Genomic DNA, 288,358 nt, shown 5'->3' with positions numbered 1-288,358 from the left:
CCTGTTTTTCATTTATAATATTGAATTAAGCTCATCTCATCCTCAAGGCAGGAAAAGCATCATCTGAATCCATCTGCATGAAGCTGAATAAATGATAACTTATGCAAGAATGCAGAAATTCCTTTTCAACTACAAGTAAGCAAAATGGGTCACTGGCAATTAAATTATTGATTAACTTGGCCTACCACCCATTCCACAATGTGAACTGATATTTATTCATTTAGACAGCACATCTCAGCACCCTTTTGAATATAGGAGCCCTGACTGAACTGGTAGTAGTCTCCCACTTAATTTGTGAATATTGTTTTCAAAGCTTGATACTTACTGGGCCAGAAAGAAAAAGGACAAAAAGGTGGATTGTAATGCTGCAAATAGGAGGACTCTGTGGCCATCTAAAATATAAAATCTTTTTGATTTGCAAATTCTCTGACTTGGTGGCTCTTGTAGCATATACTCAATATGTCATTTGTTTTCTCAGCAAGCAAATGAGAACTGAACTGTGTGCTGGCCAGGACCAGATGAGACCTCCTTGATCGCTTACTCTATGTAAGAGGCATACAGGGCATGAGCTCCTTTCATGATGATAAATGAAGATTTGGAATATATAAGAAATACAGCATTAGAGTCATTAACTTTGGGAAACACCTTATCTGCTACCCTAATAAAGCCCATTTGGCTCTGCATTCAGAAAGGCTTTATGACAACTGAAGCAATGAGGCACGTATAAAAGAAGATGCAAAGAGTGGGTACCAGGTTACTACACACATATGCGCACACACACCACATGTACATGCACAAAGATGTGTGACAGTTTTTCATCTTTCACTATATTAACAGCCCATAGTTATTTCCTTCAGCTAACAAATAGCATTTGTATTATGCTGATATCCCTAATCAATGGTTGACAGATGTGCCTTCAACCAGTAAGTTTGGAAAAATAAGTAAATACATATATAAATACTTCCAAATTAATATAAATTTTGCCCCCAATTAATGTATAATAAATGACATTCTTAAAACAACAGTGGAGAAGTAGAATATCATGATCGCTACATCACTGTGCAATTATTTTTTCAACAAAGGGTTACAACTTTCAAGTAAAAAATCATTGTCATACAAGATGACACAATTGTATCCAAAAATAAAAATGAAAATAATAATTAAGGCAAATCCATCTTTATGCAATTAAATATGTATTTCCTTAAATAGTTGCATTTGTGCAGAAAACATTATTTCCATTCATGCACAAAAATATCCTCAAATAAGCAAAAAGGAACAGGAAAGCAAACAGCAAATATAAAACAATCTGTGCTAATAATTTGCTTCTGCTCCACTGTGTTTGCAACTTCACTAATCCTTTTTTTCCTCACTAGTTTCTGTATTGTTAATTGCCAGTACAGCCACTCATTTTCATTACAGATATCTAAACTATGAAACGAGGAATATAATAGTTAATCAAATACTATACAAATAGAAGCACTTGTATCATGGCCTTAAGGGCACTGGCTGATTTTAGATTGCAGGTTTATCTTGCACATCATATTATATAGTGTAAAATTTGAATATAAATAAAGAGGTAAGGTAGACTTAGGTAAGTAATACCAAAGCACCTTCAGCAGCATCTCAAGTGTCTTATTTTTGCAAATCAGCTGCATATAAAGCCACTATTTTTTTATTTATACACCCTAATCTTACCTAGATGTCTTGATGACTTACCCAGTTCTAGATGCTTGTTCCAAATCCTTTTTTGGGACTATATCAAAGTGAGAAGCCAAATACAACTTCTGACAAGTATAACTCGGCGAGACTGTTTTCAGAGAGAGACCCTTAGATGGGTTCATTATTTCATCCAAAGCAAAATTTGCAGCTGCCGGGAGCTGACTGAAGACCTTCCAAATTTTTCCTTTTTGTTGTGGATCTTTAGATATCATTGTTTTTGTAGATATCTGCCCAACATGTCTTGACAGCTACTTGATCTCATATTATCTGATAAGAAAATGAAGAATAATTTACTGTTATTAATAATAAACTCTCTTAAGTGCTACTTTGCAAACACAGAAGCAAAGCATACTCGCATGAAATGAGCAACGTATGAGTATGCCCCGACAAGTTTACCATCTAATACTGGGAGCCTCAGAAAGAGAACAGCATGAGCTCTTCTTACGCCCCAAAACAGAGAATACAAGCAAGACAAGAAAGCAGGCAACTGCTGTGGGAAAGAAGAGTGGGTATTAAAAATACTGGGAGGAAGGCTGTACTTTTTTTGTAGTTTTGCCTTCATTCCTAGGATGAAGTCTATTCCTTATGACTTCACTCCAGCTGCTTTTGGGGAAGGAAAGGTAAGAGGGTGCTGGGCTTTACAGCACAGGCTGTGCTCAGCCATAGGCACCTCTCCTCAGGGCTTTCTCAAACCATACATGCAACCTGGCTGCCTGGCTGCTCAAGGCTCTCGCTGCCTCTTGACACCGTGCTTCCCAGCACCCGCAGGGCTGGGAGCATCCTTGGAGGTGCGCACTGGTCATGGAATACAGATATAATAATATTAGGGTTGAAATAAAGTTTAAAAAAAACTAGCCATGAAAAAGTCAAAAGAAAGCTGAGTCCACCAGTCTTCCTACAGTTGTACAGAGGCTTGTGGGCATGTCTACATACTTTGGTACCAAAGGTTGCACATCTACCGTACCCATCTCCCAACCCTGGCAGACCATGAAGCTGTCTGTATTAACAGAGCCCTGAGTTCAAGGTAATAATTTTTTTCTGGGAAGCAATATTAAGTAGCTCGTACTACACTAGCATCTTTGCTTGGATGTTAGTCCTGAGCTGGCCCTTGTCTTGCAAACACAGAGACACAAGTGCCCATGCTTATCCATATAGAGACAGCATAAAGGTCTGCATTTTTCTGTTTCCTTATATATGTAGATACACTCCTTCTCAGTCTCTCAGAACTATTTTTCCAATGAATTTAACATAGCTAGCTCTAAGATAAAGCCTAAGCCTTTTTCTTTTTCATTAAAAAAACTCTCTCATGATGAATATGGATATTAACCTGCAAACCATTATTTCTTTCTCTAGTCTTTATGGATGAAATTCAGGTCTGGCACAGATGGCTGTATATATGATCCCATACTAGATGAAAAGATTGCAGGAAAAGGGGCTGCAGGATTTTGTGTTCAAAGCAGCTCACAGACTTACCAGAAAGGTCTCAGCTCCACTGCTTAGCTTGCTCCACAGCACTACAGCCTCAAGCAGTGACCTTTGGGGTCCGTGTTTCTGTGAATCCCCACAGCTACGCAGCTTGCCTGGCAGAGCGAAGCAGCAGATGTGAAGGTCTAAGTCTGCAAATGCTAAACCGCAGGCTGCTCTCCCCTAAACTCTCTGTGCTGTACCTCTAATATTGCTGTAGGAATATTTGCGATCTATGTGCTCCCTGACACGTTGTTCCTTGGACTTCAGTAACACTGCTCACGGGAGCAGAAGCTTACATGGCAAAAAAACCCCAGTTATCGGGGCTTTTATAATAGCACATTTCAATCTCTTAATGGATTAAGCTGACTAAATGGAAGTAAAAGGCGTGTTTGCTGCAATGCCACTTCAGCTATGAGGTTCCTGCAGTTCAGCACAAAGGAGGTGTACCAAATTCCCCGTTAATACACAAGTCCCAAGCTGGCTCCCAAGCTAAGACCGATGGAATGAAGTAACTTGTGATTGTGGAGCACATTTCCAAATGGAGCCATAAGTGCCTAATTCTTTGCCTTATGATTACATCTAAACATTTTTTACAGATCTCAAACCCTTTGAACTTTAAAACTTTACAATAGCATAATTGATTTTAATCTTTTCTAAGCACTTATCTGGTATATGAAACTAGATAGTCTATATTGTGATTCAGCCCTTAGGCTTTAAAAATTGTAAATACAGTTCCTTTGAAAAATGAAATCTAAAATCAAATACGGTATCTCTAATAACAGTATTAGGCTTCTCAGTTTATGGTTTTATTACTGCGATTAATATACAGCCCCTGTGCTTGAGGTAAAAGGGGCCCACAATTGTGAGAAGAACATTTGTCCAACATAACACGAAGCAATATTAATAATTGACTTAACTGAAAAATCATATTGGTGAGGGCACTAACTCAGCTATGCAGGACTGTTTATAATACACTTCATTAGGATCTTCAGCACTCTTATCATGACTATGTCATTTTAATACCCATCAATGTCAAACTCCACAGAAGAGCAAAATACTTGGAGCACTGCTGTGGAATGATGCCACACAAACCTTTAGGTGCTGGGGCACAAATCAAATTCATAACCCAAAATTAGATATTGAAGCTTCCACACTACCTGGCAGAGTATGAAGCATCTACAGTTGGGATCTTTACATGGCAGTGCATCGACTGCGTAGCCAAATAGAGGAACCAGCAGGAAAGGTGGAGAGAAGGGCAGGTCCTCGTGCCTTCCCTGGGATGCTGAGGGCACAGCACCCCATTGCAGGATCTGCTCACAGCCAGCTCTGACACAGACCCAGCCAGCACAGCCTTAAATCTCTCCTTGATATGCCATCTCAAAACCACTGTGAAACCTCCAAAAAATCCACCAAACAAAGCCTTCTGCACAATAACAGGACACCAGAGCCCTCTTCCAAGAAGTATGAGAGCTTTTCAATTCCTTTTTCCTGTCTGGTATTATTTAAGTATTTCCCTCAGCCCATGGCCCTGTCTCACAATTTTGGAGTAAAGCGTACACCTCTGCTAAAGAGCATACCCAAGTCTCCCACAGAGTAATGACTTTAGCAAAAAAACCCAACAGGTGATGATACACAGCTTTTGCAAAATAAAGCTGTTATGTATTTATGTGTTTATGCTTTATGTAAATGCTGCTATTATGTCGATTTTGTACAGCTTTCTATCATGTAATAAAATTACTGATGCACTCCTTAGGAGGTGTGAGACCCATCTTCCAAGCCTCTGCCAGTCTGGGGGCATTTGAACACACTTATCTCACAGGAAAACCCTCACCCCAAGAATACACAGCTGGTGAATGAGGTGTTCCCATGATCAGTACCAAAAATCTATATGGATGCCCTTCTATTAAAAAAAAATAGTTATTTGAATTTCATGAGAATGTTGGATTAGATTATCCCATCTTTTTAGCAAAAGGATTAAAAGCTGGAACCGGCATACTGGGCCAGACTTGCTGCTTCACCTACCATCAGCGAAGCAGAGCAGGAGACTTTGGGAAACTAGTTACAGCACTGATTCTCTGCCTAAATTTAGCCTGCTTAGGGAAGCCTAGAGACTGACTTGCCTTGGCTGGAGAACACCCATCACTCGTGAGATCCACTACAATGGCAGGGCTGGCTAGGACGAGGGCATAAGTGGGGTGGCTGGAAAGCAAGAGGCTTAGCCCTTTCCCCACTCTTTATTTGGTGGAGGGATGTTAAGGAGCTTTCACCAAATACTGCTGCTCCACTCATCCAGAAATTTTGAAGGCAGGAAGGCAGTAGGAGCACTCAGGTGAATCCCTTCAGGGCTCACTTGGCCCATGCTGGCACAAGTAGGTGTAATTTCGATCTCATGGGTCAGCAGAGGTGAAGTGGGGAAGGGATGTCTCTTCTGCTTTTAGGGCAGGGAAAAAACATAAATTATAAACTGAATGTAATGTCTACAAAAAGCTAGCTCAGCTGTCTTCACATGATTTCCATGTTGCAGGCCTTAAAACTGTGCCTTAAGACTGATCCAAAATGGAGACAATGCATGCCTCATAAGTAGCAATGGGAGCCAAACCTAGAAAATATGCTGAACCATCTTTTTGTTTGTTTGTTTATTTTCTCCACATCTTTCTTTTTTTCTATATTACTTATTTTATGGTTGCACCACCAGGTGCCGGTCAAGAGTGGGATGAAAGGATACAATAATAAAGCTGCAGTTTATGCATTTGAAGACTTACATGCCACTCTAACATGAGAGAGGTTGTAGTTCTGACTACAAAGCATCTCACAGCCTTTGGGACACAGAAAATAAACAGTACCAAGCACAAAGGCTATGAAGACTAATTTTAGCCCTTAGCCTCTTATTTCACTGTTTTGAACTGGAACAGACACTGCAGCAAAAATTCCTGAGATCTGAATTCAATCTCCATCTTGGATACATGGTTATTTCTCTATGTTATATGACACTCTCCAACCTGTCATGTATTGCTATCACTCAAAACCATTTATAACTTGTTAACAAGGTGGTGAAAGGGAGCTGAATATTTTCCCAGAATGGTAGTTACATGTTTTAATAAAGATTAATATCTTGATCATTTTAAGGACACATTAAACAGTGGGGCAAAATAGCCACATTTAACACCTGGAAACAAGTTCATTTGCTAGAAGGTGGTGCAAAACTCATGCATAAATTATTTTAACCAAAATTAGGCTGACAATTGACAGCACCAAGAAATATGCCACAGGTTTCTTGATCATTTTATAGCTATTATTATTATAATAGAAAGAACATTGTAGGACAAACTCAGTGAAGAAAACCCAGGCCAGGGAAAAATAAACTACTGTGGTCTTGACACAGATTTCTCCTAGGGAACGTGCGTTGCTTAGTTTCTGAAGGGAAATCCAATTACGATTTTTATAACCCTCACAGTTTTCTTTTTGCAGAAAGTGGGTCATCTGCAGCAGACTGTCATGCATAAAGCACTCAGTTTCCGTGTTTTCATGACAAAGCCTGTTCTCCAGGCTTCACACACCATTTCCACATGCTCCCCTCTTCCCTCTTGGTACACAAGGAGCTTTCTGCAGGGAGCAGAAGAAACCAGCTCCAGCCATAGGGACAACACCACTGGGGTGGCTCCTCCATGCACCAGAGCAGTCCCACATCTGGACCACAGTGGGACAAAGACTTGAAGTTTGGATTTCCCAGATTCCTTCACACTTTTTGTTTATGTTTTTGTGCATAATTTAATGTTTTACCTTTTTAGATCAAGGTCTCCTACTATTTCATCTTCCTTTTGGGAAACTGGTCCCAATTATGCTATTCAGTGATCGGATTTATGTCAGTGACTGAAGAAGGTAGATTTGGTATGTCTTAGTGAACTACTGCAGACACAAGTCCTGTCACCATGTATAAAAACTTGCAACAAAGGGAAAGATGGAATTAATAAAGAAACTGTGAAGTGTAATGAGAAAAATATAAGGTGTAATGAAAAATATAATGAATGTTAACTTCGCCTCTGGAGTCCAGGTAGGAAAAAATAATACTCCTTAAGAGCTTAACAATGCATCTATAAAAGACTCGATCCTGAAGCCCCATATTAGAAGAAACTTGGCATCTGTGTCAACATTTGCAGAATCAAAGTTCACACTGAAATGAGGTTTCCCTCTTTCAGCTTTTCAGTTTTCTTTTTTCCTTTCAGCCCTCCTTTCCCCTGTATCCACCACCATGCAGTCTCTTTTTTCCTTGTTTGCTGCCAGAGTGTAGAAAACGCCTTTCAGGATTTTTTTCCCAGCCCCAACTGATGAAAAACCATCAAACTGAGTGAGATGTAAATAAAAATGTCGTCTGGTTTCACATGTTTTAAAGTGCCTGACTTTTTTGTGTTTATAATTTTAAAACTACTTAATTTAAAAACCTCAGACTTTAAAGTATATCTTCATTATGCCCTGAAAACTAGCACAAAGGCAAAGGATAAAGAAAACAGGTTTTAAAATGAACATTTATTACACTTTTTTTTTCTCTGACAAGCAGCTGCAATAGTGAAATAGTTAATCAGCTGTATGATACTTAACCCTCTGGATGTCAACTTTAATCTACATTTTTAAAAGGAATCAACATTTTTTTGTGCACTTGCCCTACTTGCCTCCCAGGTTATGCTTTTGGGATAAGCACATTCTCCTCTCCTCAGCTGGCCACCAAGTGAAAGCTCTGTGGTCTCATTTTGCACGTGTTTTTCTGCTAGTTATGCTGCTGTCCCAGAAGAATAACTGAGAGAAGTTATGACCACTGAGTCACTGGCATCCTGTGTCCAAAAATGCAATCTTTGGGAGAAAATAAATTATTGAGATATTACCTGCAGGCACAACTGGGCACTATAAAAAAACAGGGTTTCGTAGGTTGTGTCTATAACGTTCACTGAAGTACAATCTTCAGATGACAAGTGTGTGTTTGTAAGTGTATAAAACTAGGCTGTACAATGGTCACATTTGGTACAGAGGAGACATGGGTGTAGAAAATGGGTGTCATCAGCCACTTTTCCGTCCCTTTATCCCAGGCATCTTGGTGGCCAAATTAGCCCTTTGTATCACATGTGAGCAAGTCTAACTCTACAGAGTCAGAGCAAAACCACAAGGACAGGTGCCACTCGGGCTGTCCCACGTCGATGGGACCCCTGCCCCAAGGGTGGCACACTTCTTCATGCTATGGAGGTCCCCAGGTACGGACAACCAGCCACAACCTTCCCTGGCTCCCATCTCTCTGCAGCTGCAGGAGCCACAGACTCAGAGTTTGAATCCCTGCTGCTGCATGGGAGTCTCGTGGCCAAAAAAAAAAGCTCCGCATCTTCAGTTAACAGGCAGGCTGGTCATCTCCTGTGGCTACATTTCCTGCCGCAGTGGGGTGCAACCTACCGGTCTGCCTACTGTGCAGAGATGTAATTTGCTCTCCTTTGCAAAGCAGAAGTGCCTTTGATCCAGAGCCTGGATTAAAATCCAACTTTGAAGATTTGCTAAGCGGTGCCACATTTAAAACTGTCCTATAAATTAATTTAAAGACCCAACAATTATGTTAGAAAGAGAATGTTGTTGCTGTGACCTCCTTTCACAGAAGCTTGGCTTGTAGGAGGATCCCTTTGCAACATCCATATATAGGATATCCTCATCCACATTTTACCTTGGGACACCTCAGGTATGGCCCAGGATACAGAGTGAAAATTATTTCCCCAAGTGAATCCCCCCACCCCAGAAGAAGTGGGGTCAGACGGACAACACGGAGCCACAGCCAGGCTACAACCAGGTCTTCCCGCACGCAAGCCTGGTACCAGCAAGATGGGCTAATCCCACCCCTCCATGAGTGTCAAATATAGCCCAGGGTCCTAAGCAGCTCTTTTACAGAACAGTGCAATTAACAAATTGTATAGAAAACGAGCCTTTGCACTACTTTGGAGTATAGTTTTGGGGTATTTTTGCAGTCCCTTTGGTTACAGACACTTTAAAAACAGATTAGGCTGCCTTATTGCTATGCCAGCTCTGTATATCCTTGTGACTGGTAACTGTTACATTAATGGCAATCACTGGGAAGCAACCTGCCAAATTAGAATAAGACCATTACAATTTACACCTAATAAATGTAGATGGATGCAAGAAAATGTATTAAAATATATTCCTAGGAAAATGCATCATTAAAAATAAAAGGATGGCCTATAAGATAATTCAAGGGTTGCATAACCTTGCAATCTAAGCAAGTACATATGCACTAAAAAGTCTTACATATGCTGATCAGCTAAGGAACCATTCAGGAATTGTATCAGCTTTTTAAAACATGTTACTGTTACCTTTTAGTCCTCTGTAAATACCACTTGCAGTAGTTTATAGACATCAGTGCCTTGTGCTGGGCAAAAGATCATTGCTGCTCAAATATTTAACATTTAGTCCTCTGTTCCAGCACTAGGGCAAATAATTTTCACTTTACTCAGACAGAGGAAGTGTGATTTTGGAGATTAATATGCTGATTTTTTCCCCATTGCCACATATCATAAATAATCTCTGACCATGCTATCTTTGTGTGTCTTGTATGTACATTTATCCTCTTCCCTCCAATCATTCCTCATAAGCATGTCAAAAATGATGTCTTTATTCCAGAAGACAAATGTTTTTACTGCTTTCCATTTTCATGCTATTTAGTTGACTATTTTACTTCCCTGATTCCTTTTACATCTTTAACTGTTTGTCTTGCAAGACTCCCAGCCACCTGCCCAGCCCCTGCTCCCTCTCTGAGCCTACCTTTTGTTTGAAATAGTTTGTGATATATTATTTGTTTCTGATTATAGATAATTCTTCTCATTCTACATAGACAAAGTGTTTTTTGTTAGATTAATATTTAACCAGGCCAGAAACTACTGAGATCATCTAACCTAACTCTCTGAATAATAATAGCCACAGGACTGCCTTGAATTAACTCCCCTTTCAACTGGAGGAGACCTCTAGAAACACATATGAACTTGATTTAAATGACTCCAGTGATGGTAAATCTACCACAACCCATGATAAACTGTTCCAGAGTTTAATTAACATCTCTATTAAAAATGTGTGCTTTATTTGTAGTTTACATTTATCTGCTTCATCTTGCACCAACTGGATGTTATTAAAGCCTAGTTTGTTTGGGAGTTCAAAAAGCCTTTTCATAGAGAGTTTCTGGTTTTGATACAGGTACTTACATGTTCATTGACTCTCTCACCCTGAGGCAAGTTTTCGAGGACTCTGGTCATTCCTACAGCCCTTCACCTTCTTGACATGCAGACATGAGACCCTAGCACTTTTTTTTCCTCTGAGTTCCACAACCATCTGGAGCCACAGTCAATATTTCAGTCTCAACTTTTAGTCGATATTCCCCTATTCACACGTCCAAAGATGGAATTGCCTTTTTCACCAAATAGGCATTTTCAGATGATAATCCTCTTGAAAACTTCCTGCACGGGGGACTGAGGCAGGGAGACACACATCACAACCGACAGCTATCAGGACACCATTGATGAATTTAACTGTTACTACTAGTAGCATCAAGCTGTTATTACTAATAGCAGATAATGGTACATTCAAGTATTGGGACACACTTTCGCAATCACTCCTTGCTGCAGACATTGGGAGGCCAGTCCTGGTGGTTTGCTCAGAAGCAGAGGGTCGTGCTGAGGCTCCGGGGGCTTCAGGTGGGTGCTCAGCAAGTCCCTCTTGGTCTCGTGCTTCGTCAGGCTGCATGCAGCAACCACCGCCTTCCTCAATACGATCCGAGTTGTACAACCTTTGTAGGCGTCAGCATGCGCTGATAGCCTCGCATGGGCTCTTGGTGGCCTGAGTTTATCTCTTCTTGTGGACTTGCCAGGACCAGGAGTCTCCAGAGCTTGTCAGCTCCTGACAGACTTTCACACGCTACTTCTCAGCATGTCATTTTTCTTTCTTGAGCCTGCTGTTTTCAGGTCACTATTTCTGCGTCCACACGCAGAGGCCGCACAGAGCCCATACACACAAACTCACCCGGGAGAGGTGTTCATGGCATCCCGTCATGATGCTCAAGCCTTCCTTAGAGTCTCTCCTTCCCAGGCCCCTTGCCTGTAACTATGGCCTGAATACTCCTTTCAGCATATGGACATTTCAGTGTGCCAAAACATTTCTTTATAGTAAATTTCCCAAATTATTCAGATGATCCTGCATTCACAATCTGTCCTTATCACATTTTACTTCTTCCCCAGACATCTCAATATCAGAACAAAGTTTCATATAAGAGCACTGAGAATAATTTTTACACCATCTTTCACACAGACCATCCTGATGCTAAATATTCAAATGTCTAACAACAGCATAGAAAAATAAAGCATTGTTTCAGTAGTTAAAGATAATTTTTTATTTTAAATGTTCTTCCTTCCCCAAAAGAAGTTGAATTGAGCTTTACATATTTCTGAGTCTATTACAGGTGTTTAATCTCCTTTTATTTTCATCTATTAAGATAATCATGCGTGTAAAAAAAATCACATTTGTCTACAACTCCTTGGAACTTCTAAAAACTTTGACATTTGAAATATATCAAAACTGCCTTTAAATAGTGTGTCATGGGTTTTTGAACTAAAAAAATCACTGGTTCATAACATACTCTGGAGAATATTTTAGATTATATTCTTCTATTTCTGTACATCAAAGTAATTTTAAATTTAGAAACAAGAACATAAATATCCCCAGCAGTAACTTTCTGCTACATCCATTAATTTTAAACACTTTAGACAGGAACAAGTTAAGGCAAACTAATCACTTAGATCCTCAAACAAAGTCTACCGAAACTGGCAAAAGGACTACCTCTGAATTCAATCAGTTTGAATCAGTACCTTAAACCTAGGACTGGATTAATTCATTCATAGGTTTAAAGAATTTAAAATGACTGAACAAAATAATTCACTCTTGTACAAACTAGCTGTTCTACCTGATGATCAAAATTTGTTAGTTTAAAAAAAAACACAAACAAACCGAAAACAGAACAGCTGAGCTTGGCAAATAGAGGTCAAAAAGTTTACTTGGCAGCTGTCATTTAAAAAATAGTATTTCTTTCATGAGAATTTTTAAATTGGGAAGACCAAATCAGAACTGCTCCTCTGAAAATGAAGAAGTAAATAAACAAATAGTGGCCCATGATCTCATTGAACTCTTTAGAACAGAAGTAGAACAGAAGCATTCAAATTTGACATAAGAGGTTATTAAAAGGGGCTAAATAGTTAAATATGTACTGTATGCTTATGACTAGGTTGTCGGTAGGCAGAGTAGCGATATTTGAAAAATTTACTCCACAGCAAGTATTTTTCCTGGTGATACCCTTCAGACATGGGCTTCCCTTTTCCCTGTTTCTGATTTATAGTGAATTGGTTTTGCATTATCTAGGACTTATTTTCAAGTACCAGTACTTTCAAAGGTGTGAAAGGTGTCTGAGGTAGGTATCATTGTCATTAAAATAATTAAAAAAACCCACATGAACCATACAATATACATTTGCAGAAAACAAATGCCAAAAAAAAAAAGGGAGAAAAAATGAAAAAGATAATTTTCAACAGGCAAGATCTCACTGTTCTGCACAAAGACCTATGCTGTTGAGGGTGTTGCAGGCACACAGCTCATTAGACTGGTTTAGACTCTCAGGACATACTCATTTCACCTAACCAAAACTATCTGGTCATCCCTGCACCCCACATGCAGGCAGTGGACAAAGATCAGTACCACTGGGGGCTGAGTCATCCCACCTGTCTTGGGCATCCTATTGAAGACAGGATGAAACCCTCCTTGAAAGCCCTTATTTGTCTCCTCAGGCTACTAAGAAAGTGCAAATATCTCTTTTAGCACTGATATTTAAAGAATAAAATAAAATACCCCTAGATAAAACAATGGTACATGTAGTATTTGAGGGATGGATTATATTTTACTTATCTACCTAAAAAAAAAGGTATAGGTCAAGGAGAAAAGAATGAACCTAGAGACAGCATTAAAAATTCTAAATCAAGTGTGTTATAAAAATTGAAACTATTATTTTTTTTAAAAAAAGAAGCAAGTAGAGTGAACATAAGGGAGTTTATAAAAGAGAACATGGTGTGAGAAAGAGGAGATGGATACTATTCTTACAGAGTGCAGGTTCCCCATCTCACAGAGCAGAATCAATTCTACTAGTAAATCACTATTGGCCACCTCAATCCACTAAGCTTTTTTTATAACTTCTCCCATATGTGCACATGTTTAAAATCAAACAATTCACTTCACTGAAGTGGAAAAGAAATTATTAATATATCTGGAGACTATGTGATGCCAATATAATACAAGTTCTACATTCTGAGGTGCTCTGTTGAATTGACCAGTGTTTCTCCTCATACCTAACTGACCCTGCATGAGTATGTCACCTTTACCAAGAGTTATTCACGTGTGTTTGTAGGGCATAAGTTTCTTATACAGAGCTATAGCAGTTTGCGTTTGAAAGCATGTGTAGTTTCATCCAGTAAGATAATCTTCCTACTGAGGCCTCAAGAAGTGCAACTCATAATATGTTGCTTCTGTTGGAGCCTTCACGTGCTCTGCAGAAAGCTGAGCATTATTTTGGGGGAAGGACCCCAAATTTTACAGTGCATGAGTGTAAATTGCCAGAAATCTACAACTTCATGGAGCCTTAAAATCCAAGTTATTGTTTTAATATGAAGATGAACTACACATTCAATAATGCTGCTTCTGTGCTATCTGATAGTGAATTGTTTTTATTTCATCTTTCAATCTACAATTCATCTTTACTATGCTGTGGACTTGCTTTTTTAAGTTTAAACAAGCCTGGTAGTGGGCAGATCCCATCTCTCAACATTATTATTTCTGGCTTTCTCTGTGACCTCAGGAAGACAACTCTATTTCATACAACCATACAAATAAAACCACATATTTTCTCAAACTTCAGGGCCAGAAACATTTTAAAACTAGGGCTGGGAGCTTCTCTGGAAATTTACCAAATTATTCTGGAATAATTATTTTAATAAATTCCAGTAGCTTCACAAGTGTGGACACACCCTCGGAATGGAGACAACAATTCTGCAGCAAGGGGTGAATTCCACAACAAATCCTCTCCATAAATTACCACCCCAGCAAGGATATAGCCATTCCTCTACATCTACACATCTGGTCTTGTTTTCAGTATCTGCCAACAGATTTTGAATGGATGTTTCTGATATGAGGGGCTTTTGTCCTCCTTTGTTGTTGTTATGATAATAATTCTGACCTATTCCTTTGTAAAACCACCTGAGAATCCTCACCTAAAAAGGTTCACCAATTCGAAGCATTATTATCATAATTACTCTTGTATTTAATTGGGAAGTCCTATTTGCTGTTTGCATGCCAGTAAGAACAATTTGGCTCTCTGCTATTTTTATATCAATAGGGACATGTGCTCTTGTTCTATGATAATTATTTTACTTTTCAGCACTTCTATTACTTTGGAAATCATTTAGCTGTCTTCTGTTAACTGGTTGCATCCCACACCTAGTGTGTTCACCTATCATAACATTAATTTCCGCTCTCATTCTTGCTGTTTTTCTAAGCCTCTTCAGCAGATTAATTAAAAAAAAAAAAACAGACACAACTTTTTTCTTTCTGAAATTGACATACATAAACATATATAAACAGAACGATGTGACAAGTATGCAGTGAAATAAATGATAGTAATATTCTGTCAGATGGTATTTCTGTCTGCAAGCGTGGACATGTCTGTATGTGCACATGTGCCTTTGCCAGTGTATACACCGGCAATTTTGACATTTTACCATTCCGGAGTCACAAATGCTAGTTTCGAGGAAGCTGTGCAGGTGCAGAATGTCTCAAGAATGTTTTCCTTTGAACAGACTTGATATTTCAGTCGACCACTGGACCAAATGAAAATCATTTACACAACGGATGACTTAGAGCAGTGAAACAAGTGAAACATGGTGTTATTAAAATATGACCAAAAGCAAAAGTGTTGGTAGTGCATTTAAAGAAGACACGATGAGATAGCTTTTTATTCCTTTATGTAAAAGTATTTTAAGGACTTGCCATCAGGGTGGCTATCCTTTTCCTGCGAGCATTTAAAATCTTCACAGGACCAAAGGCTGTATGACACAAACTACAGACCCTGAGATCTGTAGAGCAGCGGAAGCTCCAGGGATAGTTCAGAGGAGGAAGCTGATAACAGCACAATGGGAATTCACCTCTCCTGCCATAATTTGGGGGAGCGCAGAGCACAGAGCTTGGTGTTACGTTTCCTGCTGATGTTGGGTGTCCCCACCTCCAGCTTGTTCACCTCCTCCTGCAGCCAGAGGCTATGTTATCCAGCTGTCCCATGCCCAGACAGCACTGCTGACAGCCGTGTGCTATACTCTTGGCATGAAAACCACATCTGAGTTGCTTGCAAGTTGCAGCTGAAAAGCTACAGGCTTTCTCACCCCAGGCTACGAGATATATGGAAGTGTTTAAACAAATCTGGTTTCAAAGGACAGATGTCATTTTTTGGTCTTGATCTTTTTGGCTTTAGTGCAACTCCAGAGAGCTGAGTAGCCATAAAGTGCAAGCAGTATAATGTATTTCATATATCTTAATCCAGTTTCACCACTTAAAGCAGTAAAATTAAAAAGCGATCAACCAAAAAATAGTTCTTAATCACTACTCTTTGGTAGGGTGGGAAAGGGCAAGATAAATGAAACCACTATGAATACCAAACTAGCCAAGATCTCATTAAATGAGTATGATCTCCTGCAATGCTTAAACTATTGGCCCAATTCAATGCCTTCAAGGAACTCCTCGTATGTGGCCCTCGTCACTCCACACCCAAAGCATTCGCTGCCTCCTCTGGAAGAGAGACATTTGAGGGCATCTCTGCCATGAACCCCTCTCTCAGGCACCCCCAGGAGAACGTGTCACAGGCAGCAGAAGGCAGGGCTGGCGCAGCAAGAGTCAGGACTAAGGGAGCATGCTGGGCATCCTCCACAGGCCAAGAAGCATCCCCCAAAAAGATGCAGTAGAGCTGCAGGTAATTCTCCTTTGCACAGAGACAGGATGCCCTTATGGGTCAGCAGATAGTGGTATACCAGCACTGCAGACTGCCACGTAAAATAAAGATAACCCGTCTTGCTTGCAGGTAACTTCTCTGGAGCCCGATAGCAACACAGGATGACAGCACAGTGCTCTGTCCAGGCTAATTTGTCGTGCTCCCTGCACCAGGCTGCACATTCAGACTGTTTCTAGTACTTGAGCCAGCTGGCACGTTTCTGCACTTACTGCAGGGTCGGCACTCAGTTGGACCCTGGAATAAACACAAATGGTAGGGACTGAAGTGATTCCCAATGAACCAGGGAAGATATGGGACATCTGCCCAGCTTGAGAGGAGTCTCTGAGCTAACAGAAGGGCAAACAAAGTATTATTCACCTTCACAGACCTTTTTAGGAGATTTTCACATGCATTTCCTAACCAAGAATCTCTCATACAAGTTTTACCACGGGAAGGAGAAACCTAGGACATTTTGATAGCCTGGAAAAACCTGCTTAAGACTTCTAAGTTTAGGGCATCTGCATGTGCATATAAAATATTCTTAAAAGGTAGGTGTATGCATGGAACAACTACATCAGATTACATGCACTTCCACCTTCTACAAAATTATCTATGCATGCAAAAGAGGGAGGCTACATGTAAAAGAGAGAGAACTACAATTGTCTGCATCAAGATAGACATAAGTTTCAGGAAATGATTTTGGCACGAGACTTGGAATAGTAAATTAAAATATAAAGATAAAACATGGAACCATGACACATCTTCAGCTTAGATAAGGCTGCATAGCATAAGATACTGTAGAAAACTGTATTTATGCCATGACAGGTGGCTACAGATTCCTGCCAGACAAATGACAGCTAACAGACAGCAGCACTTAGAGAACATAAATCACACAAACCAATTGTAATATTCAGAAATTCTAACTAGTAAGAGCTCAAGTTACACTATGGGTGGGCAGAACAAAATAGACTTTGAAATCCATCAGGAAGTACAAGACTTAAAATATGGGAACAGGCCTGATTGTTCATACTAATTGAAGAGCCCTCTAATTCTGTTCACGGTATCTTCTATCTTGCCCTCCTACTGAGAGGAGCAGTTACTGGGAAACAAGTGAAAACATGCTTCAGTACACTGCACACATAAAACTTTGAACTTAAAATTTACATTGGGAAATCTACAGTTTAACGCAGGTAAATAAAAAGTTTCTTTCTAGTACAGTGAATAGTTCTATTTACTTCAACCAGCATATGTGGCAAGAAAAAAATATTAAAAATTCCCTGTGTTTTCTACCTTTTGTAACTTAAACACTTTGAAATGTCTTAAGTCATTAAATTTAAAACACTTATGATACGTATTTTATTTTTCAACATCTGTGTTGCTTGTTCAGTGTTAACATTTTGTCACCTGAGTAATAAACATAAGCATCTTCATTTTGTTTGGTTTTCAGTCTATGTCCTTCACTGGCTTTCATTTATGAAGAGAAGCATTTAATCCAAGTAAGAATTTCTACTTTTATTACATTTTGTGAGGGAAAAAAAGAAAGACAAAATTAAACTGAGGGATCAAAGTTAAGTCAGAATTTACAGCATACTGTATCTTTTGTTTGAGCAAATGAATTTTTACAAAAGAAGCCCGAGACATAATCCCTGCATTTAATGAAAACATCTAGAGATTCTACATTAGACAGAAGTCACAGTTCTATCTATGAATTACAAAACTGTTAGGATATCAAGCACAAGTCAGCTTGTGGTTTTCAGGAATTTTTGGGGGGATTTTTAAGTGCTGGTGTTTTTTTCACCATGAGCTGTTACAGGGTTTCATGTTTACTTTTGAAGCATCTGACACCAGCTAATGCCATGCAGGAGGCAGTGGGCTGTGCCACCGCTGTAGGACCTTGTATACATCAGGGCATACGAAGACCAATTCAATGAGAAAGGAAGTGTCAGACTACTAAAAATTTTGTGTGAGGAGTTGTTCTAGTTATCACCTGTTTACACTCAGTGAATAGTTAGAAGTCGGAGAAAGGGACTCTGAAGAAAACTCAGTAGTCCTATCACTGTGAGTACAATGGGAGAGTTCACAGTATAATTTGCTGGGAAATGTGGAAAAAAGAAGTCCTCCAGCAAAATCAAACAAGTCCAGACTTTGTAGAACTTGTATTTATTTTTGCAAGTAGATTGAGTTTTCAAATGTCAGAAACTTTTTTTTTTTCAAGTTCAAAAAGAACAGTAAGGCAACTTTAAGAAGTAGTTTTCAAAATTAATTATCCTTTAGATAAGTCACGATGTCTCCACCTTCTATGCTATTTGTAAAAACAATAAAATCATCATCATTTGAGGAGACTCCTTTGTTCCCTTTCTCCCTATTGTACTGAAAATGATTCCCAGATATCAAAAAAGGAATATACTTCATATTATACACATACAAAGCTTATAGATTGCTATATCTACTAGCTGGATTTGATGGTTGCCCACTTTTTTCAGGTAAAGAATTTATTAAGTAGATCTGGGTATTTCATTGATACAAAAAATGGGCAAGGTCTCGGTTCCCTGACATGACATCATTCAAGCAACAGGAAGTATAGTTGCAAGTCCTGCACCAGTTAGCCCTTAGCCTGAAAGCTTTTTACCACATCTTTGTCTGCAGTGTTGTACTGCAGTATTCTTTATTCTCTTCTGGCTTTCTGCTACTTATTAAGAGTTGCTTAGGTCTTTCTATTTTATCGGTCATCAAAACATACACGCTCCCATATATCCCCAGTGTTCTTCATACTGAGGAACATCTGTAAGATGCTTCCTATTCTTTCAGATAGCTGACCCAAACAAGTTTATTTTTCTCTTATGCTTATCTTGAAAGAAGGATGTCATTACACTAGGGGCTGAGAGATGAGAGAAGTTGCTGTGTCTCAGCTAAGTTGTGGTAGCTGTTTATGCCCATTGTAAATGCAAACTTCAACAATACAAAATAAGTCAAAGTATGTCATAATGCTATAATCTAGTAGCATGCACAGGGAAAATTATTCTGTTTCAACTGTTAATATAAGAAGTCAAGATGTCCAAGCCAGTGGCTTCAAATAGTCTTAACCCATTACAGTTACTATAGATGTCACTGTTAAATAAAACTGCAGCAGCAGCAGCAATTGGACACATTAAATGTGCTTAACAGTTACAAAGGGATTTGTAATTACTTGTAGGACACACCACAAGCATTAAATACAAATACTGGCACTTTACACAGGAGCCCTTGTGGCAATTAAAGCTGGTCCTACCCTTGACATGGCATAAAGAGGAAATGGGTCTCTGCAATGCCTGCAGCAGTCTCCTTGCTAGCGGTGGAAATGGCTCAGCTGGAAATACATGGAAAGCTTTTGTGGGCTCTGTCCTCTAAATTTCTCAGGGCATTTCTGTCCATTACAGCAATTCACTGAGATACACATAAGGTTCTTCGCAGCTGCCAGAAAGAGAAGAGGTGGGCCTGTGCTTAAGTCCTCTGCCAGATAACATTGAATAATACCATTGTCTAAGGCCAACACAGACATCAAAAAGTGTTTTCGTGGCTATGCTACACACAGAATGAAGACTATTTACTTCCCCCCCCCCCCTTTTTAAAGCTTCAATTCACTACTTTTTGCAGTGTTAGGTACGCTTCCACTGCAGCAAGGTGCAATTATAGCCTACACAAACAGAGCCTAGATAGCTTTAATTTCTCCAGTTTGAGGAGCAACATCAGTAAAGGTGTGGCAGCACTGACTTCAGCAAAATCTAAAAAAACAAGTATTCATATATCTTCACACAGCCTGGTGTAAAGCCAGTGCTGCTAAAACCTCACTGATTCAGCTACCTGAGCTTGCTGTTAGCTAGATGAAACTTTATCTCAGGATGCCCACACATACTGCAATCACACCTCCCAATGGCAACATGTGCATAATCTCACTTGTTATGTTATTAAAGACCCTTTTATTTTGTAAAGGGACCATCCATGGGCTGTTATTACCTACAAGTGCAGTTTTCCTGTACTGAGGATGGCAGAACTATGGCATAGCCTCACAGGAATTCCCAAAAGCATTTCTAGCTGATTCTGCTGAGGCAAACCCACATCAAGTGAGAGGCTCTGACCTTTTCAGATAAGGTGTTATTTGAGTTCCTTTGCCCTCTCCAGTCTCTCTAGAGTCAGCATGCAATTGTACTTTTCTTGTTGCTTGTATTCAGGGAACTTAAAGAATGTAGGTAATTATAACTAATTGCCGCACTTCCCCTACCTGAAAGCATTCCAAAGGACCAGCCATATCTCTGCCAAAAATGTTTAAAAAGCAAGGCAGAGAGTATTACAAATATGAGTTTAAATGCGATCCCAGCTGTAAACTTTATTGCCTTCTAAAATAGCTAACATCTGTAGATAAAACAATGCTGTAACAGATTTTTTACAGATTTGCAATGTCTCATAAAGCAATATTTTTACAAAATAAATAATCGAGTCTTTCAAACTCAACAAAAGTTGTCCAGTCTTCAGTAAATCCCACAAGTTCAGCAAATTACATACTTAACCCACACAGAGGGAACAGACGATTTTCATTCATTCTTTACAGCTGTGTAAAAGACCTCCTTTTCTCTCATTCTTGTGTTGTCTCCCACATATGTCAGCATACTTCAAATGTAAAAAGAACTCCATCAAGATGGATTAACTCCTGCACGAGATTGTTACTAATACATACACATATGAAGCAGGAAGGAGATGAAATAGCAGGAAACTTCAAAATGCCAGGTCAGGTTTATCTTCCTCTAACTAGTTAGGGAAGGAAAGTCATCCCCATGCACAGTGTTTTATGGGCTGGAATTTAAAAACTCCTGAGGTACATACAAGCTAGCTACATTGCTGAGCATTCATGGTTTCAAACAACAGGAATGTCCAAGGTACATTTTTCACTTATATGGTAGGGGGATATTTTGATTTCTCAATACAGTGATAATTAGTTGTGAATGAGTAGTACTATAGAGGCCCTCATTCTCATTATTCCTTCCCTTCTGTAAAGACACAATTAGAAAAGATACAGGAAAACTTCATTATACTTCAACATCAGACATAAAACAATCTCTTCAAGAGATATTCAAGCTTGAAAAAACTCCAATTTATTAACAATCCTCCTCACATATATATATTTGTCTATAGTAGATATTGACTTCACTCATAGGAATGCAAAGGTGTCATTCAGCAGTGCTCCTTTCTGCTTAAGAATGCTGACAAAGCACCTCCTGTGTATATTGCTATGGTGGCTTAACAAAATTAGGAGTGTCAACTATCTGTTCCACCTCTTTGAAAGAAGAGTCCTTTGAAGGGGACCTACAACAGTCTTGGCCACTTTTATGCCAAGTCCGGCATCTTCATAAGCCATGTGTGTGTGAAGCTTAAATCAAGAGGTAGATTTGGCCAGAACCCCCCCGATGCCCCTTTTCTGCTGTATCCATTGGGAGGACACAAGCAGTTAAGTAGGAGTGGTGACCTCCTGAAGGTGGGCCTCAAAATCTGCATTACCTCATCTCCATGCTTTTCAGTGCTCCCTCTCTTCTCTTGCATGCAGTGGATCTACAACTGCTACCATCTTCTTGTGTTTGGTTTACATAGCAAATTTGCCAGGGGCATATTATCTTTGTTCTCCATTCCAGGAGAGAGAGAGAAAAAAAAAATCTGCTATCTTTGCTACCCTCCTTTCTACAGCTCCCTGGTCATGGAATATTTAAACTTCTTCCCACAAGGTATCAAACAACATTATCATTATCTTTAATTACAAACTAACCTGATGTATTTTTATAATTAAAGGGAAGTAAATAACATTTAGAGTTTAATTCTGAGCTTCTGCGGAAGGCAGTGGTTAAGTTAAATCACTTATTGGAAGTACAAAATACTACTCACAAAAGATGAAGATGAAATAGCCATAATGACACATGTGAATCATATCCACAATACCTTGTCTTTCAAAATAAGTATCTGCATCGTTGCAGCAAGAAGAGAAAGAGCCTAGCTGTAAAGAGTAGTTGGGGTAATGATATCATGCCATAAAAGGACAGCTTTGAACAGAATGATATTTCTTGTGAAATAGGGATGAAAATTGCTGTTTGCAGATCCTTAATTAAAAGGTAGCTATCAAAGCCTTTTAAACCAGAGAGATTACTGGTTCCCCAAATGTTAAGCTTATGCTCTCCTTCTTCTATATAGTCTTATTCCAACACGCATTTCTATTTTCAAAGCATATACGCTGAGGAAGAGGCACGTCAAAGCTGTGAATATCAAAACAGCAAGACATGTGCAGTGTTAACGTGATTTTCAAAGCATTAACGTCTCACTAAATAGTACAATTATTTATATTGATTCAGTCCAATTCAAAGTGGTGTAACACGCTGCTCCAGATGTGTTAGGCAGAAAGAACCAAGCAGCACATAATATGCTGAATATTGCCTTTTTACCAGATGAAAGGCAGCACCTGCTCCTTGACTTGGTGGGGACCACTGCCCCCTGGACAGCCCAAACTGAAGACAGCCAACGCGCACTGACCCAACAACTCAGGGGAAACACCAGTCCATCTGGGCAGGACCCCAGGGAGCCTGCGCAGGTTGTGGTTTGGGGTGGAAGGATGAAGACCTTCCTGCTGAGCATGACATGCAGGCAAGCAAAGGAGCCAGCACCCCCACAAAACCTTGGTGTGGTCTTGGCCAGGCAACAGTGAGCTTTGACTGGGGCTGGACTAGCAGGGCTGAAGGAACAGCAGATGTGCAGAGCTATCTATGTGGCATGTTAGTGCAGCCCAGAACTGCTGAAAATTAAGTCCCTTTTCCATAGCTGCCTAAAAGACAAGCTTGTAACACAGTGTGAAAAAGTTGCAGTAAATCACAGTACCAATAACATACACTGCTATTTACAGCACTAAGGAGCCTGAGGGATTCTTAAAACATCAGAATCTTTCATTTTATTGTGCAAAAGATAGGGTCTTTATTAAAGCACTTACTCTTTGTAATTCTCTCTTTGAATAACTGTAACACTGTGCAAGGTCTTACAGGCACTTTTCAAGGTTGTTCTGCTGCAAATCTTGCATGAAGATACAGCACTAATACGTAAAACTCTGCATTTTCGTAAATACTGCAATATACCTCTTAACTGCAGGTTATCATCATCTTCATGCACATTTCAACACGTGTTCATTTGTGTTCACCTGCCATTCTGCCCACTGGCTTTCTCTGTGCTAGAGGAAATCTCCAGCAATTTAACATCTTCCACGGGCATTCATTCTTAAAATAATATGATGGCTATCATCAGGAAAAGATAGCTTTCATGAAACTAAACTCTCTACATAATGGCTTTTGGCCTGCATCTGCACACTCCCATCAACATAAAGAGTCTAGGAAATAAGAGGTTTTTTGAAATCATATAACAATGCCTCAAATTATTAGTATTTGATACATCCATCCCATCTCCCCCTCTATTTCTTCACAGAAAGCACCTTCTGCTCCTCCAGATAGTAGTGGTGTCCTGAGGGTTCTTGAAGCCACACCTGTCCTCAGGTAATGTCTTAAACCCACTGCTGGCTAAAGCCCTTTTCCAACAGCAGGAATAGCATGAACAGTATTGGACACATCACCATTCAGATGGGTTTACAGAACAAAACCTTTTTGTTTTCAGTCAGTCAAAATTCTAACACCATCAAGCAACTAGTCTTTGAGTAATTAGATCTTCCGCCAGGTACAGCATACAGCTTTGTGAGGCAGGGCACTAGAAAAAAGGTTGGGCTCTCTGAATTAACAATGAACAGTTGTCCTGTATGCTTATCTGGAGGTAGTTAGATCCCCCCTTTTCCCTCAGATATATAAGTCTCAGAGATATCAGATGTCCTGTCATTGCATCCTTACCAGTGTTTGTTCATTCTTTTCTGTGGCTGATAAAGGGGTATAAAATGAAAGAATAACCACTCTTTCTTTTTGAATTATGTATGTATATTTACCAAGTAGAGCTAGAAAGGGAAACAAAGAGCACATACATAAAATTGATCGTTCTAGCTGTTCTCTTGTCCCAGTCGGGTGCTTGTTCATCAGCAGTGCTCGTGCAGGTTGGATAAATCACAGGAATAATTGCCTCACAAATGCCCAGCAACACAGATTTTCCTTCTCCAACCAGAATATCTCCAGGTAGTGCTTCACAGCCCTGTTCAGCATGACAGAACTGACTGCAGCTTGTTTGTAGTCTGACAACTCGGTATCAGCAAACCTGCTTCCGATTACTGTTTAGCACAGGAGATTACATAGCTATTAAAATCAGCACCTGGTGTCGATATAATGCCAAGTTCATACACAATCTGCATGTTCTCCCATCAGCCACTCACTGTATCCTCCAGAGGGGAAGCCAAAGCTCTTGCCATCGTTTCTGGCCCTTCTGCCTTCTGCTGAAAGAGACGCTGCAAGAAAGTGCTGCTCTTGGGCAATGGCTGTAACTCAGGTCATGGAGTGAAGTAAGACGGGGCATAGCCTTACGTGCTTTATTTAACTTAAGATGTTGGCATGTTGCAAACACTTTCCAGCATGTGAAAGGGAAGGTCAAACAGGTTCTTCCATAAGACTTTGTGAAGAAATTTGAATTGTGGCACCAATTTGTTTGGCACTTCAGACCAAAAGATACGGCTGTAGGAAGCTTAGTGCCTAACCGGGGTTGCAGTTTACCAGAACGTGAGTACGGCTTAGCTGTGCAGAGCAGGTACTTGTAGCTGGTTTGACTGATGTAGTTTTGCTTACCTGAACAAACACTATATTGGGGACGGACATACAGAAGCTAATGAAATAACAGGCTTTCTTCACTTTAAGTAAATAAATATGACAAAGATCAGTAGGAAATGAAAACAAACCATTCTCAGAGATCCCTTCATACACATTTTTCCTGTAGTAGTGATCAGTGATACTTTTTGAATTTTTCAGTGACACTGGTACCCGATAAGTACTATGAAGTCATAAGTGTTTCAGTCTTACTAAAACTTTTGCACAAAAGGTCAGTGCCATTTCAGAGCAGTCACTTTGGTCTCAGGGAGGAACCAGGACCTCTTCTTCAAAATAACTTCCAACAGTGGATGCTGCAAAGGAGGCTGGTTCTCAGAGCACTGAGATCTCCTCTACATTCACCTCCTTTCACTCTCCTGTTCCACAGCACCTCATTTTGTAATCCTCTCCCCTTCTCAGATGTACAGATTCCCTACTGAATACTTCAGTCTGCTCTGAGAAGCAGCAGGCATTTCAAAGGACAGAGAAAAGGACATGAGAACACAGAAAGGTTCTAGCCTCTGCTCCTTCTTCTGCTGGAGAAGGGAGGCTGTGCAAATAACATCTGGGTTGCAGGAGAAAGGCAGGGGCAGTGTAGGGCCAGATGCTGCGGGGTCAGGAGGAACTGAACACAAGATCTGTATTGTGATTGCTGCAAACGGTTACACTGCCATAGCAGTGGCACCTAAAATTTCTGAAAACACTTGCTACTGAATTATTACAGTGATCTCAGTATATAACCCATCATTACCCTATAGATCCATTCCCATTCTGCAGCCTCTTGTAGACTGCATGTCCACACAGTTCCTGCTCACAAAATCTCCAGCCTCCCAAATAACTGATTTTCCCCTTGCAGCAGGCTGCCAGGCTGCTATCTTTGACCTACTGACACTTCCCACACAGGACTCTGATCCCTCTGAATCTGATCACTTTGATACCTCCATTTTTTTTACACCTACCTATGTCTGTTGCTTCCAGATTATTTTCTTTCAGATCAGCATTGCTGCACGAACATGCAATTGGGCAGGAGTCCCAACAGGGCATAAGGCTTAGTCCAAGCATTTGCTGTGATCTTGTGGAACATACCAAGGACCCAGTGTCTCATAGATCATGGAGCCCTTCAATTGCTAGGTATTAATACTAAGTGCCAAATGAGACAGTAGTTTCAAAACAGTATTTTCTAGGGTGCAAACGCAAAGATTATTGAAAACTTAAAATAAAATCCCAAATGTTGGTATGGAACAAATATTCCCTGTTTATTTTATTACAAGAACTTCTGGGTATCAAGTGAAACAAGTCACCAGGTCCAGAATAAACAAAAGGAGGAATTGCTTCATACAGCATGATGTTAAGTGGTAGAACAATAGGGGCATTATCATGTTTCTGATGGTTTTGGCCATTCTATAAAGTTCAGTTCATTCCTTGATAAAAGTATGTGTTTAACACCAAAGTACATAGAATAGGTCAGAAACTGGAATATATCACACAAATAATGGAGCCACATTTCTATAGCTCAACATTTTGAGAGAAAGCAAGCATATCACACAAAAATAAATCAAGAAATAAAATACTTTGTCATGCAAGGTCATGTTTCACAGAATAAACAGGCTTCTAAGAAGTGATTTTTCTGTGGAATTTCAGTAAGGAATTAATATGCATTAGATGATAGTCACCAGTCTTGACTATGATTTTTTTTGTTACCTTTCCTAAGATAAACTGCTGTCACAGTATTTTCCTGATTAAAAAAATCTGTTACACCTTCATAACCCTTTTCAACCAAATCTTAAAGCTGTCCTCTCATCACTTACATTATTACTTTGAAAATATTAGAACCCATGACTGCTTTTCCTGAGTCATCCTCAATTAGTCTCTTGATTTTAGGTTGTTTTAAACTATTTTTTCATAGCTCTTTCTTTTTTAGAAGAGCATTAAAGAGTTTGAAGGTAAGGGAAAGTGCAACAATGCATCTAGGGAAAATATATAAAAGCTTTACAAATCATGAGCTAGGAAATGTGTGTCAAACTAGATACAGAACTCCAGACTAAAAACAGATGAATGTCAGAAGAAGAACATCTGCTTTAAAAAAGCTGGCAGCAAATATCAGCTGAGCCTGATCCTTTTTATAACTTATGCTCATTTGTTTATTTTTTTCCTCATTCTTTTGGCATTTTTATGGCTGTAGCTAATATGGAAGATTTCTTATAGACAGTAGGATAAAGCTGCTATCACATCATACAGGGAAAGTATAGTTTATCATCCATAAACAGGAAAAAAAAAGAAAAGAAAAATAATCAAATCTGTCAACTCTTTCAAAGTGGAATATGTGAAAAAATGATGCATTGCAACTGGGACTGCAGACAATTGCTTAGGGATTAGATCTAGTTACTATTTCTTCTGAGACATTGATTCTCTTCAGATGTCTTCTTAATGATAGCGCTATTTATCAAAGCTGCGTATTTAAGAGTGGTGACAATCTGTATATCTTCTTGTCTTTAATTTCTTTGAATAAACCTATTTTTCTCTCTAGGAGGCGAAACTCATCCAAAAATTACACTAATGCTGCTCTACAAGTCAGTTTCTGTATCATTGTCTGAGGAAAACCTCTTCATGCCTGAATCTCCAAAAAAAACATGGGGACTAGGCACCAGTTCAGAAATATGAATATACTTAAGTCCTATTGACTGTCTCCTGCTTAAAGATACAGACGTACAAGCGCTTTGCTATAGGGATGGAATTAAAGAAGCCTCAACTCTCTACCCCTTTTGCACTTTTCAAGATGATTATCAACTTCTGAGTGACTAAGTTCAGGGTCTTAGTATCTTAAATGCAGAAGGAATAAGTACCTGCAGTTTGCAGTCATTCCATAACGAACTGAAATTGCTCAGCACAGAGACTTGGATTTGTGTTTGCAGTATGTGTACTTTGGAGTATAGGATTTGATATAGGCAGTATGGGATTTTACATTAAAGTGAGCTCCCAGATGCCAAAGTAATGACAAATCAAGGAAAGCAGAACTGTATTGGTAGCAGGTCTGTACTGATATAACTCACAGGAAGCTACAAGTATTAGCTGAGGATCTTGACTACTACATTTTTACAAGTTTATGCCTTAACTAAATAGGCCACTGAATCAAAGCTCTGGCATAAAATAGTATTTTAGAAAACAATTTAAAATGAAGCACTGATAAAAAAAAAGTAAGTTAACTTGTTCTTAGTTTGTTCTTGATTACGTGTGAGGAAAAAAAAGATGGGGAAAGAGGGCCAATTCTCCAATCCTGGTTAAAATTGACAGAAAAAAGGGAAGGGAAAGGGAGAAGTAGTATAAGATCTATGAGCTACACTGAAGATGTTTTATTTAAATGGGGAAAATTCCAAACTACAAAGTGAAAATAAAGAGCAAAACTGAGCAAAAGTTTGGAGATAGAAATGTGGTCATGTGATTGCACTCTCTCTATGATCAGACATAAGTATTTATAAACATCATTTTGTCTAAAATAAGAACATTCTTCTTAGTTGAAACTAACTTCATGATCTTTTAGAAATTGTTTTGCTGGAGTTGCCTTAAGGGAATACTTCTAAACATGTGTTTTGATAACAACTAGGCAGGTGGCCAGCTATGATCTCTACTCCTGATCAGTTAATTGCACATATCAGATTTGTTTCTCCATTCCCTTTCTTCCCACTTAGCCTGCTTTCTTTGCCTCTTCTATAGAACAGTTAGATTTGGATTTGGAGCACTGGGGGTTTTTATGCTGTTTTTTTCAACATTTAGCAAAACGTGGCATAACCAGGTTGAGACCTTAGCATGCTTTAAGAGTAAAGGTTGGATAATAAAGTGTTCTGAAGAGAAGGGTGTGCTACTATGTACGTAATTTTTTTAAAGTAGGCTGAAAATATAGTGCCTCAAAAGCATCCATTGGCTTCTGAAATACAAATTACAAAATCATGGGTCTATTTAATCTCCTGTTCTAGCTACATGAACAATATTACGGATCAAGCTCCCACAGCCTTGGGGGAAGTCAGTTCATTGACACAACTCCACCAGCACCTCTGGAAAGAATGCTAAGTTATTAAAGTTTGCGTGCTGGTGCGGAGCTTCACCCACTCTAATAGGTAGAAAATCACAGTGGACCATTTCAGTACAAGTGAAAAACTCAATGTAGAAGAGGGAAGAAAATTTATGTTTTCATTTAATGAAACAATAAGGAACAAAGACACAGCTCTTAAGCTGTTGATTCACTTCTCAGGTGTGTGTGAGGACAGCTAAGGGCTGTGAAACTTCAGTGCACAGTAAAGTGAGAAGCACAGTATTGCCCTAGGGATGCTTATTATTCTTATTATTCTTCAAGAACACTTTAAATACAGAAACTTTTGAAGTTTCAGAACCAGATTATTTTGGTTTGGAATGCATACAGAATTGGTTTGCATTATCCCAAGTACAGTATTACAAATAATTACCTTTACATTATTTTTAAAGAGATAGGAAAACATACTGAGGGGGACTGGATGGCCATATGGCATAAACTGCCATTGTTCCTTTGATTTAAGTTTAGCTATAACTTACACAACTGAGGATCTAACCAGTGAGAAAAAGTAACTTGCCTCCAGTCATACCCATGTGATAGAACCAGGAATAAAACCACAACTTCTGACTCCCAAACACAGGTGAATTAACTAATACTTCCTACAGGGTGCATGTACATTATTCTTGAGGACAACCTCAAAGCCAAATTCCCAACATTCTACATTACCTAGATGCGGGAATGCCCTTGAGGCTTCCCTTAGAGTGGCTCACCTGGTGATCCAAGAACCAAAAATCTCCATTTTGCTTAGATCTTAGGGTACTCATAAGGGAACCAGTCAAAGCTGGGTCCTATGAAGAGCCACGGGGAAAAAAAAAACCACAGGCAAACAGCAATAAAAATTCAGGACCAAAGACAGGCAAACCAAAGCTGCTTTCTCCTCCTACGTCATGAGGTCAAAGACCTGCCATTACAGAACATATAAATGGTAGACAGGGCTTTTTACCTGAAAGTCAAAAACTGCTGGGGCTACTTTCAAAGCTAGTGTTAACTAGAACAAGTTGCTCTGCAATGACTGTGCAGAGTGTTGCAGATTATGGTAAGTCTGATGACATACTCTGTGATAACAGTGAGCCAGTCTTTCAGGAAATGAAAAAGGGTCTTGATTTTTCTGCCTAAAGGTGCTGCAGTTGAAGTTCTTATGAACCTTAGGACTATCAAGGAGATTGCAAGCACTGTAGCAGGGAGTGGGAGTAGGTATCAGCAATACCTGGACTTAAAACACCCATATGATAAAGCAGAAATGGGGTGTAAGCTTTTAGTGGGATGGCAACATAGATCATGCAGTGGGGTGGATTTGGGTATTCTAAAGCATCTCACCTGACCACAGGACTGACTAGCCTCATGGAACAGTATCCCCCTAACACTTTAGGAGGGTGATGATCAGCACTTCTGACTACAGCTGGGGCCTAGATTGACAACTACTGCTTCAGAGCCAGTGCTGACCTGCCACAAAAAGCTCTGAAAAAGTCTTCCACCTCTATAAATCAGCAGCCTATCGCTGATCACCAGGGGACAGCTGCCCCAGTAGATCTGCATGATAAAAGCTTGCAACTGCACTGATGCTGCTGGTGTGACATTTGTAATAGGATATCCAGTATCTGGATACTCTTCAGCTGTGGTTAGCACAAACAATGGTTGCATGGCCAGTGAGTGGGCTATACTGCTGGCACTGCCTTTTCTGTGATGATTCCTGACCTCTTCCCTGAACATCTGTTGGAGCTCCTAAGGACTGAAGGAAAGGTGAAAGAAGATGTACAGTGAAGTGGTGCAGATAGCATGTATAAAAAGCAACACAGTAAATCATTTGATGTATGTGATAGAAGTATGTTAGGCACAGCATGAATACTGGAAGATCCTTGTTAAGCATGGGGCAGGGTTTTGTATAACCACTGTCAATTTTTTGATAGGTTTGATTGTTTCTTCCACAAAGCATTTTTCTTAAGATGTAGTTATATTTAAGAAACATCTCCAGAAAGTTCTCATTTCTATCAGCTGACTATCTTTTATGGCTTTGTCCCAATGTAGCAGCCCTGGGCTGTGTTCTGTTTCCCTAAAAATTCCTAACATGGGATCTAACCTGCCTAATTTAAGAGCCTTGTCTAATTATTGCCTAACCTTTTGGAGAAAAATGAAGCAACCTCCTTAAGAGCTTGAGGTCCTCACATAGTAAAGAGAATGGTAAATCCACTCAATGTTTCTGAAGGAAGATTCTGTCTAAGTTTAGAAAAGTTTAAGCAATGAATCAGGAAGACAGCATCTCCCTCTGCAGGACTTCTGAGACACCTCTCTCTCTGGTTTCATACAGGAATCACAAGGACTTCTTTGAGAAGAGCTTTTTAGATACCTAAACAGTGAGTACAAGCCAGATACCCAATTTCAGTAATTTCAGGTCAGATTCTACTCCAGTAATTTCAGTGATTAGAATCAAACGTCTAGTGAGTAGTCCAATGGATTTTAATCAGACCATTTGTGCTTGAATGCTTTGCTGGGTTGTTGACTACAAGAGGAAGCATGAGCTGATGATTAGAAGGTATAAGTGAAGTGTCATGTTACATAGGTTCTGTTTCTGGCTCTGGTACTAGTCTGTTCTGTGCCTTACACAAATCACAATATATACGTATTATCTTCATTTTATGTAAGGAGAAAAAATTATTATCAACCTTTGGAAAAAATATTGAATGGTATAGACAACTGTTGTTATTATTAGACACATCTGATCAAAACTTGAGGAAGCCATAGAATAGGAAATAACAGATTGTTCAGGCTGCCAGGCTCCACAGTGGAAAATAGTGTCATAAATGCAAAATGCAATGCTTAAGCTTTAGAAGGTTAAATTGGTAATAATTAACCTTACTTCTCTTTTTCATATGTACAAAAGAAAGATCAAAGACCTCTAATAGACCGTCAGGACATGCTTTTGCTTACAATCCAGAGAACTAAAAGGTGCTTTCTGTGAACAATATTGTTGTAAAGAAAAGCACCTTTGAAATGAACAGTAAAGGGCTAATTCAGTTCTGTACAGCTCACCCGTAAATTTTATTTTAACATAAGCGTTTCCAGTTTTACCATGAAAGCAACAAATGGACTGTTATCAAAAAATCTTCCAGTGAGTAGGGGGAAGTTGTATGTCAGAAGAGCGCAAATTAATGTTAAAATAGAAGTAAGCAGCCTGGATAATTTTCTTTTGTTTGCAATAGATGGAAGTGGAAATTAGAGAAAGAGAGAAATTTATGGTTTGTTTACATACTTTTCCAGCAGTGTATTCCTGAAAGTCGGATTCATTACCTGAGTGATACTCCTTTGTACCTGCAACACCTCTCCTCCATCTCAATAACGAGAACATCCCCCAAAGGCCTGCCTGGATAGATGATCCAAAACAATATTTAAACTATGTCCAACTAGCAACAAAATTACACTCTCTAGCACCCCTTATAAGGATCTCAAAGCTTTCTGGAAATGTTAATTACCACCCCTACGAAGCACTGGCCTGGTGCTGTCCACAGTACATCATCCCACCAGCAGAAGGCTCCCTAATCTACCGACCGCAGGAGGAGCAGCTCGCTCTCTCCTGAGCACCCCGAGGCCGAGGGGCCCAGGAGGGCGGGGGGAGCGCTGAGGGCAGCGGGCAGCAGCAGCCCGGCTCTGGCTCTGCGGGGGGGGACAGGCAGCTCCGCGGCTTCGAAAGGCCTGCAGGAGTGGGAGAAGGACGCCCTGCGGCTGGCGGGGGGGGCAGCGGGCAGCGGGAGGAGGCTGCAGCCCGCAAACGGGGTGCAGAGGCAGGAACCTCAGCAAGACGCTTAGGCTAGGGCTCTCCCACTCGACTGTCCAGTACCCATTATCTGCTGATTGTTTGCTTTGGGTTTTAATGCTCACGGCAGCCGTGACTAGGATATTTCCTCGTCTTACTTATGCCTTTTAAATGAATTCTCGGTTACTCAGCGAGCAAATATTTGCAGGAGTCTACCAGTTGATGGGCTTGTATCACTTTCATCTGCACATGTGGTATACCCAAAGTATGGCATATGCGTTTATGAGAACTTCAGTGGCATCTTCAATATGGCTGATCATCCTAAAAGCCATCCTGCTTGATATCTGTATGTTTTATTAACAGCTGAAGTGCAAAGGGCTGAATTAATCTCTGTGCCAAAAGCTAACCTTGCCTCAGATCACAGAAAGTGGAATTCAGTTGTACGTTTCTTCTGCATTTCCTCTGCACCGAAACAGGGCAAGTCACCGCAGCCTTGAGAATTCCCCTGCTTTCCAGGGCTGCACAGGACCCTCCAGCAATGCTTGGGTCTATGAACTGCAGCAGTACGGAGAATGTCTGTCAACATACTTTTACCCCCCCAAAAGCCTCTCTCTGCTGACAGTGCCAACGGTAACCACTTCAAATCTACCCGAGCTAAAAAATGCCTTTGCACTAAAACCTTCTGTGAGTTACTTATGGCAGCTTTACAGCTCATTTACGTAAAGGAATCATGAGCCACAGATGAATCAGGCTCAAATAAAATGATTTGCAAAAGGCCACACAGTAAGTAGCAGGGAGGACGTGAAGCAGGGACTAAGAGCACGCTCTATTGTGCTTGGGTTTGCCAGCGCAAAAACCAATTCCAGTGCACAAAATACACCATTTCCTCCTCTCCAAACCCGAATAAAGAGACAAGCAAAAGTAGTCTTCTGTCATGTATTACAGCTGCCTAGCAAACTGACCTGCATATCCGACTTCCAAAACTTTATGGAAAATTGTAACTTCCTATTGCAGACAAAATTATAAAGCATCTTTTTAACAAAACCTTACAGCTACCCTATTCTCCCTTCTTGGGAGGAAACTTTCGTGTAATGAAAACTTTGAAGTGAGCCTTGGGATTGTTACAATGGACTAACCTGATTAGAAATCATGCAAACTCTTGTTGCTCTTTAGCTGTATTCCCCCACAGGCTGTATTATAGCTCTCTAACCAGTCCCACAGCATTGAATGATGTCATGGGATCTGCAGCTCAGCGAGATGAAAGGGATAAAGCGGAACCCGCTGGCACTGGGGAAAGCTTCCAACACACAATCCACAACACAGCTTGGGAACTCAAAAGCTACAGATCCAGCCACTCAACTCAAGCATTTCAGAATCGTGTGCATTCTCCCAGCACAAGAAAGGAAAAGGGGGGGGGGGGGGGGGGGGAGCCAGTGATCGATTTTTAACAAAAGAACTAGAGTACTGAAAGGCAGAATTTAAGAGTGCAACTACCTGCTGGAAAAGGAGCTCTTTTTCCTCTCCAAAGCACTGCCTTTGATGTATGGCAACTGATCACTGATCAGATTACAGGCATTTGGTCTCAGTGCTCGTCTGCCTTTGATCTGCATGGTTAATTTTATTTTCCCGGATTTGGAGTTTCGTCTGGGCTTGTGCTGACATACTTCTTTTTTTTTTTTTTTTTTTTTTTTAAGGCGGTAAAAGCATTTAATACAGAAGCTCTGGCAGTGTGAAATTAAGCTGCATAAAGCCTGGGCACTGGAAAACTTCATCAGATAACAGGTACTGGATTTTGTATTTTTTTGCAGTTTTGTGTTGCAAGATTTTAAGGAATTATAAAGTTCACATAAACAGTAATACTACACACATCATTGTGTGTTCAATGTTTGAAAGATTATATATAATTTATGCAGCATTTTATTTGCAACTCTTAGGCAGAATTATATTGAGAATAGACTATCTAGAATATATGGACAATTGAAAAGTGAAGCAAAATCAAAAGTTTTTCAGTATTTTGGGGGTATATAAGATTTTGGTGTGCACTGCTTGTTCCTACTGTCTATAGTTATAGTTTGTAAAGTTATATTTGAATACAAGTATTAAATGACTTAGGGGAGTATTTATTTTCTAAGAAAAGACCAACCATATTTCCTACACACTATGTATTCTTTATTTCCTCTCAGTGCATTATTAAACTGTGACTTCTTCAAGCAACACTCTTAATCCTAATAGTTCCATACTTGAGATGAAAAAAGTCTCCTCTTCCACAAGTTATTAGAACTAAATTTATAAACTTAACAACCTCATATACAAAAGGGAACTGGTGCTATTTAAAGACTGAAGAGATGATAGTTCAACTATACCATATGAAAAGAAATCTTGATTATCAAAGTAACATTTTAACCTGATGGTAGAAGTTTCCTTTAAGGCATTTTAATGAAGATATTAAAGAAATCTTACCTAAAGCAAACACCTGGTTTTGCTGAACTTCATGGAAGTTATACTTCTATTTCAGTGAAGCAATTTCCATTCACAGTATTTTGTATTGTGTTCCTCAAATTCATATTTATGAACATATACTGTGTTTAAGAAAATTTAAGACACCTACTCCAGACATTCATTATAAAGGAACAATCATGAGAAGATTTAGGATTATTCACTATACATTTGCAGTTTTGAAGGGCCAGATTTTTGGATGAGTTTGGGCCAAATCCATGAGTGTTCTGTGCCTGCAGCTGGAGCCAGTCTGTTAAAATAAGACTCAAGCTTCTTCTGTAGGTATTTAAATATAATTTAGATTTTCAGAAGAACTTAGAACCCATAATTGGGGCCAGACTTGCAAAGAAGTTCAACATTCCAGACACTGAGCTCTTTGAAAATCTAGTCTTAATGGTGGATAGTGAGTTCTTCTGAAATAGTGACTTTAGATGTAAATTCCTAAATATAAATTTAAGTGTATATAAATCTTAAGTACATCTGTTTATTAACAAACTGCAACTAAAAGTCACCATAACTGATAGCTGTTAAACATTGTTTGAAAAGTATTCTTTAAGAGGTTTATCAGTCCATAGGACCTTCAAGATGTTCATATTTCAGTATGCACCATAGTAACATGCAAACCCAAATTTTAACAGTCTGCTTCCATCTGAATAAGATTAAGTTATTAACACTTCCAGATAAACATAGTCAGCTTTCATTAGTCAGTCTGCAAACTTTGTGTCTTCTAATTAAAAGTATATTTGTATATATAAATTTTAAATTTACTGAATATCAAGAGATAATATGCCAGACACAGATTAACTAGGCCTGACTTGGTATCATTTAGTTGTCTATACCACCAATTAATTCATATTCTGACTTAACAAGTCAATTACATTGTAACGAAAGTAATTAGCACTGCATGAATAATATGTGTGTAGCTGTCAAGGAAGAATAATTTTTAAGGCATAGCCAAAGCAAAATTTAGGATTTTTCCTTAAATGAAAATGATGTACTATAACATGTTTCTGTAACCTTGAAAAGATGGTTTTATTTATTAATTCTATATTTCACTGATAAGCTTCTCTACCTTTACAATCTTCTCTTGCTTGTTGCTAGTCTTCTAACATGTACACTTATTTTCTGAGGAAAAGTGTTTGCTGTAAAGTAGAAAGAGAAGCAAATTTAAAAAAATAATGTAAGGATTCTTTTTCCTTAGAAGTCAAAATAGCTATGTGAGTCTAATACAATTAAACTATCTCTGTAAGGATCTGACCCATCACACAAATGGGTAAAGTTGTGCACAGAAGTAACACTGGTTAATCAGACAGATTACACTGATGAGTAGGACTTACATATATAAATATTTGCAATATTTAGGCCCTAGAAATGCATTTCAGAAACAAAGATTTTTTTCATTTTGTAAAAAGTCCCTAGGATTTTAGGTAATCTTCCCACATATTTAAACACAGATGGGCGTTAACCCATTTAAACTGAAAAATATCTTTGCTTGTCTGTATGTAAGCGAGACTGAAATGAAAGCACAGTTGGACATATTTAAGTATGGGGGGGGAGAGGATTTTCAGCATTTTTTGTTATTTTAAATAGCAGTTCTCTGACAGTTTAGTCTTTCATTGATCTGACTTTTAAAGATTAAACAATAATAATTCTTGGCACTTGCAACTTTGCTTTTACAAAGTGCTGTATAAACATTAATTAATCCTCAGGCTTAAGTCTTCAGGAAGAAAAAGTTCACAATGCTTTTTCAAGCAAATCTGACTAGGAAACTCACAAGTATATAATTTACTTATTAAAATAGCTTGAGCAATTTCTGATTATAAATAGAGCCATTTCCAAACAGTGTGTCTTAGATAACATCATAAACATATTTTAAGGTTTGTAATAGTTAAGACTATCAAAAGACATTGCACAGTTATACTGACATCAGTTTCCAACAGCTGTCATAACAAGAGTAGATCTATCTCACAGTCGACTGGGAGAACTGTGTTAGCATTTGAGATATGGAGATAACAACTTCCTATTGCTGTACAATTTCTGCTTCCACATCAGATATGTCACGCAACTTAGTCTTATCAAAGGGGTCAGCTGAAACTACTTTCCAAATATTTCTTTTCTGCTTTCTCTACTCTAACAGTTCACTCTTCCATTTCCTTAAAAGAAGCATCATGATTTAAAACAAAAGTAACCCTGCAATTTGCAACATCTTTCAGTGATGAATAGAATTAACTCATCCATTTTACATTTAGAGGAAGTATTTTATGTGCTACAACATGGACTTAAACATTGAAGTTTCAGTGTTACAGACTACATGTTGCTCTTACTTCATTGGCATAGTAACCGCCTGTCTGACGAGAAAGTCTTAATGTTTCTTTGTATGGTAGCCCTCAGGGTTTAGTGAACACTCTAAGAACTCTGGGATGTTTTAATACACTTTTCTAACTATACTACTTTAAAACGAGTATCTGAAACACACATGATGACTCTACTAAGAAAAACTCATGGAATACATTTCACTGGTGTCTACAGAAAACAGATAACATACGAAACAGTTGTCTGTAAATAGCGAGAGGATGTAGCATGCTTAGTGCTGTGCAGCAGCTGCCATTCACAACAGATGCACCGCCGTTGCACCGTAGCATGCCATTCCTCACTGAAATTCCAGCCTCTTGCAGAGTTCCTTCTGGCAAGGGTCCTGAAGCAAAACTCTTCTTTGAAGGGGCTTTTTAAGATAATTATATGAAACCCCCTGTAAATTCTGAGTTAGTTAATTTTTTTAAGTTGAAAACAACTAATTTTGCAGTGGCCATTTATCTCTTTGCAGACATCTTGCTGTATTTCAATAAGCGCTACTTGTTTTTATAAAAGTCCGCGTGCTTGGCGAACTCCAAAATTTTATCTCTGTGAGAAGCTCCCAAAAATTCTGTTTATTTGAAAATGCTTTACTGCCAAGTATATCCATTGGTTCACTCTCTTCACAACTTAAGTCAATTCCCGGTGTATCCATACAATTGTGCAGACTGTAGTGGTATCATCAACCTTTTTATTGGAAGTAAAACTAATGACCTGAAATCCCTGCAGTAGCAGTTTTTTCACCAAGGTCTCCAAGATTGGTTTTACCAATGTTGAGGCATCACTAACTTCAGGAAAGCTCCTAATTTATGTCACAGCAAGTAGCAGCAAAGTACACCCATTCTAGAGACCGTGAATACTTTATTCTCTGTGAAGGGCTGGATTTCTGAACTCCCATTTGGTATTGACACTATGCTTATAGGTGGGTAGGTAACTTGTTACCTCCAGAATGGAAAAATATTTCAGGTTCAGAGGCAGCAGGAAAATAAACCTATGGAAGTACTTTGGAAAGGAGAAAATTTTGCAGCGCATTGTCAGAGGGCCCCCATCAAGCTCTGTGGGTGGGACAGGCAGAAAGGACTTCGGTGAGTTACAAGGCCTCCTTCTGCACTCACCTTCCCGATGGCGGCAAAGGGTTTTGCCCAATCCCTTTAACGACGCAGCGCTAGGCAGCCGCGAGCACTCCTACGCCAGGGCTCCGACGGAGGGAGATTGGCAACGCCAAGGCTAATGCCCCCCGAAGCCCAGGCTGCCTCTGGAGACAGCCTGGCAGGATAAACGGGACCCGAATGCGGAGCCCCAAGCGGGAGGCGGGCAGCCCCCCCTCACAGAAGGCGAGGCGGGAGCAGGGCCCCTCCCTCCCCCTCAGGCGGCGGGCGATAACGGCCGCTCCCCGCCGCGGGGCCCGCGCGACGCTGCCGCGAGCCGCCTCGGCCGCGCGGCCCCTCCCTGCCGCCGCTGCCGCTGCCGCTGCTGCTGCCTCCGCGGGCGCGCGCCTCCCCGGCACGTGGGGCGGGAGGGTTGCTGATTGGCTGCCTCCGGTCACCTGAGCTCGGCCCCCTCCCCTCCGGCGAAGGAGGGAGGGAGGGAGGGGCGCGGCGCGGCGCGGCGTTGCCGGGGTGACGGGGCGAGCCGGAGCGAGAGGAGGTGAAAGAGGGAGCGGGCGCCGGGCGAGTGCTCGTCGGTGGCGGGCGAGTGGCCGGCCGGCTGGCTGGCTGGCTCCCCGGCTCCCCGCCGGGGCGGCCAGCGAGGCCGCGGCGTGGCAGGTGGGTGCGTGGGAGACGCGGGCGGGTCCGGTCCCCGTCCCCTCAGCCCGGGAGCGTGCCCTGGCCCTCGCCCTCCCTCAGAGCGGTGCCCCCCTCGCCCCCTTCGGCGGGCTGGAGGGAGGCTCTGAGGCGAAGGTGCGCGGAGCGGGGCGGCGTGGGGGAAGCAGGGGAGCCCGCCGCTCCCCAGGGCTCCGCGCAAGTTTCCACCCGCCACCCCCCGGGGCACTGGCCTGGCTGGCGGCTGACCCCCGAGTGCCGGACGCCCGCAGCCCCGGTGCACGCCTGGCACCGGCCCGCTCTGCCTTCCCGTTGCGCGTAGGGCCCTGCTGGGTGCGGAGAAGGGCGGGGGGGGGGGGGGGGAGATGATGGGAACGACCCTCCGCGGAAAGCGGAGGCTGCGGGGCAGGAGGGGGGAAGAAGTGGAGGGAAGGGCTCCGCTGGATCCTTTCCTCCCCGAGATGGCTCCCGCTCTGCCGCTTTCCAAGCGGCCCCTCCGACCCGAGGCGTCCCGCAGTGGGTATGAAGGGCACCGTGCAGTAAAGGAGAGTCGCAGCTGATGTTGCTGGGTTTCGCAGATCTCGACAGCCCTAAAGTACTCCTCCACGCTCCGGAGTGCGGCGAACAAAAAGCCCTTGAAAGCCGGGCTTTCTTGTTCACAAGCTCTTCTCCTGTCTACTGCATAAATAAGTTGCTGTTGGCTTCAAACAGTTTTGGAGCTGGAGTCGAGGGAACAGGAGCTAGTAACTTTTTCTCTGGGCTGGTAAGAGGTTGGAAAGCCACAATTATGGTTCTGTTGAAAAGCCTTTGATTGTTAGACTTCCTTTCCTGATGTCTGTCTCCATTACTCTGGCTTTGGGCTGAAAGCTTTACCTGATACTCATAAAAAATCTTGATACTTAATACCCATTTACCACCTTTATACTTACAACTACTTTAAATGAATGCTTTTTATCAAATTAACAAAGGGGTCCAGCAGTGTTTAGTATGAGCAAAAGTGGCAAATGGATTCAATCTGTAGGTAGGTTTGTTAACTACTGCATAATCTCTTTCAAGCACACCTTCACCATCACATGTAAAACAAGTTAGGTATACTAGCTGGAAGCTTTTTACCATATAAGCAAAGGGTGGTGGTTTTTGGTTGGTTTTTTTTTTTTTTTTTTAGAAAGAGAAGTAAACTTCTTTATTAGTTCAGTAATAAGAGGTTTAAATTGTCAGTTAAGGAGGCAGCAAGTTACTTTTTCTCAGTTTTCACAACTTGCAGTTGCAATCCTAATAAAAGAGAATGCTGAGAATGAAAGTAACTCAGGTCTGTGCTTTTGAAGACATTGTATACTATCCAAAACCGCTAAAGGGTGGCTGGACAAATGTAACACATTGGCATTGCATCATTGCAATAGTTACTGTATTAACCAGCCAAATGCTTTATAATTTATGATTCTTAAAAAATCACTTTGAAAAATAACTATTGGTATACTTTGGTATAAATGAAATATACATAGAATATTGTCATTCTCATTTTATTGTATTACTTATTCACATATCTAAGTACAAATATGTACAAATGCAGCTCTACGCTGAGGTTTCATCTAGCGAACTAGTGTCTCCTAGAAGTTGAGATGAGTGAGATGTATTAAACAGAAGGAGAATTTTTTTTTACCACAGTTTTGAAGTTGAAGCACAGATTTGCTCATTGTTTGTCTCATCGGTTCAATGGGATTAGGAGTTCTTGTGTGAATCACAGGTTCTGATCCTCTAAAAAGCTTTAAGTGTAGGAAAAATGTCATCACATTGTACCTTTGTTCTGATATTTTACTATAATTTATAACTAATGAGAGTCTGGATATGTTGAAGAACATGGATGATAAACTATTTTACATAATTCTACCAGCATGGATTTGGAACGTTGTTTGTAAGTAGCAAAACCAGGGATGAATTATCTAGTTCCTTCTCAAGTTTTGCTGATTATACCCTTTCTGAGACACTAGGATATAATGCATTCTGTAAATGATGTATATGATAGTGAATACACTGTAGAGATGCTTCTTTGGGGTGTTAAATTATTATCACCATTATTCCTGTAAAGTCAGCTACTTAAGCTAACATAACTCAAAGCATATGGTACTCAGAAGGAGCACAAATATTTCCTGGCTATATTTAAACCTCCTTTCTCTCCTCCCTCAGCCCCTAAAATAGATATAAATGTTCTCTATCACCAGCCATGTTCCAACTTTAATCTGCTGCTTAATTTTTTACAATTTCATGTATGGCAGCTTCTGAAAGATATGGTTTTATTCAACATGATATTTAATGTGATGAATGCTACCTAGCTGACAGTAATTTTTTTGCCTTTTTTTTTTCCACACATGGTCCTTCTCAGAGCAGTTGGAGCAAATGTGGTCAGACAAGACCTCATTTACTTCATAAATGGGAAGAGTACAAGGGTTGTGGGCAGGGTGTAAAGGGAAGGTGTTCTAGAAGTATGAGACAGAATAACAATGTGTAGCTCTGTAGTGGAAGTTCTTGTGCCTAACTTGTTCCCTTTGTCTTCATCATTGCAGCAGCCTAAGTACTTTCCCTTCTTTTGTTCCTTGCCCATGGGGCACTGACTCTGCTAAAGCCATCTGCCACTCCTTGTCATTTTATTGCATGCAGTTGACAGCTGCAGGTGGGAAACTGGGTGGTTAGAAGGGAGCTGAGATCCTATTCATTGGATACCAGAGACCTCTGTTGGCAAGATAAGGTGATTATATTTTCATCCTTCTTTCTTATCCAGAACTTCTGAGAGTACTCTTTGCCTGTGTTACAGAGAGCATGAAAAGTGGTCGTCAACTACAGATGTCAAATCAAGTATGGTAAACTTACAAGATCTAGGAAAGTTAAGTGAATTCAAAGTTGGGACCCTTCACTCCTAAAGTTTCCCTTAGAAAACTTCCTGTTCCCTTAGGTGGATGATGTTGACTTCAAAGTTTTGATGCTTACATCTATGAAGAAACCTGCTAGTAGGCCATAATTTAATCATGCTGCCTCAAGTCTTGAGGTGATGTGTGTTTCATGGTGAAACTTTATTTTTTTGGAGAGAAGGAAGAAATATTTTTCTGACAGATTGACTTTGAAATAGAATGATGACTGCTGCTCAGGCAAACAAGTAAATGTAGGAGTAAATTTTGGAGGGTAGTGGATTCTAGGACCCTGGAAGTTTGGAAGTTCTTACTTCCACAATACATTTATTACATGTTCCTAATTTATTGTTTGATATTGCCCTCTTTATACGTATGCATAATAGGCCCCACACAACCTTAAAACTATGCAACCACATTTCTTAATGGAAGTTCTGTATCTTGAGTTCTGTACCTTACCAGCGATGATTGCTTTTGCCTGAGTATTTTGGGCAAGCGTATGACTGTTGCCCTAAAAAGATGCATTTGGAATGATTTACTGACCTCAAAAAACTTGTGTCCACATTCTTCTTTCATTTAATAAAACTGAGGATAACTGAACTCAGCATTGTAAGTATCAGTATTTGAACAAGAACAAATAATCTTTAAATGTGTTGAATTTCTATTTGGTCACACATATTTTAGTGGCAAAAAACTTCTAGTTACATCTTACTTGAATGCATATGAAGTGAATGGCTTGTGTCCAACAGACATTGGTGTAATGCCACTTGATATCAAGAGAGAACGAATTTGCCCAATGGCAACCTGTTATTAAGTGCTGCAGTGTCTGCTTTTTAAGCAGGGCTTTTTGACCAAACTGGAGACAGAAACAGGAAACAAGCAGCTGGCACAGTTAGTCTCCTTCAGGACTTGCTTTCAATACAATGAGTTATTAATGTTCCTTAACTATTTGCATTATTTTTATCAAAATGTTGTCATGAAAAGAAAGTGGGGTTTTTTTCTTTGTACTTTTAACAATGTCTTTTTTTTATGTACACCAGTTAATTTCTTTCTCGTGTATTATAGCCAGTATATAGTCTTTGGGGTTTTTTTAGTAGGAAGTGGGACAATAAGCACAATGATTGCATGATAGAATACCACAGGCATTCATACATGTCTACTGAAAGGATTTGAATGTGTTTTGGTGCTACTAAACCTACTGAAGTGCACTGAACTTCAAGGCCCATAGACCTGCAAGCTTATTTTGGAAGATTTGATGATTATAAATGACAGATTATCTAGAAGATATCTTGTATTATATCATAGACCTGCAAGCTTATTTTGGAAGATTTGATGATTATAAATGACAGATTATCTAGAAGATATCTTGTACTATATCATAGACCTAAAGCTACGAGATTGCATTGTACACATATTGATCAGTCAACAAAGAGCTCAGCAAAATGTGTAGATGAGTTGGAAAAGTCCATGATAGTTTGATGCAAGTTCTAAAACACTTGATTTTGGAAATTTACTTTGTGTTTTGGAACTTCTGATGTTTGAAGGTGTTGGATTTGGCAAGAGTGTTAAAAAGGCAGTAGATGTTTTTTTAAATAGAAAATATTTCACAGGTGCAATAAAATTTCCACACCTAAGTCAACAAAATGTGGTTTAGTACACCATGCTTCTCCATGTGCTTTCTATGTTCTATAAGTCTTTGAGGTACATGCTATAACAAATATGGCAACTCCAAAACTGAAATACGAGCTGTCACCGTGACCAGCAACACTTTTAATACTGCTTGTTATTCTGTAATACCTTCTGTTAAGAACTGGCATTTGTTTTTTAATCCAGTTGTGACTCCAGAATATTACAAACATAAAAATACATCATTAGCTTTGTTTAAATATTGGTTTTAATAAGTTGTTTATATGCTAACTTTTTTACAATATTAAATCTTCAGGTTATTGCATATTGGAAAAAATGTATAGGATGAATATGGCTTCATTACATAAAGCTAATATAGTTTTATTGCAATAAAATGGCAAGTACTGAATCTGCTGGCCAATTAATCAGGCTGTTCTTAATTTTCTTTATTTTTCCATACTTCAGGTGACCTGCTCAAAAAAATTACGAACTCTGTTGAGATTATGCTACAGTTCCGTATTTTAGGTCATTAGGCTTAATACAGTTCACTAATATTGTTTGTATTGATAATTCTACATGAAACTTGACATAAAAATATACAGTTATTATGATATTAAATTTCTTTTTTGATGTCACATACCTGTTTTTAGAGGCAAAAATAAATCTTTACAATAAAACATACTTTCAACCTTATAAAGAATCCTGTTTTTAAAATGTTGGTAGTATTATGTAGATAGTCATAATTACATTAGAACTGTGCTATGTTTTATTTCTTTAACAATAATATTATTAAGGAATATAATGACTATAAATTCATACAACTTGGAATAATCACTTGACATTCAGTTCTGAGTAATTCAGTTACCTTTACAGCTTTATTTCACTTGCACACTTATGTAAAGTTTTGCCTCCTATAGGAATTAAGAAAGCATATGAAGTATTTAATTTTTTTCCACTGAATACCATTTTATGAAATCAAGAAGTCAGGGGGGATTTTTCTCCCAAATCTCTTTTGTTTCAGTATGTTTTTTTGAATTTATATTTAATCATTTTGTATTATTTAGCTTTTAGACCTCTAGCTTTATTGTCTTGTCTTCTCTGAATCAAGTGAAGTCAGGTTTGTTTTGCAGGACTGCTTTTCTGTAATATTGTGTAGAGATGTTTATTCTTGGGGTTTTTCTAATCTTCTCATAACATTACCACTCTTGAATTTCTGTAGCATGCCAAACTGTATAAAAATTGAACAGCAGCAAGCTTAAGTCTTTCGTGATACTTTTTTCAAGGTTACTGAGGTGCAAAGTCTCACAATTTGTCTTTTCTCTAATCCCTTTTTACTTAGCAGATCTTCAGTTAGTATTGGGCCAGAAGATATAATATAATGATGTGTGTTTTTATCCATCTTGTTTCTTTCCACACATAGATGAGAAACATTTCTTGAAAATTCTGAGTTCCCTTAACAGCATTTTTACTGTCTCTGTCCACTGTTTGGTTTTTGCTATTACTAGAAATTGTCTTGTTCTTGCATACTTCTGTTCTTATATACCTAATTCTTTTTGCAGCATTAGCGCTGTCAGCTTCTTATGCCAGCCTTGTTCACTTAAACTTTGAAAATTTGTTGACTCTCCTTTTTCATTTTTCCATTTGTTCTACAGTACTTTTTACATCAAATTGTTGTATTTGGGTCATCCAGAATTCTTTCTGAGATTGTCCATTTCATATTTCTCTGCTTATTTTTTTTTCCTTAGACTTAAAAAAGCAACCTATGTCGAATACTATATCTGTGTGTGTATTACTTGATGGTATGTTGTCTTTTTTACCCATGTTGACATGCATATAATCTGATAATTGTCATTGGTCCATAGACCATTACCATCGCTAAGTGAGAAATAACCATAAAAATGTAATCTTGGCTTTCCTGTAGAGCACTGCCTGACAACACCTCTTTGCCTGTTTCATTCTTCCTAACAGACTTTAGCTCTTTTTATACTTCAAAATACAATTTATCTTAAAAGATATCAATAGTGCCACTGAAGTATACTTTCTTTTGGGGTAGAATTTGTTAATTAGGGTATTCATGCAGTAAAATGTGAAATTATGTGTTAGTTATAGTTTATGCTCATTCTGGTTATATATTTTTAAGTGTATTATGCTTGTTGTTATAGTTCCATATTGTAAAGCATTTTGCAACTGTTCTTAATCTTTTTTCTAGACTACTTTCCTTACATTTTGTGTTCCATCCTTTCATTTCTCAGTCTCTTCTACTCTTCAATGAGAAAAATTACTTATTTTGCATTCTAAAAACTGTGTAATTAAACGTCAGTCCTTAAGCTCTGAAGTAGGGCAGAAATGTTTTAAAACATTATTTTTCACATCTAGCTGAAAGCAGTGACATTATATTACTGTCATATAAGGTATGCAAATTAGGATCAAATTCAAATAGCATATTATATAAGATGGATCTATTTATTCTTGTTATTGTTGCTATATAGTTTGGATTTCTGAGCAAAAAGTTACACTTGCATTTCCAGGTAACTGACAAAACCGAAAAGTAAGAAATCGGAAATTAAAACAAAGATTCAAGTAAACAAAAGGAAAGTAAGCAGAGAAAAAATGTTCTGTTGGCCAAGCACAGTATTCTTAATGATTGTGGAGGTGCAGTTCTTTGGTTTAATAATCCCAAAAAGCTAATCCCAAATTAGAACTTCCTTTCTCTGATTGTTTCAAATAGTCGTCTTCCCCCCCCCCTTTTTTTTTTTGCATAATGTTTGTTGAAACTTCTTAAAAAATAACTTTCTTCTTTCTTTCTTCTTTTCTGAGACTATGATAAAAATTGTCTGAGGTAGGATGTGATTCGGTTATGCTGTTTGAAATGTCTTCTATAATAGTCTTTGCCTACCAGATCATAAACAATCATGTTAGCACATCTTTAGAGGTTAATATCCCTTAGGTAAGTGGTAGAAACAAACCCTGTGTATGCCTCTAGTTCACTGCTGAATGACATAGAAGAGGTTGTCTTAGCCACTAGGCAAACCCATTCTGCTCCACACTGCAACACAGAATGAACATTATCATGATCAGCTATGTCTCAGCTGATATGTGGCATATTTGAGGAAACTGATTTTTGTCTGTTGATCATGTACTTAGTTGGGCATCTAACAAGCAAGGAAGATATGTTAGGGATGTTAGATTTACAAACGTTGACATTCTCTAATCTAGACTGATAGCAGGCTCTTCTTTTGAGAATTAAGGCTATAGAAACTTTATGTATATTGCCTTGTCTTCTAAAAAAGAACATGATTTTTAAAACATATGTTTGTTGTTTATCTTACAGGAATCCATCTGAAATATTTTAATGGCATTAACAGATATATATTTTGACATGCTGAATGACATGAAGTACTATGGACATATGACTTGCAATTCAAACAACGTTGTGAAATATAGTGATTTTTTTCTTCTTTTTTTTTTTTTCCCTAGGAGAAAGGTTTAATTGTAAGAAATGGATCCTAAAGGATTACAAGGAGAAGATAAACTGAAGATGCTCATAATTTTACTAGCATATTTGGTAAGTTAAAAATTAGTATTTTTTTTTCCCCAGGATGAATGTTGAAAAGATTATATTGGACACAGGAGTGATGTCTATTGTTTTACACATCACTTCTAACACTAAAAGTCTTAAACACATATGCACAGACAATTACATATGCATTTTATCAATTTAAAAGTGAGCTTTGTCAACTGATTCGTATAATTCCTTGCTACTCTTCACATGGAATTAAAAAAAAAATTACCTTGTGAGCCTCTTCATAGAAGAAGGACTGGACTAGGACAGAAAATATAGTTGAATATAGTGCTATGAAGGTGATGCTGTTTCACTTCAGAGAGATGGCAGGAATTCCAGGCAATTTGCAGTGACCATCTCTTAGTACCATATGCTATATACATAGTTTAGGAGTTTGGAGTATTCAATTTATCGACAGAACATAGCATAGCACACAATTATGTTGCCTATTAAGCATACTTCAACTCTGGCTTGCTGAGACAAGCTCTAGAACTAAGGGTAATTAATGCTTCATAGCTAGCAGAAAGGCTTTGGTCTTTCTGAAAAGACTAATACACAAAGTAAGAATTTAGTAGCAATTGTGGAGAGCACTTTCTGTGGTGGAAGCTTGTATGTAGACATTTAATTTAAAATTCTACTGAGGGAGCTCATAGGGTTTGCTAATGTTCCTGGGTAGGATTCTAGTGATTATACTAAGACTTTGCATGGCTGATATTACTCTTTATGGTATTACTCACAACCTTAGTTTCTGGTTTGGTCAGATAACGTACTTAAATGCCTTTGAAGGCAGAAATTGGATTCTCTCTCATTTGGCCCATTAAATATAAAGTGATAGTGAAATTTAGAATAAATAGTATTCATACAGGTTTGGGGTTTTTTTTAAGTTTCTGAAAGGTTTGAGTGACCTTTTAAAATCTCTAAATATTTATGTTTAAAGGAAAAGATTTTAGCTTATTCCGTTGTAATAGCATCATTAGAAAAGTAAAAAATTACAAATAAATGAAACACGGCAATATAACGTGATGTAACATAGTTTACTGTCATGAAATTTGTAGTTTTAGTAAACGGTCATGTGCATTTTTTGTAATGTTGATTAAGGTGAGGAACTTAAACTCACGTTCAAACAATTAAGCGTTTTAACATTCCACAGGTGCCAAATATCAGGCAGGTCTTCTAAAAATTGTAAAATTATTACAAGTCACTGAGTGCTGAGAATCTTTAAAATTCAGGCCACTTATCCGTATTTGGAGTTAGATGATTAATTTTCATTGCCATATTTAAAGTTTTTGATAATGCAGAAAGTTATTTTTGAAGATAGAAACATGAATTTATTTCTCAGATTTAGAGTTTATATGAATTATATGTTAATCATAGATTAATTATATTTTGGTGAGTTTACTCTTTTTTTTTGTTTGTTTTTTTGTTTTTTAAGCTAAGTAGGGTAATTTGTGAGACTGGAGATTGCAGAGAGCAAGAATTTAGGGACCACACTGGAAACTGTATCCTCTGCAAACAGTGTGGACCTGGAATGGAACTCTCAAAGGTAAGCAAATCATGCTTTCTTGGGTTTATTTCCAGTAAGTACATTTACATATGTGATTAAATAATAGGTATGTGTACTTAAGTGGAAATATTTTTTTATTGTTTTGGCGTTTGAACCTTTTACAATTTTTCAAGTACCATGTTTTCTGGTTCTCTTTATATAAAATGCTCAGTTCAGAAAATGATAATACCATTAATAAAGTGGGCAGTGCCATTGGAGGATCTGGGTATTGGCTCTTAAATTGAAAATTTTTTTAAAAGTGGGTTAGTGCTACAAAGGGGGAAAAAGAACTACAGGGAATTAAGACTGAATAACCTCACTGTGTAGAGGAGAGTAGGAAAAATGAATTTCAAATTAATGTTTGGTACAGATCAATGAAATGGGAGGGCTTGATTTTTACAATGCTGACTTTCAGAATCAGTTCTGGATTTTAGGTGAAATTGCCACTATAGACAATGTTTAAAATTTTGTATACAGCAACTTTTCTTAACAGCATGGTTTATAATAAAATTAAAGGCATAAACACATAAAACCAGAATAGGATTCAAGTGAGAACTGAGATATTTCCTTAGAACAGCTGGGAGATAGGTGATTATTCTGTTTTCACTAGCTCAATGAAAAAAGTTGGAGCACTTTGTGTTGTGAAGCTAGATTCAAGTGAGGCTCAGTTTCTTTGTTTTACAACTTATTAAAAATGCTATAAACCTAATCCACATCTTTATGCCATGTAAAGTAATTGAGAAGGTTGAGGCCAGAAAAATACATGGTAATATGTAGAAAGCATATAAGTCCTTGTTAATATCATGGAGAAGGAAAGATTGTTATCGTGAGTCGTATGTAAATGGTTTTTTTTCTTTTAGAACTGCATCTCTTCCAAAAGAAAATCCCTGTAAAAGTTTTGGAATTAGCAGGTTTTTTAGGAGTGCAGAAATGAGTCAACAGAGGTCAATGGTGACTGAGGTTATGGACTGGGATTCAGTAGAACTAGAAAGTTAACTTGGCAAAATTCCCAGAAAAATTCCAAGTCTGAATGCAAGTCATGAGGGGGATCTTAGTTGCTTTCAGCACAGAGAAAGTAGGTGCTGTGTGTGAGCAAGGATAGAGAACAATGAAGGAAGATAGAGCTGAAACGGGAGGGAGGGAGGGAAGGAGAAAGGGAGAGATATGGTGGGATTCACTAATTCGATCACCGGAGGTGAGAGAGGTAACAGAATGAGTTATGGGTCATGGGGAGACTGGATGCTTTAGGGGAGCAGGTGTGTCATGCTAGAGGTGTGAAGATGGTCAGGCAAAAAAGAGAGAATGCAAGCTGGTATCATGAAGGGTGAGCAGACTTGTCAAGTCTCATGCGTAAGCACAAGCTCTTTCTTCAGTGTCCAGCTACTATACCTACATCTTGCCCGTTATTAGAGCGTAAAACTATGGCCCAGACATAACTGTGCAGTCTGATGGATACCTGATAGGTGGGGCCATAAAGCAAGAGAGAAGTAGCTGCCCTGCCCAATGCCTTTGCATATAGAAGGACAAACTCAGTTTTGTACTCTTACTGATAGTGTAAAAAGGATGATAACGGTAGAATTTAGGGTGTTATTTAGGAGGAGCAAAATTTGATTTTCAGCATTGCTTTTGTAGGCAAGTATGTTATGTAGATCCAAGGGGGAATTTGAAATGTTATTTTTGAAAATCTTTTAACGTGAAACATTACTAACTCTTATGTGTATGTGTGTTTAAACAACAGGGAAAATGAAGCTTTCAGTTTGTGGCTTTGTATTTCTTACTATATTCAGCTCTGAAAAAAAGCACAAGTTAAGTATTGTGGTTTGTGGGTGGTTTGAAGAGATTTACTGAAATTGAGTGACACATTTTCCCTATCTCTCCACCCCCTGTAGCTAGTGTTCAGTGCATTAACAGATATATTTAGTTTCACGCTTTAGTAAGGATAGCTTTCTATGTTAGGCAATATTAGTTAAGGTTTAGTCATACAAACAATGCTGTTGAAGTAGGGATTTGAAGGTGACTAACAGTATGGATGTGGTTTTGCTTGGATGTTTTGTTTTTTTCAGATTGGCCTTAAATTTGAGGACCAAAAGGTTCTGGGGGGTGTTTTAATTTTCGAAGGCGCTTGTAAATATGGCACTTTATAACAGTGGTCCTACTAAAGCAGTATTACGTGCACTGATGTAGCATACTTATCTAGTTGGCAAATAAAAACCAGAAGCATAAAACCTAATGCCCTCAGTAATTACACTATCAATTTAATAAAGAAATCCTAAACTAAAACAGGAAGGTTAGAGTTTGCAACAGTACACCATCCAAGTTATGTTTTTACTTTAACTATTTTTGTTTACAATCTGATGGTCCTGATTCTTAGAAGTAGTTTTTCTGAAAATATGAATGTTTAATTAGTTTCAATGTGTAAGCAATTACTTCTCCCAGACATGAATAGGCTTTCAAATATGATTTTTTGCTACTACACTAGAACTGAAATGACTAAACAGATTTTTCTCAAATCTAAGTGTAAGTGGAAGCATAATTTCCTTTATAAATAGAGGTACAATTTTCTGTGAATCATAGTGAAGGATGTGATGCTGTGGCAGTTACTGAAATGCAGTTGAAAGTAGTCTTGCTGAACTACAGCTTGAAGCAACAAAGTATGTTAAGTCAAAGGTCAGAACGCAAAGGGAAAAGAGATTTAATGATATACTTGAAGTAATTTGCAGCACAGGGGGAGTTTTGTTTGCTTGGATTTTTTTGCATGTGAGAAAGCAATGATGTAATTATCCTGTAGTGGAATAACAATTTCTTAATAACAAATAACATGTCTGTTTTCCTATCAAATATTTAGTGCTCATGGATAAAACTAGATATACTGCTGGATGCGTGAGCCTGACTGTAAGACTGTTTAAGTATATAGTAAAATACAATGTTATCAGTGAGTTTTTGGTTTGGTTCCTCCTCAGAGTGTTTTAGGCAACTGACAGGTTTCTTTTTCTATATTAGTAACAAAAAAACTCAGTCTATATTGTTCAATACAAAAGACCAGCTATTGTGTCACGCAGCAGTGGATTGTGTGAGTGGTTGATATAAACATATGTCCTTATTTCCTTCCCTCGAAACTCAGTCCAGGTAGAACTTCTGCTGCTCAGTAAGCTGAAACAGACAGGTCCAATGTCAAGGACTGTAGAGCCCTCACTTCACTCTTATTTATGAGAAACTAGTTGATCTTAGTTACAATCTAAATCTGTAGATTTCTTTCTTGTTATTACTGACTATACAAAAATAGGAACTGTGTTTGTTTCAAAAGCCAAGTAGAGTTAGTAGGCTAAACACTAAGGAAAACTGGAGTTCTCACGATAAAAAGTAGGATAAATACAGTGGTACAGATGGGTACTATGTCTTAAATACATTGCCACTGAATTGATCAGCAACCAGTTTAGAGCATAAGTACACTTGTGCATGGACTTTCTTCCTTTTGCCTTTATTAAACTGACTACATGATGCTATAGAAATCAAAACTAATATGTTGTTACCTAATTGTGATAATCTGTGTGTGGTTTTTGTTTTTTGGTTTTTTTTTAAACTTCAGTGGGATTTTTATTGTGGATTTATAAAACCCAGTTAAGTCAACAGTCATTAGTTGTCCCTACACTTAAGGGAAGACACAGTGACACCTGAAGATCAGACTTAAGAATCTTAACACAGGCTGCACAGGTGACTTAAGGCATGGTTAAAGCCTAATCAAATCAGGTCCTGTGTGACAGTCCAGCCTGTTCCCATGTCACCAGATACACTCAGATATACCACAGGCTTGCATCAACTGTGGATAAATGTGCAGGGCAAAATACCACCTGTAGGGAGTGGGTGTATATATACATATAAATATATGTATATGTACGTGTGTATATATACTTATTTCTACAACTACTAACTTGAGTTATTTATATGACCTTTGTTGCTATATTATGTGAGCATTTCATAATACCTTTCCAAGTTAGGGAAATGCTGTTGCCTTTTCTTAGTTTATACATGAGACACTAGCACAGAAATCAACGTGCCCATGGTGATGCAGGAAGTTTTTGTTGGAACAGAGTAGACAGAGACCACAGAGTAGAACAAGAGGGTGGAGGCTCTTTCTTCAACAAGGCACCCCATGGACAAGACAAGGGGCAACAGGTATAAGTTGTACCAGGAGAGAGGTTTTATCTCTATATAAGGAATAAATTTTTTACAGTGAGAACAGTCATTCACTGGAACAACCTCCCCAGGAAAGTGGTAGAGTCCCATCACTGGAGGTTTTTAGTATGCAATTGGACAGGATGCTAGATCATCTCATCTCTGCTTTCTGTCCCTTCTTTCAAGGTTCCTTCTGACCTGGGCTGTTCTATGATTCTATGATGAGTGTTTAATTTTAGTTGCAAACTAGTGCTCAATTTTAGTTGCAAACTAGTGCTCAATCTGTTGGATTGACCTTGCTGTCTGCATAGATAAGCAACTTCAGATACCCTTTATAGCGTGAAACAAAAACACCAACAAAAAGTCCCAGCCTTATTTCATGTAACTAGTTCCAAATCTAGACTATTCTTCTCAGCTTTTGCTGTCACAGTTTAGTGGGGCTCTTTTTCAAGAATGTTTTTGAAGTAATTCTTTCTTCCTAAAATAAGAAAAAAACAGTACACCCTCAACTTCTCCTTTCTGATTCCCTATCAACTGTTCTAACAGCAGCTGCAGATGTTGCATTAACTTAGAACTAAAATCCATTGATCACTTCCGTGGATTGTATTTTTTATAAAGTACTTTTAACATACTGCCATCATAAGAAAGCCAGCTTTGTTATTGCATCAACCGTTTAACATTGATGGGGAAGGGTGTCAAAGCTGCTTCTTCTGTTTGTTTGCTTCTATTTGTTCGTTTAAAAAAAAAAAAACATATAACCTTTTCTTCTGATAAACATATGTCCTTGATAATGTTTGTGAAGCCTTTGAACCACTGAAATAGCTTGCTTTTGAGTGTGTGAGGTTTTTGTTTGGGGTTGTTTTTTGTGTGTTTTGGGTTGGTTTTGTTTTGTTGTTTGTTGTTTTTTTTTTGTCAACAGATCACATCTGAGGTTGTAGTTCAGAAACACTGAAATGACAGTTCTGGCAATAGTAAATTCTTCCCATGGTACCCTACCTGTGCAGTTACACTGACACAGATTTTTAGGGTGTACTATGGAACAGATCACTGAACTGATCACTTTTAACCTGGATCAGTCCCATGGTCAGATTTACAGCTCAGCCTCATAATCAGTTGTATCAGTACAGTTGAGGACAATGTATGATAAGGACGAAAAAGCAGAGTTGAAAGGGAGAGAGTGCCTTAACCCAGCATTGCCACCAAATGCATGATGATGATAATGTCACCAAGAGACTGCTGCTGTACAGAGAGCCTGTGGGACAGAGGCAGCTTGATGGTTGCTAAGGCAGGGCTACATATCATAGAATGCTTCCTTGCACCAGGTGTATGATGAAGGAAAAGGAGACCTGCATCTTGGCTCAGAAAAGGAATTGTGAATTAAACAGGAAGGTACTGTTTGAAGCTACTCCTGAATGTAACAGTCCTTATACAGAACATGAAAGGTGGTAAGCTGTGTCTGACATGTCCCAGTAAAGTTACTGAGAGCAGCTGCTACCATGTTTAGCAATCACTCTGTAACTTCTCAAAGCAAGAGAGCTGCTTGTGAGGAAGCCTGCCATATCTCAGCTCAGGAGAAGCTAACACATGTTTCTGGGTCAGTGTCCTGGAAGCTGGAGCAGCTGCATGTAGGCATGTCAAATCTTACTCACTGAGCATGAAACTCTTCCGACACTAACTTTGCCCTTTGCCACAGCAGCTAAATCTGACAGGTTTGCAGCCCACTGTTGCAGCCTGTCCTGCTCAGAAACTTCCACTGATAGATACGGCTGATTATTGGATTCTAGATGTGGCTGATCCACAGCCTAAGGGACCTCTGGAAGCTAAAACTGTGTGCTATTTAACAAGGCCACATACTCAAAGGTGTTACTAAAAACTTCATTTTCCAGCACCAGTGTAGTGCTGCAACCTGTTATGTGACCTGACATCAATTAAAAGTGTCTTAATGACTGGAAGGCTTTTTCTTGAGAATACCCAAATATTCTTGTAATCATTGTGGCCTAAGTGGAACTTCTTTGTGCTGTACTGTCTAGGGACTTACGTAGGTTGTGGATAATCAGTGGAACTAGAAACAAATTCTAAAATGTGCGTGCAGATTACGATCTTAATAATGCCTGACAGCATTTCTTTAAATGAAATTTGAGGTTATTTTAATTGAGAGAATGTTTGAAATCTAATTTACTGTTCATTTACTTTCTGTGTTGCATTCAATTTTTAGGGAAAGAACATACTTCTTAACTCCATTACCCTTTATAGTCTGCTATACTTTTGGTTGTTCTGTCTGAATCAGTGTTTGGATAGGATATACTGAAAGAAAATGTTAACACTGCCAAGGTAGTACTTTAAGAGGTGTCTGTATTATTTTATGCTTTTAATATTTTTAGCTTGAGACTAAGTTATGAGTTCAGTTAACTAGTTTGCAACAGATTCCTAGGTGGCCTTGACCAGTCATCTCACTTGATATCTTAGTAAAATCCACTTCTGAACAAAATTGTTCTGGGGATACATGCATTAAAGGTAATGAGATGTCACAATACTGTGATAGTGAAAGCTGTATAAATATCCAGGAAATAGAAGTGCATTTGAATTTTGAGGATTATTTAAACTTAGTTTTAATGCAGTTTTCTAAATTAGTGTTTAGGTTTTCATGGCTTCTATTGCATATCATTTGAGAGAGAAAATTTTCATTAATGTTACCTTGTACCATTGATGGTAGCATTGAAAAGTGAAGTGGAAAGGGAAGAGTGGGCTACGTGTTCTTCACAGTATACTTCACAATAGGAGAAATAAATATAGTGTATATTTACCTGCTCTTTTTTTTTTCCTGGCACAAAACTAAAAAAAAAATGTTTTCTTGAAATCCAGCTAATTGAGGTTACAAGTTTAATTTCTCTTTTCTGCAGTCCTGAGGTGAACTGCCACAGGAGATGAGCCCTTTTTTAAAAATATGAGTGGGAGGATCGAAGGCATGAGGGGAGTTGGGAGCTATTCAAATCTCATCAGCCATATAACTTGACAACTTCGCAAATAGAGCACTAAGAAAACCAGTGCACATCAGTTTTGCACATGTACTGATAAAAGATGAACAGTCAATTGTTTGTATCTTTGCTGGACTGCTAAATTATAAAGTCCAAGATTTCAAAGGGTTTAAATCCATCGTCTAAATCATATCCTTCAGTTTTGGGAATGTGGTTAATTATGAGTGCAGATCTGTTTGAAGTTCTGCCTGGTTTACAAGCTTAAATATTTATTTGCACCTGCCAGGCAGTTAACTACCTCAAATATTATGTGAACATTAAAAACACATACATAAAGTTGTAGTTGTTATGGATTATATCTGCAGAATTCCTGGCAAGGACTTAGAAAGCATCTTTGAAAATACTGGAGACTGTAAATTCCTTGGGCAGAAGATTTCTTTATTTTGCATCCACCACTTTTATAGCTTTAAAGTAAACAATTCCATGTTACAAAGGACCACTAAGATGTGTCTATACATCCAACTATAGCAAAGCAGATCTGATAGAGCTAGAAACAACTTACTCAAGTTTTGGTAGTTTGGACCAGTGAGTTGAAGGCATTTAATTCTAACTTTATTTCCTGGTGTTTGCTTGGTTTTGATCAGAAACTTCAAAGGTAGTCTGGAGAGGAAAACTTATAATTAAGTTAATTTAAGCCTTATATTTGAAAGTTTACTAGGACTTGGGAGGGACTGATTCCAAGTGATTTATCAAAACATCCGTATATACATGGTTTGACTGAGCTATATAAGATATCCTATAATGCTACTATTTGGATGATCTAAATAGGGTAAAGAGTAGGTGTTTGGAAAGATTGTGTTAAGGAATAATGAGAGTCAACGAAAAAGTTTATTTAGACTTAGGAAGAGCAAAATCTAACAGAAGTTAATCTGGTTCCAGTCCCTGGTGGTAATCATGTAGCTTTGTCTTACAATTGCATAAATTAAATTGTGTGTGAACTGCACACAGTAAGATATTTTTAGGTGACACAAAATAGAACTGCTAGAACCTCCATTGCTTTGGCATTGATTCCTAGCAGAAATTGGTAGGTTTGAAATAAAATGGTAGAAAATGTTCTATGGCTGAAGTAAATTTAAAAAAAAAATTGAAATATTTTTATCACCTTTTGCCTACCAACTTTATTACGGTCAGTGTCTCAGAGGAGGAACGTCCTGTACAGTGTATGAAACTGTAGTTTGCTGCTTGTTTTGTTACTAACTGCAATAATTTGTCTGTCTGCTTCTTGATCTGAATAATAGTCAATAGTAAGAAACTACATTTCAGCTAAAAAAACAAATCAAAACAAAAATTCAAATGTTTTTTAAATTCCTGGGTCTAGAGACAGAGGAAGATGACTAGTTTTAGTGTTCATTTGTAACTGCTTTCTTAGAATCGTTAATTTTCTGTGTACTTAAGTGCTTGTTCATCAGAGGACAGTAAAGATATTCTTAACAAATGAAAATTGAAAATTCTTAGAATGTCCAGTAAAATGCATCTGAAGTTGTTTATTTTTACTTCATCATTGCAAGTTAGAGGCACTAGAAAATACATATTGGCCAACTCCATCACATAGCTTGTTCCGTAGATGCTTTCTCAATGCAAAACGCTGGAGAATCCTGAGCACATTTGTAAGGTTCAAAGCTTTTTACTGCAGCAGATTTGCTTAGGTGGGTGACTTTGGAAAAAGTTATTTATATGCATCAAACATGCATGTGTTGTGGAGGAAACTGGTGGTAACCTTCTCTTAAGTTGCCCCAGCTGGAGATTTCCTGCACTTTTCCCACTGGGAAGACGCTCTGTTCTTCCACTGAGAACACATACTGGAGAAGGAGGTCCCTATGTTGTGCCTTTCCCACTTACTCCCTTCCCAATAACTCCTTTCCAGCAATTTGTTGTATTCCTCGTGCCATTTTGCAGTGTGTCACTAATGCATCAAATCTAACTCCAAAGTACTGCAAAAAAAAAAAATAGGATATGCAGATGAGAAAAGGGAATAGCAACTCTTAGTAACTTGCTAACTCTAAGAAATAGTGACACAAAAATGAAATAGGTTGATAGTTCTTGATAATCAATTTAGAATTCAGTCCCCAAACTATTACGTATTGTTGGGTGAAGTGTTTCTCTTTGCAGCGTGTCAGTTGTATTAGGTGTCCTTTTGCAAATGAATGGAAATAATTTCTTTAAACAGCCAAATTTGGGATAAATAACCATAACAATATTGCTTGTATAGTAAAATATCATGCCTCCCTGTGACCTGCAGAGCTATTAAACTTTTCCAACAGTTTAAGAACTGTTAGAACTGGAGCAGATTGAGTTTCTGAAATTCTTAGTGGCTAAGCAACGTTTCATGCCTAGCTAATGGTTATTAACCAGCTCTGGTTTATTTGGTAACAGAAATTCTAAGCCTTTGAAGATCAGTGCACTCTCTTCGGCAATTAACTTTGTTCACCTTAGCTATGAACCTTAATATCAAAGTGCTTCTTTGCTGTTTTTGTAACTGAGTAAGTGCCTTTTTACTTCACTTGTCCCAGTTTCTGCACTTTCACATGACTGACCTAATTAAAAAACGGACAGCTCAATAATTCTACCATAAGCTAGTAATAATGAAACTGTGGGAGTCCTTGAAGCCCTTTATCATTCAAATACAGAGTGGTTTCATGAATAAAGTGGATGACTAAGTATTACTTATAGAAGTAAGAGAGATTATTAGCAGTGGAAGACACATTTGAACTTGCTGAAAGGATGGCTTTTGTCTCTAAAAAGACCTACTCTCAGTAATAATTACACTAGGTCTTCATTTTATCCCAGCATTCTCTTCTTGTTCACGCTTTCAGTGACTGAATAGCTTGCTATTGCTTGTTAATCCCTACAGGAATGCGGCTTTGGATATGGGGAGGATGCACAGTGCATGACATGCAGGCCAAACAGATTCAAGGAAGACTGGGGCTTTCAGAAGTGCAAGCCTTGCCTGGATTGTGCATTAGTTAACCGGTTTCAGAAGGCCAACTGTTCTGCCACCAGCAATGCACTCTGTGGAGACTGTTTACCAGGGTAAGTCCATTTCTGAAGATGAGACTTGAACAAATTCAAATCTAATTTGCATTAACGTTTGCTTGTTCATGTTTTCTAGATAAATGTTTGTATCCTTTATGTATGTATGAAGGTCCTAAGTTCTAATCTTGGCCTTGCCAATAACTTACTGTATGATCTGAGCACATAATTAAGACTGCAATTGTGAAATTATCTCATCTATAAAAATGGTTTGGTAATTGCCTACCTGATCTATGAAAGTATTGTCTATGCAGTGCCTGAGCAAAATACTTTAAAATACTCAGTGTTACTGGTGACTTACTTCATTGTTATAAAGAATTAAACATTTGGAAACATGTACAGTTACCTTCTTGAAGACTGGTCACATTATTTGCTTGCTTTTTTTCACCTGCTGAGGTCAATGCCTGATAATTCTCAAACATCTATTTTTAGGTCAAAAGTAGTGGCTGTGGTTTATGCTCCTGAATTTCCTTCATCATGTTGTTGAATTCATAGAGCGCGATCCTGGCTAAGAATCATAAATGAGTCTGAAAGAATTGTTTTGGAACAACGTGTAACAGCATGGAGGCTCACTGAAACTGCTGTTATGAATCAAGACCTGTGCTTAGTTTGTTGTCCAGTCATCCCAGATATCTGTTGCTAATCTTCTCTGTTTGTAGTATTAAGCGTTAAGATCTCCAAAAGGCTATTCTTTACATTGTGGCCAAGTTCTGCTTTATAAATACCTGACACGAATTTGTTAAAAGGCATTTCTGATGCTTTTTTGAATTATGGATTGGTAGTTTAATTGATAGGGGTAGGTTATGAGAACTGATCTGCAGTTTTAACAGGCTTTGTATTTTCAGGGTATGTATTTCAGAGATGCTTAAAAGTTCATATGTTTTTTTCCTATATATTTCTCAGCCATTTTATTTTATTTATTTTTATATACTTTTTTTCAATACCAGCTGTCAAATACCTGAACACTCTTGAAGCTCCTACAGTTATTCCTCTCAGCCCAGCTGTGAGGTCCTTTCATTTAAAAATCACTTAGTAAAGTTTTGGTAACTAATGTTAGTTTAAGTTACAGTAGAAGGTGCAGCCCCAGGCGTTAGATGTTACTCGCAACCGCTTTTGATACTACCTGCAGCCACATGGTGGATTGATTTATGCTCTGATTGCTTATTAATATATATGTATTGTAGGGCTTACTTGGCTGTCAGCAGGGAGAAAAGTTTCTTCTAAATTTTGGAAGATGAGAGAGGAACAAAAAAGAAGCCAGAATAAAACATGAATTAAGGGTAAATCTAAACTGGGGGACCCGGGAATGCCTCTTAGTATTCTGGTCTAGAATGTATTCTAAATATGTGTGTTGAGTGTGTGTTAAAATGAGAGCTGTTGACACAACCTGCTTTTATTAGCAGCAAAGTTGGAAATACGAGGGGGGAGGGACTTATGGATAGGGGAGTTGCAGATCATCTGGTCTGGATGTTTTGGGGAACAGAACTGTAGAACACGCCACCGCTCAGACCTGTCCAATGGAGGATGTAGCTAGCCAAACCAAATAGCTTAGCTAATGTTTTACCTCTCAGCAATCATATTTATTTCTGTTTTGCACAGGTTTCCAACATGCTGTTCCTTGTTGTTCACCTTCAAAATGCTACAGTGAGCATGTCAGCTAAAAACAAATATTAACACATTTCCTTCAGAGTAAATGATCACAGTGGCCCCTTCAGTCTTACAGCCTATGAATCTGTTTCTGTTCACATTGTTAAAGCATGAGTTTCTTGAGCAGTTGCAGAGCTGTTTGCTTTAGCTGATACAGTCTTCATACTTTAATGGCATTTGCAGTGTTAGTAATTTAACATCAGTAGAGTTAGTACCTTTTATTTAATGTGCCACTAGCACTACAGAAAACACGTAATTCACGTGCTCGTGTTGAACAGACCACAGCTACTGACTCTAGCTTAGTACTAATGACTGGTTGGAAGACAGACCGACCTACTTGATTAGGGAGCTGTTGTAGATAAGTTCTTTAGAGGATGTCATACTCCTACAAATTTGAAATAGAACAGTCTACAGTTCTGTTTTTTCATTTGGTACTACTCTTGTTCCCTGGTTTAGGAACATAGGCTTCTGCCTGTCACTGTAGTCAGTAAGCTCTTCAAACATAAATTCAATAGTAAAGTTTTTGAAGGGTCTTTACAATAAAATGACTCCTGGGTTATGACAGCTTTTTTTTTTTTTAATGTTTTTGCATTAATTTCTTTAGGAATGAGCAGCTGGCTGGTTAGTTTGCTTTAAAGTTTTATTTTATTGTTCACCTATTACCACTTGTAGCCTCCCATTGCTATTACTTATATAAACCATCTGACTGATACTTCTGTTTGCAATATCCATTTTTTCATACCTTGAAATGCTTGCTATGTAGAATTTTTAAAGTACAAGTTTAATTGAGAATATGAAAACAAAGTGGAGCATTGGATAATGTAGATGGGGACTAATGTAGTCACTTCATTAATTTGCATTCACAGTCCATGCACATTTTGATTTTGGTTGGTAGTGAAGGTCTTCCTGGAAGAGAAGGAAGAGTCAGAGAGGGATCATTTGTTAAAATACAGCTCTGAAAAGCCGTTTTTACTGTTTTGCTGTTCTACAAAACAATCAGAATAATCTTATTTTCTGAAGATTTTGTCACACAGCATGTTAAAACTTTTTTGAGGGGGTGCCCTTTTGTACAAGTACATAAATGAACCAATTTATGAGTGATTTTTCCTCCTCTGAGCTAGAGGATATCTTAGGGATTTTAACCAGAAAGCATTAACGTCTGGTCCATTATATACTTAGTGGGGATAATTACCTTGTAATATCTGGTTTTATTTTAGGAGAGTTATGTAGATTAATCAATTAACTTCTTTTTTTAAATGTGTAAATAAGCTTGCATAATGTAAGCTCATCATACTTGTCTTTTATGTTGTGATTTATGTGGAAAACAGGATATTGATTTCTGTCTGAAATCTCCAGAATTGTTTATTTCTTATGTGAATATAAGATTGTAGTGACCATGTATTTGGACTAACAGATTTAGAATTCTTCCTCAATTTACTTTAGACCTACTGCTGTACTATTAATTAATATCTAATGTACTTCTGTTTACTATTATTTTCTTCTATTTCCTGATAGTTTGCATTGGGACACAGATTGACAAAAGTTTGCAGGTATAGAGTATTTTGCTAAAACACCTGATTAATTTTGTAAGGAAAAAATAACTGGTTTTGGTTAACTGGTTTTTTCATTCCATTATCTTCTAGATTTTATAGGAAGACTAAGCTTGGAGGCTTTCAAGACATGGAGTGTGTTCCTTGTGGTGATCCTCCTCCTCCCTATGAGCCTCACTGTAAGTGCTCTTTTCCTCCTGTTGGAGTGAGATTAACTTTTTTGCTTTAGAATGTTTTCTGTTTTAACTTGCAAGCTTGGCAAAAAATGACAGTCACAGTTATCAAGAATTCTTTTAAAGGCTCATTTTCTTGTTAGGAAATTATTTTATTAATGCACTTCAGCAGGTCCAGCACTATCATTGCAAAGTTCCTTCATATGACCAGTCACTTGAGGATAAACACTCCTATCATACTACACGATTAGGGAATCTTGAGTCTATTTCTGATGTTATCATATTAATTTTAATTTCTGGTTTGTGTTAATGCCGAAAGAAAGGCAGCCTTCCTAGACCCTCTGCCTACTGTCAAGTAGGCCTCAGTGAGTATGACTTCTTTCCTGACACCCAAAAGGCATAATTGGTTGATACCTTTAAAAATAACTTTTGTGCTAAGGTTACAGTGAGAGAGAAAAATATATCTTTATAGTACTATGTACATTAAAAAGCAAATAAGTAATCAGTTTCTCTGTTTTTGGCCAATGAGAGGATTAGAATCTCTTTAAAAGGAGGGAACCTCTTTAATCTGCAACAGAAGCCTTTTTACAACTTCTTCCAAGATTACTGATGGTCTACATCCCCTCAAATTTTTAATTCAATAAAAGGAGTGAATTATTCTTGTTGCATTTATTGCTGTCTATAATATGAAAAATAAAATTGATTCAACATAATCTTGTGAAAACCTTGGGTTTACTTGTTTGTTTCTGTAACTGTGAAGTTATGTTCTGGGAGGTTTTTTTCCCCTTTTCCAAACAGAAACAATTGTTTATAGAAAGAATGAATTGTCAAGTTTCTGAGATGCTTCATGCTACTTTAATAAGGACACACTGTTTTTTATAAATATTCTTTCTTTTTTAATTTTTGCTAAATTAAAATATAACTAAGTATATGCTATTGTGCATTAAAATCATACTTTGAAATAGTTTTATATTGAATTTAATTAAATGAGGATTCTTCAGCACTTCATATATTGCTTAGATGGTAGTTTTTCAAATAAGCCAAACTTTCTTGTTTTGCTTCCATTTTAGTGCCCTTTGGGGAATAAACTTACAAAACCAGGTTCTCAGACAGTATCTTTAATAGTAGAATTTCTTAGAAATGTGGCTTCCTGTGCATTTCTCTTATCGTTTGAGAGAATTTCATTATATACCTCTGAATAAGAATAATATAATTTTCATTAAAGATTGCAACATTGAAAACTAGTAAATCAGATTTCTATAAAAATAAGTCAATTAAGTTACAATGTCTGCAGCAGTAACTCCTGCCCATGTATACCATAAACCTTGAAAGTAAATTCAAAAATTTTCAACCATTTTTGTAGTGTAGACAACATAATATCTTAGAAGTGTTTAGAGAAAGTATGTTCTTCGTGGCAAACACTGTGGGGTTTGATGCCAAGAATGAAATGCTGATCTTGACTTACTAGAGCAAATCACTTCAAATTCAATGAGTTGCAGAAAGTATTTCTAGACAGAGTTTGAACCCAAACAGGCAATTTCATATGTACATTTATTTTAATCCCCTAATTGATCAAATTCAGTATTATCCCCTTCATTTGTTTTTACTCTCTTTTTATCTAAAAAAAAGAAAGCTAGTGAAATCCAAAGTGCAACAGTATCATTCTGATCTAGGATCTCTAACTCTTGAATTCATTTTATGCAATTTTTCCTCTTTTCTTGTTTGTTTCTTTCTAAGAAAGCATGCTATTGAAACATAAATTCTGCTCTCTGATGCAATCAAAGACAGGGAAGAAGAAGAAATTACCTCCCTTTATCTTTCTGCTTTAACTGTAGTTTGTGACTCATATGTGTATTTCCATCTTTTCCAAATCACAAATTTTGATTTTTTTTTTAAGAGATGAGGAAAGAATGGTTACCAAGTCTTCTGAAAACTCAGAATTAAGTTTACAGTGATTTGGCTTTTGTAATTGACCCTAACCTTGGATCCTAAATTGGACCATTAGGAAGCTACTACTAATTTTAAGAGGGCAACAGACAGCTTCATGGAGAAGAGCATTTTCTCTGGCACAAGCTGCAATGGTAAATCCAAATTAGAGACTTTTTTGTTCCCTAATCTCATGGCTGTGACAAAGCCTTTGACTAAATAACAGAAGTGTTACCAATTGCTTGCTTTTCATATTTCTAGTAGCAAGTTGTGAGAATTGCCAAGTATTTCCAACTTTTACAGAAGCAATACTAAAAAGTTTGAAATTGTTAAAATGTTCTTTATTTACATACTAACCAACCATTAAAATCTTAAATAACAGAAATCCTACCATGAAGTATGGTTACTGTATGTCTCTGTGGTTTTCAGAAGGCTTTTGTTTGGAATTTGTGTGTTGGTTCTTCAGTTCTCTAATATAAGCTGTCTCAGTTTAGAAGAGTGTACATGCCTGCCTCAGAACAGCCTAGGAACTTATTCTTACAATAGCAGGTAAATGAACTGAAATATTTTTGAGTTTTACTTAACATCAAACAGGTGGAAAATTCTCAGTTTTAAGACTAACTCAAAAACATGATTCTACAAGGAAGTATAAATAACAGTGTGTGAAAGCAAGCTTTTTCCACCTAATGCTGAAAACGTTTGCTGTTTATTTCAGTAATGAATATATTTTGATAGTCAAGATGTTTAAGACTGTATTATTTGAAGTTATCTGCAGACAGGCCATTAGGTATATGGGGCAAGTTCTCAATGATCAGAGGACTATGTTCTAATACTCTGCCTTTCTTATCCTTCTTTCTTTCCACTGAGAAACAGAAAGTCAAATATTAGTGCAGCTAACTCTTGTATTACAGATGAAAAGGAAAAGTTTAAGTGTCCTGTTTCAATGAATTAATTGTCCTGTTAGGTGTGTGGCAATCTTTTGTTTGCTTAAGAACATTACCATAAGGGCAAAAAGGCTCACAGCCCCCCACTTGGACTAAAGGCTCATGTTAAAGCTGAGACACGGATGAAGTTCTTTCAGCACTAGTAGCAGTTGATTATTACCCAGTTAGCTATAAATCTAAATACTTGCTTTTATCTTCTTTCTTTCTGTAGACATTTTAAAACAGATCTCGTTTAAATATTTACTCATGAAAAAATGAGTTTGTGAATTGCTAGAGGCAAAGTTGAAAGGATTCTCTAATGAACAAGTAAAGAGAGTTTTGGAGACCAGAGAATTGCTATCACCTTTGTGTAAACTTTAAAGGGGACACAATGACTTATGTGTGTTTTTAGGATGTCAGAAAATTAAATACACAATGATATATTTTAATTTGCTTAGTTCAGGTAAATAAACTGTAAATACCAATCCTATATGTAGAGTCAGCATCTAAACATTAGATTAGAAATAAAAGCATGTTTTTAAAATTACTATTTATGTTCACTTTGTAAACTGAAAACACTTTTTTCTAACCTGAAGACATTTTTTCCCAACTGAATGACAGAGAAAGGGTCCTTTGAACTGGGAACTAGAGTGAAAAGCCAATCAATCAAAGATGTAATTTCCGAAATGGAAGGTAGCATAGGCTGTCCCAAACTGGTATCTGTTCAGCAGACAAACAGTGACATAGATACAGTTCAATGATTCTTTTTTCTCAGCACCAATTTAGGCTTGCAGAGTTCATTTTCCTGTCTGCTCAGGCTAGTGTTGTGCTGCCCCAATGGTTGTGCTTAAACTGTTAATAAAACTCTTCAGTAAGCTACATTGTGAATCTATCCACAAAGAATTAAAATAACTCCCTTCTTAAGGTTTTGGGTTTTTTTGTTGTTGTTGTTAAATCCAATGAGTTTGTTAACTCTGAAACACTCAACTAGCACAAGTGAAGGAGAGATGTGGGAAAGGCTGGGCTAAGGAGCAGATTTTCCAAAGATATCATTGCTTTCTTTGGGCAAGCAGTATGTTTTCAGCTGGTCTGTCTTAGTAAATAAACAAAAAACTTAAAAAACATACTGTTTATCTTCTTTCGGTCCTAAGAAGATGGCAGATTAAAATTAAAATGATAGAATTATTTTATCAGCTTGGCTATGTCAACTATTTCTACAAGAGGTATTGTATTGTTCAATTCAAAATGCAGAACAGCATCAGAGTCACCAGAATCCTTTAGCTTCTGGACAGGCTTTCTACTAAGCATAAGAACAATGACATTGAACTTTTTTGAGCTGTATTAAAAAAAATAGTTCCTAGCACTTCCACACTACTTTTTCTTTCTGGACCAATCTACAGTCAGTGGTGTTCCCCTGTTATGTGCAAATTCAGTCTAGAATTTGGCTGTACAAACAGTTAAATTAGAATAAATTGTGAGAGTCAAGGAAGAGAGGAAATGAACACCTAGGCACCAAGAGCATTTTACAGCCAAGCCACCACCAAAGGAACAGCCTTGTTCTTTTTTTCTTTTCTTTTTTTTTTTTTAATTATCTGCACTATTACATTTTTTTAAAAAATAATGGCACAGTATGTCCAGCCAAACTCATTCTTCCTTCTCCAGGACTACTTCTGCTTGTCTTCATGACATAAAGCAAGGAGCATGGGAAGCTGGGGGGGGGACAGGATGGGGGCAGGATACCACTCTGTGTGGAGCTTGGGAAACTAGCCTCTACATGTTCCAGGAAATAAACGCATTCTTTGCTTCAGTGAAGCAGAAATGTTTTGTTGAATAAGTCACAGCAGTGGAAATATCTACAGTTTGATTGTAACATCGTGTGCCTTTGAAATAAACCTGCACTCAGGTCTAAAATTGCTACTTTTTTGCCATGAGCCATGTTTTGAGATATTGATTTCAGTGATAGTGGTTTCAAATATAAAGAATATCTCAAACCAGAAAATAAATAGTTTTTACTAAGATGAGAAATAAAAGTAAAGACTACAGCTTGTCGAGACAAAATACATATAGCAGATCATAGTGAAAACATTTCTTTTTCATGTGAGGCATCCATATCTTATCTGCTTTAAATTTTGTTTCTTTAAGGACCTTCTACAACACTTTGACTACCTCCACTAAGGTCGATTGCAAAGCTCCCTTTACAGTTTTCTTCTGTAGATTTTTTTTTTATTAGTTTGCTTCTGTATGTTTGCAGAATTGTTTTTCTGAGAATGAAATGTAAGTGTTCTAAACTGCAGCTGAGTCCCACTCTTTAAATCGACTATGTATGTTGTTTCACTAATGAAAGATGCTCTTTAAGGGATAAAATCTGGTGGTATTTCCTTCTTTCTGGTGGTAAAAGTAGCTAGTATAGGAAAAGTAAGATTTGGTATAAATCTGCTTACATTTACAAGATTAGGATCTGTGGTTTTGTAAACTTTCATGTGAGTGTAATGGGTATTTGGGGCATGGAAGGACTGTTCTTTAGAACAAAGAAGATAAAAACCTAGAAATTACAGTCTGCAGGGGAATATTGTAGGGTGACAAAATACATTATTAAAAGTAAGGGGCAGGCTGGAAGCTTGCTGGCTACCTGGCTACATATCTGTTCTGTAAAATACTTTGTTAGTGGTAAAAGAGAAAAATAATTCCCACTGTCTCAGCTTTGCCAGAGTTTTTTTATTAAATATAAATACAGTGTTTTAACTTGAGAGTAATTTTTGGATGACATTCAATTCCACATTAGTTTCTCTGTTTACATAGTGGAATTTTAATTTACTTGTATCACTTTCTTCTTTCTGTTTACAAAATTTTGCAATTTGACAGCTCTTAGACTCCAGATAATGTTTTTCCAGCTATTAAGATTTTCTGTAATTTTTATTTGGTTGCTTTATACAGTAAGCTTTATATTACTAATGCAAAACAGCCTTTGAAGGTAGGCTGCTTACATGTGTATGAGGCAACTGGCAGCTGAAAGTATATAACGAGTGAACCCATGCTTAATAATTTGGTTATATTCCAACATATATGTCCATCTTCTTTCAGTATTTTTTCTGATTTGGGGTTACCTCACAGCATCTCTCATAATCCTCTTTGCCATGTTGGATACTATGATAGAAAGCATCTGGAATATTGTATAAACCTTTCACAAAAGTCATAAGGAGTGACAGCTAATTTAGGTACAGCTAATAGCATCACTAGTATATAAATATCAGTACTGTTTTATTACAGAGACACTAGCTTTCCATTATCTCATAACTGAAATGTACACTTTTGTAATAAGTCAGTCTGATACTTTCCATATGTGACCTGATGGTAGAGTAACTTATCTTCAGGAAGTCTGAAACAAATTTGACTAGGTGATTCAGAGAGATGAGAATTGCTATTCATGTCTTATAAAGTTTTATTACAGTTTTACTTCTTGCACTCATCATAGATCAAAGAGACTTAACCTAGAAAACCTAAATATTTTCAATTCCTTGTCCTTGATAATTGTGATGCTTCTGGCCCACTGGGGAAAGGTTCGTGTATGACTTAGTCAAACAGCTCCTTTTCTCCCTGTTATGAATTTGCTTTACATGCTGGGCTCCCCTCCTAAAACAAAAAGTTGCAAAGGGGGCAGATTTTTCCTTCTTCTAATAACAGAGATGTTACCACTAAAATTAGTTACAATAGTTCTGAAATGTTACTTAATGGAGAGGAAGTTTAGATTCATTGCATAGTTTAATCATGTTCCAAAACTTTCTTCTTGCCTAGCTCAGAGAATAGCCTTTTTTTACATACGCATTCCCAATTTACTTTCACTAACTCCTGTTGTCTGTACCTCTCATTTCTGTGCCTGTATCTATAGAAGTACTTCATTATGTAGCTTGTTATCACTAAATATGTATTACATTTAGTAGACAGAACTGGTCAGAAGTGTTTCCCTCATTTCTATCCACCATCCCCTCTAGTCCTTCTCAAAAAAAAAAAAAAAAAAAAAAAAAAAAAAAAAAGCGCGGAGTGTGCCAAAACACAATGGAAAAAAACCCCCAGAATTTTCCATAGAAGAAAATTTAGCTTAAAAATGTTGAAATTACATTGAAAGGAGGTGCTACTTCCAAACCTAACAGAATTTCTGTGTAGCTAGCCAGACACTTTACCAAGGAATCAAAATTTGGAAGCCAAAGCTCCCAAGGCTTCCAGTCAGTCTAAACTGTTAGATTTTTGTCTGCTTTCTTGCGGACACTATCCTTAAATGTTTTGTTCCATGCAGTTTACTTTTTACAGAGGAAAATTCATTTTATCAGAAAGATTTCCAATTGCATGTAATATAGTTTAGTGCTGCAAAACTGTAGGTGTGAGGGCTGTTCTAATGAGTTAATTCACTTACTAGTAACTTCTGCAGAACAGAAGTACTCAGTATAGCATGTCTGATCTGTTATGAAAGTTTTATCATTTGAGTCTATAGCAAGAGGATAGTAACCTGAATCACTTCAGTAATTCTAACAAGTGTTTGAAATTTCCTGATCTTCATTGAAGCTCTTATAACAGCAGTAAGCAGGGTCACTTATTTTGTGTCTGCTACCTCAAATCTGATTTGGATTTCTTTGCACAGTGAAATTTTATCTCACTAAGTGAGTTTCAAGTAACCCAGTTCAAGCTACAAACTAAAAGAACTAGGCTAGTAGTGAATACTTCAGAAATATGGTTAGTATAGACAGCATTAGCCTTGTCAAGTATTTAGAAGTACTTAAGGCTTAAATATCCAAATAGACTCAGGAACCTGACTCCAGAATTGTATCACCAACTGTCCTGCTTGACAGCTACCTAACTGGAAATGCTTAAAAGCCCAAGGGACCTACAACCATTCATAGACTATGGTCTCCAGGAGTATTCTACTGATTCTGGGTCCAGGTGGCTTGGACATATTGCAGTTTTAGATTAAGCCAAAAGATTGTGGTTCACCTGCTTTCCCCTGACTGCCATGGAAGGAAATACATATTCATGGACTCGACAGGATTCTCTCAATTGGTGCTTAACTGGAGAATACAGACCACATTCTCTATCACAGTTGATCCAAGCGGTAATAATGGAATTGGAATTTAAGGAGGCACCTGTGAAAATCTCTGTACTCTTCAGTGGTCTTCCCAAAACTTCTGCAACACTGAGCAGTTATGTGCCCAGCTGCTACTGAAACCATCAGGAGCTACAAGCTAATCAGCCTGTCACCCATCTCTGGACACTGTGTTCTACGGTGCCTTCTGATGCCAAACTCAGCAGAGTGGGTTGGGATATTGGCTGGGAGTCCTTTTCTTGATAACTTCTTTGAGTCCAGAATTCTTTCCTTATGTTGACTAACTGTGTGTTGGCTTCTTGTCCTTTCTCTTTGATTTCTACATTGCAAGTAGGCTTCCATCACAAGTAGGTTCCCAGCGTTGTGTATGCAGCCTAGATGGTACAGTGCTTAGCACTGCAGAGCCTGTGCCTCTTTTGTAATCCTAGTTTCATGCCTTATCAAATTAATAAGTCTGAATACAGCTTAATTGTTCTAAGATATCTTCTTAAGATAATGACATTGTTCATAATTCTTTCCTTCTGACTGCAACCACAAGTGATGGTTAATTAATAAATTCCAATTTAATACTCATAGCTTTTCAAAAAGTGGGGAAAAGTGTATCTACTATCTTTGCTGTTTGGATATGCTGATGAAAGTATACCAGTAAGACTATTATTTTATTGAATAGAAAATTATTCAAAAAGTTAAGAATTTGAGTTATATTTTTGAAGTAAAGCTTAAGCTGTAAATTAGTGAATTTCTATTTAAATGATTATCTGACTAATCAACCAAACTTTCCTCCCTCCTTCCTGCTTTATGTGTTTGTGTGAAGTACAGGTGACTAGGTCAGACATTCTATTTCAATTATTCTGCTCTTTAATCTCAAATAATGGGCAGTCCTCTGTTTTGCTTCTCACTACCTTTGTACTACTAGATGTGTTAAGATTGAGCAGCAAATCCTAGAGGAGGTCTGATGATAACATCCAATGGAAACTTAAAAAGCTAAATACGGCTCTGTAAAGGTTCTGTAAAGTTTAGCAAAATCAATGCATATCAAAAAAAAGGAGGAAAAACATAATCAGACAAAAAGTTTACCACTGTACATGCCTCCCCGCACCTCTCCCAAGTATGATCAACAGGAAGGAAAGTATGCCACAGTTTTCCAGAAACTGGTTTATGAGTAATGGGAAGAAACTTGATAATTGTGAATTTGAGTGGAGCATCAGGAATACATTCTAAGATACAATTTGTTGAACTGAAAAAGTCTAACACACTGCTTCATGCACTATAATGAGTAATCCTGTGCATTAGGGAATGAAGCTGCACAAAAGAATCATTAAAAGACATTTCTGCTATATTAACTGGTGTGGGTTTTTTACCTTTTCATTCAGAAATGTATTGTCTTTTTTTTCTTCCCTTGATTATAATTGCATTTCTACTTCTGTAATGAAAATATTTTCTGAGCAGTTTTAAAAACACAAAATGTCCTTGAGATACAAATAAGAGTATCTTATAAGAAAGAGATAAGTTATAGGAGTGAAGTTAGGGATTCACTGCCTGACAATGCAATGCATACTTAAATATCTATTTTAAGAGCATGTTTTATATAACAAAAGAAAGCTGAGAGCGACCAAAATACTTAATTTTGCATGGGGTTTTGTAGTAAAAATTCACTGTAGAGACCTCACTTCTTTATTAGGTTAAAAAATTCCTTAGTGTCTAGCATGATGAAGTTTGTAATTGCTATATTCACTTCTCGTTTGTTCATCTAAAATACGAACAAACACTTTGCAAGCATATTTAGTTTTTCTTGATACTGTTAAGTACAGTTAGAAGATGAAATTCTTATCTTAACTGCAGAGTATGAGAATTTCAATATGTTTTTTCAAGCCAGTTTACCATACTTTTGTTTCTAGTAGTAACTTGTGCAACCTTTCATCTTATGAGTCAATCCTATAATTAGTATCTTTCTTTGCCAGAGGCATACTGCATGTTTGTTTTAGGTACAGAATGTCTGCAAGAAATTTAACTTAATCATTACTTTTTAATGTAAGAGCTGGTTAGCTCAATTACACTAGATTAAAGTGAACTTGAAATTCCTGAGTTACAGAGAAGGGGCTAATCGTTGACCTGTACTGAATAAGTACTATTTCCTTTTTTTCTTTTTTCTTATGTGTACTTACTAATGTGGCTAGCCCTTTAGCCCAACCTTGCAGTGGCTATAAGTAATTATCTGTTCATTGTATGGAGTGGGTTTGCAGAGTTCTTATTTAACTTGGCCATTGGGTTGATCAAAATTATTCCAGTTTTGCATACATTGCAGTAAAGCTGCAACACATTTTTTTTGTTAACTTTTACTTTGTTGTGTTTGGGGATAATCTGAAAAAATGAGTAGTAGTTACAGCTTTGCAGTATTTTTTTTATTTTTAATTTAGATTTTTTAGATGTTTTCTAATTACAGAAGCATATGACTTTTAAATATATGAATTTATTAACATGCTTTTACTGTATGTTCAGACTGAAAATATTGGTTTAAATTTCTCATACAATCACCCAGCTAATTCTGGGAACGGTTGCATTAGCACCACTTCAACAGCACTGAGTTTTGGTGCCTGTGGTGTAAATACATGCTGACTGCTATGGCTTTTGGGTACAAAGTCCAAATTGTGACTGACATGTGAGTATAAAATACTGCTAAACAAATGCACAGCAGCGTGTTGGGTTTTTTTATTCTACTTCGTGCTGGTGGATACTATTGGCTATGTTGCTTGGCTACAAAATACTTAGGCTGTGTTTCTCTTAAATTTCTTGTTTAAAAAAATACAGTAGAAAACAGGGAACCCCTCTATGCTGAAACTTTCCATATTGCCAACTCTCTTAAGAAAATCATTGTTAAGCGAAAGAACACTGAAATACCACTCTGGAGGACTGAAATGTATTGGAAGTAGGATAAGATGCGATAGCCTTAAAACAGGAGTTTTGCGCTAAGGCCCTTAGCAGTAATGGTTCATTATAAACAACTCAAGAGCTGGAAACAACCTAATAGAAAAAAGGCCTAATGTTCCTACTGATCACTTGTATCCTTCCAGTTGTTGTCCTCTACTTTGCTCACCTTTAATTTTTTGGGTGATAGGCCTCACACATTCTCACTCTTACTGGTTCACTTGTGCTAAAGCAGTGTGCTGCCAACCTCCTCTTTTACAAAGATCATAGAGTGATCTCACGTGTTACCTTGGGCAGTGACGTGTGCCTTTGAGGTATAGGCTGTGACTGTTTCTTAAAAAGATTAGCTCTTTGTTACAGTTTTCTTAAATAAAGGCTTGTATCCACCAGTTTTAATGAAGTTTCATTTAAGTCCAGTGGTATAATTGTATGTGCGTACTACTGAATGTAATTTATAGTTACCATATCTGCATGTAGAAATTTAGGATGGAATTAATGCACCCTAATTTAGGCGTATAAAGGTTAATGCTTAACGCTGAAGTTGTCAGCCCAAATTCCCACTGATAATCAGTGGAGAGAATTAGGTACCTCAAGAATTCAGGCAAGCCAGGTAAGGTAAGCTTCAATGACTAACACTAAGCAGTCTTTCAAGCCATTTCAGATTAATTACTTCTCTGGAGATTTCTATTTCTGGCTCTGTTTTAGAAAGAGCGCCTAAGGTGAGTAGCTCTGACTGCGTCTTTAGACCTTCAGACTTCTGAAGTTAGAGTTTCATCTAGATGCCAATATCAGGTTAGATGAAAACTTCAAATTCAACATTGAATGATTGTATCTATCTTGATCTTCCTCTTACCTTTTTTGTTCATTAATTTTATGGAGGAAAATTGAGGTTTTAGAGTGTAGATTACTTTTATTTTTCCACTCTTGCTAAATAAATAAAAATATAAATTAAAAAAAAAAACTTTTCTTATTCTTTGATGAAATGTTTCTTACAAACCAAAGCCCTCATTCCAAGAACACTTGCCAAAGTTAGAATCTGCCAGAATTGAGGCCTGCAACCATAATTAGATTCCTTCATATATAGTCAGTCTGATACAGGCTTTATTTACATTGTTGCATATGTTATTTCCCACTGGGCCCTTGTTCATTTAAAGCACAGGAAGGCAAAACCTATAATTCTATGTCTGGCCTTATTTGCTACATGCTATTTTATATTCCATGCAGAATGTGAGTTACTAATCACTGGGCTTTTCTGTGGTTCTGCCACTGTAAAGCAGTTATTACAAATTTTGCAGTTGTTACTGACTTTTATCTTTACAATAGAAGTGATGTAAAATGTATAGTGTCTGTTATACAGTTAATGAACTGAAACAGAGAAATTAAAGTCAAAATAGCCAAAGGTGTCCAAAACACTGCATCCTTGCTTGACAAACAAGAGTAGGATGCCTCCTTCTTGACTGTGGGTATCTAAAATGGCTACATCTACAAGCTGGTGACCTTAGGCCCAGTCTGTATTCAGTGGAGAGGAATGATCATGGTCAAGGGAGGTGTTTAAAACAAATCAGATTAATTGCACCATAAAAGAGCCTTCCCCCCTTGCCCCATGTAGAGAAAGTTCAGGGGACTCCCTCAGAAGCAGATGTTTGCTTTGGTCAGATGAATCTCACCAACAGAGCTTGACTTTTTCAAAGATAACCTTTCAGAGTGTCTTCTATGACTAATTCGTATTGACTTCTGTTAAAGAGGGGAGATGTGTTTCACATTAAGTAATATAACAAAGCAAAGATCTTGTACGCAGCAGCCTTTTGTTCTGTATTACTTTATCCCCAAAGCTTAAAGTGATGAATTAAAACCTGCTTTTTATAAGGTATTATTATTTCTGACTTCAAAGCTACAGCTTTTTCATCTGTACTATAGTTTGCATGTGCATGCTTACTATTGCACAGTAGGTAATTTTGCAGTAAATCATGACATTTACTTTGATATTTGCAGTATTACAATATGCTGGTTATAAATGTCCAGCTTCTAAAGGTGTTAAGGCTACATGTTATAAAATTATGAAATTTTATATTTAATCCCATGTATTTCAGATTTCGTACCCAAAAAAAGCATTTTTAAAAGATGCTGAGGTTTCAAACTTGAACATTAAAAAGTTAGAAAATACTAGTAGGGTTGGTTATGCAACTCTTAACTTCCACCTTAATTCAGAATCGTAATTCAGCCCAGTTGTGTGTAAGTATTATGAAACAGTCTTAATTATATAAACACACTGTTTTTTCCACAGTACAGACATATTTTCCCCCCAATATGTGGAAATGGCTAACAGTTATGTTTTTAAAAACCAAAAAACCAGCCCCACCCCCCCAAAAAAACTCCAGCAAAAACCAATAACCACCCCACATTCAGAATTAGTTGCCTCGCCTGGAGAATTTAACCTAACTTAGTGATATTTCAACATAATTATAAACAGGAAAAAAATAAGTGGTGGGCAAGCCTGACGGGTTTATTTAATTTTGTGGCATTCTGCATTTCACGTGACTGTTGGCTATGCGAAGAGGGGTCTTCACTGCCTCTGCTGAAGCTTTACAACTGGGCAAATTCAACTGGAGGGAAGAAATAAGCTTTTACCAAGCTCAGCTTGTAGCCTAGTGGCTAAAACAATCTCCATGGAGGTGGCAGAGAAGGCAACTGAACCTCTGTCTCGTGCTTCTTGACAAAGTACTCTTAAGCTTTTACAGAAGGCAGAACCCCCATGTTACCTCCTCTTTCAAGAGTTGCACCTGAAAGGCATTATAAGCCATGCTTGTGATTTCTCCCCCCTCAATTTAATTTTAAAATAAGATCATAGATATTTTTTTTCAGGAGAGTTTTAAGAGAAGATGGAAGCCCCTCTCTGCCACTCTGAGTAATTTATGGGAAGAACAAAGTTTAGTGTCCTCCTCTGGATTTCTACATCTATAGGCTGAGCATGGTGACTTTAGGCACTGTGTTACTTGGTGTGACAGATATTTCAGATTCTATTCTGTTTAACTTTTCTTTGTGCTATTGTCCTGGTTTCAGCCGGGATGGAGTTAACTGTCTTCCTAGTAGCTGGTACAGTGCTATGTTTTGAGTTCAGTATGTGAAGAATGTTGATAACACTGATGTTTTCAGTTGTTGCTCAGTAGTGTTTAGACTATGGTCGGGGATTTTTTCAGCTTCTCATGCCCAGCCAGGGCACCTGACCCAAACTGGCCAACGGTGTATTCCATACCATGTGACGTCCCATCTAGTTTAGGAACTGGGAAGGGGGGGGGCAGTGATTTTTGGCCGCTCGGGGACTGGCTGGGTGTCGGTCGGCGGGTGGTGAGCAATTGCCCTGTGCATCATTTGTACATTTCAATCCTTTTATTACTTACTGTTGTCATTTTATTAGTGTTATCATTATCATTATTAGTTTCTTCTTTTCTGTTCTATTAAACCGTTCTTATCTCAACCCAGGAGTTTTACTTCTTTTCCTGATTTTCTCCCCCATCCCACTGGATGGGGGGGGAGTGAGTGAGCGGCTGCGTGGTGCTTAGTTGCTGGCTGGGGTTAAACCACGACAGCTATATAGGAAGTATGTGATCTAGTATGGGCCTCTAGTTTCCCAGATACAGACCTTGGATTTAAAAATTACAGATTTTAGGGCTTAACCTTTGCATACTTCAGAGCAGTGCCAAAACATCAAGTCTTTTGTCATTCTTCAAAATGGATATAAAATTGATGCCGCTATATTTTGGTATGTGCATTGAGTTTTAGATTATTCAAAAGCTTATCTGAAAGTTGTGGGACTCTTGTATTTTATTTCTCATATATTCTCTTAATTCAGAAATAACCTTTTTAAAATTTAATGTAATAAATTCTTCCAGTGTTGAACATACATGGACACACACATTTATTTCCAGATCTCTTTCAGTACTTATTTTTTATTAGTCACTTCTTAGAATTAGGCTCTTTCTGCATGAAATTTCTAATACCTGGAAGAATTTCCTTGGCATTTATGTTTTTTCACATTCAGTAACAAAAAATGTTAATACATTACAGAGATTTTGAAGAGTGGGAATCTCTCTAACCATCAGGATTTCACTTTCCTTAACCCACTTATTTTGTATTTTATTTGTAGGCCAGGAAGCAACAAGGAAAGGGTACTAAAATTTTATTGAATTTTTTTATTGCTGCTGGAACATCTAGCTCTCTGGACTAGATAGGTTATTTGCCCAATTCAAAAACTTCCTTTTTAAGCAAAAAAAGCAAATGATCCTGCACATAAATTGATATTCAAATATAGTAGTTTTTGTAATGTCTCATTTATATAAATTTTTTGTTTGAATATACAATCCCTATTGTCTAAAGCTATAAAACTTTTGTGACTGAAAATTGTCACAATATACCCTGTGATTCCAATGGCAAAACAGGTATCCAGTCTGCAGACAGAAGAGAGGTAGCTGAGTACTGTTATTATCTTTACAAAACATTGCTAAAGCAAGAAAAAAACATAGCTCTTGAAAATGTACTGCATAGACTGTTAGTGATGTTTATCAAAGTTTGTATTAACAAATTTAGGATACAGGCTTGCAATTGTCATGCAAGCGTTTGCTTTACTCCCTGGGTTTTACCACAGCTGAGCCAGGGCAAAGAGGGAAATAATTTGGGTAGAAAGGGAAGTGTTAGAAATTACTTCTTGTTGAGTCATAGGGAAGCAAAAACTCCTTTATGACTGATTTACAATTCACTTCTTACTTTACTGGGATTTATACAAATACATATATAGTACTGTATTAATTTCAGTGATTGTGGTTGTACGTAGCAATTGCACTTGAAATACATACAGTGTGGCAGCAGTGCGTAGCTGGAAGAGCACCTACGTTCCCTGCCCAGGTGAGGGCATAAAACATCACAGCTACCCTACCAGTTCTCAGCCCTGCCTGTCTGGTCATGGTTAGAGGATGGAGTTTTCCGCTCTGTCATGTTTCAATCCATACTGAATGAAACCCAATCCATGCACCGATCTACAAGCTCATCACACAGCAACACTGAGAGCTTGCTTGAAACTTTTAGAACAGATCTGTAACCAGTATGCATGGAATTCACAATGTTCAATTACAACTTTGATTAACGAAAGTGAGTTACTCTCTGTTGGCTAAAGAAACAACCCTCGGACATACTTACTCTTATATTTACATACATGCCGTTGTCATTTAACTAGTGAATATATATGGTATGTGGTCTTCCTCTCCTCTTTTAGAAAACACATAATACAGTAGTTACCCACTTGAAAATGGTGTGCATTTAGGCAATACAAACGCTTCTGCTTATGTAGGTAATACCTTGTATAAGCGTTTTGGAACTGAGAGTGATAGAGTGTGTATACAAGCAGTAACTGTCATAAACAGGCTTAATTGACTCATATACTGCAGCAGGTTGTTTTTATTCTGTAACTGGGTAGTCCTAATGATGAAATGGGACTGCACATACAGAATACAAACCAGATACTTTCTACTTTCATCTTCTGTTGAAAAGACAAAGCAACTTTCATAGCCGGGGTGGGATGGATGCATTGTATAGTTGGATTTGAACAAGAGAATATCCTAAAATATTGTGTTCTTTTTTCACAAAACATATTTGGAAAAGAATTTGGTGAAAAGCAGAAGTTAGAAGTGAAGTAGGGAAATAGCTTTTCTGCTGTATCTAGCAATCTCCTATGTTTTGACATAAACTTTATGTGATACTGATTTAATACATGAAAGCAACTGAGAAAGAAATTGCGTTTTCTGCAAAATAGGTATTAGACACCCTCAACTGTCAGAGGTGTAAAGCGAGCTGCTAGAAGCAAAAGTCAGAAGGGCAATTGCTGACACCACCACAGTCATATTAACAGCAATATATACTTTGTGCCACCAGATCATGCTAAGTATTTCTGATTTATGGAGGAGAGACATACTGTCTTTTCATGCTGATAACCACTTATGTTATGAGGGGTGGGGAGAGAATATGTAGTTCAGCAGTGACAGATTATGCCATTTCCTCTGATTTTTTGCTTACTCAGATTTTTTTTCAGGTTATTTGAGGGTATCCCTGATTTGAGGCTTTATTCTCATGTAGTAGTATTTTTAAATGGCTAGACAATTCTCAAAGGTGAAAGTTTTGTGTATGAAATAATGTTACTTCTGTGCCCATATATCAGTTTAATTTAGATGACCATGGTAGCACCAAGATTTAACCTATCTTAATTACTAGAAGAAAACCACGTTGCAGAGATTGACTGTGCCTTACAGACATAGTGGTGTGTATCCAGTGCTGTGGAGTTCATATATATTTTAAATTCACATACACAGTGTAATTGTTCTACCACTTTAAACATAAAAGGCTGTCAGCAGTTGGAGCTTGTGAAAATATGCAGTGCAAGAGAAATGGTCTTGGAAACGAATAAATCAAATTCCGAAGATTTTAGTTTATAAGCACATTTCTCAGGATTTCCAAACAATGGCTAAATACTTCAATAGTCATTTTCTTCCCTAGGGCTTTTTGGTACATCTATTAAAAAAATAACAAAAACCAGCAAAATAAAACCAAAAAAGTTGTAGGGCACTAACTTGGAAACTAAAGGCTTTAAAGTCAGCACTTGGAGTACATTTGAAAAATGTGGTTTGACATGATGAACTTTTGGGTGTAGGCCATGCACGCAAATGGCCTTTTACAGATGTTGGGAGACTCTCTCTCTCCATGTTTACCACAGTCTCCCACAGTAAATTTTAATAAAGTTTCTTACCTCCTACTTGAAGGATCAGGCAGGGAGGCAATCTGCTGCTTTGTAAAGACTCAGATATATACTCGGGACAACTTACTTTCCATTGAAGTTAACGCTCAGTAGTATATATTACACATGTATTATATATATACATACATATATAATACCTGTAGTATCTGAATTATATATACACACATCATGTTTATACATAATACATTCTTTTGCTTCTTGGGGACTAGGTAGAGGGATTGCCTTTTTATTTTTAAATGAACATAAACATCTTTTAAACTTTTTTCAAAATGAAGGAGTTTTAAGAGAAGTCACATTGCCTTGCATTTTCCATGGATCAAGAGCACACATAAAGATAGCCACTGCAATTCAGCTGACAGGCAGTAACTTGTTAAATTGTCATAACTTGAGGGTATGTCTGAGCCCTTAATTCTCGTCAAATTAAGGTTGATACCGCTGACTTGGGCCAGTCAGCATAAAGGTAGTGGGCAAACACTTTTTATAATAGGGAAATACTCCTTTTCCCTCTCCTGACCAGAAATACCCATATTCCAGGAATTAAAAACATTTTAATTTACTTTTGTATCTTATTTTCAATCCTGACTCTGAAAGATGGCACTCTTGTCTAATGTTACCATGTTATCGCTATCTAAGTGGATTTTTGATTAGCTTTGTTTTATTGAGTAAACCCTCTTTGGGTTAGTATTGACTTGATATGGTAAGAAAGAAAACCCAAACATAATCCACATTTTATCCTCCTCAACTTTGGCAATTATTATATTACTATTATTATTTATTATATCCATGGAAGAAATGTAAAATGTTGCAAGTTCTATTTTTACATGGTTAATCTACAGAAACCTTTCTTTTAGGCATTCTGATTCCAGTAGTGACTGTAAGTAATCATGGTTCGGGAAAAAAAAAATCTGAGAAAATAAACATAAAATAAGTGATAAAGGAAGTCTTTTTCATTTTGTCCTGTCTCTGGTTGTTTGGTATAATAGGCTGAAAATTCAACTATTCTGTTTATTGGCAGAAGTTTTAGTGATACAGCTGGGATTCATATGTTCTGTATTAGCTGAGTTACTGCTATTTAGCCATCTTGGATTAACAGAAACTTTACTTGCTTTTAAGAACCACACCTTTGTATATACTGACGTTACAATGTACTATTGGTTTGTTAAGGGAAGAATGTGTATTTAGGCTTACTGCTCAAAATTATGCAGGAGACAGCTTGGTAATTTCAGTAGTTCTTCTTTAGCACTAGCACCTTTCCAGAATATGTTGGAACTAAGACTTAGAAAAGGAAATCTATTTGTTAAGTAAAATATATTTTTTGTTTTATTTTTGTGATGCATAATATGCATATGCTTTCCAAAATCAAAAAACAGTGTGCACCACCTCCCTCCTTTCTTAATGTATCACGTCCAATTCACAAAGTATTTAATTACATATTTAAATTTAATCATGTAATCATTTAATAGATGTAAGTACAAGTTTAAAGTTTAAAACGCACATCCTTGCTTTACTGAAATGGGACCATTAAGTCTGTGAGCCTGAAAAGAAAGAGAGAGTTTAAGAAAATGCATACATATCTGAGTAACACTGAAAGCAGAGTTCAGCAATGCCCAACGGGCCACTTCTACAATAGCAATCCACTTCTGAAATGTTGGTCTCTGCAGGGAAGATCACTATCATTATAATTAGAGCTACACTACAATGGACTGCTCACAGTAGCTATTCCAAAAAGTTCTTTGAAGGTGAAGATGAGTGGTAGGCATTCTCAGGAATAGAAAATTGCTTTCTCAAGTTAAAAAAAAAAAAACAACAAAAAACAAAAAAACAATCAACCAAATAAAATAAATCTTAAATAACTAGAGGGCTGAAATATTTTTTTTTTTTTTTGCTGTCCCAGTGTAAAATAAAATCGCTGTATTTCCAGTTTAGATGTTGCTGATGGGCACTAAAGAAAGATACGTAATTTATAATTTCCCAGAATATGTAGTATGAAATTATACTTGTAAATAGATACATTTTGTGAGCAAATGAAGAGAGACAAAAATATAGCACTTCCTCCTCCAGTTCTCTTGTTCTATTTTTGCTTTCAAAATTAACATTTCTTTTTTCTACTAATTATGAAGGCTTAATTTCTTAAAACTATTTAGTACTTTTAGGTAGGTACATCGATACAGGTATTGATATACATATATCAATACGAAAAATATTTGAAGATGTTCTGATCAGGGTTTTTTTGTATTGTTTTTGAATACTTGTCCGGGCTGTACTTAACCTTCTAAAGACTAGATCAAGCAGTTGACTAAAACTGAAAGCACAGTCCTTGGTTTTCACACCAACACCAGCACACGTTGCTGTATAGATAGCTTGTATTGGGTTTGCTTGGCAAGGAGGAGGTGGGGGTGATAGAGCAGCTTTGGTGAGCGCCTGTGGTCAACCCACTACAGTCCTTTTAGGGACTCAACATGGGCCATGAGGAGTTTGAGATAAGAATAGTAGTTGGGAGAGGTAACGGGCAAAACATGGACTGAACACAGCTAGAGAGTGAAGAGTGGAATGATTGTAGAGAATTTATATTGTTGTAATTGCGGTGAAGGGACAAGGGTGGATTGTGTGTAAATTGTCCACTTTTTTCAGTGTTGTGATGATGTTATTTTGATTTTGGTGTGGAGAATTCTTTTTGTTGATGTGAGTAAAATTTGTGAAGTTTGTGTGATGAACGTGGATTTTAATGATAATTCTTAAATATGTGATTCACAGAGGCGAGGGGTGGAATGTATTGGGTTTGCATGGCAAGGTTTTGTTTGGCTACAGGGGTGGCTTCTGTGAGAAGCTGCGAGAAGCTTCCCCTATGTCTGACAGAGACCCAAGATGGACCTGCCACTGGCCAAGGCCAAGGCCATCAGCAACAGTGGTAGCACCTCTGGGAGAACAGATTTAAGAACAGGGGGGTTGGGGTGGAAATGTGAACAGAATCTGCAGCTGGAGAGAGGAGTGAAAAGATGTGAGAGAAACAACCCTGCAGACCCCAGGTCAGTGAAGAAAGAGGGGAAGGAGGTGCTCCAGGCGCCGGAGCTGAGATTCCCCTGCAGCCCGTGGGGAAGACCATGGTGAGGCAGGCTGTCCCCCTGCAGCCCAGGGAGGTCCACGGGGGAGCAGATCTCCACCTGCAGCCCGGGGAGGACCCCACGCCAGAGCAGGGGGATGCCTGAAGGAGGCTGTGACCCCGTGGGAAGCCCACGCTGGAGCAGGCTCCTGGCAGGACCTGTGGCCCTGTGGAGAGAGGAGCCCACGCTGGAGCAGGTTTTCTGGCAGGACTTGTGACCCTGCAGGGGACCCACGTTGGAGCAGGCTGTGCCTGAAGGACTGCAGCCCGGGGAGGGGACCCATGCTGGAGCAGTTCATGAAGAACTGCAGCCTGTGGGAAGGACCCACGTTGGAGAAGTTCATGGAGGACTGTTTCCCATGGGAGGGACCCCACGCTGGAGCAGGGGACAAGTGAGGAGTCCTCCCGCTGAGGAGGAAGGAGCAGCAGAGACAATGTGTGATGAACTGACTGCAACCCCTATTCCCCTGTGCTGCTCGAGGGGAGGAGGTAGAGAAAATCGGGAGTAAAGTTAAGCCTGGGAAGAAGGGAGGGGTGGAGGGAAAGTGTTTTAAGATTTGGTTTTATTTCTTATTATCCTACTCTGATTTGATTGGTAATAAATTCAACTAATTTCACCAAGTCAAGTCTGTTTTGCCTGTGATGGTAATTGGTGAGTGATCTCTCCCTGTCCTTATCTCAACCCATGAGCCTTTTGTTATATTTCCTCTCCCCTGTCCATCTGCAGAGGGAGTGATAGAGCGGCTTTGGTGGGCATCTGGCATCCAGCCAGGGTCAATTCACCACATAGCTTTTTTTAATATAATTTTACGGCTTCTCACAGAATTATATCCCAGAACTTTACATACCATGCAGAAATTTCTGCAGTCTGTTTAAACTTAAAACTACAACTGCAAGAATCCTAGAAACTGAATGAAAAGTTTTCTCTGCAGAAGATTGCAATGCTGCTGCCAAGAGCATCGAAGTTACAACAAAAAGATTACCACGCTGGCTGCTTTTTCTTTTAAATAACAACGAAGATCTGGAAAAGAGGTCATAGAACTTAACTCTGTGAGTAATGGGAATTATAGAAGAACATAAAGAGAAGAACAGGTAATAGTCATTTAAGAGGAGAAGTACCTGGGACCCTGAATTGGAATTTCATTGTGTTATCTGGAACACAAATAATAGAGAGACCATCTGCTATGATAATGAAAATTATAACATTTCAATACAAGGACAAAGTTTCAAAATGTATTTCTAGTTCATTGTAGGAGACTTCAGCCGCTTTATTGACTTGAGGTTTGAGATTTGCTGTATTTTAATAACTCAGAATCACAGAATGGTTGAGATAGGAAGGGACCTATGGAGATCATCTGGTTCAACCCCCCTGCTCAAGCAGAGTCACCTAGAGCTGGTTGCCAGGAACATGTCCAGATGGCTTTTAAGCATCTCCAAGGAGGAAGACTCCATAACCACTCTGGTCAATCTGTGTCAGTACTCGGTGACCCTCACAATTAAAAAAGTGTTTTCTGATGTTCAGAGGCAAACCGCCTGTGTTTCAGTTTGTGCTCATTGCCTCTGGTCCACTGAGAAGAGCCTGGCTTTGTCCTCTTTGCACCCACCCTTCAAGGATTTATACACATTGATGAGATATATCCCCTTGAGTCTTCTCTTCTCCAGGCTGAGCAGTCCCAGCTCTCTCAGCCTTTAATCATAGGTGAGAAGGCTCCAGTTCCTCAGTCATTTTTGTGGCCCTTTGCTGGACTCTGTCTAGTAGCTTGAGTCTGTTGAATTTGGCAAGTTAAAGGATATAAAAAAGATCTGCTATAAATTTGCTCTCCACGCTTTTGATGTGACAGTGGAACATAATAGTACAAATCAAAGGTAAATAGAAATATTCAAGCAGGTGTAAATGCAGTAATACTTGTTTTTCTTCACATTGAAATCAGGAAATTAACAACTAAACTTTCTTCTGAATAATAGCCATGATCTGACCTCTCCACTGTTTTACATTCCTCCACTTACCAGCAACTACATGAAACTATAATCCATAGAAATTGTCTTTATTTAATAAGTTGGGGGTGTGTGTAATTTTGGATTCTTGATTTCCTGGACATTAATATTTTCTTTGGTATAAGTGGTCTGAAGACTTAGAATTGGATGTAATAAAGTTGATTTTCAAAATACCTAGCTTTTTGGCAATCTGCCCATTATAACAAAGAAATATGGTATTGTAAATGCTTTGTTGCCCATGTTTGATGTGTGTAGAGGAAATACCATAATTATTTGAGAAAAGTATTCCTGAGTAATGCAATTCCATTGATTGTACTAACTAAGCTTGTAAGTTTTATCCTGCTATTATTATATTGCAGTTAGGATATCAAACAATTTTATGTATGTACATTTGATTAGTGATTTTAATATACTCTGGCAGACATTTATCTCCCAATTTAAACTTATGACTGCATGGACCATTTCTTAGGAATTATAGTCTTTAAGTTTTAACCAAGATTTTCAGGGGGAAACAGGCACATTTAACTTATTTGTATAAGTTAATAAAATACGGTTTGTGGTTTTTTTAAAATTTGCTGTCAAAGAAATACTCAATATTTTGTTCCTTTTCTCATAAAATATTGTTGAATTGATGTGAACTTCAAAGTAATTGAAACAGATGAGCTCTCGGAATTCATAAGTTCTTAAAAAAAGAATTTTGTAACAAAAAAGAAGAGCATCCAAAGAAGAGCAATTAAGCTGGTGAAGGGTCTAGAGAACAGGTCTCATAAAGAGCAGCTGAGGGAACTGGAGTTGTTTAGTCTGGAGAAAACGAAGCTCAGGGGAGACCTTAGTGCTCTCTACAAGTACCTGAAAGGAGGTAGTAGCAAGGCGGGGGTCAGTCTTTTTTCCCGAGTAACAAGTGATAGGATGAGAGGAAATGGCCTCAAGTTGCGTCAGGGAAGGTTTAGATTGGATATTAGGAAAAATTTCTTCACTGAAAGGGTTGTCAAGCATTCAAACACGCTGCCCAGGTAAGCGGTTGAGTCACCATCCTTGGAGGTTTAAAAGACGTGTAGACGTGGTGCTTAGGGACACGGTTTAGTGGTGGACTTGGCATTGCTAGGTTAACAGTTGGACTCAACGTTCTTAAGGGTCTTTTCCAACCTAAATGATTATATGAATTTAATTTTAAAAGGCCATTTGTAGTTTTAAGAGAATTTTAATATTTGTAGTTAAAACTTGTGATACTTTTTCACTTTCCATGTAAAAGTAACAATGTTTGTCAAAGCTAGAAACATTGCTTAAGTCTTTACTAATATGGATATAAAGTCAAGCTGCTGAATTTTTACTAGAGGTATTGTCTTTATTAAAAAACTATCAATGAATTAAAAAAAAAGTTACTACAGTGGAAATCCTAGGTTTGATCCTAGAAATGACTATGGTGTCATGACATATGCAACCAAGCAAAATGGTACCTTTGACAGCATTTGAACTTCTGTGGGTGTCTCAGTTCTCAGAAAGTTTCCTTATTAAGGGAAGTTCATGTATTTGTGACTCCCTCTAGTGGATAGCTTTCTCAACTATACACTAGGAAATGATCTCCATATTAAAATCATCTAACATAATTAAAAATTGAGACATCTTTGTTTTTGTGGTGAAGATCTTACTCCGTTCTTACGGACAGTCAGAATGTGTTTGTGTGCATCTGCACTCATTATGACTTATTTTGCAATATATTTTAAGGTTTTTTTTTAATGTGGTTGCTGATAATTGTACCTATATATATTTGCAACTGATGTTTCTACATGAGCAGCTGGAACATCCTTTTTGTTCTGTGCTACGAACCTCTTCTATTTCCCAGACTTTCATTTACATGACTGTATATTCCTGAAATGTTTAAAATTTGCCTTAATTCTAATTTAATTTTATTTCAGGTACCACCAAAGTAAACCTTGTGAAGATCCCATCAACTGCTTCCAGTCCTCGCGACACTGCTCTAGCAGCTGTTATATGCAGTGCACTTGCGACAGTGCTCTTAGCTCTTCTTATTCTTTGTGTTATCTATTGTAAGAGGCAGTTTATGGAAAAGAAACCAAGCTGTAAGTTTCCAGTTATTACGGTTTCTCTGTAATATTCATATAATAGTATTAGTTTGGTGAATCTCTCTGTAGGTAAATAAACGAAATTTCTACAGCATTCAAGGAAGTTTAGCATTGAGATGAGCAAGCTAGCAGAAGCCCAAGGCTATATATCCATACGTGTTTGCCAGCTCACTGTGGATGCTCAAGTTTCTATGGAGAGAATGCTGTGCAGATGTCCAGAAATAATCCAACTGCATTAATTCTGTGCCATACTCTGTTTGTTAGATGCTGCACAGATATATGTGGACTATTTGGGATCCAAGCTGGGATGTCATTATAGAGTTGCAGTGCCAATGTGGAAATACCAGCTTGGAGGATCTGTGCATCCCATGCCATTGTGAAACAACTTAGCTTGTCAAGATAATGAATGTGGCCAGTTGTAGACAGCAGATTTGACATTAACAATTTTGGGTTTATAGGCATATTCAAGATGAATTAAATGCCTAAGCCAGTTAGATTTATAAATTTAAAAAGAAAAATCCATAACAGCTCAGCAATGTAATTCACAAATTGTTTATAATAAATATTTTTCTGCGCCATAATTTAAATTAAGAAAGAGAGAAGTCAAAAGCACTCTAGTTCCCATTTATCATTTTAAAATCTTTTATCAAAATATGTTTATAGCATCTAATGAACACTGGATGTCAAACAAGAATAATACCTAGGAAGAATTTATGTTATCACTGCTTACAGCACAAGCAAAAATAAAAAGATTCAGAGAGGCATTGTAAGAATTGTTCCTCACTGAGAAGATGCTTTACAATGTAAGTTTTAAGAAATTCAGACATAGTGAATTCAAACTTCAGTTAGTGAAATTTAGTAAGTCATTTGCCTTGGCCTACAATTATACAGATTAAAGGAAGTCTGCTGTTAATATAAAGCTCTTTAAGATAACATAAACAAAATCCCAGTGGCTGAAAGCTGAATGTGGAAAATTTCAGATGGGAATCACTGAGAATCATTAAACACTGAAAAAATGTAACAGTGAATAAGATATACTCGCAAATCATCATCAAAATAAGAGCAGATGTCTTCCTAGAAGAAGCTGTAGTTGAACCAGCTGGTCTAGGGTTTCTTGCAAAATCTGTGGTTTGCGTTATATGAAACCACTTGATCATTGTGGGTCTTTCAGTTGGAAAATGTATGAAAACACTGTATAGTATGACATTTAACCATTCTGTGAAGATAGGGGGCTCTGAACAGGAAAAAGAGTGTAATTTACTAATATATATTTTTATTCATTTTGTCCAAAGGGTCTCTGAGATCGCAAGACATTCACTACAATGGCTCTGAATTGTCATGTTTTGATAGAACACGGCTAAATGAATATGACCACAGAACTTGTTGCCAGTGCCAGAGAAGCACATCACAGACATGTGGTATGTTAGGTCTTCTTAAAAGTGACTCTATGGCATAATGAACATTTATCTAACACTTGAGTTGCAAAATTTACCTTTAACTACAGAACTAACATTGTCAAACTACTCTTTGTCCTAGGCTAATTTCTCAATAAGCACATAGTAGCTGTTTGGTTATGATTTTTTTTTTTGTTTTCATTCCAATGACCCTTCACTTAAAAAATAGCTTTAAATGTCTATCTTACTTCTTTCTGATGAAAGTAGCACTGTGTCTGGCTTGAGACTTAAATTGGTGTGAAGGATTTGCCAGACAGTATCTAAGAACATGACACGAACTCTAAAGGACATCAAAAACCTGAACAATTCAAATGATTGAGATTTTGTGAAGTTGTATCAGAACAGATGCATTTATGATGTTAATAAATACATAATTTAACACAAGACCACGGGCTTAAGTACCATGCTAATATCTTAGCTCAGAATGTGATACTTCCTCTCACATGTATCTAATTGAAAAGTAAATTAATTTTAAAAGTAGATATTCATGACTGGCATCTGTATTACTCCTGGAGGAATGGCTTGGCTCTTATAAGTAATTCCATTTGAAAGGAATAAATTAAAGAAACCATGTTTTGCAATAAGGAATCTCTTTCCTAAATCCATATATTATAATATAACTGGCATACTCAAGTTTGAAACAGTACAGAGACTAAGTTTCTACAGAGCTTTAATACTTTTAACATTATTAAATTAATTTTCATTCTTTAGGACCAGTTCACTTGATTCCATCACTGTGCTGTGATGAAACCTGTAGCATGGAGCACAGCAGTCACAGTTGTGCTTTCCACTCACAGACTACACTTAATGAAAGGTAACTTAGTTTTATAAATGTCTATTAAACATTAAATATTTCTTATGCAGTCAAATTAATATTTATACAGATACAGTAGCTGTTTGGAGTGGAATGAGGGATTTTGATGAACTGGAGCCATACACTCCTGTTCTGTGCAAAAACAGGTTTATGGTGAAAAATTGATTTTTAAGTATTATTTAATAAAAGCTGACATGATATATCAGTTTCTCTGATGAAGAAGTGACTTCTCTCCCAAGCAGATAGTCTTCCTCTTACTCTATGGTACTTTAGAGGCTTTGGTGACCCCCTCTTCTGCTGTGGGTTAGCAAGGTGCTGCATAAACCTGTGAATCTGGGGGGATTAAGGTACAGTTTAGAAGTATCATGAGGATTTTCTTTTTTCAGAAGCTCTTAATGACTGTGAGATTTGAAATACCTAGTATTTCTTAATTTCTACCAGATTGTAACCATTAGTTTCTTCTTATCAGCTAAATATAAATAAAGTAGCAGAGTAGTTATTCCTACAGCAGTGCCATGAGCTAAATATATAAAATTTATGGTGTCATTCAGAGTTTCCTGGTTACAGATTTTAACACAGGATGTATTTATTTCTTTTAGCTAGAATTGTTTTCCATATAAGGTTTAAATTGGTCTCCAGCTGTTTTGTTCTCATGGCCAAATGTAACTAAAATTGTAGAGGCAGCTAGCTTCTTCATAGGTATTGTTTATGCAAGGTGACTTAGTGACCCAAGTACAAGATACAAAATACCTAGATTTTCTATAACAACTTGTTTAAATACCAGCAAGCTTGAGTCATCCTTTTATACCACCAAGGCTGACAAATTGAGAGTTATGTACTTTGTGAGGCATCTTTTGGTTAAGGCTTTAAAAATAAATGTTATATTCATGCTCTGTGGACATCAAAGATCCCGTGGTTCCTTCCAGTAGAAATGGAGTTTGCTCCAATTTCCTTTGCCAAAATAATGTATTTCCTTCAATTGTGGTGCAATGTCCTGACTTTTGGCCTCATCTATGAAAATGCTTTGTGTGTATATCAAAGCTTTTAAAGCATCATGTTTTGGAAATGAGTAAGGCTGCTTAAAATCTGTTACAGGCGATGTTAATGTGAGTTGAGTTTTGTCACACAAATTATTACTGTGTATCAGACTTAATATAGCCTTTAGATTTTCATAAGTCTGTAGACAGTTTTTGGAAATAAAATGTATTAGTATATCTTTTTGGTTTTGTTAACACTTATTTTGGTATACTATAGTAAAAAACATTACTGGGTTTTCAACAGAGATAGGCATGTATAGTGCACTCAGACATGTCAGTATCATCATGCACTTTAAATACACTTGAGATAGAAAATATTTGAGTTTCTACTTCCACTTTCTTCCATTTTCCATAAAAGAAAAATAATCCTTATGAGATTTAAAAATCCTTGCCCTTCTTTAATATTATGTCCTTTCCACATGTAAGAGAATATGAGAAAATCTTTTCACATGTTGAAGGCTAGACAGAACAAACTGAAAAATCTAAAGTGAATGCATGTTCAATACGAGATCACGCAGATAGAAGGACTTTCAAGCAGTCTTGTTGTCTATTCCCTTCTCCCATCTGAACCCACTTTACTTCTTTTACTTCTGTTAGATATTTGTCTAGCCTGTTTTGGCGGGGGGGGGAACTAGTGTTGGAGATTCCACAGTCTTCCCAACCATCTTTCTTGCTGCAATTTAAGCTTGTTGTATCTTGTCTTAACACACACATCCCCCCGCCATGCATTGAGAACAAAAAAATTCCTTCCTCTTTCCAACAGTCTTTGTATCTGAACACTACTATAGTATTTTTTATCATATTTCTGTTCTTTAGACTATAAACAACCCCAGCTGTAGTTCATGTTTTCTGTAACCCTGAATTCACAGTATGAAGGGCTCTGGGCATCCTCTTTACCTTTAGTAGTGTTCTCCTGAGCTTTCTTCATTTCCAGATGAGGAACAAACTGTATTCCTTCTCAAAAGAATTTGTTTGTACAGGATGCCTCTAGAGTACTAACTTAATAGAACCCTGTTAAACCTTCTTGAAATACCTATAATTACTAATGACAGTAATTACAATACTGATAATATTTTCTGGAATGCTTTTGAAACCGTCTTTTATCCTTTTGCAGGGCTTCTGATTCTGTTGGAGAAATGATTCCTACCTTCCTTGGTTCTCTTTCACACTCTACCTGTGGAGACATTTCAGATGCTTGGCCTCTTATGCAAAACTCAGCTTGTTGTGACAGCATTTCTTTCTGTGAATCATATTCAGAACTGGCTGGAGGATCTGCAAAATCCTGCAGCCCTGAGACTGAAGATGCAGCCACTGTTGAGTTGGATAATAATCAGGAACTAAGTGACGTACTTATTTCAGCTAAGTCTCTGGATGGAAACATTGCAAAGCCCTTTGAAATCTCCAAACATAGAACATGCATAGAAGTTTCATCACTTCAGAACTCAGTGGCTGCTGAAACCCAGCCAAAGACAAAGCATAATGGAACAGCAAGTGACTCTACAGACTGATAAAGAGGTAAAAAACAGAACTACAAAGGAGTGAGATGAGTACTTAAGGCATGTAGAGCTAGATAATAATAGAATTGTAAAAAGTTGTAGCATTATGTTTCTCCATAGGTTACAGCTAGCCATTGCTGAAATAAATGAAAACTCTACAAGAGATCCAATGGTTTTACATTTTTAAATCACTGACTGAATTTGAAAAGTGTAATTACTCAAACTGCAATGTTGAGATAATATGAACCAGAATACAAGGGTAAGTCTGTATACCAGTTAGCTTTTATCAGGGTGGTTTTTTTCATTAAATTTCAGGGGAAAAAAATCAGTTTAATACCCTTATGACCAAACTATTATGTGAGGCTAGTCCTTGTTTATGAGGGAGGAACTGAGGACTTGTCTTTGCTCATTGTAAACAAAGCATAAAAAACATGCAAGTGTTCACCCAAAAATATTTACAAAGCCTTCTCTGTGAAGTTTCTACAGCAATAGCAGAAACAGAAGAGAGAATCTCAAATGCTTTTTAATGCAGTCATATTCCCATGTAATCAGATAAAACATTCCATTAGTTTGTCCATAAACTACAATTTAATCTATAAAAGTTGCGAGAAAATGCAGGTCTGAGGTCAAAATGAGAAGAGGTAATAAACAATCATGTCTACTGCATAACAAGGTAACCAACACAAAAAGTCACTCTGCTACTGCTTCATCATTATATCTTTTTGAATATTAGCTGTGGTCTGTATTTTTAAAATGGCATTTTCTACTGTTGGAAGTCACTTGGAGCAACAAGTAGCTAATCTGTGAAAGGATGCCAAATTATGGCATGTGTACTGGTGGTGTTACTCAAGGGTTATGCAGGCTGTGGCTGGAAAGCTGAAATAGTCTCTTGTGCATGTATGCAGAAGTAGAAACAGAAGCAGTTGTCACTAATATTAATAATCCACCAACCTTAATTAAGAAAATTACTCTATCTGTAATTATGAAAATTTTGGGTCATCTGCAGAAATAAAACTGCCTTCCTTTGATCCTCTTCCATTTGGTTTGCCTGCCACTTTTATATTGTTCTTAAATAAGTAGAAAGTAATTAGTATTTAACAAAAAATATGCATATTGTGAAAACATGTAAGTGCAATCGTTAAGTCTTTGTAAATCAAGCCTTAATTCTTTAGGTGACGTTTTCAAGAGGGGAAAGGGAGGTAAACAGACTGCTAAGTCAAGAATTTTTTTGCCATTGACTTTAATGGAACTCATATATCACCCTGAAAATCTACTGCTGTCCCTGAAAATATCAACCTTATCTAGGTCACACATATTTTTCTCAATATATTATTTACAATATATAGTTTTGTCCATAACAATGTCTGGCACTAACTGCCCATGTGTCAGATAGCAATTGTCATAGTTTGGTATATGCCAAATATCATTAGGCGATAGTCATATTTTCTAGGTATATATAGGAAGGGACAATGACATGGCTGTGACTGCAAATCTCGACGCTGCTAGTTCCCAGTTTTTTAGTGGTTATCAATGGAACTTGAATGCTCTCTTGATGTTTTAAGGGAATATATTTCCATATTAACAAGATTTTAAAAAATCAAGAGTTTGTGGGGTTTTTCCCACTAAACCATGTATCAACTTCAGAGGTATGTGATTAATATTATTTAGATTTTTTCCTAGATGAAAGGAGCCACAGAATTTCAAATATCACTATAAAATTAACTTATATTTCACCATATTTGTTATGGTATAGAAATTGTAAATTTTCTTAATGATTCCCATGTGTATGTAGACATCTTTTCTCACATTTCAAAATCCTGTATTTTCTGATGGTTTTGTACTCTCATGTATTACTACAGAGATTTGTGTATAATTCTGAATAAGCAAGATGGTTTGGGAGGGTTAGGTTTTTCTTCATTTTTTTTTCTTTAATAGACTTTACTGATTCATTTTGTACAATTTCTCCATATTCGGACTCTACAGTGCATCATTATATATGCGACTTTGGTGGAGAGATTTAAGCAGCATTTGAGGGACAGGACCAGAACTAGGCTTACCTGAGATGTATTTTCAGGCTGAACTCCGACCAGCTGTACAGCTCCAAGAAAATTATTTCATCTCAGCCTACGCCATTTTTCCATTTGCCCTTCATCTTTCTTGTATTTTTGAAATATTTTGAGGGAAGGATGGTCTTTTTAGTACATGCGGATGTATTACAGTCTTGCATAGGGCCATACTTCATTATTATATTGCAAAATAAATAATAATGTGATAAAGTCAGAAGATAGCATATTTTTATTTATATGCATATAAATGTAAGTTTTTTAATGGGTGTTTTAATACAGGTCCAGTCTGCAGGTTTAGGTGAATTTTTACAGCAAGCAGTAAGTATAGCTGTATTTTTTTTAGTGTTTAGTCAAGTATAGATGTGCATACAGGGTTTTTTATGACTTTATATAACCACTGTTCTATCGCTTTCTTTTAGGAGAGCAAGTTATTTCTCTCAGCACTAAAGCTGAACGCTTCCTGTATGCTCCTCTGCTGATTCTCATCAAACTTAGTCTGGTCTTCAATGTTGCATGGTTTCAAAATCAGCTGGAAAAAAAATGGCATCATTTCACACCTTCTGAGCAGTTGCATCTGAGCCGTAACAGCTGTAAAGTGAAACTTCAAGGAGCATCCTAGGAGAACCCTGAAAGTGGATTTATGACCTTTTGCATCTCTTTTAAACAAAGAACTTTCTGTTCCCTCAGATTCTCAAAAAGTCTAGTGGAGTGAGCTTAAAAGTATATGTAAATACAGCAAGAAATATAAATACTTCAGTGTGTTTAGGTGCGTATCTTAAATATGGCTACAGATGTCAGAAGGCGTGGGACAAGATGTTGCCAGTTATTCTGCTTGCAGATTTATGCATGCATTAGGATTTTTTTGGCTGGTTCTAATTTTAAATCAGTTTCCTGCTGTTGAAGGACTTAAAAAATAAACATTTCTATTTATGCAAGGATCATCTATCAATGAACTGAAGCTTTTATTATATATTACATTATAGTCAATAAGCTAGTTTGGGGAGTTAAAGAATTTGCATGTTACAATATGTATGGTTGAAGTCCCCTCCATCCAATTATTACATTTGTGGGAGGGGGCCTTGTTTTGTTAAATATAGCAGGAGATTAGCTTTAAATTAGATTTAGTTTAATGAGAGTCAGCCGTATAGATAGGGATGTTGTATTTAATTGGTAGTCTCAGTATTGGAATACAGCACTTGTTGTTATAGCGTGTAATTTTTGGATGTTGAAATAAATGTAATCAACTGTCATATCAAAATGTCAAACTATAGCAGGTGTGCTATAAAAGTATTCATACAATGAGACTATGACTAATAATTTTTAGTAATGCATTATGTTTAAGGGTCAAGCTTCATGGTGACCTAATTCGTTCATTTAGCAGGCCTTTTCTTTTCATTCATGTCACTCAGTCCTTCTCACTGTAGTATTGTGTAAATTCAATTTTTCCACACAAAATATAAAAATTAATTCATAACATTATTTTTAATGTTTAATTCAACCCGAGTTGAATCCTCAAAGTTGCGTGCATGCCTAGTAAATTACCAAGTCTCTGCCCTCCTTGCTGTTCTTCCAAGATTTTTTTAACTGCAGTTTGTTGCACCACATCCCATAATACCATTTGTTCTGCAGCCATTTTTATCCCTAAAATAGTTTTCACTTCTGTGAGTAATCCCAGTAACCTCTACTGATTCATTACATTCAACAGGCTCAAACTTGTCAGTGTGAACTCTAGCAATTATTCTTTAAAGTACCCAATGTGCCTTGACAAAAGTAAAGCAATCAGCAAAACAAATGCAAATTTGCAATAAATATTACTCATCTTTCCACACACAGTTTGTGTGGCAATGGAAATGTTGAGACAGTATTCATATTCCATAATGGAAAAAGACTTTTCGCTTTGAAGCACCCAGTAGAAGGTTGAACCCGCACAAGAATAGCTAAAGCCAGTATAGGCAGCCAAGGCAGCAAGATGCTTCAGCTAAAACCAGTGAGATTATTCTCACACTTTTGCATGTGTGCAAAAATCATGAATAATAGTTACCAAATTCAAACCAAAGTGACGAAATTATGTAAGTGATTTTTTTTTTTTTAAAGCAGTAAATACTACCATTTGGTCACTGACAATAATATGCAGTTATACAGGGAGTACAATTACTCAGCTAAATACTTTGAAGTATCTATTCAAATAAGAGTAGTTTTGAATACTTTCTTTGGATACTTTCATACATTTAAGAAGTGACAAAATGTTATTTTTCACTACATGTGCATGAAGAGATGTGTGCTTCTTTGTATATACTTTGTGAATAGAATAAATCCAATGTGCATTTCAGTATATGGCAAGATATTTTTAGAACATACGGAGATTTAACTTTTCACTAATAACAGTTCTTTAAAACGCTATGTTCAAAAGTTTTGCCAGCGTCTGCCACAGTAAGTATGTTTTCCCATTGGAATTTACACTTTGTATAATCATTTTTGTCCGGCAACTCTAGAGAAAAATACTCATTTCTTTAAATGAGTCACAGACAGCTTGAGAGCAAATTGGGAGGAAAAAATGAAGAGAGTACTTTTTTAATATATATGTATATTATGTATATACTTTTTTCCTTTATTTAACCAAATTGGTCTTTTTTATATTGCCTGTGGCAAGCAATGTTGTACATGCCAATAGAAAACATACACTACCACCGCATTTAGACTGCCCACGTATCATGTCTAGGGACTTACAGAGCTTTTTTAAATACTCCTTTAAGGAATGTAAATTAAAATCTTGTATAAATCGTTTTGTAATACTTTTTCTACTTGTGAATAAAATGTTATGTGAACCAGTCTTGGTTTATTGATCTCAAATTAATAATAGCATTCTATACAAAGTTAGTGATCAATTCTTTTATTATTTTTAGAATTCCATAATGGTTTAATTGTATTAAAATTACGGTATAATTTGGTACATCTTTGTCTTGAGATGCTTGCTGTTTAACAGTAGCATCATTCTTCAAGCTGGAGGACCTTGAAAAAGCAGCAAGTTAATATCAATCCTTCACATCATGTGCTTCCAAATCTTTTCAAAATTTTGCTTCTCAAGAAAGGAAAAGAAAAAAAAGCTGGTTAGCACCCCAGATTGCTGTCCATATGATGTCTTTCAAAAGAAGACCAAGTACTCCATACAGTAGACTGTTTCAGACAAGATAGATACATAAAGAAAGAATGAGAGTAGCTGTATTTCTGAAACTGAAAAGGATGCCCTGATCCTGGCCCCTGATCAGTACCAGCAGAGTTGCACTGCAGCAGCCGAGAGTGGTTTCAAACCTTGGTTGAAGAAAGAGGGAATTGGAGAACACCGATAGAGAAGACTAATGACCCGTGATTATTTAGGCCATTTTTCAAACATTGTCCAGAAGGTTTGTATGTTGAAAAGATTCAGAGAAGTGTTACTCAGAGGGGATGCTGTACAATTTAAATGATTAAGAAAGGGATGGCATGGTTTGACTGACAAGAGTAGAGGACTGAGAAGAAAGAGTAATTTGATAATCACATATAATTATGTGACTTCTTACAGTAAAGACATAAGAAGCCATGACTGGAAACTGAATCCAGATAAGGATGGTAGGTAACATAAAGCCACGTTGTTTGTGGTGGAGAATTTGTAGCACTATTGGTTTTTATGGGAAAGTTTGAGAGACGTTGAAAGCTGCTCTGTCCCTGTTGCTAGTTCAGTCTAACAAATTTCACATTGGTTCTTGTCAGTGTATTTCTGTCATTTCTCCAGCCTTTTAAGTACATAATTCAGAGCCTACCTGGGGAGCACCTTCCCAGAACAGCAAGGTCTCCTTATACAACTGTGCCCACATGCTGCACTCCTGAGTAGTCTTCTACTTGTCTTCTGCTGAGGCTGTCAAAAATGGCAGCAGTCCACATCCCCATCCCACCTGATCATCCTTCCAGTTCCCTTAAACACTTGCAAGTCTTCAAAGCGGCACACGGCATGTTTGGCAGTTCACTCTGTGTCAATAAAAGTAGCTTCGTGACTCTCAGCACCGCTAGGATCACGATGGTGTGCCCCTGCCAAAAATAAAAATAAAATAAATCAGGAAAAAACACAGGAATTGAAAAAAACAGGTATTTATTCTATTTTATCTGGAAACAAAATACAACTCAAAACACATTACGTATGCGATCATAAAACTTGCATATACATTTGCTCATATCAGACATTATATAAATGTCATTAGCAAGGCTGCAATTTTCTAGCCAACTGTCTTTCTAAAAGAGGTCTACAGGAAAAAAAAACAAACCACACCACCCCAAAATCTTTTCCCTGCTTGCATTACTTTTCAAGTACAACAGCATTTCCTGCCTTTTCTACAAGGTAGACCAAGCTCTTAATCCAATGCTCCTCATCCTAGCAGGAGTTTGAGATCGTATGGCTTTTCCCTTTGTTGTGGGCCCTTTGAGGGCCTTCCGTTTGCATTCCTGCGAAGTCCCTCCAAGCAACAACCTTCAGGCATTAAATTAATCCTCTCACTGACTTTGGTGATGGAGGTTTAGATCGCTACCTGCAGCACATTCCAGTGCAGACACTGCTGCTTTGTTTTGCCCTTTTGAAAAAGGGGTATTGAAGGGAGCGTGTAGTGTTCCATCAGGCACGGAGCAAGCTGAGGTGGGGTACCGCGGGGCAAAGCCACACAATGCACACTTTGTGCTGGCAGGGTGCAATTTAATCCATATTTAGTTTTGGCATGAGTGATGGTAAAACCCACTTGCTCTTCACATTGCACATCAGCCATTTTGATTATGTCCGATAAGGTAGCGCTTTCAATAGGATAAAAATAATAGTGGGTGGATTTGCTAGTGAGCCTGCTGGTTTCCACAACAGCAGTGAATGATGGGATTAGAGGAAATGTTTTCTAATAGCGTACTGACAAGAGAGGGTGGCTGATTGAGGGCACACCGAGGCTTCTAGCAAGTGCCACAGCTTTAACAGCAGGGTCAGTTGAGTAAGACTGAGATTTTTTTTCCCATCATTTGATTTTCTAAATCCTTCCTTATCACAGTCAGATTTAATTTTTTCTTCGTTGACCTGACAAAGGGAGATTTGGCTTGTTCAAAAGGTTATAAATGACATTTTTCTAAAGCATTGGTGGAGAAGCACACAAAAAAAGAAGGCAGCTTTTAGAAAGTGCTTTCTCTGAGCCTCGGTCTTTGTGGAGTTTTCCATTTCTTCTGCCCAGGTCCCAGTCTCAGTTTGTGGACGGACAATTCACATGCTATTCAGCATGCAAAAATTCTCCTAAGTATAGCAGATAGATAGTATACCAAAATCTAGTCTGTAATCAACAGTTTAAGGAAGAGCACTGATTTAAAGCTTGGAAAAAATTAAACCACTGGAATTCAAGAAATCACCTTGATTTGCCCAAGATCTATATCAGACAGTTCATTGGAACATAATGATAAATATATAAAAATACAGAATGTGTATGTGTACATGAAGATATATTCTACAGTAGAATAAAATACTAACCAAGTTTAAAAGAACCAATCATCTTGCATGTGATCTGAGGCATGGCATTGTCCAGGCCAGTTAGTAATTTTATTCCTAAATTCTTAAACAGAAGGAAATTACAGAACACTATGGACCAACTCAGATGAGACCTTTACACTATACGAACATTTCTTTTGCATATGGCAGAGGTTACAAAATGAATTGAGAACTTTTTTTAAAAAAAAAGGCTCTATTTCAATGTTTTTTAAATGCCTTTCAGTCCAGAAAGCCAAGTGCCCTACACATTTCACAGGTCAATGTGGGAGCCTCAGAAAAAAATAAATTACTATAAACAACAAAATAAAACATTTAGGACCTACAGCCAGAACTCTATGGCTCCCTTCCAGGATTTTTAGAGATGCAATTTCTTGCTCTTCAATAGCAACATACTGGAATATTCACCGAGTGAATGCAATTTCTCCACTGGGGTCAGTAGCACCTGAAGGCCCCGGCTGGCCCCGCCGGAGGAGCTGAGGGTGCAGCAGCATCTGTAACACTTCTCGAAGCCGGTGGGGATCTCAGCAGGACGTTGTGTAATGGGGATGCGCCACGCATGCGTGTGCGCACGCTTCCATACAATGGACTTGTACGAGAACAATATTGAACAAAACAGGAACGGTGGAGGTTATTCGTTGTAAAAATAAGAATGAGAAAATGATATCTAGCTATTAGTGCACCAAAAAAGAGCAAAACCGACCACCACATTGCAAAGTAATCATATTTTAAAAGCCAAAGTAAAGATCTAGTCTATCGCCACCTTACTTCTCCAGCTTCATGTCCACTTAAACTCTGCACCTGGCCAAAGCAGAACAAGGAAGATCTGGAATCAGCAGAATAACAGCATTTACTGCAGCAATTTTGTTCATACATTGCAAATGTGGTTTCTTGTATATTTATGTTGACTCCTGCAACATATGGTAGCTGAGTTTAACCTGAGGAAATTCAACAGCAAATATCAGTTTGGCCATTTGGTTCACTCTGTTCCAAGAGAAAAAAAGAAAGTTGTTGACCAACCTGATGCCATTTTATCTTGTTAGACACAACAGTAGTTGTGTTCCTTTATCATAGTTTCAGCTTTATTAAACCATATTCCTAAGGATGTTCAACATTAAAAGTGGACGACGCACCTGTGTAAGAGTGAGAATATCTTACTGAGATACCAAAACACACCCATACCATTCCACCAAAACCCACTTGCAGTACATTTTTTCAAAATTCATCACCTTTTTTTGATATTTTGAGACTACAAATAGAAACATTCCTTGCTTGAAAAAATTTCCACGCCATGACAAAATGCTATGAAATCTCACATAAGAGTATTTTCTCCAAGAGGGTTTGTGCAGCTACCCTCCATGTTAAACCCTCAATAAATTGAAACCTCAATATTAATTTAAGTTGTATCTTTAAATATATTTTAAACTTTGGAGGATTTGTTGGTTGCTCAAGGAGGACTAATACATTTGTATGGGCAAGAACTACCTCAAAGGGGTTTTTTTCATACACTGGTTTTTAACTAGCAGGACAGATGGATTCAGGCAGAAGAAACTCTAAATCCTCTAAATGATAAAGTAGCTGCTTTATTGATGGTTAAAAGAAGCAAGCCCTGTGGGTTCAGCCCTCTGTCTCATTAGTTCAAATAGGCTATGAGATCTGCAGGGAAGCGCTCAAGAAGGCCATAAATCACATTTCCTGTGGCTTTCAACAACAAATAGATAGCGCTGGAGTTTACTCAAGGTGTTGGCAAGTGCTGTAATAGGGATTCCTGAAAATATCTGTCTGCCAGATGATGTTTCCTAATACACAGAATGTCATTGAGGAGATCTTGTTGCATTTACAGCCAGATGCTTTCTTTTCCTAGAGAAGAAGTCTTTTTATTGCCTTTTTGCAGTAGGTGGACTGGGGCAGTGGGGAGAGCAGCAACGCCTGCAGAAGCCAGAGGAGAGCTGGCTGCAGCGCTGATACATCCAGCACTCACTACAGCCTGTTACAGCCGATTTCCCTCTGCAACTCTTCCAGCTGTGCAGAGATTGGCTGTAAATGTGCTTGGAAGCCTAAAAATCCCCAAAGATGCAATATTGCACCTTCTGCAGATGTATCAGTTGTTGTAACCGCGGTAGCTGAAAGCTCTAAGTAAAAAGAAATTAATATCTGTTAGTTGAGGAGGGGGACCAAAAATAACTAAAGGTTTTGGGCTCAAGGCCTTCTTGGATCTGCTTGCTGATGTTTGCTTGCACACTTTGCATCTAGCTAAAGATCTACAGCCGCTGCAGCCCTGAGGATGTTCCTGCAATTCTTACCTGACCTTATGGAGCAGACTTTACCTTTCAGTTTGGCCTTGTTATACGTCATGCTGCAAGAGCTGGAGGGTTTAAACACCTGACAATCTCTGTTCTTTTCCTAATTACCTCATTTTTTGGACAAAAAAAAAAGGACTCTCTCTATTCAAATTTTGCTTAAGTCGCATTACTCACAAGCTGCCCATAATAAGATTCAGATTTCATTTTCTCATGGAAAAGAAATGCAGTTACCCTACTGCCACCCAGAAGACGGCCCGTGAAACAGATACTGATTCATGCTGTTACCAGTGTCCCTCTCTGCTGCTCTGTCCCCTAGCCCAGGAAACAGGCCAGAAAAAAATCAAAACACCACTTTGACTGGAGCAACCCCAACCCAGACCAGCAACCCATTCTTTGAAAATCTGTTATTGAATCACAGCGTATGGGTAGTTCAAACAAAACAAAAAAAAGAAGACAGAGACAGGAGAAAAAAAACTGCATAAAGAATTATACTGGAGAGTCATTTAGCAAAATTCCCATTTGTGTATTAAAAGCTTAGCAAAATAACCTTGGGCTGCACAGGAAGACAAGTAGGAAGGAAAACTCTTCTGATCTTTACAATCGCCCTGCCCCTCGAGCATACCAGGCATTTTATCTTGTTAGTCTTCATAAAAATTTGATTTTGTGAAGTAGACATGCAGCACTTACCCCTCATTCTTGACACAGAAGGGTTTGCCCTCCCCATCCCCTGCCCAGTGTCAGAAACAGTAACACACAACCGGCACTGAAGGCTCTTTCCAATCAGGAAAGGAATGTCTCTCTCTCTTACCCCCTCTCCTCCTCTTTTATGGCTCTTCCCTACCATTCTGCCTTGTTTATCCCTGCTGCAATTTTCAGGTATTTCTTTGCCTTCTTTCCTCCAGGCCCGTGTTTCCCATTCTCCTGCCTCCACTAGCTGGTCTGCTCCCTCCATCGCCACATGAAAGCAGAATTGTGGATTTAATTTCACAAACCTGGAAGATGTACCACAATGTACGTGAGCATCTCTAAGGCTTTGCTCTGTTCTTATGCATAAGCAAAGGAAATAAAAGAGAGGGAAACAAAGGTACCCAACCATAGCGTGCAAATGCTGACCTGTGTAACACTGGGTAAAACTTACTTTCAGAAAGGCAGCGAACTCAAATTCAAAGCCAGCCTACCCAGGAGTTTATTTGGTTGGATTCTTATCTGTGGACAGCTGCTTCTAAAATGGAAGATAATGGTTGAGTGCTTAAAACGGTGATTTTTAAGCACATGCCTTACCAGGATTTTTCTGCAAGAACCCTCTGTGAAAGCTAGAGACAAGGGACTGGTCACAGCAGCAAGTGAGACAGAGCTATCCATGACAGTATGTAAAAATTGCTGATAACGGGACTTACCCTGAAGTGCTGCAAAAAACTTATCTATTGAAAAGATTACAGGCAGTACAGCTGGAAATTAAGATGGTTTAAACCGACTGGAAACAAAAACCTGCCTTCTTTTTTGTCTGGAACAGTCATTTTCTCTTCCCTGAGATAATCGTACCACAAAATATTACAGCAAAACAAATAATCATTCATATCAGATCTACTTTGCACACTCCTGACCTGCTGTTTGACTTCTTTTAATTTCCTGGATGGGTGAGTCAAAGCAGGTTGGGCCAACCTGTGAGCTGAGACACACGAGGGCATTCCCTGCTGTGTGCTTAGTAGGTTGGTGAAAAACAGCATCAACGTGGCAAAGGGGTTACTGCAGAAAGGACGGCACAATTGGACTTAGTCTCCTGCTTAGAACTGCTAATTATAAATTAGCCCCAATCACACGTAAGTTATTTGTTTATATTTGGTTCAACAGAAAACTAGAGTAAAACATTTTTAACACTAATATTTTAAAAAACTATAAAAGTTACGAACAGCAAGATGGAAGAGGTGGGACAAAGAATCCCATATAATTTGGTCTGAAAGAGGCAACAGTCCCTGCAGGCACCGGGAGAGGCTGCTCGGGCAGGGGTACCCCAAATTGCTCCCCGGAGGTTTGCTGACAGCACCGCTGCTCTCGTCTCCAGTCCTCACCTTTTGAAGCTCGCCAATTACTGCTGGTTAACAGATCAGCTGTAAATGATAGTTTGGGGTTTTTTTTATATTATGCTGTTACGATCTTTACATTTGCTTATGGCAGAAGACTGTAGGGCCCTATGAGGGGCTTCCAAGAGCCCCCACGGCTGCTCCCCGGGGCCGGGCTCTGGTGGATGCAGCCCCTCTGCAGGGCATTGCTCCTCACCTGCAGCCAGCCGAAAGAAAAAGCGATGCCACGGCCCTTCCACGCGGCTGCTCCTCCATCCATTCCTGCAGCAGAATCAGTACTGTATTATACTGACATCTGCCCGCCCCCATTTTTTTTTTTTTTTTGCTAAGTGTTTTATCAGTGTTTGCTCAAAGCCTTCCATTGGGTGAATGGATTTTATGCAGGAAAATCCTGCAGGAAACATACACTACGTTACAATGTACTGCTGTGTTATGAAACCTGGCCGTAAAGAAGCACTTGGTCGGTTTGGCTTCAGCTCTTTATTAGGTGATGGAGTGGGAAACTGCAAACTAGTTTCAATGAGTAAGCCTTTTTCTTAGCACTGCTCGTGGACTTTCAGCAGCTGAAGGATATATTCCTGGCTGCAATTAATTCACCAGTTTGCAGTATGTGAAAATCCAGATTCAGAAATGGCTGGAAATGCTGCTACCACCATGCTGCAAGCTCTTGCAATATCATGCTGGACGGGGATTTCTTTCTAACAGCTTTTTGGTGGGGGATCCCAGCTGAGGAGCCATCATCTATTCGTACCATCCGTGAGATGGCCCAGCGCAGAGCCCAGAGTTCAAGCCGGGCTAAAGAAGTCCCTGCCAGTCCACTGCCTGGTGGAGAAGCAGAAGAGACCCAAGATGAGAAGGTGATGTATGAAGCTAGGACTGGCCTCGGAAATCCCATTTTCTCCTTTAGATTGAGGGGGCCAAATTCAGAGGTGATGAGTTGTACGGGGTTTGCATGGCAAGGTTTTGGTCACAGGGGCGTTACAGGGGTGGCTTCTGTGAGAAGCTGCGAGAAGCTTCCCCTATGTCCAGCAGAGCCAATGCCAGCCGGCTCCAAGATGGACCTGCCGCTGGCCGAGGCCGAGCCCATCAGCAATGGTGGTAGTGCCTCTGGGAGAACAGATTTAAGAAGGGGGAAAACCTGCTTCAGAACAGCAGCTGAAGAGAGAGGAGTGAGAAGATGTGAGAGAAACAGCCCTGCAGACCCCAGGTCAGTGCAGAAGGAGGGGGAGGAGATGTTCCAGGCGCCGGAGCAGAGATTCCCCTGCAGCCCGTGGGGAAGACCCTGGTGAGGCAGGCTGTCCCCCTGCAGCCCAGGGAGGTCCACGGGGGAGCAGATCTCCACCTGCAGCCTGGGGAGGACCCCACGCCGGAGCAGGGCGATGCCCGAAGGAGGCTGTGACTCCATGGGAAGCCCACGCTGGAGCAGGCTGTGACTGAAGATTGGCCTGCGGAAAGGACCCATACCAGGGAAGTTCGTGGAGGACTGTCTCCCATGGGAGGGACCCCACGGTGGAGCAGGGGAAGAGCGATGAGTCCTGCCCCTGAGACGGAAGGAGCAGCAGAGACAACGTGTGATGAACTGACTGCAACCCCCATCCTTGTCCCCCTGTGCTGCTGGGGGGGGTAGGTAGAGAATCTGGGAGTGAAGTTGTGCCCAGGAAGAAGGGAGAGGTGGGAGGGAGGTGTTTTAAGATTTGGTTTTATTTCTCATTACCCTGCTCTGGTTGATTGGCAATAAATTAAGTTAATTTTCCCTAAGTTGAGTCTCTTTTGCCAGTGACAGTAATTGATAAGTGATGTCTCCTGACCTTATCTCAACCCATGAGCCTTTCATTCTATTTTCTCTCTCCTGTCCAGCTGAGGAGGGGAGTGATGGAGCAGCTTTGGTGGGACCCTGGCGTCCAGCCAGCGTCAACCCATCACATGCATAAAGGATGTGCAAAGCCGCAGATACAGCAAGTGTGGGTGTAAAAATTGGTGTAACTGCAATAATTTTAACTTGGAGAAACCCCCGAAGAATATATAAATTATATGAGCTTAGCCTCACCCCTGAATCTGGTGCAACACCTGGAGGCTAATTTACCATCTGTTTGCTTTCAGCAGAGCTATAGAACAAAAAGGTTTGCAATACCTTGCTGCAGCAGGCGGTCTGTGCTGGGCAGCACGCCTGTCCTGTGAGGGCTGGAACAAGAGCAGGTCAGAACCTAGTTCTGGCTTTTGCTAAAACCAGTCCTGGGACTGCACTAGAGAGCTGTCATCTTCCTTTTTAATATTTGTGAGCGCGGGGAGTGCTAATTGGCAGGATAGCGGGCACTTTCCTAACCAAGGCACCATCAAAGGCTGAGGAAGAGCACATCTGCCGATCAAAATATGCTGAACTGTGAAATGAAACTGCTCTAGCCACCCTTTAACCTTCCCTGCACAGACAGGAATATTCCGCAGCCTCACTGACTGCAGCACGCATCCGTCATTTTTTTTTTGTGCATGCGGGTCTGAGTGCAAAATACAGCTTTACCTCATACCTGCACTGACGCGCGCGGGCATCGCTGTACATGAAACCCAAGGCTAAAGGCTGCCCAGGCTTCTGCTTCATTGCACGCTTGGCTTCAGCAGCAAAACCAGCGCTCTGCGAGAAGCAACCTTGAGCACAGTGCGTCTGGTCCGAAATCGCGCTCCTCTGCTCTGTGTGCATCCCTTTGCAGCACCGACGACCTCACTGGGTACGCAGCAGACCTCGCGAGGTACACAGCCGGTAAAGCACACTGGGTACCTCTCACTGGTGGAGACAGAATATACTGGTGGCACCGGGTCCTTCAGTGCATGGTGGGGGGCTGTGAAGCCCCTGGCAGGGCTAAGCTGCTTCTTTTCCTCTGTCACAAAACTGAGCCCCTTTCCCCCAGACAGCTCCGTGGCGTTTGTTCAGAGGCTGAATCAGCCCACCGAGAGCCGTGCCGTGGCTCAGCCCGGCGGCTTTGGGCACCCAAAGCAGCTTGTGGCAGGAGATGCTGCTCTGCATTTGGGAGGCTGCTAGAATAACCCCCCCCGCCAAGGGCCACAGCGACGCAGAAAAGCAGATATTGGAGAGGGGATTTGGTCCCTTGACACCAGCTGGTTACAACTATGCTACTCTTCTGCTTTAATTAAGCAAAAGGGAAGTCTCGGGCAGATCTGAACCCGAGCAGAGAGCAGGGAGAGCTGGGCTGGTGCAGCCTGGGAGCTGGCAGCCAACTTGGCGCAGCGCTGCAGGTCAGGAGCCGGGGGCTGGAAGCCGTGGGAAGGTGAAACAGATGCGTCAGCAAGGCCAAAGGGGAAGAGAGGGCAAGATGCAATGCAGAACGTACAAAGCCACACAGAGAACGGCTAACGAAGGTGAACGGATCCTAGAAGAGAGTACAATGTGTATCATGCCAGCTAGGAATGTATGGGGACAGCGACAGCGGGATGTCTCTGTAAAAACACTTCCGAAAGCGGTTTTTAAGTAAGTCTGACTCAGGTATGCAGGTGATTTACATGTTTCCAGCCAAAGTCAAAGATCTCAATGTTTTCTTGGCTGGCCTCAGCAAGGTTTAACATCCTCCTTAGAGCTTGAGATGCTTTTCCTTTTTGAATGACTACAGCTGTGCCGTACACATTCTAGTTCAAACTGACTCGTAAGAACACACTTCGTGATCCCTGAATGCAGAAAGGCAGCTGAGTGCATGCACTTGAGTGCCTGCCTGCAGCAAGGATGCTCGTCATGGCCACTATGTCTCTGCTGGGACCAGCTTGCTGTAATGGACCATTAATTACCTGCTCCTTTGCTGCCTGATCCCACTACACCGGTCTGTAGCGAAGAGTTCAGACCTGTAATGATAATTTAAATACTGTAAACTTGCAGCAGAGCAAGCCAACAACATTTATCATGTAGTATGTTGTAGTTACTGTAAAGAAGGATGCTCATTTCAGAATCTTGCACTGTTTTCACTATGCTTCTTTTCACTAGCCAGATATAATTTTATTTGACATTATAATAAATTTATAAACCAATTTCATTTATTATCTCTCCTACTATAAATGTTTGGATGCTTTCCTTACACCTTTGACCAATTCAAGAGCATATCCAGAGACTAGGAAAAAAACCCAAAGACAAACTCCTCTGACTGAGTTAACCCAGGTTTCCAACAGCCAGCCGTGGCCATGTAAATTAAAGGTATACATGGACTTTGCATGGGGCTTCACAGAAGCATTTTGCAGATTTACCTTGAAGGTAATGAAGCTGTGATATCACACATTCAAAAAAAAAGCTGGAATGGGGACTTTCCTAGATGGATCTTGCCTGACCCTGGACAGCTGTTCTTTGGTCCTTGAGCCACCTAAGTTGTCCTTTATGCAGAAGAAAAGTAAAAAAAAAGCTCTCTTTAAACGTATACATTTTGTTGGACACTGTCCTGTATAAAAGATTTCACATGCAACATTAAAACAGAAAAAGATAGAGACCTGCCAGCAACCGGGAGCAGTGGCGCAGGACTGTAACTCTCATTTCCTCCTGCAGCGAGGGTAATTTCCAAAATTTCTTACCGGTTCTGGCAACTCCTGCAAATCTCCTGCCCTCGGTACTTAGTTTTGTTTCCAGCACTCACCCCACCTTTCTAGATCTCATTTCAAGGCCATGTCATGACACAAGCATTTCATGCACCCTTTTCGCTTTTCTGTCCTTACTCCATCCCACAGCCTCCCTCCCTGCCACACCGCCTCGAAACTTTTTGAACCTGGCACCTGCAAAGCCAACCCCTCACCCTAATTTAGCCCATTTGGTCCTAAAACATCCGTGTGTCTTAGTTCTCCTCTTCCCTCATTCCGCCATGCCCAGGGTTCTCGGCGAGGTGCTGCCCCAGCCGCTTTCCCTCCGGCTCCCCGGCGGCTGGTTTTACACACTAGATTTCCACCATTTCATCCCCTGGTTTTCTGTCGCATTGGATTGACGAGCAACGTGACCACCAACGGCATCTGTGCACACCCTGGAGACGGGATCGGGGAAGGGCTGTTTTGGAGGAGCACCCGATGCCCCGGGTCAGGACAAAGGAGGTGAGGGGACCCCGCGCTAGGCATCCCTCCCATGGGACCTGTGTGTGTGTGTTTTGGGAGACAGAGAAGAGGCAGACCAGACTCAGGTCAGTTGGAAAAGCCACTGAAGACTTACACGCGCTTGGGGCATTAATGCTACGGCCGTGGCGCTGAGCAGTGAGAGCAGGTCCAGCCTCCGCTGTGCAGGAACCAACCCACCAGGTACAACCTCTTCTATAAAAGCCACCCACTGGCGTCTTTGTCCACTCCGCGTTGCCAGTGCCCAGCTTCTCAGGAATATCCTCCAGTCCCTGCAGGAGGGATGGCATTTCAGCAGCCCTACTTATGATGACTCTGAAAGTGGAGCGAGATGTGGAGGCCACAGCTGCTGCCAAACACCCCAGCGCTCCTGAACAGTAAGAAAATACCAGTTTGGCTGCCTTGTGCCCTGCCAAGGGATGTTACGGGACTATTAATTGCCCCAAATGACCTCTGGGCATATTAACACCTACTCTTTTCCAAACGGTGGTCACTGCCAGATCCAGCGCCTCCTTCCACTGCAAGCTGGTTTACTCACATTTCAATTGCTCAGAGATTCATCTACGGACAGTAATTTGTCGGCTGCCTCCGCAGCTGAAACCACATCTTCTCAACCCCACTGGCAGGCGCCGGCAGTGTGCTGGCAGTCAGCCCTTGGACCAAGCGACGGAGGTCTGCAGCAAAATGCTGCCTTCTTGGGGATTCAGGAAGGAGAAACTTGGATCAGCCACCTCAATTCATCACCCGAGTACGTTGCCACTATAGAAATACTCCTACTAGACACATTCGTACTCATCTGCTGTGTGCATTGTCAAATAGATGGGACATGTCCTACTCCCAGTCTGTTCTGGAACGGTATAATGTGAACCACAGCATGCTTGCAGCAAACTGCAGCCAGCCAGGCTGCTCACACAGGGTGCATCTGCAAAGCGTGCCTGCGGCTCCTTATCCTTTGCATTCTTTTCTATATTTAGGAGACTCATATGTACACAACTCCCAGGCAAAGAGTGGGAAGGACAAGCAAATATCAAAAGAAGTTTTGAGTTCATGAATCCCTTAGGACTGTCAACAAGTCACAGGGAGGTGCTACGGGAGCAGCTAAAATAATGAGGGTGTGATGGCAGCTGTATCTACAATGGTTCTGTCCCAAGGAGCAAATGGTTATGTAGTTTGACTTGAGCTCATCTCCTTGGGTAGCGTTTTCAAAGTCCCACCTGCAGAAGCAACTTGGGCATTAGCAGCTCTTTAGGCTCCCAATTCACTCAAGCACTCCTGAGCATTTAACAGAAGGTAAGAGGGGACTCCTCTTGAGGTGCCTGCTCAAATAAATGACTCTCTGGGAACAAGAACCCTCGAGCGAGTTAAAATCCTGCAGCTCAGTTATCCCCATTCTGCAGCACTTGCTTGAGTGAGCTGGGAGCTCCCGAGGCCGGAAACGAGCACTAGAGATGCTGCAGCAGCCTGGTTGCCGGCCGGGGTTAAACCACAACAGCGATGCAGCAGGCAAGATGCAGGAGCTCCAAAGAAGCCGCAGGGCACTGCACGTCCACGCAGCCTGCAGGGCAAGGTTGGCTTGCAGCACGCCTTGCCCTGGTCCGTCGCGCCTTTCTGCTGGGACTCGGGAATTTCTGCTCATATAAACATTGGCCATTTGCAGGCATAGCCTATCATCTAGCCCTGCAGCAGGTAGATACGGAGCGGCTCGGTCACCGTAATGCTGCTGAGTTTCCCTTTCTGTAGCTTTGGGTGGGCTTTGGCTGCAGTAGGGAATTTGCAAAAAACATTAAGTGGCAACAAAATGTTAGGATATGTTTCAGGAAAAAAAAAAATTAACCAATCTATCATTTTTACAGAAATAGTTATTAAAAATTTAATTTTAAAAAAACCTCATATTTTACAGAAGCACAAGTACTGATACTACAGTACCTTTTGCATTACCCAGATGGAAATAATTTCAGTGAATTTCACCCACCCTCGCAGTTTTTGGCTGCCAATGCTTCTACTCACATACAAAGATAATGCAATCATACATCCACTGAAGTGAAATTTTAACGCACATAGTGCCATATGCACATGTGAAGGGAAGGGAAGGGAAGAGAAGGGAAGGGAAGGGACTGTAAAATAAAAATGGGACTATATCTCGCTCCATCAAGCACAGACCTTAATACAAATCAAATAGTTGTCATACAATAGCATCCGCAATATCCTCACAATCAAATATCAATACTAGATCCTCACTATTAAAATCCAAACATTTTCAAGTGGAAAGCTAGGGCTCTCTAAGTCTCATTACAACACCTAGGACACCAGTCTCCTGGTTTTCCCCAGTACTTCTGAACTGAACATCCCCAGCATTTCTGGAAATCAGCTTACCAGATAAAAATTCTTTGTTATTCTATACATTGCTTGTTTAATTTTTTTAATAGCATTTACAGCATTAGAGCAGTACAAATGAAGAGAGGTTACAGACAAATGCACGGTGGCCCTGCCAGAGACTTGCCTACCTTCCTGTTAGTATTTGTACAAATAGCAATGCACAGGAGGGTGCAGTATTTGTGACATAGGTAGCAAAAACCAAATAAAAGTGGGAGAATGACTTGCCTGCAGAGACAGCGTTAGCCTTGCCGACAGGATGGCAGGGCTGGTGAGCAGCACCCTGATTCCAGATGGGATTCCTCTGTAGGGTCAGTCAGCATAGACGGGGTTGATTTACCTGGGGGATTACCTGCAACGAGGGTATGTCCTCTCTGAATGGGTTCTGAAAGAAAACAAAGAAAACACATTCAAATCTAACCCAAAAGATTAATAAAATACAGGTTTCAGGTCAGTGGAGGGTGGCAAGAAGCAGCACCAGTCTAAAAGGGAGGGCCCGAAGCTGGCTCACGTGATTTGGCATAACGAGGACTTTTCTCCAACATGCAGAAAAACAAAACTTTTCACCCACCCCATCATTTGCCCCAAAATTTAGGGGGAGATAAAATAAAATTCTTGGATGTCAGCCAAACGACCAGCTCCAACTTTGTATGTCTCCCATTTCCATGTACTTACTGCGACCATTGTTTCAGGTCTTGATAAATAATCTATCTGGGGAGCTCTTACTTTTAACAAAGCCTCTCAAGAAATCACAGAAGCCCCACACTAACTTTGGCCCTTAAGCACTTTTTCGGAGCTAATAAAGCATGCACTCGTGTGTCCCTTGGTTGACTGAGAGCACTGATGGATCTTCTGCCCAGAGCTGGAGCACCAAAGGGGCCACTGGCCGAGGATAACGTGAGCTCAGACTGCCATCCTCCCCGGTCCTGACATCGATATACGGTGCACAGCCTCACTTCTCCAGCCTAAAAAACAAGGCAAATAATGAAAAAGTAAGAGAAAAGCTCAAGGGTCCGGTTTATTTCAACAAGTCCTGCGCTTCTGAACGGGTTATTTGGAAGTGACCTGCTACGTAGGGTGCGGGGACTGGGATTGGAAGTGTTTCCAGTTGGCACAAAGGGTCGGTCCCAACATACAGAGAACGAGTTACAAAAAGAGTTTAGCTTTTAACAACCATTTCGTGAAATGTCTTTTTTGCCCAATGAAATAGATAAAGCTGGAGATGCAAGACGGCATGAGAAACAAACATGAAGAAGGAAAAAACAATCAGAGTAAAGCCAGTGAGGCACAGGCTTCAGACCAGCTAAACAGATACTTCTGATGGACCAAGGGAAAAGTGTGGAAAATGGAATAGCTCACAAAGTAAGAAAATGAACGTCAAATTAACTATTTCCCTGTATTTGGCCAGCCTACATCAGTTTTTCAGACATGTTTGAGACCATAAGAAACCAAAGAAAGAAAAAAATAAAAGCAGATTTTCTTGGAGAACAGAGATTACAAACTGAACAAACTAAGAAAACCACCTTGTCTTGGGAATTTCACTTGAACACCAGATTGAATCAAAGATAATTAATTTGATTAAGTCAAACAAGTTATCTAAATCCCTAATTAGGGAAAACACCGCCAGCAATTCACCACTGGTTTGCAAAAGGCCTTTGATGTTGAACTGTTTCAGCAAAAGCAATACCTACAGACACATGGCACTTCTCGATGCATGAAGGACACGTTTGTTGGGCAGGTGTCAGGGCAAGAGAACAAATTAAACTTACAGGTAAATAAGAGGAAGATTTTCCAGGATGGTGAGGAATCACGTCTGATAAGAACTTACCTGGTCTCTGACAGCCGAGTTGGGTTACATATCCCAATAGCACTGCCTCTTTCTTGCAGCATGCAATTACATCCCCGGTTATTAGGGAATTCCTTTTTCAACCCCATCGCAACAGTGCATGCTATTTGCGCAAATGTTAAGAGACGGCGAACTATAATTTCAACTCTCATTTGTAATGAATGGGATTTACTATGGCTAGCATGAATCATTTTGATAACACATATAATTAGTTTTATAGAAGTTTTAGTACGTTATAAAAGTTGCTATATCACTTGTATCCCCCCAGGGCTCTCTTATAAAATTATTTTGTTACAACTGTATTCTTCTTGGAACTAAAGTGTAGACAACTGAGCACATCTGTATGTCAAGAGAAGCGTTGTAAGCCAAGACATTCAAGGCAATTTTGCTGCCTTTTTCATTTCTAAAATCCACGTGAAGAAATGCGATCACTTCTGGACTCCAGCGTTATCAGCTGTTCAAAGCTGAAGATACTCGTGTCCTCCCGGGCTGTCAATAAGCCGCCTCCACCCGGCTCACGGCTGCTCAGAGCAGATGCTGGGGCTCAGCTACTGGGAGCTGGGACGCCTGTCAAATGACCTTGGGGGAAAAGTGCTCAGCAGGTATAAATAACACAGGTCTAATAACTTCATTTGAGCTACGGAAATTTATCCTGGATGAGAATTTGGCTCTGTACAGAGCTGCAAAGTGAGTTAACTGGATTCCACCTTCACGAGGAAGAAAAGCGGGGTTGGTAGGAGTGTGCGCTACGTGACACCAGCAACCCCCTCTGACTTTGTAAACGTTTTTTTTCATACGTATTTTGTATGAAGTAGGCTATGATCGAGCCCTTCTGACTAATTCTTGAAGGGTACCATTAATAAACAGGCTTTAACAACTGCCCTGCTAACCTGTTGTGAGTATGCTAGAGGAGCTCAACGAGCCTGCCCAATCCTTACATTAACAGCTGCTGCAAACATCAGCCAAACACAGGCTTCTCACCGCGTTTAAGGGACAAACCAATATGCAAACACCTACCTGATAAACTACTATTATTTACGAGGTGCAGCTGCCTGCAGTGTATTGAGACCTGCTCTCCCGTGGCGTGCAACCTAAAGGGGTTTGGCCATCCCAACTTGCCCCAGCTTGGCAATGCTTCCCCTGCCCAGTGGGTCACATTTGGGGCATTTCCCCAAGGCCCAGCTCTCCCAACAGTCATCTCCCACAGTGCAGAGAAGGCGGGTGAGAAATGCTGTTCGAGCATGAGGCTCTTTAGGCTATATGGGCATGTGCCAGTACCAGCTGCGGGCAGGGTGGGAAGAACCTGCCAGGCCACCATTTTGCTTTTCCTCTGCCACGATTTAGTGGTCATGGATGATGGTTGGACTCAATGATCTTGAAGGTCTTTTCCAACCGAAATGATTCTATGATCACAACCGCCAGGACAGAGTCACAGCCCAGATCACTCCTCGCCTCCTCCCAGTCCCTTGGGTCATGTCCCACTGGTGCTGTAAGAGCAAAGGGAGAAGGGGGGCATGTGGAGGTGTCTAAGGAGTAAAGCGAGGGGGCTGTAAGGAGTTGGAGGGACAACTGCCAAAAGCCACTTCAAAAAACCCTCGATGTCCTGAAGATTAATTAAAAGCATCTTCTTCAGCTATTTTAATATTGTACTATATGATACTGTCATTAATGTATAAACTCAGCCACATATGACAGGCAGTAAAAGCAAACGATGATGGGATTTGACAACTAAAAAACGGTAACATCAAAACCCAAAAGACTAAGTTCGGTGCTTCGCGGTGTTCTGAATTTAAAACAGGATTCCTGACACTCCTATTCCAGCCACCTGTGCTCTCTCTATAGTTACTGGAGCAACAAAAGGCATATGCAAGAGCTGGTTTATCCCATCCTAAGACAGGTACAATATATCCCACATTGAAGGCGCCTGTTTCTTCTTATCAAGTGTGAAGGCAGCCAGAACGGCAAGCTTTAGCTGTCTGCAAGTTGCCTTAGAGGCTACAGGCTCATAGGCAACTGCTTGGCAAGAGGCATCCCACTCCCTTTCCTTTGTTTTTAAATCTACACACCAGCGGAACACCAACTAGTCGTGCTGTCAGATCTTTATCGGCACTTTGCTTCTGGTTTAAGTATTTTGTCTGTAACAGATTTTTCGGATACTTCCTCCAAACAACAGGCCATAACGATTTCCTACAACTGCGCAGCTCCGGCACGCCGCGGCGCTCCGTTTAGAGCCATCTCTTGAAGAGCAGCCGCAGCAGACTTAAAAGGTAAACAAATCTCAGCCCGGGGAAGATCAGAAGGGCCGACAGGCAGTCCTGCTGGTGCTGATTTATACTTCCTTATCTTTTATCTCCTTCCCTCTCCTCCCTGAGCACACTAGCTGTTCTCCCACGGTCCTTCTCCCAAGGAAACCCGCCTGCTTGCTTTCTGCAATCGTGCGTTTTCAATTCTCGAGTTCTTTAAGTCTTCTAATTTTAACGCAATGCTCACCTTTTGGTATACTGCAAACCTGCCAGGGTAAAGCACTCACTTGAACTCGCTCCCAACAGCACATAAATCGATCCCTGTCTCTGGGAACAGAAAATTTCCAATATTTTGCCCAGAAACAATCTGAAACGGCAGATGCGCAGTGCCTCCCCCTGAACAGCGAGCAGAAGGGGCGCTCCGCTCGGGAACTCCTCCCCAGCCGTGAAGCCGTCAGCAGGACAGTTACTCGCTACCCTCATGGCAAAACTTCCTTCCAAAGACACTCTCTTCATTCATAGCTCGTAAGACCCCAAAAGACGGCTGTCCCCTAGCGTAACTAAGGCTACAGGGCTTCTCTGAATTAATCTGTACTAGGGCGTATTTTTGAGAAAATAGTCCAGTTTTGTTGTACACTTCTAACGCTGATCAGTCAACCCCAGCACCGTCCTTCATGCGTATTCCAATGCTCAGTTGTCCCTGCTGTCAAAAAAAATAAAATAAAAATTAGGGCCAAATTTATCTAATTTCAACTTTCAGCTACTGGCTCTTGTTAAACACTTGTTTTCAGACCAGTGTTCAACCTTTCAAATTTCTGCTTCTGCATCACAATTAAGATATTTTAATCTTTTGATAAACTGAAATGCGTATTTTCTGAGCCATCAATATTCCTGTGTTACAATGATCTATTCTCTTCATTTCCATCTTAGCATCATCTATGAAACTAAGCTCCATTACTTGGATATATATTAATTTTTAATTTTTGCACACTGATTTAAGTCTGATCCACTGTACAAGCTGCTATTTAACATCTGTAGAAAGAAAAGTATTTTATCAACATATGATATGAATTCTTCCATCTGGCTTTCCATTAAGGACAAAGCAGAAATATTTTTGAACACCTCTGTCTTTTCTGTTGCTGACAGTGCTGTAATTTCCATTTAGACTTACTGCTTTAGAAAGAAAACCCTCTTTTACTCTCCCCAGGTTTTTAACTCAGAGGTCATTTTGCTTCTGTATCAACACTTTTTCATGCCTGGTTTCTAATCTATGTTCAATTCTTCCTTGCCTTATTTCCCTTCTCTTCCCTGCCTTCTTAAATTAACTGCTGCCCTCTGCTCCTGTTACCTTTGTTGGTAAGGTGTTTAGAGAACTCCAGGCAGTACCAGCTGCATTTATGTCACCAGAAAGCAATTATTAAGCAATATTTCAGTCTATCTTAAGTGAATCAGAAAAATAATCGCATGAAAAATTAAAAAAAAAAAAAAAAGCAGAGTTGACACCTCAGACTATCAAATGTAATCCACGTGTGTTTTTCTGATGTGTCTAATGTCTTAATTATGTGTTATTATTTCAGGATTGCATAAGGGTATAATTTCTTCTGAAGACATTCACTACTTATTTTCTATAGCAGCTAAAATCCAAAACACAGTACAATTTCAGATTAAAAGCATGATGCTGAGTTACAGTATTATAAAACCAAGTTTTGGATAGCTGGTTCAGCAGCCCCAGTGGGAAAATATGGAATGCTGGAAAAGGATTACAGTGATTTTTACATTTATGAATAGTTACACTACTGGTCGCAAGAGAGGTCTCACATTACTGGAAGTACACATATTTGCTGGAAAATAAAAGTCTTTCAAAAAGAAAAAAAGAAAGGGAAAAACATCAGACATTTGAACAGCTGGAAGCATTTTTAGAAACTACCAAAAAAGAGAAAAAAAAAAATTTAGAATAATATTTCCCTTTCTGTAGTAAGCATCGTAGTGGTGATACAATATGTTCTCAAGAGGCTTAAATCATGTCTACTGTTCAATCCTCAAAGGTTATTTTATAAAACAAAAATTAGTGGAGTCAACAGAGTTTTTTCACAAAACCCCTGAAGCTGTCGTTCTGAGCTGTATTTATTTTTCTACCAGCTCCCATCTTTGTCAAATGTCCTAAGAGCTATGAATCTGCGACAATAAGCTACAGTCCACTGTGCTCTGACAAAAGACAAGATTTTCTTCCTTTCTTTGTCTATATCTGATTTCAGTATGAGGAAGATGTTGTTTGACGCCACTCTGATAAAAACTTGAAAAGACTGTTGTTTACAGAAAGATCAAATTAGACAGTAAATTAAGGAAGTAATAGCAGCCATGGGCATAAAACAGCATGATGGCTACATATATTTTGATAAAGTATCTACACTCTAGAACCAACAACACTTGAATTTCTTTCAAATTAAAATCTAGGGGCAATCTCTTAATTTTAAATGCCCTGTTTATTCTGCCAATTATGATGCTTTATTTTCTTTACCGTAGTGCTCCCATGGCCGTGTCAGCACTAGGATTTCCTTTTGCTAAGTTCTTTTTGTCACAATGAATCTTTCAACATGTGCCAACTCCAGATAAACATTACTGGTAGTTTGCTCCAGTTCAAAAACCAGGCAACAAACAACACAAGGCTCGCTTAGCAGCACCCTTGAATTCCCTTTAAAACATACTTCCATTAAATACTCCAAGAGATGTTGTTAAATTTAGGTCCATGAGCTATTGTATCCTTTTGACAACCTCCCATCTTCAGAATGTGTTTCTACTCACACCTAAATTTACACTTGTTTAGTTTTTGTGGTAACTCTGTTGGATATTTAAAAAAATACTAATTCAATAGCAAGACCAGTTTTATGGCACCTTGTAAATTCCATTCCTCCTCCCAACCATTTTCTGCACCTGATACAATGAATGGTCCCTCTTCTGTATTTAGCTTTAAAGTTTGCTATTCTGTTCCAAACCTGAAGAAGACCTACGCAATGGCTTCATATAACAAAAGATACTATTCTTACCTACAAATATGGCCACACGTATACCCATTGGATCATCACAGCTACAAAGGCACGGCTACCTTCCATGTTATCCTCCACTAGGAAATATTTGTGGGATACCTGTTTTACTCTGTCTCTCTTTTTTTGTGTTGCAAGACATCTCTTTCCTCCACACCCTGACATTTTCCATCATGTACTTGTATGACTACAGTTTTTCTTCTCCCATCTTCTTGCTCTCTATCTCAAATACAGTTCCTAGTTTTCCACTTCATCTTTCTTTCCATTTCCCCTCCATACAAACAATTTCCTTTTCCCCAATGCAGAACTCCTGCAAGGAATAGGGTTAAACAAGTTTAAAGAATATCCACGAGCATTGAGAAAGACCCATGCAGCAGTTCTGGGTCATGACACTCAACAAGTATGTCCTAACACTGAATCCAATGTGCGTACCAAAAGACAATTCATACCACTCCACTCACCCTGAAGATGAGTTCAATTCCCATTTAATCAGCTGTTCCAACAAGATCATATTTTTTAACAGTACATGCTAGAGGATTTGTTCTCTCCAGTTCCATGCTTAAGCTCCTATGCAACAGAAAGCCATCATCTTCATAAATGAAACCAGGTGATCCAATGAAATTATTTATTACTGTTCCATCAACATGAATATTCAAACTTTTACAAGTGTTCACCAAGAAGCAAAACCAGTCACAACAATATTTTATCCACAATTATGAAGACGTAGTCAATCTTCCATAAAAGAATTCAGTTCTGTTGAACATTTTTATGAGTCCATGATAAATGTTTCAAAGTCCTGGTCTAAGTCTGAAACAAGGGCATCCACAAAATCTTCAACTGAAGGCGATTTCTGAAGCATACCTACAAAACCAAGACAACAGACTCTTAGCAAGAATACTACGACCTTGCAAGCTTTGTCAATAATAATGCTTATTGCTAACTAACATTTAATGTCACAATATGACAGAAACGACTATCATGTTTCTTTGTCAGGAAATAAATGCAATTATAGTGTATGGGGATTATTTAATTTCTTCAAGCTACCTGTTACATGTTATCACAGAACTGACAGGTTTCAAGATTGTTAACTGATTTTTATCATTACAATCTTGCTTAAGCAGGGAATTATATCCATTTTAAAGCAATGTAACCATAGACTCACTCCTCTCCAAATGACTGGAATAAATCAGTGACTGAGCGGGTGTCTAAATCCTTATCCGCTAAGTCTCAGGTCTGACAGAGCCAGAAAAAACAACGTATTTTCTCAAAGTGTTATACACCTTAAAAGCATTTAATTTAGTCTTTAAAGTACAAATATCTCTGAAATTTTTCACAAGGCATGAAACATACCCAAACAAAAGCATTTTCAGTGCACTGCAGTTTTAGTTTTGCTTTTTTACAGTACCGGGACTTACCTTTTATTAAGAATTTTAATTAGTGCATCTGTTAGCTGCAGCATATGGCAACAGAATAACAGACAGGGAAATTACGATAATGAAGAATCATGCTCAAGTACTTTGTCAGGTAATTCTATTAAAAGAGCAGCTAAAAATCTCACACTTTCCTCCGCAAAATCCCAGTTTTTAGAAAGCATGAGAATATATCCTGCAAATTATTTTCAGATATTTCTTTGTACTTAACATTACATTGATGTTGGTCTTTTCACTGTTGTTAACATTTTCAAGATTATATATGGAAATTTACTGCATTACTTGTACCAGAAAAAAAAACCAGGACAGCTGCCAAATAACGTAAAATTTAATCTTCATACCTCTTTGAAGTGATCTGTTCTTTCTGACAACTGCCAATGTAAATATAACCTTGTTCTACCCTTTCTGATCAGTGTACCTACTGAACATAATTTTATATTCTTTCACATCCTCAATAATATTTGCTTTCAGTGGAATTTATAATTGCATGCTGCTAAAAGGCTGGAACTTTTACTATAACACAATGATTCAAAACCCACCAGGAAATGGACCAGCTCAAGGTAATTTTGTGTAAGCAACCAAAAACAATTTTCTTGCTAAGACCTCACAGAATCCCATCTCAATCTGATTTAAACACGTTGCAAGTGTCAACACAAACTACCATGACCCAGTAGATTAATACTGAGCACTAAAAGAAAAACAAATCTCGTACTGTATATAGTTTGACTGAAATGCTGTTAAATGAAGTTTGCATTCAAGCTATTTTCAAAATGAAAGAGAAGAGAATTAATATTTCCAAATACTTGGTAAACTTGTCATCTACTCTAATGTTAGTAAAATTGCTGTGGAATTACTTCTAGTTCACAGTGAAAAATGACTTGCTATATGCTGGGCTGAGAAACAGATGTGTCCAGATACCAGCTACTAATCTAACCTCCCCAGAGAGCCGCGGCCTCTTGCAGTCTCCCTCTCTCAGGTTCTTGAGCGGGCTGGCTGGGGGAGATGCATATTTCCTCCCTAACAGCCTTGGAAAAATTCCAGTTTAAACTCATATTTTCCCTCAGTTTTCTCAGAAGCAGAGAGAATGCCTTAAGAAGATGACATGGATGGCAGCCTACTGGAACATGTACTGTCATGCATGGCTACTGGAGCTTTGTCTTGAACTCAGCTGGAGCAGTCCAGTCCCAACAGTGCAATTCGTTTTGCCCTTTTTTTGGCCTCATTTTGCCTCATTTACATCCGAAGTAACTGGCTCTATTTCTAGAGACTGAACAGTAGGAAGACCTTCATGGGTGCCACTCATTTGACCTTTTTCAGAGGTCTACTTTATGATAAGATGAGTTGTGCCTATGAAGTGCCTTCTTTTCCCTGTATCCCTGAAAGGAAACCTGGATGACTAGCTCAGGTATAAAAACCTCAAGCTGGTGAAACTATTCCTTCCTTCCAATTTTTAAGACGTGGCTCTATAAAAGAACCAATGTGCCCTTTTCTATCAGATATCCCAAATATAAAAAAACCCTTCCAATACTGAATTTATGAAAAACAGCCAGCCTGGATGATGTTTAGCCAATTCTTTTGATGCACTAAAGTTTATTCTGCTGTGGACAATTCTTAAAACTATGATTACCAGTATGTTGCAAAAGAAGAAAAGCTAACAGTGTAATGATTAGGGAGAAAGAAGAGATTGATGTTGGGATTATCTTCAAGTAAATTTAATTTCCCTTTTACATAAAAATGGCAAACGTACCAAAAAGATTCCAACCCTGGATATTACAAAATGAATAAAAGAAACATAATTAACTGCAGTATACTTGGATGTATTTTAGTGCAGCTGAATACAGTATTACCAAATCTCACTCAAAACATGTTACAAATTGCACATTTAGACTCCACATGGTTTGTTTTAAATACTTAGGAGAATTCAAAATCATTCTGGTAATAGTGATGTCAAATGACCTCCTACCCAGTAGTTCCAACTTTTGATAATACAAACAGATTTCAGATTTCTTGCATTAGTGGTCTACTGCATTGCTATTTTCCCATCACTGACATCAAAAGCAGACGCTAGCAGAATTTGCTTTTGCAACATAAGGATGAAGAGTAACTGAGGTCATTGTTGAAGAACTCCTACTGTAGTAAAATGATCATGCTCTTATGAAATAAGTAACTACAGATTTTAGAGTAGACAACTCCAAAAGAAACAGACACTGATGGTATTTCCACGTTTTAACCTCTTACTCTACACAGATGTGTTAAGAATGGTCATGTCTCCCTTTAAACTCCATTAAAATATATCAAAGCAAGACTGGCTTTGATATATTGTAAGTACTCAGCACTTCAGTCTAAATGATTTAGTAAGATGTCCACAAGGTCTGATGGTTGCAGTTTTAAAATCTAGGAGTGTATTTTATACGTTCAGCCCAACTCCTATTTCAGCTCAGTCTCTCCCAAGCCTAAGGCAACTGCATAGCTTATCTTCTCTGCTTTGAAGTTTTCTTTCACATTACAGCACTGTGGTTAACCACACCCTTTTGAGAGATGGTTAGCTATAACCTACAATCACTGAAAATTGGGAGAAGAATAAAGCCTGTGGCAAAATTTGGCCTCTGCCCCTTTGGAACACTAATTATTTTGGGTCCGTGTAGTTTGAGTTAACATATGTTGCCATTCATATCACCTTTTAGGATTTATGCATATCTCTTATACTTTCAAAGAGACATACAATCATTATCTGAAGATTTTTACAGCCTCTTCAAATCATCATTATTCCAGGAAGTACAATTTGAGGAACGGAAAAACAAATTTTCAAACTGCATTGGAGCAAACACGTGTTTATTTACACATGTAGTTGGTTTGATTACCAGGTATTCACACAGCCGAGTATGATTGTCTGCAATATAATACAGCATTAACAAATCAAGAACACAACTTCACATATATTTTGCACAAGGACTTCTTCAGAGACCCAAGGGGTAACGTGACTGCATCAAAACTACAAGAGAAGCGCACTCCAGGGTATGTTCCATGCTCTTGGTTCCCACATCACCCAACCCAGTACTTTTCACACCGCAATTCACTTTCTGCCTATGCACCTGGGTTTCTTTCCAGTCAGGGAGTGCCAAGGGAGAGAGGGAGGGATGGTGCACACCTGAATCTTGTTCAGACCTGCAGCCAGCACACAACTGGACCTGGAAGGGACACCTGCATTACGTATCTTTAAAGGAATTTGGAATCCCTAATGCCATGTAGTCCTGGGAAGGAAAGGGTCTGCAAGATCCACGTGGCCAACCCAAAATGACAGAGGAATCGAGTTCTTCTCAAACTGCATTTCCTCTCTAAGGAAAAAAAAAGAAAGCCTCTTGGACAAAGCATTGTTCACTCATTTTTTAAGTGCTCCTGCTATTCATATGTGTGACTATTTCTGTATCTTGTAGATTATCGAAGGGGTAGGATGAAAGGTGTCACTTCAGAAAATGTTAAAAAAGGTTTCATAAAGCCCTTGTGGTGGTTTGTTTTGTGTTTTTTTTTTTAAACGGAAACAAATGCCAAGAGAATAAAATCCAAACAACCAAAAAGTATATTGTGTTTTCTAATTAAAGACTAGTCCAAACAGGAATCTTGTCAGTAACTCCACTGGATGGCAGGTCAGATCCTTTATCTTCCCTAATCAGTATATCTACGGAATCATGTGGGAGAAAGATGAAAAGCTAGGGTCATATCTAAGCACAAAAGAAAGACAATAGATAGCTTCTGAGAAGAAAATCGTAACAAAGAAACTGTATAAATGAAATGCACTTGTGAAGTTATCTGTTATCAAACAGCCAATGAATATGGCTAACTTCACAATGAGATACAGAAGCATTTCAAGGGTGAGGCTACATATGTGCATCCAAAAGTCAGACTTGTACAAGCGCATTTCTTTATATAAAAAGAAAAAATGCCTGAAATAACAGCCTATGTAACTTAAGGTTTTTGAAATATGGCACTACTGAGCACAGAATCTGGACTGTTTCCCTGAAGAAGAGTAAAATCAACAAGCTTTTAAGTTTGATGGAATCTGGTTTTAATCAGGAATCTGTTTGGTCATCTGCTATGGGAGCACAGTTTTGCAACTGATGAAAAACAACAGAAGGTGGAAATCAAGTATTCTTGAACATCAGTAATGAAAAGGAAACAATGCAGCAAAAGGAGTCAGAAGCTGATTGAACGTAAACAAATTAAAGAACAAGTAACTGTTCTTACTTTTATCCTTAAATTCTCAATTTTTATAACAAATACAGAGCAATTAAGTGTAAACATATAATAAGCTTTTCCTCATGTGTATTCTATGATTTAACCTCAAATAATCCCAAACTAGCAATCAAATTAACTTGTCAAAAGATCTGAGTCACCTCAATTTTATTTTTCAGGGAGTCATTCAAGCATGCTTGTTTAAGTTTTGCACTGTCTACAAATGAACATCACAATATGCAGCACAGGCAAGGAATCTGCTGATGAATTCTGGTTATTTTTATGATCTTTAATATCTTTTGAGATTTCTGCTTAAAGTAATATTAAAGAAATACAGAGTATAAAAGTGAAATTCAGAATACAAAAGTGGCCAGAGAGATAATCTGAAGCAAGGAAGATGTACCCTTGATGGAAGAGGATCAGAACAGGGAATACTTAAGCAAACTGGACATACATAAGCCCACAGGCCCTGATGGGATGCACCCACAAGTGCTGAGGGAGATGGCAGATGGCATTGCAAGGCCACTCTCAGTAATCTTTGATCAATCATGGCCACTAGGAGAAGTGCCAGAAGACTTGAAAAAAGCAAAGGTCACTCTTATCTTTAAGAACAGCAAGGAGAACCCAGGGAACCACGGGTTGGTCAGTCTCACCTCAATCCCTAGGAAGGTGGTAGAGCAGCTAATCCTGGAAACCATTTCCAGGCTCATGAACAACAACAAAAAAAATCATCAGGAATAGTCATCATGGATTCACCAAGGGCAAGTCATGCTTAAGCAACTTGATAACCTTATATGATGAAACAACTGGCCTGGTAGATGAGGAAAGAGCTGTGGATATTGTCTATCTGGACTTCAGCAAGGTTTTTGACAGTCTCCTCTAAGATCCTCACAGAGAAGCTGTTGATGTACAGGTCAGATGAGCAGACAGGGAGGTGGATTAAAAAACGGCTGAATGGCCAGGCCCAGAGGGAAGTCAATCAGTGCCACGAAGTTTAGCTGGAGGCTAACTAGCGGTGTACCCCAGGGGCCAATACTGGGTCCAGTCCTGTTTAACATCTTCATTAATGACCCGGATGATGGGGCAGATTTCAACAAAGAGAAGTACAAGGTCCTGCACCTGGGGAGGAACAACCCCAGGCACCAGTATATGCTGGGGGCCACCCAGCAAGGAAACAGCTTGGCAGAAAAGGACCTGGGGGTCCTGGTGGACACCAAGTTGAACATGAGCCAGCAACGGGCCCTTGCCGCAAAGAAGGTGAATGGCATCCTGGGCTGCATGAGGCAAAGTATTGCCAGCAGGTCGAGGGAGGTGATCCTTCCCCTCTGCTCAGCACTGGTGAGGCCACACCTGGAGTGCCATCTCCAGCACTGGGCTCCTCAGTACAAGAGAGACGTGGACACGCTGGAGAAAGTCCAACAAAAGCCCACTAAGATGATGAAGGGACTGGAGCATCTCTCCTATGATGAAAGGCTGAGAGAGCTGGGACTGTTCAGCCTAGAGAAGAGAAGGCTCAGGAGGAGCTTATTAATGAGTATAAATACCTGAAAGGAGGGTGCAAAGAGGACAGAGCCGGGCTCTCCTCAGCGGTGCCCAGTGACAGGACCAGAGGCAACGGGCACACACTGAAACACAGGAGGTTCCCTCTGAACATCAGGGAACACTTTTTCCCTGTGAGGGTGACCGAGCACTGGCACAGGTTGCCCAGGGAGGTGGTGGAGTCTTCATCCTTGGAGGTGCTTAAAAGCCATCTGGACGTGGTCCTGGGCAAGCAGCTCTAGATGTCCCTGCTTGAGCTCGGTGTTGGACCAGATGACCTCCAGAGGTCCCTTCCAACAGAACACAACTGTTCTATGATTCTATAATTCTGTGAAAACATCTTGAAAACTTCTGCCATTTTTTTTAAATCAGTCTGTACTCTTATCACCAGTATCACTCAAGCTAATGGTGACACAAAGGAGTTACTCCTGTCTGGTTCTCCTATTACGCATGAAGAAACACATCAGCAGGTGCACTACAGTTACTGACCTTAAAGTGACATACAGTTCTGATTAGTGGTTTATGGATCTACTGATTTAAAGAAAAAAAATTAAAAATCAAACTGTATATGTTTTATGCATAGATTTTTTTGGTCACATCATAAAAGATCCCATTATTCTACCATTAGTGTCAAGTTCACTGCCCTGCAGTATGCACAACTACTCCTTAAACATAGCTTGCTCTCTTCTTCAAACCCCAGGCTGCACAGCTATTGCCTCTTCATCATTCACCACTGGTCCTGACAAGTCACTGATGAACTATCTGGATTAAATGAACTGAGGACTATAAGCATGAGGACTATGAATATTGAAATGCCTAAAACATCTAATTACTGCATTACAAGAGTTAAACTTGTTTGTATGCCTTCATTGTACTTTGCCAGAATTCATCATATTTGGATTTCCTTTAAACTTAAAAAATTTCCTGGACTATGATGCCACTTTTTCAGTTTAATTCCAGTAGCAAGTTTTATCCAAAATAACTGACGCATACTCTTAACCCCAAACTGATTGTACCATGTTCCACTGTGTTCTCTCATATGCAAGGGGGAGTGCCAGTTGTACTTCCACAGATTTCATATAAGTCCATCCACAGATGAATTTTGCAAACTTCATTCAAATATTTGATTCAAGGGAGCACACTGCCAGCAACTTCAGCATAGCCTCTAGGACATTCCAGGAAGATTCCATGCTCAGTAAAGTTAAAAATATATCCCAGAAATAGAAGAGATGATAAGCATAACTGGTGTTTAAAAACGTTCCTTCTTTCTCTACCATATGACTTACAATATAATAATTGGATTTGCTTGTAAAGATGTACATTCCTGTCTTGCAACTAATTAATCCCCAATTTTGGGCTACAGTTTTTTGAGGTTACAAACACAGACTCTTCAAGAACAGTAAAGAAAGGCAACTTTGCAAAGTCATGCTGAATGAAAAGTAACCCTGTAGATCAGAAATATAAATAGACTAATCTAGAGAATATATAGTTGCTTAAGACATTATGAGTCTAAGGAGAGCAGAGATTATGGACTCAAATATAAACAGATAGGTCAAAGAACTGAAATGTTCTTGTTATGAAACTGTGCCAGTCTTATGATGAAATACAGACACATTACCACTGTCTTCCTTATCTGTAGGAAAAAAACCCACAACTTCCAGTCTACCAAACTGGAGTGAACAGAGGCCAATGAATTAATATTAATCTTTAATATTAAGAATTTCAGAGCAAGTTGAAAGCTGCCCCATTAGATGAAATACTTACAAAGTGCTCATAACAGAAACAGCGATACTAATGCAAAAGTTTTTGGTTTGAATACTGCAACATTACAGAGGAAAGTCTTTATCCTTATCTCATTGACAGATTTGAGATAAAGTCAGCAGTCAACTTGTTTCATTCTCCTGACATTTTATTTTTTAATATGTATTAAGTATAGTATTTTTGCTATTGCTATGAATGATTTTTAGAAGTTATTTTCCAGATTCAAAAGGCAAATATGATATTGACAGGAATAATGAACCATGTTTCTTTATTACAGTCTTCAGACTTCCATTTCATGAGAATGTACACTCAAAGTACTGATACAACCAAAGCTATTTTGATAATGCTAAAATGACATGGCCAAAACAAGTTCAAATTCTTGTAAACAAAATAACCAGATCTACTATGAATTTCATGTATGTAAAAGTTACTCATTTTTTGTATCCAAAAATAGTGTCATCTATCTTCCTTCAAGTATGTGATACTCTTACTGTGAATTTTTTAGACAGCCTTGTAATACAAACCCTTCCAACACTTTACCCCAACTATCTGTGTGTGGTTTTATTCTGTGTATCACAAGGAGTTCTACTGACCATGACACAAAGTTGACAACCAGTCCATTTAACTAAAAAAATAAACAAGTTTTCTTTCATAAATCAAATGAAAATCATAATTAAACTAAAAAGACCAAATTGGGAAATGCAGTTAAATTACTGAGCAAGGGAATAAAAAAGTTCTAATTTTTTTCTACCTTGAACCATAAGTATGGGCTCTTTTCCACCGCCATGTGCCAGCATCTCTCTACGATAACGCTCACCCATTGCCCTGGAGAAACACAGATGTTAGAGTCACTTGCAAACACAACCTGTTCAGCTTTCAGTTAGAATTGCTTCTAGGATCTCTACAGAACTCAGAGACAGAGATCAAATGAAATTTTCCACCCTGAAACAATGACTGCCTTGATTCCATGTTGACTCCTCAATTTCAAATTACATTCAAAATTATACTATAAGTAACTGAACTAGACAAATTTTATACATGTGAATATGCGTTGGTGTTTATGGAAGTTATTTTGCGAACAACATTTCAGCCTTCATTGCTCCGAGGGGAAAAGTTGCTCTCTTACAATGCTCTGAACATTCACCTAAGGTCTAAGAACACATAGAATTTGTGATCTCACAATTTACTTTTTACTTTCACAAAGCAAAATGAGTAGGATAGCTATACTTTGCTTTGAAGTTGGTGACATGAAGCTTGTTTAATACCCGCAGTTGCTTTGATTTCAATAGAAAATTACAAGTAATTAGGCACCTATGAAAATCAAGCTCTCTAATTACATCTAAATATGGATTTCAGTGCCTCCCAACTGGCACACCTGTATTTTAGAACATCAAACACGAATTTTTTTGCACACCAATGAACATGTCCCAAAGTACTCTTTATACCTGTGGTCATTTCCTGTTTTGTAATCCTCTTAAAATCAAGAAAAAGGCTAAAAACTAATTGTCATTAAAAAAGCCCGTCAACCCACATGGCCCCATTTGTTTCATGCTTTCCAGAAGCAAGTAGCGTGACACTTCATTCTACTTAATGTTTTCTCTGGTTTTACCTATCAAACGGGTCCTTAGCAAAACACTGTTTCCACACCATGGAGGCAACAGCCCTAGACATGAGGTAGGAGTAATATTTGGCACCGTAGCCCACAAGATGACTGAATCGCAGCTGCCAGGCCTGTAAGGAGAAAACAAACAAAAAAACACAACAGAATCTTTTAAATCCTTTAAACTGTTTGGCATTTTCTAAAGTATGATGGAAGAGATTTGATACTATCAATGACAAACGGTTTAAAAAAAAAAAAGAAAAAAGAAAAAAACCCAACCACTACCAGAAATCCCAGAATGAACACATCCTTTATTAGAAGAAGCATTTTTCAACCTAAATGTTGTATATCTAATATACTGATTATCACAATTGAAATTATACTTAAATAGGGTCACAAGGAGAGAAAACAAAGCAGTAAAAAACTGTATTCATATTTGGTAATAGCTGTGTTGTTCTACTGGTCTTGAAAGAAAACCACAATTACCTTCTTACAAGTAACACCACATTTTATCATTTTCCATGTATGTAAGTGCAGTGTCACACTTGGAAAAGTTCAACTTATAGACTTTTGCCACAAACAAAATGATAATAGGGACTTGCATTTAATACTATAAAAAACACAGCTTCCCATATGCCAAAAAACTCAGAGGTAGACAAATTACATCCACATGCAATGTCATTGTTCACAGATTTGTTTGCACATTTTTGAATGCATATATATAGCAGATTATCATCTGTAATTATATTGTTATTCATTTATGTATTGTTACTTGCCTTTATGACTCATTCCAGTGATGGTGGATTCTTTTTTTAATGCTGTCTGGTGTTGACTGTTTACTTTTGTTTTCTTAGCAGAGAAAATCAGAAGTATCAGCCTTACTTTCACAGAAATAAAAATACTTTTTTTTTATTTCCCTGACTGTAGCAGAGTAATTTAAATTGGGAGAGACCTCTGAAGGTCATCTAGTCCAACCCCTGCTCAAAGCAGAGCCAACTTTGATGAGGTTTCCCAGGGCTCTGTCTAAAGTCTCGGTATCTCCAAGGATGAAGATTTCATCACCTCTCTGGTGCAATGTGCAAAGGCAAGCAAGTCCAAGCTGAAAAGACATTGTTTCCCAACAGATTTGGGCATATTTCTTGAACTGAAGATGGATGAATGTATAGATGAAGGGGTGAGAAACTCACTCTATCCTTTTGGCTCTCTGAGGAAACCAAAGAGTAGACAAGTCCCATACCTTATTTGTCCTCCTATACAAAGTCAAAGCTCTTAACATTCTTGTGATATGACTGTTGTCAAGATTTTTGTAGGTACTATAGAAAGCAGAGTTTTAAAGAGGAACTAGAAGATAAACAATAAAGTAGCATAACACGTTTTAAATTTAAATCCATGGGCTGTCAGATGCTTGCTCTTATCCTAGAGTCAATGGCTGAAATTCGGAGGTAGCCAAACAGAAAAATGAAGGGGCGTTAGCAATTTTCCAGAACTATTTATCTTTGACTGTGATTCTTTATCACATTGTAAGTAACAATCTCCTGATTTTTGACAGCTGCAGTAAACTGTGTTTCTTAAGTCAAGTGCTGATCATCATCTTATTCTCCATTAGCCAAGTCAAAGATGTATGTGTATCTTAAAAAAAAAGATCAACTGAGAGGGTGGGAAAAGAAAGTATTTGGCTTTTAATCAGTCTTTTTACCTTAAAAAAGGTAGCAAACAGTGGCCTATAATCTAGATCATTGTGAAGAGCTGATGAGAAACAAAGTTGTTAGCTCCCTTTTCTGAGCAACACCTACAAATAAAGTTTCAAAGTTAGCTGTAATTCAGCCATTCAAAAGCTACTTTTAACAAGATGGTTATCCCCACCCTAAGACAGGTGTCCAAAACAGATGGAATTTGCCAGGGGTGAGCAATCTGGCCTCTACTGGTAGCCTACACAACTAGTTTAAAGTAGGAGCAGCAAAGTTAGTGAAGATGAAAAAAGATGTCTCCAGTCTTCAATTTTCCTGTGGGTCTTGATGCATGATGCAAATTCTTAAGAACTTCTTTTTTCTTTCCTTTAAGGTAAACACCAACTGTACCGTATCTCATTGTAATGCAAGTATTTAAAAACATTCAGCTTGGATACAGATTCTCCAGTTTGCTCTGAAAAGTATTGTGGTTGCCATGTTTATACTTTATAGCTACAGTTTTTCTAACTAGTCCCTTAATTATAACCATAATCACTAAACTAAAAGCACATTTTGAAACAGATCAGAGAGCCTACATTTTTAGAAGACTGGGCAGGAAAACATGTCAGTTTTTATTTTACTGTATGGTAAGTTTTCAAACTTAGGATGAAAAGTTTCAACTTCAAAGTACAACTCTCTCAGGAATGTGGAAAGCTTTACTGATGAATTGGTTTCACATACTGAGAAATTTAAATGATTTCCAAATAGATCATTTAAGTAAAAAAACCAACTTGCTTTTTCTGCTACAAACAAAAATAATTTCTATGAGCTTGACACAGGGAAGAATATTTCTACCTCTCCCATCAGAAAGGAATTATTTTAGTGGATCATATAAGCTGTAAGTAGACAGTATGTCTTCCTCAACAGCTCAGATTACATTCTTCACCTCAAATGTTCTTGCATTTAATGGTCTGCACCTAAAACAGCTCATCTGCACTTCCAGGATTATTGGGTTTGTTGAAACTCTCTATCACAAGTAAACAAGGAGAAAAGAACATCTTCTCAGCAACCTGTCCAAGACCGAAAGCTTGATTCAGAGTCTGCACCTACAACAGGCCTCAGTACCCTCTGTTCAAATATAAGACATTTTGTTTGACCTTGTCTTTTCTAATATATTTAAGTAAGAAACTTCACATTGCTTCCTTTCAAAAGAGAAAAAGAAAGGAGATATAAAGACCAAGGAAAGACACTGCTCGTCTCTTCCTGCATTTGGGGAGGCTCTCGAACATGATGAAGTTGAAAATCAAAAATTCATTGGCAACAGGACCGGTATCCAGAAAAGGAAACAGAAATAGAGGATGAGTCAACCCATCTTAAGATAGATGCCTAAGACAGATAAGGTATAGATGACTCTCTCTTCCTTCACTGGAATACATAAGGAACATGCTTTTAGATAGCTCCAGTTATGTAAGTTACCATCCTCAAAGGCATATTGCAACTAAGATTGTTCTCCTATTGCAAACAGCAGTCAAGGAAATCCAATTATAAACACTGCTATTCCCTAGTGAAGTTTGAAGCCTATATAAAATTTTATTTTTTTTTTTTTAACCAGTACAGATTTTCCCTACTCCAGAGTATGAATAACTCTAGTATATCATCATTCCCTGCCACTACTTTTTTTCTCAGTCCTCCCACAAAGTTTCTGATCAGGAACTCCCTATCTTCAATATTTCACCATTACCCAGTACCTATTAGATTAAGTACCTTTTCTGATTCTATGCTGTTCTAGCAATTAACTTCCCAAAACTGGACTTAGCTACCTGTAAACAAATATTTAAACATTAAGACACATCTTCTACCCTAATTCACAAGGAGCTACCTGCCTGCATTAAAAAAACTCTTCCTAATTTATACAGATGAGATTACAATCTAGGCAATAAAATGTTCAAAAAGCCCAAGAATATATAGACTAATACTCCTTTTAAAAGTTCTGTGATCAATAAAAAATAAACACATCACTGGAAATGTATTTAAAACTAAATAGTTCGCCTTTTAGCATAAACCTCCATTTTAATAAATCAGCTATACATGCAAAATGACTTGATTTCTTGAGTTATTTCCAATGCTGAATGATTTCTCCATATTAAAACAAACAACAAAAAAAAGACACATCAATTTCCCTTTTGGAAAGAGTAAAGGCTAGACATGTAGAACTAGGGCACTCTCCTTATTAAACGTTATATTTTTGATAAGCAGCTAAAAAGTTAATGAAGACTGTGAGTAATCACCTACTTCAAAAAGTTCCATGAACCCATTCCAGGAGTTTATAAAACAGTGCATTTTACAGCATAGCCCATGGGTTATGATAATATGCCATCCACAGGTCATGTTCATGCCTGCTTTTTATCCAGCACAACAGACTGAAATAAAGGTGTGTGACTGATCCACTGCAGTTACTAAAGGGGCCTTTTTTCCACCAACATTATTAATCTTCTCTTATAGCCATGTCTGAAATATTTTCAAAATTCCATGTGCAATGGCTTTCCATCCATTGTGTAACCTCACCGATACTTTAGTATTCTTACACCTTATCATGAATGGTTTTTTTAAATAGTCCTTGTTGGACACATTCTTAGGGTAAGATTCAGTTCATTTTACTTTAGCTACCTTAAACTAGGTGTCTTGCCCAAACTAGTCACATAGGCTTCCTTTGTAGTCAGAGGACAAAAGTATTTATCCTGTTATCTTTGGAAAGGATAGGACTACTGCTCTGGGAGAAATTTGAATAATTTACTACAACTTGTATCTTCTATTTAAAAGTTAAGCCACTTCATTCATTTTATGGTACGATATGGTACGATCAGTTAAACTAAACTGTTTTGAAGACTATATAAACTAATTTAGGATTCAATTATTTGAATTCTAAATTTAGAACTGTTAAGATTATCACAAAAATAATCTGATATAAAAATTTAGATGTGATTCTAAAAAGACAAAACCAAAAGAAAAAAACTACAGGTAGCTTAATATATACTAACCTAGCTTTTGTTTGAGCGTGGGTAATCATTGTTCCATGAAGCTCCACTAATTACACGGAATCTGCTACAACATCCTACTACATCTTTTGGAAAGAAAAAAAAACCTACAGAAATTCTTGACTCGTGCTTGGACTTTTCAAAATGCTCTTCCAACAGTTTCTGTTGTGACTTCATTACTTCGAAGTATATTTAAGTCCATTTTGCTTTGCATCTTAAGACAAAAAACACAAGTGAGAACCTGAAAAGACCCAACACTAAATTAAGAAAAGTATTTTCGTCATTTAAGTCTTCTAATTACAAAATGTGTGCTACAGCAATTACATCAGTGAGCAAGTTGTTGAATAGTTTCCATGAGGAACAATATTTGATGGAGATGATATTTGGCGCCCTCTCCCTTCTTAATTAAATTCTTATTCTGGCAGGAAACCCAATAGAGGAGCAAGCCAACTTATCTCCTTCAGGGGCTACTGGGTGGAGAACCCCTGGGTCTGGCACTAACATGATGTTATTGCTCCTAATGCCCTTGAATTTAGCTATCAGCATGGGTGTAAAACTCCTGAGAGTCAGAAAGAAGCTCCAGGGTCCGGTAACTTGGGAGCCACAAGAGAATGGCGCTTAGCATGGAAGTCAGTACAGGCTATTTCCCTCTGCTGAGGCCAAGGTTTATCAGGGCTAGTGGAAAACCAGGACAACATCGCTCCGGCCTGCAAACAAGCATGCTGAAAGTTAGCACAGGTAACGTTTTCTTGGCACTGTGTCAGCCACTCACACCGCAGGAGCAGGAGGTGGAATGTAAAGTGCTGCACGTTGCAGGTCAAGAACTATGAAGCCACTTTTCAGCACAGAAAAATGGTGAATTTACTGCAGGGTGCAGATTGGAGGGATGTTCCACATTTAGCTTAGCAAGTTTCTCATTCTGAACAACTAGCTGCACAAGCGTAATTTTAAAATATCAGAGGGAAAAAGTGCTTTTAGCAAAAGAAAAAAACCTATATTATCTGATGACCAGGAGATCTGGTTTTTATCTTTGACACCACTTCACATTCTCATGCTTTTCACACCCACATTCTGTGCCAGATCACTTTTCTCAAAATTCAAGGAAGATACTCAAGAGATTTCACAGCACAGAACTGCAACAACATCCAGTCACCACATACAGAAAATTTCAGTCTCATTAATTCTGGGAGGTGCTGTAATGAATGAGTGTGCTAATCTACTTTTATTGAACGCCCTTCTGTGAACCTCTTCTATGGTCCCTTTCCCAAAATAACTGAGCCTGCAGTCAGACAAGCTGAGGAGCTTCCTGGTAAGGCTCCTCTTTTTTTCTTGCCCTTGCACAGTAATGGGAGTGAGCAATCCAGCACCGCTAGCAGAAGCCCGGGCTGTAGCTGCCAGGCTCCAAAGCTCAAGCTTTGCCACTGGGTGCGCTTATTTTGGGGAGGCCAAATTGTCTGCAAATAGCAGAATTTATTATCCTACTTTTCTGTTTAAACTTCATTTACTTTATGAAATGAGAAAAGGATTTTCACATACACTTTAGAGCTTAAAGAATTCACTCTTTTGTTCTGAAACAAATCACAGATTATTTTTCCTTATTGTGTTAGTTTGTTACATAAGTTTACAACATGCTTTGAAGATGTCCTCAATTCATTCTCACTTGAAGAAACAGTTTAATGAGTCTTAGAGTGCAGAGTTTGCAAGTGTTTGTGCCAGTAGCTACCTCTGGGGGAAAGCTAGAGCACTCACTGACTGGCAGAAACAACTCTCTCCATAGGTATGCAGCAGCTTGCTCGGTCAACTTACTTTCTGTATTTTTGGCCTGAGCCCCTCTAAGTTTTATGGAATTACATCATCATCATTCTGGAGTTTCACAATAATAAAAAAATCCAATAAAGAGCTTTAAAGCCACTTCCTTTGCTGCAGTTTCTAATCTTGTTTAGAATAACAGAAACCTAATTTCAAGAAACCACATCTTGTGCTGCACCCCTAACTTGCTTAATGTCAGTACTCCAGTTTTTTCAGTGTCGTGCATTTCTGTGTTAGGAGTGGGAGAGCACAAAAAGTAAACCAACCCGGAGACATCGCTGACATTTTAGAAAGCGAGTCAAGCAAGAGATTAAGATTTCAATTCATAACACTTCTTTGTTTTTATAATAAAATGATAAATAAATCTAGCAAGGCAGGGAATGTAAATATTTTTGCAGTTGTTTACACTAGGGAAGAGGAAAGGAATTTAACATGCAATTAACCACTTAGGTGATTCTAGATAGGTACCATATGGTCTTTGAATTACTTAAAGAAAAATATTTCATTTTTATTTATAAACTATTAATGCATTTGGGCTGCTTATAGCAAAATCATTTAAAACTATTTCTCTTCACCCTCTCCTCTCCTCCTCGCAAAGGGACTGGGGGAAGGGGGACATGGGAGGTAACAAAGAATGCCAACATCAAAAAGCTGTATGTATGATCTGCATTGCTCCACAATCCTTAAAACTTGGATTAAAAGACACAGAGATATGAAAATTGATTCTATATTGTGTCCTTTGATTGACCTTATTTGGACAAGTTGAGAGACAGTGTTACCTGTAAACATTTTCACTAGTCTTTAAAGTAAAATAGAAGAATATGCAATCAGACAATTTCCAAACAAGTCCTTCATGTTGTAACACATAACTCTACACACATATAAATACACATGCATACACACACATCCTGTTCTATTACTAATTAATAATTTCTATTCCTGTCTAAGCTTTAAAGATTCATAAGCCTGAGATAACTAGGATCATCATGGTTTCCTTTAGGTACAGACTCACACTGAACCCCAAGTTTTTTATTCTACTTTACCAATTAACCCTAATTTTAAGTATTGACGTATTCTTTCAAAACAAACATCATGAATGCTGCTTAAGATAAGCTCTTACAAAAAACGAGAAATATCTTAAGCAACATTGTAACTGCAAAATATATTTGCCAGTACAACTTGATCATGTAAATTATCTGTACCTATACTAGAAGATGAAATAGCTATTATTTTACAGTAATGCTCATTTACTATCTTTTGCCAGAGCCATTCCAGACAGGGATTTAGGGGATCATGATTCTAATCCTGAATCTGCCACAAACTGCAGTATGAACTTGAAGAAACTACTTCTTTTTCCCCTCCTAGTCTAACTGCCACCTCCCGTTAAGTGAGGGTGATAATAGTTCCTCTCTCTTATTCTTTTCTGTTTTGACTGCAAGCTTTTCATAGAAAGGACAATCTCCCACTACATTTGAAGAGCATTTCATGTCAGGCCCTCTAGCCTGTGTTTATGGCAATGATCTATTCAGTTATATTTATCACTATCAAATATAGCTCCAGTACTGCAACCCTTGGTAAAAAAAAAAGGACATGTGAGCTGTGAGAACAGAATTATATAAAACTAAACAAAGCAATCTGTGTTTTTATAGATATATAAAAGATATATCTAAAGCACATAAAGCTATTTCAAAATGTTACCAGGAGATGTACACAACTACTTCCTGCACTGTTCCTTAAAATGCTCTACATGGTAAATACCACCACGAAAGTATGTTTGAGTTTCATGGGGTTAACACTTGCAAAAAGAATTTCCTTAGAAATGCTTTGTATCTTACAATATCTGTAAATACTCTGCTGCTGTAGAAAGTTGCCCAGTGAATAGTGTCATATTACCACCGGAAAACAAATCTTCACAGTATTTGCTATCAGCATTTTATCATAAAATGAACTCAACACTAGAAAGACAAAAACCTAAACAAACCTTGAAGGGTGACTTTAAGAGCTTTTGAAAGTCCCAGCATCTACTTTCATACTGACCTCAGCAGGGCACCAATCTTTCTGAAATGGCTTTTAGCTATTAATTATTTATAGAACTACCACTTCCCCAGAGTTCACCATGCACTCCTTTATTAATCTTTTCCTCAGACCCTGACTTTTCAACTTGATTTTATAGTATACTTTTAAGAAGGGTCATATGAAAACTAATCCAGGGATTTGCACTTTGTGTAAACAACTTCGGTTTCCAACATGGCAAGGTAAAAAATTACTTTGAAGAGGTTACACAAACTTCAAGAGGTTGAGTAATGACATATGACTTCATCTCTCTTCAAAACACTCCAAAAAGTGGAATATGAGCAACACTAGTGCCTCTTCAAGTAACTGAAGAGAGCAAAAAAGCATAAAAGCAACCTTCTATGAAGGCTTTCTGCCTTTACTATGAAATCTATGTCTCTGTGATATACAACAGTGGTTTCTTTAAAAATCCCTATAATGGAGATCCTAGACCTACTGGGTGTCTGCTTCCCTCTTCAACAAATGAGGGAAAATACTGACAAGAGTTTAAAAGATTAGGTACTAACCATAATCACATTTGCTGTAAATTAAACCATTTTTTCCCCTCCTACTATCTGCTCATTCATAAGAAACAAATGATCACAGCCTTAACTCCAATTCGTTTTTTCCATAAAGGTTTTCAATACCAGAACATACTCATGTGTGCTCACATAATTTTCTCTTTGCTAGCCAAACAAACTCCATTTCCTTAACTTTCCTCATAGGTTATGTTTCCAAACCTATTATCTTTCCAAAACTGCTTCTCCGTATTTCTTCCAGTTTTTCTACACCTTTTTAAGAGGTAGACACCTACTACAGGACACAGCACTACCCACTGCTAAGTTCCCAACATCAAACACTAAAATATATTAAAAAAAACAGATACGATTTTCTTTAACAGCATCCTATGAATAAGAGCACACGCTCTTGGCATTTATCGTGCTTTAAATACTTGTGTATTTAATTGCTTTCCTAATGCAAACTAGAACAGAATAGACTATTTCAGTTGGAAGGGACCTACAACGATCCCTTAGTCCAACTGCCTGACCAATTCAGGGCTGACCAGAAATTAAAGCATGTTATTAAGGACATTGTCCAAATGCCTCTTAAACACTGACAGGTTTGGGGCATTGACCACCTCTAGGAGGCCTGTTCCAGTGTTTGACCGCCCTCTTGGTAAAGCAATGCTTCCTAAAGTCCAGTCTAAACCTCCTGTAGCACAGCTTTGAACAGTCCTGTCCCTGGGTACCAGGGAGAAGAGACCAGCACCTCCCTCTCCACTTGCCCTCCTCAGGAAGCTGTGGAGAGCAACGAGGTCGCCCCTCAGCCTCCTCTTCTCCAAACTAGACAAACCCAAAGTCCTTAGCCGCTCCTCGTAGGACATTCCTTCCAGCCCTTTCACCAGCTTTGTTGCCCTCCTCTGGACACATGCGAGTACCCTAACATCCTTCTTAAGTTGTGGGGCCTAGAACTGCACACAGTATTCAAGGTGAGGCCACACCGACGCTGAATACAGCGGGATAATCCCCTCTTTTGACCGTCTGGTTATGCTGTGTTTGATGCACCCCAGGATGCGGTTTGCCCTCTTGGCTGCCAGGGCACACACTGCTGACTCACATTGAGCCTGCTGTCGACCGGCACCCCCAGATCCCCTTCTGCATGGATGCTCTCCAGCTACTCTTCTCCCAGTTTATACTTGTGCTTGACACTACTCCATCCTAGGTGCAGAATCTGGCATTTCATCCCATTAATCATTGCCCAGTGCTCCAATCTGTCTAGATCCCTCTGCAAGGCCTCCTGTCCCTCAAGACAATCAACAGCACCTCCCAGTTTGGTATCATCAGCAAACTTGCTAATGGTGCATTCAACTCCTGCATCCAGATTGCTGATAAATATATTGAACAGCACTGGCCCTACAATTGAACCCTGAGGAACACCACTGGTGACTGGTTGCCAGCCAGATGTAGCCGCATTCACTACAACCCTTTGAGGGGTTCTTCACCCAGTGCACCATGAACCTGCTCATCCCCCAGTTGGACACCTTGTCCAGAAGGATGCTGTGAGGGACAGTAACAAAAGCCTTACTAAAATCCAAAAAAACTACATCCACCACCTTCCCTTCACCCACTAGGTGGGTGACCTTATCATAGAAGGATATCAAATTAGTTACACAGGACTTTCCTTTTGTGAACCCATGATGACTGTGCCTGATGAATGCATTATTCTTTAAACACCTTTCAATAGTACCCAATATAATCTTCTCCATAATTTTTCCAGGAACTAAGGTTAGACAAACAGGTCTGTAGTTCCCTGGGTCTTCCCTCACGCCCTTCTTGTAAATTGGAATAATGGTGGCTAGCTTCCAGGCAGCAGGGACCTCCCAAGACCTTTGGTAGATGATCGAGAGGGGTCCTGCCGTAACATCTGCTAGCTCCTTCAGTGCTCTGGGATGAATCCCATCAGGCCCCATGGACTTGTGAACATTCAGCTGATACAGCTGGTCCCTTACAATTTCAGTGTCCACGAATGGAAAGTCACTGTTCCTGACACAGGGGACCAGGCAGCCCAAGGTCTACCAGTATTATTAAAGACTAAGGCAAAAAACACATTGAATGCCTCCACTTTTTCTTCATCCCTGTTAGTCAGATGACCATCTTCAACAAGTATCAGTCCAATGCCTTCCTTAGACCTCCTCTTGTTATTAACATACTTAAAAAATATCATAATTCCACTACCACTTTTTCATGAGTTTGTGAGTGATAATTCCTCCAGGTCAGTGACTACTTTGACAAACGTAAATATTCTGACAACCTGACTACTTCTAATCTAATTATTCTCTTTCATTCCTTAATCTCAGCTGTGCCTCTATCCATCTCAAAAATTGTATGCATTACTTACCTAATGCAAATTCACTGGTTTGTTTTTTTTGTTTTTTTTTTTTTTTTTTTCAAAAACACTAAGGCAGAGCATGGAATATTTCTGCTTTCTCTGACATTTGTTGTTGTTCTTCCCCCCACCCCCGCCTCTTATTGCTTCAGTAGTTATGGAACTTTATTACCTTCACTACTTGCATTTTGCAACTCAGCATTTCTAGCCTTTTTTGTTCTGAATTCTTGTATTCTTTTAGTAGTTATCTCTGATCATACTATGATTTCTATTTTTTATGATCTTAATAAAGTCTTTAAAAGGCTTGGTCCCCTATTACCAAATCTTTTTTGCATCAGGATAGTTTGTGTCTTTGGTTCAATCTCTCTGATAACTACATAATGTCTTTTGAATCATCATACTTAGCTATTTTCCAGTTCCAGCAAATATCTGGCAGCCTTCCTTTTTCTGATGCATTGTTTTTAATCATTACTGACATTTTTGGGTTTTAAGCTGCTCGAAACTTCCACAATTTTACTTTTGGCTCATTAGAGCTTATCCCGTCTTCTGTTTTTCACACTTTTATATGGCTTCTACTTTTCTAATAACCTCCTTTTCTCACATATTCAAATGTACAGGCTTTTTCTCCCACTCAGTTCTTTTGAGCATCTTATTGATTAGCACCATAAATTTTATTCCCTCATCCTGAACCCAGTATTGGCCATTTAAAAGCTCTTTGCCAACAGTACCAATTCTACCTTTTAGCTGTTCTTTTTCATTTCCTTTAACCTAGCTTTCAGTTTTGCTTAGGTTCTAAGGTTACATTAGTTTAACCTAATAAATCTAAGACAAATTTGGGAAGATTTTAGATAAAATAAATATGAAGTGAAATCACAGTTTAAAATTTAATAGGCAGCCACTACTTAGCCTTCCCTACCAATAATTTCAAGATTTATGTTCACCACTTGAGTAAAGTTCTCAGAATTCAAAACCACTTTTACCTTCAGAGGTTAAGGGTTATCGCTTATTTATTTTAAGACAGCTGCCTCACTGCTTGCCCAGTCTGACTATTTATTCTTTTTATATGGTGTTACTGATATTCACTTAAAATGTTATACAGGACCGGAGTTATATAACTACACATTAGTAGTCACTCCAAAGACCTAACAAGAAATCCTAAGACAACAGATACCACAATGACGCAGATGGCAGATTCAATAACAAGATACTTCACTCAAACTGCCAGGCAGCTCTCAGTAGGCTGAGGGAATAGGCCTGTTACAAATGATACTCTCCACTCTCCACCGCGGCACCACTCCTGACAGCGATCATCATCAGTTCAAGATGGCAACAGAGAACTTCAGAAACCACAGTCTCCATTTTTCGCTTCTGGCTTACCTAACACAACCAAGCATGAGGTCAAGTCACCTTCAAACTCCTAAGAAAAGACTCCCAAGAAGGAAAAAGAGGCATACAGCTGCTCTTTAACAAAATAAAAAGGGGGCTTCGGCACATGGTGACAATGTGTGATGAAGAAAATATTTTCTCTCTGCAGAGAAGCTAGCTCTCTCTGTCTAGTGACACCAACTCCTCTTCAGCTGACCAGCCTCCCAGATGCCGTCATATGTGCCCTGTTAATGAAATCCTTGTGTTCTCAGCACCCATGGCAAGCCACATCTTCCAGTAGTGCCTGACAGCCTCCCTGAGTGCTCCAAATGTTAGGCTGCACCTCATCCATTGATTTCCTTTGTCAGGAACATGACAGACACAATCCCAGCAAGTTAAGACAAAGACCTAGGTGGAGTCTTCCAAGGTCAGGATCCCTGTCTGGGCAGAGTTCCCCCAGCTGCAGGAAGAAGAAAGACGAACAACCACTTTGGTGATACACCATTTTTCATACACTTCTTCCCTCTAGGGTATCTATAACAATACCTGCCTTGTTTTCTGTTGGCAAACTTGGCTGGCTAACATATTTGGTCTCACAGGTGTTTTGGTCTCTCAGATCACTAGCAACCATAGGCCATTAAGAAGTTCTCATGCTGCCAAAGTAACCTGCATTCTGGACAAAATTATATAAGCATAATTAAACCTGTAACCTGATGTATATTTTAGGCCACCAATAGAGGTGGTCCTGCTAACTAATACGTTCTTAACATGCTAGAGCAAAAGGGTATATAGCAAATTATTTAGTGTTCCAAAAAATATCAAAAGGCTTCCTACATACCAACAAGTTTCCTCCTATCAAATGTAGTTATAATTATGTGTGTGGGTTAACTCCAACATTGCACTTTGTATTCAAGTATCACACAAGAAATTCTTCTATTTCTGGAAGAAAAGCTTATTGGAAGGCCACGTAATTCTCAAAAATGCAAAAGGGACTATTTGGCAGCAATCTAAAAAAGACCCCATATTCATTGTGCCTCACTCTTCAAAACCATTTTTCCTCACAGTCACAAGTGAAACCAGGATCTCCCTCCAAACTTCCAGATTAGAAGGAAGAAAGGTTACTATGGCGGAGAGACAATTAATATGTAAGTCCATAATAAGTTTTTGAAAATAAGAATCAATAATTCAAACTAATTCAATATTTCACAAAGAAAACTCAGGTATGATGATTTGCGCAGCTGCTGTTTATTGTAAAACCACTTCATTATTGGGAGCTCTTTCCTGTAACTGCAGGAGGCGGCAATCTCCACTATCACTGCAAAGCCTGTTTACCCTGTGTCTCATTTTTTGTTACGATATTGAACTGAAACCCACAGCAGGAGATGGGAATTATTATGCTTGGCGCAGGACTAACAATGGCATATCATTAAGTTCTGATGACTGTCTCAAAGGAAAGCAGTTTTCAAGTCTGAACTTGGGGGACAGGCAGGGGACTAAGTAACACATCATGGGGAGAAACTTTGATCATGTCTCAGGTTGATCAAAGGGTCACCCGATACTTTTTAAAGTCTCTCTGGGCATCTTGGAGACAAAGGTAGAAGAGACCAGGGGAGATACTCTAAAAGCAGATAGTGTTATCAGTTGCAAGGCAGGCCATAAGAGGCCTCTTATGAAGGCCATGGCTTCACAAGAGATGAGAAATAACTTGTGATTTGAAGAAAAGTTTGGAGCAGAAGCAGAATACCGAATTCCCCAGAGTGCACAGATTTTGACACCAATTACATTCAGGAAGAAATGGCAGAAAAACATGGGGTCATTATTATTTGGTTTATCTTGCTTTCTTAGAAGAGTCAAAAGGAAGACTGATTTTTAAAGGCATCACAAGGACTCAAGAATCCAGCCTGCGCAAAATTTCTGTTCATTTTCCAAACTCAGTAACACAAATCTCCTCTGGCAACAAAACTGCCAGACACTACAAAAACAGGCAGATACATTTCCTTGCCCCCTGCCTGGCAGTTGTCAGCTTCTGGATTCGGTAATAGAGCAAAGAAATCCCAGTGGAATTTCATCCTCCAGGACCCAGCAGCAAACCCTGTGTACTTTTGAACAGATAAGCAATGGCCAGCCAGAAATAGAGATTTGCATTCTTCAGGAAAACAAAGTCTCATGGAGTGCTGTTTCTCTGTGCTTCTGTCTGTCTACAGTCTGCTCCATTCTTCTTTTCTGTCTTGCATGTGGCACTAGCCTCTGGGACCGTCTGCGTCAATGCAGCCAATGTAAATACTACTGCATGCAGTGCCGACTGCTCCAATGCCTGTAGAACCTATCTGAATGGCAAATACAGACTACGACAGGATTTTCTTCCCACTAACCCTCCTACTGTTGGCACATAAGACACAGTGTTTGCTGAGGAAGTTGCTTTGGTTTACCTTAAAATAGGTATCACCACATAGCTACAGTGGCATTTACTTACTAGGTGTAGTTTATGTGCCTCATTTTGAAAGTACTATAACAAAAAGATGCATACAAATTGTCCTTTTATCTGAGCTGTGCCTCAGAAAGACAGAAATTCGTCTGCTGAAGACATATGATGTGGCTCTACTTCAGAAAATGAGTCTGCACAATGAGATTGAAGCCCAAGTACATTCAGAGGATATTTACTAAGTTTACTTGCCTGTCAAGAGCAGTAAGAGGGAATTAAGGTTTATCAGGAGGAGATAATAATGGATGCTTGTGCAGCCTGACAGACAATGTTACTACAGAAAATCACATTAGTGCATTTAAGATCTTCACTAAGGAAGAATTACTTTTACCCAACACCACCAATGTAAGATATCCAAGCCTGCATCTAAACCTATAGAGAGCAGATAAAATTTAAATGATCAAAATACTTTGTTTTCTCCGTCAGCCATATGTACCTATCCAAATGACAGACGACAATAAAAGCTGGTCTCTCTTACTATACTTCAATGTCTAGCTCCAAAATTAAATGAAAGGAAGGAATATACTCTCTTCACTTAAAAACTTTTACTTTGAAGACATTTATTTTTTCATCTGGATTACAAATTAAACTGGACACATATCTTAGGTTTCGAAGAAAGAGCAGCAAAGGACAGCAAGCCAAATTACAGATATTAATTACTCTACAGAGCGCTAACATTCTTCTAATGTAATTTTTCACTAAGTTTTACTGAAATTTAAGTTGTATTACAGTTCTTCACTAGACTCACTAATTCTACATTCAGTAAATGTAAAGAACATAGACTTTCTGACAATTTAAAAGTTCACAGTACATTTTGCTGAGATAAAGTGCCAGGCCAAAACTTGCTGTCTCTCTTCATATTGAAGCTATGCTCATTACAAGATGTTACACTCTTTTGAAGGTAACAGCTAAATAAAAAATATTTTAAATCGAACAAAAGACGCAGGCAAACTTTCAAAGCAGGGAACTGTTCTGTTCACTGGATAACTAATGTCTGCAGAAGAACAGTGTAAAACAACACTTATAAAAATGTAGACAAGTCAGACATCATACTCTGAAGACATCTTGCTTCCACTTCTCTGGCTTTGCCAGGCCAGCAGAGGCAGTACAGTTTCAATGAGGAAAGGGCTGAAGCATGGATCTCCTAATACCCTTCTCAGAGAACGAAAGTTACATTTTTGCTAAAGACAAAAGTATGTTTCCTGAGAAGCAGAAAGCACAGAAAGGATCTGGGTATTCTGACCAAAGTGTCAAACAGTGATTCAGGCCATGCTCTGGCTGGGAATTCAGCTCCAGCCAGCCTAGGAAATCCCATGACTATCATCTATGCAGACTGCACCTTTGGATGTCACATGAAGTAGAGAATAAATGCACAATTAAGTCATGATGAAGATCAAAATTACATAGCTCAGTAGAACTCAAGGCTTTAACACTTTCAGATACCACATGAAAGGATAAATAAGTGACGTGCCAACAGTCACAGCAGTACAGTGAGAAAAACACACTTCCAAGTCCTACTTCACACTGACTTGCTCTCACATGCCAACACTGACAGTATACAAACACCAACATGCAGCACAACGTTTTGTTGCCTTTTACAAACAGTCCTTTGCAAAGCTAGAATAAACCCTCTTTCCAATGTATTGTTTCCAGTGCCTTCCTTAATAAGAAAATAAAAGAAAAAGTAATCAAGTTCAGCATGACAAGACTACACCTGTACAAAAACAGGTACCTTAATTAAATTTTATTTTTAGCTGAAAATTTCTAACACCCTACTCTCTGAATAAAGTGGCTGAAAGAAAGAAAATTCTTTCAACGTAACAATACAACAACAAGCATGTGAGTGTGCAGTGCAAGGGGCAGGGAGAAATAGGGGTATTAATACAGTCAGTATGTTTCTACTCACTGTATTAGGTACATATGGCAATCCGTAAACTTTCTCCTGTGTTTCCTTTAAAATTTCTGTGGTTGACTTTTTTAAAGGATGTTTCCCGTGGTAGATTTGGTCCAAGGCAGCATAAAATACCTGAAGAGAGAAAATACATGTTTGTGTTTGGCACATGGCATTGGCATTTGACAACCAAAAAAGACAAATCGAAAAGAATGGGAGAGAATAGGGACAGGGAAGAGTTTAAATATATATGGTTTTGTAAATCTTCTATTTTTAGTAAAACATACAAGGAGAGAAACAGGTTTTTGGAGCACACCAACCACCACCATCGTGACCTATCATAAATCTGTGTTTAGGTCACTGGGACCACTGGCGGTACTAAATCACCTGCATTTTTAAATAAAATTAAGATCTGTCCCTAAAGCCCTCCAGCAATTCCCCTTTTAAAAAAGAGTATTTTTAAATAGATTTAATAAAAAGACTTAAAGTTATTTGAGTGGACACAGCAAAATAAGGTATTCACAATGCCTTTGCTTGTACTTTTCATCCTCAGAGCTGGTCTCTAGAATCCCATTTCATTTTTTAACAAAGTTTAACAAAAGCTACAGCATTTGTGGTAGCAAGGGTGACTGAGAATATGACCAACAGTAAGTACCATGAACAGATCTGAAAATTACCTGATGTAACAGTCCTAGAAAACTCACTTTCTCCTGCCACCCTAGGCCTTTGTGACTCTGCAGGAGTCATTTCACACCAACTTTCCTCTCCTCTCCAAAAAACCCAAACCAAACATGAGGAACTTCAGCATCTGACAACAGACTTTAGCACCCTGCTTCAGCCCAGCCTTGGTTCTCTTTTTTCTATCTCCCAGCTTTGTTAGGGCCTCTTTGAAGCTGCTCCTCGGTGTTCCTCACAAGATGGAGCAGACCGCACTGCAGTGAACCTTCTTCTAAAGTAAAATTTGGAGTCGAGTAGTTTGTGGTCAGGGCAACCGTCAGCTAAGCAAAAGCTCAGCTCACAGGTAGGCAGTGGGGAAATGTCAGCTGAAGGCCAGTGAAATGGACTGCCTAAAGAACAACGTGGCGATAGGGAAATGAGTCACTGAAGCCAGCTATAAGCTTTCCCCTGATCTTGGCACATGTAAAGCGTGGGAAGAAAGCTATGAGTCAAGCCACCTGGACAGCATAGTTTAAAAAAAAAAAAAAAATCCATCCCTGAAAATAAACTTGGATTAACTTTATAGCCATAAGCATTCCTATCTACAAACCACAGTTCTTTGTGTTTATGCAGGCCTTTGAAATGGGAAAGGGAGACACATCCCAGGACCACAGGATTTTAGGTGATACTGCTGAGGAGCATGCTAACACTTAATATTAAGCAGTAGCTAGAAGATGATTTCTAATTTCAGTAAAACAAACACATTTCCCAAAAGACCTAGAAATATAAAAAGGCCTTCAAATAGTTATCTATCTTCATGCTATCTCTCTGTTTTGCACTGACATTGATATTTGTTTCACTTGATTCCACTTCTTTCTAGCCCCTTGTCTGCTTAATAGCATTAATATGTAAACAGTTATGCGTTTTCCAGTGAAGTTACTACTGTCTGAAAGACTCTGGGACTCAATCTGCATGGCAAAAGCCTCATGAGAAGATGCATGGATTCTCCTATCTGTCCTCTTGAGTACCTGATTACATGAGCTGGAAGAAAATGCAGAGGTATTATAGTTATGATGAAAAAACAGCATCATTTCTTATTTTCACATGCCAATAGACCTATTTAGTGAACAGACCACAGAAAAACCTTTAGGCATTTTCCCCACTGCTGGAAAATTTGTAAGCATTTTTCTTTCTTTTAAAGGTCAAATAAGGCTTACATAGCACCTACTTGTCAATTTAGAATATACTCTTTGCAAAGTCTTCAGGAAAGGTATTAGAGTCATCATTCACAGTCTTTTCAGGTGTATACATTAGTAGTACATATATATTTTGGCATCTGCAGATTGAAATACATGCTTTTCTTCAAGGAATTATTATACTTTTAAATCTGCATGAGTAACAATACACACTTGTACAAAAGGAATGTATGAACTTTATATTTGCCATGCAGTCAACTTCTCTGGGATGTTTCTTCTGAATTAATGAACAGAATGGCTCTGCCAGTCTGTCTCTGGAATGAGTGCATACTTCTGCGGGTATTACATTTGGAATCTCCAGAAACGTGGTACTGAAAGCAGGAAATGAATAATACTATTCAGTGTGCATTGTGGTCATTTGGCATGGGTTGAGACTGGTTGACCATTAGTTACGCAAGAGTAATTTGAGGGCAGGCAGCCTGCTTAATCACTGCATCGTTGCCAGCACCAGTCAATCATTAGGCGCCCGCAGGAATTTGAGCCCACCAGAAGTGGGTGTTCTCTCCCCAGCTCTAAAGCTATGGGGTCTGGAGTCACTCTGGGACAAACCCTACAGAGATCCCAGGAGCAGCTGAGGGCCAACAGCAGCAGGGGGATTGCACAGCCCATCCTGTGGGATCGATGCAATGACCGCTCCTTGACTTACTTCTGGAGCAGGCCATCTTTCCTGCCACAGGACAGGGAGGCCATGTCCCTTGTTAATATATCTGTGACATAAAGTGTTCTTGGTATCCAAGCCCATTCAGCACCCCCCCTCCCATCAATTTGGTCTCGAACCTTGACAAGATCATAGCAAATACATATTAAAAGTTGAAAGGAGATCTGTCAGATCTTTATGCAGCTGTTACGGGCACACCAGAAAAGAATGGGTACATGTGAAAGCACTTGATGATCACTTTGGTGGTTCATAGTCTGTACGCTGACAAGTTATTCTGTGTTGGTGAACTTCATGAACAGAAGTCCACCACTAAGCATTTTCAGTATATTGAAATTTTATTTCAATCCAGAATTTTTTTTCCCCAAAAAAACCCCTCCTATATGAATTAATTATATTCTTGCCCACATTCCTTCTGGATTCTCAGCTATCTCTATATGAGAACCTTTCAGAGCCAGGAGTGTGCATTTCAAAATCAGACCTGCAGCAAGGGTGCAGTTATTTTCATGTCACAGAGCTACAGCCACAGATAGCACCCTCCTTGTTCACACTGGCACAGCCAACACTGGCCACCGACGGCCAGCGCTGCACTGAAAGCATAATTCAAAAATGCATTAAGTTTAACCAATGAAAAATGTATGTATACACTGAAAACAGTGTTAAGTCTGGTTTTGATTAGTGTAACTGACATGTATACATTTACAGGTCCACACTCCAGCATTCTGATTAGTTTTAAATCACTATAAATAACTGCACAGAGCAAACTGCAAATATTTAACTAAGTTTTTCTTTTAAATCAACTTCAGTTAACCAGTGCAACTCATGTTTGTAGACAGGGTTGCAATCATTTGGGCACTTTTCAAAGTGAAGAATTACAAAGATCTGATCTTTAAATTTGTTTCCTTCCCCATCTCAAAAATAATGACTACCCTTTATTAAGGTACTAGCGGAGTTATCTCACCTAAACACTAGACCAACTGTAGAAAGAAAAATTATATGTTTCTGGCTTAAGGCAAAACAAAGAAGAAAACAAAATCACAAAAATCATACAGCAGAAGCTTGTAGCATACTAAATGCAGCCAAACTCTCACTGTAAAAAAACTTGGCTGGATACTAATGCTACTGTTCACATCTGAGAACTGCTATTGCAGGACCGAAGAAAACTAAATACCAATTTTAGACAGAACCCTAATTTCCTTTAGTTCCTTTGAACAAAAGCAACACTGATAGTTTGTTTATGGGAATGACTGATCAATCACATCTACCCACAGAAAATAAAGGTTTATGGATTTAATTACTGCTCCTAACACAGTGAGAGAGAAGTCTTACAGCCTTATAGCTCAGCCACCAATTTTGATGGCAGTTAGAAGGTGCTACTTTCATACTGAAGCTGCGGAAGACAAGGAGCTTAAATCACATTCTAGTAAATAAATGAGCTGGTTTGATTTTACTAAGGTGGCCTGTAACTCTCAGTCTTGCTACGCTTTAATGATCCAAAGGTACACAATACTTCCTCTGCTGAAAGTTCTCCTTAAATCATTCCATTAATTTAAGAACTCGGTCTCAAACCACATTTGGGAATTCTGATAATCCAACCATTTTAAAAAGCTGTGGTTTTCATGATATTTTCATGCAGATTTAGACATTTAGCTTTAAGCAGACAGCACAGAATACGTTCACAAACACAAAAATTAATATAAAAATGAATTATTTTTCACTGATTTGCATATAGTTAGATAATGTGTCTACATTAAAATAAAAATTTGGTAAAATTTTAAGAATTAAAATATGTTCTGTAAGTTCTGGATAGAAAGTAGAGACTAGAATGCAAAGAACATACCTGGAGTTGCATATCAGCTGCAGCACACACCTTTTTGGACTCACATAGTCTTGATACCATGTTTTTTGGTAGTGGCTTGAATTAAAAAAAAAAAAAAAAAAAAGTCAGAACATATTTAGAATTGATGTATATTTGTAAATAGTATGCTTACTACTAGAAAAGGCTGAAGATGAAAAAAAAAGACACTGCTGGTGGTAATAAAAATATGTTTGAAGTGCTTTGCATTGAGGAAGGAAATCTCATTTGCTAAACAAAGCATTAAACTGGCAATTAAGGTATCAGCAGTAATTTACATAGTAATCAAGAAATCACTGTCTCTCGGTGTTTGTTTTTCTATAAATTGATCCTATGTTCCCTTATATGCCTGTTAAAAATATTATGACTATCTTTAGAGATAAAGAACAGATGGGACAGTTAAAGTCCTCCAGGTCATCCTGACTAATCTTCAAAAGCAGATATTATAATAGATTCTCCTGTTGATCTTTGAGCATAGTTCACTTAAATTTACAAGGAGGCCCACATAACTCCCATTGAGCTGGCAGGGTTTTTATAACTTCAGCTGGGACAGCATCAGGCCTTCTACCCTAACCCACATAAATGTTTGGTCATACTGAACAGTAAATATCTACCCTTTGAATTTTTAACAAGTTGAATTTATTCCACATCTATGGCAATAAAATTATCCATGCCACCACAGGCTGAAAGTCATTAAGCAAACCCTTTTTGACTTTCTATCCAGACACCCACAAGTACATCCAAAGACTTTTTAATGCCAGATTTTTAAGAATATCTGTATATGAATGCTTGACCTTACACTTCTGCTGCTTCCTGAAGCTTTTCAATAGATTTTTTTCTTAGTAAGCATATTCTTTTTTTTGCTACCAGTTCTGTTAACCAAACTTATTAAATATGGTTAAAAAAACTGGGTTCTTGCTAAAATATTAAGTAAGTTACTGCAAGTTGTACAATGTAGTACAGATGTTTGGTATTACACTGAACTCTAAAAGCATACCTACACTTTTACAGTGTGTTGAAGTGTTTAAAAATTAACACATGAAAGTCTACAGATCCTGATGGCAGAGACATATGTTTAGATTCTGTGCAAATGATATGACTTCAAGGCAAACAACATTAATGTTCACAGAATAAAAATCCAACTCCAGAAAAGTTACACATAAGTGAGGAAAATGTTATCAATTAACTCTGTGGAATCTGGAAGTTAAAGCAGATAAGAAAAACTCTCAAGTTGCACAGCTGTTTTATGCAGTAGCTTGACAAGGCTTGAAACCTCTTCTCCAAGACAAATGTTAGCTGGGTCAAGAATGGGATAGAACAACATCCACTATTTTGCCCGTCATAAATGTGCACAGCTGTTAAATTTCAACACAGAAAAATGAACCAATGAACATGAAGTCTGTTCTACAGCATATCCTTGTTAGGCCAGTATTTACCCTTCCCAAATACAAAAATTCTGTTTCAAATTACGTGATGATTTTGGACTACTAGAGTCAGAATAAATGGGCAGTTATCCATAGTAATAAAGATGTTAGTAGCTGACTAACTTGAGGTTCCACGCTGGATTTAGTATTGTTCAAAATACTACATAATTATGTAGAAAAGTTATTATAAGGTAAGAAGCAAAGTAGAAAAAAATTTCAAATGGTAAGACGTATTTTGGTTGGACAATTTTTCTCCTGGCTCTATGAATATCTCATCTTATCCTCTTACACAGAGGGAGGCATGCACTTCAATGACTTTTCATCCTGGAACTAAATAACATGTGGGTTTGCAATAACACAGTTTCAGTCATCGTGCAAGAAACTCTTGTGTAAGGAAACATATAGAATTTTGAACAGATTTTGTTATTAAGCACCAAACATATCAGCAAGTTTTGGCAGCTTTTTGGAGGCTTTCATTTCCTAGTGAAGTAGTGCAGTATGGAATTAAACAAAACTGATTTCTTCCAGGGGCACCTGTATTTTGGATACAGTAAAGTATGAGAAAACTGGATGGCAATTCTTAAGCTGTAATTTGTCAGTGTTAAAAAAGCTGAACATCCAAAAGCTTGGCAACAGCAAATATGTATATTTTACACAGTTATAATTTAAGAGTGTTAAAGCCAAGAGCACTCCTACCAGTAAGGTCAAGCCAGCTCTTTTAACATAATGGATTTACAATTTTATATTTCAGCTATATTAAATGATGGTAAGAGGAAGTTAATAACACAGGCTTTGAGCTAGTATACAAAATAAATAGAACAAAAGGCACTTAAGACTTTTCTAACTGGCATTTTGGTAAACCACAGTCCCACATATCTTCAACTGAATTGGGAAGTCCAAGTTTGCAGGTCACTGGGGCGCTGAGCAGCAAGGTTCGGCGATGTGAACAGACTTTGTACATTCCCTGGGGCAGTTGGTCACATCCAGCCCTGCTCAAGAAGCAACTGAAGCAGGTCGAATTCTCAGTCCAGAGCTAAGCATTTCTTACAGACTCTTCACCGAAGAGAGCCTTGCCTTCTTTTGACTGTACTGCCAATAGCTGACGTCAAGCCAGAGAAGACTGCTGAACATGTAGCCTCTGCATTCACCCGTTTCTTCCTTATGTTCTGCTACAAGTATCTACCCTATTCTAAATCGAAGCCCCGAGGGAAGACACAGAATGATCATTAATAATGTACTAAAATCTCTTTGCACAGGAAATGGCTTAGCACCACCTTCTAGAGACCAAGTAAAATGTAGGTAATACCAAGAGCTTCCAAGAAAATATTTTTAGCTTTTTTGCAGCCATATGAATATCAAACAAACAACGTCCATCTACTCTGCCGTGAAGATCTAGCTTTACTGTTTAAGCAGATTAAAATCAACAGGAAATTACAAATCATTCTTATGACAATACCTATTGACAAAAAGGCACAGGAAAAAAGACATAAGTGTTCTTTCATTTAAATCTATCAGTGCTACTGATCTGGCTCAAAGATTGTGTTGTGATCATAACTCACAAGCCAAGCAGAATTTGGGACCAGAAAAACATTGCAAAAATTAGGTTAAATTCAAAGAATGCTAAAAAGGAGATCAAAAAAGCACCTTTGGGATTTTAAAATTTAAGCTTTCAGGGAACTAAAATTAGACTCCAGAGAGTTTTTCAAAGATTACCACTCCTCTCCAAAATTTGTTTCTGTGAATGTCAGGCATACAGATATGCTGAGGTCTCAAATGTATAAGGAAGATGTACTGTTTCAGGCAATAGAAACTATTTCTCCTTGCTCCATTACGATCTCATACAGCCCCTTAATAAGCAGCTGAGTGAAGGAAAAAAAGCATCAGCATGATTATTTTACTTATCCTAGAAGATGAGCTCTCCGATAAAACCAGAATCAAACTGTCATCCTCCTTCTAAAAGAAAGACTTCACAGAGCTTTGGTTAAAACTATGGTAATTGAATAATCATTCAATTTTTTAAATTTAAACACTACATGCTTTACTTTGGGTTCCACTTTTCCATCCTTTTATATTAAGTAACTTTAAGATACTGGCATGAATTTTTCAGCATGTTTGCCATGGTGGCTAAAAGAATAGAATTCCCTGTGTCCCCAAGCAGACTTAACTCCTTACTGCTGCGTAGTAACTGCAACACATTATGACTGTTTACTATCTGTGGGCTTATTCTTGTAATCATGCTAATACAATACTGCCTTTGTAATTCCATCTCTGTGAAAAATGAAGTCAGTTCAAATTTGAACAGCTGAAATACTGGCCTTTGTTCAAGAGAGCCTCCAAAGACACACAAGCTTAAAATGATTTAGCTTGACAGACCTACCACATATCTGTGCACTTAAACAAAATTAAACAAACAAATACAGTGATACAGAATGGTACGCATGCACCAGATTGTCTGCTTAAGCACTGTTACAGCCTCATTTTGGTACTTCATGAGCTTACCCGAGTAATTCAACTTTAGTAACTAATTAACACAGTTCTCTCTATTCCTTTTTTTTTTTTCCTCAAGGATTTTCTGGTTTGAGTTATCTTTAAGATGAAAGTAAAACTAGGCTTGCTACTTTCTTGGAACAAATATTTTTGTGCTGGCCAGTTTTTTGAACTAAATTCACAAGACTTCTCCTTTTGCCAGAAGAGCTTGCAAGACTTTTCACTCCTCAGTACTCAACAGCACAACACAGAAAGCAGAGACAAGCTGTCTATAAACTTCAAGATATTTTGGACCAGATCCTCATGATCCACGTCTATATGAATAAAGCATTCTCATCTTTGAAAGCCTGCCCACCAAATCTTTTTTCTGCAACGCTACAAAAAACCAGTTTTCAGCAGTTCATGTTTTAACAATCAAAACACCACCTCTTTCCCCTCCTCTTCCCATAAGCCTAGGCACTGATCCTAAGTGAGGATCCTCAGGACCAGTCCTTCTACAATTGGCTTTTATGGCAAGGGCAATCATAAGCTGAGACTACGCTACCAAGTTTTTCTGACGTAATTATGTTCAATAGGAGTGTTAAAAATAACACCATGTGAAATTTATGTGCAAAACCTATAGCATAGATGTAGCAATGCCAAAAGAAGGATGCTTTGTCAAATTATCTGCACTGCCTCCTCCACAAGCTAGGTCAGTAGAAAACCCTCCTACTGTCGACATCCGGCAGAGAGCTATGTTGGTGTAGTTGTTGCAGGAAAGATCCTTCTCGCACAGAAAAGCTCAGTCTCTCTATTCATAAGAAGAAACTTAATGGAAGTTCTCATATGGATGAAACAGTTTTACAGATTTCACATTTTAACTGTTTCACCCACCTTCCTTACTTCTCCTTGAAAAGGGCACAAAGTGGACTCATTTTTCTTCCAAATAACTAAAACACTGGAGACAAAAATGTTGATTCTAACTTCTGTTTGCACACCAAAAAAATTAGTCAGGGAACAAGCACAGAAAATAAGCCCCAGAAGGATTTTTGTGAAGTTGTAAGTGTAAAAGAGCTGGGATTTTCTATTCAAGCTACTTCGTAACTTATACACAACAGATAAAAGTAATTGCTGTAACAATCAACTAAATTTCAAGAACCAAAAAGATTACTTCAATCTATTTGCATTTAAATGACAGATACAGAAATCCGATATCAGATTCCTAAAACTAGCTTAGATGAACCAACATAAGCAAAAGCAGATTTATATATGTTGGATAATGACTTAAAAACACATTCTAAATTTAAAAAAAAAGCAATTAAAAGGAAGCAGTCTAAAGCCCTCAAAAGCCACACAGCAGTTTCAGGCTATTTTTCTCATCTTCCAGTATAATCCATTCTTGCCCCCTTCAGGACTAAATTTCTACATTAAACCTCTCTCAATTGCTCTCTGAAAGGGCAAGATTTCACCACCAATAAACAGAAAGAGTTTATGGAAATGCCAAATGGGACACAGCATCTGGTTCTTAGCTTTTGCACTGCAACTAAACATGGTTTAGATTTGTTAAGCCATTTTGAAAATACAAAGCCATAAATAATGTTCCACAAATCTCTTTCAGATGTTTTAGTCAAGCTCATTCTCTGAACTCATATGCAATCAGATTAACTCCACTATGTTTAAACACTACAGGAACTTTATAGAGAACACTAGAAAGCAGTATTTTGGTATGTGGACTCAAACATATAAGTGATGAACACTCCTGAACCAAGTACTTTTAACTCCCAGGTTTCAAGGAGACTTTCTCAGTGCAATCAATTCTGCAGAAATGATTGCTCTATTGAAAAAAAAAAGGCAAGCAGATTTACAGAGCAAATTTCTCAGACTACCTATTAAAATAGAAGTTAAAGTACCTATTAAAATAGAAGTTAAGCGACGTATTTTTCTAACTATTCAAAGGAGGCAAACATAATTCCCCTTTCATAATACTGAAATACACTGACTGCTTAGTATTGGATAAAAAGCTTCAATGAAGTGTAACACTACACAACTTAAGAGGCTTTCTTGGTTTTGCATTGATGGGTAGTCTATTCTTTAACCATCACATTTGAGTACACTGAAACCTGCCTCAATTAAAAGCACTAGAAAAAGACTTTTGGTTATTGTTTACCAGTTTGTATTTTTTAAATAGCTGTACAAATAAAAATCATGTTCTGCTGCCATGCGCTAAAGCGACCACCAAAAGTCACCTTGTTCCAAAGAGCACTGTTTTCTAAATTTCCCATAGAAAGTAGATCCTTGCAGTAGACTGGCATAGAATAGCTTATGTAAAAAAGGAATCAGAGTTTTAATGCAGTACACTTTTCATCACAAAATATTTCAATCACTACCCTACACTGTGTTAAAAATGGGAATTTTTAAACACTGCAGATCATTTCCATTTATTTCCATGACTTGGTACCCAAGCTTTATTTTAAGACAGACTTTAGACAGTTCAATGGTGAATCACTATTTTTGTCATAACTTACCTGTAATTAAATTAAAACATTCCAAATAACTTGATTCACACAAAAGTTGTTCACGTACTACACTAAATTTGTGTAGTGTAGAAACTACACAAACTTTGTAGGGAAGAAAAGGTTGAAAGTTTTAAATATGTAACTGGAAACTTGGATATAAGGATCTGGTATTCTTTTACAGATTACATTTATCTTTTCTGCAATGAGAATATTAACACTTTTTTCTGAGTAATTGAAATTATACTATTAAAATAATTTATATCCATTGTTTGTACTTTAAACATTATTAACAAATAACACATGAAGATGTGATTCCTTTCCTGAATACATTTATTCCTATTTTCAAAATTTTACACATTAGTTTTCCCTACCTGTCCTGTTTTATAATGCCTTGCAAACTGGTTAACCACCCGATAATCATTTGCAAAGTACTCCATCAGAATTGAGGGAACTTCAGCAAAATCAGTAGGACATCTGGTTCCTAGAGGTAGAATAATTGTACGCATTAGCATTTGCTATTTTCATTAACACAAATAGTTAACTCTTCCCAAAAGGTTTTGAAACTTTCAGTTTGGACTTTTGGTGAACTTTAATGTTCTTTCGTTTATTAAGTCAATATTTTATTTCCATAGCATTATTGTACATATTGCCAGAAAAGCTTCATTATAATCCTACACATTTTACTATAAATCACAAAGTAAAACAAAATATTTGAACAGCTGGGTGAGGCACCTTATAAAGCTCTGGATCACACCCTTTTTAAACTAAACCAGACTGCAGCCAAACTGGCCCTACATGAAACACCAAATCTATTTAAGTGTCCTAAACCTAAATCAAACTACAGTGTAAATAAAACTCTGCCTTAATCCCATTCACAGTTAAAATTTTTAGCTTCCATCTGTTTGCTGAGCTTACTTATGCTTTATATTAACCTCGCTTTATAATACCAAGTCATTCATCCAAGGAACACTCCTGCTAAGTTCTAAGAAGTGCAATGAGGTAATATCTTAGCAGTTAGTATTTTCAAAAAGCACTTTCCCAAAAACCTTATTTACTCTAGTCTTTATCAGCACCTTACATAACGGAAGTTATTAAGAAGTATATCACATCACCAAATCAAAGCTGCATTTCTATTTCTATATTAAAGTTAGGGATGCACAAAGTTGTTGCTTTAATAATGGACCCACCAGGTCATCACCTCTACCTCTGCTACAGACAACGTCAACATTCAAAACTAGTCTTAAATGTAAGTATGGTTTTTGCTTCAGCTATTCTTTCTTGAACTGTATTTTTTTAAAATCACTCCTTTGTTCTTTACAAATCTTTCTCTAATTTTTAATCTGAATTCATAATCTGTTTATATTCAGTGTTTTCAGATCAATACTGCTCTTTAGTGTGAACAGCATTCCCCATAGTTCTTTACCCCATAAATTGAGAGAAACTATATTGTCTCTCAGCCATCATTATCCGAAGGCAAAGTCTGAAAGACTACCCCTTGTAGCCCTTCCCTGCACCTGCTTCAGTTTGAATTCACCTTCAGATCAGAGACACAAAACCATGCCCAAACATTGCATGAGGTGTCACCGGTATCTTCTTAATCATTCTCATACTTACTGCTGTTAGATACACCTCTCATTTAATTTCAGATCACATTCACCCCTTTCAGACACATTAGCTATTTGTAGTTCTGCATTAACACATAAAACTGTTCTTCTGTTCCTCCACCACTGTTGAAATATCCATTTGATAGCATAAATTCTCTTTGTACTCTTTAAATGCATGATCTGCACTGTGTAGTTCTGAATTGCATTTTACTTCTAACACTGCAGTATCCAGTCATTCAGTTTTTATACAATACCCCAATCCTTCTTTTGTGCCATCACATTTCATTAGTAGAGTCTTTTTTTTCTTGTTGTTTCAAAATCATTTTAAAAAGCCCAAAACAAGGCAGGTCCCAAGAAAAATGCCTGCAGAACTACACTGATGTTCCCCTAGCCATTTATGCTTTCTCAGTGCTCCTTAATAAAGCAACAGCATTATTTTAATAACCATTAAAGAGACTCCTGAAAAATTACATCATCTTAAAGTCAGAAACGTAAAAGGTTGGGCAGTTATCTGGGATAAGTTAGTCCTCCTGTAAAACAAATGTAGGCGTTCTCTACTTCATGATAAACTAAAATGGAATACCAGATAGGTTTTTAAAAATCTTATACAAACACTTATGCATTAATCAATAAATGCATATAATAAAATGACTTATTAACTTAAAAAGAAGCACATCTTAAGTCAAAACCGTACAGTATTATACAAGTTTTGGGCCCATTAGCAGCAGAATGGGTTTCCAAATATTTGGGAATGTTATTCAGAAAAGGGAGGCACAGAGAGTAGGAAAGATGCCAAATACTCAGTGCATCTCAACTAGAATGTCAAATTTTTTGTTCTCACAGTAGCCTGTAGTCATCTTGTTTCCACACTTCACCACCCTAGTGTCTCATGAGAGCCGATGGCCCCTAACTGACATCCCTGGGATGAGCCATTTGATTGTCACACATTCCAAACCCTAAAAAAAAGGTCCTCTGCAGAAACAACACCACCGACCTCCAATGCCACTTTTGCAATGCTAGATCTGGAGTGAAATCCCCTGGGACACAGGCCTGCCTGGAGCTAAGGCCACGGTGAAACCATACACAGGGGCTCATGGAAAATCTGAGCCTCAAAATTAGCCATTTCCTGCCCCTTCAAGACTTTGACATGCAGATGCATACAATTCGCCACAAGAGGAGAACCCCACCAAAGCAGTTACTTTGGACATATAAGTACACCCGGAGGTCAAGATGAGCAAGGCCATATGAGTGGAAATGGCGGGGGAGGGCGGTTAACCATCCCAAGTATACAGAGCTTATACTGAAAAGACCATATACAGTGTTCATATGTTTTAACAATGTCCAGTAGTGACATACTTACAAACAGCTCAGTGTATTTTAATTTTAAGTGGAAGACTTAGGAAAGAATATTGTGTCACTGGGTGCAAAGTATCTGTTGATAACGCATAACTCTACCATGGACTCCCCTGTGTATCATTAGCATAATAAAAAAAATGGTAAACCATAAAAAAAAACCTTCAGACAAGGGAGCTACAATTTCGTCTGTTTGGTTGTAGGGTTTTTTTAATAAGCAAATGTCTACTGCAAATGGGATTTCCAGCAACACTATTACAGAAGAGGATATGCCAAGCTGTCCGCAGGTAAGGAAAGTAGCATGCCAAGCAGCTTTAGCCAGAACATGTCTTTGATCCATTTGCCACAACTGCAGAAGGCCACAGCAGCCTGTGAGCTGTCAGCCAATACACTCTGCCACTGCTTGAGAAGAGGGACTAAATGAAAAAAGGCAATATTCCTTTTCTGTGCATCCACTAAGCTAGGATTGAATATTCATTCATGTTCATTTACATATGATAGAAAGACCTACCAGTTAAACATTCTTGCAAATACAATACGTTTTTAATTTATCAATTTTGCTTTAATCAGAATCAACTAGAAAAAGCCTGGCTTTACAGATTTTCCATATTGCCAGTGTATGCTTTTTACAAGAACTAATTTACTAATTTTCCTTCATTTAATTTCCTAAACCATTTCCAATCCAGGATTCATTGTGTTTTTACACTAGGTACAAGTTTAAGCTCAATTTATTTTCAATCCTCCAACTATTCCATTACTATAAATTTCATATAAGGCAAACTTGCAAGAGTGGATACCACCAGTAGAACAACAATCAGCAGTACAGAAAGAAGAGATACAAATGCCTAATTCTTATTAGAAGAATATTCAAGTGTTGTTTGGTTGGGTTTTAGATAATATCTGGGGATCTGATATTGTATTATCAAGTCAAAGTCGTAGAAGTATCAACATGACTCAACCGTTTCTGGTTCATCATCCTCTTTTTTTTTTTCTTCTTTTTTTTTTCTTCCTTTTTTTTTTTTTTTTTTAAATCTACTCCCTTCTTCTAGAAATTAAACATTTAACAAAATAATCACTATTCTAACTTTCTTACCAGTGACATGCTGGTACCGAGTTCTTCCCAGCATAGAATGCATAGCATGTCCCATTTCATGGAAGAGATTCTCCATCATGCCAGGACTTAGTAGCGTTGGTGCACCCCTCGTTGAATGGGGCAGGCTAAGCATAAGAACAACTACAGGCAGCTGGTACTCTCCATTTTCCTTTCGCCTGCCTCCACGAACTGTAAAGTGACAATCCTTTTCAAGATAAAAGCAAAGATATGGACAGCCAATGTCATTGTATCAATGATATAAAACAATGGTAAAATTATTAAATTAAACTTAAACTATTAAATCAAACATAAATATACGTATACTCAGTTACACAAGTTGAATTCAATGATCATTGACAGTGTTGTTCAATAGCAGCACACTGTTTCTCCATTTTTATTATTTGCTTCATATTCATAAGGAAACTACCTTATTCCATAAAGAAAAGACGTGTTGCTTTCAGAAAATAAAATTTAATTTTTTTTGTTTCAGAATTATCAAAACCTCTCAATTTTTCTAAAAAAATATCACTAGCACAAAGAAATTTACTGATGTGCTGTCATGGTTTAACCCCAGCCAGCAACCAAGCACCATGCAGCGACTTGCTCACTCCCTCCCACCCAGTGGGATGGGGGAGAGAATCAAAAAAACCTAAAACTCCTGGGCTGAGATAAGAACAGTTTAATAGAACAATAAGGAAGAAAATAATAGTGATGATGACAATAATATGATAATAATAACAGTAAAATAATTGGAATATACAAAACAAGTGATACACAATGCAATTGCTCACCACTCGCTGATCAATGCCCAGTTAGTCCCCGAGCAGCAATCCATCCACCCCAGACAACTCCCCCCAGTCTATAAACTGGGCATGACATCACACAGTATGGAATACCCCTTTGGCCGGTTTGGGTCAGCTGTCCTGGCTGCATCCCCTCCCAACTTCTTGTGCCCCTCCAGCCTTTTTCCTGGCTGGGCATAAGAAGCTGAAAAATCCTTAACTTAGTATAAACACTGCTTAGTAACAACTAAAGACATCAGTGTGTTACCAACTTTATTCTCATACTCAATCCAAAACACAACACTGTACCAGCTACTAGAAAGAAAATTAACTCTATCCCAGCTGAAACCAGGACATGTGCCAAATCCATAATTTATAGATTAAGTTCTCTCCTCATTCTTCAGCAGTAACTACTTCGTAAAATATACTGCACAGCCCTCCTAGTATATTGTGAAATATTAGCAAAACAGAGTAATATATTAAACTAATATAAATTTAAAATTTGTCCACCTACCACCTCACTAAAGGTGGTAATTTGCAGATGCTTCTGCAGAGCGAAGTGTCTATTGTACTGCATCGTATAGTTAATATACTGGCACTAGGCAGCATGAGTAAGCGAGCCACAACAGTTGGAACCATCTACAGTTTTAAGTAGAATTTTGAATAAAAATTAGTTGTCATTATGAGTTTTCACCTTGAGAGAGTATTAAAATTTCATATTGTTTTTGGTTGTAAATAGTAGGCCAGAAAATAGGTGTTTAAAAATCTACCGTTTCTCTAAACAGAGTTCTACAACATTTCATAGTGCCTATCATTCTGTAGAACGGAGTCAGAGTTCAACCTATCAGGTAACATTTTTTAAATGAAAGGTTACTCACAAAAATATTTTACCTAAAACCACATTTGAAGTTACAGACTTTGCCTGTTTAAATTTAATTAATTTTAATTTGAGATAACTTTTACTAAACTTACATTGAACGCAAATGACCCTAACGGTACAGTCATTACTCAAATAAAACCCACACTGGAATCAGACCATAAATGTTACCTGATGTGGTTTATCAGGTCGCTGAAAGAAGTCACAATAGATGTATCCTAGCAAACCCTCAGTTTCATGAACAACAGCCTGAAGAAAAAAAAGGTATCATTTCCACAGTGAAAGTACTGATAAGATGGGTAAATTGAAGACATAGTATTCTAATCCAAAGATTTATAATGAATAAATGACAAGTAAACTGGGAATAATTTAATGTAAAATCTGTTGGCAAATTTAATTGGAAAAAATATATATACAAGATTCACAACTTGTCCCTCAAACTACAGCCATTTCTGCATTTCACTCAAAAATAATTTAGTCACAAATTAGTATTAAAAGTAACACTGTCTGTAGCTCCTAAATGACTTCTGAGAAGTCAATGGTAACAGAAGCTCGTTTACAATGGAAATAAAAATAGAAAGAGTAAGGAGTAATTATAAATTGACCCACAGGATATAAAGAACGGCAGCTCTTGCTGTAGGTGGAAGAGCAGTGAAGAAGATCTGGCAGTGAATACATGGAGGGAAGACAACAGAGGAACCTGGGAACCTGATGAGTAAATTATTGCCCAAGTTTTTATTTCCACCCTCCCCTAAAAAGAGGGCACAAAAATAAAGACATAAAAACCAATCTCAAAGTAAAGATGACATACAGAATAAAAAAATGAGGCAAAGACACATGACTGCTAGAATATGCACCTACAGCATTCTAGTCATCTACAGTCGTCTACAAATCCAAACAAAAAAAACTAGCAGAGCCCATTCAGAATTACAGCTTGAAAGGTACAACAATAATCTCCGAACAGAGAAACTGCTTCTGATTCAGGCACCCTTCACACATACCAAGCATACAAAAGGCACTTAGAGAGAGTATAAAGCCCTTGAGGTCTAAATTCAACTAAAATTAGACAACTAGTGTGTGCTTTTGATAGGTACCCAAGTAATTTAAAAACAAAATCCAATTCATGGCTGAGGAACACACCATCTGGTCTAACTTCCCTTTGTCGTTTCAGATGCTGGGAACAAGAACACTTACCAATTTTCGAACATCTTCAGACCAAACCTCTCCTCTCTGCGTCTGTTCAGCATAAAGGGAGATTCCTAGGAGCTGACTGAACAAAGAGTTCAAACCTTCCATGCATGCCCCAAGAGAGAAAAACGGACAGTACAAGCCAGGATCAATGTTGTACCTAAGGAAACACAAGAATCCCAAACCAGCCAGTTAGTTGAGCTACATAAACTACAGCCTTCACCTCCAAGACAGAGGATGTGACAAAGTACACCAGATAAGCCTCAAGGCGATTATTGAGCATGTTTGGCTTTATTTTTCAAATAGTGAAACCAAGTCACTGACTAGTTATGGCACAGTGCTTCACAGTAACTCAATTTTTCTTATATTTGAATTTGGACACCAAATTCAGCAGATGTTGACTATGATTTTCAGAGATGTGGCAAAAAAGTAGCTCAAACAGACTGTTGCAACACCATGAGTGGCAAGGCTGTGGCTTTTGATCCACAAGAGGCCACTGGCACTCAAGTGCCATTCCCATGCCAAAGCTGCATGGTGTGACCGATCAGAAAACGGAGCCAGCTTTGGCTGTGGTGTAAGCCAAATCCTCAACTAGGGGAGGAAACCAACCAGTAAGCACTGCTGACTCTGCACTCTTGCCTTTTGCTGGAGCGATAGAAACACCCAAGACGACACAATCACCTCCCATGCATGACTCACACCTCAAGCTCTGAACCATGTGGAAAGTATCTTACAACTTTGAGCCACGTAAAGCTTTTAGTATGTGACATGGACTTCAAACATGGCCAAGCTTCCCGAGCCTAATGTCAAACAACCATGTTCAAAACACTGTAGCACAGAAGACACATGTGGGGAGGAAGACAGCATGCATCTGCACAGACGCACATAAACTGAGAATGAACAAAAAGCAATTATAAAAGTAGTTCAGAGAGGCATGCAGCCTATACTTGGGCTCAAAATTCCTGAGACTGACCCTAAAAAGCAAACAAACTACAAGTGTATCAAGCAAACAAATGCTTTGCAAACTTACACCTTCCAAAAAGCTGCCCAGGGCCACACAACTCTTTGGAGATGACAGCAAAATCAAAACTGGAATCTGCTTATAGTTGTGTGTGCGCCCCAAACGGCAAAAGTGTTCTTGCTCCCTCATTTCACATACAAAGTCCAAGGGTTAACTTATCTATACCATTTTCTGTGGTCTCAGAGTAAAGACTGTTTAACTCTAGAGCATCACAATCTCTCCCTTCTATCTTCTTTCTTCTTTCATGTTCTTGTGCTTTTGCTTCTTAATGACATGGTAGCTAGTCACTGAAATTTAAACACCCATCAGCTACACTACAATAGCTGAACACCAAAGATGAGAGCCATGCTATGTTAAGGCCTATGATCAAAAGGCTTAGTTAGAGACCAGCTGTGAAAGAGTCAGCTAGCCCCTATCCACTTACCCACCCTTTCTTCCTTCCCACTCACACACACACCCAAAAAAAGCCAAAAAAAACCAAACGAAAAAAACCACTCCACTGGGAATACTGCATTTGCCAATATGCTGCTTACAACTGCAGCTACAATCCACTACCCAGTCTCACTGGATGGTGATGCACAGCAGGGCAGAGTTACTTCTCTAAGCCATGGCACTCATTCTTGAATATGTCCATGTATTTTGTTTATTTTTCTAGTATCCTTTATATTACCTTTATCACATACTCCAGTAGCATTTTGCAAATACTATAGCAACGTGTCAAAAATACACATACGCTCAGTTACAGGGTTTTGCTTATTTTCACATTACAAATGCAAGAAGCTAAAGCCGATGTATTCCATTCTAATTTTAATCATACTATAACAGAGAAAATAAAGCAGATTTTGTCTCTACCATACTGACATAACTTCTTCAAGATGCATAGCAACACTTAAATTCACACTCTGCATGCTGCAATACACATTCTCCTTCTTACTCAAAAAGCCTTTACAAGAAAGAACAAAAATAAGCACGACATAAATCACTTTAGATCAAGTTAGATAAAAAGATTGGAAGCAAGTCTCTAAAAGAAAGCAGAAAAGATGAGTTAATTTCCATGTAATAAGCCACAGAAATTTGGAGTACAAAAGACACTGTTTTACACCTGGAGCCCCCCAGAAGTACAGAATTACAGTGTATGTGTTGCATATGCTCAGATTTTTAAGTCAGTAATTCCCAAGAACTGCAGTTCCCTCAACATTTGCACACTTTGGAAAGCTGTAGTAGGTAAATCGCAGATGTCTCCAGATTTTTATAGTATCACCCTGTCATCACCTTCTGCTCAGATTGTTACCATGAAAACTTAAACCCACCACTAATTGCTTCAGTCCTCCTGATTCTGCTCTGAAGCTTTCCCTGCATACAGACTACAAGACCTGTTAAAATGATCCTTTTATTAAAAGGAGAAATAACACCTTTTAGCAGCAAGTCCTAACAACCTCCATAATAGTTTAGAACTGTTTTTTGTCACATCACTTTAAAATCTTATACCATCATCCTACACACTACTATGAATACTAAATTGAGTTTCCCATTTGTAATTCAAACAATTGCTTCTTCAACTAAGGACTGACTATAAATGAAAAGTTCACTACAAAAGTACTGTCTCAATAGAATTTTACTATAATGTGAAGCACGATTTTTCCGCGTACACCCCTCCAAGCTGCAAAACATGATTATCCTTATTTTTAAAATCACAACATTTATTTCAAAATGAGTTAAGAATTAAATAGTAGGTAATGATACTCTTCTTGTATAGCTAAAAAATTACATGGAAAAAAAAGACAAAGTTCTACACCACTTTTAGTCCTAATTCAGCCTTGAGTTGAGTAGTAACCTAGAGCTCAATCTCCTCAGAGCCAATTCAGACAAGCAGCATTTATTAGTTCTGGCTCAGCCCCAATCCTGCTTGTCCGACACTAGTTTCTGCAGAGCCATTCAAATTTACTGTACCTTGGGTTAGGTTCCAGAAAGGTTTGTAATCCAGGTGGAGCACAAGGCCCAGCTACCATACTACCTCAGAACCAGGGGAGTAATACAGACACACTAAAGTGGTTTCACATGGAGGTTGCACGAGGGCTCTTTGCAGAGCTTATTTCAATCAGCCCCGCCAGAGCTACGCTGACCATGTACAAACCCCACCGAGTACCTTCACATCCTCCTCCCGCAACATCCATATCATCCAGGGTTTCCCTGCCATTTCCTCCCTGTCAACTGGGAGGAGAGAGTTGATTGTATGAGATATTTCAAGAAAGAACCCATATGATACAATACCACAAACACACACTTCAGTAAATCAAAATTCAACTCCACCAACAGCTCACAGTCATAGCAAACCATCAGATTTTCACAGTTGCAGGAAATTAAAACATATAACTCCTACAAGTGAGTTCAGTTGAAAGAAAAGAGGATACGAGAATGATAAGAAAGTCAGGAACAGCACCCTTGAAAACACTTCATGAAATTAAGCCACATTTCAAAAAGCACGTAGACGAGGTACTCCATAACATGCTTTAGTGGGCATGGATGATGGTTGGACTCGATGATCTTGAAGGCCTTTTCCAACCTAAATGATTCTATGATTCACTCAGCAAGCAAAAAAAATCAAGAGAAGTGTGATATCAAGAAACCAGACTGCTCAAAATTTTCTGAAGAGTAGAAATTTTTTCTGATGGACCAACTAATCCTGGAAAACATTTCCAAGCATATGAAAGACAAGAAAGTCATCAGGAGTAGCCAGCATGGATTCACCAAGGGCAAGTCATACTTGACCGACTTAATAAACTTCTATGGTGAAACAACTGGCCTGGTGGACAAGGGGAGAGGAGTGCATATTATCTACCCGGACTTCAGTAGGGCCTTTGACACTGTCTCCATAAGATCCTCACAGAGAAGCTGTTGATATATAGGCTGGATAAGCAGACATGGAGGTGGACTGAAAACTGGCTGAATGGCTGGGCTCAGAGGGAGTTGATCAGTGGCGCAGAGTCTATTTGGAGGCCAGTGACTAGCGGTGTACGCCAGGGGTCAATACTGGGTCCAGTCCTCTTTAACATCTTCATTAATGACCCGGATGATGGCCAGTGTACCCTCAGCACATTTGCTGATGACACCAAACTGGGAGGAGTGGTTGATACGCCAGGGGGTCATGCTGCCATCCAAAGGGACCTTGACAGGCTGGAGAAATGGACTGACAGGAACCTCATAAAGTTCAATAAGAATTGCAAAGTCCTGCACCTGGGGAGGAACAACCCCAGGCACCAACATATGCTGGGGGCCACCCAGCAAGGAAACAGCTTGGCAGAAAAGGACCTGGGGGTCCTGGTGGACACCAAGTTGAACATGAGCCAGCAACAGGCCCTTGCCACAAAGAAGGTGAATGGCATCCTGGGCTGCATGAGGCAAAGTATTGCCAGCAGGTCGAGGGAGGTGATCCTTCCCCTCTGCTCAGCACTGGTGAGGCCACACCTGGAGTGCCATCTCCAGCACTGGGCTCCTCAGTACAAGAGAGACGTGGACACGCTGGAGAAAGTCCAACAAAAGCCCACTAAGATGATGAAGGGACTGGAGCATCTCTCCTATGATGAAAGGCTGAGAGAGCTGGGACTGTTCAGCCTAGAGAAGAGAAGGCTCAGGAGGAGCTTATTAATGAGTATAAATACCTGAAAGGAGGGTGCAAAGAGGACAGAGCCGGGCTCTCCTCAGCGGTGCCCAGTGACAGGACCAGAGGCAACGGGCACACACTGAAACACAGGAGGTTCCCTCTGAACATCAGGGAACACTTTTTCCCTGTGAGGGTGACCGAGCACTGGCACAGGTTGCCCAGGGAGGTGGTGGAGTCTTCATCCTTGGAGGTGCTTAAAAGCCATCTGGACGTGGTCCTGGGCAAGCAGCTCTAGATGTCCCTGCTTGAGCTCGGTGTTGGATCAGATGACCTCCAGAGGTCCCTTCCAACCTCAACCATTCTGTGTTCTGTGAAGAGGTCATATGGAACCTAGGACTAAGACCACACAGCTGCAGTACGAGATAGATTCCAGCTTTATCAGAGGAGGAAAATGTTGCATGCTAACTGCAAAAGATTACCACACTCAGTTAAGTACTGGATTAACATGTGTTTGCTGGGGGCAGAGGGCAAGAACTCTGAAACTACTTTATTTCATTTTGTTTCTGTCAAAAATGCAGATACATACTAGCAGGAAAAAGCTGTAATATTTCTTCATGGAAAGAAGAGCTGACATTAACATATTACAGGGAGAAGATAAGTGCCTATTTCTTCCCCATTCTCAGCACTCCTTGAACATGTGCATTGTCCCCATGGACCTACCCCATGATGAAGGGGATGGGGAGAAGGTTTTCTGATAGGTATTTTGTAATACACTGTCACTATCCAAACGTGGGGGGGTGGGGTGGGAATCAGTCTGTAGTAGTTTTGTCTTTTGGAAAAGCACAATACTTATCCACTCACACATGAAAACAGCAGTAACAGACTATGCTGGCTTAAGGCACGCTCCCCAGGGGACCTAGTCCCCTACCCCAGCTAATGTTTGAAGATGTCACAATCTGACATTTTGAGTACAATGAGGTCCTGATTAAACAACAACTTTAATAATAACTACACAAAGTTAAAGTCAGTCACTTCTGGTAGAACATTGTTGGGATCAAACCTCTCCCACATTTAATGGAAGATGTGTGTTAATACTCCTCTTGCCAACAGAAAATTAAAAAAAAGTTTTGAAAAACAACATTTTTTATATAGAACACCAAAAAAAACCCAACCCCAACATTTCTAGTTCTGGTCTCACTTATTTCTCCATTTCTGCCTTGCCTACTACACCAGTGTAGCAACATCAAAGACAAAGATACTGAAAAATTCTCAAATAGCACTAGTGACTTATGACACAAGACTGATATTTAAATTACTTTTGGACAAACCTGACAGCAGTCAGTGGTGATTGTTACACCTTAAGTTATCTGGCATCCATAGTTTGTTTGCTAGCCACTGCAAAGTCATAGGAAGTTAAAATATGATAATATAATGCAATTTTCATAATCAAATTATAATAATCAGTAACACACTTCAAAATGAATATTAGGTACTGAAAAAAAGCTACTGCTCCAGAAAGTGGATACTACATCTTCAAAATCTTTCTCTAACACCAGTCTATACCCACTAAGCAGTAATCATTCCAGACACCAAAACACAGATTTAATTCACAACTTTTTGAATTTGGTCCTACCTCATACATGAACTCTTTCCACAAATCAAGAGCAAATATCATCGAAGAAAGCCTAACCCCAAACTTGCACTGATTCCAGGAAAAGTTTCTCTTTCGGCTTATTTAGGAATAGAAATTAGCCAAAACCTCAGCTATCTGAAGCTGATGTCCTATAACGAAAAACTCAGTTCCTGGAATTATTATTAATAGATGATCTTTCAGCAGCAAGAGCAACCATATGCCTGACTCTGTTCTGAGCCGCCACCCTCAAGATTTAATGCTATTTACTGCAGAATGAAAGGTGTAACTCTAGGTAAGATTAGAGGACAATGGGGAAAAGGGAAGAAATTAATTTAAAAGACTTGAATCTTTCCCAGAAAAAGAATACTCAATGAGCAGAACAGGAAATCCTACAATATCTCCGAGATCTGTAAAACGAAGTCTGGCTGGAGGGTGTGGGTGGAAAAGTATTTGGAAGAGTTTACAGACAAACTACATGTTCCCTTATTGAAGATTCCAGGCACTCAAACGGTAGCAGCCATTAGCAACTTGATTGTTTCCAGATGACAGGAAAAAAGCATCTGTTTGCTAGAAAATGATTACCCAACCTCAGTTATTCACAGCTTCATCACCTTAGTGAAACTGCAAGAACAAAACATTTTCCAGCCACAGTATTTCAGTGTTCAAATTCATGCTAATCTAAACCACCATAGCACAACTTCTTGGCAGCAATGGGGACTGCAGTTGTGACAGCAAGCCAAACTTCTCTCAGCCCTCTGAATGAAATTTCTAATGCTGTTCAAGGGTCTTGGGTTGTATCTTCAAAACACTCTCTGGGCCAGATCATCTAAAACACCACATAAAATTCCAAGATGAAGACTTCTATCAATACGCTCCTTTAGCACTTTAAACTGTCCTGTAACAAAGATAGAGCTTGTCTGTGTAGGATGCAGAGCCTTTCTGAGGGCTGATCCAAAACGGTAAAATTAATTTCTCCTGAAGCTAAAGGGGAAACTCAAAGTTCACCAACTTCTATCCCAGGTGTATGGTGTTTCTTTGATCATTTTTTTCAAATGTGAAACCAAGTGTATTTGAAAATGCACACAAAAGGCTCCCAACAAAACCCTAGCAAAACAAGGCATTCCACTGCACATTACTTCTCTATTGATAGAATGAAAGAACAAAAACTTTAGTTAATGAATTAACTGATAGTGACTGACTCTATAAAAAGTAGCCAAGTTTCCAAAGTACTACAGCTTAGCCTGCCCCTGAACTGCTCACTGGTCAGAGCAAAGCAATCTTCATAATCTACATGTTAATAACTGTTGCTGACCCTACTGTGCATATAATTATTTTTATTATACTACAGGTTAAAGTAGCAGCCATTCTAAGAATCACTTTATGCATGATTTTCAAGCTGTTATCAACTGTGGGCTTGGACAGTTGTCTAGCTTTGTTCCTTCTATTTAAAACAAATAGTAAAAAATTCAGATAAAACTGCAAGAAGCAGCTGCTTTAATATGAGCACACTCTTTCTAGTCACTCTTTGCCAAGCTGCTTCTAGATTTATTCAGCCAAGTTACAATTTTTATCTCCAACAGGAAATGCATTCAAGTATTTTTGGGAAAAGGAATCAGAAAGGAAGTTATTACGACCCATACTGAACTATGCTAACGCATTCTGCTACCGGTAAAATTTCTGCTAAGGGTTACTGCTACTAGCAAGAAATGTTAATGTTCTGGAGATAGGCAGCTAAAATCTGCATTGGAAACCAACTGGAGCTCCATTTGGCGACAACTGCAGAGAAGTGCCTGAAGACAGGCTTTCTTGTATGCTGTAATTTGCAGCTTGCTTGGTGCACCAGCTGAGCAGACAGGCAGAATTCAGTGGGGAGGATGATGCACATGGCATACTAACGTCCCTAGCAGAACACTGTACTGCTGTCTCCAAAGCTGGCAAATTCATGGAAACATGGTTACAGCACTTCCTAAGGAAGAAAAAGGATTCAGGTCAGCTAAGCAAGCCAGGGCAAGAATCAAACATCCTCTCTGGATACCTTTCACTTAAAATGTGAGTTCTGGGCCCCAGCAAGGGGATTCAGAGTGCTTCAAATAGGCAGCCAGAGTGCCTATGTCACCAGAAAAAGGCAGACGCAAATACAATGCCACTCCCAGGCTTAGCAAGGTACCAGCAAGAGCTAACTAGCAGAAGTCTTAATCTCAGCTATGAGCTCTTGCTCCTCTCTGGAACTTGGGCTTCCCTGACCGGACAGCATGTTTTATACCTGAATCCCAAGAGGATGAACAGGACAGCCTTTTCTATGAGAAGATGCCTTTGAAAATGCAGGCAAAAGAGATGGAAGGTGGTCTGATGAATCACAACAGAACTTTGCAGAGAACTACATACTGCAGTCAGAAAGATTTCTTACCATAGAACCTTTTTGACCTCAGATACCCTAGAAGAAAAACAGGTATGGATTGATTTTGGATACTTGCAGTGCTACAGAAAGTTTTCCCAACTATCCTTGAACTTGAGCACATACATTTTCTTAAGCCCTTACGTGAAACTTAAAGGCTCTGAATGCACTTCTGGAAGAGCAGGAAGAGGAAATACCAAAATTTCTATCCGTTACAGACATACACAACAGAAAACACAATTATTAACCTAAAAGATGACTTCCTGAAATCAAGAAGGCATTTTACATGACTAGATATTATAAAACAAAAAAAAAAAACAACTTTTAGTTTAGATGTAAGAAATATCATATTACATTTATGTAAAAAAAATAAAGGACACCAGTACATATCTCTCACTCTGAACAAATCAGAAACAGCATCAACAAATATATACACAAACTCATCTACAGTGGAAAAGAATATTTTTCTCTGTGCCAAACTTTCAGTTAGCTTCTTTGACTTTAAAAAAAAAAGATCAAGAATTAAAAGTAGTCCCTTTTATTGTAATAATGAACCTTAAATTATTTTGTTGTTCCTGTTGAATTGCATAACCCATATGCTTAAATATCCAAAACTGTGAAAGACTGAGAAGCACAAAAATGAACAAAAGAAGTTTGCTCTGCTTTCATTTTGCCTTAAAACATATTCCAATAACTTAATTCACTCTGAACATCTGATTACAAACACTGAAGCATTTGTATTTATAACAAAGCCCAGGAAAGAGTGAAAATTTTCTCATGTACTTATGACAGAAGTCAGAATGTAAGCTTAGAAACTTTACAAAGAGAAATCTCAGTACCCTCCTAAAGAAAGTAGAAATATCAAAGAAAACTGTAGTTTCTTTGATGTAAATTCCTGCTTTATATTAAAGGATAAACTATGTTAAAGAATCCAGACACCTTACTTTTACAGTATGCAGTCCAGCAATATTTTTAAAAGAAGTAACAGAGCCAAACCGATTTAAAAAACAATTTTAAAAAGAAGTTAAATGACACAAAGAGGTTTGGTTATTCTTCAAGAACAGCAGGCTTCAAACAAAAAAGGCTGTGTCCCCGTGAAGAACAAAGATGTAGTATGTGATTATAAATAATTATTTCTAAGCTTGTATGACTTCATTGAGTCTAAATAAAATGCAGACTTCTAAAATCGCTTTCATTTAAGCTGTATATTTGGAAGGAAACTAAGACCGTTTTGTGTAGCATGACTTTCATCTGTTCTATTAAGAATGCTTTTTATAAACTTGGATATTAGGGACATTTGAGTAAAGATCACTGTTCTTCAGAACATGGACATTCAGACTCTTAACAACTGCAAATTAGGTGCTTGGCAAGAATTCTTATCGGTGACTATTAAATGTAGTCCCTGATATAGCCTGACTTTTTTTTTTTTTTTTGAGAAAAATTATTATCCTGTTGACATCCACGAAAATATAGAACACTAAGTTAACTATCTCTAATAAAACAGATTCTGTCAAAACTTTCAAAGAAACCTGAAAAAATCTTGTTAGTGGAAGATGAAAGTGAGATGAACCCCTCAGGTTAACTTAAAGAGATCAAGACAAGGAAAACCCCTTCCAATTTTCATTACATGCCAGACTATGAAATTTAATTCTTTACCTGAAGGGAGACTCTTAACCATGATTTATAGAAGACTCTGGATTTCTCAATAATAATAATGATAATAATAATAGAAAGCCTTTGTACTCTCATCAACCATAAACTAGCACCTGTATCTCACATTCCTTTTTTCCTTCTGCTAATTGTACTTCACAGAATATTTTGGAGGAGGTCAGAGGGTAATTCAGAGTATTGGCTTGGTATCGACACTGTATGTAACTTTTAGATTTGACTTTGATTTCAAATCAACAACAATTTCTTTGTCCTTCCACAGTGTTTTGAATAAAGAAATAATTATTGAAACTTGAATTCTGCTTCACAGCAAGCCTTTTCAATAGCTTTCAGGTTTTCATCCAAAAAGTTTAGTCCACTAGCTTAGTGACTGGTAAGTTAAATGGACTTTTTGCACCTGCATTAGTTGATTTAACAGAAGGCATGCCTTCCCTTGCTTATAAACAGGTAGTTAAAGAAAGTTTTCCTTCTCTGTGAGCACTTTGGTTGAAAGATTTCCTGGTTCTTTTTAAATTTTGCATTATTTTTCCACTTCAGCTTTCAATTTGAACAGAGTGACAGTTTTCTCACATATTCCACAAAGGGTCTGTGCTATTTTTCCATGTGGTGTTCCCAACAGGGAACACTCTTTCATAAAACTAAAAGTAATTTAACAAAAAGCAGCCATAAACAAGTTTGTTTAAAAGTAACTTGCAAACCTCAACATTAGCTGCGGCTTTTAGCAACTTGAGAAACATCCAGTCATGTTTAGGTACCTTGGTATTGAAGCTACCTCTCTGAAAAAACAAAAGTGCTGCCTACTCTCCCCTGAAGCTGGCAGCCTATGTAGAGTCCCAATAAGAAAGGAGATACGTTATTCCTGATTTCTGCTCAGCTGGTCACCCCAAGATCCAAAATTCCTGCAGTTGCTGTGGTGACTTCTCTTTCCTACACAGCAGGAAACTGGCTTATTTTGGCATTGACTTGTTCAACCCCAAGGCCAGTCTTATTTACTTCTGCAGTGCCAAAAAGATGGACAAGAACAGAGCGCAATATCCTGCAAGCACATCCCAGTTGCAAGATGAATAAAATCTGTGACACTTTGGCAAAAATCCCAACAGTGAATTATAGCCAGCGAAGTCAGCCCAGCCTGGTAAGCACCAAAGGTTAGGGAAAAGCGAGTCAACACCAAATACACTAAGCTCATCACTGACAGTTCTAAAGAAAAGTTCTGTGCCTCCAACAGAATTGGCTTAAGCACAGTCAATCCTACATTCAAGGCAAATAGTTGACCTCAAAAGGTCTCTTCCAGTGTTTTGGGTTTTTTATGACCCGGAAGAAGTCAGCAAGGCTAATACATCTTTGCAAGATCAGGGCCTTGAGAATTATTTGTAACTGCAGCTGCACTTACTAAGAAGTAATGGGATTTAATTAATACTATGGTACTTGCCTGCACTAAAGCTCAACAGGATTATTTTTATAATATACATATTAAACATCTTCTTACTTGTTAGAGGCTGAAGCATGTTGTAGCATTCACTGTTTTATTAGCCTTAGCCTGCCAAAATTCTTGAGGTTCTCCTAATTACTCTATCTTCTTTTAAGATACTACTGCCATGAATTTCAGACTTTTGTCTCCGGTTTCTCTTAAATGTACATTTATACTGACATCTATTTTCTCTGTCACTTAAACTATAGCTACAAAAACATTACACTGTCATAAGTGTGGGTTTAAAGCCAAAGAGGCTACTTAACAAAATTTAAAAAAAAAAAAAAAAAATTAAAAAAAAAACTGAAGTAAGCTGTCCTGTTACCATCAATGAGACTTACACTTTTGAAGTAGGATCAAGTTTCCAGGGAAAAGACTTGGTGAAAGCTGACAGAAACAAAATTATTGTGGCTAAACCAAGTTTACAGAAAGAAAAACATACTTTGTGAATTAAGTCTGGAGCTCCTCCTGCTGTTCAACTTACAAAACAGCAGAAATAGTCAGTAACAACTGTAGAAGCAGAGTGAAAAATAAAGGCAACCTGTTATGACAGCAAATGTCATTAAAATTCAATAGTCCAAACACATGTGAATATCCTAGATTCTTCAGAAGTAAATAGCCATCTCTTAAAACTAATTACGAGGAATCTAACAAAGGATTTGTTCCCTTAATCCTGCTCTAATATAAAATAAACATATATTTAGAATTTAAAACATATAAATACATTTAAAGTATACAACATACAGATATAAAACAGACATATTAAAAATATGTCATGAGTTTCAGTGTCATTTGTGACAAATTGATGTAGCTGGTCAAAATCTGGAAAACTAAAGAGGAACTAAAATATCACGTTAGGATCACATTTTCTAATGCTTGCTCACAACATTTCTGTTTGCAAATATGGCCATATAGACCAAAATAGCAAATAGTAAAACTTTTTCAACAGAGACACTCTCCAATCTAGTATTTCTTGCACACCTTAGTGGTGCATGTGCAACATACTAGATCGTTGTTAAGTTACTTAATCAAGAACTAAACTCCTGTAGTCTCTTTCTTTATACCTAGGTTTGTAAAGGTAATCTGCATCTTATGTACCTGACAATATCTAGGAAATTATGGTTCTGTACATCAGCTGGAGCCACAGTGACAATAATAGTCCAAGAGAAATATCCAAAAACATACATTTGCTTCCCTATCAACAAAAACATTTTACTAAGCAGAAAAAAAAAAAAATTCCTAACAATAAAGAAATCCATGGCACAAACTGAGTCCCAAAACATGATAGACAAAAATATGTAAGCCATGCTCTGCACACAGCACTACTACAAATATGACCATGGCACTTCTGTAAAAGACAAAGCTAAAAGTAAACTTCTTCCAAAAAAGAGAAACCCTTGAAGAACAAAATAATTAATCTACTAAACAAAGAATACTAAGAATGGGAGTAATGCATGACAGGTAAATATATCTTGTTTGAAAATATATTTTGTCATTCCATGATGCAAAAACGCAGAATAAAATAGGATACAATAAGTAAAAATTAAATTAAATAATTTATTTCTCTTATAAATAAATAAAATGAAACATGATATAATTTAAAAAAAAAAACAAAACACAACAAACCAAAACCAAGGAAAACATCACTTCCTTCAGACATAATTTAATACTACAAGATAATTGGCTCAGAGAGTAACAACAAATAGCCAAAAGTCAAACTCCTGCCAGTATGAAATTTTGTGATAGATATGGTTCTCATCTTCCAGTTACAGAAGTGTTGAACCGAACATACCATAGCATCCAAGGGGCATTCAAGAAAGGATGAGGTCAAACAGAGGAAAGTACAAATACAAAATAAAGAATAGTGGACTTACATTTACATAGATAACAAGTGGCAAACAGAACACGTTTAGGGCACAAACATGATAAGGTATATTCCTGTCCTCTGGTTGTTGTATGAATACTCTCTGACTCCTGCCTAGTTTCAGTCATAAAGCACAGCCACTGGTATTATGCAGTAGAGAAATGAGTTTTACTTTTCAGGGCTGATTACCCAGCGTCCAGTACCCTGTTCAGTACTTATGATATGGGCAGAATGAATGTAAAGCATTGTTGTCACTGCCAGATCAAAAACCTTTCCCAAAGACAGACCACTATACAGAAAACAGGACAGTGAAAGACCTAAGCTCTTGGTTTCCAGCAAAATACGATAGAGAGGAAAACTACTTTTCCTTCCCTGTCTTGTAGATGCTTGTATACATGCCAGAAAAAAAAAAACCTCCTGCCCAACCTGGAGGGAGAAAAAGGTTGGGCCCCAATCCTGCATTGTAATCAGGGAGGCCCTACATAGGTTCAGGAGATTCTTCACACTGATCCAGCTGCCAGACTTGGTGCCTGAATAAATAAAAAATAGCAAAGATACATTGCCAATGTCTTGGTCTGTTTTACCTGCAGCTCTCCCTTCATAAAGCTACCATGCAATTCTTAACTTAAAGTGACTTTATTGGTCTTTTACAAAGCCCCACAGGGAAAGGAAATATTTTTCTTCCTAATGCCAAAATGAGCAGAATAATCTATTCACGATCATCAGCAACTCAATTACAATATGGTTAGCTTCATAAGATGATCTGAGAAGGAAAATAAGACAGTATCAGAAGACACTGCTCCAGGAGGAGAAAGAAACACAGAGCCTTCTACACCTAGTGCTCTAACACTTATGGGACACACTAATTCTGAAAACACAGAAAGCAGGCACTATGGGAAATGTAGAAAATAAATAGGATACATAGACAATAAATTTCAGCAGCATTTGACTAATATTAAGCACTATGTATCAGAATGTAATTCTTGCTGGTTTTAAGACACTATACAGGCAAGGTAAAGGAGATCTGTAAGCTGCAAGATAGCATCTTGAACGAGTATGACAGTGCTCTTCCACAGACTGCTGTTGACCACTGCTAAGATGGGATTTGGAGCTAGACGGACCTTGACTCTATTCCAGTATAACCATGACTTTGCTCCCACTTTCACAGAAGCATGTCTGCTACCTGTCCAGGTTAAAACAAAAGCAGCCATTCCTAGGCCATGCCACAAACAAGCAATCCACACATACACCGTGGAGTGCTGCATGCTTCAGCATCAGCGACCAGGAGCAGACCCAGCAGCTGGACATCTTTCTCCCTCCCCTGCACAGCAAGTTCTGCACACCCGGGACACAAACATTGCTGTACATACATAGCTCAGTACCCGTTTGAGCATGCAGTGGCTTAAGACAAGGTCAATATTAGAGCTGCTGCTCATAAAACTACTGCCACAGTAACAAAGTACAAGAAAGCAACAGAACAGCCAGGCCAACTGCAAGCAATCCTTCCATGCCGTGTCTATACTACCACAGCTTTCTGATCCAGAGTTAACTACTACTTTAATCAGATACATCCAGCCTAAGTTTGTTTAAAAACCAAAAACCTACAAATCTGCAGTGAAGGAAAATTTTTCCTCCCCCTCTTGTGAGAGGGGCACAACTTTAAATTATCTTTTCCAACACAAACCTAAAAGGTCACCACTGCTGATCTAATAAAGGCAACACGCAGGGCTCATGTCTTTCAGAGCTGGCATCTTGTTATGTGCAAAGGTCTCATGCACTATTTAAGTCAGTGTAGAGGATTTATTTCCCAGTCTTTGCAGGAGAGATGAGAATGAATTCTACCCATAAAACAGTGAAGAACTACTCAAGAAGTTGCTATTTCAAGTCTGTAGAAGGGGATGATAGTTGCCTGTTCAGCAAGAAGTACAACACAGTTAAAATATGAAGAGGAGTTGGATTATATTCAGTGATCAAAATTAATTTTTAAACATTACTGCAGCTCAGCGAAGAGCTAAAAGCAAAACAAGAACAAGGATTTTGTAGGTGTTCTGAAACCATTTCATCCTCTTATATCTTCAAAGAGGGCCAATATTTCCCCATGAAACAACAGAGGAGCCAAAAACTTCTACAGGCATTCCAGCAGTAACTAAGAAATGTTATAAACAACTGCCCCACCAGATACTCTATTTTTTCATATTGAAGTACATCTTCAAAGGAGGAAATCCTGTTTACATTGCAGACTTTCTTTATCCTTATTGCAAGGAATGAAATAAAGACACTCATTTGCATTACAATCATGAACATAAGGAGCTTACCTCTCAGCACGAAGGACACCACTGTAGTAAGGGTGATCCCACGGCATCAGCTTCTGAAAAAGAATTCCAGCTTATAATTACAATAATGGACAACAAGTGAACCCAAAGGAAAAGTTTTGTTTCCTTTGAATATTTTTGCAATTTCGACAAGTCACAGAATTTAAAACATAATGGGAAACATTCAGTGCTAAAAATATAATCAGAAATAGCATCATATATCATAACTTGAAACCTTTTTTTTAACATTTGCTTCAAGATAGTACTTCTTATTCAAATATATAATGGGACTTCATACCAGATTTCAAGAAATACACTCAATTCAAATAAAAAGATAAACCCAGTTATGTACAGAATTAGGATACATACAATACAGTATGCAAATTGGACATGCATCTAACCTAAAGTACAACCTTTAGTTTTCAAATGAGTCAATTAAAAACAAAGTAATATTCACTTTCACCACTTTGTTTTGATTATCTCAGTGTCATTTTGTATAAACCAACAGCTATCTTGCACTTAATGCTTGGTTTTAATACAAATAGCAGCTAAGCAGTCAAAAAGCATTTGAAGACAGAAGACAGAAAGTTTCTCATTATACTACGTGTTGTACACTAAATTAGAGTAATTTTTCTCATAGAACAAAGTTAGCTTATACTATATTTTTAAAAATAAACAAAATGGAAAACGACACATGAAAACTTACTGAATTCTGGGGGTTGAGCTTCATTTTCATCTTTGTCATCATTTCAAAATCTTTTTGAGTTCTGAAAAATATTTTTATGATGAAAGTGTTAATGAAAGATTTTTGAGCAATGGAATACAGCACACAATAATACTCTGTCCTAAGAAAATGCCCAACATCAGAGATTGATAGTATTCTATAAAACGGCAGGCCCATATACTACGGTAAAAGAACTTTTCCATTCTGCTTCTGTTATTCAGGTTCCTTCCAATCAAGTCCCTCTTACTCTGGTTGTACACCTCCAAAGCATTCTCCTTCTTACAATACACCCCATTCATACACAGTGATGAAACCGTTTTGTGTTGTGTGGAACTAAGGGAGGCAAGAAGGACAAACAGGGGAATTTGCTTATAGATGCAATATGTATGGAGTTGCGCGTATGGGGAGAAGACCAGGAGAGATGTTCTTCAATGCTTAAACTTGGTCGTCTTGTTTGTTTGCTGTTGCCTGTATTTCTTGGCACATCACTTGTTGCATTCAGTCCTCTGTGTTCTCCGATCATAAGACACAGAATTTATTCTAAGCCAATAGCTCCCCTCAAAACTCTGAGAAAGTCTTGCTTTTTGTTTCACCAGAGCATATAATAAGCAGCACTGACTGACTTACTAGTGCACAAGTCCCTCTATTCTTGAAATAAAGAGTATGGTTAGAAAAATAACTTAGTGAAAAAGACAGACCTTTTAGACAACTGGTCAGAAAGCAGATCCAAAAACTGTCTCACTGTCTCTAGAAGTAAAACAGGGGGGGAAACAGAAAAAAAAAATTAAAAAAGCTTTTTCTTCCCTTAAAGACTGTTAAGCTTACATCAAAACATTCCATACAAAACAAGCTCCCTTAGAGCAGCAAAGTTCTTTTTAGAACAACAAACTACTCTGTTGACTACTGTACCATCATTTCAAGAGAATTTAGTACCACACTTAACTTTGTTACATGTTGGAATAATGGCAACTTCATAATCTTAGGAGTGAGCATTGATTCTGAACAAAAACACTAGTTCCTACTCAGTGAGTATTGCCATTTATAGAAAGCATGAGTATTGCATACAGCAAAATATAACTGCAATAAGATACTTCACTGGAAAAAGTATGTGTAAACTTAGCAAAAGCAACTAACAACTTTTGACCTCATACCTAACATAGTGCATTTGATTTCTCAGCACGTCCTTCCACACATGCCTTATACCTGGATTTCTGGCCATTGTTCCCTGAAGAGCTCTGTGGGCAAACGTCTCATACCCAACCAACTGTGCCAGACTGTTTCGGCTAGCAAGCAATTCTTCTAAACGGCTCAACTGGTCAGCATTTGGGTAAAGAAAAATCTTGTAAGCAGCTTCTCGCACCTAATAAAATAAAAAAAACAAATTACTACAGTGCAATTTTTAAGGGAAAGAAGTGATGCAATTGAAGATCTGGCATTACAGCTGTATTTCACTGATATTGTTGGGAAAATGTCTAACGTCTTTTAACAATAGTAATTACGACTGTCTGACAATTATGGCTGCCTTATCCATTAAAGATGGAATGAGGAAATGCAATGAGACAACCTAACAGATCAAGACTGCCAAAAAGGGTCCTGTTCTCTACTTCTGTCAACAGTCCCCTCTCTGCTCATTGCCTCCCTCCTTCTGCCAACATCTGTGCTTCTCAGACCACTCTGTGGACTGTCTTAACTCACTAAAACTTCTGAAAATAAACCCAAAAGAAAGCCAAATTGTTCTCTGCACGTCAGTTAAGCTGGCTTACAGAAGGATCTGATAAGAACCAGAGGCAGGGTCAGGGTAGAGAAAAAAAGAGGAAGAGAAAAACCTTATTTCTTTTGAAGTAGCAAGCTATTAGTCTGCCCATCTGCCCACAGACAATCAGTCTTTCTCCTATTTCTGGTTTGTTTGGATTTTTTCATAAGTCTCAGGGGGAAAAAAAAAAAATCACCTCAAGCCTCAGAAAATTTGGTGAAATGCTTTTTGTGTTTCACAAACCAATTGAAGATAATTATTTTGTACATATGGAATAGGCTTAAGAAATCCAGCAACAACTTATGCTTGTCTTCATTTGAAATAAGCTTCTCTCTTGGATAATATATTCAACAAGAATGCTGGTCCTGGGTTTATACAAAATGTGACTATAATAATTCACAAGTCATTTCCTACCTGTTCTGTTCCACCAGGCTTTCATGTTTTAAAAAAAGTAAATAAAGTAAGCGAGATTATTCCCCTTCCTTGAACACATTTCAGCAGTGTGTCTTTGCAGCAAAGGCCAACAGCATACTGAGCTCTGTTAGGAAGAGTACAGCCACCTGGTCCACAGACGTGATTGCTTCCCTCTACTTGGTACTGTCCAGACTACATTTGGAGTACAACGTCCAGATTTGGGTTCCACAGCACAAGACACTGACATACTGGAGTGGGTCCAGCGTAGGGCCACCAAGATATTTGGGGGCTGGAGCACATTACACAGAATGGAGCCTGAGAGAGCTGGGTTTGTCCAGCCTAAAGAAGAAAATGCTCAAATGAGATCTTAATCTTTATCTACTTAGCAGTAAGGCACAGAGAACATGCAGCCAGACTGTTCTTGGAGGTGCAAGCAAGAGGAGGAGACGTAATGGACACAAGCTGGAAGATGAAAAATTCCAATCTGATATCAAGAAAAAAAAAAAAAAATTGTGAGGGTGGTCAAACAGGCTGCCCAGAGAAGTAATGGAATCTCCATCCTTGGAAAGCGTTCAAAACTGAACTGGACATGTCACTGAGAAACCTATCGTACTTGGTCCTGCTCTGAACAGGATCAGACTCAAACTGCCAAGCTCCAGAGGTCCCTTCCAACCTAAATTATATGATTTCCAAAGAGCCTCTCCAAAGATCTGGCTCGGAGGACTGCATTCTTGAATTGATATATTACTCAGAGCTTCAGTAGCAATCCTACAGATCATACTATTTTCAGGACAAGAGTTTAAAGATGACACGCAATGAGTATTAGTCCTTTATTTACATTCTATCAGTGCCATAATTTAATTAATTTTTAATTTCTTACAGAAAATAAACATTACAGCTTGGGTTCTAGGACAGTAAGCTTTTCTCTTTTTTGTGACAAACCAGATTTCAAAGTCACCTCAATGATTTATATCGTAAGTGAAAACAGAACACTTGAGTGTTGTAAGACACTCCTGATCCTAGAGTCATATCTAAAAGACTAAGGAACCACTGTCACATTTCAAAGAGTCTAAACTAATTTTCAATATATAAACAAACTCTAAATTAATTATTTTTAGAAAAGCATCATTAGCCAGAATTAAAATAAGATTTCTCAGGATAGGGTCAGCTATGAGGTAAGACCAAGTTGCATTAAACTTTTTCCAGTCAGGTCCTGAAACCCTGCACAGAAGGGAGAGACAGCATGACCTCTCTGTTTCATGGCTTCGGTATCGTCATCGGGAAAAACTTCTCCGACTGGCATTTCTCACTTCAACTTGTGCCTGTTGCTGCTTGACCTCCTGTCACGCACCACTCTGAAGAGCCTGGCTCTGTCTACTCCATGATGTCCTCGTAGGTACTGCCAGGCTGTGGTCAGGGTCCCCCCAGAGCCACCTCTGCTACAGGGTGGAACAACCCCAGATTCCTCATCCTCTCCTCACAGTGCCAGCACTCCACTTCCTGGCCATCTTGGTGGCCTCCATAGAAGTCACTCCTAAAGAGTGATGAGTAAAGGGCTATAACTGCATCCTTCAGTCTCTGGCTCTGCCCCTGTTCATGCAGTCCAGGATGCTGTTGGCCACCTTTGCTGCCAGGGTCACTGCTGGCTCATGCTCAGCTTGTGGCTCACCAATCCTCTGGGCCTCTTCCACAGATCAGACCCAGCCAGGTAGTCCCAGCCTGTACTATTGCCAGGAATTCTCCCTTTCCAGGTGCAGGACTTCGCATTTGTCCTTCTGTAATTACATAAGGTTCCCATTGGACCATTCCTTCAGTGTCTAGGCTACTCTGAATGTCAGTCCTGCTCTTCAGCATATCAACTGTTCCTCCTAATTTGTTATCACCTGCAAATCCGGCAGGCAAGCACTCTGTCACTTCCTCTAGGTCATTGATAAAGATGTTAAACAGGAGAGGTCCCAGGACAGACCTCTGCAACACTTCTTTCATTACCAGCCTTCCAGTAGAGTACACCACTTCAATCACTGCTCTCTGAGTCTGATCATGAAATCAGGTTTTTTTACCTGTCTGTTTGTCCACCAATCCAGACTGTAATCTCCTAACTTGGATTGCTCCAGAACCTTCCTAGGGATCAAAGTGAAGCTAAGTCACTTGTAGTTCCCCAATTTGGGGTTTTTTTGGCCTTTCTGAAGGTGCATGGAACATATTATTTCCGCCAGTCATTGGGGTTCTTCCCTGATCCTCACCACCTACAAAAGGCAGCAAGCCTTTCAAGGACAATAGCCAGTTCTCTTTGGATCCCTGGATGCAGCCCGTCTGGTCCCAATGACTTGTACAGGTTGAGTTCTCTCAAGTAATCCCAAAATGGATCCTCTGGTTGTTTTTATCTTTGAATCCTTTCACTAAGCACAGTGGGCTAGGAGAATTCATTGGTGAACACTGAGGCAAAGAAAGCGATCAGCATCTCAGCCTTACCTGTGTCTGCTGCCACTAAGTCACCCACCTTACTCAGAACTGAGCCCATCTTTTCCTTGTCCAGCCTTTTAGTACTAATGCAGCAGTAGTTGCTGTTCTTGTTAACTTTGATGTCCCTTGCAAGTCTCAACTGCAGCTGAGCTTTGGCCTTCCTGACATCATCACTATATGTACAGGCAGTATTTCTAAATTCCTCCCTTGTATCTTGTACCTGCTTCCACCTCATGTCTGCTACCTTTTGGAGATGAAGCTTTGTCACGAGTTCCCTGCTAGCCAAGCCTGGCTCCTGATACATCCTGCTTGGCTTTCTAAGGATCAGGATGCGCTGATACTGAGTATCTTAGTATCCTCGTGCGCCTGGAGGATGCTATCTTTAAAGAATTGCCAGCATTCTTGAGCAACTTTACCCTTCAGAGCTGCATCCCATGGGGTCCCACCTCCCAGTTTTCTGAATAAGCTGAAGTCTGTTTGCTTGAAATCCAGGGTCTGTATTCTGCCCCTCTTCTCCCTCAATCCATTCAGGATATTCACCTCCATTATGTCATAGCTGCTACAGCCAAGGCTGCCATTGATCATCACATTCTAAAAGAGTTCTTCCTTGTTAGTCATAACATCATAAACCACATGCATTTGCCTCAGTAACAAGTGAAACAACTGATAGGCACTTTTGTTGTAAAGTATGCCAAAGCAAACTCAGGGAATACTCACCAGATCATCGGGACAATCAGCATGCAGACCAGCAACTTGTAAGTAATTGCCTTCGGCTGTAAAATTATACCGAATATGCTCTGGCAAAATATGTTTGTCAATCTTGTTGGGAAGGTGAGCTCCTGTCAGAAATTCATTACATAAATCCAATATTCTGACGTTGAGGTTGACTGCCTTTTTACGCTGTATGAAAAATAAAGTACAAAATACATAATATCTTCAGACATAGTACAAGCAGAACTCAAAGTTTCTAAAATCTCAACGGACTTTTCCACATGAAGCAGAAAATACAACATTTAAGATTAGACCTAGAGCATCAACAAAATCTAATGTAGGGCTGAAGCCAACAAGATCAGATGCTCATACGAATCTATAATTTCATACAGGATTGAAATTTGAAAGAAAATGCCTATGTTTTTGCAGTAAGAAAATGTACAGTGGAGTTTAAGTAGAATTTACATAAGCTATGTTAGCTGCTTGCAAAACATTTATAAAACTTTGCCTAATATGATTGCTATGTAAAACACAGAGGAGAAAAAAAGAAGCATCATCGAGATGGATAAATCCTACTAGCATCCCCAAATAGATATAGAATTACAGTTCTTTTGTTACTGTTTGTACTGCACTGTTTTCTGAAGACCGTAAAGCATTTATGGTATTTCAACTTTTCCCTGAGGAGTTTGTGATTTAGGGTTTTAACACCATCATTACAGTATTTCACACATTTAACATTACCGTAAGATTTGCTTCAGTGAACTCTCATCTTTGTAGAGTATGCTCTCTACTGCCTGTGGGTTCATAGCTCAAAAGAAAAGGGTGACAGTACACATTCAACATACTTGTAAAGTACAAAGAATGACAAAACCTGAAGATTTCTGTCCTCCCATTCCATCCTTACTCTTTAAAACACATCTTTTGAGTTTTATTTTAAAAAGCAGAAATTCTTTGTAGCAGAAGTAAGTTTCAAATTAAGATAGTGAAGGATTTCTAAAGTCTGAAATGAGAATTGAAAAGAAACACTGAGCAGGAAGCAACAGAAGAAAAGTTGAATAGGCAGGGGAGGAAGAGGAAAATGTGCAAAAATAAGGGGCAAGTGAAATTGTAACTGAAAGGGGATGAAGCACCATAGAACCAATAGTCAAATCAGAAATAAAACCCAGAGTCCAAGTTTCAGACTTATTCTTTGTACAAAGTAATTGCAAAAATATATTCTAGAAGCATTTTCCAGGTCACAAAACACCATCACAACCATGATCTTCAGAGTAACTTTACCACATCAATCTGGTAAAAGAGCCCTTGTACAGATCTTTTTTGAGGGGATGACTCAAATAAACAAGGTATTGACTTTATACAGGGACATGAGCTATGAACAGACATGCAACAGAGCATCCATACCACAAAGCATGGTGAAAGCTGACCATTTTGGCAAATCCATCACTAACTACTGCAAAAGCATGTAAAAGCTCCAAGAGAGGTAATCAGACCATGCCCAGACATTCAATTTTGAACAAGATTTACAACTTCTGGTTATGTGAGCACCAAGGAGAGCCTGGACACACACCTGATCCCTTTTAAAACTCTACTTGATTAATCTGTCATCACAGTGCATGGGGTACTGCTTTTCCCCCTCTATAAATAGGTTGTTCAGACAGCTAAGCAGCTTTTTTAAATATCTGATGCAGACACCAATCAAAGCAAGCAGGATCCCAGGTCTTGCTTGTAACTCTTCAGAACAAAGGAATGATGAGGACTAAACTGGGAAGAACAGCCAACTAATATCTAAAACAACATTAAAAAACACACTTTAGAAGTGATTTAAAATAGACAAAACTAATCACTTCTGAGAAAACAAAATTCCACAGAGGACAATGGGAATCTTGGAGGACAAACTTGCTCAGAGTCACGTGATGCACGTTCCACACGTTTCATTATCTGGTCTCTGGTAGCCAGGCAAATTTCTGTTCATATATTGTAGCCAAAAATTACCTTTTCTTCATCCAAATGAATGCCACTTATCTCAAAATCAAACATAAAAAGTTCTGCCACTCGCCTAAAAATACAGTAAATCCGCGTTAAAACAGCCTTATTTGATAGTAAGCATAATTTCTTCATCAATTTTGCCCCTAGTAGTTATTTAGGCTTCATGTCTTTTACAGAGAATAACAACACAGTTATATGAGTATTGTTAATATTTACACAGACTTCCTATGTTGTAGGTCCTTAACAGTTTACTCAGTGAAATAGGATTTTTCCTTTTTTAGTTATGTTAGTCATCTGCATTGAAAATATCATTCAAAATAATTCCACTACATTAATCTAGATGTTTAACAAATTTGTGCAAATTATGATTTTAATTTGACACTTCATTTATTCTAACAGATCAGAAAAAGACCTCTTCAAATCTAACATCCTTGGTTGTGGGGAAAGAAGGAAGTAACTTACTCAAACATTAAGCTTGTCTAACCATGTTAGCAAAGAAATAACTCAAAACTATAACTGAATAAGCAGCTAATAAAATATTTTACAGCAATCATGAAGTAAGCTTTAAATATACTGATAATCTGATTGTGAAAGATATAAATTTCTATAAACTGAAAACAAGTTATATAGTTTGTTCCCTACTTTTTTTGCTAAAAACACCACTATATATACACCACAGTATAGCACCTCATTTTAATCAAAATGCTGTTATTGAAGAAAATTTTAAGTTATCATTTTTTTGGTTTTGCAGATCTCAGTTATTCAGCTTAAATATATCTTGTGCTCTACAGTCACAGAGACATCCTCCAAGACTACACAACTACAAACTTCCTAACTCCTGTGCAGTTAATTTAGTAGTGACTAATAAATTAGTAACAGAGATGTGGTATATTTTCCAGTTCTATAAATTAATTTAGCAAAACACAAAATATAAGCACAATAAGGAATGCTATATACTGCCTAAAAATCTAAATCTATAAGCATTAATAAGTACCTGGTTTCAGGATCTAGGGAACTCATAACAATTTCATCAGCTAGCAGACGTCTCAAACTCTGACACAGTTCAACATCTGTATTTAATCTGGAAAGAAACAGAGTAAAAGAATCACGCATTAGCAACAAACACTAATATTTCAGTCTCTTGGAATTACTCATTCAAAGGCAGAGCTTAATATTTACTGAAACAACATAAAAAACCAACGACTGTATTTTCAAAATGCTTTCTGGTTCACAACCCCACTTAAAAACTACAAAATTTGTATACAAACGATGTGCGGACAAACTGGCATGAAAATAGGTCTTGTGCATCCAATAGAAAAATACCTCTGGATGGCATTTTGTGGCAAATACGAGCAAGTATAAGATTATCAGCTTATTTTTTATGGACAAAGATAATCATGGCGAGAGCATAAAGGTGGGAGAGCTGTTTTCTAATCCTTATTTTGAAAGGACTCCATTAAAGGAAAATCTGTGCTCTAGTTTGCCATCAGATAAATGTCCTGCTGGCTGCCATTGAAGTAGGCTAATGACTTACTATCCCCAGAACATTTCCAGATGCTCATCACTGTCCCTGTGCCAGACAATACTTGGTCCATCACATTCACTGGTGTGTTAACTGCAAGCATGTATGTCAACCTGGATTACTGGGTGGGGAACGGAACACATGAATATACATCAGCATAGCTGTGGTGGGCAGCAGACCCCAGCCTGACAGTCTTGAGCACCAACTTCTTAAATCAGCTGAGGTGCAGGAAGCCTCTGCAGCCTCATTTGTAAAATGAACTTAATAATTACCAATACCCAATTCAGAGACAGAAGACGACATTACATCATGCCTGTACTTCAGAAAAGGCTCTGTAAAAAAGGTGTTAAATAAGAAGTCCAGCACTCTGTCAAAAAGTGGCTAAAAGCAGTTATGTATTGTTAGTACTTCCTGAGTGATACCACTTGCCCATAAAAAGGAACATTCAACAATGGCAAGTTTTGAGCATTTAAAATAGTTTATGAACCTCTCAGGTTAATTTGTGAATACCTTCTTCTTTCTACAAATTTTACATCTGAAGTGGCATTCAGATATTAACGTCATATTGTTAGAGATGGTGTGCTCAATCTAGATCTTGAAAAATCCAGTTTCAGGTGAAAGGTTTCCCAAACATGCTGGCAAGACCAAAGCAACAGTTTCTGCTGAATTTAATCTTAGAATTCTCTTTTTATCCAGTCATGTTAGTCACAAGGCTTAGTAAACAAACTGATGCACTGCTGTCCTCCTCAGAGTACAAAAGGCTTCACTGCCTCTGCAACTTACTGCGGGACATCAGGTCAACCAGTCACTGCCTCCACTGTTATTAGGAATCCTGAGGGAAGTAGCAGACTCTGGGTCACATTCAGAGTACTGCTTGGTAAAGCTGTCACTTAAGAAGGCCACTCCTGAACACCACAGGAAGGGAAGGTACTGAAAGGACGCTGTATTTGGAGATTAAAGATCACCCCTTTCCACTTTCTCAGCAGCAAGAGCAGAAGAGAAGCAAATCAATTCACTGTAGTCAAGGACCACAGAGTTAATTTTTAGGATTTAGGTTTTTAAAAAAAAAAAAAAAAAAAAAAAAGAGAGAGAGAATAGGACCCAAAGAAGAGCTAAAGCTAAATCCTTAAATATCTGTAACAGCAAGACTCACACTTTGTTCTCACATGCAAATCCTTCCTACATATTTTTTTTGTTGATTGCTGTTTTCACAGATGCATTGCATTTGAGTGGCAAGGTTTTGGTAGTGGGGTGGCTTCTGTAAGAAGCTGCTAGAAGCTTCCCCTATGTCTGACAGAGCCAATGCCAGCCGGCTCCAAGACGGACCTGCTGCTGGCCAGCGCTGAGCCCATCAGCAACAGCGGTAGCACCTCTGGGATAACAGATTTAAGAAGGGGGGGAAAAAACCTGTGCAATTTTCAACTTCAGCTGGAGAGAGGAGTGAGAAGATGTGAGAGAAACAACCCTGTAGACCCCCAGGTCAGTGCAGAAGGAGGGGAGGCGGTGCTCCAGGCGCCGGAGCAGAGATTCCCCTGCAGCCCATGGTGAAGACCATGGTGAGGCAGGCTGTCCCCCTGCAGCCCAGGGAGGTCCACGGGGGAGCAGATCTCCACCTGCAGCCTGGGGAGGACCCCACGCCGGAGCAGGGGGATGACCGAAGGAGGCTGTGACCCCGTGGGAAACCCACGCTGGAGCAGGCTCCTGGCAGGACCTGTGGCCCCGTGGAGAGAGGAGCCCAGGCTGGAGCAGGTTTTCTGGCAGGACTTGTGACCCCATGGGGGACCCACGCTGGAGCAGGCTGTGCCTGAAGGACTGCAGCCCGGGGAGGGGACCCACACTGGAGCAGTTCATGAAGAACTGCAGCCCGTAGGAGGGACCCCAGGCTGGAGCAGAGGAAGAGTGAGGAGTCCTCCCCCTGAGGAGGAAGGAGCAGCAGAGACAAGGTGTGATGAACTGACCCCAACCCCCATTCCCCTTCCCCCTGTGCCGCTGGGGGGAGGAGGTAAAGAAAACTGGGAGTGAAGTTGAGCCCAGGAAGAAGGGAGGAGTGGGAGGAAGGTGTTTTAAGATTTGCTGGGTTTTATTTATTTATGTATTATCCTACTCTGATTTGATGGGAAATAAATTAAATTAATTTTTCCCCAAGTCAAGTCTGTTTTGCCTGTGATGGTAATTAGTGAGTGATCTCTCCCTGTCCTTATGTCAACCCACAAGCCTTTTGTTATATTTTCTTTCTCCTGTGGAGTGATGGAGCGGCTTTGGTGGGACCCTGGCATACAGCCAAGGTCAACCCACCACAGTAGATGATCACAGAGTAATTTTTAAAGATGCATATGGAAATAGAAAAAAAGAAAATAAAAAGAAGAAAACATACTTCTCTACCACAGTTCCAATGTTCCTGCAAGCTTCTTCAGCAGCCTCTCTGAATGCAAAGTCAGGATGGGCAATTTTCACAAAATCAGCCTGAGATAGCAGAATAAGAAAACAGTGAGGCAAAGACACAAATTAAATAATCTTGAATTATAAACAAAGCTGCACTCAAGTAGTTCCATTTACATTAACATTTATTTCTACAGTTCCGTGCAATCTATTTGCAGAATTTGCCTTTTTTTTTTTTTCCTAAAAGACAAAACTTATTGGAAAACTGTGCTGACAACTATTAAACCAGAAAGTGAACGTGTCTTTCCAAAAAATATCTTTAATTCACACACTTCTGAAAAACTTTTTTGGTATGGTGTGTATCTTAAGAGTCCTTACAACATAGAGATACTCCAATGTATTTAAATGTTATTACAAAAGATTTTTAAAACTAAAATTCACAGTTAAGAAAAAAGCATACCACCAAAAGTGTAGCGGGTTTCTTTTCAAACCCTTTTTACTCTTGTGTTCAGACCATCAAGTTATGCTTTGACATCATTAAACATGTTTCTTCCTACTAGGTAAAGAGAAAACCCAAAAGTTCTTTTGGATTCAGAACAGGGTTTTTATTTGACTTACTGATTTTTAGTAAGTCTCCAAATACTTAAAGGAGTTCAGAAGGCTAGAATGACGCTAAAAGGAGGCTGGGGAGCTAGGTGCTTCCATGATTGCAGACATGAATTCAGGGAGGTTCTGGCATTGAAATGATAAAGAATTGAAGATTAGGAATATATTTAATTAAAGATTAGGAATACATCGAAGACACTCAGCATGACTTTACAGAAAGTACATGAAACAAGGTTGACTTTGTTTAACAGTACGATTGCAGTTTGATTGAAAAGGCAACCTTACAAATGTTACACACTTAAGATTTTTACTTCTTAGAATCCCTGTTTAAAATCCTGTATGATATTGATAGAATAGGTGCTGAATGGCAGATCTCAAAATTCCTGCCAACAGATAACAATCATCAAATTGCTTCTAGACAGAGCTCTGCATCTTTGAACATATAAACCTGGAAGTAGTACATAGGAGGTAATTTTAACTCAGCAAACTGATACAAAACTATGACCACTGAAATCTGACATTAGTGTTTTAATAAGATATTGATTGATTGATTAAGACAAATTAGGCATAGTCTATATAAAATATAAGAAACAAAAGGAGAATTAGTGACTCAACAGAGTATGTACTTTCGGAACAAAAAAGTGCCTGGCACAAAAGATGTCTGGAATCTACAAAAAAGTAAGAAACAAGATTTGAGAACTGAAAACACACAGAGAAATTCAAATATGAAAGCCAAAGTCAAAAAAATCAGTGACATATTTATTAAGAACTGATCTCAGTACGAAGGGTGGGCCTGCTTCCTTCAAAGGAAAAGTGATGCTTTGATAAAAGAGATACTTTGGGCAAACAGTTTCCAGAGAGCAATATGAAGTGCTCAGTTAAACTTAATATTTTGTGATACAGAGTATCAGATCAAGTACTGCAATTCTGTGGATGGCAGAAACTGCAATCTAGGAAATACCTGCATTTTTTTCTTGTGTTAATAAAAGGCGATACTGTTTAGTTTTATCTGGTGCTTTTAATCTGTAAGTTCTTTATGGACCTTCACCTATAAACTTTCATAACATGTGCATTGCAACCCAAGCTTTAACTTTGAGATAAATACCCTGTTTTCCATAATGTAAGTGACTCTGGAAAGCTGTGTATTAATATTACAGCAGAAATACAATTCTGATTTCACAGTTATTTTTCTTGTTGTGGCCTTTATATTATTTTTACATCTGTCTTAAAATTAACTGGACAGTTTGACAGGATTTGTAGTTACCTATCATTCAGTAAAAGCCTTTGTAATTAACTTTAAATCAATTTAGTTTTCTGTCAATGCAAAATTTCACAGAGCTGATCTGCTATTTATTGCAGAGCAGAAAATCATAAAATGGAACAACATGGTGTAAGCTTATTAAGACAGTCAGTTTAAAAGAAATTGCTTCAAATAATAATAAAAAAAAAGTAACTTACCAAGTCTGCTACTCTGCACAAGCCATCTGAAAGCTGATCAAAGATCATTACAGTCTCTGGCCCAGGTGGTATTGAACATGCCTTCTGAACTAGCTGTTCCGATTCTTGCAATGCTTTGTCCTGTGCTTCCTGAAATCCTTCTGGACAGCTCAATTCTGGAACACCAAAGAGACCCTGCAGTGCAGAACACAATGAAAACACATCACTATTACCCTCCTCGATTTCTACCCCTTTGTTTCAGGATGGAATTATCACCACGAAATTTTACCAAAACGACCCTAGGTAGCATATTGTGACACTTCGCTAAAACATTCCCACATGAGTGTCTCTGTAGAGAGACTAGTCGCAAAGTCAGTCAAATACACTGGTATCACACAAAAACATCTTCATTTCTCAGAGCAAAACCTCACTGAGGTTCTTTTAGCCAGGACTGTTCTTAGAAAACCTTAAGAGTTCAGCATCAAACCCTCACAAACTCTCCTCTTCCACCCCATAACCTCCTGTACTATCCTTTTCCCAAAGCAATTTTTAATCTTGCTTCCAAAGCATGGGCACCAGACAAATCACAGGAAGTCCATTTACGTTCTGAAGTGAGAGAAAGTCGTACCTCTGAAGCAAAAGAGACTTATCAAGGAATGCGAGGACTAAGCAGGAGTGACAAACAGTGAAAGAGTTGGCCAGCAGCCCTAGATACCAATGGATTGCAGGCAACAGAATGGTTGTCTCAGGCTCATTAAATGAGCCCAAATACTGGAACCAGATCTCAAAGGAATGATCAGCAACAACTCAAAAATTTTATGGTATGAACAGTTTTATTCCTGAAGTTCTTACCAAGCCTGGCCCTGTCCAACAGGGCAGAGTGAACATACTGACTTGGGCAGTGTAGACAGAGACAGCAGTCACGTTCTGCATTTGTGGAAGAGAGTTAAAGAGGTCCTACTGCAGACCAAACAAAATTGCTAACACTACCTGCTAGAGAAGTTCCACGATCAGACCTATCACAGTAAAAAAAATTCATTTAAGATAAAACAGCATCTCTGCAAGCAATACACTCCCTTTGCAACCACCCAACTGCAACATGAGCATCTCCTCATCTCCTAACTACAGCGTCTAACAGTACAAGGTACATGATTTCACACAACACCCACCCCTTCCCAAATTTAATCTCAGCATCTAAAAATCACAATCTGGATTTGAAAATCTGCAGGCCAGTCACTTTACAATGCACCTTCTCCAAACTCTTTGTGTTATAGCAATCAGTTGCAGGTTTGCATGTAGTTTACAAGTATTTATCCAAATAAAATGAAAAACTGCAAACTGACAGCTTGTCTGTAAAAGTATACATCCTGAAGCAAAAGCATCCCCTAAAGTAAGCATTTGGGACACTCCAAGTTACTTTCTTCTATCTTCATTCTGTTGCTGTTGCTAAAACTACCTTCCCCCCCCCAATGCTCTTACTATAAGCAGGCCACCCTAAGACAGAAAACCCTTTCCTCACACTTCCCATGTTTTAATTTATTATTTGGGAATAGGAACTGGACTGAAATGAACACTGAAAAAGATATTTTTATATATATACACGTGTATATAAACACATGCATACGAACATAAATATACATGCACCACACCACCCTTCAATAACGCTTGCTATACAAGAGACTCCTCAGCCAGCTGATGCAGTATCCTGCAATGTCCCAGAGAGCTCCTGGCATTCCTGCTGCCCTGCACCACCATTCATCCTCCCGAGTGAGTTCTTCCTGCGCATGTAGTCCTCTGTAAACAGGAGTTATCTTCTCTCAGAGATAAATTAGCTGTGGAGTTCCTCTTCAACATGACAACAAGTTTGACATAAAAATTTAAAAATTACAAAAAAAATGAAGGCTAGTGCAGGTCTCCGAGTTCTTTAACGGCGTGGCTGCACAGCTGCAGCATTATTCTTTTTGCTTGGCCTCAGCATTTACAGCCCAGCTGTCAAAACCTCTTTGCAAGCCTGAAATACGCATCTCTCTTCCCAAAGAACTCTACATCCTCTCCGTGGGCCAAGCGAATCCAGAGCTTATTCCCTAGACCAGGCAAATGCACGATATTTAACTGGATTATTTCCTGAAAGCGAGAGTTACACCGCTGTGCCTCCAGAGGCAGGAAGCCAGAAGAAAACTTTCCCAAACAAGTGCTGGATTATAAACAGAGGTCAGAGTTGTCCTCACTGAAAATCTAGTCTCAACAGCTTCACCAGCCTGGGCACCATGGCAGGAATAGCTGAATCAACAAACTAACACGTAAATTTTGCAGGTGTAAGTATTCTGCATGCACTGTACCATTGAAAGTACACACCTCACACTATCCAGGAACTTGTTTAGATTCCCAGGACTCTCACTAACAAATGTATGTGATTCACCCTAAAAATAAATACATCAAAAAGCCTGAGTGTCACCAACCCAGCAAACAAATGCTTTTTTTGCCACAGGCAACTGAATGTCAAGGATGACATCCACACAAGAGGACGCCAGCAGTCGAACTCATTTTGAAGCACTGCCAAAGTGCATTGGCATGACACTGACAGATTAAAAAAGACACAGCCAGGTAAGAAAGAGCTCGGAGTGGAAGGGGTAACGCACATTTAGAAGCATACGGTCTCTACTGAGGCTCTAAGCAAACGTTCCAATAAACAAGGCCGTGATTTCCCACCCCTCGTGCGTCCGGCAGACCGAATGTTTTTGTTCATTAGAACCAAAACAAACCCTTACAAAGAATTAACCGCCCAACCCTCTGGCAACAGCCCGGCTGTCCCGCCACGGCGATTTAGAACTCCTAAAACCAAAGACCCCACAAGACAAGCGAAGCCCGAGGCTGCCGGCAGCCGAGGCCGCCTCCTGCCCGCAGCAGCCCCTTCCCCTCCGGCCTCTCACCGTCTCCCCGCCCGCCGCGCTGCCCCGCCGCTGCTCCCGCTGCTGCTTCGCGTCGAAGGCGGCTCCCACCGGGCACCAGCTGGTGCTGACGGACCGACGAACCGGCCCCGCCGACCGGCCCCGCAGGGCCCGGCCCAGCGCCGCCGGCAGCGCCCGCCGGCAGCCGGCCAGCATGGCGGAGCGAGGCCCGGCAACGGGCCCGGGCCTTCCCGCCTCGGCAGCGACCTCCGCCGCCTCCGGGCCGAGGGGAGGAGAGGGAGGAAGAGGAGGAGGAGGAGGCGGAGGGAAGGCGGAGCTGCCTGCCCCCCCCCCCCCCGCCGCCTCCCCTCAGCCCGCCCGCCCGGCTCCTTCCCGCCCTGCCCCGGCTCTCCCAGGCGGAGGCGGCCGCAGCGGGCCTCTGTGGGCCGCCCGGGACTGGGCCTGCGCTGCTGGGAAGGGAAGGGGAGGGGAAGAGAAGGGAAAGGGAAGGGAAAAGGAAGGAAAAAGGAAGGGAAGGGGAAGGGAAAAAAAGGGAAGGGCTCTGCCGCGGGCCTGGCGGGCGCCGGGGCGGCGGTGAGAGGAGGGGCCTCTGCTGACTGAAATGTCTCCTACGTGTTTGCCACTTAAACGCGTTTTGAAGAGGTTTTTTGGTCTAGAACCTTCTGTGACACGAACTTCAGGCCTGTGGCTTACCGGGAAAAAAAAAATCTCCTCTTACTGAAAAATTCACATCACCCTTTCCTCTGCCTTAGAGCCCGGCTATCCCCCTCACTGTAATTCAGCTGACGTGAGAAGTGCGGCCGTTTTTCCTGAAGAAACCCACCTCACTGAGTTCGTTTTCGGGGCCCGTGATCCGTACTCGGGGTTCAACACCCTTGGGGACGTGTCCTCGTTTCCTTCCCCCCCCGGCAGCGTTAGGGGTGATGGGAAGCCAGGCTGAATTTCATGTCACTGACCCATGCCGGTTGGCATCTCTGCTTTATTCTCTTTTAAGGGGAGGGGGTGAGACTTACCAGCATCTTTTGTTATATTTTTGAGGTTTAGGGGGAAAAAAATCTGAGAAAATTCACAGAAACTAAAGTTTCTCATGGCACAGGAAATATCTCTCAGTCAGTGCTCCACTGTGTCTGCTTCAGTGTTGATTAAAGATTATCCTTCATTTGGAAGAATTTGGTTTGCGCCAGCTAATTCTGAAGTACGGCAATGTTATGCTGTGTTTTTCCACCGGCATTGAATATCTGCCCACATTAGAGAATCCACATGGCATTTCCTCCTATCACTCCATTTCACTCTATTTCAGACCTTTGGCTACACAAAGAGCAAAGCAGCATATTTAAAAGCTGTAAAATCTGCCCCGCTGCAACAAAAGAGCAAGGAGCTCCTGTGGGTATCAAACTACGCCAATGCCAAGTTTTAAAATTATTTTTAAATGGTTGGATGCAAACTAACCAAATTTCAAGTCCATCTACACGTGCCACCTAGAAAGATATAAACTGGCTTGGAAGTAACTGCGGCTTAATGTTTATACAAGATGGCAGGGACCCACATGTCTGTAGGGTTCAATTATAGGGAACTTAGTTACTGGGCCTGAAAGTAGCTCATGGTCACAAGAGCGTTCCAGATGCCTTTAGAAGGCCTTGAACAGAACAAACAAGAAGATAGAAAAAGAAAGATCCCAATTAGAAAAGCACAGGTGCACATTCCACAATAAAGGGAACTTGGCACAAACAACCTCAATTCAGGGGCTTATCTCGACCAATTGGACTGGGACAACTTTCGCATGCTCTAGCTAACGTAGCCAATTATATCCTGTGTGTATGCGCGTGTACAGAGTGAGTATAACTAACTCTATCTTATGTTTATACGCGTGGACAGTATCGATGAACTAACTGTATCTTATGTTTATACGCGTGGACAGTATCGATGTAACCAATCACAGTTTATGCTTGTGCACGTGGACACCAAATGCTTGCATGTAGCAGCCAATCAAAGCTTCTAAACGACTTAGAGAATTGTATAAGAATGATCAGCTAGACTCAATAAACTGGCAACTTTAATCATCATATTGGTGTTCTATCATCCGGACCCCGCATGGAATAACCCTAAACCCCACACATGTCATCATTCCAGAACTTGAAATTTTATATTTTATTTCACCCCACTTTCTTTTAAAACATTTGTCCTTCAGAACTGGTGTACGCACCCCTGTATAGCTACAGTAAGTCACCAAACCAGTAATGTGTCAAGGCCAGCACGATAGATCCTTAAAAGTTGTCTTCTCTTGTGCAGAAGCCGTTCCTGAAACCAACTGTCCTGCAACTGCAGCCATGAAAACTGTTTATGCATATTAGGAATTTTTTTTATTTTGAGTTTTAAAAAACAAAGCTGACAACGGTAGATTAGGACAGCTTAATAAATTTATACCTGGTACCTTGCAACTGGGACAAGGCAGCATTCAATTCAAACTCTTCTGAGTATGGCTCTGAAACCTTGAGCTCTGTTTTAGCAGCTGATAATGAAAACTTCAGCACAGTAAGTTGTGCAATGAGCAGTTGTGTGCATAATGAGGCCTGGTTTCCTACAGATACAAGTAGTGTGATCCTACACCTTCCCACTGTGATGACTTCAGTAAAAAAAAAAAAAAAAAAAAAAATTACTCAAGTTTTAGGGAGATGCCTAGCCGGTCCCAACCTGCCCTGCAGTCCTACATCTCCCTTTCAGCCCTCAGCGTACCTCCCTGGATGATTTCTGTTTTCTGTTGAATCCAGTAGAAATTGCCCAGCAGATGACAACTTTATTAGGGAGGGCTGAAGGACACGGACATACAGCATTCATGGATAACGTGGAGTTAACGTGTCGGGCGATGGCAGTGGCTCCAGCGGGTCAGAGGTGCTGAACAGGAGGAACCCAGAGAAGGTCGTATCATCATCCGCATCTGCAAACAGCCCGTTGAAGGTCTCTCCTTGGTGAGCCTGCAGCCACACCTCATCTCCTCCCTGTAGCTCGAGGATGGCGGCTCCCGAGGCCTGGTCCTCTCCACTCTGGTATCTGTCCACCGTGTGAAGCATCTTGATGCCATTTTTAACTAGAGCTACTCGGACATTCCTTGAGTAGACAGTGATGTGGTAGGTGAAATAGTAAACACCGGGGTATTTGCAGGTGAATTTGCCAGTAACTGAGTTGTAGTCATTTAGACTATTATACAGCACCTTGTCAAACTTGATTGGGCGATTCGGCGGGGGAAATTTGGTGGCGATTGTAAGGCCGACACTGAAAGCACTCTTTGGCAGGACTGGTGGGGGACCTGCGTTCCCCTTATCTCCTCTGTCTCCTTTCAAGCCTCTTTCCCCCTGAACTCCTGGATTACCCTGTGGCCCCAGATCTCCAGTATTACCTTTAGGACCTGGATTACCTGTCAGGCCAATTGGCCCTGGGAAACCAACTCTTCCAGGATGGCCAATTTCACCCTTTGTCCCTTTTGGACCTATGGGCCCAATGTCTCCTTTTAACCCCTTGTGTCCTTGCAGTCCCAGCTCTCCCTTTTGACCTTTGTAACCCACTGACCCTATAATTCCTTTTGGTCCCAGTTTCCCAGGTCGTCCTCTTTCTCCTTTATCTCCTTTGTTCCCCTTCTCTTCAACAGTCCCATTGGCCCCTAAATGAAAAAAAAAGGGGGGAAAAAAAAAAAAGGACACTTCGTGATCTTCCACTGGATTAGTGGGGCACAAGATGAGTTTCAGCACAAAGACATGTATGTGTAGGTGTGTGTCACCACTATATACACTGTGCTCACTGTACATACAATTTCTCATACATTTAAGTGCAGGATAAGCATAACATCTGAAGGAGCTGCTATTGTGTTAGAAAACAGGTGCTCTGGCTGAGAGCAGCAAGAATAAACTCAAAGAAAGGAAAGTGTGATTTGTCTACAGGCTGATGGTAGCATTGACAGCTCACATCATCTCCAGCACAAGCAGCATCTGTCCAAACACTTGTTTTCAGCCTTTGATATACAAAATGGGGGAGATGGTTCACAATTTAATCAGAGGAAGGTTCTATTTGGACAACACCCAGAACTTGCTTTCCATGTGTGTCTATAATTTCTACGTGATGGAACTCTGCTTGGGTTACCTAGATTGCTACTGCAGTGCAGCTAAAGGCTTTTTGTCCTTGTTATTTGCTACGACATGCTCCATTTATCCTTCATCTGCTCTTGGACTGAAGCTCAAAGCCTTTGAAGATTCTCTGATTGCTGCACAAGGGTTTGAAGGTGAAGTTCTCATTAATTGAAGGGCATGTTAGCAGTTGATAGAAGATACCATAATGATCATATACTCTATCAATCAGGAAAAGAAGCTGATAATTTCTGCATAAGAGCCTCTGGCTTCTGATGTTAGGAATGATGCTGTACTTACAGTTTACTATTCTCAATTTACAACTGAGAGTATTTAACAGCAGCAATAAACTGAAAACAAGTGAGATTGTATGGTGAGCCTCTGCGAAAAGCAGCATGGGTCCATCAGGACAAGAACACAGGTAAAGAAGGTAGCTTTGGTAATTTTAAACAACACTTGTGGCTTCATGTCTCACGCTCATTCCAGGACTGGGGTCATTTCTAATAGACTGGAAAAAGTCTGAGGGGTGTAGAGCAGCTTGTAAAAACTCCCATGCAATGCATATACTATATGTTATTTCTGAGGGTCAGCTTCAGGATTTTGGAGAACCTGGACACTGTCTTTGGCAGGCTTCCATGCTTTTGGATATATACATTGTCTGTGTACAGCTGGTCTAAGGATGAAAAGGTCCAGCATCTCAGAGTTATTGAATTTGTGCAGAATGATGTGATGCCACTTGCACGATGGCTGACTCCCTGCTTTTATGCACAAGTCACTCTGCACGTGTACATCCATCTGACACAGGAGACATGCTGTGTATGCATAGGCTGGTTAAACAGGTGAAGTATACAGGATCTACTGTATTTTTAGGAGTATAACTTGTGTCTGCTACAGTTTCTTTTAAAAGTCCCTTTCCCTGAAGTTGCATACATAGCTACAGGAGCCTCACTTTCCTGAGGTAGCTGCAGATGCGGTGTCTTCCTCAGCAGCTGGCAAAAGGATCAGGGAAAGGTAGGATAACAGGCTGAGTGAAGAAGTTGTAGGGCATCAGAAGCAGTGGGATAATTGGAGGTGGCAAATTTCTCTTGTATTGTCAGCATATGTGTGCAGCCTCTACTACTTCTGGAAAAAGGGTTTTTAACCTTTATGGTAGTTTTGCTACAGCTAGAATGTATGGCATGTCCAGTGCTCACAAACACGAGGACATGACAGTTGATAGACAAAGAATAAATTGAAACACTTCTTCTCTGACCTCGTTCGCCTTTCTCTCCATTTGCACCATCTTTTCCTGGACTGCCAGGAAGTCCTGCTTCACCTAGTACAGAAGAGACAAACAGATTTTCATTAAACAATTAAATTACCAGAAAACTTGGGATGTAATTCTTCTTTAATCCTTCCTTTTCAAGCCTGGCTAAACAGTGATGTGAAGAGTTATCTTATTCCTGACTTTTAGTGGGTGCCACTCCTGGTACTTTTATCTTACAGAGAGATTGACAGAGAGCACAGAAACTCAGCCTGAGGACAGTGGTTTTTTGAGACAGAGGGAATCCTTGGCATAAAGAGGTGGATTATTGAGATATGTAGACGAGCTACAAGCTGGTCAGGACCACCAATGTGAAAACCTCTTGTCCTTTTGTTGCCTCCGTCCCTGGAAGATACCAGCAGGAAAATGAATGAGGAAGCCATATTCAGCAAGAAGATTTGCAGGGGGAGGAAGCCTAGTAGCGAAACAATGGTAAACTCTCCTCTAAAGAAGAGACATCTGCAGGGCTTTGGCCAATGGTAATGAAACATTACAGCGGAATAATATTGCCTGTAGATCTGAGGAAGTCATTCACACTCTTGATCCCTGTATCTAGCATGACACGAACTTTCCTCTGCTCTAAAGAGAGCAATTATAGAAGTAATTTTTATAGTAACATCACAGGTGACCAAGAGGTGTGTGATCAAATACCTGGATTTACATCCAGAACACAACAGAAGAAAAAAGAGTTGGCAGTTTGGATGTAACCATATTCCAAGAGTAGCTCTCTGGCCATACAGACAGGAGAACAGTTCTTTAGCAGTTTTCTGCACAATGGGCACAGTCCAGCATCTGCTGAAATTTCATTGACTTGGTAAGTCTCATGTATTTAACTGCAAAGTTGTATGTACGTACAATATAAACATACCATCTAAGTAATAGTACAGTCATCCCAATTTGTTCAAACAACAAATAATCAGTATAGTCATCGTAATAGCTTAATTTAGGAAAAAAAAGTTGGGGACTTTATCATAAACCAGTGATATCATGTGATAATTCACTGGAGTAAAGTGAGGGCCTTTATAAGATAAATGAAAAAAAGTAAGCTCTAGATTTTCCATTTTTCAGACTTGCCTGGACCCCTGCATATAGAAGAAGGCAGCAGTTAATTGTATGTGCCTATTAGGAAGCTAATGGAGGTTTTTTTGTTTGTTTCTAGGTTTTAAAAGGTTTTGGTTTTAGCCAGGCTAGGGCACTGAAAGCTGAAGCACTTAAGTGGTTGCTTGACAGAGAACTCTAAATCATTTTATAAACAAGAGAGTTCAAAATAACTCTTTAGCAATCACTGAGGTAAATATGTAAGTGGATAGACTTGCCTTTCAGTGGTCTAGGGCAGGCCATAAGCAGTGAATAACTCTTCATTGCCCAAATTATAAGTGCTAGTTATTTTTCAGCTGATCTAGTTTACTATATAGCCACACAAACAGTTGTGGGGCATGAGAGAGAAGAGTCAAGTGGGAGGAAGAGGATCTGGTAGAGGATCCTGCCTATGCTAGCATAGCCATCAAAGAACCACACATCAAACTACACCTTCAACACTGATTCTGCAGCGTACGCTGTTTGCGGAGGCATATACTTTTCTGGTGGAGCACGTGATTCATTAGCTTAGCAACCTAGTCTGTTAAAGGCAGACATTTCCACTAGCTTGAAAGACATAGTAAAACACTTTAGCACATGTTAAGTTAATTTCTTTTAAACTGTTGACCTCAGTATGGTTTAGGTACTAGATTATATACTCCACTGAAAAGAGCTGTGATTCACAATCCTTAGATCAGTGCTCGGTAGAAAGGTTTATCTGATAAGTACAAGTTTGATCTGGATTGATTTGTGCAGCTGAGTTAGCCAGGCCCACAATAACAGTGTTTGTGACAGCTTTATATATTAAGCCATAATGCCACCTGCATGATGCCACACAATAGCTGACCTAACATAAAGCCTGTTGGGGAAAAGTTCCCCCCTAGAATTTTGTGAACAAATTTGAAGCAGCAGATTTGCACTTGTCCTGTGCTTTGCATTCTGGGGTTGTGACACTTCAGATGAAGTGTTCTATGTCCACATGCCCACAGATTTATCACCTTGTGCAACCCTGGCCTTGATATTCCAGCATGGATGCAAGGGCCATCGTTATCCTGAGGCTTAAAGTACTATGGGAATTACCAGCTTTAGGATGCTGGGAAGATTACCTCTGTCTTCAGTATCACACACAAATCTCAATTATAGCCTGTTAGAGCAGACATGAATCCTACACTGTTTTCAATAGTCTGCATTCCTGAACTTCCCTCTAGTGGCCCTTGAGTTACAGCAAGGAGGCACACTCAGAAGCAAGTCCTACAAATGTAAAAATTTAGATAAGAAAGAGAAATCTTACTGCTGCACACTTCTTATTACACTGAACAAGTTGTTGTTTGGGTTTTTTTACTGGGCTTGAAGCTTTTTACAGAAATACAGTTGCTATCTTAGAGATGTAGGAGTAGGTTTACAGGCTTTAAAATTTTCAAATAGACATGAAAATATTCCCAAAATAGAAGGTAAAGTCTTTCTTCTTCTGTTTTTATCCCATGGACCTGACCCCTCCATAGTATTAGCTATCTTGCTTTCATTATTAGGTCTTTCTTTATATTTCCTTCTTCAAACAAGTAAATGACAAGCATCTGAAATGTTTTCTGAAGGCTAGGCAGAATAATCCCATTAATGCCAAGTTACTATAGACAACTTTGGGAACTAATGGCATTGCATTTGATACATGAAATCATTTATTCTGAACATAGTACCTGTATCTCCCTTGTCGCCTTTTGAACCGTCACGTCCATCACGACCAGGTATGCCATTGTGCCCAGGATTGCCAGGGATGCCAGGATACCCTTGGGTACAGATGTCCTGGGTTTGTGGTTTTGCTGTGCTGACTACAATAGCCAGCAGTATAATCCAGCTTTTCATTCTTTAGATAGGTTATATGATTTTGGCTGAAAGATTTAAGAAAGCAAAAGTACATCTGCCTAAGTCTACCTTAGAAGGGGATGCAGGGTGGGGGAGGGAGGAAAAAAAGGCAATGGGTTTTCACCACATCTATTGTTTTGTTTTGTTTTATTTATAGGTCTCTATATAGCATTAAGCACAGTCCTGGAGACTGCTGAGTGCCATTTCAAATAATAATTTAATGGGATTATCAGCCATAGTGTCATTATACATTTGAAACATTGACTCAGCTTTACACAATTTAAAATATTTCTTAATTCCCTATGATTTGGAGCATCAGGTTCTGTTTCATATTTTCTTATGCAATATGACTTGTGGAAATAAATGACTTTGCAAAGGGAAATTTGATGCAAGTAGATGGTGAACAGCTGAAAGTCACAAAAGCTCTGGGGAGGTTTAGAGCTACCTTTGATGTCCTCAGGATCTAGCCAGCAAACAAGAAAACAACAGCTCAGTGCATCTCATAGAGTTTCACACTGTTCAGTTTAAACCATGAGTGCATTGACAAAGCCCAGATTTCATGGATTTGGCTGAACTTAACCCAAATTTCAAGATTGTAATAAAAAGGCAACTTGGGCAAAAGTGATAGTCTTCCCCCCCTTCCTCCCCCCAGCAATTACAGCAAGGAACATAGAGTTGCAGCAGCTATATGCTGAAGAAATTCTAGTGACTTTTCTTATTCCAACCAGAACTCTGAAACCCCAATGTCTGGCAAGTCTACAACAAAGTGTGCTAATAAAAATGTTGTTGCTGTCCTAAGCCCAAATCAACAGTTAAAATTTAAGGTCTTGGGGGTGATTCAGGTAGGACCAGTGATCCTGCATTCATGCACAAGGATTCATACAATGTCCTGTTTCTCCAACGTTTTATCAGTGTTGGTCATTAATAACCCAGTATCTATATAACAGCTTCTTAAGGGAAAAATAATATAATTGAACTAGTCAAACAGCTCATAACCAAGAAGCAGCAGGGGTCTTAATGCCCACTTCTCCACCCACATTTCTCCCTGCACCTACTCATGACTGCACAGTTGTGCCTCTCGTCTCCCAGGAGCTGGCTCTGATGCCACAGGAGGTGACCTACAGCAATTCAACCCCCAAATCAGCACAAAGCAATCATCTTTTACTCTTTTTTGTTTTTCATTGGAGTTAGTCATCTACTGAGTTAATAAGTTGAATGACCTCAGAGGGGGTCAAAGCTGGAGCAGAGTGAGATGAGGACAAAGATGTGAGGGATCAAGTAAGAGAGTTTTTTGGCAAAAACAAGTCTTTAGTCTGGTCCTCGCCCTTCAGGTAACGATGCTACTTAAAGTCCCGCTTATATTTATCCTTTCATTAGAGTGTCCCTCCTATACAATGTCCTTTAATATAGCCCCGCCAAAATACATTAATACTTAATTCTGGGCACTACCTGGTTTAAGTGAGTGTAAGAACAATTAGTGGGAAGAGATTAGACTGAGGAACAAAAATCAGATACCAACAAAATTAATGCCCATTTTATTTGGAATTAATATTCATAAATTAATGCACAGAAGCTTGGGCTATATAGGTTAAGTACTTGTACAGGAAAAGCAATAGAATAAGTAAATTTTACATAATTGGCTTTTGAATTTGTCATTTTATTAATGAGAACTTAATACTAAGATCAGTATTCCTTTTGAAATATTAATTCGCATTGACTAAAAAAATGATGTCTTCTGTTTAATCTCTTCACCGCCATTTCTCAGTCTTATGAAACAATGCACACAAATACCATGCAGAGAGAGACTAGTATGTTCTCAATAAGAATAATTACACCCTGTTAGCAGTATTCGATCTGAATATTCTTTTAAGTTAATTTGTAGAGGAAGACCTTAATTTTGAGACACATTCCTTAATGTTTTTGTTCTGTCTTCAGGAAAGTTCCCCATTTTGCAACAATTCCTGGGAATGTGATTTAGGATGCCTTTGCCAATAGTCTCCAGAGAGATGTTTCAACACGCACCAGCAAAATCCTACTTTGTCTGCTGCTTCTGGCTGGCACTAAAGAAAGTTGAAAATAAATTAAACATTTGCTACTTCTGAGCTATATAAACATTTGCTGCCTTAGTCAGAGGACTCCAGAGGAGTGCAGAAGGAAGAAGTGCTCTGTATGATGCTGTTAGGATATGATGCACCCCACGGAGAAGTCTGACAGTCCTTGTCCACTGACAGAAAACCCCATTCCCAGTTGTCTAAGGGAGTATTTCTTGCCTAAGGAAGAGAGAGTTTGGTCCCCATACATGCATTCTTCTCCACAAGCTGACACCATCAATATCGTCATCATCATCGTCACCACCATCACATATATAGGATCTTTGGTCTTACCTCATTCACTGTGTACTTGCAGTGTTCTTGGGCATCCTTAACCAGAGTAAAAAAGCTTCCTGTAAAGGAATGCACACTTCAAATATGTGCCTTGAGGACAAGCACTTGTTTGGTCACTAAATTCTCAAAGGTCAGTGATTTAATTTTGAGAGCTGTTCAATAATTAAAACAGAGGTTTAAACTGGAATCTTCCTATTTATTCCAATATTAAGCTGAAGCACTTTGTACTTTGGCTTTTACCACTGTTATGTGAAATAAAATTGTTAAAATGGATTAATAAGGCTTTGATTTGCATGTTCCATTATACAAATACATTACACAGATGTTAGCCTTTGACAGCTTGGTTTGTTTGTAGGATGGAAGGCACGTCTGATACCATTAATGTGCTGCAAAAACATGTAATAAAGTTAGTTTCTGTATCAAGCAATTTACAATGGAATTAGGGACAAAAGGCTATAGAAATTACAAATAACAATGTTGTGAAAGTGGCATTACAAATATTATGGAAAAGAAGTAAGAAGGTGCAATTAAAGGAAATAAATTGAATGCCAAAGAGAGCTTTTCATGTGTAATTAGCAGGCTCCCCATGTAGCCATTCAAGCATCAATCAAAGCTATCGTGCATATTATTGGCAACTAAATTTGAAGCAACCATAATGATATTTAAATGTGTCTTCTTGAAACTACTGAAACTGCTGCTATCTAAGGACTAGTGGAAATAAAGCAACTGAGCGTATCGTCAACTCCTTAAATGCTGATCGTGAGCAGTGAAGGATAAAACCAATAGTAACAGGAGTTAATGTGTTATAGGAACTGGCCTTAACTCACCCCTCTCGGTGCAAGTGACTGAAAACACTGTGTCTGAGGGGGTTCCCACCCTGCAAAGATATGACATGTGTGGCCTGCGTATCAAATAACGCATCCTCAGCACAGATGAGCAATGAATAGTTTTCACTAAGGTCTTCACCACCCCCCTGTGGTATTAGGAAAATATTGCAAGCCTTAGATGCCTCGGTTTGTATCTGGGACATTGTATCTGCCGTGCTCTGAGGAAAAGGAAGGACAATGTGCAGCAATTAGCTGCTCTACTTGAATGAACTTCTGTAGCCAAATTAGCTTCACTGCTGTGCTAATTAAGAAGAAATGAGAACCATGACAAACAATGCTTTTCTCTGTACCCCTTAGGCACCATCTGAAGTTTTCCAAGGTTGTGTAGCCTCGGCCTCCTCTCACGCTTCCAAAGTTTGAGTTATTAAAAAGTAGCCCACCCTGCCAGCTTAGTGCTGTGCCCTCAGTGATCTGTCCTGCCATGCAGAAAACCTGGATTTATTGACGAACCTTCCTGGCTGCAGGGTGCTGGGAGAGCCGGTGGCTCGGGGGGGGGACAGCACCAGGGGCAGTGGGGGCTCCCAGGGCAGCGGGACCCTCCCGCTCACCCGAAAGAGGCCGTGAGTTTTACAACACTCACAGTCTGTCTATCCCAATCCTCAGGTGAGAATGACATAATTCATTAGTTACATCTGCCTTGATGGACTCTGCAGTTAATCCAGTTTGATGCTTTTTTAGCAAAGAACCAAGAGAACTGCTGTAGGAATGGCTTTAAAGACAAACACGACCACCAGCTGCTTTCACACGTGCCTCGTCTCATCACAGAATAATGCCTTGCAAATAATTACACAGTAGCAAAAGTTCGTTCTTAAAAAAACGTTGCATCTAAACGGCAGGAGATGCAGGGTGGTTTAGATTGATTGCTGTGCTAATTGCCTTTGTTAGGAGCCGAATATGGCGGTAATGACCATGAGATGGATGGTTAATAAAAGAAGATATACCCAACCTTAATAGCAGAGGACCTTCTAGATGCTTTTTCAATCCTTCATGAGTCGCTATCTCCAAAGTCTGGGGTATGCTCATGGGGGGGGCCAAGGTTAACTGCGCCTAGGGAATCTGCCTGCTGACAGCTCACTTTGGTGTATATATGTTCTGCCTTCTTATTTCCCATGTGCCAGAAACAAAGGAATTTGGCATGTGTCTGCTTCTGCCAGCAAAGTCCCTCAGGAGCACCTGGAGCTCCCCTTTCCCCCGAAGCAGTTTCAGCTTTCCAAAAATCACTAGGAGAAGCAATGGATAAATCCCACATCATCTTGTATTTCTCTTCTGAGTGGAACTCAGCCCTTGAAGGACAGTGGTACTCCTTGCTCTGCTAACCTCTGCCCTCTCAGATTTACCCTTCTGAACTTTGCTGACACCAGACTCCAGGGACGCAGACACCTTCCAACCTTCCCTTGTCTGCGGCGTGGTTTGTCCGTCATTGCTGGTGGCCCATTCTGAATGCTCAAAACATTAAAATTACTTGGGTACAACCTTGCCCAGGTGTCACCCCCCCCTCCCCCCCCGCCAAGATGCACAACAGAAATGTAAGGTGTAACACAAAAAGAGGGAGGGTGTGATGGGTGTGGATCACTTGTCTGGTGCAACCTGCTGTAGGTGCCAGCAGAGACATTATCTGGAGATGCCATGTGGAGTCTATGAAGGAAGTGCGAGTGTGAGTGTGTATATGTGTGTATAAACACACACATCTGTTTTTTGAAACCAGAGCCTAAATACCTAATGGTGGCAGTATGTGAGTTCTCAGCCCTACGTACTCACCTGGACCACCAGAAGTCAGTTCTGACTGCAGTGAACTAAACCTAACACAGAACTAAGATAAAAAAAAAAAACATGTTGTGCTGACAGTTCATACAGTTTTGACATATTCTCACAATTACATGTTCTCTAGCTAGTTAGAATAACTGAATTTTGAAAAATATACAGAAACACACTAAATATTTGTGTGCTTTCCTTACAGGCTACATGATGTGCGGTTTTCCATTGCTGACTTTTTCATTTCTCCTTTGGTACTGTTAACATAAAAAGGCCTGAATCCTTGTCTCCGTTAGCAAGCACAGATCATGTAGCCTGGAAAAAAAAAAACAAACCCCAAAAACCAAAAAACCCAAGAGAAGCAGTGTCATTTCTGCACAACCTAAAAGCTCTACCTGATAGATCATCTCTCAAAGAACTTACAAGCTGACAATATAGAATGATCTACAGGATTTCACCTGACTGCCAAAGGATGAAATAAAATGCACAAATGAGCTCACCATGGCCAGTTGAATTGCAGGCTTCTTAGAAAACCTATTTATCACAACGTCCTACTCCAGTGTTTGCTCAAGGTATGTTTTCTGGTCATCTGATCTACCTCACTAAGTGCTCAGACTCTGCCTTTCACTTTGATATTGGAGCACTCCGCACACATCCTGCTGCAGCAGCAGCACTTGGGAGGCCTGGGAAATGCTCAGCTTTGAGGTGAACGAAGAAATAGAGATAAGAGCTTGCACATTGTAAGGAGGGGGAAAGAATTGGCAAACCCAGCTATCCTGCCAGCATTTCAACTCGCCAAAGCATTTTTGATGAAAAGATTTCAGCAAAGTATGTTATTTTGTTAAAGATAATGTGTCTCAGCGAAACATAATTTTTGACACAGCCTTGAGCAGGAAGGACACACACATGCCTTTCAGATGTGGTCCCTTGCTCGGTCAGAATAACGAGAAATGAAAAACTTCCCTGAATCAGAGCAGTAAGCTGAATCTCCAGCAGCATTGCCCATTGCTCTAACAAGCAGGCAGGTAAGCCTGTTCACAGACATTTACAGAACACGCCTTTTGGGTGAACCCTTTCAAAAGGTTTTGCTTTTGTTCCAAAGAAAATAAAATTTAATCCTTACCTAAACTACAGTATTTAAGTCACCATCCTCTGTCAGCCAGAGCTTTATTAATACAGAAGCTGCATTTGCATTTACTTCCAAGGGGTACTGTGGGAGCTGTCTGCCAGGACAAGTTAAAGCACAGTGATCGCAGATGCATGTGGCTGGGACAGTAACAAGGATGGGTTTTGCCTGAACGATGAAGACTTCAATCCCAGAATCAGGTTTAGTTGTTAAAACAAACCTGTGCTGGGAAGTACTGTAGCTGTTACTGGAAAACCAAGAGAGGAGGGTGTGACATTTTTTGCTTTAAAATAATAAATATGACAGTTGATACATTTTTGCATCACAGAGGATATTTTGTAGGCAATTTAAAAAATCCACAACAATTTTAAAACTGCACAATAAAGTTTTATAAGACACAGCTGAGGAACTTCAGCTTTGTACATTATTTAATTCAAACATGTACAATAAGAGAAAAATAATGGGAATGTAAGTTTGTACTTATTTCCAGAAAATAGATTCATTTGACAAACAATGTTCCAAGAGTAAATAAACCTTGTAATGCAATTACTTCAGAACATATGCACATCAAGCTACTGCAGTCCTCTAAATTGTACTTTAGCTGTCAACAGCCAATTCATCTGCTCTGTAGCCAGGACACTTCATTTACAACATGTGTAACAGCACACAGATAGTAAGATGCACAAAGCAATGTACGTAAGATAAAATGTTACAAAACACTTGTCAAAATAAAATATATATGCAAGTCATCCCTAGTATTTACAACAAATAGTTTTAAATTAGAGCGCATTCAGAAGGCATCTCCTACATACAAATGTCACACATAGAGAAAAAAAGCAGAAAGGCAGTCAAAGAAAGGTACTGTGTTAGTTATGGCTAAAGACCTTTGGCTCCAAAACTCTGTTATAATTATTTTCAAAAGACAACTAAAAAGTGGAACATTTGAGTAGTCTGTCTTTGAACTCCGTTATTACACTGACCACTAAAACTCAATGTGAAATTTAGCATGGCAAGAGCCACTTGTAAAACAATCTTATTATTTTATACATCAAATGCTCTGAGTTAGATGCAATTATGGTTTGGCATTTTCCTAACTCAGTGGGAACGCATTTGAGGACAACTATATTTTACTGCATCTCATGCATAAAGTCTGAGGTTATCTGCTCAGCAGGCCATCAGGAAGGCTCTGGCTGTGCTTTATCTAAACGAGGCACAAATGTGCTTAGTAGTTGCCCTAGAACTTGCATGCCCAAGAGACATGCAAAAGTGAGAGGAAAAGAACAGATGTTGCCGTCACACCTTTCTGATCATATATAAGTTTTGTTACCAGAAGGAGGATCAGGGCAAGAGTTGCTATAATACAAACTTTCACATTTGAGTTGCAATTCTTTTTCCCACAGACTCTAAATCAGGCTGAACCCCAAGTAAGTATTTGTCTTAATTGGTGGATAATGTAATTGTTTGTTTCCATTTAACTATAATTTGTTTAAAAGATTATGGTGTAGTCCAAATTTGGCATGTCTTGTTATATTTTATCTTAATCTGTTGCAAGGTCAGATTGCAAAGAAAGACACAGAGAATATTATAAAACAACCATGTCTATATGTAGGGTACTATATGTAAAACTGTCCTGAGTAATCTGCACCATGAAACATTTGCTTTTTATCTCTCTGAAATTAACTTTGTGAGAAAAAAACTGCTGCATTCAAAACCATATGCAAACATTTCTGTCCATTTTTAGGGCTAAGGCACCAGCACTACTATGTGGAAAAAGCCTTCATGGGCACTGACATGTCAGGAAGATACATCCCAAAACCTCCTTTTTTTTCCAGCACTCTACAGAACCGAGCCCTGGAAGGAAGTAGGTTTTAGCAAAGACACATATGCAATTAAGTGTGGATCTCATAATGTCTTCAGGTCCAGCTGGGAAAGTTTCTGGGTGAGCACTGCAATCCAACTTCAGACATTTTTTTTTGCATCTAGAACAAGTCTTTCAAAATGTGATTATGAAAAAACATCGTCTCCACTTCCACAGTACGTGCATTACTTTGGTTTGCAGGCCTGAACGTGGCAAGTACCCACAAAAATGGGTATGTAATAAACACAAAAGGGTTACTCATTTAAGGGGAAGGGCATGCATCCATGCCTGCATTTGGAACTCTGCGCCTTGTGTTTAAATAGAGCATTTAGAATTATCTTTTTAAAAATCTGAATAGAAATGGCTTGTTTTAAACATCAAAAGAAAAATATAACCCAGCCAGCTTTTTTCACTAACTTTCCTGTGCATTTTCTTTAAGCTGGATCATTGAAAATGTCAGTGCATATTTCCAGTTCTTAACTGTTTCAGGTCATCTTCCATTGCTATGGGAAAGCACAATCAATGAAGTTCACTGCACTGAACAATTCAGCTGAGCATCACCAGACTTTGCATTATTGCTGAACTATATACACAAGGCATTTGAAATGTACAGTTGTCAAAAGATTTCATTTAAAATCAAAACCACAAACCTGGGCTTTGCAGAAGTTGCCACAAAGTTATCAAGTCACAAAATCTAGCGACCAGTGGGCATCACAACACTGACGATAAACAAAAATATAGAGGTAACAGTAGTAGGAACAAATACATGTTTAAAATAAGGCTTTTTTACATTGTTGTTAAGATTCCTGGCCTCTAGCCCCTTGTTTGTTCTTCATATATTACATATTCATGACAAAGCTGATTGTGTCCATTGTCAAAGAATATCCTTGGATCTATCCTTATCATCAGATAATGCCCCTAATCAGCAGCATAGAATAAAGTATTGTAAAGACATTCATAGCAAATCAGTTCTGAAACATATGGAGTCTTTCTTTCCTTTCATATTACCAGCAGTCTTTTGTCAACCTCAATGAGAGCTATCAAGCAGAAATGATCAGTGCTGCAAATATCAAGATCCTGTTTCTTCCTGGTGGCTTTTTAAAAGTTATTCTCCCAAATCAACTTAATGTCATAGGCAAATTGTACCAGCGCAAATCACGTATTGCATATGCTGGCCAGAGCTGACCTTAATCAAGTCAAGTTCTTCTCCTTCCCATACAGACTGACGACTCTGAGACAAAAATCCATCTCTGGTCCACTCAATTCCTCTATCCCTTCCAGTAAGGATTTCTTTTTCTTTGTGAAGAAATAATTGGTCAAAACCCATTGTCAATTGACTGTGTATAAGAAAAATGGATCCAGACCGCCTCAATATATTTACATTACCATTCATCCATCTTCTAAGTCAAGCTATATGAATACAAAGTGTGAGAACTATGGAACATAGCCAGCAGTCAGCAGTCAGCACGTACTGTCTCAACTCTGCCTTTGTACATTCACATTATCTCCGTTCGAAAATTAAAAAATACATTTTACACAGAGAAATAAGCATATTGGAAATATAAAGAAGCATCTCCTAGGTGAAGAAGTGCGCAAAAAGTGATATAAAAGCTCTATACTGAAGAGCATACATGCATGCAGTATATTGCTGTGACTGAAAGTAATCAATCTGAGATGCCCTGGGCTCCTCGTTTCCACTTGTGTGCAATAAATGCACATATCTTTATAGTCCATTTCACACTCTGTTCATGTTTCTATATTACAGAATAAAATTTCCCTGTTCCAATCTGGAATATGGTAAGGCCTTGCGGGATGTTCTCCTGCCATTTGGCAATTTAATAGAAAAAGACAGGAAGGATTAGTGTCCACCAAATTCTGCAACAGCTGGCTAATCCCATGGGATGTCTCCACCTGATTTTAATGGGTGGTCTCTGCTCAGTGCTCCAAAAGGAAGGAGAAAACTCTCCTAAGATTCCTTGCTGATATACCCCCAAGGAAAAATTCCTCCCTACCCTAAATTTGGCCATCGATATAAGGTTAAGAAAAATGAAATGTTACAATGACCTGCATGATTCCGTCGCTACTTCAACATAACTAAGACAAACAGAGATCAAATACAGCTGCTTCAGAGTAACAGCAAGTTGTCTTTGTCAGAAGGGAAACTGCTCTTCATCAGCAATGCTGACACTTGGCAACATTGACTTCAGAGCAGTCTTGAGGACCTTCATTCTTCTTCTACACAAAGGTTGTATTTCTGGCTCAAGGACCCCGAGGCTTTCCCTCCAAAACTGGAGATTCACTGAGCTCAAATAAGCTTAGCCGTGTCTCCAAGGTCCTTCTTTGGAGTAAGTCTCCCTCCATGCCGATGTCCTTCCCCGGTCCTTGGCCTCTCACTTTTTAAAGGGGGTGAGTTTGTTGAAGGTATGCCAGAAGAGGGATGGCTTCCGCTTGGGTTCTGCCAGGGCAAAAACCTGCTGCTGTGGGATGCTGGTAGGCACAGTGATGTGGCGCTGATGAATAGGATGCAGGCTTTGGTGTGGAGGAGGCACAGGACACCCATTATAGCTTACACCTGCAAAAGGAACAGTTTAAGAAAGTGTATGAGTCAGATCATGAAATTTTCTGAGAAAATTTAAGCACAGGACCATGGGACAAATTCAATGGTGCATAAAGCCAGTATGAATTTTGCCATGATCTTGAATGGAAGCACTACTGAAGGTTACCTTTTCTGGTATTAGACTTTTAATTGCTGCATTGGTTTGGCTTAAGAGGAGAATAATAACAGTAAAAATAACATTACAGAATTACCAAAAATAAGCGGCAGTTTCACATAGCCTGGCTATATTGTTTGCACAAGTAAATTCTGGTATTTCAAAGGAATGACTTAAAACTGTAGATACTTGTATTTCAGTCAACACTCAGAATAAGGCTGGGTAAAATATTGCCACCAACAAAAATGTTATTTCTTCGATTTGGAAAATATTTGTCCAGGCTAATGTTCTCAGACTTTGACCTTTGTGCATTCTGAGCAGAATCTCCTGATCACAATTTTCAGCCACTCCCCTGAAAATCCGGACAGGTTTTATAGGTATCTAGTGATTGATAAAGGGAAAAATGCTTTAATAATATGAATCCCAGGGAGCAGAGGACTACCTAACGTCAACTCCTTCACTCCTAAATTCAGACTTAATCTAGTCCCACTTGCTCAATTTATTCTCTCAACACACTAGAGATTTGGCTTTAAGACAGAAAAGGACAAAATCACAACACATTTTCTGAGGGAGAAAAGGAATAAAAAAGCTGTTTCCAGAGAAACACATTTCTAGTCCATCCTTCCTTCTAGTCTAGGACAGAAGGAAGCCATTTTGAGTGTATTATGATAAATACAGCAACACATGGCTTGCAAAAAGTACTTTAAGGTATTTAAACAAAGCACAGAATTGCTAAATAAGAACAAGGTGTTTGAGTAAAAGCAAAGGAAGGAATCAGTAACCCCCATTCCTAATTTAATCTCTGCACGGACTTCTTACATCCTTAAATAAACCATTTGCCTTACCTCTTGGTTTCTTTTCTAATAAAGAGAACACTGACTTGCCTGTCTGAAGGAGACTGGGGAGCTGATTTAGTAAACAGTTTACAAAGGCATTGGAATTTGATATTAAAATACAGGTTAATGGAAATTATTTGAACTCCATGTAAACCATTAAGTTTTTTTAAAAGACTGAAGAACTCAACCATAGCCAGATTGTGTTATTTCCTAACATAAAGAACACTGGAACACAGTAAGAATGTAAAGCAATTCTGAACACCCACCTTTAATTTTTCCATGCCTTGACTTACGGGCATTCTGCATGGCTTGTTTCTTCTGGTTTTCTGAGATTTCCATTCCTATGTCAAAGTGTAAATTAGGGCACTTGTATAAAAATACTGTATCTAATACTTGATTACATTAAATTAAAACAAATATATTTTAAACAATTTTTAGTAAATCTTAATAGTAACAAACCTGAAGTTTTTAGAAGTATGTTTTACCTTGTCATATGAATTTAAAGACAGCTTTTCACTGGGATAACAATAGGAACATTAATTTGCCTGTAGATTACTGGGAAAAACTGCTTTCCAGTTCCTACTGGTAATCACTGGGGAACTAACCCTCAAAAAGTTCTTTTTATAGATAAGTCCAGATAACAAGAGCTTAAAAAAAAGTGTAAATTAACACTTCTGAAAGCTACAAGCCACCAAGTAATAGATCACAAATGCAGAATCTCTTTCTTTTTTCTCTCACTCTGAGCTAACTTAGGGTAACAAACTGAAGTCACTGGTATTGCCATAGTACAAATTTGGGTATCTTTCCCTCCGCTTGGACGAGACAGTATCACATAATCCGTCAGACACTGAAGCAGGCTATGATGTGGTTGTGGCTTCATCAGACTGGGGCTGGATCTCTCACTCCAGTGTCTCATGTACTTGTTTGCATACTTGCATGATGGACATGATGCTATAGTATGTGGTCAACCCTGTGCTATTTGCTACCATGTGGCAGGTGTATCACTGATCTGTGCTGAGTACAGAGATACCAGACGTCTACTATGAAAGGTGACACCAGTGACTGGTGTCGTCTGGAGCCTATGTACAGACACTCCAGTTTCCTCTCCCTGGGTACAAGACAGATGAGATACATGGATATGTTATATTTGCACAAGGAGACAACAGGGTGCTGTCACTCCTTTCACTCACATGCACATAAAGAGCACAGAAGTTGCGTTTCAAAGTCAGAATGAAGCGTCTGGTTTGGTTCCATTTTGCTTCTTGTGCACTTCTCCATACTTTTAAAATTCCCTTCACTTTTTTAGCCTGAACTTATGAAGAAGTTATTACAAATCAGCCTATTAACTTACAATACAACAGCAGTTTGCCATAATTTTGTGGTAGCAGAAGTTTATTTTATTCTGCAGGGTTTTTTTCCTTTATAGAAACAAGGAAACAGATTAAAAAAATGGAAGCAATTTCATCAACAGAGATCGGACCACTTTCTTAGGGTTACTATTAGTGGTTTGGAGAAGGATTTTCTGGCTGTGGCCTCTTCTTCCCATATATTCATAAAAGCTAAGAAAAGCTAGATATGGTTTGGGAGACAGTGACTTGCACCAAAGTGTCTTTGAAAATAGAAGTAAAATGCCATTTGCAGTTCTGAATTGGAAGAGTATGTATTTGTTCTTTGAGTGGTTAGATTAGAGGCTTTGTGTGAACTCCAGCAAGATAGCTTACAAAATCAACAAGATAAATTTAAACCTGAGGTTGAGAATACTGGCGCCTTTCCACTGGTTTTGGCTAAAGGAAATGTTCCATTATGCCAAAAAAAGGAAATTTTAGAAAAGAAGCAGTCTTCTGGGTAATGGAGAAAACATCCAAGCCACTGTGACTCACAAGACCAGATGGACATTAGCTATTATAACTCAACTATCTTTCCTCTGGTTCATGATACATGTGCCAAGACAGGTACATCAGAATAATGAGTTGCGACATTTGAAAAGCAAGTTTCCAGAAGGCTGGATGTTACATGGACAGAAAAGACTGCATGTGCCTATGTGCCATTATCAAATACACAGTTTCCCGTTATACTGAATTTTCTACCAGTTATTGTACAGTGCCTGAAGAGCAGCAAGCATGATGGACCCTCCCTTGCAATCCTTGCGCTCGGCACCATAGGAATTTGTGACTCAGCACTAAATACGGGTTAGTGGTATTACAGCAAATCTCATCGTTATCACTGCCACTGCCACCACTGTTGAATGGTTACCCTTTTGAATATCATACGTTGATTTTCATGAGGTGCCAGTAGAATAAATAATGACATTTAGGGCTGTAGCTGCTACGCCTTTGCAGTTTCCTCATGCTTGGGGATTTCTGCAGCAGTGTCACTTAGAAAGAATGGGAACACCACACTGCCTGCACAAGACAGACCTGCTGCTGCACGGGGCAAGCACTAGTGTGAGCCTCAGAAGCATCCTGACATACAGCATTTAGCACACTCAACATATTCTCCCGGTGCTCCATAAAGCAAACACTGCGGGAGGAGGGGTAGATACAGATTTGAAGAGCTCAAGAATGCTCCTTAGAAAGGATGGGAATAGAAAATGTTCACATTTTATCTTCTTTTGCTCAGTCCTGCTCACAAAAGTGCAGGAGCTGTGATTTATTCCATATTGTCCTTCCATATGACTGTACTACGGTTCTTGTTATATGGTGGAGTGGAGGCTTTCTGTAACTTTGTTCTAGGAGGGATTGTTTGGACACTCATCATCAGATCCTCTGCATTGCTTTATTACCTTCTGATCACCTTCACCCTTCTGCAGTATCCACTTTATTTTAGAGTCCTGTTTAGGTGAATTAGGAAAGCCACCACCCATCCCCATGAGGATAAGGTGACTGAACAAGCTCTACACAGAGCAACTTGTGAAAGCCATCAGTGTTGTGCCCAAGAGGATCATAAATGTCACATCGTGATGTTCAGCACAGGCAAAGAGTTGGTTTTGAAAAGTTTGGAAAGTTTGAGGAAAGTTTAGCTGTGGCTGCTTCATTGTTTACTCTAGACTCCAGACAATTGGGGTTAATTGCAGCACTTGTTGCAATGGAGAAGAGTTAAAACTGGTTTTAGAGTATGAATTACTAAACTTGAAAGTATTTTCTTCAGCTTATGGACTATCTACAATACACACGGAGGAGGCCCTATTTAAATATTTACAACTGTACCAAACAAGAGAAAGGCGCTAAGATCAAAAGATTTACATTTGTAACCTAAGGGTTATTCCTGTTTTTCTATTCTTCTGACCAGGTGTTTTAAGTGAACATGGAATATGAGATTTGGCATCTTGTTTAAATTTTAATAATTTCTGAGTTATATCATCCACTTCACTGCACTTCCAATTTTAACTGGCTGTTATCCAAAGCCTAAGCCTGAAGAGTGTTATAAAAAGGAAAAGTTCTCATACAGTCAACACACATGGATGTACTAGTATTTTCATTACTTCTTTAGGAATATTAAAAAGAGTTTTATTTTTCTTATTAGTGTTGCTGTCTTCTTCATGTATGTTTTGCCATTGAAATTTTGCTGGAGCTTTTGTCACTGATCTTAAAGGAAGCATGAAACTATGCAAAACCAAAAATCTAAATAACAATCCCAAATGTACATTCACACAGAAGACACTGTCCTTAGACTGTTCTACAGGCTGTGGGTCTAAAGCTGATGCTAGGATTTGGTACCTTTTTCCCTGCTCACGCAAGGTTAGGCTTCATTTCTCTGCAAACTGCCCAGTGGTGCTATTGTTGGCTCTGTAACTAATGATACCATGCAACTGCACAGGTCTCCTGGACACAGGAGGTGCCATTATGTGACATGGACAGTACAGATCTACAATTATTGCTGCTTGGCTTTATAATAAACTGTCCTTTACGAACAGATGTTTTGGGCCAATGATTCATACAAAAGTGCTAGGATTTTGAATGGAATTATTATTATTATTATTATTATTATTATTATTATTATTATTATTATTATTATTATTATTATCTTTGTGAATTGCATCTTGTCATATCTCATATCTCATTCTGCTCCGTAATACACCAGAATTACATGCATTACGCTGTGACATGGATGTCATAGCTAACTGCCCTGGACCTTTGGCCCACAATGACAGGGCAAACACACCTGAATAGGCTTCACTTACACGGCTAAAGGTCATGGTGGGTAAGAAAGAGACACCAGTCCCAGAAGGCAGAGTGCCCATCTGCACAAAGCATAAAGAAGCAGAAAAGCAGGAACATTCCCCTTTGTTTTTAACACCTTTTAGAGAGGAAATCCTTCCACTCACCCATTTCCTTGTCTTCCTGAACTCTTCTCCTTTCACTTTCGCATGCCTCCATCCATCTCTTTTTATCTTCCTGTTTTTTTGCACAGAACAAATGAATCTCTTCTGTGGCTCTGTTTAGTATCTTAAAAGCATTTTTGACATTAATGTTAAAGTCTTTGTCTCTGCCATCTTCAGTGTCCACAATTTCCATCTCATCCATGTCAATACGATCCTTATAATACAAGATGTCCCTTCTCAGTAAGTCCTTCTTACAGAACACAAGCTGATGGTCAAAAAGGAAGAAAGTCCTCTGCTGGCTTTTGCCTTGCTTTGATATTTTGGTCAGTTCTCCTGAGTGGATCAGTTCTGAGCTTCTGGCTAACACATCTGGTCCCTAAGAAGATATATATATACGTAGTAAGTAAATAATATTTTAAGATCTTACTGTGTGCCTAACCAGTCTCATTTTATAATCAAGTCTCAAGTTCATTCATATTTCTTGTATTTTTATTATTAGATTTGAAAATGTCACAGAACGTAGATACTCTCCTACAGAATGTGGTTCTGCTCTACTTTATTTCTACATAAATCAGGAGGAAACTCATTAAAGTCAGTGAAGCAGGTTCAAGTTCTGACAGAACTACCAAAAATCCAAAGGAGATTCTATAGGTCTAGCATTACAAAAAAATCCATTCTGTCAGCTCAATCCAGTGTCAGCTCAAAAAGACAACTGTCCATGTTAATACATGCTGCTCTTCCGGATTTATAAACAAGGTAATCAGTAACAGAATCACTGCAAATGAAGCAACTGGACTTTTAACCGAGCAATGACTAGTTGAAAAGTAGACACCATAAACTACCTACTATGCAGAAAGACATATCCTGTAAAGGACATGAAGTACTGTACAGAGTACCTTTGCTCAGGAAAGGGACAGGCTGACGCTTACCTCCCAGTCTACGATAGAGACTTGCCAACGTGCAATCTTGTCTATGCTTTCTAGTCTTCGTTTTCGCTCGTTGATCAGGCACGCTACATTCTTCATAGCCTCATATGCAGCTTTTATGTTGTTATAATCACTGTGAAATGTAGGCACGTTTCAAAGATCACTTATGCAATAGATATGATGCAATCACAAATTGTAACACAGTGGTTGAAGTATTAGCCCACATTATGCATCTATCCCTCTAGTCAGGGTACTTAAGTAAGAGAAACCTGATTCTCAACTGTCCTGAACCTCACACAGTAGTCTGTATAATTCAGTGCTGCTGTCCTGCTAGGTTTTGTCCAGGAGCAAACTACTAAACTGGTGGAAGGAGGTGGAGGTAGATTAACAAATTGCAGCACTGTCTCTATTGAAAACAATGGTAGAACTCCTGTTGACCTCAGTGGTACCTACATTGCAGCAAAGGTATTTGTTTTTAAGCAAGATTTTAGTGGGATTTTTTGGGAAGGGCATTCCTTTAATCATGATTAACAACTGTATTTTGCCCTCCTTGTTTCCAGTGGCTGGGTCAATGAATGCAAATGGAGAATGCTATGTGGGCATTAAAAATACCAAAAACAACCTCAAACAAGGTGAGCAAGGGACCCAAGAACATGGGCACCAAAGAGGGGAATAAAAGGAGACAATGCTGACAAAATGGCCAGTTTTCATGGAACAAGTGCGTGAAAGCCAAGACTTGGTCACCTTCCCCTGCCTGCTCCAGGTCAAATGCAAGCCTCCTGTCCTTCTTCCATTGCTCTGCTCCCCTCCTTCTTTCCCTGAGCTCCCCACATGCTTATGAAACTCCCCAACCTGTAGACTGGTTTTTATTCCCTTTTGAATAGCATCCATCACTCCTTCACCTTCCTCAAATGGAGTCTCTGAGAAGAGAGAAGGAGACCCATGTTCCTTGCTTTAGAGTCCCAGCAGAGCAGCTGCCTTCCCTCCTTTATCAGAACACCTCTTGCAGAAAAGGGGGCCAAAGGTAGAAAACAGCATGAGCCAGAAATAAATCCTGCAAAGGGGTCAGCCTCGCTGTCCTTTTTATCTGCTTCTGCCTCAGTTCCTATTTTCATCGGCTGCTGCTGATGGATGCGCTTCCCTTCTAAATCTGCGAGTTACTCTCCTCTATTTATATCTATGGAAACTCTTTTCTGCCACACTGTATACAAAAAGTGAGATTAACAATAACAGGATCCTACTAATGTCAGGCAGATGTCCCACAGGGTGACCGCATGATATACACGCTGCTACTCTTGCCCTTCCTTATCTCAGTTCCTTCTTTCTGTGTCAGTGTGTACGTTATTCCACACTTGCTGCATAACCTGTGGCCTTCACGGCAGGCTGTGCACATTGGATCTTCAAACTTTTTATGAAAACAAAACAAAAAGCTAGCAAAAAAACCCAGGTGGCTTGAGCTTTACCAAGGTTCCGTGTGGGTGCAGGTCTGCCTGTTTGTGAGCATCTCTGTGCACTGGGCGCCTGTCTGTGCTTGTGGGCATCTCTGGATGCCGTGCCACAGAAAAGAAAGACAGGTAGTATGGGTGGAAGGTGGCAAGACCTTGCTGTCACTTCATCTGCTGGTTTAATAGCTCACAGAATAATCTTTCTAAAATTAGTAGCAGCGAAAGAGATACCCACGTTAGTAATCGTTACTGCGGGACTTCCCAGGTAGCCACAGAACTGAGCAGAGGCATTTCACACCTGAATGACAGTACTTGACATCCCCTGTTTTGCCCCTGGCAAAAATCCCGTGGTCTCCAAGGGGAGTTTTCTCAAGGTTAAATAAGTGCAGACTTTGGCGGAGGAAGCATTGCCTCAGGCTGTATTTGGACTTTGAGCACAGGGGTCACAATGGAACATTTTTCTTGCAGTTGTACAAGGTAAAAAGGAAGACATTTAGAGATAAAATCTTAATTTAGTCAGAGATTTAATCATCTCAAGCGTATACTAGAAAGGCTAATAACCTGCAACTTCAATTCTTACTTATCCCAGCTGAAAATCTAATATCTGGACTTTATTGCAAACAAAGGCAATGTTCATTACTAGGTAAGTTTCTGAAAAACATTACCTCCAAGCTTGCTCAGATTGTGTTTTTTTTCTAAGGCCCTCTTTACCTTTCTTGTGTTCACAACATTTATGCAGCTTCCCCCTTTTTTCTGTGGATTTCCTTCTCCGTCAAAGAAATGACACATTGGCTTTTTTTCACTGATTTACACATACCTCCCTGCATCCTATTTCAGCACTTTCTTCCTTTCCTTCTCCCTCTTTCACTTATTCCTCATTCTGCCTTGCACCCTGTCAGTCCCCTGTGCTCCATTTTCACCTACTGTTTTTGTATCTAGTAAGGAGCTCTTGTCTATAGTGGTCAATGGGAGTTTTGTTCCTGATCTCAAAAGCTGTAGTATTGTGTCACCCAGAAAGCTTGAGTAATTAGGTGTTACTACTATTATAAGATTTGGTTTTTTCATTCTCTTACCTGTGCTCCTGAGTGGTGTATTTGAGCAATTCTGCAAGCTGCAGAGGGTATTTGCAGATTTTCTGAACGGGCGTGAGAAGAAAACCATCAATGGCAATGTCAATCATCTGCTGGAGCAAGCGACAGGCCTCAAAGAAGTGACGGTATTTGCCCTGTTTCATTAGTTTGGAAAGTTCAATGCAGGCACTGGGATGATTGTTACAATACTCTGAATAAATAGCAAAGCCTTCTTGCTATTAAAAAAAAAGAAAAAAAAAAGTCAAAGCTTAAAGTAGTTATCTATAAAGGAGGAAAGATATTTCTGTAACATCTATTATAACTAATTAGATTAATTAATCCATTTCCTAGATTGTTTCCAGGCTGATCAGCCTTGAAACTATGCAGAAATCTACTTTGTAACTGTCAACACTATGTACTTTCTTTATAAGAACCCAGAAATAGAGGCCTCCATTGAGTCAGGATAATCAAACCCACTTTACGAAGTACTTTTCTTTGGGGAAGACAGCTATAGGCTTAGCAAGTGTCTATCATGAACTCACAGCCTCTTTCCCCACCACCTTCCTTCCTTATTTGCTTTAGGAAGTTTTTGCATGCCCAATATGAGATCACTGCAAAGAGTCCAGCTCATCTGTGATCACTAAAGTTTTGAAAAGGAAACTTAAAATTGTGCACAAAGTTACATGCTTGCTAAAGATGAGGAGAAATCGAAAGCATTTAAATAATTCTTTAATTAAGCCCTTGTTACTAAAATCCCCTCCTAACATGGTAACTTAGCATTTTCTTGTCCTACTTTGTTAATTTCATAAATAAACCCAACTTTTGCAACCTACATGTTGAAGAAAACATGACCCTATTTCACTTAGATGAGGTTCCTCTTTGTTGTACTGTTTCTCCAGATCCTTCAGAAACTTCCTTTGGAATTTGTAAATATCTTCAATATTTCCAAAAATGGTGCTTAACTGAGCTGTGGTGAACATTCCTGTATGTTTGCGACACTGCCGAATATAACCCTGGAAATTAAATGAATAACCTCTTTAGTTTGAACATGTGAAAACAGGCTCTACCCTGAACAAGCCCATTTGAGCTGGCAAAACCCCTGCGATCTATGGGCAGGTGAGTCGTTTCCCAGCCGTGGACACACGGACACACACACACGGACATGCAATTCCAGATTTGCATCTGAAATGTTTGCACGTTGATTCTTGCAGTCCAACTTCTGTCTCACAGTACCATAAGTGAATCAGGGAACCAGAAACCTGCAGAGTTTGTGAAGCCCATTCACATCTCCTCGTTATGATTACCCGCCAAGCTGGAGGCGAGCCTGGTGTAAGACCCCATGCATGCTACTACTTTAGCTGCTGCACTTTTTCAGAGCAATTTGTCTTTGCCATGAGTTCTTCTCTATGCAGGTAAGAACAAACCCTAAAACAATTAATATAAAGAATTTCTACCAGGGCTGAAGTACTGGTTCCTTAACCAGCACGTAAATAGGACACAGTCTAAGCCAGAGAAGCAAAATGAAGAACATATTATAACACATTCAGAATGCTGCTGTTTGGTAAAAATCCATATGGTATTGGCAGGAGGTAATAGTATTGGCAAGACCGTGCATAAAACTTTTCCAGTTTTCCTTCTCTTTACTTGTAGGAACATCACAGGGGTCCAGCTCACTTTATTCGTACCCAGTGTTAAGTAGATACACAACTGAGTCTTCCAGTTTTAAAACGATCGGGGGCCTCTTAGGGCTGAAAAACACAGAGCCGGCACATCCTCAGGTACCTCTTCCACAAAGCTGAGCGTGGTGAGGAGGATACAGTGCAGGGGCTAAATACCCAGGAATAGCTGCTGCGCTCATACTCTTGTATCAGTAATGGCACCGGGGTACGGATCAGTGCGAAGGTTAACTGGTATGATACGGGTTATCTGCCAGGTTCTTCCATTTGGCTGCTTTCAGGCAGGTTTCCCCCAAATTGCTTTGGGAGCAGACAGCTGTAAAAAGCCTTGCAATTGCTCCGGTGAGGTTTACCAGGAAGCAACTCTGAATATTGCTGGCACTGTTATGAATATTCCTGTCTCCTCCACAGCCATCTGCTCTGAGAGCTGTGCAGTGGCTACACTGCAAGTCAGCTACCACATTTCCTACTATTAGGAGGATAACTCTGACAAGGAAAACTAATTCCTGTGCAGCTCTTATAACGTGGACTGCAGACACTTCTTGAATGTAAAAACTTTTTCTGGGTATACTCCAGCTTCATGATCCTGACTGCACCAGCCCTAGTGATTCATTCTAGTGCACGGCTTGCAAATTTGGATTACTATCCGCAGCAGCTTTTCCGGCTTAGTCTCGCTTGAGTGTATTTTCAGCCTTATGTCCTGCTTGCACCACCCTACAGATTCACTCACTTCTCTGCTTGGAAAATGTGTGTTAGTTCTCTTGTAGCAAACTCGGAGGCATGTCAAGATTTTAAAAAAAAGAGGTATAGAATATATGAATTAGAGAAAATTAATTATTAGTATCAGTCTAAGAATTAATAAGTCAGTAAAATATGAAAGTCATGTCCTAGAACTCAGCTAACCATGGCAACGACATAGCTGCATGTACAAATTCCTCCCTGATCTTTTACGCACACAGTCAAGCTTACTAGCTTAAGTAAATAGTGAATCTAAATGACAAAACTTACATTTAATGTTTTAAAATTAGCCAATTAGCAACCAATTTTTGTCTTCTTGTTTTCCCTTCTCTCTTTCTCCAAAATGCATAAAAAAGGTCTGATCTAAAAAAAAAACCAACCACTGCTGTCTTGTCTACTTTGTTGTTCATGAAAGAATCAAATGATGAGTGGTGGACTAAAGGATGACAACATGAAAAATACAGACAGAAACCTAGCAAACTAAGGTTACAAAGAATATTTTGGTAGGTTGCTTAGCACCCTTCCAGATGCTAACCACAAATACAGGTCAAATGCGTCACAGTCCACATCAGAAGAGGCAAACTTCAGTGAAAAGCACCAAGAAGCTTCTTGCCCAAGTGTGGGCCTCCGACAAAACTTGAACAAAAAGCAGACTCCCCCACATTTTATGGTTCAAACAAGCAAGGTAGTTCTAAAACACCTTTAAAGACTTCTTCATAGCTTCTAAGCATCCAGAAAAAATCTCTTTGTTGGAGAAAACAAAAAAAAAAATCTCACCCAGCAAACATTCTCTTTGCAAGTTACTTTCAAAAAATTTTGTCCCTGAACTGTAATTGGTTTTATTAAAGTTACTGAAAGTTTTCTATCTAAACCAAGTGGTAAAAAGTTCTAAATAAACTGGACTTCCTTCTCTCATTATTATGGAAATAACAGTCAGATAAGCAAAGCACTTTTTCCGTGTCAAAAGTGGAATGTTTTTTTTTAAAAAAAGGAAGTAATGCCTTGTGGCAGTCAGCAGAGAGAAAAGCTGTAAGAGGACACAAGAAGGGTCTGACTGACAGTCTCAGAAGTGCGATTGGGAATATTTTGATATGAGAAACCACTCTGGTTCTGGACTTATATGGGATGTTTTGCTCACATTAGGTCAGCAGAATGCCCTCAGGTTAAAGCATGTACCTCACAGATGTCCTTGAGATGCTTGATATAGACTCGTTCTGTGTTCATAATTTCCTGTATAACGTTGGTTCTCATCTGATCCTTGTTTTCAGCTATTTTCTGACGATGCTTGCTAATATCTGCATCTTGTTCTTCATCCTGGATACTACTACAATTTTCTGGCACTTCTTCCTGATTAACTCGCAGCTGCAGCCAGAACAAACAAAGCAAATTAGAGTAAAGCAGCAAACTTTTACAAAATGTGATATAACTGTTACAAACTTCATACAATTAAGAGAGGCCTTGCTACAGAAATGTTCCCATTCTTACCTTAGAGAGAGAGTTCCACAACAGGATTTATCTCATTGTACTCACTGCATATTCAAATACGGGGTTGAGATTTCTGTCTGGTTAAATACATGGCTTTCTACTCGCAATATTTGAGAGATACCATGTTGTGTTGCCTGTGTATTTTTCAGACTTAAGCTTATTTCTGACCCTTACTAATAGTTATGTGTTATTTTGGCCAAGCCAGCACATGGGTAAGAATTACAAAAGTAGACAACTCAAATACTTTTAAATAGTTTCCCTCTGCCCCAGTTCCCCATCTGTACGACGTGGATAACAGCACCTCCTTTTTTGACTTTTGTCTGATTGCCCATGTTGGCTGGAGATCTAGGAAGGGCAAAGGCAGGAACCATCTCTTGCACTTTGTGTAGTACTTCATACAGTGTGGCCCAAGCTTCACTACAGGATCTCAAAAAGTACTTTAAATTCATTTCTAAAACACAGGTCAATTTTATACCATTCAAGAGTTATACTGTCATTAATCTGGCTGAGTTCCCACTGGGGAGTTCAGACTGTGAACGAGATTCCTACGTGATGTTGTGATAATAAATTAAGTTCTATTTTACCAAGAAATCCCTGCAGCATAGCTTTCCCCGCTCCCTCGTGAAAACAGCTATGTCCTCTCCATATACATTGACTGCTCCCGGTTGAGCTTTCTGCTGCCCTCATTTCTGCTTGTAGAAATTCCTTTTGTCACGAAAGGAAGAAGCTGCTGTAAAAGGTGTCACAAGAGCTAAGGGATCTTGGGGTGCAATTCTCTATTGCTTTTTTCCTTGTGAAGTCATTGGGGGTTACACCACTGATGTTCAGATACAAAGATGCTGAGGACCAGGCCCTTCACTTAAACGTAACGCCACGACTATTGCTGTTGCGCTCTGCCAGGAATCTCACGTGACAATGGTGCAAAAGCAAGAGAGTTACTCACCCTGACAAAGCTAGCTGGAAACCAGGCTTCCTTGTCCTCGTTTCTTCCCCACCACCAGTCTTTGTTGGAAGCTTCTAGAACTCTAATGACATCTCCAGCTTTGAAGCCCAGCTCTTGATCATCCATAGTCACATGGTCCCAGAGAGCTTCTGCATAGACAATGCTGCCATCGCTTATCAGCTGAGGTGGGGAGAAGATGAGGTTGTGAGGGACAAAAGATAAACAATGAACTGCTTATAAATTACTGACAGATCCAAATACCTCTCTAGGGCACCCACGATTACTCCTACTACAGGATAGAACTAAAATTCTGGATTTTCAGAAATCTATGTCTGTATTTATTAGTGAGAACAATTAGAGTCCTACAATTAGAGCAGTTACACAGGCTAACGAGTTACAGTCCCGGTGAAGCACTAGTCACCGTGCTCTTCCCCTGGCGTCTGCCACAGACAGGACACCACGGCTGCCGGATTCTTCACTCTGGTGGCTACTGCCGTGGCACCTCTCGTTAACACGAAACCTCAGACCTGTGGAAAACACACCCGCCGCCGTTACAGCAACGCAAAGCCCAGGACGTTACCTCGTTAATCGCTAGCTGTTCCCCTCCGGGCTGCAGGTACCTGGGAGTGGCTTGGCAGAGCTCCTCGTAACTGTAGTCTTCCTCGCTGCCATTGTCGTCCGCTAAGGCCGAAGGTTCAGCCCCACCATCTGCCGCAACTAAAACAAAGGTGCAACAGCTGTTTGCTTCATCATTTTTTCTGATTTCCAGAATAAAACAATGCAAGACGAATCTCTGAGAAGTTGCCTTTGTTGTCACGAATGTAACAGTAACAGCAGAAGCAGAGGGCAGCAGAGCTCTCAGGAAAACCACTTTCCTGCCATTAAATACTTTTTACTCCTCTTCAGAATTTTCTCATTTAGCAGCTGATGGAGAAATTCTCTTTTTTGCGAGCGAAAACCAGAACTATAACCATTATTTACTTATTTTTTTTTTACCCAGAGGACATCTCAAACGACCTGAATCGGGAGGGAGGTCTCAATGCCACGTTCCCCACAGGGCAGATGAGGGAGGTCCAATGGCCCCCCGGCAGTGAGAGGGGGGCCGCTGTCAGTCCCAGCCTGGGTGCCATCCCGTCGTGACATCCCCCCGCAGGGATATGACATCCCAACACCTCCCTGCCCACCCACCCATCAGAGGGGGGGCAGCCCACGCCGCAGCCCCTGCTCCGAGCCCGAAAAAATCCTTGGTTTGGCAACTGTACATTTTCTGACCAAAGAGGCAGCTTTGTAAAGAAATGGAGGCCAGACCTAAGATGGGCTTCATCTTATTACACAGCCACATAAACCAAGAGAAACATCATGTAAGTGACTGTCACTTTGCACATGTAAATCTGTGTAAAACTGTAAAACCCACTCGGGGTACATCACTGGGTGGCAGATCCTTTCGGCGATCATCTCCACGCTGGCAGGTGAAGAGGACGGGGGACCGATCTCAGGACCAAGTGCTACTGAGAGACTCACGTCCACACTGCTCAGTGCTAGACCCTTTCAGAGCAGGTTTGCCTTTGAAAGCCAGCTGTAATGTTCAAACAGATCAGGGGATGAGCTAGAAATCAAGAAGCTTTCACGACCAGTGGCCCAGTTCTCTGGTCCTTGTTCATTTATCCCTGAAGATTTATTCCTATGGCAAGCCCAAGCTGTGAATAACTAGAGAGTCTAAGGATCACACAGTGCTCAAAAATCCAAGAGAAAATAAAAAATAAAAAAAAATCAGAACGGGCTGCTGGCACTGAACTCCTTTTCTAATGGTTACTGCGTCCCAAATAAGTTGCCGCGCAGCCTACAGAGCATCTCTCTCACTCCGCAGTGCCTGGGAACAGACTTTTAAGCAGAGTTATTGAACCTGCCACTTCCACCTAGCAGCAAGATCAAGCAGCCGGGCTCTGATCCTGCCTCCAGCCTGGGTACCGCCTGCCTGCCGAGCCCCGGGCTCCGCATGGGCGAGAGTCGCTTTACTCCACACACCTACACAGCTACACACGCCGCTGCCTATCTGTGATGTACCTTCTAGGGAGAAACACATCAAGCCCCTCCTTACGGGCGCTCACACCATCGCTAGCATCTTCGGTCAATTGGGTATTAATCTGCAGGAGAGATCAAAGCTGGCTACTGCACAGATTCACTAAAGAACTTGGAAGATTTTTCTTTCCTTTAGAAGTGGAAAAATATGGCATAGTCTCGGTGTAACACAACATGGCTATTCGACTGTTTTCTTCTACTCCCCAGCATTTTAAATATATGCTCACATTAATGATATAATCTGCCTAACCAGGGAGGATGCAGAATCTGTATTTAAAAAAACAAGATTTTTTTTCCCTACAGACTCACAAACCTGACCACTGATAAACTTTTAAAATACATCTGTGAAACTTACTGAAACTGCTTCATTAAAAAAAATCTGCAAATAAATAATTCATTAAATCATTTTTTAGGTTATAAAGCAACACCAAAAAAAAAAAATTAATCTCAGTGATCCTTTATACAACCCCACTGTACTATCAGTACTGCCTGTTGGTTTGTTCCAGTAACAACGGCACATCAAAATAACCTAATTCATTTGGCTCCAGATGAAAAATGACTGCAATTTGGGGACCGATAACTCTTCATTATTCTGCACCAAATCAACAAGCTTACATTGTCTCCATAGTTAGACTCAAGCGAAAATCAAGTCGCTTGCACTCTGCATCTATTCCTCTATTGTTTACAGACAGAAATATCAGAGGTGGGGTGGGCTTTTCTGATCGCACCAACGGGATGCAAAAACTTAAAAGACAGCCGGGGACCGATTCTGATCTCCCAGCAGCTTTGTCACCAGTGTAAGGCTGCAGGCTCCCGTGGATGACACGGTGTAAGTGTGATCAGAATCAGGCCCCCTGACTGCCACAGTTTATCAGTTCAGTCTAAAACCACCGTAAAACATAGCAAGAGAGAGAGCATGTTCTACTCACACGTACCCATCTGAAGGCTCTCCAGACTCCAAAATCGTGCCATTCCCCCCCTGGCTACCATGCTGCCGTCAGACTCGCTCCCCGGGGAAGGGGTTTGACCTCTAACAGGTGATGCTCGGTCCCAAAGGGCTGGCGGAGGACCACGAAGGGCTCCGAGCGACCCGCAGCGCGGAGAAAACAGCCTCTTCGCCGCCTTCGGCTCCCGGCTGCGCCTCCGAGGCCGGGGCCGGCTGGGAGCTGCCAGCGGCGCGCGCCACGGCGAGCTCCCGGCTCGCTGACATCATGGGGTGCCCTTAGGGAGGAAGTTCCAGAAAAGAAACAAAAAACCTGGCTGCCTTGGCCCCGGCCACGCTGTGCCGACAGCCGCCTCCGCCGCCCAGACCGCTCCCCAAGTGCCCGAACGTCTCGAAACGCAGCAAGCCAAGGAGTACATTTGTTTTTCATTACAGCAGCTTAATGCGATTTCAATCTATATTCAAATGACTGCAATTCAAAGGGAAAGACTGTTTGGATGGGAGCTGGGAGTTCTTTGTATTACAACACTGCTCGGAGTATCGGTCTATCTTCGTTACGCTAGACCGGTTAAAATTCCAGTAGAAGTAAACAATGAAGGTATTTTTTGGACGGCTATTAAAACTTCTCTTGCTTCACAGGCAAATGCTGTATCATTATTGAGGGCACAAGCAGCCAAAGCGTTAAGGCTGCAGCAGACTGCTCCCGGGGAAAGTGGGGAGGACGGAGACATTTTCTCACTCAAACTACAAACTTAATTCAGCTGCTCCAGAAAATAGGGAGTGAAGCAGGAAAGCACCCAAAGAGCCCAGCTTTCACTGGGACTGACCCAGCCAGAGCACAACCTCATTCATTCACCACGGGCCAGCGTTTACCACCCTTAACATCTGCAGTGAAGCTGGATCGGTTCATGCACGGGCAGCAAAGGCAGGAGCTGCTCCCATCAGCAGAGCGCAAAGCCTGCCGCAGCCTGCGCTTGTACACAGCATTATATTCATGGTTTGGAAAGCTCCGTAATCGTTACGGCTCATTCTTTACCTGCTGACTGCGTTGCTCAGCTGAGCCTGTCCTGTAACTGGGGACTGCCTCCTCCAGGGATGTGTTCACAAAACCCTGGAGGCATTTCTGCGCGCAGCGACGTCTCAACACCCACTGAAATTACATGGTTTCCCCTAGCACTGCCTCAGACAGAGAAGGAAAGGCCAAACATCGCCCTGCAACGTTAATGCCATCTTCCTACAAAAACCCAGACTGCGCTGCACTGCACAGGAGACCGATAGGAATTCTCTTCTGAATCCCCAAACTTCCCTATTATTTCTTGCTGCAAGGACACATTGGATAGTACAGTAAAAACAAACTACTGCGTGTTATATAAGCTGTTTATACACAGCCCCACACATTTTTCTTGGCACAAATCATTAAAAAAAACCAACCCAGCAAACAGAAGTGACACTGAAGCGCTGACAATCCTGGGACCTGCAAGCGAAAGGTTTCAGGCTTTTTTATCAACCGGCTCACAAGCTCTCTGCCATGTCCAACCCCTACCTGCAGGGGAAAAACAGCCGAACTGCCAAAGGAGAACAAGATCAAACCCCACACAGCTCTTCCAGAAGACACATCAAAAACAATCTCTGAAAAAAAGTCATGGCTTGATTTTTGCAGAACAGAACAGACTGTGTGCTTTTTGCCCAACGTCTAACCCAGCGCCACCGTGGGATGCTGCCGGGGAGGGGGGGGCTGTTCTCCCTCCTCTGCACCGGCACGTCTAGCAACTGTGCAGCCCCAAACTGAACCCCCACAAAAGTTCTCGTTTGGGGTGAGCTGGTGGCGGGTTGGTTTCCTCGCAGGATCAGCCAGGGACAGGAGGCGCAGGCTGTCCTTCGTAGCGTCAGTCCGCAGGGACCCTCTCCAAACGCACGCTGAGCTGGCTTACCCGCTGCGCAGGGCGCTCTGGCAAGGCTGTGGGTAGCACAGACTAAAATACTAAAAATAAAAGCTAGTTTACCCGCCTCAAGAAAATCCAGTTCTAGATAACCCTCTGGTATCACAGGACCCTACACCCTGGGGCAGACCAAAGGTGCCCCCCACCCACCCCGCTCTGACAGCAGCCCGTAGCAGATGCACAGGGAAGAACATAAAAATAGATGAGGCATGCAATGGCATTTTTCTGATGTACTTTCCTAAATTCCAGCTATCTGCAGATTAGAGTCAGATCCTTCCTGGGGCAGAAGTGGTATCTTTGTGTTTAATGAACTGAATTTTTCAAACCACTTTCTGGATTTCTGTAGACTTTTGGATGTGAAATATCATGTGTAGCAAGAGTGTGAAAACTATCTTTTATTTTGAACTTGCTATCTGATGATTTCACTTGGTGCCCTTTAGTTCTCACATTATTGTAAACAATAACTATTATCTGTTCATTTCTCCTCTGCCAATCAGTCTTTTATTCCCCTATTGTCCTTTTTTTCCGAGTTGCAGAGCCCTAGCCGCATTAATCATTCCTCACACAGAGACACTGAGTAGGTTTTCTTGTCCTTTTGCCTTTCTCTGTATCGTCCCCTGTAAAAAATGCCTTTTGAGGTGGAAAGGAACAAGGAGATGGCCCCCACACACCACACCAGTGGCACAATTGGGCCTTCTGTTTTGTTCTCTATTCCCTTCCTACAAACTCCTGCCCTTTTATTTACTGTTTTGACTGTTACTATGCACTGAACTGACACTTTAATTATCTGTTAGGATTGCAAGATCTCTTCCTGAATGGCAATACCAGCTCAAAGTCCGTTCTTCTGCAAGCATACCAGGCTCGTGTTCCTCCACGTGCACTCCTTTGCCTCTATCAACACTGAATTCACCTGCCACCAGCGCAGCGCGTTGTGTCTGCGTACTGTGAAATCCTTCTGCAACTCTGTTCAAGCAGCTTGTGCTTTCGCTACCGTGAATAATCTAGCACACAAGCAAGAATTGTCATTTCATTCTATACCTCCCTTCCCACATTATTTGTGAAGACTCTGAACATCTGACTCCACTCATGATCTCTCTCCTTAAGAAAACCAAGCACATTCCTCCTCGCCGTTACTTAGTGGTTACTCACTTGTTAAAGCATGGGAGGATCTTCCCTCTTATCCCAGGCCTCTATTAAGAGACACCTGTAAGAGATCTTGTCAGAGGCCTTTTGGAGGTCCAAGTAGCCTTTACCTATTGAATCCCCTTGGTCACATCCTCAGTGATTTTTTTCAGAAAACCTCATCCATTTGTGGGCAACAGCTTTCCTCTACAGAGGGCACGTGGACTCTTCATCCTAAGGGTCCACCAGTCAGTGGTGGCAACAGTTGATGTTACTCTCTGTCATAGTTTCTAAGTCCTAAATACATTCTTTATATATTCTACGTACTATTATGTCAGACTCACTGGTCTACTGCTCACTGGATCCCTCCCATTACTTCTTTATAAATGGTTTTCCCATCACTGCCATCTTCCTTGTACTGGAGGCAATTTTTGAGGAACAAATTCCATGCTGAGGCAGTAGCTCAGCAATTTTATTCTTAAATCCCTTTAGAATCTTGGTTCTGGCAATTTGCTGCTATTCATTTAGTTACTCTAAAACTTTTACTTGAGATTTTGAGACAGATCCTTATCTAGTTTGAGCTCAGGTTTTATTTCTCAGTCACTTACAAGGCCTACAAACTGTCTGGTAGTCCACATGGTTCTCATATTTTTTAAAAAGGATGTAGTTTTCATATCTTTAGCAAATTGTTTCTACATTCCTGTAGCTTTACATCAAAATTGCTAGAGGTATTTTTTTTTCTATTTGGTAACAATTCAACAATCTGAAGGATGCCTTTTCTTCTTCTTCTTCTGATAGATTCTTTTCCCCTGTGTTTACTGACAGAACCCTTTTCTGGTGTTTCCAAAGTCTGTTTTGACAGGTGACATGAACTTGCTCTAAGTATCTAATATGCTGTCCTTGAACACTCTCCGTGCTGCTTGCAAGCATTCAACACCTTTTTCTGCTCCTTTAAATTCCTTTGTTACATAAATGACTTCTCACTTTTATTTACTTTCCCTCTTTTAAATTAAAACACATACTGTATTGGATTTTTTTTACTCTTCTCACCCCTGACAGGATATTGGCTCAGAGTGCATTATGGACACAGAGGACAAGATTCGTTATCTGTCCGTATTTGGTTAATGAACAACACCCTAAATTACCTGTTTCTTCCAGTCAAGGTCACCTAGCTTAGCTTACAAGTCTCTACAGTCAGACGAGACACATCCCACCCTTACAGAGCAGCTTTTATGTGTGATCCTGCACACATCTCAGGAACGGTTCAAGGACTGTTTCACTTCCCGTAGGTCTCCTGATGAGCTGCACCAAATAGTTATTTATGGTATGCCTAAAAATGTAGCACTGTGCCCATCACAATGCTTAACCCACACGACAGCAATTTAAGTCTCCTTTTAGGACTGTGCTTGCTGCCCTTGAAACTTCTCTGGTTTCCTTGGTTTGTCACATTTACTTTCATCATCCTGGTGATCTCAGGTGGTTCATAATTTAATCCTGTCACTGTACTTTTTCCTGTTTAGGCATGGCATTCCAGACTACAGATCCTGTGACACTTGATGATACAGTCAATTTGTTTATCTGATTTGGCTTTTAGCTTTTAATACATTAGAGACCCTCTTTCACTGGTACAATCTTTTCTGTTATTTCTATACACCTTTCACAATGGTTATATACTGGTTATGCTCCACTGGTTATCTTCCTTCAACCAAGTTTCTGACATCTGCCATCTAGCATCTTTAAAAATATGTTTACTTCTCCATCTTACTTTTTAAACGTTCACTATTACTGGCAGGGTTGCCTGTTTTTCTAAATCCTCTTTAAACAACATTTGTCCAACTGTTCCTGACTATTTCTTGCCTGAGTTTTGTCAGCTTCCTCTCCATCCTCCATTTGAGGATGCAGTGATTACTGACATCGCCTGTAAAGGATGTGCTGTCCTACACCGTGTGTTATTACACCTTGCCAGCTTTGCCCTAAATCTCCCTCTTTTTAATCCAACTTTCTGGATGAAGATGCTTGGGGGTAAAAAGGCCTCTCTATCTGACACGGAGCGTGGCATTGGCAGCACTTTGGACATTTCACCGTTGGGCTCCTGGTCTTTTAGCTTCTACCCGATAACTTCAGTTTTGCCTCCAGTGCTTGCCTCCTGCCCACCGCACTCTCCCTGGCACTCTCCCACCTCCCCTCCGCAGTCAGAGGACTGCCTGGGTGTTTCACCTGATGCACCAGCTGCTCCCAACACGCCGCGAGGTCCCGTTTGCATCATCTAGCCCAGCTATCCATGCGACTAAATCCCATTACCCACCAACATAGTTTTTTATCTTTTCCAATCAGGTACGAGTGCCATCCTTCAAAGTATCCCATAGCCATCATCCTCCAGTTCAGAGGCTTTTCTGCGCCCAGCAACACTGGGACTGCTTTAGCCTGCGGTAGTGGATTTCATGATGCCCCTTCACGTCCTGTCCGTGACAAATACAGCACTCAGTCTACTAACCTGGGAATTTGTGTTTCCTGCATATTGTCCTACTTACATCCTCAGTCTTGTGGGGTGGGGGAGCAAAGATAGGGTAGCGAGGAGATGGTAGCAAGCAGAGAACTGTTTTCTCTCGGGGAGTGATTACTAATTTCTGTTTGTTCGGGGGGTGGGGTTTGAGTATTTCATTGGTGATAGGGATGGAGAACCTGAAAATCTCCTCTCCCAACAGCCAGTTTGTTTGCACTTCAGTTCCCGAGCTGTGCTCCACACAGGCTGAAACCTCCTCGGTTACCCAACCTTGATGAACTGGGAAAAGCTTGACAGTAGTTTAACATTGCAGGCAAATGTCCAGGACAGGACACTATATGAATTAAAGACATTTAAATTTATTAATCTAAATGCTGGAATCCACATTTGAACGAACCATCTAAATCAGTAGGTATTGGTCACAATTAAAACAGCTGAGAGAGCAATCCACCTCATCCAAAGGCAGCTCCTTCTCTAACCTTCATTGACTGCAATGGCTAAGGCCTCAGATCGGTTGTTTAAACGTACATACTTCGTGCCATTTTAAGTATTTTGGATATCCTGCTGGCCTCCTCTGTCATATCTGCCAGTTCCAGGTAGGTGCTTAGGTACCCCCACTGGACCCTGGGGTGGGTAACTGAATGAAGCCCTAGTCCTCCACTGCCTGTAACTGGTGTTCTAATGTTTAACTCTTATGTAGGTACCTACATTTAGACTAAATTTAGGTGACTTAAACTTGAGTTGAATCCCACCCCACCTACTCAGAGCTCAGCTTATCCAAAGGAGTTCACCAATTAATTCAGCCAAATTCAAATCCCACACCACAATAGGCAAGAAAGATGGGTTAGTTTTTAAGATACTTATAAAAATTGCTGTACTGTGATAAATAGGTAACGTCTTTAATATAATTTAAAACTTGTAATCCTTTAAGCACAAGAGTAGCAATGTAAGTCTCAAGGGACGTTTCACTTGGGTGTTGGCTGCTTGTTATTCTGTCTCCTACAGTATGATGATTTACTGTCTTGTGACAACTGTTTTTTCTAAAAATTTACATCTCCAATTCTATCTCTCATTGTTATAGAAGTAGATATGCAATCTATTAGGCTTTAGCAAGTAACTAAAATAAGATGCCACTGGTTTTCAGTGCTTGGGTTTAGAATTTCTTTCTGTAATAAAGGGCTTTTGTGCTATCAAATTTCACTGTACATGAGCAAACAAAAAACTCTCACATGTTCAAAGACAAGGAAATGCCTTGTGAATTTAAGCGAAAAAGGAAAAAGATCAGAATGTGTGACACTCGTCATTTTTTTATTTTCTGCTGCAGCTACTTAATAGATCTTTGCAACTGCTCTCAAACTGCGAAGTCCGTGATATTCCTTACCTGCCTTCAAGGCTTTGATTTCAGAAGTTTTTCCTGCTCAGCTTCTATGTTTATTGTAATGAGTCATAAAAGTCACATCTAGCATAATCAGTATTGCTTTGGCTTCACTGTCTTGAGAAGTGGCAGAAATCTTGCTTTGTGTATTTGTCATCCTGATGCTTATGTTTAGGAGACCAGTTATTAAAAGCTAAATACCTGGAAATATACTACTCTCAGGCAGCTGCCTAGGTAACTAATATTATTTCATATGGTTTCCAAACATGAAACGGAAAGGATAATTAAAAATAGAAAAAGAATTCCTACTTTGTGATACTTAGAGTCTCTTTTTTTTGAAAACTAGCTCATGGCAAACCTGTTATTCTGTGAGTAGTCCTTCTGGAATCAGGCACTGAGATACCATGTAATCTCAGCAAGGGTCACAGCATTAGATGTCTAATTTACCTCTATGTCTAATCTGGATTATTAAGTGTACTGAGACAGCAAGGACACAATCCAGACATGGGCTTTAAAGTATTTCCCAATATTTTACTACAATATAAATTAAAAAGAAAATACTAATATAATATATATAATATATCTCATTGCTATAGTTAGAAATTCTCAAGTCTGTTCCTTGGAGAGCACTTTCTGAAGAAAACTATCATGCTCTATTGAAGACTGGAAAATGCAGTTTTAACATTCTTATATAAATTGATGTGTACTTGGAGGATTTTTTGAGCAGAATTTGGCCATCATTGCAGCTAAAACTTAGCTTAGAGCCATAAAAGCCAAGTACTGACTAGTAAACATACGTATCATTTTAATAAAGAAACGCTGAAAATGCTATTTGTTAAGTTTCCTACTTCAGTCATGGCAAGCCCTGATCCAGACACCTTTACTTATTCTCTCCACAGAGAGGCAGAATGAAGGTTCCCACTAGTGTTTTGTTCACTATTAACAGTGAAGGATATAAAGTGAAAATTTTGCTTTTATTTCTGACCCTTGCCAGTGAAACATGAATAACTGTTCAGATTATGCTGACAGCTGTCTGAAAGAACACAAATGGTATTAAACCAGGTTCTTCTGGTTCCACCTGCCAAGAAATGTTCCGCTAATGCTAGATACAACTTTCTATTAACTCAAGATAGCAATGCATGCTAATAGTAAACAAGTACAGCAAAAATACACAGGGCACATCAGAGAGTCTGATAAAGGGTAATGCTTCCAAAAAGGCAACCTTTTCCAAGAACCTGTCCATCATGTACCAGAACCCTGGCTGGGCTACACGAACCACTGAGTAAGCAACTGCAACCGCATCCAGTTCTCTGAAACAAGCTGCTTAATTATTTAGGGCTTGCCTATCTAGGTAGTTAAGCTGAATGCATGGCAAACAGAAAATTAAAAATACATGTGTGATGTGGCTATGGTTCGGGTATGAACTCAGGCATGTTGGACCTTACTTCCTTCATATTCTATTACTATCTTCAGGCAAGTATGTGAATAGAGAGTGGAAAATACAGGAGTGTAAGTGATACAGAAGAATAAACCATATAAATGTCAAACAGTAGATGTGAAAACCAAGATTTACATGAACACAGCAGCTACTAATGAGAAACTCACAAAACAAAGCAACTTAGCTGGGTACTACTTTGTCACTGAGATAGTTTGCACCCTTTTGTGATCCACACTATAATCTAGTTCCTGATTAAGCTGGAGTATGAAGCTGAGATCTAGAGAGTTAAAAAGACTCGCCAATCTTACCGTTAGATGTTCTCATCTGCCGCCTTCGTCCAACCCGGTCCAGGCCGATGGGGGTACTTTGAGAAAAGGTGAGCGGACGGAACCTGGCTGAAACAGCTTTGTAAGGGGGTACCTGGTGTGCTGGAACGGGTGGCCGTGTTACAGGCTACAGAGAAAACAGGAAAATCCAGTATTAGTAGAGCTACCAGCAAGTCCAACTCAATAAAACTCAGGTATGAAGTAAGGTTTCTTCAGATAGTCCAGCTAATTACAGGGGCAGTAAAATCCCCTACTTTGAAATCACATTGCTTAAGCACTGCATACCACATCCACCAGCACCACTGAAAATATTTTATTACTTTACAGTTCTCTGCTATATTAAAAACTCCTTAGCCTTCTGTTATGATCAGACATGCTCTATAATTTTCATGTTGTAATACTCCATGCCCAGTCTGGGATCTAACTGCTTTGAGAACAGCCTGCGCAATGCCGGCTAGCATTGCAAACACACATCTGAAGGGAAACCCAAGGTGAAAGAATGGCCAGAAATGCTATGGTTGGAAGTTGTGTTCGTTTCCTGGGACACTTGCTTTCCTCAAATAAGTGTACTGCTTTTAAGTAAAATAAACATATTTTACAAGACAAAAATAATTGTCTAAATGATCCTCTGCTCTGAAGTTCCTAGGAGTCTCATTAAAAAGAGGTAACATTAAGTTTACTCAAAACTTTATCTAGAAGCCATTTTCTTTAATTAAATCACTCATTTGGCTAATTATGACTAGGGAATCTACCCGTTTTATTTGCAAACTGAGTCTAATTTTAAGTCGTCCCTGAACAACTCCACATTAGCCAGCCTGAATGACCTTGCGTAAACATTCAACATAAACCAGCCAGACCTCAGCACATGAACTTCAGAGAAACTCATCTTTAGATCTTCTCTTATCTTTCAGTTGTTACTGTTCATAGGCCCTTCTGTCAAGTAATCTGAAACATCAGGGATGTTTTTTTAATGAACTAGCTCTTGACTAGACCCTGTTCTGAACCCAATGATTTAGTATTGTTTGAAAATGTTTTCTCACACCTAAGCTGTCAGACCAAAACGAAACACAACAAAGGAGGAGTTAGCATTATACTTTTCAAATATTCCTGTGGGTTTTCAAAGCTTTTACGAAAAAAAATCACCAATGGGAAGATCAGTCTTTGAAAGCCCCACATAAAATACTTCTAGCACATGTATTCCTGCTTCATTAGTCCTTTTTTACATTCCAGCTACAAATTTACTTTCTAATATGACTGCCAAAAACCTCAATGTGTATTGAATATGATTTAACTACAACCCCATTTTTAAGCCTCATTTCCTCAGTGCTTTAGCAATATACCAGGATCCTATCACTGAATAACACCACAAAGAGTAAGTCCGATATATTGCATCAAACAGCTAGCAGAAGTGATGGGAATTACTATATGCAAATAACTGGCTGATTAAGCAACAAAGCTATTTATTTCTGGGCAACTAAAATTTTCTTGTAAGGCTTCAGTCCAGATCCCTTCCCTGGACAGACAAGGATGTGCTGTTACTCAGTGGCAGGCCTGGGAAGGCCATCATTTGGGTAAAAAATGTGCCCCACTGGGAACGGTCCATAGTTTTGGTCTTCACCACACTGACCCAGCAATGTGCCCATTTAACCCCAGCCAGCCCTCGCAGCAGCATCAAGCATGGAAAGAGTCAACTCAAATAGCTGCCTTGATGCATGTTCCTTCATTAATAAACTGATGTGAGCAAAGTTGAAGAGAGATCAATTTGTTTTCATCAGTAAATGAAGGGCTTGGAGTGTTACATCACTTCCATGGTACAGCAAGGATCATTTGGGTTGCCAATACTTACTGTCCCTTGAAATCCATCTAGTATTCTTGAATAAGATGGCCTAGAATTTATAACACTAATTTTCTTCTTTTTTTCCTCCAAGCTAAGTAATGATAAAATTAATTTTAAAATACCCCAATTATATAGGGTTTGAAACTATGGCCTTTGCCTGGGTAAAAGATTCATTGGCTTCAGTTGGAGTTTTGCTTGAAGATGCATTTTTTCATCAGGGATTTATAAAGAAAAAAATGTGCAATATACAATAACAATGTTCATGTTAAAAATTGCTTTTCACAGGAGACTGAAAATCCTGCCATTGTTTCAGCATTTGATTTCAGTCAGAGGAGTACCACTAAACTTCCCAGCAGGAGGATTGAGTGGCACGAGAAAGATTAAGAGGATTCAAATTCCATTAATAACCACTAGAATCACGTCTTCTGAGATGTAAGTACTATTCCTTTTTTCTTTTGCTTTATCAGCTTGAGAATTCCTGCAGGTAAGAGTCCTCCAGCTTTTCTGGGAAGTGGAAAACACCTGATCAGTGCAGTGTTACAAAAGCCCAGGAGCCTGAAGCTCTGCAAGCAGCTGCAAGACAGGGCCACCACTACCAACACAACAGTAAGTTCCTCTACACATTGTACCCACTCAGGACTACCTCCAGGGAAAAAGAAGCTATTTTTATCTTTCAGAAGTTTTTTATTTCTCACTCTCTTACCTAAGCCGACAGAGATGGCAAATAAGTATATAGGTACTGCTCAAGTGCTAACTCAACGACATGATATTTTCTTACAGGCTTCCTACATTCATTCCATCAGGTCAATTTAGTAGTACATAAACAGACATTTTATTCATATTGCCAGTTTTCTTAGATTCTTTGTTTCATTAATTTCTAAATTTATTACCAATTTTCTTAAGCAATGTCTTTATTAAAGTATCCTTGATATGCCAATACCAAGATTTTGAACACCACAGCTAATGGCACAGGTTTTGAACAGACCTGGTTTTGGAGAATTTGAAATGATCAATAAATATTGTGTTATTATCATATTGGTTTGTACTCCTCTGTTCCTCAGGCCCTACACCCTGTAAGGAGACTAAACACACAGCTGTATTACACACAAATGAGCTCTTATATACCAATATGAGACATAATGACCATTCCAAGAAAGAAATAAGGTTAATTTACAATACGGAAAAGATTACCCCAAAGTCAGTATCAGTTTTATTCCATGCTGTTTTGTTTCTTAACAAGAAGACAAAGTAATTAGTGACCAGGAAAACAGAATTGTAAGTATACGATGTCAGCTTGACAAAAGGGAAGGAAGAGAAGGAAGCATCCATTCTATTTTCTAGGCTGAAGATAGAGACAAGGAAGTGAAAGGATCTTTTGCAGTTTGCAGAGAGCACATCTCTTATCTTACTTGTGTCAGCAGAACTTCCATCTCTTCTGCCGGACCACTTCCATAGAAATTGACCCCACCTATTACGGAGATGGGTCTTCTTTTTCGCCCTCTGTGGTAGCCCACTGTATTGCTTTGGATCACAGACCCGACGGAAGCCAGTCCTGGCTGATTTTCTCCATCCGTGCAGTCTGTCTTCTGAGACTCCACCGCAACTGCATCTTCTGGTATAGAAAAACTTCTGATCGACATTTGGCCATAGTCTGAGAGAGGTCTGGGGCGAGATCTTTTTCCAGAGCCCCATCTCCTGGGTGTGACCTTTTGTGTGTCTGCCTTTTCTTCATCCTGGGATGGGGACCTCTTCCAGTGATCATCGGAAACAACCTTTTTAAATGTGAACAAGTCAAATAAGCCACAAAATTTTCTGACAGTTAATCATTTGTGAGTTTTTCATATGGCAGATCAACTTAGCATTGCTAAAAAGAAAGACTTACCATAAATACAACAAATGCAACTGACAAGTCAGGAAGAGAGTAACCTTGCAAAGGAAAGACATCATGGTGCTGGTGCCAAGTAAGGTTAACACCCAACCATCAGCACCTCTTAGGAAAACATGACTAATAACACTAAAAACTCACCTATTACCTCAGCACACAGACAGGCCCTATCATAAACACTGAATTCACTGAATGATGTCTTGGGAAAGACAGCCCTGCCACTCACAGGACTTGTTCCTGTGCACCAGTAGGATGTTACATATAACACCAGTAAAAACAATTGAACCAGCACACTGTGTTTCTGGACTTTTTAACAAGGCCTGGAGTGACAGGACAAGGGGCAATGGTTTTAAACTGGAAGAGGGTAGATTTAGATTAGATACAAGAAGAAATTCTTTATGATGAGGGTGGTGGGATGCTGGAACAGGTTGCCCAGAGAGGTGGTGGCTGCCCCATCCCTGGCAGTGTTCAAGTCCAGGTTGGATGGGGCTTGGAGCAACCTCGTCTGGTGGAAGGTGTCCCTGCCTATGGCAGGGAGTTGGAACTAGATGATCTTTAAGGTCCCTTCCAACCCAACCCATTCTGTGATATTCCTCTGCTTTACCTTTACCCGGTAATGAAAAAGCAAGCAGTTTGACGGCTTGCTGATCCCAGTCAGCCGATACCAACCCAGGCAGCCGCACTCCCTCCTACCGCTCACTCCCGCGCTCTCGCTTGGGTCAGATCTAGAGATTGTGCACCCCTGCGCCAATTGGGTAAGCGAGCTCATCCAGTTTGGAAGGGAGAAGCTAATTTTCTACAGGCTCACCGAGGTTATAGTCATACACTGTAACACAAATACAGGAAAAACTGATGTTTTTAGAGAGGAAGCTTAGAAAATGAGCACGTTGTTCCTATTTAACAGCACATCTGGCTCAGGGAGGTTAATGCCTATAGGTATCATAATTGCACTGGTACTGCAAGTTTGGAAATAAAACAACCTTAACTGAAATACTTGTTAGAGAGATCATTTTTAAGGATTTCAATGCATTTGGAGTAATACTGCTGTAAACTTTTCTAACAAAATCCCTACAGTTTTTGAGAAAAAATACTGCACATAAAAATTTATATTCACATTTCCCTCAAATTTCCAAATTCTCAGCATTTCCTTGGCTTCTCCTGGCTCCTCTATAAGAACAGAAAGGAAACAGAGAAAGGAAGATGGGTATTTCTGGGCTGGGTAGCAGCTGGCATGCATGCCTGGTGGAATGAATGACAAACTCCAAACCACTGCTGAGCAAGTGAACCCTGCCCCAAGTTCTCATAACAATTATGAGCTAATTCTGCCCTTTTTTTGTAAAAAAAATCAGCCTACTTCTTTATTAGGGTATCTTCAGACTACCCAAGTGCATTTCTGAGGATGTTCAAAGCTAATAAGTATTCCAAAAAAGAGAGGCATCATTCTGTCTGCCTGGCTACATTTTGTTCATCTGTTTCAGACCAGGTGAAGGCATTTCAGGTACTGCATATTCAAAGCAAACATGCAGCCCAGAATCAGCCTTTTACAATGATGCCTGTGAAAGAGGACTTATCTTCTGTCACCTTCTTCTCCACCTACCATTTTCAACCAGGCCAGTACAACGCCGATGAGCTTTTTTTAGAAGGCCACCTGATACAGCGGGCAGATTTCACTTTTTGTTTGAAAGACAGCTTAAGACAAATTTCACTGTATGAAAGCACTTTAGCTAGTAGGCAGAGTTATTAAACAGTCGGCATTTTAACATGATCACTGCAATTAAGGTATGAAAAATGATCAATGTCATCCATTGCTCTACATTCAATTATTTCACTTACAGCATGAAATTTATTCTAAATAGAGCACTTGCATAAATTCTGATTTCTATGGTGTCACACCTGTCACTCAAGAATGCTTCAGCTTCTCTGCAGATTTTAGGTCAGGACCAGTTTTAATAGTATAAGCAAATCAGTAGAGAGTGACTCCCTGGCTGGTGTACCGACACAGCTTCAGCAAAGCTGTCCCTTAAACACAGCCCCTCTAAGGTCAGAGCAGCAAAATCACAGGTTAAATAAGGTTCTTACCTCAGAATCAGACACAGGTAAAGGGTCTCCACATATGCAGTGACTGAGAAAGGAGCTCACGAGAGTCATTTTATGTTTTTGTTTTGCAAAGTCTTGTCCAGAAGAGCTACATAAGTGAGCACACTCTGCATAACCAGTCAGGTGAAGTTCATCCCATGATCCTGTACTTTTAGACTGAGGGAAGGACACGTCACATGTCATCTTCCAATCTGCTTTTTACACCCTTATCTTGAGCAATAATATTTGCAAAGAGAGGACTGCTATCCTTCTGCAGCACTCCACCTACAGCGGTGATCCAAATGACAGCCAGATTAATCTCTGCTGTGCAATAAACAATGCTGAAGGATGTGTATTTTTAGGCTTAGATCTATAAACTGCATTGAAGAATACTAATAAAACAGAAAATGTAATCCTCTCATAGCAAAAATCAGAGGAAACCAGACTGATAACCTCACATTCCTCTAAGTGACCTACTCAAGCAGGACCTGGTCAAGTGACCACTTATGAGGAGGAACAAAATATCCAGCACACAACTCATAGGCTCCAATATTGCACTCACTTAAGTGTAAGTGTGATTCTTGACACCAGTGAAAAAATTCTAAGGAAACAATTTTGTTCCACCTGTCACTGGCTTTATACTGGTGCAGCACCACTGACCTCAGATGACCCTCTCTTGATCAATCCTTTGTAAGTGAAATCAGGTTTATGTTACACAATTATTATTGGTAACATCTACAGACATGAGTAGAGATACACAGGGCACTTCATATAGGATGAAAACCAAAATGTCACACACTGACTGATACATTCTAAGTGTTCGTCAAAAATTTCAAGAAATTTCAAGATTTCTGAGAATTAAAGGTCTAAGCTGAATCCACACTGGATATTCTGAAATTCACATCTGCTAGTCTAGCAAGAGCCCAGGATCACCAATGCTAGCAATCAAGATTATTAATCTTGTCTTTTAGGCTGCATCCTCAGTTAGGTTTCTTCTGAGAATGCAAACATAAACAGCTCTACCTATTTATACTGACGCAAATGAATTAATTTTACCAGGACACCTAAATTCCTATGACAGCACATTAATTAAATTGTTGTATTTCAATTGTTTTCCTTTTTCCTGACAGCAGTATATCTACAAATACAACCACTTAAAGTGAACATTTACTTCGATCCAGGCTACACTTTTATTTGCTATTGTTCCCATGTAATATGTCACTCTTAGGATGGGATTCAGCTCCAGATTCCTACATCTAAATTTTGATGTCTGCAACGGAGGTGTCTGTATGTTAGCTAGACGTTAAAGCTGTCATTGTAGCCTGTAGAAATCTGTGGCGAAATTTTGTTGCCTGAACATAGGCACCCGGGGCCATTTCCAATGTCCTAAGGGATGTAAAATATCTGTGCATACCATGCCTCCTGCAGGTACGACACGGGACCTACGGGAGGCCCAGGCCATCCAGAAGCAGCCCCTGGAGATGAGGGGGAACCAGTTGGGGCACCTCCAGCAGTGCTGGGTGCTTACGTTCAGGCAATCGAGTTGAGCCCCCAACCAAGAGTGCCAGCCGAGCCCACGGAGCGAATCAGCCGGGCAGCGCTACAGGCAGGAACCAGGTGCCAAACCCGACTGCAGGTAGAGGTGGACGGCACTACAACGCTTCCCCAATGCTGTGGGGAAGCCTGCTTGGTCCCCATCTCCTGCCCCAGCAAGGTGCAGCTTCCCCACAAGGTGCTTTCCAGCTGTGCACAGCTGTCTTGGTTACCTGCCCCTCATTGCACTTGACAGCTGTTCTTAGGTGAGTGGGCTGGGCTCTAGGTGCCACGCTCAGGTGTGCTGGTTAGGGTGTGCTCCCCAGGGCCCCCTGACCACACCGATCCCAATCCAGCAGGAACCTTCCCAGGCTGCTCCAGGTAGACATCTACACCGCCGAGTCGGAGCCCAGCCGGACCAAATCCCTCCTTTGCCTGGTCCCAGACTGATTTCCCAACCCAGGCACAGCAGCTTCAAGGACTTTGTCATGACCTCACTCAACTCGACCTGGCACTGGTACAAGCCTGTTGCGTTTAATGGCACATGACTGCTACTGGCATTCCCTGTTACTCATTAATACCAATGTAAGCAACATCAGCATCGGGTGTTTTAACCACTGAAATCTTAGCTTAGACTTCAGAGCCAGATGAGAGCCAGGTTCTGCAACTCTTACTCAGACTACAGTGTGTATTTGATAAATTCAGCACCCAAAATTGTCTTCAGAGGGAGCACTGCCCAAGGAGCATGAGATCTGGTCTGTACAGTACTGGTAAAGTGTTGCTTATATGGATGCAACTTCTATCAGTGAAATGGCAAAAAATTGCCAGTACCTGAAATTGCATGGCAGGACTTCTGCTGGGACGGTTACGCCAGCCATGAATAACAGTATACCTGACCACACTCTCCACTGCAGAAAAAGCCCAAACTGTAAGTCTGACCCAACACAGCCCGCTGCTGGTCAGCTTGCTGCTGCTGGTACACTTGTGAGGGCTGACACACTGCTGCCACCATGATGGCAAGGAAAAAAATCCCTGGGTGATTTTTTGTTAATGTATTTTATGCCAGTAAACTCCCTAATGAAAATAAAATCACCACTCTACAAACATGTTGATGCCTGTGTACATTGCTGAGGCTCCCTGCCCACTAATCTGCATTTCAATCCCCTGGATTTTTTAAATTTTATTTTTATGTTCTAAATGTACTGATACAATTAAAGCTGCATAACGTATCCATATAGAAAAGCATGGCAGTATAAGGGACGCTTAAATCTCCTGAAAGTGTTTTCTCTACCTGGCAATCTGCTGGGAATTCACAGGTAGGTGCCTCTTGGACAAGGACCCCCAGTCCTGCTGGTCTGCAGGGGAAAGAGCATCCTGGCCCCCTTCTGCCTTTTTTCTTTTCCTTAGCTCCACAGTAAGTTGCAATGCTTCTTGTTTTGGTACCTCTGTATTTTTGAGCTGCCTGACTGAAATGCAGCCTTGCTAACTACAGGTGCCTTTTTCTAACCCAGAGAAAGGAGATAATCAAAATCTAATAATGTCTTTACAATAAATGCATATTAGTTTCCAGATGCAATTTATAAAAAGGTATGATAAATGAAACATGAAAATTCTGGCTGAGAATAAGTTACAAGGAAAACCTGAGTAGGCTGAGAAGTTTCAGAACACAATTACTACATATTCTCAGTGAAAACTTGTGAATGGATAATCAGTCATGTTCTTCTGTAAATGAGAAGGCTTAAAAGCTATGTCATGTAGGTATCTCTGTATTTTGATCATGAGTGCACATTTCTGTGTACATTTAGGGGTCTATATAAAAATGTACAAACTTCTTATGCTTACAATGACAGCTGTATGCCAGTATTATAATTGGTGACCACTGAATAGCTGATATTTCTGTATAATGCAGTAACTGCCAAATGCTAGGAACTCAGTAGTAATATTAGAATTCATTTTTCAGTTCATATAAGCCACCAAAACCATAAAGGACCAAGTAATCATGACTTAGTGGCCACAAATTCTTTTATCACCTTCACTTAACAGAGTAAATTCTGCACAACATGTCTCCACCCAGGTACATGATAAAAGGCAACCTTTGCACTTTTTCCTGTTGTTAAACAGCAGTGGGGGAGCATTAGTTGAAGTTCATTTATCATCACTACTAACGGAGGTCAAAAGCTTGTTTTATGTTTCATGGACATGATCAACATTTTTATTTGCAAACTGTTGTGACAGACAAAGAGATTACAAGGCTCCGGATACAATACAGCCTCCCAGAGAAAATATATTTATTGCTTCCTTTCCAGATTTTACAAAAAGATCCTAAACCATTATGAGAGCCCAGTGATTCCCTATTGATCCAACAGGCTGACAATTTCCAACAGTGATACCACCACAGCAGTAGTTACCATGGAAATGATTGTTTGTACTGTAGAAGAAAGCACCCCTGCAATCAGTGTTTGCATCTTCTATCACTAACCAACCAGAATTATTAAACCAGTCCAATTCACTTACAGAAAGAAAATTTCCATCTGTTCCTTTCTAATTAAATGCACATTGCACTATATTCTTTTCCTTTACATCCCCCTGCCTCTTCTGCCCCTAGCATCTTTTCTTTTTAATTAGCCTTTGAGAAGTCCCCAAATAAATGCACTAATTATCCCTAGAATACACAGTGCTATTCAAGCAAGACAGGTCTGCAAGACAGCAGAATACAATCTGTGAAACAATTGAAAAAAAGTTTAAGAACATATGCATTTACACCTGCACAAATGAGCAAAGCAGAAGAAATCAAAGTAATACATCCATATTCAAAATTTAACATAAGTTTTAGCTGCTTGGAAGTTATAGCAGGATAATCTGCCTTGTCTCTCCCCCGCGCCCCCGCCTCAGTTTAAAAATTTGGACCCACAGTTTAAAAATTTGCAGAGCACTGCTTCCAAGGAGGACCCCCTAAAGTAATACCACTGCACTACACTAGTATGAGCTCCTAGAACAGGTGCAGGAAATACTATGCATTGTAATGAAGTAAAATTATATAACTATGCCTTGTAATATTGTAAAATCAATCCTCATTAGCAACACAAACTACTGTGGTAAAACACTCATTTTGGAAGTTTTAGAAATTGGAAAAAATGTATATAATTCTACTCTTGGAATTTGTTGACACCAAAGCAATTGTGGGGTTCTAACTAACAAATACACCTATAAAACCGCATTAAAAGATTAGGCTATATAGATACAACCCCAATCAAAATTTAGCCGTATATTTCTAAGGCATTTTTAATGCAGGTTTGCTTCATTTAACCTGATCCTTGAAAGCCTCCTTATCATAATCAACAAGCATAATGCTTTCCCTCTCAGCAACATGCCTTCCCAAGATAAGCGAGTTCACCTTCATAATATCCACATTTCACAGATAAGGAGGAGACACAAAGCAGTTGAGTCATGTAAGTCACAGAGGAAGCATAGGGCTGAACTGGCAATGACAAGCGGATGTCATGACACGCAAATCTGTTCTTCAGCCTCAAGGATTTCCTTCATCCTCTCCTCTAACTCATTTCCAAAACCAAATCAGCTAACATATTTCCTAATGGCATAGGAGAGTTTGCAGGGAAATGTATTTGCTTTGCAGAAATAATCTCACCGGTCATATAAAAATGCCAGCGTGCTAAAACCAGAAAACTGTTTCCACTAGTTTTCCAGTGACTGATACTTGGGGATGGCTGGGTGATGCTCTAACACGGTCCCTTCTTTACTTCAGTATCTCAACTGGAACAGCAAGCATGTAGCATATAGAGAAGGAGCATTCATATCCTCTGCCTCTTCTTAGAAGATCTGTAGGCATTAATAATCCCTAAATAAATCCCTAAGTAATTTCTAAATCGACTCAGAACACCCCAGATCAAGTAACAGGCCTAAAAAAAATCCATTTCCCTTTTATTTGGCAAAACAAGCAACTTTTGCTGGGCTGTTTCTGTAATACCCACTGGCAAACCTCAAAAGCCAGATGACAACCACAGGTTGAAAGTGGAACTTTATGCTAACAAAGCAAAACATAAAAAGCCATAGGCTTTTTTTTGCGTCTCGTCAGTGTCTCTCCAGGCGGAGGTCCTCTGGTTCCCCCCTCTCTCCACCCTTCCAGAGCAAAGGCTCGTCATCCCTGCCCAAGCCCAAGCCCAAACCCAAACCCAGCCACCAGCGGGTCCCAGCAGCAGTCGCAAACTCCAGTTTGTGTGGGGTGGAGCTGCCTTGGGCAACTCTACGTCTGCAAACTATTACATCCTAGAGCGTGGAGTAAGGGCGAGGCTGCTGTGGTTGAGCTTGGAGTAGGAAAAGTCGAGGCTTCTGTGCTCGGTCTCCTCCAGCACGCGGCCGGTCTCCCAGCCTGCCACAGCATCCCGCTCAGCATCCCAGTACCACGAGCGGCACCACAGCCTCTGGATGCCAGAAAGGGGAAACGCAGGTGGCTCAGGGGAAACTCCGCAGCTGCCTCTGCTCCACTTGGACATCGCAACCTCCTAGCGTTGAGAAGGGCTTTCGGTGCCGACAACTCAACACCACGCTCGAGGTAAAAACCAAATTACGTGGCCAGAAGTGCCGTCCCACTCTCCGGGGTACTATTACTCCTGATCACAGGGTGAGCAGCAACTGGGTATTATTAAGGTGTCAGAGGAGAACTACAGCAGAGTCAAATATCAGACACTCTGGAAAGGCAGAGGAGCACAAATGCAGTAAGGAAAGGGAGCAGCTTGCCACAGGCTAACTGCAGCGGAGTCCATCTGAGCTCCCCCCTTCAGCATCCACAGACCCTTTTGTAGGGATGACAGTAACTCCTCTATTACTCTATGGTTTTCAGGAATGGCCAATTTTATTCAGCACTGCAGAGTTACTCAGTCTAAAATTTAACCTGATCCGAAATTCAGATTACTGTCACCACTGCCTTGTTTTTCTTCTTCCTAGTAGAGGGTACAGCAACGAACGATTACAGGCTGTACTGAATGGCTGACAGCTCTGCTGCAGCGAGTTGGAAGAGTTTTTGCTGCGACAGGAAGGTATTTGTGTCCTTTGAGGGCTCCCTGCCGCATCATTTCAGTGATTGGTTCTGCAGTTTGGGTTTATAGCAACGCGCAGTGGTTTCTGGTTTAGGTCTGGGCAAGCGCTCCTGGAAGTCGCTCTTTGAGTGACTGTGGAGACATTGTGTGAAGGTATCCTGACGTGTGCAGAGCAGCTCGGAGAGTTTAGTGTAAATCCAGCATCACTCGGTCTAACTGAAACCTGTTTGCTGTCAGAGGTGCTGCTGAGAGCCCGTTACAGTGCTCTGCTGCTCTGTCCCCCGGCCCTGTAACCAGCAAGACCAGAGTGCCACTGGAGTGGTGAGCCCTTGCTCCAAATTACAAGCACCATAGGAGTAAACCCTGTTTAAGAAGTTCCTCCCCCTTACTCACTTTACCTAATTATCCTCCACAGTTTACCACATTTTCAGTTATATAGATTAAGGTGATTAAGCTGCACTCTAAATTGCATGTGGATGAACCAGGGTGAATAAATCCAAAAAGAAGAGTTCAGAGAGCTGAAGCCAGCTAGCTCCCAGCAGGTGTGTCCACCCCCAGCCCCACAGCACTCGGGAGTTTGTGGTAGGTACCAAGGATGCCCATCCTCAGCTCCTGGCTGCTGCATGCTCCCTGTGGGTATTCAACACGACCACATCCAGCCACCACCCTTTGGTCCTTCACTGTGAGGACGCTTTCTGAAGCAAGAAATAGGGAGGATGAACAGTGAGGACAGAGCTGAATCCTTTCCATATTCCTACCCATACAGCTCTTCTTCCTCTTCTCCTCTGTACGGGACAGACCAGCTCAACCCTGCCAAGAGCTGAGGGCTGGGGGACTGCCTGATGTGGATTAGTTGGGACCACTGACTTTCACATGGCATGAACATAAATGAGTCAACAGACAGGTCTTAGAGCACTTAAAATACAGTCTATAAACAAAATGTGACTCAACCCTAATTACAGCAGAGTTACCTCTTCACTGTAATTTATCATTCACTTATAGTCATGGAGATAAGGTATTTAAGTAATAAAAAGTCTGGTGTACTGCGAAGCCAGATGCCAGCAAGGCAACTTAAATAGCAGGTGCTCTAAAAGCTTGTGAAAGACTAGGTGAAATGTCAAATAAATTGATTTGTCTTTTTTGTAACAAATTCAGAACAGTATTTTGTTTCGGCAGCCTTAGTGGCTGACACATGCCAGTCCAAAGCAGAGAGTTTAAGTTTTTGTTATTTACAGTGACATGGGGCTCTTCTTCAGGAAAGTAAAGACTATGCAAAACAGTCCAAATACAAACTTGTCCTTAATCATCTCTTGATGCTACTTAAAAGCAACATATTGAATATAAGCAACAGTGGCATAAAGCAGACTGGGAAAGCATGGGCTGTCACAGATGAGCTTTGGTGACTCATGCCTCTAGCTGAAGAAGTGCTGAGGCATGGATCCAGGCTGCACTTAATTAGCTCTTCCCTGGGAAGCAACCTCTGGCAGCACCAACAACCGAGAAGGCCAAACCTCCCCTGTTCCAGTCCAAGTCTTGCATTTTGGTGAAGCCAGCAAAGTGACAGAAGTGACAGGATCTCAAGACTGAATCGCATAGGAAAAAAAATCCCCAAAACATCGATTCAGGTAAATGGATAAACACCCTTGTGTGAATACTGCAAAATCAGCCTTACAGTGTCAGGGAAAAGCAAGGTAGAAATGTTTCATTTCCACATTTGGGAAAATATAGAGATGGACCAAGTTCCAGAGACTTCATTTACTGACTAATCTACTAGATGAGTGGGTAAGGGAATAAACTAGATTTGCTTCCAGCTACGGCAGCCAGTCCTGAAAGAAGAACACGTTTGAGCCTGACTGCTTAGCACCTTGTAAGCTTTGTACTGAAATATGTCTCCAAGCCACAGAGATTTTAGTGGCTGCACCAGATTATATACTGGCTTTTACATGAAATCCATACAGAAAAGAAGATGCATGAAACATAGAAACAGTGCAGATTTGTCTGTCAGCAAAGTGTATTTAAGGTTCAGACAAAGTCTTAAAAATTTGGGATTTGCATGGCTCAGCGTTGCATCTCAAATGATTGTTGAGAATGAACCAAGCACTTGACTGTCGCAGGAACAACTCGCCAGGTGGGTACAGTTCTGTAACGCAAAGGTGTAAGGTAGAATTAAAAATGAATTGTAGTCAAAAGTTCAATCCCCAATGACCTCATTGCGTGAGTATGCGGCATTCATAAAAGTGCCTGCGGGCTGAATACGCTCCAATTAAAAAACAACCTGGCATAAGTATCTTTGGTGCCAAGCTACCTCCACGCTGAGGAAACCATGCTGTAAAGGAGGAGCAAGGAAATGAGCAATGAAACCCTTCAAAGGAATGGCAGGGAGAAACCGTACCACTCTCCCTGTTTTGCAGTCACTCTGAGTGCCACAGCTTTAGGGTTGCCTATGGGATGAGGAGCAGGCGTGGAAAAAAGCAAGGACAGAGTTTACACCCCTTACATAGTAAGACAGAAGCAAACCCCATCCTGCACAGCTCCTGCTTCTGATCCACAGCTCCCACCTCCAAGAGCTTTGCTTTTTTGGATCAGAAGAGAGGTCTGGATGCAGCTGCATCGTTTGGGTGGCCGCAGTTGTTTTGCCATAAGCGGGGGCTCTGGGCAGGGCTCACAGCAGAAGGAGGGGGCCACAGTCCCCCCGAGGAGTCCGTCCCCTGGGCACCGTGTCCTTCATCTCCCACAGGGCTCCATCCCACGCCGGCCGCCTGCCCGCTACACAAACCCAGAGCTGCCACCAGTGCACGCTCTGTATTTTAGACAACAGAGGCGAGCACTAAAAGGCACTCAAAATTAACCTAAAATATGTCATAATATAAAGAGAAAGTTTAAATTGCATGTTAGATAATAACAGAATGTGGTGTTAAAACTAAAACTGCAGTAACTTTTATCCACCCAATGTACACGTTCATTTAAAAACTGTACTGGTTTGTCGGGAGCCAAGGGGAGGGACCAGCTGAATTTCTCTGGGGTCATGATGGCAGATCACCACTAGATGGTAGATGAGTAGCATTAATTCTACTTCCCATTTTATTCCCGACAAATGCAACTGACAGCCGTCCACACTAGGGCTCTCGCCTCTTCTGGCAGTGTGAAAGCATCTCCTTGCGTATGCTCTTAAGTGAGAGTTTTGGGAAAGACGGATGGCTGTGGCAACTCGGGGACTCCAGAGGAGGAAATAACCTCAGAGCCCCAACTTTTATACACATTGGGTTTAGTTTTCCAATCTTACCATAGCTGCAAGAACTACAGTAAACAAACTCGCTTTTCTCCAGCAGGACAATATTGATAAGCTCTGTAACTATTTACAGTTAGTTCGCAAAAACCATGCCAGTCTTTCAAAAGATGGCTTGACAGACATTGTAAGACTGTACAGCATGAAAGGCTGAAGTTTGTGCAGCTGCAACAACTGCCTTTGTCTATCTCATACCTAAGGCACAAGATGCTTTTAGTCAAACTGAGGTGGCTTAAAAGACATGTCAGCTTTATTTTGTAAATGGTTTCTGTATTCATACAGATCCAGAGGGATTTTTGCCCTGGTGTATTTTTCCCAATGAGCAGCAAACCTTTCTCTGCCACCTCACCCTGAGTAGCTCAAAACCACATTACGGCCCATCGCTGGGGCTGAGGTGAGCCACACCATTTCAGATGGGTGCAGGATACGTCCGGCAGCTCTTCACCAACACTGCCAAAATTGCTCTGGTGCCAACTCACACAGTGCTTTAGGTAACGGCACAGGGTTATTACATGAACTTACCTCAGAGGTGCTGCAATACATCTATCTACCCATCTACTGACAGTATGAAATCATGCGTTAGGTGCAGTGAAACACTGGTGTCTTCACCAAAACATGATTAGCCACACTCAGCCCAGCATCTAAAGTACTGCTCTTTGAAATTTGCAGGCAAATAAATAACCAAACAGTTTATCCGCAGCATGGCCATCACTGGACAGTGAAAACATCAGATACAACTGAATACTTAAACCTCTACTGTATCTGCCACGCCACACTGCTCTACAAGTACTACCATGTTCTGCAAGGCTTCCACAGGCAAAGTGTTTTACACTGAATCAACACTCCTTCCAAATACACAGACTCTTTAGAGACCTTTCAGCTTGGAAGGAAACACAGCCAGACCCTGCTTAGGCTGGTAAAAACTGACAAGAGCACATGACAAGGTGGTGTATCAGCAGGGTGCAGTAAGCTGCCCTTGAAAACATACATGAATAGGTTTGCTGCCAAAACTTTCTTTGATATTAATGCACAAAGAAAAAATAATTTGATGTTAGCATCCAAAGAGAATATGTTAAAGGAAATAATTGCTGTCAGCATATTTTAGCAATAACGAGCTGCAATAGCCATTAGTACTCAGGTTATTTTGCATTGTTTGCATTGTTTTGCATTAATAAAGACAAAATCTGATGGATATATATGCAGCTTCTAAAAGATTTTGCTTTCTTTCTTACCTCTTCCTTTTTCTCTTCAGCACCAGAGGCTAAATTGAGGCTCAGCTGAGAGTGGCTGCTTATGCCACTGTCTTCATTTCCATCATCATAGTACACAGTTTGCACCGAGTCCTGGAAGCAAACAGGATTCTTGCCCAACTTCAGCCCCGGTACCTCGACTCTCTCCTCGCTCTCTGATGAGCTCAGGGACAATGTGCTGTGATGGTTTGCGCACTGGAAATTCATATTGCACTTGACCTTCTCTGCAGCGGGGCTTTGAGGCTTTGGAGTAGTCGGCCTGACGGGAACGTGAGGGTTTTCAGCTTCGTATGTAAACTGCTGGGTAGCTTTTGGTTCATCTGAGTCCGAATAAAACACTTCATTGGGAAATGGACTAATGTCATTCAGCGTGGGTGATAAACTATCAGAGTCTGGGATACCCGATGATGTCCTGAGGCTTTCGTCTTCAGCAACAGCTACATTCATTTCAGTCTCTTTATCCTGAGCAACTGCGGGGCTTTGCAGACAAGGTGTTCCCGGTGAGGAAGAGTCTGGACTAGATACCGGGGAGGTGCATCTCTTTCTGTCATGATCCGTGCTGCTGGAAACCCTGCGGGAGTAGTCATCGTGCAGTCTGCTGTTTGACCTTGTTCTCTGGGACTGCTCACTGGGAGAAGGAGCTGTGCTCTTAGGGCCATCCTTCTTCCATGCAACATCTGTAACATTACTGACAAGTTTCAAAACTCGGTCAAAATCCTTTGCCCTGATAGGGCTCTTCCATCGCTTGGATCTCCTCCCGGGGTTCCCACCAGTTTTGTCCGAGTCAGCAGAAGGAACACTCACAGTCCTTGTTGGCGTCTGGTTTTCACTTGCAACCTTGAGGTCGGTAAGGTTTGAGGTGGACTTCCGTTTGAATGAACTTTTTTTCAGAAAGTTCAAATTATCTGAGCTTTTGCTTCTCCGATAAATGATCCTGTTGTTTTCAGAGTCTTTCACTAAAATTTCACAGATCTTTGGTTCTGCGATGACAGGTGATGTTGGCCTACTACAGTTGTGATGACTCTGAACTTTATCCGTGTCTAGCAAGTTTATGCGTCCAGCACCGTAAGCCCGCCTAATGCTGCGCGAGCGATGAGTATTCCTCAGGAAAGACTCATCGCTCTCCTCCGCATCAGAGCAGTCAGAAGCTAAACCATCCACTGCATTCTGGAAATCATGCAGAGGCCCCGAATAGGAATACCTGTTAGTCTGAACTCGCACCACTGCCCCGTTTGAACCATGTTTGCCTACGCCGTTCTCGTTTAAGATGTCTGAGCATTCCCTTGTTTGGATTCCTTGGAGCACCGAAGATTTCAGCTTCTTGAAAGATCCCATTTTTCTGATGGAAGACAAAGCATTCCACGTGGACGGGTTGCCCATCAAAACCAGAGAACGAGGCCTGTCAGAGCTGGAATTAGCCCGTTTCCGAGGGGTGGTGAAAAAGCGCATGATTTTGGAAGGGCTGAGTTTATCCTCTTGAATTTCCTCCTCGTGACTGTTGCTGGTGCTGTATCCCCCATTATGACTGACACAGGTAGTCTGGTTTGGGGGCTCTTTATTATCCATAACTATACAAGTAACGGTGGTGCCATTTCCACAGCCATTCGGAAATGTTGTCATGCTCTCGATGCTGTACGCATGGAGATGGAGGCTGGGGTAGCTCAAAGCGACGCTGCTGTCTCCACCAGCCAACCTCGCTGCCTCTCCTTCATCTGCTGCACCTTGGTCTGTCTTGCTTTCACATTGACTGGGTGAGCCGAGCTCCTCAGGCTGCACTGCCTGCATCAGGAGAACAAAAGCAACTGTGAGAGAAATTTCCTTACAAAGTCCCCAAGTCAAAAAAGTTTGAGCCCCACTGTAGGAAATAAAGACACACACGAAACGAGGTTCTTTTTTGCCAAACAAAGGTGTGTTGCAGTGGTGAGGAGAAGGCACTCATAACTCCCTCGAAGTATAATTGCATTCATTAGCAATTTAACAGACCTGAATAATTTCAGTATGTACTTGTTTCCCTAATGCTTAATAACCTCATAAATTCAGTATGACTACCACACCTACCTTACAACACCAAATATAATCCACATACACACTTAGAGAGAAACCCCCAACAACAGCAATCTGGTCTTCCCGCCCAGCACTGAGCCCCGGGACACGTGAGAAGTTTTCATCCAAAAAACCAAAGCACATCCATCAGGTGCCACCTAATCCTCAACCAGCAGGCAACGAAGAGGGAAATACATGTATTTTTTCCTACACTTGCTACTGTCAGAAGGCTGCATGACACTCAACTGTCTTGTCTCTCCCCTAGCAGGTGAACCTAAGAGCCACATCAAGCGCCCAGCGAAGTGTTTTTCCCTAGCCAAAGAAAAGGTTCAGAGGTACGTAAAGCCAGCAGCCAGCCTACGCTGTCACGACAGCGCCAGGAAAACTCGAATTTGGAAGCGACCGGAGTCTCTGCGACTGGGACGTGCTGTACAAGGGATCTCCCGGAGCTGAGCGTGGGAGACCCAGCAGCCCAAACCCCAACCCCGGTGCTTGGGCCCGGGGGGCAGCGGCGGGTCCCGTCCGGGGCGAACACGGAGCATCTCGCGAACGGCGGCGGTTTCGGGGCTCGTCCCCACCGGTTTTAAGGCTGCTGCCTCCTGAGAGCGCTGGAAAAGGAGTTTCGGGAGCCTCTGTCCCTCTGGGGATAAACGGATTTTCTCGCGTTTCAGCCTGAAATCTCCCTCACCGCTGTTTTTAATCCCCCCCCCCCCCCCCATTCACAGGGGCGCGGTGGGAGCCTGCCGGGCTGCAAGGCAGAGCCGAGCCGAGCCTGTTCCCCCCCCGACCCGGCACCCGGGGCCGGCCAAAAGAAGCCCCCCGGGCACCGAAACCTCGCCTGCCCTTGTGCTCTTGTACCGCTCGCAGATTTCCACGCCGACTGCCCCGCCGCGGCAGGGAGGCGACCCGCGGAGCAGCGCCCTTACCTGGGGGAAGCCGGGGGGGACCCCGCCGCCGCCGCCGCCGCCGCCTCAGCCCGTCCCCGCCGCCCGCTCCCGCATCGCTCCGGCAGCGGGGCCGGGGGGGGGGCGGGCGGGAAGCGCCGCGCACCCGAGCAGCGGCCGGCGGGGCGGAGCGGGGCGGGGCGGGGCGGAGAGCGGGGCGGGCTCCCGCCGCCGAGCACAACCCGTTGGACGGCACCGGTACCGCTTCTGCCCCGCTTCGCAAACACGGGTTTATTCTCCCAGTTATCATCCGCGGGTTAAACAGTCCACCTCCTCACACGGCATGACTGAGCCTCCTAGTAAGCCCGAAGTATTTAAAAAAACCAGCCTCAGATCATCTGCCACTCTCTTTCACCCCAGCAAAGTGTATTTAGTAGCCAGTTGGTTGTTTTATAACTAAACAATCTGTAACATCTAACTGTATTTCAATGTCCTATTTACATTGGTCGGGGCCCGCGTTGCGTTTGTGGTGCCAAACACAAATTTGTCATCAGCATATTTTCCTGGTTTGCTTTATTAAGCTTGAAGACATGAATGCTGGAAAAGAAGTACTTGCCGATCTGCTCAAGCTCTTTCAGATGCTCATGCTTGGTTCCCTGGCTGTCTTTCTGTCCCAGACCTGGACAAGCTTTTGGTTTGCCCCTGGCTGTCTTTCTGTCCCAGACCTGGACAAGCTTTTGGTTTGCCCCTGTTCCTCAGAGTTAGCAGCAAGAACAACATTTCATGCGCAGTCTGAACAGCGCTTATATACTAGAAGGAAAATTTTGTGAGACAATGTTTTACAGCCCCATGTCATGGCTCCTGACAAAGACCCATAACAACTGGTAGTCCTTGCTCAAGTAGTTTATTGTCCAAAAATATTTCTACACTTGGACTGGAGCTGTAGACATAATTAAAACTCTTTTAATGTAGCTCAGGTAAGAGGCAAAATAAAAACAGGACAACGCAGTGCGTGGCAGAACAGACACCCTAAAGAAGTAACGAGGGCCATGAGCCCCACTGCCTCTCCTCTGAGACTGGTGTGACTGTACATGCTGTAATTACTTCTCTGGAGAGCAGTACAGACATACTCTCAAAGGCAAGGTGTAGTTAGGGGATGAGGCAAACAAATGGGCTTAAGGGATGTAGGTCAAATGAGGTAGCAAATAACTCTGGGAGTGACCACAGGATTCTCTGGCAGTCAGCAGCAGCAGGGACAGCCTGTCACCAGCCCAGGTCTTGCTGGCCTTGGCTTTATGGTATGCCCCATGGAAGGAGTGAGTTTTGAAGAATGACTCAAATGAGGCAGTAAAGTGGTTGCTCCACAGTGTTGGGCATGGGAAGCAAAGAGGAAATGGAGATTAGGACTGGAAATGCTGACACAGTATGGAGAGGGTCCATATGGACCGTGGCTGGTGATCTATGTTAGCTTGGGACTACCTGGGGGAAGATCTCGAGTCAGCGCAGACAAGAACTGTCTGCTTCAGGCTGTGGGAAAAGAAAGTCTCTGAAGAGGGACTTGGTGAAGGCACTGGAATGGCCAAGAGAATTACTTCAGCAATGTAATTAAGGGTAATATTATTTATATGAGACAAGAAGTATATCAGAAGTTAACTTTAAAAGCACTTTCAATGGGTCTTGTAAACTTATCTCACAGCATCCCTGGTATCTCTAGCGGTTTGTGCTGGTTGCTTAAAAACTTCTGACTATTCAAACCTGAATTTCAAGGGATTTATGTTCCTATGTTCCTGCACATTCCTTTCCATAAATATCCCAGCTATATCCACCACATTCATTTTTGATATCTGTTTTAATCCACAAGCCTCCTCAGAGAAGGGAACCCCCAGTTCCTCCTGTGTCCTCTATCTACCAGCTGGACAAAAAGGCAAAGCAGAAAAATCTATTGAGCTGAACTGCACCACTAATTTGTGTCTCTCCTTTATCCAGCCAAGAGTCTTTCTGAAACTTAAGGAAGCCTAATCTGAACCCTTCTTTTAAATGTATTTGGAGCTCATCAGCAGGTTAAAAACTGCTTGAGAAGACAGAAATTACATGAGAAGGTATTGACACGCTAACAACATGCTCGCAAGAACTTAACTTCCTTAAAAAGCCACGCTAAAAAGCTCACTTTAGATAATTAGGCAAGACTATATTTTATGCTGTATTCTTTAAATGTCACAACATTTAATAAAGGAAATACCTAGAAAATTACAATTACAGAGGTAACAGTATTTAGTCAATTAAGACGTTTGTCAAGTTTCTAAAAGTAAATACTATAGTTTTAATCTTCCTGACTTGTTTGTCATACATATTCTACCGGTAGCTTACTTAAACCCTCTCCTAACTCTTGCAGCTTCATTGAGTCAGAGTCTGTCCTTCCACATGCGCGTACTATTTAGTGAAGCACGGATGCAGCACACTAAAGAGTATGTCTGAGAACAGGATTAACTTCCCATACTGGAGACCAATAATTACCCAAATCTTTTCTTAATCTGAATTATTATTTTTTTAAAGGCTGGGAAGTGTATATAGCACCCAGGTGCTGTCACACCAAGGTTTAATAAAATGATGCAAAGCAAACTTTATCAACAGGACTTCCATGAGAAAGAAGGCAAATCACTCTTCTGACTATAAACTTGAGTGCTTTCCAGTTTCTTGCAATATTTGAAGAAAAACAAGCCATAGTGTTCCTCAAAGTTACAAACCAAAATTTCAGCAAATTAGTCCTTTCTATATAAAGGTTTTTCTACAATCCTAAAAAAGCAAAATGTCATCCAAATTTCTGATTTAAAAAAGGTGCTTTTGAAGTGGCATTCCTGGCTGGTTTTCCAGCTTTTTTGTTTCTTGAGAGGATTAATACAATTTGCCACTGAGAATACTTGAAAAGGCTTCAATAAGAACAAATTCATAGCACTTCCATAGGTATTTCTGAAAACCCAAGCTATGTCCTGTGTTATTTTCAGGCTAATAGTTTGACTCCAGATGAGTAACAAAGGCTGCAGTGAACTGAGAGGCAGTGCCAGCATTACATGTTATGGTTGACCAAGTACAGTAATTTATGAAGAGAACTCCAAGAATAACTTCCTGATCAGTATATGCATGAGATTTTTAATAGTGATTTGACAATGGTCATCACACTTACTGCAACAAAAAATGAAATGCTTGTTTTAGAAGCTCTAAGTCTGTGATTTAAAAGAGGTTTAATGCGCATGTGACAAGGAATGAGAAGGATTATTCCAAGTGTAATACAGGTGGGAAAGGATTACAAAAACTGTGACAAGGGAGAAAGAGTATAGAGTTTTAATGATGAAGGGACACCACCCCCCCCCAACTTTTTAATAGGTAGTGATACATCTCAGCTTTCTCAGAATAGCAAAGGGCACATTTGTGTAATAAAGTCACTCACTTAAATCTGAAAAGTCTAAAGGAGAATGATTCTTTCTACATAGTTTAGAAATCCTCTCTTCCACTCCCACAAGTCTATTATTTCTTTCATGGTTCTTTTATACATACTTTATAAATGTCTCTTTTAAAGTAGTGATTTTTTAAAAAAGGTACTCTTCAAAGAGAGTACAAAAAAAGAGCCAAAAGGAATCATTTCAGGAAAACATAAAAGCATTTGTCCTACTTCAACAGCTATTGGGCAAGATGGCAAAGGAAGTGACTCTCTAAGACATACTCTAAATTAATGAGTGACCAAATTTAATTATTAACATGCAGGATTACTGAAATAAGAGATCCCTTTGCTTTAATTGACAGTGTCTTTTCCAGGCTGCAGTACGCAGCTAAAGCTCCAGTTCTGCAGTTTGCACCTTCCTTTTACATCCCAGGCAAAGACTCTCCTGCAAGCAATTAACCTCCAAGGAATCTTTACACATTGACAAGTCCCACAGGGGGAATTAAACTGAGTCATATATCTATTGAAGTTAAAGGCAGCTCCCCCACCGACTTCACTGGGAGCACAATCAAGATCTCAATTTGCTCAGTTTAGAAAGAAGGCAAGAGTAGTATGTTTGTGTATGCAAGCTCAAACTAACATAGGCTGCTAATTATTTTCATCTGTTTTATATATAAACTGTGTGAAATTAATGTAGGATTTTTCCATTTGTGTATATCTGCAACCAAATTAGTAATAATAAATGGAAAGGGATTTTCCAAATTCAAGACCTTTGTCGTCTTGGCACTGAAAATGTCCATTCCAGAAAATGAGTTGTGTTGCTAAGGAAAACACTCAAAGAACCGCTTAGGTTAAATTGCTGTATTAACTCCTTAATTTGCCCAGTGAAAGTCATCATTGCCCCTGTGCAGGAACCTGGTATGCTACTTCCGAAAGGCCAGTTCCTGTTGCATTTACTTTGCTTCCGATAAAGGCAATTACTGACCAAAGTGAGAAAACTTTATCAGAACTTGGTCTAAATCAGAACACATAACAAACTGTTTTTCCCTCTAATCTTCTTTTAAATGTGCTTTGCTGAGGTTATTTCGCTGAGCTTGCTCAGCTCAGTGAAACACAGAGACCTAATTTAGGGAGAACACAATAGCCTGATGGAGTGACGCCATCAATGAAAAATGACCCTTGTGTACCAGGTTACCATTATCCCATCTCCGAGCTGCTCTTACTCACCCACCTACACCAATACAGCTGCATGCAACTTAATGATGGCTTCAGCCTTTCAGGCTGCTAGAATGCTATTTATAACCCCACGGGGTCCGACTGCGATCTTATTCTTTCTCCCCATCCTCAAGAGGCATTATTCAGACAGCATGACATGAAGAGATGGCTGGTACTACAGAAGAGCAGTTTCCAATAAACAGATCATTGTGTTTAAACATAAAGACTTCCAGTTACCAATTAGGAAGGCTGAATTCCACCTTTGTTTTGTGTCTCACAAAGTGTAAGATGTAGGAAGGAAAAGGACCATGGAGATGCAAAGTAGACAGAAATGGGAAGGAAAATATATGCCCTATGAATTTTTCTTTTTCTTCTTGTCTTGAAAAGAGTTACAGTAGATTTTCTGTTAGGTGGATGTACATTAAAATGATGTGGACTAGTTGGGAGGAAAGGGTGCGATCTCAGAGAGCTGGAATCCTCCCACTCTGCAGTCGTTTGCTTTCTCTTCCTTCCTTGCTCTACCTGCCATCCTTTCCTATGTCACACCCCTCGCTGCGGCATCTGATGGCCCTACAGCCATTCTGTATTTATTTTCTTTGCTCCAATAATAACATGTAAAAGTGACTATTAAGACCTCTTTATCAACCTTCTCCCACACCCACTTAATTACCTTGCCATCCTGTCCTCTCTATTCAAAACTGTCCTTCCAAAATTACCTGAGGATATGAAGGTGCCTTGTTATGCAACCAGGAGGCCAAAATAAATCAATGGAAGGATAAATACAAAAAGAAAGGGCCTTGAGGAGTTTGGGGGCTGAGGACCACCTGCAGCGGGTGTTTGCACCGCTCAGGCCAGAGGCTGGAGTGACAGTGAGGAGCACTTCATTCATTTTTTCATGTAAGCCATAGCAAGGGGCTGTGCGTGGGTTTATTAGATTTCTGAGTGATGGTGCTTCTCCCTGGGCTCGGGGAGGAAGCACAAGCAGCACCCAACCCTGGCTTAAATAATTCAGCTGTGCTGAAGGGAGCAGGGATACAGCAAAGCGCAAAGGTACGGAGTCCATCGGTAAAGAGAAAAGATGGAACTGCTTTAAAAGTAAAGCAGGTAGTGGACTTCATTAGGAATGGTGATGCCACAGCAGTAGGAATTATGCAAAGTTGTATAAGATCATCTTGCTTCTGATGCTTATTATAATAAAATAACAGGTCTCAGTAGAATAATTGGCCCAGCGTGATGCAACAGAAATACCCAGCTGGTGATAGTGCAGCTGTGCACCTTAGTTAACTCCGTGGTGGCCAGGGCAAAAAGCCCTGAAAAATTACAGCTTTTGATACATTCGTGAGATCAGGACAGTGAATATCTCAGTAAGATTAAGAAAAGGAGAAATAGGTAGCATTTGGGGGTTTGTTGTTGTTGTTAGGAGGCTTCTAGGTGATCTTGATTCATGTGCTTCAAGAACCACACAGGGGTTTTTTCAATTAGTATCAATACTTTTCTTTGTGTAGTCCCCTTTTACAATGACAAATGTGCTGGGTTTGTTACAGTCTGAACTAAATTAACATTCATGGGCACATTTCTTGTGCCAGAAGATTGAATTACCATCTCCACCGTTTCTCTTTCTTTTCAGGAAAAAAAAAAAATCTTCTTGCTAATTCTACCTCTAGTGTGTCAATAACTTCTACTTCTTGTTTGAAATTACTCTATCGAAAACCCTGTGCAACGGAAAAGCTAGAAAAAGGCAATTTGAACAAAGTGGATACCAATGAGTGCTACAACAACATTTACGTGCTGGGCCTTTTCAATAAAATACATGCTCTGAATTTATCCTGCCTGAAAACTTCAAAGCAATGATAAGCCTTTAACTAATAGTCATCCCTCTCTCTGGTGCTTAGTAACTACCTACCTTCTTCTTTATTAATACTAAGATCAAGAGTATTTTTTTAAAACACGGATGATCACATTTAAGCAAACTCTCTATTTATTTTGGCAGGACCAGGAGTTACCTGATTTAAAGATGCAGAAAACACACTATGCTGCTCACTCTAAAACTTATTTGTTTGGACATGGAATCAGACACATAACAAATTTATAAATTTTGGGCTAGCTTACTGGTCCTGTTAAAAACAACCATACATATTAAATTAGATCTTTTATGAGCAGGATAGTCAACGAAATCTCTTGCAGCCTGATGTTATTTGTAATATTATAATTGTTTCTAGGAAGCAATACAAATGATATGTATTGACTGCCTCTATAAGATATTGCTGCTGCACAAGTTAGTCAGATTTTGGTGGGGAATCAGAAGATTTTTTTAAGATCAGAACATCAGAATTGTGCAACTGTCTTCCTATTAGAACAGCGTGGAAGAAAACCTGACTTTAGTACCCTGAGATGGAGTTAGTTATGTATATCTAAGGTACCAAATGGCATAATTGCCTGAAACAGTGCAGGACTGGAACCAGTGCCCCAAGAGACCTTTATGGCCATTGGCTCAGACACCCATATTCCATGAGTAGAGGTTAAACAACTCTGGATTTTACCAGCCCCAAAAGTAATCATAAATTATCTGAAAAAATGAAACCCTCAACTCAGGCAGGAAAGATATCTTTATGACTGAGGCTGGGAAGAGAGATTCTGGATTTTCTTTCTTTCTGACCTTGGCAGTTCAGCATACTTTTCTCAGCTTAAGTGCCGTACGTGTGAAATAAGTGATGATAGGAGTAGTGCCTTATAACCTATGGGCCTGCAAGGACAAATCCATCAATGCTCCTTGGGGACTTTGATGCTTACAGTGATGAGAGCTATAAAAAGTGTACACACAGAGAAAATAATCCATTACCTACCCATGCAGAGGACAAACTCTAAATTCCAGTTTTTTGAAAGGAGTTCAGACTAAAGTGCCCATTTCAAGACTCAATTGCCTATTTTGATGATGGTTCATTAATCTTCTAAACTGGAGTTTGCAGATCTGGCTAATAATTTATGTCTTGTAAGAGTACAACCTGAAAGAATCTTAAAGATTACACATTTCCTTACTACAAAAGTTAGTGAGCTGTCAATGGTGAGCTGTCTTTGCCTAAACATTGCAAATAGCAAATGGGCACTTTGGTACCTGTCAGTGACACTGTCCTTTTTAAAAAGACCTTGTTAAACTTCCAGTTAAGAAAATCTAATGAAAAAAACCATAGAAGCCATTCCCTCAACACACTGGGGTACATAATTAAAATACTAAGCTGGGGATGTGGGCCATGTTTCCAGCTGTGTGAAAGGGAGGCAGTCTGCACCAATTCTGTCCTAGGGTTGTCTTTTGTCTAAGCAATACTAAATACCTGAGTCAGACCTCTTCCCACCTCTCCCTTTTCATGACATAATTCAGCAAACTTTCTGTTTCTGTGCCAGGACTGGAACGGCTGCTTTGCTCTCTCCTGTTAGCACACGCTGACCCAGCGATGCTGTTGCTCCCCATGGACCATCATCTCCTTCGATCTACCTGGTCTCTACAGATGAAGGTAGAAGTGATGGCTCCAGCCATTCTAAGAGCATGCCACCACCTAAAGGGAGAGATGCTGGACCTCCCTTCTGCTTTTTCCAGGCAGGCTGGGAGTTGAACCAGCTTCCCTGGCTGCACCGGAGCTGTTGAAGGGCAGGAGGTAGAAGTCAGCATCCAAGGGCAGGGAGAAAAGCACAGGAAGGCAAGCAGAAACTCTTTCCACAAGCAACGGGACTCCTGAAATGGCTCCAGACTCGAAATTTGTCTCAGTACCTGCACAGGAGTGCTGTGAATTGGAAAAGGCTGAGGAACATGCAATTGCCCTCAGCTTATTCTCCGCGTGTTGTCTTTCAAAGCTGCAGGGTGCCAGGATGTGTGGGTGTGAGGTGGGCGTGCGGGTGGCGGTGCTGGGTGGGTGCCTGTGGCGGGTTTGCAAGAGAGACACAAAAAACCACAAAATTCTGTGGCAACTTCCCAAACTGGAAATATTTTTAAGTGTGTTCTCTGGAAAAGCAAGAAAATACTTACTCCAGAAAACAGTTCATTGATTTTTTTATGAAGCACTGTTGTGTCAAATTCAGGGATTAAAAACAATGATTAAGGTAAATAGACATTTTAATCTGCTTTGCATTCAATCTCTGATTCAGTTTCAATTCCAGCCTCACCACAAAATAATACAAACATAGCGTCGATGCAAGGATATTGGGATTGCTGTGTACCTCAAAACGACGGTTTGTAAAATAACTTAGTAAAGGTGTCACTTGAGCTTTTCTCGATACAGCAAAAATTTTGGCAGGCCAATCTATGCTTGAATAGTTATTCAGTCTCATTGGTAGGATGAACACTGCATAGAGGCTAACGCTTAGTATTATGCTGAAATCAGTTGGTTTAAAACCTGTTTTCACCAGTCTCTGCAGCAGCAGGGAACAGGGCCTCCCTGTCCAGCACTTGCAGCCAAGCCATATGCAGCATATGTTCAGCTGAGCCACTGGTGACACCCCCTGTCAGCATCTGGTAATTTTCCTAGCAAGGACAAGATTTACATGAAAGCTTTAACTCGAAAGTCCTGAAGAGCCACAGACAAATACATTCCAGAATAATTGTTTTAACCAAAGAATCAGAGGCGCACCTTTATAACAAACCAATTTTGGATGACTATAGTATCAGCTTTATACTTCATTCTACCAGGCCAAGATGCTTAATTTATCAGAAATCTTGCTATCATTCAGCTGATAAACAGCTCCCGTTCAGTGTTCAGCCCTCAGAGTCACAGATATTGCTGCCTGAGAAACACTGAAATAAGAGCCATCTGGCTCCACGCACGTCTTGATTTTCCAACACTTAAGCAAAATACATCATACAAACACTTGGAAATTATTCAAAATTGACTATTATATTTTTCATTGTTCTGAAGTCTAAGAAAAGGGGGATGGGGGGAGTTCGGGCTCTCCAGAGAAGGAAACCCTTCCTAAGGTTTGCAGTAAGACACAGCAACTTCTACAAAAATCATTCAATATCATAATGAAGCATATTCTTTTTTCTCACTAGTCTTGCTTCTCTCATTGCTTAGGGCACCAAAGCTAGAACACTGTTACTAGTAGAAACCAACATGTAATTTTTAGCCGAATCTCATTTTACTGGAACCTCTAAGCTTTTGAGAGCTTATTATTCCAGATTTAACCTGGTATTAAATGAGAGGAGAGTGAAATCCAGGCTTTACAGCAAGTATTAAACAGCTTTGCTAACACATAGTAATGAAAAGCAATTAGCATATAACCAACCCCAAGCTCATTTCCCCTAAACCGGGAGCTGTTTTCCCAGGGAGGATATTGAGTACTTGTGACTACTTTCTGCTGCAATATTCTTACATGGGATCACGTGGTGCCTTCATCCTATGCTGAAAGTTTTGGAAAATACTTCACTGGCATCAGCAGTCCACTTTTGTTCCCATAAACTTCTACCCATTTCCCCACTTTCTTTTAATGGGTAAACAACTCTTAACTTCTTAGTGTTGCTAGCTTAGCTAATTGTGCTTAAAGTTACACAGAAACCTCTCTAATTTACTAAAGACTCCTAAAAGCTCAGTTTTCTTTGGGTTTTTGCTTATTCCCCAGAAAAGCACAGCAGCCAACTTGATGGTCATTACTCTGAGAAAACTGGCAGTCAGCAAGTCGTTTAATCCGCAGTCTACTTACGCACCTGTGTCATGCCCCGATTTCAGTTAAGAGTACATCACCAGAGCTGTGATCTTGCAAATGTTTTATGTATGTGATTCTCTGCTCTTGCATGCTTAAAATCACACCGATCTCAAGAGATAATCCACACATAAATGTGTGCACAACTGAGAGTTAACTTGTGGCAGTGAGGGCAAAAGCCAGCAGTGTGATTGCTTATTTTGAAAAGGTATGGTTATTAATACACAGGTGTATTTGAATTAAAGTGAGATTCCTCCAACAGTCCCTAGAACAGAACTGTGCCTTGCTTTCTGGCCAACCTTAAATAGAAGTTTGAAAGCAAAATTCAGGTTTAGTTTTCAGTTCGTAAGTACCACTATTTGCAGGTGACACCAGGACCAAAATCAAGAGCATCTCCTTGCTTGTCTAGCATGGCAGGGTGTTGAACAGGGAAGGCAGGGGCTGCCTTTTTGGAAGTCACTTTCCTTGCTTGTAGATGGCATTAAACCCCATTGCTTAAAGGTTTCAGGTCCTGGTTTTTTCCTTGCAAACAGTGGAAGATTATGTTCTTCATCTGCATACAAAACAGGAAGAGTAACTTCAGAAACGGTACATGACAGCACTTCTTCTGTGCCAAATACCTCTGAATTTACAACAGATCGATGCCATGCTCTTCTCCCGAAACAAGTTTCAGAGGAAGAGTAATAATAAATACTGGAGTTTGCACAGGCTACACCATCTCTTGGTCTCTTAAGGTACATTTGGCTACTAAATATTTCTCCTGACTTCCCAAAATGTAAGCAACGATCGGCTTAGTATCCTTCAGTAAAGCATACCTTTCAAAATGCCCGACTCGCAGCGGAGGACAGGGCTCCAGCCCAGTGCCACCAGTGCAGACCAGTGGCTGCAGGCAGCCGCCAGTGGCTCAGCTGTATGGCTGGGTGGCCTTCTGCCCAAGGGGGGTCCAGAAAGCTGGGACAATGCCAGGGAATCTGCCCCCACTGCCAGTGGGCTCCCCTTGAAGTCACAAAGTGCCCCGTCGTATAGCGCGTAAGCGCGGCGATGAATAATGCCCGAATGGCTTTGCTAGATGAACTGCACAGATTATCTGCAACTCTAAAAACCACATACACTTTAACAGAGGGGCAAAGCGCACTGCAGCCAACACACAAAAGATTAACTATTAGTCTAAGTTATGGTTTTGCACTTAACTGGAACAACTAATAATGCCATAATTGTAAAATGTAATTAATTACCACCATACATACCTGAATATTTATGTCTTCCAGCAGCCATTAACTACCAGATCTGTTGTTCTGGGTAAGATTTAATCTAAATGTATGAAAATCCATTGCACAGAATATTACCCAGTTACAGTATGAACCTTGTTCCAGAAAACCTGTTTGGTTTTTGAAAGAGCCTGTTGTTGTCTGGATTCGGGGCTCAGTCCTGCAAGGTGCTGAGCACCCTTTAAGCCCTTTAACACAACCACTGGGAGGGAAAGGGACTCAGTGTGATCCAGAAGCAGTCAGTACCTTGCGGGATTGAGTCTTAAGTTAATATATAACAAATGGCTGCACAGCGGTGTGTGAAATCAGCAAGTTAAACATACACTTAAAATAACTGTAGCAAGAGAGAAACAAGCATATTTACAGGAGTGTTTCATGAAAATCTTTGTGCTGAATAGTCTCATATGCAGCATTCCTACATATTTACCATATGAAAGCAAAGATTTGGGGAGTGTTCTGGTGAAAGTAAAATTAAGCAGTCAAGGCAGAAATAACCTAAAGTTGCAATCAAAGACTTTGAGATAAATATTGTGCAAACTGTGAGTTGGTTATTATCAGCTGGAATCTACCCTGAGCAAGCTGCACCTGACAGCGTGGACAAAATGGGTGACCCAGAATGGCACATGCTAAATACATATCCACAGAAATGAAAATAACAATGAACCTCAAAACTTTACCACCCAGGTCTATTATTTGCAGGTGTCAGCAGCAGAACCAAATGCCAAAATCATCCCTGGTCATACCTGGTCATTTACTGTAAGAAATGAAAGAGGCAGAAATCAAAGGTATAATTATGTCTTTGAGAGCTGTGAAGTGCCACAGGAAGGTAACTGGGTGTGCAGAAGGCACTGCAGGTGGGGAGCTGAGTTATCCCAGTGGCAGAACAACACAGTGCAGAAAACCAGATACACACCTGCTGGAATGATGGGACCTGTGCTTCCCTGCTGTTGCTGCCTGGTTTACAGGGAGAGAAACTACACTCTCCTACAGACACACATTTATCCCCAGAGCCTGGCATCACATAGGAAAACACAGAATGCCCCTGGCTTTGTGCTCTCCAGTTGGAAGGACCTGTACAGCTCCCTCCTATATATCCCTTCCTATACAGAAGACAAAATAATATATAACAGAAGATCTGCTAGAATGTGATTTGTTCTTCTCTTTTCCTCCCTAGAAGAAATAGCAACTTCCAACTGCATTTTTTTCTGAATTAGAGTAGCACGATGTGGAGAATAACTGCAATCCTGAATGCAAGAGAACATTAATTCTAAGAGAAATTAATTTCTGTCTTGTGTTTCTTGGAGTTATTCTGTGAATAATTACAAGGAGAATTTTTAATGGCAATATTACATTCATTTCTTAAAAGTAGAAATGCCAGCATATTTACTTAATAATAGATTTACATATCCAAGATAATTTCCAAAACCTAATTAATAATTTATAACAAAGTATGAGGCTTCATATATGTCTCATGCAATAATTTGCAAATCAGATATTATTGAATTCCAAATTATTAGTTACATTCATTTTAGCTGAAAGCTCTGCTGGAATCTCAGTACCAAGAAAATTAACTACACGAGAGTATAAAGTCAGAACTACAACTCCACAATGTTTGACTTATGCTTGAAGCCTTCAGCGAAAAGGAGAAAGCAAGCTCCTCACTGCCATATTCTTCTCATGCAAGGCTGGGCTTTTACCAATTTAAGCCTTCTGAGTCAGATACAAGGTCCACTAAAGTTGAGGGGACTTTCCTCTGCTTCTACCAAGCTTTAAGTAAAGATTATCATAAAGGCTAAGTCCAAGCAATTTTCTTGGTCTCAAACCACACACCAGGGTGCTCATCTAGGATGATGCCATATGAATGTTGATTTTGATTATGGTCCTGGGTGGGGAGGAGGTGATTGAAATTTTAGGAGAACTGGAATGCAAAGAATACTACATGGCACAAGTCGATCTCCAGGTGCTTCACAAGTGCAAAGAGAAGGATCTGGATTCAGATCACACAGGAAAGATAGAAATAACAACAGACACACAAATGTGATAAATGCCTTTTCTTGCAGTTTCTGGTATTCCTGCCCATGAAATCTTGCTTATGGTTAGGACATCAAATGCTGTTGTAGAAGACAGACCAAAGTTTAGAGAGCTATGTGACGCTTAACTTTCTGGCAAGACTAGCAGCAAAGTCCAGTCCAGTTTTGGCAACTCAGTAACTGAAATATCTTGATGAGGTTCCTGCTTAGAGGGCAATAGGTCATTATATTTGTACCTGAATTGTACCTGCAATCTCAGAATCTCCGAGTACTTTACAAACTTGAGTAGGTTAAATCTTTCATGGGTATGAAGCCTCTTATAATATTTTCAATATTTTTCAGAAATTTCCTTTAAATTTTGAGCATTTCAGATTTTGAGCTGATGATTTGAGATGCTGACATACAAAATATGAAGTAGTCAAAATACAAAAGCAGCATTCAGGTTTTGGTGAAGAATATTACGGAGAATAATCTCCAGAACAAAGACCAATCAACAGAGCAAACTTGTATAAAAAATGTATTTAATGCAAATCTCAAGAGTTGATTAGGACAGAAGCAACCAAAACATCAAGAGGAACCTACAGAAGGCCAGTAATCAACCAGTCAGAATAACCTGGTTCAAAATTACCAGGAAATCAGAACTATGCAGGCCTAATGACTTCATTTTTAGAAGTGCAATACTGCACTATACTATTTCCATTCTATGCTGTTGTAGCCAGGTTTGTACCATAAACTATGAAAGCATATTTTCCCAAAATCAGTGGGATTTAGGAGCTTATGTCACCTACACAAGTCAAAGCAGAAATAGAGCAAATACATCTCAATGGAAAATAACTTCCTTGTCCCAAAACAATTTTTACTGTCTGAAATTGTGAAAAAGAGGTTTCAAATCACCATGTCCTGGTTTCAGCTGGCATAGAGTTAATTTTCTTTCTAGTAGCTGGTATAGTGTTATGTCCTGGATTCAGTATGAGAAGAATGTTGATAACACACTGATGTTTTCAGTTGTTGCTAAGTAGTGTTTAGTCTAAAGTCAAGGATTTTTCAGCTTCTGATGCCCAGCCAGCAAGAAGGCTGGAGGGACACAAGAAGTTGGGAGGGGACACAGCCAGGACAGCCGACCCAAACAGGCCAAAGGGATATTCCATACCGTGTGACGTCATGCCCAATATATAAACTGGGGGGAGCTGGCCTGGGGGGCGGATTGCTGCTCGGGAACTAACTGGGCATTGGTTGGCAAGTGGCGAGCAATTGCATTGTGCATCACTTGTTTTGTATATTCCATTTCTATTATTATTAATAATAATAATGTTGTTGCTGTTGTTGTAATTTTATTATTATAATTATTATTTTCTTCCTTGCTGTCCTATTAAACTGTTCTTATCTCAACCCACGAGGGTTTTTTTTCCCAATTCTCTTCCCCATCCCACTGGGTGGGGGGGAAGTCAGTGAGTGGCTGCGTGGTGCTTAGTTGCTGGCTGGGGTTAAATCACGACACACCACCCAGAGAAATATAACTATCTATCTGGATTACTGAGATCTAAGCACAGAAACTGAACAAATGTCCAATTGAGTGGGCTCTAGCAGAGTTATGCGTTAGATGTGAGTACCTGGTATTCACAGAACTGTCAGTCCAGTACTGACTGGCTTCCGGATGGACTTCATGCCATCGATCACAAGTCTTAGAACCCAGCAGTTCAGCCAGTTTTAAATCCACCTGACTATCCACTTATCTAGTCCATACTTCATCAGTTTGTCTATAAGCATGTTATCAGAGACAGTGTCAAAAGTCATGATAAAATCCACTGCTCTCCCCTTGTCCACTGAGCTGGTCATTTTGTTGTAGAAGGCTATCAAGTTGATCAGGTATGATTTCCCCTTTGTAAACCATGCTGACTACTCCCAATCACTTTCTTGTCCTTTGTATGTTTGGAAAAGGCTTCCAGGAAGATTTGGTCCACCTCCTTCCTGGGGACTGAGCTGAGGCTGATTAGCCTGTACTTTCCCAGATCCTCCGTGCTGCCCTTCTTGAAGACATGAGTGACATTTACTTTCTTCCAGTCCTCAGAAACCGCCCCCAGTCACCACAGCCTTTCAAAGATCATCATGACTGGCTTGCAATGACATCAGCCAGCTCCCTCAGCCCATCAAGTGCATCAGGTGCAGCCCATCAAGTCCCATGCACTTGTGCATTGTTTCACTTAAATGTTTCCTGAACTGATCCTTACTGAAGATAAGTATTCCTTTCTCCATGTCTTCCCATTCAGGGCCTGGGATTGCTGAAGGCTGGTATTACCAGTAAAGACCGAAGTGAAGAAAGCACTGAGTACCTCAGCCTTCTCCACGTCCTTTGTCTCCAGGTCCCCTGCCACGTTCAGCAGTAGGCCCACATTTTCTCTAGTCTTCCTTTTGCTGCTTATACACTTGTTGAAGCCTTCTTTGTTGTCCTTTATGTCCCTCACCAGATTCAATTCCCAGTGGGCTTTGCCTTTCCTAACCCCATCGCTGCATGCTTGGACAGTGTCTCTGCGTTCCTCCCAGGTCATCTGACCCTGCTTCTGCCTCTTGGTGGTGGGTTGACCTTGGCTGACTACCAGATGCCCACCCAGCCACTCTCTCGCTACCTCTCCTTAACAGGATGGGGAGAAAATAAGATGGAAAAGCTTGTAGGTCAAGATAAAGACAGGGAGATCACTTACCAATTACTGTAATGGGCAAAACAGACTTCACTTGGGGAAAATTAATTCAATTTATTCCAATTAAAGTAGGTTTGGATAGTGAGAAATAAAAACAAATTAAAACAACATCTTCCCCCCACCCCTCCCCTTTTTCCAAGGCTCAGCTTCATTCCTTCATTCCCCACTCCTCTACCCCACCCTGCCCGAGTGACGCAGGTGAATGGGGGATAGTGGTCAGTTCTGGTTAGTCCATTGTAGTTTGTCTCTGCTCCTCTTTCCTCCTCACACGTTTCCCTTCCTCCAGCATGGGTCCTTTCCATGGGCTGCAGTCCTTCAAGAACTGTTCCAGCATGGGTCCTCTGCACGGTCTTCAGTTCTTCAGGATCCACCTGCTCCAGCGTGGTTCCTCCATGGGCCGCAGTTCCTGTTAGGAGAACCTGCTCCTGTGTGGGCTCTGGAAGGGCCACAGTTCCTTCAGGAAATACCCACTTGTTCAAGGGTGGTCCTTTCCATGGCCTGCAGTGTGGATACCTGCTCCACCATGGTCTCTCCATGGGCTGCAAGGGAATGTCTGCTCTGGCACCTCCCCGCCCTTCTTCTCTGACCTTGGTGCTCACGGGACTGTTTCTCACACTTTTTTTCCTCACTCCTCACTATCTGTGCAGCGTTTTGCCCCTTTCTTAAATATGTTTTCCCAGGGGCACCACCAGCTTCCCTGATGGGCTCAGCGTGTCCTACATCGTGTCCATTGTGGAGCCGGCTGGAACCATCTGTGTCTGGCATAGGGCAGCCCCAGCCTCTCTTCACAGCCCCCCACTGCCAAAACCCTGCCATGTAACCCCAATACATTCTTGTGTGCTTCCATTTGATGTTTGAGTTCTGTCAGGAGCTCCTTGTTCATCCATGCAGGCCTCCTGCCATCTTTGCTTGATTTCCTGTGTGTTGGACTGGACCGTTCTTGAGCTTGGAGGCAGAGGTCATTCTTGAAAGTCAACCAGCTCTCTTCTCTTCAGGGTGTTCTCCCATGGCATTCTTCCAAGTAGATTCCTGAAGAGGCCAAAGTCTGCTCTCTTGAAGCCCAGGGCTGTGATCCTGCTATTTGTCCTTTTTTCGTCCCCTCAGGTGTTGTACTCCATCACTATTGGTCAGTGCAGCCAAAGCTGCTCCCAGCCTTCACATTCTCAACCAGATCTTTCTTGTTTGTAAGCGTAAGGAGGTCCAGCAGAGTGCCTTTCCTCACTGGCTTCAGTCACCAGTGTTAGGAAGTTATCCTCAATGCACTCCAGAAACCTCCCGGATTGCTTGTGCCCTGCTGTGTTGTCCCTCTGGCAGATATGCCAATGGTTTAAGTTCCCCATGATGACCAGGATTTCAATCAGGTGATGGTTTAGCATCTGGTAAAACTCACGGTGGCTGCAGAACTTCTGCCCTTGATTGCTACTAGTTGGAAATCTGTTACATCTTCAGAGGACCGTTCCCTCTCTGGAAACTACTATTACTTTTTACAACCACTACCAGCAGTCTCAACCAAAGCAAAGAAGGTTTATGAAGGCTTGGACACTAAACACACTGCTAAGAGTAATATGTTACTGGTGATTTGAATTTAGGCATGTTAATAAAATAACACGTTTCCCATGCTTTGTATGTTCTGTAAATAAAAGAGCTGGCTTTCAGGGATGTTCATCCACTACTTTTTGTTAGTTCGAAATTCCGTTGAAAATATAGAAAAATGGAGTAACAGTTCACCTACCATCAGTTCATGCTAAATCTTTTACTATAGTCAGAACACAGAAAAATAACAAAGAAATTGAAAAAAGAACAAAAAAGTAGGCATGTCTGCATGTTGCTGTATCAATTACATTAAGGCATCTCTATCTTAACAACCCCACACAATACAAAGCAGGCCCTGTAAGAAGGACAATCCTCCCTGCAAATATTTAGGTTAGCAATTGCAAAGTAATCCAGACACAGCACCATTCATAAGACCAATTCATCGCCAGGTCATACAAGGCAATTAGGCCTGGACACTAGGTGCAGATTAACAACCACCACCTGAAAAGATGTTTTAAGTGATCCTGGTTTATTTTTAACAATATTTTAAATCCTTTGAGAAGATTAATTCCTCAGCCCAAGAGCTGAGTACCTCACTGCTGCTAAAGTAAACCGATGTACTAACTGAGTCCTCAGCAGAGGAATATTTTCTGTAGGACTTCGGAGTGATACTGCTTTGATACTGTTATTGTCAGTACACAAAAAACACCACTGTCCTTTGCTCTAAAAGGCTGATTTCTTTCCAACAAGATGAAAAAGTTCCTGCAAGTTTCTCTCTCCCTCTTTCTCTTTTTCATGCTGTCATGCAGGAAACGCAACAGATTCAATCCATAAAAGCCAAACCTGTTTATGTGTATTCATTAATAATAAGAGCCTGTTTCATAAGGAAGACTGTAAAACCTTCATCAAAGACATTATCTCTTCAGTACTATCAGTGGTGAGTAAGGGAGTTTCTAACACTGACGTTAAAATGCAGCTGATAAAATACAGGAAATACATCTATTTTAAAAGATACCAGATGAGATGTCAATATTTAAAATAAAACCAGTTACACTGGAAATAAACAACGAAAGATCCAGGGCAAGATTTTGAGCCAGATTTCTTAATCTCATTCTCAAGTAAAAGTTGTTAGGTAGGACCTGCTGCATTAGATTGGACCAAAAAGCCATCTCGCCAACTCTCTTGTCTCCAAGTGGCTTAAGGAGGAGCAAGAAACAAGACGAATACAGAAAAGTTTTCTCTCTATTTTACTTTCCCATTTTCTGGCAATCTAAAGTTTGGAGTCTTTCTAAATCAGAGGCTGCATGCAGAATACACTGTTTTCTAGTTCTTGGTTCTGTTGGGGCACTCTGCCATGAATTTTCCTGCTTCCTTTCTATTTTCACTAATTCTCTGGCTTCCACATCCTCGTGTTTCACTGAATTCCCATAATTAATTGGTACCCTGGGTAAAACCTATTCCCTTTGGTTTGATTTTAATCTCCTGCCCAGGTGATGCTGTGTCTGTTTGAAAACCTGGTCCTGCCGGAGGGTGCTGAGAGCCAGGTGCCTCCAGCCTCGCAGACACGGGTGTTGAAAGAGGTGAAGTAACAAACAGGAGGGATGGGTTTCCCAGAGAGAATGAGAAAGGGGAGCACATCTGGCAAGAGGACATATAGACAAATACGCAAGCTAGGTTTCTGGAGTATTGCCCAAATATTTAAATGGCGGTCATACTTGCTTCTTGTACCATTAGGAGGGGATTCCTGGTTTTTAACAATCTCAAAGACTGCAATACATAAATCATAAATAAATAATTCATTCCTTAAAAGCATGCTGTTCTTAATTTTTTTTTTCCTAGCTTCTCCACATGCTACTCATATTTTATGCTGTCGTTCAGGTTTTAAGTAACATATTTAACTTACTCAACTTTTTTTTACAAGCTGGAAAGTCAGAGCCCTACTGATGAATGCCACCGGTTCCCCAAAATCCATCGTTCCTCTCTCAGTGGCCAGTGCACCAGGAAGTATCATGTTGCATGTTAACCTTTTCTCTAGGGTGTTGCACAGGTGTGTAACAGCGAGGTATGTAGCCAACTTCGTTATTTTCTTCCTGGATAGCTAAGCTGTTCCATCAGTAACATAAAAATGTTTTAACAACACAGCAACAAACCACCCAGCATGCCAAGGAGACACGGAGCCCTTGGTTCATTGTTGGGAGGTTACTTTTAATTACAAGGTCCTTATTAACACACTGGAACAAGGCAATAGCTTACTTCAAACAGTTCCAAATCATTGTACTTAAAAATGCTGACCCTTGTTATAAACAAGGACAACAAGTAACAAAGACAAAAAGAAAATTGTTTTGGCTCTGAGTGAATTTGAAGTCCTATGACAGGACTTTGCAGAAACCCAGTAATCTATAAAAGCCAACTTTCAAACATTAATTTTCTAGTATTGTAAACAGCCAAACTCTTCCCATTAGTCATCCGATTCCCAAATTGGTGGTGTCAGACAGAAACTCAATTTTAAACAAGGTTTCTGTACAAGATTTGTCTTTAAAACTTTTGCATTGATTTTATTTTTCTAGCTGGTGCAACCTAACGTATCATCATCATCATTATTATTACTATTATTATTGTTATTATTGTTTTAACCTGGTTTATTTAGTCCCTTAACTGGCTGAACCATTTTACTCATGTGGTTTGCCCAGAGGCAGCGTTATCTACTTCTTCGAAAAATCATTCTGGTTCTAAGTCAGTCTCTGCAACAGTATTAATGCAGGGACAGATCTTGGCTTCATTTGAAGCTCTTAACTTCAGTTCATCCATATGCAAGTAGAACATGAAAGTACCGTAATTAAGAGCTAGTTGAAAATACAAGAGAATAAGTACACTCCTCATCACGGAAATGGTAAGCATGGTAAAAATAAATCCAGGAGCTTTTGTAGAGAAGTTTCCTTCATTAGAAAGAGAAAACATCTGACAAAATATGTGGGTCAAGCTCAGGAGCTGCTGCAGTGTATCTCTCCTGCCTCAAGTGGGTAGTTGGGTGAGCTATTGGACATCTGAACTTTGAACATTACAACAGACTCTTATTTTCTACTGCCCCACATGCACAAAAGCTTTCTTTACTTTCTCATCCTAGGAAATGGAGGACATATGAAAGAGAAGAACTTCAGAATATGTAAGCAGTGCTGGGAAGTTTAATCTAGAGCCATAAAATACAAGTAAAATAGAAACCAGTGCAAGGATTAATTTATGAAAATCTCTACTCCTAAATTTAATCAGGAAAACAAATGAAGAAAGCTGACCAAAATAAAGAATTAATTACCTACTTGTAAAACTAACAGGATGCAGATGATGCCTAGTATGCAAATCAACATCACTTTTAGCTAGAGTTCAATGGCCTAGTCCAATAGGATGGTTGGGGTGAATGAAAGTAATTAGTTGGCTTTATACAAGACAGCTGGTTCTTGCACACCAAATTAACTCTTACTTGATGCTACCTGTGCACACAGCAGTGGAAAGGTGGCCTCCAAAAAATAATGCTGGTTGCCAGGAGTGTATGTAAGGTGAGCTCTGTGTAGAAGCAAAGCCAAGTTACAGTGTAGTTAAACTGCTCTTGAATTTGTTTAACATAATTGATCAAATTCAATATGTTTTCAGGGAGCATAAAGCATTTGCATATCACAAAGAAATATGAAAAAATACAGAAATGCCAAATACGACATTCTGACTGTCTATGAAAAATCCAGGATGAAATCAAAGATTCTTGCCTTGAAGGCAGCAGCAATGGTCCCACAGACTCCACGACAACTGCAGGGCAGACACTTTCCAACTGACTCTCAGATACGGAGGAAAGATGTAACACAGAGTCAGACATCTCAGACACCAGTGACACTGTCCGAGTGTTAATTTCTCTCACCTCCTCCTGCTCAGAGCCAACAGGCAGCTTGGAGGAAGCTGTATGTATTAGCAGGGACTGAATTTGCTCCTGGTTGGACCCAGAGTAATTGACCGCTGGCAGTGTAGATCCCAGCCTTTCCCTGCAGTTCTTGTGTGCCGAGTACCCCTCATCCCTTCATCTGAACCTCAGACTCAATTACTTCTGCAAATTGTACTAGAAAAGCTATGCAGATCTGTTAGAAAGCATAAAATAATCAGATATGGAAGAGACTGTACGTAAGGACTAACCTCTTGCAAGATCGATGCCATAATATACCACATCCATTGAGCATGTGAGTGAATTTGCGCATTTTCGTTGTTCAATTCACTTTCTACTTCCCAAATGCAAATTTCTGCGCATACTTATGAGAGTGGTGTAGTCTCCAGTTCTCTGGCGACTTCTTTGATGCCATGCAAAAAATGGTTCTCTGTTTAATGATACTTTGACATGAATGTGTCTCTAAGGAAAAAATACTTTGTTTAATCTGTTTTTTATTAGTAACTCTTTGCATTCTGGGTTGAATTTAACTAATGACCTAATAATTATTTCTCTGTAAATAATTAGTATTTCTATGTAAATCATAGAGAACATTAAACACACACTGTCACAATGCCTTGATAAAGCAGGCTTGAGACTTGAAAATGTGGCAATACCTTCCAGGAGAGGATAAAAGCTCAGCTGTTCTCTGTCACATCACTTGTGATTTTTGGCCAGTTTCCATTTGCAGCCTATCCGTTTAGCTCTCAATAGTCATGTCCTGTCCGTTCCTGGAATTTCATTGTCTTCTACAACTTCTAATTTATCTTGCCAAACTTGGCCTTCACATATCCCACTCTACTAGAAAGTTATCTCTTGCCATCCTCATAATGGTGCAGCATGGTCTGCATAGAAAACAAAGCATACGCTGGGTTCCCACTTAGAGTAGATCAATGAAAATAACTTCTCATTGCCTTCAAATGTAAGACTGTTAGACCCAATGACTAATCAAACCAAGCTCTTCAGTACAGTTGTAGCTTCATTTATGGTCACCCTACTTAGGTTCAAAATATTCTCATAAAACATAACTCGAAATTTATTCCAATTCAAAATCAAAGGTTGCTATGGAACCTGTGGTGAGAACAATACTGAGAAAATTTACTTGTTCAGGGATTAAGTGTCCTGAATTGAGATCTTAGACAAAGCTGAATTTTCAGAAACTTTTTAGTGTTTTTCATTAGCAAGAGGTATAGCATTCTTCTTCCTTTCCAGTTTCCCACCAGGGAGACACAGAAGGGAAAGAGACAGGGTAATGTTAAATGATGTAATATCTCAGACATATTTTTCCTTGTTAATTTGGCACTGTGTGCCAGCAGTATAAGTACATACAGATTTAGGAGACTTTGTTCAACAGACTGGCTGTTGAAATTTGCATTCCAATATTGCCTGGAGCTGGCTTAAAATTGTGTGACAAGTAACTCTTCTTAACACAATAATGCATATTATTATCTGTTAGCATGGCTTCATTTAATGACAATTTGGGGAGCAAAAGTAAGCCATGTTTTGTGTTCCTGTTGAACCACTGTTGTACTTGACTGATATGAATTGGGGCTACAGTCCTGTAAACCATTTTCCTTCTCTTCAAAATAATCCAATTAGTACAAGTGGAACAACTCCTCCAGGACCGCATACCTACATCCAGTGTTAATACTTTCAGAACAACTGCAAAACCAAATTCTCAAAAGACCAAATAATACAAAGCCCTGTCTCTCTCCCAGAACACAGTATTAACCAAAATTAGACATTCCATGTGCATTAGCAAGGATGATTAATGAGTGTTTCAAGTACAGACTGATATGTGTGACTGAAGGATAGAAAATGTGATGCTTATATTTAAAAAAGAGGTGGGTTGCCTGGGAAATTAACTGACTCTTTAGTCTGACTCTGAACTTGATAAGATTTTACAGTCAAATCTGAAGGCAAGATTGGCTGAGAGAAAGCTGGGGAGCTTTGCCCCAAGTGAAGAGGGTTCGTGTACCATAAAGAAGTAGATGACAGAAGGCAGGAGAGGTGGCTGTGCACAGTGAAAAGAGGAAGATTATGCAATTTCAGGGATCAGTCAGGGATCCAGGAGGAGGAAAAAGTGATGTGACGGTCTTTATGAATGCAGCAGGAAGGGCAGACACCGCTGAGGCCTGAGGAGATCACTCGCTGCCCGTGCAATTATGCAGCCCTTTGCCTCTGCAGGGGCACTGGGCTGCGTCCCCTGAGTGATGGTGACCCAGTGACCCCTTTTCCCTGCCTCATAGTCTAAGAGCTCTGCTCTGTAAGGAGCTACAGACCAGGAGTCGGCGACAGAAAACACAGTTATTGCAGAGTAACTTTTTTTTATAGAGAAAAAAGCTTTGTAGACGTAATGAATTCTGAGTCACAGACAGTTTACTTCCCTGCTTCTTCCTGATAAGGACCATTCCCTACTGGGGGGAGCTCAGCATCTTTCACTCTTTTTTTTTCTCTGTGGACTTTTTTCCCTAAGTAATACCTAGTCACTCATCACCGTCAGCTACTTCTCCAGAGAAAGACTTTTAGTTGTTCTCTGCACTATAGCTTCTCAGCCTGGCATTTTCATCTGAGGTGAGGTCCTCAAAGCTAACAGATTTCCCTCTGATTCTTTTTTTTTTTTTTTTAACTTTTTTCTTTTGGAGGGGGAGCCAAAATTTTGGTGGTTTTTTTTTTCCTCATGGATTCTTTTTCAGATGCTCAGTTTGGCTCAGCTGATGGCCCAAAGAATCAATTTGGCCTGCCTTTTCCCCAAAGTTCATGGGCAAAGGTTGCAAATACACCCCAAAAGCCAAAAAAGCTTCTGCTGTTCGAGCCTCCGCCTTGCCCAGCACAGAGGCACTCAACTGGGCTCTCTTAATGCCCTGAGATCTATAGTCACACCTCTCCTCACACACACAGGGCTTAACATATATGAGCTACTAAAACTCTGCTTTGGGGGAATTCATATAAGGAAGACTTACAACCCATATACCATAATACCCTTCACGTTCTCATTACCTACCTAGTGCATCTCTCTGATGTTCATCACTAAAATCATGTATGTCTGTTTGCACTTGTATGTATCTAATTATCCATCACAACAGTCTTAGATTATTACAGTGCAAGACCTAAACATGCATGACATGAGCCAGGTTCATTCCTTGACTCCACGCTTGTCTCAGTACTTTGCAATTCAACAATATTATGGGGGAGAACTGTCTTTCAATTTTCTGCAGGAAAAAAGATCTATATTGTTTTAATAAGTGGTGCCAGATACTAAAGATCTACACAGAGTGATAAACCTGTCACAGCTAGAAATAAAATATCTGAATCATCAGATTCAAACTTGTGTGATTTTTCTTTTTGCTTCACTTTACTAATTGGTCAGTTGTGCCAGGTATTTTGCTTCAATCTAAATCAGACCAAGAAGACATAAAATAACATTTCAATGGTTCAGGTTGTGCAGTTTGGGCTACTAGTTTTACATGGTGGAGATTTACTTTGTCTTGGCTAAGCTTTGAATATATTGCCTTATAAAACTGGAGGTTTTTCTATGAGCAGACTATCTGTCTGCTGCCCCAACAGTGCAAAGTACCCACTAATTTCCTTGAAGACAGGGTTGCTTTTGCAAGTTGCAGAAAAGGGTCTTGAGCCTGCCCCTGCTAAATCGATTCATTACACAACTGCCATTCAAAAGCTGTCCATGCTCCACGGAGCATGTGAAGGTAACTGCTGCTGCCCTATACTGCCACAGGAGTTCACCCACAGCTGTAATTCCCATCTAGTTGGGAAGCTTGTTAAAAGTCCTCTAATTAAAAATCTCTATGGCTTTATTCAAGTCCGCCTTGCAGCCCTTGACCTTTTCCCCTCAGCTGGGACATATATAGGTGTGGTAGACTTCTGTATCGCAGCAGACAGGAAAAGCATTATGGTGTCCATCTCCTAGAGACTTCATTTTCCCACAAATACTTATGTCTGATGCTTATTTTTGCTTTGAATAGACTACGATGACACTATTTCATGAAATATAAAACTTCTGGATCACCTGTCTGCTGATCCATAATTGCATCACTATTATTTTCTTCTAAAAAGTGTAGAAATTCCAAGACTTAGAATCATTAATTGAGCAGGGAACAGTTAAAAATAATACATCCTCATTTGATTATAATAACAATTTTAAAAGACTCACAAAATATAAATATTTCTGATATAGTCACCTTAAATGGTTCCAGTAAGCATAAATAATTTTCCCTTATTCCCTTCCTTTAAGTATTCCATCTGAAAAATATTCATCCAACTCATTAAGAGGCACCAACTTTTTATCTGAATAACTGACTGAGTTTATCAGTTCTGCTTCATAAAGTCTTGGAAATGAGTTCTGCTTACATCCTTCTAGGACTGTGGAAATGGAATATGCAGAGAGAGTGGCATCAAGGACTGGCAAACCACACTGTTCCTTGTGTGTTGGAATCTAAAGGACAGTTATATTTAGATGACAAAAACTGCACAAGAAACAAGGACTGCTAACACATACAGTAAATTGGTGATGTTCTTTCCAAACCTCATAGGACATGTTAATGTTCTTATGAGAGGAGAAACAAAACCATGTAATTAAATATGAGATTCTCCAACAAGATTTGTGGCCCCTCTGAGAACAGATGACGCTTAATGCCACTATCGGGAATGATACTGCAAATTGGAAGAAAGGCGACAAGAACCAATTAGTCACTCACAACTTTGGCATGTTTGGTGGCTCCTTATTCATTTGAGATTTGCTTGTTGATTGTACTAATCCAAGAAAGGCAAAAGGTTTTGGAAAGGATTTACAAAGCCTACAAGGAAATCTTCATTTCCACCTCTCCCTGAGAAATGCATCTAACTGATGCACTGTGTCTTCAGAAATTATGTCCACCAATTTTCTTCAGCTGAGGTCATTAAAGAGGAGGGCAAGGAAAAATTAACTTGGTTTTAGGATCACTTATTAGCCTTACCTGCTCAAATAGTACATTATTCCATCCAGAAATGTAGTCTGATTGGAAAAGGAGGAATTAGACCATTTGCCAAGAATATCTAGATGACAGGCGACTGAGCCCACCAGAGGCTGCAATGAGCCAACGAGACCCTCAGGCATGCTGCTGCCATGCATGTGCA

At 39.8% G+C, this 288,358-nt stretch overlaps 4 protein-coding genes and 1 long non-coding RNA gene across 10 annotated transcripts; 1 reads left to right on the top strand and 4 right to left on the bottom strand.

Annotated features, from left to right (window-relative positions):
* Positions 1–34,303: 34,303 nt before the first annotated feature.
* On the top strand, positions 34,304–97,299 carry TNFRSF19 (TNF receptor superfamily member 19). 2 transcript variants are annotated; one of them, XM_075050721.1, is made up of 10 exons: positions 34,304–34,691; positions 47,524–47,611; positions 49,041–49,151; positions 59,211–59,389; positions 62,680–62,765; positions 87,436–87,600; positions 88,896–89,021; positions 89,769–89,871; positions 92,023–92,423; positions 94,890–97,299. In XM_075050721.1, the coding sequence occupies exons 2-9, from the start codon at positions 47,546–47,548 to the stop codon at positions 92,414–92,416; spliced, it is 1,230 nt and encodes a 409-aa protein (XP_074906822.1). In that variant the 5' UTR covers positions 34,304–34,691; positions 47,524–47,545; the 3' UTR covers positions 92,417–92,423; positions 94,890–97,299. The 2 variants fall into 2 exon arrangements, with proteins under 2 accessions (XP_074906822.1, XP_074906823.1); XM_075050722.1 differs by lacking the exon at positions 34,304–34,691 and adding an exon at positions 39,385–39,523.
* Positions 97,300–108,176: 10,877 nt separating this feature from the next.
* Positions 108,177–112,776, bottom strand: LOC142041662 (uncharacterized). 2 transcript variants are annotated; one of them, XR_012653514.1, is made up of 5 exons: positions 112,616–112,776; positions 112,074–112,230; positions 109,570–109,744; positions 108,630–108,752; positions 108,177–108,233 (listed from the first exon to the last, which is right to left on the bottom strand). It is a non-coding gene; the product is annotated as an uncharacterized LOC142041662 (long non-coding RNA). The 2 variants fall into 2 exon arrangements; XR_012653513.1 differs by having other exon boundaries at positions 112,074–112,776.
* Positions 112,777–119,586: 6,810 nt separating this feature from the next.
* Positions 119,587–197,644, bottom strand: MIPEP (mitochondrial intermediate peptidase). 2 transcript variants are annotated; one of them, XM_075050718.1, is made up of 19 exons: positions 197,336–197,639; positions 194,427–194,600; positions 192,358–192,446; positions 189,456–189,542; positions 188,468–188,531; positions 186,482–186,664; positions 182,338–182,494; positions 181,833–181,881; positions 181,117–181,177; positions 180,414–180,466; positions 164,455–164,608; positions 163,432–163,509; positions 161,602–161,806; positions 157,923–158,032; positions 151,131–151,205; positions 146,738–146,857; positions 129,545–129,666; positions 128,687–128,760; positions 119,587–119,836 (listed from the first exon to the last, which is right to left on the bottom strand). In XM_075050718.1, the coding sequence occupies exons 1-19, from the start codon at positions 197,507–197,509 to the stop codon at positions 119,742–119,744; spliced, it is 2,124 nt and encodes a 707-aa protein (XP_074906819.1). In that variant the 5' UTR covers positions 197,510–197,639; the 3' UTR covers positions 119,587–119,741. The 2 variants fall into 2 exon arrangements, with proteins under 2 accessions (XP_074906819.1, XP_074906820.1); XM_075050719.1 differs by lacking the exons at positions 128,687–128,760; positions 129,545–129,666 and having other exon boundaries at positions 197,336–197,644.
* A 2,086-nt stretch (positions 197,645–199,730) lies between these two features.
* LOC142041512 (uncharacterized) lies at positions 199,731–205,724 on the bottom strand. Its single transcript, XM_075050416.1, is given in 4 exon segments — positions 199,731–200,969; positions 202,682–202,744; positions 205,504–205,672; positions 205,674–205,724. Coding segments are annotated over 4 exon segments (1,107 nt in total). The 3' UTR covers positions 199,731–200,145.
* A 6,320-nt stretch (positions 205,725–212,044) lies between these two features.
* On the bottom strand, positions 212,045–261,464 carry SPATA13 (spermatogenesis associated 13). 3 transcript variants are annotated; one of them, XM_075050715.1, is made up of 13 exons: positions 261,444–261,464; positions 258,457–260,253; positions 244,800–245,162; positions 241,536–241,680; positions 230,408–230,544; positions 229,828–230,007; positions 228,576–228,761; positions 225,819–225,998; positions 224,989–225,221; positions 222,474–222,603; positions 221,548–221,920; positions 217,490–217,564; positions 212,045–216,248 (listed from the first exon to the last, which is right to left on the bottom strand). In XM_075050715.1, exons 2-13 carry the CDS (start codon positions 260,092–260,094, stop codon positions 216,067–216,069), a joined length of 3,822 nt encoding a protein of 1,273 aa, XP_074906816.1. In that variant the 5' UTR covers positions 260,095–260,253; positions 261,444–261,464; the 3' UTR covers positions 212,045–216,066. The 3 variants fall into 3 exon arrangements, with proteins under 3 accessions (XP_074906816.1, XP_074906817.1, XP_074906818.1); XM_075050716.1 differs by lacking the exons at positions 258,457–260,253; positions 261,444–261,464 and adding an exon at positions 247,355–247,432; XM_075050717.1 differs by lacking the exons at positions 244,800–245,162; positions 258,457–260,253; positions 261,444–261,464 and adding an exon at positions 247,355–247,431.
* Between the last annotated feature and the right edge of the window lie 26,894 nt (positions 261,465–288,358).

Source organism: Buteo buteo, chromosome 18, assembly GCF_964188355.1.
Source record: "Buteo buteo chromosome 18, bButBut1.hap1.1, whole genome shotgun sequence".
Taxonomy (NCBI): Eukaryota; Metazoa; Chordata; class Aves; order Accipitriformes; family Accipitridae; genus Buteo; species Buteo buteo.
This window is presented reverse-complemented; position numbering and strand designations above follow the sequence as displayed.

What these genes read in the sequence shown, in the direction of transcription:
- TNFRSF19 (XM_075050721.1), top strand. Translation starts at nt 47,546, where the DNA reads ATGGATCCTAAAGGATTACAAGGAGAAGATAAACTGAAGATGCTCATA. An exon ending in TAATTTTACTAGCATATTTG is followed by an intron (nt 47,612 to 49,040) that starts GTAAGTTAAAAA and finishes TTGTTTTTTAAG; the next exon opens with CTAAGTAGGGTAATTTGTGA. An exon ending in TCCTCCCTATGAGCCTCACT is followed by an intron (nt 62,766 to 87,435) that starts GTAAGTGCTCTT and finishes ATTTTATTTCAG; the next exon opens with GTACCACCAAAGTAAACCTT.
- MIPEP (XM_075050718.1), bottom strand. Translation starts at nt 197,509, where the DNA reads ATGCTGGCCGGCTGCCGGCGGGCGCTGCCGGCGGCGCTGGGCCGGGCC. An exon ending in AACAATGGCCAGAAATCCAG is followed by an intron (nt 181,882 to 182,337) that starts GTATAAGGCATG and finishes TTTTACTTCTAG; the next exon opens with AGACAGTGAGACAGTTTTTG. An exon ending in GACCTGATAAACCACATCAG is followed by an intron (nt 161,807 to 163,431) that starts GTAACATTTATG and finishes TATCTTGAAAAG; the next exon opens with GATTGTCACTTTACAGTTCG.
- SPATA13 (XM_075050715.1), bottom strand. Translation starts at nt 260,094, where the DNA reads ATGACAACATTTCCGAATGGCTGTGGAAATGGCACCACCGTTACTTGT. An exon ending in CTGAAGAGAAAAAGGAAGAG is followed by an intron (nt 245,163 to 258,456) that starts GTAAGAAAGAAA and finishes ACATTTAAAAAG; the next exon opens with GTTGTTTCCGATGATCACTG. An exon ending in AAGGCATGGAAAAATTAAAG is followed by an intron (nt 216,249 to 217,489) that starts GTGGGTGTTCAG and finishes TTCCTTTTGCAG; the next exon opens with GTGTAAGCTATAATGGGTGT.